The 231213-nt window shown below is 45.2% G+C and overlaps 17 protein-coding genes and 3 long non-coding RNA genes across 30 annotated transcripts; 10 read left to right on the top strand and 10 right to left on the bottom strand.

Moving 5' to 3' along the window:
• Window positions 1–56651: 56651 nt before the first annotated feature.
• Window positions 56652–67525, top strand: dll4 (delta-like 4 (Drosophila)). The gene is made up of 11 exons (XM_052052943.1): window positions 56652–57111; window positions 57229–57480; window positions 57682–57739; window positions 58624–58887; window positions 60685–60745; window positions 61582–61712; window positions 62003–62172; window positions 63085–63304; window positions 64040–64757; window positions 64863–64971; window positions 66607–67525. The coding sequence occupies exons 1-11, from the start codon at window positions 57064–57066 to the stop codon at window positions 66610–66612; spliced, it is 2037 nt and encodes a 678-aa protein (XP_051908903.1). The 5' UTR covers window positions 56652–57063; the 3' UTR covers window positions 66613–67525.
• Window positions 67526–70747: 3222 nt separating this feature from the next.
• Window positions 70748–72349, top strand: chac1 (ChaC, cation transport regulator homolog 1 (E. coli)). The gene is made up of 3 exons (XM_052052949.1): window positions 70748–71388; window positions 71492–71527; window positions 71761–72349. Exons 1-3 carry the CDS (start codon window positions 71212–71214, stop codon window positions 72139–72141), a joined length of 594 nt encoding a protein of 197 aa, XP_051908909.1. The 5' UTR covers window positions 70748–71211; the 3' UTR covers window positions 72142–72349.
• A 1813-nt stretch (window positions 72350–74162) lies between these two features.
• ino80 (INO80 complex ATPase subunit) lies at window positions 74163–97855 on the bottom strand. Of its 2 annotated transcripts, none has more exons than XM_052052940.1 (36): window positions 97696–97855; window positions 95812–95867; window positions 95498–95699; window positions 95163–95296; window positions 95027–95094; window positions 94815–94961; window positions 94555–94675; window positions 94286–94491; window positions 94127–94180; window positions 93852–94055; window positions 93572–93776; window positions 93439–93506; window positions 93053–93256; window positions 92853–92933; window positions 92367–92462; window positions 91349–91408; window positions 91111–91253; window positions 90830–91032; window positions 90120–90205; window positions 89736–89903; window positions 89511–89644; window positions 89323–89390; window positions 89146–89239; window positions 88742–88937; window positions 88400–88540; window positions 88037–88262; window positions 80757–80884; window positions 78314–78408; window positions 78110–78182; window positions 77728–77886; window positions 77556–77658; window positions 76999–77087; window positions 76401–76553; window positions 75968–76139; window positions 75377–75592; window positions 74163–75296 (listed from the first exon to the last, which is right to left on the bottom strand). In XM_052052940.1, the coding sequence occupies exons 3-36, from the start codon at window positions 95653–95655 to the stop codon at window positions 75118–75120; spliced, it is 4632 nt and encodes a 1543-aa protein (XP_051908900.1). In that variant the 5' UTR covers window positions 95656–95699; window positions 95812–95867; window positions 97696–97855; the 3' UTR covers window positions 74163–75117. The 2 variants fall into 2 exon arrangements, with proteins under 2 accessions (XP_051908900.1, XP_051908899.1); XM_052052939.1 differs by having other exon boundaries at window positions 76401–76556.
• Window positions 97856–98602: 747 nt separating this feature from the next.
• On the bottom strand, window positions 98603–104470 carry vps18 (VPS18 core subunit of CORVET and HOPS complexes). The gene is made up of 9 exons (XM_052052941.1): window positions 103428–104470; window positions 103207–103348; window positions 102933–103024; window positions 102369–102619; window positions 101593–101946; window positions 100239–101507; window positions 99950–100159; window positions 99454–99690; window positions 98603–99373 (listed from the first exon to the last, which is right to left on the bottom strand). The coding sequence occupies exons 1-9, from the start codon at window positions 103516–103518 to the stop codon at window positions 99083–99085; spliced, it is 2937 nt and encodes a 978-aa protein (XP_051908901.1). The 5' UTR covers window positions 103519–104470; the 3' UTR covers window positions 98603–99082.
• rhov (ras homolog family member V) lies at window positions 104462–107792 on the top strand. Its single transcript, XM_052052948.1, has 3 exons — window positions 104462–104758; window positions 105040–105098; window positions 105534–107792. Exons 1-3 carry the CDS (start codon window positions 104554–104556, stop codon window positions 105978–105980), a joined length of 711 nt encoding a protein of 236 aa, XP_051908908.1. The 5' UTR covers window positions 104462–104553; the 3' UTR covers window positions 105981–107792.
• Window positions 107793–114401: 6609 nt separating this feature from the next.
• On the bottom strand, window positions 114402–116903 carry pigh (phosphatidylinositol glycan anchor biosynthesis, class H). Its single transcript, XM_052052950.1, has 4 exons — window positions 116273–116903; window positions 115633–115842; window positions 115468–115551; window positions 114402–115398 (listed from the first exon to the last, which is right to left on the bottom strand). Exons 1-4 carry the CDS (start codon window positions 116447–116449, stop codon window positions 115327–115329), a joined length of 543 nt encoding a protein of 180 aa, XP_051908910.1. The 5' UTR covers window positions 116450–116903; the 3' UTR covers window positions 114402–115326.
• Window positions 116904–117118: 215 nt separating this feature from the next.
• zfyve1 (zinc finger, FYVE domain containing 1) lies at window positions 117119–123171 on the top strand. Its single transcript, XM_052052942.1, has 12 exons — window positions 117119–118401; window positions 118469–118712; window positions 118952–119212; window positions 119283–119497; window positions 119570–119676; window positions 119926–120034; window positions 120097–120194; window positions 120361–120478; window positions 120572–120742; window positions 120931–121111; window positions 121187–121300; window positions 121533–123171. Exons 1-12 carry the CDS (start codon window positions 117913–117915, stop codon window positions 121766–121768), a joined length of 2343 nt encoding a protein of 780 aa, XP_051908902.1. The 5' UTR covers window positions 117119–117912; the 3' UTR covers window positions 121769–123171.
• Window positions 123172–123243: 72 nt separating this feature from the next.
• On the bottom strand, window positions 123244–126869 carry wdr21 (WD repeat domain 21). Its single transcript, XM_052052946.1, has 14 exons — window positions 126750–126869; window positions 126466–126594; window positions 126315–126400; window positions 126059–126216; window positions 125907–125989; window positions 125573–125654; window positions 125347–125493; window positions 125102–125151; window positions 124881–124960; window positions 124388–124480; window positions 124168–124265; window positions 123858–124022; window positions 123676–123790; window positions 123244–123559 (listed from the first exon to the last, which is right to left on the bottom strand). The coding sequence occupies exons 2-14, from the start codon at window positions 126573–126575 to the stop codon at window positions 123339–123341; spliced, it is 1488 nt and encodes a 495-aa protein (XP_051908906.1). The 5' UTR covers window positions 126576–126594; window positions 126750–126869; the 3' UTR covers window positions 123244–123338.
• A 551-nt stretch (window positions 126870–127420) lies between these two features.
• Window positions 127421–137940, top strand: dpf3 (double PHD fingers 3). 5 transcript variants are annotated; one of them, XM_052053407.1, is made up of 12 exons: window positions 127421–127577; window positions 131792–131952; window positions 132789–132896; window positions 134163–134296; window positions 134418–134513; window positions 134646–134718; window positions 135049–135090; window positions 135583–135723; window positions 135841–135969; window positions 136303–136415; window positions 136494–136575; window positions 136783–137940. In XM_052053407.1, exons 1-12 carry the CDS (start codon window positions 127546–127548, stop codon window positions 136848–136850), a joined length of 1179 nt encoding a protein of 392 aa, XP_051909367.1. In that variant the 5' UTR covers window positions 127421–127545; the 3' UTR covers window positions 136851–137940. The 5 variants fall into 5 exon arrangements, with proteins under 5 accessions (XP_051909367.1, XP_051909365.1, XP_051909368.1 ...); XM_052053405.1 differs by having other exon boundaries at window positions 136303–136575; XM_052053408.1 differs by lacking the exon at window positions 135049–135090.
• Window positions 137941–138082: 142 nt separating this feature from the next.
• On the top strand, window positions 138083–145749 carry ttc13 (tetratricopeptide repeat domain 13). Of its 2 annotated transcripts, none has more exons than XM_052053398.1 (23): window positions 138083–138310; window positions 139122–139216; window positions 139298–139373; window positions 139452–139522; window positions 139600–139665; window positions 139886–139978; window positions 140088–140204; window positions 140385–140495; window positions 140611–140693; window positions 140792–140933; window positions 141109–141283; window positions 141364–141520; window positions 141780–141910; window positions 142003–142135; window positions 142308–142400; window positions 142485–142568; window positions 142809–142893; window positions 142974–143083; window positions 143224–143359; window positions 144093–144172; window positions 144379–144457; window positions 144567–144646; window positions 144722–145749. In XM_052053398.1, exons 1-23 carry the CDS (start codon window positions 138142–138144, stop codon window positions 144834–144836), a joined length of 2481 nt encoding a protein of 826 aa, XP_051909358.1. In that variant the 5' UTR covers window positions 138083–138141; the 3' UTR covers window positions 144837–145749. The 2 variants fall into 2 exon arrangements, with proteins under 2 accessions (XP_051909358.1, XP_051909359.1); XM_052053399.1 differs by having other exon boundaries at window positions 138084–138310; window positions 142977–143083.
• A 165-nt stretch (window positions 145750–145914) lies between these two features.
• On the top strand, window positions 145915–149137 carry selenol (selenoprotein L). Its single transcript, XM_052053411.1, has 9 exons — window positions 145915–146122; window positions 146542–146620; window positions 146731–146784; window positions 147097–147142; window positions 147219–147349; window positions 147687–147801; window positions 147884–148006; window positions 148240–148377; window positions 148542–149137. The coding sequence occupies exons 1-9, from the start codon at window positions 146017–146019 to the stop codon at window positions 148806–148808; spliced, it is 1059 nt and encodes a 352-aa protein (XP_051909371.1). The 5' UTR covers window positions 145915–146016; the 3' UTR covers window positions 148809–149137.
• Window positions 149138–149273: 136 nt separating this feature from the next.
• On the bottom strand, window positions 149274–152416 carry c19h1orf198 (chromosome 19 C1orf198 homolog). Its single transcript, XM_052053412.1, has 6 exons — window positions 152067–152416; window positions 151701–151751; window positions 151259–151381; window positions 150818–150985; window positions 150338–150670; window positions 149274–150137 (listed from the first exon to the last, which is right to left on the bottom strand). The coding sequence occupies exons 1-6, from the start codon at window positions 152370–152372 to the stop codon at window positions 150081–150083; spliced, it is 1038 nt and encodes a 345-aa protein (XP_051909372.1). The 5' UTR covers window positions 152373–152416; the 3' UTR covers window positions 149274–150080.
• Window positions 151799–153736, top strand: ost4 (oligosaccharyltransferase complex subunit 4 (non-catalytic)). 2 transcript variants are annotated; one of them, XM_052053413.1, is made up of 3 exons: window positions 151799–151817; window positions 153207–153338; window positions 153632–153736. In XM_052053413.1, the coding sequence occupies exon 2, from the start codon at window positions 153208–153210 to the stop codon at window positions 153319–153321; it is 114 nt and encodes a 37-aa protein (XP_051909373.1). In that variant the 5' UTR covers window positions 151799–151817; window position 153207; the 3' UTR covers window positions 153322–153338; window positions 153632–153736. The 2 variants fall into 2 exon arrangements, with proteins under 2 accessions (XP_051909373.1, XP_051909374.1); XM_052053414.1 differs by lacking the exon at window positions 151799–151817 and adding an exon at window positions 152694–152795 and having other exon boundaries at window positions 153207–153342.
• A 341-nt stretch (window positions 153737–154077) lies between these two features.
• On the bottom strand, window positions 154078–163354 carry agbl5 (AGBL carboxypeptidase 5). Its single transcript, XM_052053397.1, has 16 exons — window positions 163198–163354; window positions 162338–162593; window positions 161910–162081; window positions 161675–161841; window positions 161383–161560; window positions 161073–161251; window positions 160269–160836; window positions 159945–160114; window positions 159738–159873; window positions 159336–159538; window positions 158870–159078; window positions 158146–158316; window positions 156133–156254; window positions 156006–156058; window positions 155541–155638; window positions 154078–155464 (listed from the first exon to the last, which is right to left on the bottom strand). Exons 2-16 carry the CDS (start codon window positions 162550–162552, stop codon window positions 155385–155387), a joined length of 2721 nt encoding a protein of 906 aa, XP_051909357.1. The 5' UTR covers window positions 162553–162593; window positions 163198–163354; the 3' UTR covers window positions 154078–155384.
• A 1065-nt stretch (window positions 163355–164419) lies between these two features.
• selenoi (selenoprotein I) lies at window positions 164420–170824 on the top strand. The gene is made up of 10 exons (XM_052053410.1): window positions 164420–165221; window positions 166465–166533; window positions 167222–167330; window positions 167505–167579; window positions 167659–167921; window positions 168015–168123; window positions 168371–168419; window positions 168497–168677; window positions 169201–169380; window positions 169474–170824. The coding sequence occupies exons 1-10, from the start codon at window positions 165162–165164 to the stop codon at window positions 169579–169581; spliced, it is 1203 nt and encodes a 400-aa protein (XP_051909370.1). The 5' UTR covers window positions 164420–165161; the 3' UTR covers window positions 169582–170824.
• A 5802-nt stretch (window positions 170825–176626) lies between these two features.
• LOC127592552 (hormonally up-regulated neu tumor-associated kinase) lies at window positions 176627–183688 on the bottom strand. Of its 4 annotated transcripts, none has more exons than XM_052053400.1 (11): window positions 182179–183688; window positions 181982–182104; window positions 181744–181913; window positions 180372–180484; window positions 180141–180282; window positions 179851–179978; window positions 179600–179735; window positions 178980–179081; window positions 178605–178773; window positions 177611–177869; window positions 176627–177524 (listed from the first exon to the last, which is right to left on the bottom strand). In XM_052053400.1, the coding sequence occupies exons 1-11, from the start codon at window positions 182362–182364 to the stop codon at window positions 176947–176949; spliced, it is 2106 nt and encodes a 701-aa protein (XP_051909360.1). In that variant the 5' UTR covers window positions 182365–183688; the 3' UTR covers window positions 176627–176946. The 4 variants fall into 4 exon arrangements, with proteins under 4 accessions (XP_051909360.1, XP_051909361.1, XP_051909362.1 ...); XM_052053401.1 differs by having other exon boundaries at window positions 180372–180427; window positions 182179–183685; XM_052053402.1 differs by lacking the exon at window positions 178980–179081 and having other exon boundaries at window positions 176628–177524; window positions 182179–183375.
• Window positions 183689–188806: 5118 nt separating this feature from the next.
• Window positions 188807–193316, bottom strand: LOC127592559 (uncharacterized). The gene is made up of 3 exons (XR_007960148.1): window positions 193180–193316; window positions 192052–192114; window positions 188807–189955 (listed from the first exon to the last, which is right to left on the bottom strand). It is a non-coding gene; the product is annotated as an uncharacterized LOC127592559 (long non-coding RNA).
• tbx18 (T-box transcription factor 18) lies at window positions 193108–199521 on the top strand. The gene is made up of 8 exons (XM_052053404.1): window positions 193108–193478; window positions 194173–194320; window positions 194668–194769; window positions 195063–195234; window positions 195857–196024; window positions 196887–196951; window positions 198194–198288; window positions 198438–199521. The coding sequence occupies exons 1-8, from the start codon at window positions 193265–193267 to the stop codon at window positions 198971–198973; spliced, it is 1500 nt and encodes a 499-aa protein (XP_051909364.1). The 5' UTR covers window positions 193108–193264; the 3' UTR covers window positions 198974–199521.
• LOC127592560 (uncharacterized) lies at window positions 196962–199852 on the bottom strand. Its single transcript, XR_007960149.1, has 3 exons — window positions 199613–199852; window positions 197939–198116; window positions 196962–197263 (listed from the first exon to the last, which is right to left on the bottom strand). It is a non-coding gene; the product is annotated as an uncharacterized LOC127592560 (long non-coding RNA).
• Window positions 199853–205422: 5570 nt separating this feature from the next.
• On the bottom strand, window positions 205423–212712 carry LOC127592561 (uncharacterized). The gene is made up of 3 exons (XR_007960150.1): window positions 211893–212712; window positions 206160–206310; window positions 205423–205588 (listed from the first exon to the last, which is right to left on the bottom strand). It is a non-coding gene; the product is annotated as an uncharacterized LOC127592561 (long non-coding RNA).
• Between the last annotated feature and the right edge of the window lie 18501 nt (window positions 212713–231213).

The raw sequence follows: 231213 nt of genomic DNA on the forward strand, positions 1-231213 counted from the left end.
TACTCTCCGGAGCGTGGCCCGAAAATAGCACAAGAACATCCATTTAAATAATAGGCCGCGGCGTCAGCGGAGAGTAAACGATCCGCTAAAGAAGTCAGCGGCGTCCACCAGGGAATGTTTGGATGCAACGCGCTGGTTTGAACACTCACCGGGTGACAGTTGATTTGGGAACCCTGAGGCGTACTTGCGGCCGGTCCGAGATGCCCGTTAAACATATGGCCCGCTCCATTCTTTAATGTGGCTCACTGAGCATTTACACTATCAAGAGTTCATTCATGGGGGAGTTCAAAATTTAAAAGAAAAAAAAAATCCTTTATGTCATAATTAAAGTTAAAAGAATCATAATGACTTGACAGTCGTACATGATCCATGTAAATATAGTGCGAAAAAAATATCTGAAAAATCAGACAGCATCCTATGCCTCTAAATCTGATATGCAATGAACCACCGCGCCCGATGAAAAACAACCAATTACAGAGAAAAGACTTATGTGATGTCAATCGTTTGTTGCACACTTGCAAACAGAGCCTTAACTGGTTGCACCACAAAAATATCGGAGCTGGAATTGAAATCTGCACCCCTGCACTGTGAGTGCTACCCAGTGGGCCATCGTGACGCCTCTTGCTTAACTCATTTACTGTATATAATACACAAAGAAGTGCCGAATCTAAAAAAAAAAAAAAAAAAAAATTATTTTTTCTCAACCTCATCGCTAAATGACTCCCATCCGTGTGTCCGTTTTTAAAATGAAATGAGGCCCTTGAGCACAACAGTTTGCCCCCCCCCCTGATTTAAGCCGACGACCACTGACCACATACATGGCTTTGTGTTGATCTCCTTTGGCAACCCGCTTTTGTGCAATGAGTATGTGCACATGAAGGACTTTTGTATGCGTGAGTGTCTGCGTATATATAAATGTGTGTGTGTGTGTGTGTGTGTGTGCGGGCGGGCGCTGTGTACATAAAAAAAAAAAAGACATGTTCAAATGTAAAGAGAAAATAAATGGCAAAGGGGAGGGCCTTTCTGGAAAACTAGATGTGCATGTGTGCTTCTTCTTGGTTCCACGCAACTCAAGTCATTGAGATGCACGCGGCATTCTTCGAGCGACAGAGTGCACCGTGACTCACCGAGTGTGGGCGGGTTTGCTCAGCACCAGCGTGCATACACACACATGCAAACGAGCAGCTTTCTCTACCATGTGTACATACAGGCAGGCTAACGACAATCCCCTTCGGAATCGACGTGATGAAGACGGTTGTGAGGTTTGCATGCGGTGGGTGGGAGGAGGAGGAGGAGGAGAAGGTGGTCCCATTATGGAGTTGATGGAGGGCGAGGGGATATAAATGGGGGTGTGCGGTGAGTCACCCAACAGTGTTTTTTTTAAATATATTTTTGTTCATCAGAGATGCTCCTCATCCAGGTGGTGAAAAAATGCGCATGAAGGGCACACAAAGCAGAATGTGCTTAACAGGCTAAACATAAAAAAAAAATAGCGGGGGCTGCAATTTAGGCAGCTCTGACGGTTTTCACCATGGAAAATGTGGGGGTGCATTACACGTGTCAAATTAATTTTGAAGTCACAAACTAACTTGGAATATTTCACCACCGCGGATTTGTGCGCTTCCAAATGCGGCATATGAAATCCCTGCCTGAGGAAAGAACAAGCTACCTATGAGTGCAGTCTGCTATTCCAAAAAGGCCATGTTTTGTTTGTCACGGCGTACGGACATGACAGAGATCGATTTTTTTTTTTTTTTTTTTTGCCTTGCTGAATAGATGATACGTCTCAATAAATGTTTGTATGTTTCTGGCATTTCAAAAATTGCACATGTTTAACTCAGCCATTTGCATCTACTGCCGGTATTTTTGCACCTTTGGGTAGAAATGCCCGATACAGTATTGCGTAATCATTGAATCGAATGGGTTAATTTTTTTTTTTTTTTTTTTTGGGGGGGTAGGGGAGCAAATCTGAACACAGCCTTTTTGAACTCGCTTTTGTGACCATCAACAAAAAGCACCGGTTCATGTTAGACGGGATAAGTGGCGGCTAAACAACGAAGAGTGACCTTCCGCCAAGGTAGCGATCAATAAACGGAAGTCGTCGCCATGATTGTTTGGCCTTTGAATCAAAGGAAGGTCTTTAGAAGGGTATAGAGAGCTGGGATGGAGGGGTCGGGGAGGGGGGCGGGGGGGGGGCTCTTGAATGTAGGAAGCAGGTGGCTCGGTTGTAAACAGCTGTGGAACAACGGTGAAGAGGAAGGAGAAAGCTTCCTGAGTAAGCAGTCCATAAAAAAAAGGACAGAAAGCAAGACGGGAAGTGGAGCGAATGAAGACAAACCTGCGGCAAGCAAGGTCACCTGACTTGATTAATGGCCTCAAGTTGCTCTAATAGCCACTCAATTATCTTCTACTGCCAATGGGCATGCAGTCTTTGGAGAAGCTCTGTTGGGATCCCTGAGGCGACACGAAGCTGACGCGCCAGCTGCGACGTCTCAATCCTGCTTATGGCTATTTGAGAAAAGGCCAATTGTTGCACAGGCCCGATGACGTACGTCCACGAGACCCGAGGCAGACGGAAGAACGTGATCACGTGACAGGCAGGGATGTGCACGGACTGCTTTCCCAACATCATCATCATCATCACAAGCAAGCGGCAACGACAGCAGCAGCAGAGCATGACCGACTATGAGCTAACATGAATATTCCCAACGAGTCTTATCATTTCCCTTTCAACTTTCTTCCCCGTCCCGCCCATTTCCAACTCTCAGCTCTCATTTTCTGCCAGACACGCTCTGATCACCCGCCTGCCTTTTTCCTTTTTTTTTTTTTTTATCTTCCTCCTCGCTCGCTTCTTTCTCTGAGATTCTTTTTGCGGCATCGGGTAACGAGCACATTTCAAATGGAGCGTTGCCCAAAAAGTCGTGAGAGAAACGGCTAGGTGCCATTTTTGACATCAAGCGCACCCAAAGAAGAGTCTTGTTGTTGTGTGCTATTCAATCTGTCAGGGGTGCTCATGACCAGCAATTCCGTGTTCCGCCAACCGTAAAATCAGACGGATTTCAGCCAGCTTTGAGCGTCCCATTCACACACACAAACACACACATAACCGAGACAATTAGATGCTTCAGGTCGAATTCCAATCGCGAGCGAGAAAGGCCAACAACAGTTTGGCAGGCACCCAAGGTGCCTGATCGGTTCTGAAGCTGGCCCGGCTCCTGAGAGAGAGCAAGAGCCAGAGAGAGCAAGAGAGAAAGAGAATTGTTTGGAAGCTTCAGAAAAGAAACAAAAACATTGTTTTGTTTTTTTTTTCCCTGGTGCTCTGGATTTTGTTCTCCAAAGCAGTTGATCCTCAACTCAAAGCTACTCTCGGTGACAAACACAAGGCAGAGAATAAGGCAAACTAATTAGTCCATTTGTGAAACGTTTAATCCCCCAGATTACTGACGCAGTACATGTCAATACTTTTTTGTTTTTTGTTTTTACTTCTTACACACAATGCGAACCAGAAGTCCTAAAATATCATTAACAATGGATAATTACGTCGACCCAAGTGCAAACTCCCGCATGTGACCTCCACTTGCGCGTGTTAGCAGGAAGCTTCCCCTCTTAAACCTCGACGGAAGCCTCATTGGCATTGCTAACACGTGTATCAGTCTCATTCTGAAGCACAAAGCACGAAGTCCGAAAACACAGGGCTGTGATGAAAAGGAAAATAAATACATCTCACGCCAGATGACCAAACAAAAACGGAGAAGCGGCAGTAAAACAGGCCAAAAATCCTTATTTATGGGGTGTGGGGTAAGGGCAGGAGATGCATTGGCTTTATCCGAATTCTCCTTCATATAAACATGGTGTACAAACAATACACCATTTGAGGAAACACTGTAATGATTTGAACACTGTGTCTATAAAAGACATCAGCACGCAAGCAGGCACACACCAGGCTGAGGAACGAGGGCAGCAAACAAGATCTGGTCGAATCAAAAGCAAAGACAAAAAAGGTATGCATGTGATACATTAATATAGAGTGTGTCCGCCAAGTTTGTCTCCAGGGCAATGAAAAAAATAATAATATTTTTTTAAAGCAAACAGTGATGGAAGTGCGTTTCCAGATTGCACTGGAAAGTTATTCTGACCCCTTGCCGCCTCGGGAGCGCACACACTGTCATAAGCGTTCGTGTGTTAGCTTTGAGCTAAAAATAATGCGCCGACATCGATGTTCTCACCACATGGCGATGGTGGAGTCCTTTGTGTAAATATTACGATTTTGACCTGTGCCCAGTTGGAGTGGACGTCAGTCAAAGTAAACAACAATGCAAGAGTCAGTCTAGGACAACATAGTGAATAGTTCAGTTAATTTTCTGACATGGAAGCAGAATCCTGAAATGACAACGTTGTCGTGCGAAAACGGTGTCCTGCAGAGCCATTAAAATCGACTTTTCGCTTGGGTCCCGAGATATTTTCCTTCTTAGAAATACCTTCAATCTTTGACAGAGTCGATTTAACGTCAACACGACTATAAAAAGAACAGCTTTCCTACAAAGAGGGCATACTTTTGACGTAGCACCCTTCTAAAAAAAAGACTATTCATGTCGCACTTCCCCAACAGTAAATGATTTAAGCTTTGGAAATGTCATTGTTGGTTTACGACAAAGTTCTGTTGGGAGCCGGGGGAGCAACTGTTGAACGGAGCAACAACAGCGCCTATCTGACGAGCCTCTCGTTCATGTTTAATTACCAAAGCGTCCCCTTTGGGTGCTAAACGGAGCCGCTTAATGGCGGCGAAGGTGCCGTCGTGCCGAGAGCGCCGCTGCCAAACACCTTCCGCCGGGTACAAATTGACCGGTCGCTCTCGCCGCTGACACCCCGGAGAGATTTCGGGGTGATGAGCACATTTTTCATTCGAGCTCCATGCACTCAGCACTTTTCTTAAATGGCCTTTTGCGCACTGCAGGGGGGGGGGGGGGGGGGGGGGGGGGAAGAGGGGAGGCGCACACTACAATCAAAAGGAATTTCACCAGCAGCTGAAAGTAAAAGGTTGATCGGGTTGTAGCCGTGAGACGACAAAGGCACATGCATATTCCGGTCGGGATCCGTCAGTTGGCCCACTAATGGCGCTAATTTGGCCCAAATCCATTCTCACGGCGATTACAATAAAAGTGATTATTGTGCCTTTGGTAATTGAAACAAACGATAATGCTGTCAAGCAGGTGCATGAGGTCGTCAAACAAACTGCCGCTACTAAACAAAAAAATAATAATACGACTGCATTGGACAAACACATTAAAAATGCACTTATACAGACTCGAGATGAGGATGATTAAATGTATTCATGTGTGCAGATCAGCATTTTGCTAGTTCAACTTTTCTTGCTTGGAACTCATCAAAATGTCATTTGCCACAAAGAAGGGTTTTTTTTTCTCCATTCCGCGCAATCATTTATGCAACTTATCATTGATTGATTACGCTGACATTCTTCCGGTCGCTAATTATCGCTTGGCATTTCCGCAAAGTGCCGCATCGTATTGATTTGAAGTGTTTGCAGCGAGGGCGCTTGACTGCAACGCTTTCTTGGCGGCTAATTGCAAGTGCGTCGAGGTTCCTGAGGCACAGGCGGCGGCGATCCGCGGCGTTTGTTTTCGGGGATAAATTGACGGGATGCATCGTGATAACCCCCCTAATCGCGGTTCACCCATTGTCAATATGACCAATTCACATTTTGTTTGCTGAATAAATCTATTTGTGAAATTCTATTTTGTTTTGTTTTTTTGGTGCTCAGTCTGTCACGACAAAGATACCAAACACCAAGTGCGACCAAAGCGCTAATAGGAAAGTAGTAATTAGTATTCTTACAGGTACACGGAAGCGTCTGTGCAATTATTATTATTTTTTTTCTAAATCAGATCATTTGGATGCCAATTATATTTTGACTGATAATGTTCCAAGCTGAGTTTTAATTTCATGTTTTGGGAATGAGATGGAACAATGCTCTAAAGATGATAAAGTCCTTTTTTGTGTGTGTGCAAATTAATCTGACACTATGACAATACATGTGAGAAAGAAAGAAGTCACTGCGTGCCCTGAAACATTTCGCGTCATGATTATTTCTTATCCTGTCTGAACAGCTTTTAAGTTTCGTTGCCTCCCAGGCTCTCCAGTTTGCCTTGCACTCCCGTTAATAGAGGCTAACAGTGTGGGATACAAAGGCAGGCTGTATAGACGCAACCTCCGACCACCTCAAATAAATAAAATAAAGATACATTCATACAGACTAACCTTTTTTTTTTCTTTTGCCTTTATGAATTGCTGCGTTCCCACCAACAATATTGACCTTGGTTTAATTAATAACCAGGCCTCGGAACAGGTAGGAGGACCCTTGACCTCCATCTCACAACCTTCTTGGTGGCAAATGCAGAGACCTCGCAATGAAGAATTGATGCCAATAGTGGGCTTAGATGGAAAGCTTTGTTTTGGGAAGGGAATTGCTCCCCTGATTCTATTTTTTAACCCCCCCACCTCAGGCTTTCTTTTCGATGTTGCGGAGGCATATGTAACATATTAGGTAAGGGATGTTTTTTATGTCTTTATTTCCACTACTTTGATGCAGCTAGCACCCAACAATCGGAAATAAATTAAGAAAAACATTCCTTGAATTGTCCCTTTTGTTTCATTCTATCTTGTCCGGAATGTGCAAACACAGACACCAATTGGTTTTAAAACCAGGCTGAGATAAGAAACTTTATATCTAGCTTATCTATCTTGCCCTTTTTTGGGGGGGGGGGGGGGGGGAGTAGGAAATGATCAGTTTCAACTTGCCGTTGTCATTTCTTTTGATTGTTTTTGTCGCTGGCACGTACTTCGAAAGGCTAGCGGGGTGCTTTAAATCAATGCGGCATTTCGGGTGATGTAATTGAAGTCCGTATTTGCTTTTTGAAACCGGGCGGCGAAAGCTTACACAAAAATGTCAGATTGTTTTTTCCCCCCCCTTGAAAACTCTGTGACCTTCTCAGAAAATTCTTACCATTTGCCAAGACGAGGAGTGGGGCTGGACATCGTGCTTATTTTTTTTTTTTACTGGTTCTTCTTATCTTATTCATACAATTGTACCAGTTGTGAACCCCAAAACAAATTAGGACTAGCACTATGTGCGGAAAATGCATGGCTGGGGTGATTGGATCTCAATGTGGTGTAATGTGGTGCTGCTGACTCATAATGTTTATGTACTATGTATGCGCAGCGAACAGCCACTTCAGAAAGCTTTACATGACAGATGACGGGTGACTGCAGCCATACCATACCCGACTGGTCAACTCCACATCATCACAGCAACGACGAGGCACACGAGGTGAACGTGCGGTGCCTCCAAATGACCCACGAGAGAATATGTCACGTCCTAGCAGCTACCTGGCACACACCCAAGTGATTTTTTTAACCCCCCCCCCCCCCCGCGACTAAGAACAGTAAATAATAATTCCTCCCAGCTGGGTGGCAGATGAAAGCAATATTTTAGCGGAAAAGCCCTAAAAGTGACATTGATGACTTCAGGCATCGGACGGATCATACTGTATCCTTTCATCATGATGTCTCATTTTGTGTCACACTTCACATCAATTATTCAGCGATACGTTTGCTCATGTTAGCGTGATACATTTGCCACGTTCACGTCACGGTTGTGATGATTGTGAATCGCCGTGGATACGGATTAGTTCCATAGAGACACTGTCACAGACAGCATTTAATTAGGGGCTAGAACGATCCTTTCCATGACCCTGTACTTTATTTAACAATCATAATCGTATCCCCCTAACCTCACCTTAACCTGGACTCTACCCCAGTGTCCTGAAATGACACACGCGAGGAAATGCAATGGCCGCCTAACAATTAAGTGCTGAATTATTTAGATTGAACGTAAATCTCTTTTACAGCCTTGCAGTAAGACCGACTTTTTGCGCGGGGCTGAAAAATAGGCAAATTGACCATCAAGGAGCAGTTTCCTTCCTGATGATAGCTTGGCCCCTTCTACCGCGACGACGCGCGGTTAGCCATCAAGCTAGGCGTACAACCCAAAGGAAAAAAAAATTTAAAAAGCATTGTCCCTGAAGTTTTAATGTGTTTTGTGTTATTTGGGCCACAAAGTCTCTCCCAGTTGGACATGTGTGCGCCGCAAGTAACATGACAGCGGTAAAATATAAATGTGATGTCATGGCTAAGTAACACTATGACGAGGAGATTTATTTCTTCTTTTTAGCCACATTGGCTCAGAGGTTTCATGACCCAGCGGCAACCCCGATACCCGTTACAATGCACCAAAAAAAAATCGACTTTTACCTGCAGCTGTTCCATAAAAACCACAAATCTATGAAAATGTTTTAATTGAGAACCACTTTAGCAATATATGTCTTTGAATACATCCCCTTCTTCAGTGCAGCAAAGGGAAACTGCATCATTATTCACTCCGCAAACCCTCCTCCTATACATCGTTTCTTCTTCTACCAAAGTCTTGAAATCCTGGTTTCGGGCCGATGGAGGGAGGGGGGAAAGAAAAAACCCACTTTATCCACTAGCTCAAGCTGTCAGAAGCAATTGTTGCCTCAGCCTTCTTATCAGGCTAGAGATCCACAAGCTGATTGAAAGTGCACTCTCACGACGGGCGAGCTGGCGTGTCGCATTGACCTCGCTTGAATTGTCGAAAATGGGCACCTGAGGCTCGCGTCTTAGTGCTGCATGCCCTCGCATCAGCGCAAGTTACTGCTGTGTCTCGGTAGATAATAATAACAGCATTCACAAACAGACCCCATTTCATAATTCAGAGTACAAAGTCAACGAGAGCAACTATGTACTTGAAACGAATGCTTTTGGGGGCAGTCACAATGGAGCCCGATGAACTTTGCCTGGCGACTAATCACCAATCAAACGACAAAACAGCAACTGAGCAAAATGAATTTTGCTTCACGTGACTTTTTTTTTAACGGAATTTTATTTTTAGTGGATATGCCAGTGAAATATTTTACACCCAATTTTATTAGCCCTTGAGTAAAGGGGCTTTTTTTCATTGAAGAACAATTATACTCTGTACTCATTGCGGAACAATTATAGGCCATTAGATCTTTTTTTTTCTTTCTTTTCATCATTTGGGTGAAATTTTACCACCCGTTAAGATTTAATGTTGTCGGGTGTTCTGGTAGGTTGCTACGTAGGTGGTTAGCTTTTTCCATGCTAGCAGCTAGCTAGGCAGGCATCATTTTATTTGGCTGTCATCCGTGTGTGCAGTCCACAGAAAGTCTTCAGTATGTATAACAGATATCTGGTAAAAAAAAGTTTGGCAGTACATTAAAAATAAATCTGTGGACCTTTGCCATTCGCTTCTCTACATCTCAGGGGCATTTTGGCATTGTCTTGCGTTTTCGTAGTCACATGATCACCTGGCCCGACCGGGCGACAACCAGCAGCCAGCAGCTTGAGAGAATGAGACGGCCTAACACTGGATTTTTGTTTTCTGTGCTGTATGCTGCCAGGGTAAAAAAAAAAAAACACACGTTCAAAGGTGCACGGTGGAGCACAGGAGGACAGCCAGGAGCACTTTGGAGAAGCGAGGGGCCAAAAAGCCTCCAGGTTTTGACGAGGAGAACACAACTCGCCGTGTTGTGGGGCCAAGTCAAGTATACGAGATAGACCCCGCCGCAGGTACTCCGCTGTACCGCCACCTCATCCTGTTTCTCTGCCCCGTGGATATAAAAAATCATCACCATCCTAATAATAATAATAATAATAATAATAATAATAGTGCATTTTTCATTTTCGCTTGCTTGAGGGCTTCTGTCCGTGAGAAACACGGCAGATTTTAAAGCTACTTAAAAGTAACAAATATGCACAGTCTGGAGCTGTTTAAAGCATCGGGCAAATCATTTCATTGTCAGTGCATGCGGCTTTTTCCGCCCGCTGGATGTTTAATTCATAAAGGAGAGATTGAATTATCGCGTGTATTCTTGCCCCTGAGCAGTTCTTTATAATAAAGCGGCTTGCAAGACGCTCGTAAAGACTAATAAAAAGTGCGAGCGCCAAATACCACTCAAATGTATTTCGGGAAAGCGTGCATGTGTGCACGCTTGCCTCTTCATATGTTGTTAATTGATGTTTAGTCCCCATCATTTCACATTTCTCCTTCCTTTCCTTCTATTATTTTGACCTCGCATCGCCTCGTGCGCCTCCCAGCCCTCAGTCATGCACACGCAAACTCACACGCACACACACAGACCGCTGAGGGATTCTCATTAAAGAAACATGAAGTTCCACGCGATATTTATCTGCATGCTTGCTCTCCTTGCATAGCAATTTCTATCAAATCATTTTGTATTGTCTCCCTGCGGAGTCCAATAAAGAATCATACATGCAAAATCGTGAACGGCTTCCGCCTGCTTCCCTCGCCTGCTGAAGAAATGCCCACGAGGAGAGGAAGACGGAGAGGATGGTGAGGCATATCGGCAAGATAAGCTTGAAGATTGTGTGTGTCTAAAAGGAGAAAAGGGGGTGACCTTATCAGCTCCTCAACACTCGGGTTTCCGTAAGGGTTGCAGCACTCTGGGGCGGGGTTAGCTAATCATACCCAGGATCGTGTCAAACGCCCGCCGATGTATGTATTTTTTTTCTGGCGATATGAAATTGATGTTTCCCACTGTCCTATAAGATGATAAAATGGATGGAGCCGATTCGCGAGCCCAGATAGATGGCTGCCAAAATTGACTGCAAGAGGAAAGAAAGTCAACATGGAGAGCGTTTTGTTCAGTGCCATTTTGTGACGGGCGAAAAAGGTACAAGATAATGCGGCGGAGGTTCCTCGGAGCCAGCAAATTATTCAAACACACAAAATCCCAGCGTGAGCTCCGGTGAAAGTTTGCAAAAGTGGACATTGTTTCCCAGCAAGCCTCAAGAAGCCAGCTTTGATCGAAGCGCAAACGATCCGCGCAAAAAATATTTAATTACAGTGACACGGGTCATGAATTAGCGCTTATCAAGGCCGCTGTTAATGAGCGGCGGCGCCGCTGAAGATGAGCAAACAATAAGCCACCTTTGACGCTCTTCCGAGGAGACGAATGAGCTGGGCGACGGCCGGCGCAAAATTCTCACAATGCGGTCGCTTCAACCCTCCAGATCTTATTTTGAAGGTTTCCCGAACCGGCCGGCTGTTTTTTTAAGACACGTCACAAGGACGCAGTGGCCCTGAAAGCTCAAACGAAGGCTACAGTGACAGCCGTAACTGTCAGCTCGGTGTCCCCGTTTTGGACATTCGTGTATGTAAAAATCGACAAAAAACGTGTTTTTCATTGGCTACAGGACCAACATATAAAATTTACACTGCCATTACTTTTTATTTTGGAAACTATCTTTCATTCATTCATCTTCCGAGCCACTTGATCCTCACTAGGGTCGCGGGGGGTGCTGGAGCCTATACCAGCTGTCTTCGGGCAGTAGGCGGGGGACACCTTGAATCGGTTGCCAGCCAATCACAGGGCACACAGAAACGAACAACCAATCGCACTCACACTCACACCTCAGGACAATTTAGAGTATTCAATCAGCCTGCCACGCATGTTTTTGGAATGTGGGAGGAAACCGGAGCACCCGGAGAAAACCCACGCAAGCCCGGGGAGAACATGCAAACTCCACACAGGGAGGCCGGAGCTGGAATCGAACCCGGTACCTCTGCACTGTGAAGCCGACGTGCTAACCACTGGACTACCGGGCCGCCCATAGGCTGGAAACTATCTAAAAGGAAAAAAAAATTTTAAAGCCATAATATGGATAAAGTGTTCAGCGAGAGTTAGATGGGCACGAGAAGCACCTCGCCGCTTCTTGAAGCGAGTGCAAATAAGCTTGATTGATTTTAGCACCAAAGCACTCTGAGTGTGTGCGTGCGTGCGGTGATGGGATTAATGTATGCTATAATTGGGGTGCTGGGGGGGTCAATGTTAGATTCTTAATGGGGTTCTTTGGTTGGAGGGTGCGAGGGCAGACAAGGTGCCATCACATGGGGGGGAGTTGTCGTCATGCCATTCGCCATTTTTACTTTTACAATCAAACTCACACATGTGATGATTATTTTTGAAGTCAACAACTACTGTGCTGATGTTAGTGAATCTAAGAGGTGTTATTATATTGTAAATATTTTGAACAGGGCGGCCCGGTAGACCAGTGGTTAGCACGTGGGCTTCACAGTGCAGAGGTACCGGGTTCGATTCCAGCTCCGGCCTCCCTGTGTGGAGTTTGCATGTTCTGCCCGGGCCTGCGTGGGTTTTCTCCGGGTGCTCCGGTTTCCTCCCACATTCCAAAAACATGCGTGGCAGGCTGATTGAACACTCTGAATTTTCCCTAGGTGTGAGTGTGAGCGTGGATGGTTGTTTGTCTATGTGTGCCCTGCGATTGGCTGGCAACCGATTCAGGGTGTCCCCCGCCTACTGCCCGGAGACAGCTGGAATAGGCTGCAGCACCCCCCGCGACCCTAGTGAGGATCAAGCGGTACGGAAGATGAATGAATGAATGAATATTTTGAACAGCACGTCAAAGTCGAGCAGTACACGGAGAAGCGACACACTGCGCAAATGCATCCCAAATACCGACTGCATTCTGTGTTGCTATTTTATGAGCAATTTAGTAAGTGTATTGATGCGGGGGGGTGGGGAGGGGGGGCTTGCGTAATTCAAATGTCAAATCAAGACTACTAATGGCGTGACAAATCCAAGCTACAATCGCATTTATCCTCGCAAACAAGGCAGTGCAACAACGACGTTCGGGTTCATTCCGGGATCGCTTGCGTAAAGCTATTTTGGGGGTGGAGTACGCGTAGACGTTTCATACGGTCGGCCACATGGGCAGAAGGGAGCTTCTCGCTTGTTCTGCTTCGATACGTTAAGATCCCCGAGCCTCGCCTGCGGTGTCAAAATGGAAATGATGGACAGGCAATCTATATGGAAATGGTACACGGGTCTAACAACACACTGTGTCCTGTAGGCTTTACGGGCAGCCCTGCTCTTAATCTGTGCGCGCGGGCACGTGTGTGTGTGTGTGTATCGTTGAGCTTTGACACATCCATCAGCTTCAAGAGTTCATTCCCAGAGCACACCGCAACAGAGTCTGCTTTGGGTTTCTGTACGATGTTTTTTTTTATGCGTCAGGAGGAGAGAGTGGCCTCGACGTTGCACGCTCGCTACCATGACAAGAGCTTGTAAACACACACCAGAACATCTTACGAAAACACCCCCCTGCGGAATTGCCTTCATTCAGTGCGTGAGAAGAAGCGAGTATGCTTCACGATGCCCCGAGCATCGGGCAGTTCCTGGTTGAGAAGAACATCACCACGCCGAAGCAAACACTGTACTCGCCGGAGGGTCCCACTTTTTTTTTTTTAATGTCAAAAATCGGGACCGAAAGGTCGAGGCTGTTATGGAATTGCAAAACAAAGGCATCATTAGGCGTCTCGCAGCTCACGCCGGGTCTTTTTCTTCACCCCCGAAGCCCATCGAGCAACCGGCACAAGAAATTAATGATGCGAGACGCAGCTTCCTGTTCACCTCTTATCCTTCTATTCCTGTTATCCTCTGAAGAATCTTCTCACATTCTCTTAGGGAAAAAAAAAAAAAGCCATGTTTACGGGAGGAAAAAAAAAAGGGAAGGAAACACCGGCAAAGTGGCATTTGATTTCTGATTGTGGCATTTTCGGTTTTAATCTCATTGGTTCAAGCAAGGCAGGGGGGGCCGGGAGGGGGGAGAAAAAAACATTTTGCCGTCTTTGATAAAAGCTGGCTATAATGAGGCAGCATGAAATACCGTCTCCCGCCCCTCTAGAGTGTTTTTGTGAAAAGAACCCTTAAACGCAAACAAAGAAAAGCGAGCGAGCGGGCGGCAACAGCCTCGATGCCACGGACGCTGCCTGAGGGGCTTGAAGAGCTTTGCGCCATTGTTTTTGATCAAACGCTGTCAACCATTGCACTCAAAAATGTGACCATTCCCACCCCCCACCCCTCCCCCACTTAATGCAAAGTAGCCATTCAATTCCCTCACGAGAATATTAACCAATAAAGTGCAGAACACAATTAACTAAAAAACTGTTTGTGGCAGTGACCTGGATGAAGTTATTTCTTTTAACAGATCGACACAAATGATGGGCATGTCCATCATTTAATGAGCCCCCCCCCCCCCCCAAAAAAAAAAAAAATCTCATGCCTGGATTGAAACTATATAGGAAATCTCAGGTCAGGCATTTCGGGCAAATTCCCGAGGTCCCGCTTGAGAATGAGACCAGATCACAAACAGGAACCCGAAATCATTTCGCCGAGGCACATCAGCAAAACGTCACGAGGATCTCATCTCGCTTGACGTTATTTGTGTTTGCGGTACACGTGTCGTCCGAACCACGGCAAACTAACCTAACAAGGATGAAAATATAACCTCCTGAGCTTCGGTTGCGGGCCCGCAAAGCTCTACGGGCGCCTTCCTAAGCTACACGAGGAGCCAAAAAGCAAGTAAGAACGGCAACCGGAGGCCTCAGAGCTTTGCAGCCACAGCACAAACATCCCTCCGGGGGAAAAGACAAATATTTGCTTCACAAATGAAGAATTCACTTTAAAAAGTGCCGCAGCCCAAAAACTCTCCAAAGCAATTACTACCCGTCGTCGAAGATAAAACTCTCTGGAGGCGAGAGAAGGAAAGAACACAAAGGAGGGGCGATGATAGTCTATTCTTAGCAACCTAAAAGGTCCCTTTGGACAGGTACTTTGCGGGAACACAAAGACAGATCCCCGTCTTTCCACTGGGGATCCAAAAACGGCTTCTCTTTAGCCGCTCTGTGGGATTATTGTCTCATTTTTGAGGATCGTTCCTATTCCTGGCCATGTGATTTTGATTCAAATATCAACAAATGGGCGGTGCTCATGTGACTTGGGCCATGCGGCTTGCAGACGAGAACAGCCCGACGTTGACAACTTGATGTTGTCTGCAACGTCCATCGATCGTGTTCATGATGAGTCACTGTGCCTTTTTTTTCCCATTTAGCTCGCTCTGTTGTGGCTCTCGAGCACTCGCCGCGCCACTCCTCATCATCATCCTCTGACCACCGGTCTCACCATTTCTCCTCCGAACATGGCCCAACTATCAACGTCCATCTTGATTTCTCCAAAGTGATCGCCTTCTAAAAGCGAAACTCGACCGCTTCATCAGCGGTCTCCAAGGCCTGGTATGTAAAAGAATTTCTCATTCTCGCACACCCATTCGGTTCCACTTTGTCTAATCTTCCTTGCTCTCCTTGCCAGCGTACGCCTCCATCTTTATAACTTCCTCCAGCTGCTCCCCGCAGCTCACCATGTCATCTGCCAACATCGCGGTCCACGGGGATGCCTGTCTCCCCTCGTCTGTCAGCCTATCCATCACCTTTGCAAACAGGAGGAGGCGAGGAGCTGATCCCTGATGCATGCCCACAGCACGCTCCAACTACGGCACTTCAGCTCGTATAAATTTTTCCCGGCACTATCGCAAGCTATTTATCTGACACTCTGGAAATCCTCATAGGCAAAATCAGCTGTCATTTTGCTGATTTTGCGATTCTCACCCTCTCGGTCCATCTCCATCAACACCCTTGAGGCTGCTAATGCATCTGTGGTACTCTTCCTTCGCGTGAGGCCAAACTCCTGCCCAACCTTTCGTCATATTCATGTTACATAGCAACATCCGACATTATCTGCACAGACTGTCGTCTATTTGGGTTCTGCTACGTCAGCTCTTATAGGTCGCCCTACATTAAAAACGACCAGCATCCTGCATCCCTGGATAAAAACGCCAACATGCCCGTTAAAATCTCCCCACGGTCATTTTTCTCTCACTCTACCCAGGATGCTCAGAACTACTTTGTCAAGCTCCTTCCGGAATAAATCTAGTTGACATCCTACCTGTGGGGCGCAGCTCCTGATAACATGCAACATAGCGCCCTCGATTTCAAGCTTCAGCCTCATCCTCGATCCGACGATCTTTTTCCCCCCTCGAGGGTATTCTTAAACTCTACCTTGATGATAACCCCTACTCAATAATTTTTCCGTCTACACTACACGACAAAATATATCAAATAGTACTAATAGTACTGAGATTTATCCATTGTGTTCATATTGTATTTAATTGAAAGATGTTTGTTGTTTTTTTTTCTCTTTCTCCTTTCTTCTTTCTACATACATTCTTGCTGCTGGAGGCTGTAAATTTCCCCAGTGTGGGACGAATAAAGGATATCTTATCTTATCTTAAATATCTCAAACGTGACTCATGAGTTAAAAGTAGAACATTGATGACTTTTGTATGTGAATTAGATTTGTTAACGGAACAACCACAGCGCAATGTAGATATGAGGAAAAGCATCTCAATGCTGCAACCATGAACGGTACGTGCAGGCTTTGGCAGTAGGAGGGGGGGGAAGAGATGACAATCAGAGGTGAACCACGCCGCTCCGATCCATCACGCCCTCAATTAACATTTGATCAGGATGGATGGTAGACTGAATTGACATTTCATTAGTGGCCAGGCCAGTGTAGCACCATGTCAGTCATGTTAATGGCAAGCGCTGACTGGGGACTCTAATGAGGATGTCGCCATGCCTCTCCTTTTTTATTTTATCACACGAGAGGGACAAAACCATGACGATGCATTTTGATGATGTGTTTATTTGAAAATGTTCGCACTTTGGGACAACAAACTAGCTCTTTTGCCTTCTTCCCCCCCTCCCTCACTGAATATCATCCTATTTTGATCCTGATAAATTTGTTGATTCTATAATGCGCTTACAATTTAATGCTGTTACAGCCCAATTAAATTGGAAAACAGCAGATGAAGCTCCACCCATAAAAACGGGATCGTGTCATGTCTGGAGCTCCATAACGACGCTAGTTTGCCGTGATGTGCCGTTAGCAGCAGCGGGTCGGTGGATGCGGGAGCACGCTATAAATCTATCATCTTCTGCAACCCTTGACATGAGCGCCATCTTGCAAACAGTTGGCCATTTAACGCTTGGCCTGAAAGCTATTGAGTGTGAAAAGACCCCTAATTGGCAACTCAAGGAACAATATTACGAGTGGAGATGATGGAGTTCATTCGGCGAGGCAATCAATGCCTCGCCGAATGGCATCGCCATTTGCTCTCAGGTCGGTCTGGTGAGGATGGGGGGCAGGTTAGACGTGGGCGGGGCTATGACCTTTAACTGCAGGGAAGGGATGCGACCTATGGCCCTCCCCCGGCACCACAGTCGATCGATGCAGGTGCAAGGCTGAGTTGAGTCGATAGCGGGTTTAATGTAGTCCGCAGCAAACATTGGCTTTTTAAAGGCAAACCAGTGGGGCTTTTTCCACATCGCTTCTCGCCGTTATGTGACAATCTTGCCGTCTGAGGAGGCTCTCGAGCCCCAGGGGTGCAGATGTCTACGCAACGTGTACAGACTGCATGGTGTGACCTTTGCCAAACGAATTTAGCCTCTGACACACATGGAGCGTACATCCGCCATAAATTCAGATCAAAACAAAGCCTGTCTATAGCCAGCAAATATTATAAACTGAGGCCTGACTGTTATGGATTTTTTTTTTTTAGGCCGTCGCTGATTCCGATATTTGGCCGAATAAAATTCCGATCACCCATTAATCAGCAGATTAAATCAAAAACTACATCATTGTGCACTCTCTCTTTGTAGACATCCCTTTTCGGGGGGGGGGGGGGTTTCGCGTGAATCTTTTATCAAGAGAAATACCAACATTTTCCCAGACAGCTGAGACAAATGTCATGTTTGCATTATTTTCTTTGGGGGTGGGGGGGGGGGTGCAAAATCAATCTAGTTCAATTTAAAGGCTGCACTGCCCTCTAGTGTTAAATTAGGAAGTCGTAGTCAGCAATGTGACCAGGGATAGAAAGTGTGTGTGGGGGAGAGTGGGGGGAGGGGGGGGGCACAGAGGTCTGGAACCCTCTGCTCTCCTCGACCAAGTGGGAAAGGGAAAGGGAAGCCATTAACGTTTGGCATACACACACCTAAAGCACACAATGTACCATACTGACGGTCCAATGACCCAGAAACTGGTCACACCTTTACTCTTTTATTTTTATTTTTTTGTAAAGACTATTTTCACATTCCAACTTTACCATCGAGAGGCAAAAAAAAGGACAAATCAAATGTTTGTGTTTGAGTGTTTGATAAAGCATTTTAGTTGATGACCACTAGAGGGAAGCATTGTATTACAATTACGCACGTAATTGCCTACATACCCAAAAAATCACACACGCGTCTATTTGGATACTTTCAAACTAGGAATGCACTGCATTCTAAAAGAGTCCCTTGAATTTCAACCCTCTAATTTATGCTACAGACGACACACTCCCACACCGTGCTGGCACAATCAAACACATTCGGGGAACTAAAACGAGAAATGTCCTGTACCGTGTTGGGGTGACTTGTTTGTTTGTGGTAAAGAAGAAATCCAAACACGAGAACACTGCCCATTAATTTGGTAACATCAAACTAGGAATGACTTTGTAGTTCTAGATGTGTCCCTTGGGTGTAAACACTTTAAAGGTCAATTCAACTCAAAGGTCAAAACTTCCTGTTACATTGTTCATGTATATCTTTGTTATATGGTGCGTATTAAACCTACAAAGTTTTTAATAGTCACCAATGTTAGCAGTTAGTGGCTAACAGATTGCCGCCTTGGCCATTCGCCCATGGCGCAGAGATGGAAAGCAATCGTAATAAGCTGGCGCCAGCGAGCCAAGTGTGTCGGGTCGGCTGCCAACAGTCAGCGGACATTTGACTGATTATCGTACTTTTGTTTTGCTGTCATATTAGTCAAACTGCAGCCTCCCAAAACAGCCAACCATTAAGTATCCATTTGACATAAGCTTACATTGTTCCTCTTAAGGGGCGGGAAAAAAAAAACGGAATGAGGCACACTCGGCACAGAGAATGAATTTAATTTATATTATGTATACATCAGTAAAACAAAGGAGGAGGGCGGAAGCTGCTGAAAGAGGCCAAAGGGGGTTGGAGGTTGTTTTAAGGAGCCTTCATTCACCTGTGCATGACTGAAAAAAAATTGTTCTTTCATAAAGACATTTTAATGAAACGTACTGTACTTATAAATGCTTTTTCGTTCCCCCTAGAGAGACTGAAAAGAGCTTTGTGGGGTTCAGTGATGGAGATAATAGCGCGCTTATCTTTATAGGCCCGGTGTCCGTGCATGCATTGTGTGTGTATATATTAAGAAAAGAAGGTTGGGTCGGTCTCTGATTAAAAAAAGGGGGCGGGGGCTTTGCGGCGATGTGGGTAAACTAAGGGTTACCAAGGCAACCTGCTGCTACTATTTGGTCCTTGCAAAGTGGCACCCCCACCCTCGTCCCTTCTGGAGCATCTGCACGCTGTTTGCTCAGGCCACGCTGATTATTTTCATGATCTCTCAGCACACGGCAGGCTCGGATGCGTTCGACATCCCCTACGCACGTCGACCATTTGTACAGCTGCAAGTGAGGTTCAAGAAGAAGTCGGACGTGCCAAAGAAACACAAAAGAATCCGAAGAGCAACAATCTACGCCCGGTGGCCTCCGGGCTGTCGATCCCTCGCGATGAGCCTAATTTGGATAGGCTCGTCAAAGCAATGGGGGAGTGTGGGGGGGGGGGGGGGGGGGGCTCTGCAGGGGAAGGTTGGAATGAAGGACACGACCGGAATTACAGTGAACCCCCACCTACTCACAGTTAAGTGAGTCAACGAGTATTCCCAAAAAAAAAAAGTGCTTAACGCCACTCCCAGTTGAAGTTCACTGGCAAACTACGTATGAAACAAAGAGCTTTTCACTCGATTAATGCTCACATAAAGTGCAAAACACCATAACTGAGAGCATCGACTGTTGCGGTGCCAAAACTCTTTCAAAAACGGCGAACACATGTAGACAGACGCTACAACGAACAAAATTGACAGGCATATATTCTTTATCCTCTGCGAAAACCAACTATTATCATTGTATTTTAGTTCTAGTAGTTGTGAACCTCTGTTTGTGTCTTAATAAGTGTATTGTTGAAGTCTTAACATTTAATTATATTATGCAGCATATGTTTTGCAGAGTAAAATATTGTGGGCCATTTACATGTAGCTATGTGCTAAAAAACTCGTTTGAATTTTTTGTTGTTGTTGTCGTTGGTGTGCTCTTTTTACGATGCCACAAGATGGCAGGAGCATCCCGGCTCATATGAAAGCACGAATCGGCGTCAAGGAAGTTTGTTGAAGTGATCAACTCAAAAGCCCAAAGCTCCCTGAACGTCGACACCCCGAAGACGCCTCCCATAGACCTGCGCGTTTCCTGTTAGTTCCGATAACGGAGGAACACGGTGCTCTCTTCTTCCTGATTCTCAGGCTGGCGAGGAAGGAACCGCCGTCTGGTCGCACGGTGCTTGCCACTTCCCCTCCGCTCTGACCCACCCTCTCTCCTTTGCTCACTTCTTTCTCATTTAGGTTTTGTAGTCGTTGCCTTTTTTTTTTTTTGTCGTTGTTTTCCCTCACCGCTCTCCCACGTGGACACACACATGCACAAAAGGTGGATTTGCCTCTTTTAGGAGAACAGCATGGTTTTCTCACCACAGGCAGGATGTTCACCGCAACGCAGGATATTCTGCGACAGTGAAAACAAGGGTTTCTATATTTACGGAGGGGACGCTGTTTATGTCCTGAGATAAAATAAGGCGGAGGATGTTGGACGACGGAACCAGCAAAGCCCCCCGAGGGCATCGAGTGTGGAAAAAGTCGCAGAAAATCTCATAGCAAATGCCAATGGCGGTCATATGCAGACGTCAAGCAAAACTCGCTAGACGTCCGTTCAGCGAGCAATATTCTCCTGGCCCCAATTTCGGTACAAATCGTTGCTTGATACACCGGGGACTGGCTGAACGCGGCCTTTCCGACCGAATTGCTGTGTTACGTGTCCCAATAGACGCGCGTGCTGTAACATGATTGACCGGCGTGGGCCATTAGCGGCCCGCGACAACTCACTGTCGCCACCGGTCGACGCGCTGCTGCATTATTAACCAGCGGCGCTTGTTTACGCTCTCCCAGTATGATATGAACGCACATGTTTATTCTCCCCCGCCCCCCCCCCTCCCATCCCATCCCATGGTGGCGAAAGAAATTGGCACTGTAGCAACAATGGTGGCATTTAATAGGAGTCGTGGTTGCTAGGCAATGGCCGACAAATAGACTGGTGTTGGATTACTGATCGTTTCATAATTAATTAGGCATTATGAATAATTGATTGAGGCGTATGGGGTAATTTACAGTCGCGTGCAAGTGGGACCCACTCAGCTACCAGGGCGTGTGCATGTGTTGCGTTTAAGTCCGCTCTAGTACATGTTTTTAGACTAATAGAGACTTAAGAAAACAGTACATTATGGGTGTGCGTGTGTGTGCATGTGTGTGCGTGTGAGAGAGAGTGGTCATCAAAGGATGTTTGATACCACGCATGTTCAGACAATACCAATGCGAGTATTCATTCGAGTAATCATCGAGACGATACCAAGTACCGACACCACGAGTATTTTGGACACAAAATTTCACTCAGCACAATGACAGATAATGGTGAACAAGAACTCGGAGTTTCTTTGCCTACTGGATTTGAATATTATTTGCATGTATTTTTTTTGTCTATTTTTGGGCAATGTTTTGAGCATTATTGTTTTAATAGTCCTTAAACTGCGCATATATTAAATAATGCTTTGACTTGTGCCATTCCCAAAAGCAAATCCCTGCCTGATGAATCAATGCTGGTAGAGTAAAAAAAAAAAAATAATAATAAAGGCGTTCCATAGACTTGTTAAAGGCAGCAGTGTCAAATATTCACCTCCATTCTCTTTCATTTTGCTTTTCCTTTTTTAATATGTCAAGTTTTTTTAAGGACTGTTGCTCCGGATGTTGGCATGGAAACATTGATGACTGGTGGCGAGATGGGTGAAGAAGAGAAGTGTTCGTGTGCGCGTTTGGAAAGAGAGGCAAAAGAAGAGAGGAGGATGTAGGTGAGAGGTAGACGAGCAGCGTGTGGGAGTTTGAGTGGGCCGAAGAGCGAGCGGGGGAGGCGGGGGGGAGAGAGAGAGAGGGTGGCAGGGAGGAAGAGAAGGGGCGAGGGATGGATGGAGCTGAAAGGAATCCACCAGCAACATCATATTCCAAGAGCAAGCAATTCGTCACAAAATTCAAATAAAATCAAATCTTAAGAATAAAATATATGTGAAAGCTCAGCCGTCCACACACAAACGAACCACCATCTGCGCTCACAATCACCCCTCGGGACAATTTAGAGTTTTCCTTTTTTTTTTTTTTGGAATGTAGGAGGAAGCTTGAGTACCCGGAGAAAACCCACGCAGGCACGGGCAGAACATGCAAACTTCACACAGGAAGGCTGGAGCCGGAATTGAACCCTGCATCTCTGCACTGTGAGGCGGGCGTGCTAACCAGCTACACCGTACCAGCCGCTGATAAAACCAACAAACAAACAAACAAACAAAACGACAGGACATATCTTGAGTTTTGTATTAAAGGCATCAATTCAATTTTGATGCATTTCCAAAATACCAAATGGCGAAGGCCGTGGCGGCAGAAGAAGTCATGGAAAGAAATGGACACCGCGCAGTTTGAGCGGGAGACGCATAAAAGGTGGCGAGGGAAGCAAACAAAAAGCGAACGCTCGCCGTCAATAGAAAACCGAGGAGGCGGTTGAAAGGCGAGGCAGATTAGCGCGGTGTCGCTTTCCACCTTAAAGACTCGCCGTTGCGCTTTCGTCACCCCTCCTGCATGCACACACAAACACATACATTGCACGCCCTTCCATCTATAAGCAGCGTTATGGGCATCGAGTTTCATCACTCACGTAATAAAGTTTTTGTTTTTCCACTCATGCTGAAGACCAATTTTCGACACACTCGGACGTATACAGAAGTGACACAATTCTCGTAAACGCCATTCATTTATTCGACCCCCCACGCCCCCCCCCCCCACCCCAAAAAAAATCCACCCAAATGTGTTTTCTTACAAGGAAAATAATGATGTATCATCATGTAATTTATACATTTTAAAAAAAACATAGCAATGAGAAATTAAATCAAAAAATAATTTCAATTGCAGCTGTGGCTACTGTGAGTCTGAATTCACAAGGAAAGTGTAATTAAATGTGTAGATTTTTTTTTTAATCTGAAGTTGGCAGTAAAATTTAGAATCTGCCCCCCCCCCAAGTGAAAAACGTTTCAATAATTTTCTGTCTTATATGGAGGTCCCTCAGGTAGCAAAATAAAAGCGAATGGTTCCGCCCAATTACTGACAAGCGCGACAGGACGTAAAAACGGCGGACAATTTAACGGCGGGCCTGCAGTTTGTTGCGTCTGTGTTTGTGTCTCACGTCGACGACTTTGGCACCTGGCTCGGTGCTGGCTGATGACCTCAGCAAGGGGTGTGGGGGGGGGGGGGTCCCTGCACTTGTACAAGAGTTAACATTTTGACCGCGTGACAACCATCAGGCAGGTTTACTGGCAGAGTCGGGAAGGATGTACCTGAATAAACATGTCGCGTCGCCTGTCCAACGAAAAAAAACAAAAAGGGGGGGTGGGGGAGTCGGGTAGCCGTTCTCTTTTTACGGTCTGCTACATGTTTGTGCGATCGGTCATTCGCATGCGCCTTGGTGATTTAAGAGCGGGAACACGGAGGCTAATGTAAAGTGGGGGCGGGGGGTGTTGGAGGTGGGGGAGGGGTTAGGACCCCCGGGGAGCAATCAGAGGCATGCCCTGGGAAGAGACATCATGTCACAGCGATAAAAACAACATACACACCCTGTCAAGTGGCGGGAGGGATGGATAAATGGCGGGGAGCAAGGCGGTCGGGGGGGGGGGGGGCATAGCGAGGGCAGCACTTGCATTTAAAGTTTGTTTCCCTAATATCTTTTAAATTTGATTATTATACAGCATTCCAATAGTTTGGTATTTTTTCCGAAATATGTTCTAGTTTTTCAAATATTGGTGTCATTTTGCTGATGATTTTTTAAAAATTCCTCAGCCAATAAATTATGTTTGTATTACTAAAACGTATATTTTGTATTTGTAATGAAGCGTCTATTAACATCTGCCAAAGATACAGTATTGCTTTTCTACTATGTTTTGTCTTTCTATTTTTCTCTCTTATTGGTGTCTTGTTTATTAAATATATGTCCTTGCGTTTTTCAAATATTTATGTCATATTTATTTTTCTACATGTATTGAGATTTTTAGGTGTAAAATATATAATAAAAATCTTAATGTAATGTATATTTTGTCTCATATTTTGTTTTTTCCTATTTTTATAGTAATTTTATCGTATTTTTAACTTCAATATTTCTGATTTTCATCTAAGAATTCTTTTTAGAATTAAATCTGTAGTTTGTTTTCATTTTCCAGCTAAAGATGGTGTAAAAACTAATAAAGGGCTCAGCCCGCGCCATGTCATCTACTTTCTTTTTTTTTTTTTAACAGTACTACACACAAGCACATTGCCCAGTGGGCTTGCAAAACTGCAGAACAGAACGTGCGTGCGTGCGTGTTTGTGGACAAAACAGAAATCAATAAGGACACACCAGCTGCATTTTCATTGCCTCAAACCTCATCTAAAAGCCAACGTAATAAACAGCGCACATTAGAACGGATTCAATGGCCCTTTCTTCTCCTGGCAGAGACGAGCTTTATTCGATGTCCTAAGAACAACTCAAAACATTTGTGGAGCGAATACATGTCGCCGTACGAGCGTCTTTACTACTGGGTAAAAATGACAATTTGAAGATGCAGTTTCACAGGAGTTAAAAGGATTGATGTCGAGTAGCCACGGCAACCGCTCGCCAGAGGTCGAGCATCACTGTTTTAGAAATGATCCGATACTACGGCACCGATACCAGTTCACTTTGCACGCCACTGCCGCCCCGTATCGTTAAACCGCGAAGGGCTAATGGAATCAATGGTTCCCCTTTGATTGCTCTGCCATCGCTCGGCCGATTGCGACAATTCTACAGCGAATTCATCAGATCGTCGTACTTTTCCAAAAAAACGAGTCCAGATTCGAGGGAAGCATGCGACAGCGTGATCGTATATCGCTTTGGTTGCACTGCCAACTTTTGGACCTCAAACGCCTTTGCGCTTTTGGCAACATTGGCGCGAGATGCGTGGCAAGACTGTTTGAAAAACACGCAGGTGGATTAGTGACGAAAAGTGGTTCGTCTAAAAAGGGAAACGTTCCGACAAAATATGCCACGTTGAAGAAGAAGTCTGTTTTTGAATACATCTGATTCAAGTATCAACATTTTCATCTCACTCGAAAGGCATAATCGCATTATCAAGTATCTGTAATTTGGTATTTGGGAGTACTTCAAAGTAATATACTGGGTTACAATGGGTGCACGCCCCTCTCACCATCAAAGGATTCGCCATCGCAAATCTGCACTTCGCCATGAAAATAGAATTGAAAAATAGATTTTGTGTTTTGTAAACCATTTAACCTCGACCTTTTTACCTCTGCTCAGCCTCCCCCCCACGCCGAGCCCATGAAGGAAAACACAGCCCTGGACTCTATCTCTCACATGTGTCCCCACCGAACTCTGGGGTAACGATCAAAGCCTCTTCCTTCTTGTTTTCGGATCAAACAAAGTCGGAACATTTTCTGCTTTTTTTTATTTTATTTTTTTTGGTGTCATCTTCTTCGTAAGATGCGGACAGGAAGGATGCGTCACCGGCGGCAATAAACAACAAGTATTGGGCTCAAAAAGAGCCTCCAGTCACGACATTGTGAGGATTAACATGTCATCTCTGTCATTTGACACCCTGAGGTCGCCTTATCGCCCGCTATAAAGCTCGACTAAGAAGTGGTCCACAAATGCAGGCAAATATTTAATACGAAAAGAGCATATGGCAACTGTTTATTCGAGGGCTTCGTTTTATAACGGTGATAAAAACGCGGAATAAAGTCTATTATGAAAGGGAGGGAAGCAGATGTTTTACGGCCCGAGTGGACAGATAAAGCTCAGCAGTGGGTTTTCCACGGAGCAGTTAAATCCCCAAATTGGCAAATTACGTCGGTTGACGCCGATATGATTTTAGATTCTGTTTTTAATCTACAAATCGGTTCAGGCAACACGAAGAATGAATGAGATCATCATTTTTTTTAAACATGGTTAGCACGCCGGCCTGTTGTCTCCCGTGCCTGTTTGGGTTTTCTCCGGGTACTCCGGTTTTCCTCCCACATTCCCACAATCGCACTGGTGGTTGAAGGAGGCCTGTAATGTTGCGGCAAAATTCCGAGGCACTCCCTCACAGACACATTTTTGGAAATAGGACATTCACACAAAGCTCACTTGATTGTTTATTTTTACACTTGATTAGGGGGACGAGGGGGGGGGGGGCAAGCCCTCGAGTTAGAGGCCTAACTATTCGTATATGATCAATTACGAGGTCTATTTTCGATTCTTGCAGTGTCCAGATTGACCATAGCCGGACTAAACCACTTCTGGCAACAGGTGGGGGTGGGGGGGTGGGTTGGCTGGCGTCCCCTGGAACCAGCAGTTGTGAGCACCGCCTCCATTCCAGGCACTCTGTCCCCCAGCTGCTATCTCCAGCCTTTCATTCCAAGTGTGAATATTCATTAAGTCGGCCTTGATAAGTATTAAACACGGCAGTATTTGTATTGGGGGGGCCACGGGGATCCCATTAAAGCACTCCGGGTACCATTTTACTGCTCGTAAAGACGGAATGTGTTTTCCAACGCGTCCCATTTGAGAGCTACATCATAGCCTCGCGCACGTTGCTTCAATTAACCGAGTTTGCGAAGACGCAGCGGGAACGTTATCATAACCGAAGCGCCACATTTAGCTCCACGCCCATCCCTCGCTGACCCCGACTAATTTGCTTTCTTCACCCTGGAAGCTTTGGATGGCTCAAAGATGCTGAGCAGCCTCCACATCCTGGTCTAGGGAACAGTTGGAGGCCTGCTTCCTGCCCACACCCCTTTCGCAGCTCCAACACCAACAAATCACTCATTTTAAGCATCGAATGATCTTTGACTGGGTGGGGGAGGGGGTGGGGGGGGCACAAAGCAGATGGACAGATGGTCCAATGTCCTCAGTTTGATTCCACTCTCGAATTAAAGTGGATGAAATCAAGACAGTTGCTTGTTAAAAAGGGGCGACGAGGGCTCAGGACGTCCATCAAAGCCCAATGATCGTACCGGTAGCAGTAAACGAGGGGGGGGGGGGGGGGGCACCATTATACCCTGGGCACACTGTGTTGTGTTGTGTTGTGTTGTGTTGTGTTGCTATGCCGGCTGCATGTCTCGCACCAGGGTATAATTTCACACCATTTGTGTCCCACGCGGGCCGGTAGCGCTGTTTATTCTTGAGGGCATCGCGGAAGTGTGTTTTCCAATACGAATGACCGACGGCTGATGATTTAAACATACTTCCCGCATGCTGGCGATTTATGGCACAGGAAGCAGGTGGGGTGGGTTTTTTGGGGGGTTGTTTATGATTTTCCATTCACCACACCAAAGATGTAAGGAAGCCTTTGTATGCCGCCGTCCCGACCCCCCCCCCCAAAAAAGACATTTTAAACACACGCCTCATCTACTTAGATTTGTGTATCATGACCGGCACATTGAGAAATTGTTTGAATCACACTGTTGAGTTTTTAATATTCCTAAAAACTGTTTGAATCTATTCCCTCGATGTTAAATACATATTTTTCATTTATGTCATTCTAATCTATGGAGAAAAAAAAAATCTCTCACCCAATTTTCCACACCACCCACACGCCCGGTTGGCTTCACCCGACTGATGTTACGCAGCCGAGCGCCGCCACCGCCGCCACCGCCGCCACCGCCGCCACGGCATACCCGACGCCGCCGCTGATGGATGTACAAGTGTAACGTGACAGCTCACCTCCTTTCAGTCGACATCCGCCCAATTTCATCTGGACACACACCGACCGGGTTACACCCGCGCGCTCACGCTAGCTGCAAACACGCATCCTTCATGCATACTTTTATATGAGCTTCTTTGCCGGGAGAGTCATTCTGCGATGGATCCGGATCACTTTCGTACTTGGCATCAAGTATTCATCGTGACTAAGCCTGCCGGTCAAGCTCCATTAGAGAGAATCCTTTTTTTTTTTTTCCAGTGGTGGAAAGGCCGCAGTATAATACTTTGTTCTACTTTTTTTTTTCTGACGACTTTTTACTTTCACAGGACTTGTTACATTTGAAAACGCAAACTTTGAACTTTATCGAAAAATAGGCTTGTTACTTTTTTCAACCTCAGCGAATGACAAGATGAAAAAATTGAGCAGAGCTTTTTTTTTTTTCCTTAGCCAAGTATCTGTCCTTTTTCTTAAGTGCAGACGAATTCAGCTACCTCGTTTTATTTTCATCTCGACAACAACAAACTCATTCCCCTGCTGCACATCCTCGGGGCAGAGTGTTTTTGTTGCCGAGACCAACCATTGGATCGTAGTCCTTCTTGGCGAAGGGTGGGTGGTTGAAGGGTTTTGGGGAGGGGGAGGGGGTGCCTACCAGCTGCTCCATTTCGCACATTATGTCACACCTTAGGGCCCCCCCCCCCCTTTTACATCTCATGCCATCCTGCAATAATGACCCCGCCGCGTGTATGGATGCCATCAAACTCAGCGCAGCCGGGGCGGGGGGGCGCTTGTTTTCGGGGGAGCCCAGCTGTTGCCATGGCCACTATCACTCAGCAGATTTGGGAAGAGAGACCGCCTTGAGATCTGTGATTGGCTAAAGGAGGACTTGGACCAACGGATACTGTTGTTATGCGAGTGCAGCATCCGAATGGGGACATTTTTCGACTCTGACTCATGCAACTTGCCAAGTGAGAAAGTTGCTCGCAGGAAATGGGAAATTGCTCTTCCTTCCATCAGTTGCAATCAATTCGAGCACAAATTGACGCTGTATGTGAACATACTGAATCGGGGAACTTGGTGAAACCATTTGTGACTTTTGAAAATTAAGCATGATGACCGGGGCGGGATGGATGTGATAGCTGACACTCATTTGGAACTACACATTACTACAACCTAGAGGAATGGAGTGGAACAGCATCCTCCATGTCATTATTATTTGTTTACTTATTTTTGTAGTCTTACAGATCTGATTGTTTGGCCTCGGTGGACCTTTTCCTAGCTGCAGATTATTCATCTTTTGGTGGAATCTAATATACCTGAAAACAAACCAATTGTGCCAGTGCGTGTATCTGAATTATGCGAAAATATGCATAATTCAAAGACCTAATGACAAACCCCAAAACTGAATACTAGCAACTGCTTGAAGAAAAAAAAATTTAAAAAGCCAAAAAAATAACTAATTTCATCTGTCAACAGGAAACTCGGTTGACATGTGCCAAGGTCTCACGCGCAAACGTAGTAGTTTCCATGTTGAAGTTTTCTACTAATTGTAGTTCATGACTTTTTGAACAAAACCACCACAATCATTCCAATCCCAAGTTCAGAGTAGCCAACGTCCACTTTTCCCGCATCCTTCCCATACCCTGACTCAGCTAACTGCTTAAAGACCCCCTCAGCCAAAAATAGTCACTGTAAAAGGTCTATCAGGACATCAAAGGAGGAGGGAAACATTTCAATCTTCAAGCACAAACATGCAGCTCTGGTCAGATAGCAGAACCTCATTAATGTGAAACGGAACTCGCCAGGCACTTTTATCCACAGGACTTGCACAGACTGTACTGGAGGGGGTTTTGGCAGGGGGGAGGGGGTCACTAATGGGGACCAGAGGTCTGCCTCGAACATGATGCTGGCCAGAGGGACCAGACAGCTAAAGACCGACATAAATGGGTCGGGGGGGGGGGGGGGGGGGGGGGGGGGGTTCGAAGGGGCTCATTAATGAGCTGTTCTAATCATACAATAACACGTCCACTTTTATCTACTGGCGAGAAAAAAAGAAAGCGAAATGGGTTCATGTTCACAGACGTGTCTCGACACGGCAACATCTGCAAGCCATTTACTGAAAAGCAATTTGGGAATATAAGATACTTGCTTGCCCAAAAGCCGTATCTGAAAAGATTTATGATGACAAAGGACTTTCTTGCTTGCTGTCATCTTTAAGCCGAGTGAAGAAATGATAAGGATATACCCAAAAATCTTATGTATGTACACTCATTTTAATATCACAGTTTGGTGGATTATACAATAACAGATTGTATCTTTACTTTTCGGAAAAGTCAATAGTGGACTTATTTTTAGGAAAAGAACATTGCAAACATTTTATTGTTAAACACATTGGACGCACGACCAAAGGCGTATCACTATCCATCACTTTTGTTCGCCAGGGGGCTAAGTTGCACTTGTTTGCTATCAAAGCAGAACCGAATAAGCTTTGTGTGAGAACAATAATCAACAACAATTCAGAACAAATGAATACATGTTACTATTAGTTCGAATGCATCACATTTGCGAATATAAGAAAAAGAACACCTTGGATGCGATTACAATATCCTTAAGTGTCCTGCAAATGCACAAGACCACATATATGAAGAGCTCCTGAATTTTCGCCCCGTAGTTAAAAGTGACCGTGTGAATTAGCTGGTTGGGCTAATTGGCTTGGACGCAAAGCGAGCAGGATGATATGTGGCAGATATATCGTGATTAACGCGGCCTGGGCCGGCAAGGAAGGGCGACATTAGCAAAGAAAACAGCGGCGAGGGCAGCTACCGACAAGGGACTGGCTTATCGGGGTCCTCGTAACTCATGCTCAATTAGCGTATGCCGACATAGTCACCTCCATGTTTATTAGTGCAGGGAGGGGGTATTTGTGGGGCGTTCTGAGGTCAGTTCAACCTCAGTGTGCGTTAGCCTTGACGTGGCAGTCTGTGATTGACAGATAATAATGAGCTGCAGCTATTGCAGTTTCGCTGATGGTCTGCACAGTGAATGACATTTATTTAACAAAATATAATCACCCCAGAAATATTCAACTCAAATAAGTAGTATATGTCAGGTGTGATATCAGTGACTTGTGATTTCTGCGTTTTGGTTTCTGTGTATCTTGAAAATATGCCAAACACAAGAGCTAAGCTAATTTGGCTTTAGGGTCTTACCATAATGAATACCTGAAATGCCATCTTAAAATTATTTCACTACCATTTGTTGAACAGAGGGGTTACAGAGTCATCTAGAAAAGCTAGCCTAGTGCTAAGCTCCATTAACTTGCGGCTGCCTATTCATCTCTACAGTTATCTGCCAATATCAAGACTTTACATCACAAAATGTGAATTACAGAGGCCATTTAAGATAACTAGTTTAAAAAATGAATTAGAGATTTAATGGCATCTTTTCTTTAAATGCTCCCGTGTAGTGTGTCGGCGCTAACCCCGTGAACTTGCACTTGACATGCACGTTGGCCATTTTCATGTGCATTGTGGCCTGCTCTGTCACTACGGCTGCCAAAAACAATGGCTCGTATGAGCGCTGCCACTCCAAACAAGTCCCCCCCCCACACCTTTTTTTTTTTAACACATCCAGTATAACTCTTGCTGTAAATCATACAGCGACCGGTGAAGTAAAGTTCATTTCCACACGCAGACACTCTAAATCATGCAACAGTGGGTGAATGGTGGCGAGTGAAAAACCTCTCCGTGTTGTTTGGGACCCTTGCCATGACCTCACTATGAGGTCCCACTAAGGGACACATTGTAACTCGAAGATTATTTTAAGAACGTAATTGAATGATTTAATACATATGTCACATGCGAAAAACATTTACAATTAGGGAGTTCCCGCAGATTGATGGCATTTTAATTCATTTCATCGGGGATAACTGATTTGGTATGTGAGTAAATTGAGTTACTAGCTTGGTCCAAGAATTCGTGTCAGCTTAGGTACCACTGTGTTTCAAGTGGTAAATTATACGGTTAGTGCTGTAACTAATAAAATCACCAGCGATGAGTTTCCATCAATTTACGCTACAGCTAGCCGCTAGTAAGTGTAGCTCGGCTACTACTGCTAGCTAGCATCGGGTTAACGGGCCCAACAGAATGTAAAGAAATTACTTTTAATGTTGTGAAGCAGTTTTTAAATGTTTTTTTTAAAGAAACTATAATTGCATCGGCTATAAGGTCAAGGGCAACTGCTCAGGTCTTTTGTCAACAGCCCACAAAGAGTGAGGTTGGAAACAAAAAACAAAAAAACAAAAACACTAGCGTACAGTATTTTATGTCTCAACACGTTTGTAGAAACGTGTAGGCGGCACGCCCATACCAGGATGTAACAGCAACATAAACAGCTATTTATTACTATTATTATGAGTCAGTGTTTTGCAAACATTTTGCACGAGCAGGTGCATCTGTTCGCGTAAATGAGCTGCCCGATCACCATGAACACCAAACATGGACGATAAAGAAATAAAAACAAAAAAAAAGATCATATTTGTATATCAATATTGATGTCCGCAGACTAATACAGATATCGCGGCATGACAAACAACTTACTTGAGTGATTCATGTCAATTTGACATTTTCATCAATTGAATTAAAAAGCTTGAGGTCAACATTTCACACGATGTCACTGTAATACATTTTCAGAATTTATCTTGAATCGCAAAAGTCCCGTCGTCATGTTCCATTTTCAAAGGAAACGAGTGTTAAATTACCTTGATGGAGCAACAAAGGGCACCTTGGCTGCCAAGGCAACGCTCAAGTCGAACAATGCGTATGTCTTGCGAGACAAACTTGCAAAAAACACTCGCGCTCAAGTAGGCTGCTGTGACAAAACGCAATGCACATACATACCAGCGTCCGCACAGACACACTAGCGCACTTAGCATAGCGCATTGTCGCCGAAGGGAGGAAGCGGCGTGATGCTCTCAACAACGCAGTACACAATCATCCCTGTATGCAGATTCATAAAATTATTGCACAACACAAAAATACTCCTAATGAGGGCTGTGTAGAATCCAGAATAATTATTTTGTCACAATTTGTCAGTACAGATTTGATCAACTGCCACTTGGTGAGCGATGAGTGCTCCCACACAGTGATAGAATTTTATTTTTTTTTTTGTGCCGCCAATCGACACTTTGGTCCGCAAGCAAGGCATGGGAACGAGCAAGTTGCCGTTCTTTTTTCGGACCACGTTGACGATTATGGAGCAAGCTGTCGTTTTAAGATAAATGCCTGACATGAGGGAGGGCTTTTCCATTTCTACCAGGTTCGACGCCTCACTGGAGTCAGCCAAGCTCCTGAGTCGGCGCGTCGTCTAACAAGTGTCACGTTTCACCTAAGGCGGCGGTAAAAAAAAAAAAAAAAAAGTCTCTTGGGTTTAAATGGAACCTTTAGAGCAATTTCTTATGAGGAATAATATTTGATCCTCAAAGGTGCATAATTCCTCAGTCTGTTGGATTAAACACACCTGAACATCTCAAAGAGTTCCATGTGTGATTCTTCCTTTTTTTTAACAATGCCAAGCATTTCAAGAGAGCTGGGAAAGGTTCATGGAAGTCTACTCCGTCATTATTGTCTGCATGTGCGGTCGCCCCATTGTGCCCACTAGCTCTACACCCCCCTACTAATGGCTTCAACAGAAGGAGGGCCACTTGAAATAAAAGAATAGTGTTTCCGGCCTAGAAAAAAAAGACGTTGGTGAGGTCACGAAATTCACCATGGAGTAGTGTAATAAAAAAAAATACATCAAAAAATTACAGCTGCACGAAGCCATGACGGGCTCTCACGCCCCCTTAGTGGCAAATCAACAAATCCAACAAGCCAAACTACAAGTTTTCCACTTCAATGCACGGTTACAAAGATGGATTGCGGCATTTGCGGCGAGACGAGGCAGAAAAAAAAAAGGCGGCCATTTTTGTTTCAAGGAAACATTTTTCCTTGAAACAAAAATTTTTTTTTTCCCCACGGCAGCATCTACAAATGAATGTGGGCGGAGCTTGCGGTCAATGTTCATAAACATTGCCTCTGTGGTCCATAAAGGCTTTATGAAGCTCTTTGAGCCTTGCATAAAGTATTTCGACAGCCACCATTTTGAATGAGGAAAGATGTATCGAAAAATCTTGTTGGCTTCAAGTGCTTGTTGTTGAATGTACACACCTCGTTTGCTTTTGGTTCTCGTTTGCTGTTTCGACTATGTTTTCACTATCGCAGCTCCTGAAACAGTGTTTACGCAAAAAATAACTGTGGGTGGATGGGTGGGGGGGGGGGGTGAACAAAGGACTCAATGACTTGAGATTTTGTCCTCAGCGTCAACAAGCTGCAGCTTTCCAACACGATACTCGGGTATGTTGGCATCGAACACACATATATACACACACACACGTAGTATATATACAAATATCAGCTTTCAGTAATCACAAAAGTTTCTTCTCTTGTTTTTAATTCTCATTGCACCGTGCTCTGTTTGCCCCTGGGGAGATTGTGACGGGAGCATGTTGTCATGCAGATAAGGACGACGACAATGCACACACACGAGAAACGCGAACGGCAGCTTGTGAGAGCAAAAACGTGCGTGCGATGTTTGATAAGGCAACATGTAAACTATTTGGACTGTTCTCGGTAAACACGCCAGGACCCCAAACAACCGTCTGCGCCACTGACGAGGACCTGCAGAGCGGCCTACGATGTCATATCGGCAATCTGTTTGGTAGTTTGGCCTGTCGATGGTTAGCCCACGATGCTAACATAGCGTTTCTATGTCTTCCCTCCATGCTCTCGAAGAGAGATAGTTTGGTGGAAGCATGTCGCAGGTGATAGTGAGACACCTGGGGATTGTAACCACTTCATGTGACCATCACTGTTACCAAAAAAAAAAAAAAACATGTCAGCTTTATTTCAGCCCTTCTTTCTGAGCTCATCTCATGAGAATTTTGCACGCTATATCGTTACTCCCCGATTGCTCTTTGGCCTCTTATGTACGTGTGTGTGCGCGCATGTGTGCTTTTCTTCTCTGCACAAAACCAAAATTGAGACAATCACCAGGCGAGCTGTCATTCTTCCACCCGATGGAATGTCGGGGGGAAAAAAAAAACTCCTTTCACATTTAGGAGTCAGAACAAAGTAGGGAGTTGAGGATTCTTGGAGACTCTGAGACTGGGTCATTATAAATGAATGGTTAACATTAGTGGACAGGAGGGAAGGCGATGGAGATCGTCGTGCTCGGTGGTAACATAAACAAAATGTTTGCGGTCGTTTTCAAGTGCGCTCGGCTTTGCTCGAGTTAAGTTCAAGCACGCGACAAAACATACCGCAGATGGCACGCGGTCCCTCCAGCGATAAGCACCCACAAGTTCCCACATGCAGGATGAAGAGATAAGGAGCATGGCCGCGTGGCTCGTTAATCTCCAGAGTGTGGAAAATGTCAGTCAAAACTGCAATGTGCATCTTTAATTGTACAAGAAAATATGATTGGTTGCAGATTTGTTCTGGGGTGCGTTTGATTATCCAGAGGTGTCAGAATCGAACCCTGCACCTCTGCACTGTGAGGCAAACGTGCAAACCAATCGTCCACTGCGCAGCCCATTTTGAGTCATGTTAAACTTAATTAAATCTGCCATCCCCTTCCCCTCATCCAGTTTCATTGTGATGGCGGGTTGAGCTGGAGACTATTCCATGAATAAATGGCTACCTTTGATCACATTTTTGTTTGGTCGTACATTGTGAGATTTTTCTCACGGAAAATATTTCAAGTCAATGTTAGCTTTGGGAAACACTGCACTCGTGTCATGTAAGAGTCATGACATCATCAATATGAAACATTGATTGGAACACCCTCCAATTTCATTCTTGAGTGGCATGAGCCGGACCTAATTGATCGGCAAACCTCGCCCAGATGGCTGCCGTTGTGTGTTTGTGTGCGCGTGTGCACGTGAGGCCATGTGTTCCACTTGATGGCGGAGGGGCTGCCTGACTCCCACCGAATCAAACTCTGGCCAATGTCACATTTGCGCCTCAGGGAGAATATAACCCTGGGAACCGAAGCCCCCACCGAGCCCCACCCCCACTGTGAAGAAGAAGGGAAAAAAAAAAAGCTACATACGATACGGACCCTCAGAAGCAACTCGATTTGTAATCCAAAGGGTCCAATCAAATGTACACTATCTGTAGTTGAAACGTGACTCAAAGCCACCGAGAGCCAATTATCAGCATAAAAATATTCCTTTTTTTTAAATCTGTTTTTGGATCTAAGGAGTTCACTCCCAGAGCCCATTAAGGGCACATGCCATTTAGCAAACAAACCGTACCCCCTCCCCACCGTGACAAAAGGAAATTGCACCAAAATTACCCTCAAGTCAATTAAGCTCATTATTTTGTTTCTTCAACATCACAAGGTGGTGGGGGGTTCGCCGAAAACACCTGCCAACACCAACAAAAAAACTGAACAAGGGTGACCGACGCCATGTAAGAATCCAGAGGCTGAGGACAAAATGGTGTCAGCGTAAGGAATGTTTCCACATCTGCGACAAAGCAAGACCCTCAGTGACAATGCCGCGGAGATGGGTTCAAAGGGCTCTGCTCATTCTCTCAGCCTGGCGAGTTGGCATGACGAGGCCAGAATATTAGGAACAGCTGCACCATCTTGTAGCATCCCAGTGAAGGGAAACTGGTTTCAATGTAAAATATCAACGCAACGGAGAATTTAAAAAGCCACTGGCGTTGGACTCAAGGAATGGTGCTCAGCGAGTTTCGTCGTTGTGTATAAATACATTCTTATATTGCCATCAAGAGCCATTTTGTTTTAGCTTCATAGTTTGAGGTGTCACAGAATGAAAAAAATATATATACATTAGCATCAGTTACAGGTCAGCTTCAAATTTACAAGATGGTCTTCTCCACTTTTTGGTCAGAAACAGGTGGTTTTGTGAAACCAAGCCATGTTACCCTGCTGATAATTTCTTTTTTTTTTTTCACAATAATGACCTTTGCTGGGGGTGACGCTTTATAACAGCCTTTTCGTTGTTTCTGAAAAGAACGGCAACTTAACCGCGAACGCAATTAGATGGATGCAGGTATACCTAATGACGGGGCCTTTAAGTGCACCTTGTTCCCGTACAATGAAAATGCAAACAAATCAGACAACAGGGGAGAGGGGGGGGGGGGGGGGTCCGCGAGGGTCAACAAAGCGGTACACTTGGTATTGTTGTCAGTGTAACCATGACGACAAAGCTAGCCACGATGAACAGGTGACTCTTAACTGGTCTTTCCGGCTCAGCGCTTGTACGCTCCACGAAACAAGAAGACGTGACGCTTCGTTAATTAGGATTTCATCCCCAAAATGTCTCTCATTGACTAAATGATCAGACTTCACAAAGACACTGCATTTGCAATCATTTAAATTAGTCGATATTTGTAAAGGCCCACATGAGGACTGACCAAGAGCAAATATATTTTTTTCTTTTCTCAGTCTGGACAATAGCAAAAGAAATGGAATCAAAATAATCAACAACTATTTGGATCATGAATTATTTAGAGACCTTATTCAACTTTAAAATGGCCAAAGTCAAGGTACCTTCAGCCTCCCGCCCAAGTAAATATTCTCAGACCGCTGCGGCCCTCCATGAAAACAGACTTATCGTCACTGTGTTGAATCAAAATAAAATCTTTGCAAACATCTGCTTCCATTTGGCAAAACAATGACCACCATGTCAATTTGAAATAATGCTTCCGCATGCAATAAAATACATGATTTATATATCACGCTTTCACAAGAGCCGTCTTTTTATCCCATTCATTGATTTAAAAAAAAAAAACTTTTTGCAAATAAAATGATTATCAAGGGACCGCAGGATCTCACGCTCGCAAGCAATTTTCTAAATAAACGGCTTTCATCCTTGCTGGAGGATGCCGCTCGCCTCCTTGCTGATGTGTTAAATGTACTCCATTCCCAAAACGAGAGTCTAATCGTATCATGGTGATCAATAAAGGATGACATCACTTGGCAATGGAAAACACACGTGCAAATAATTGCGTCCGCGGGGTGGTCATGAAGGTTCGCGGGGGCGGGTGAGGGGGGGGTCATCGTAATGTGTCCTTAAGGACTCGGCAGCTGCCGGGATCACAGAATACGGTGTGCCTCCTTTGAAAGGGATCAAGGAAAAAGCCCCCCTGCTGCTAAACAAACAAGTTCAAAACCCATTTTGAGCTGGAAGTCTGAAGGGGGGGCGGGGGGGGGGGGCGAGAGAGAAACGGGGCCAGATTGTTTGTGAAAACTCATTTTAAAGTCCGAGGAGACTTAAACGGATGACAGCGACACGCCGTCGACCTTTTACGCACAGGCGGTGTGAGCCGACCTTGTGCCATTGTGCTAGTTTACGCAGCAGAACTGAAAGCGGCGTGTGCAATTATAAGGAGAGCATTTATAAACACACACACACACACACACACACACACACGCATGTATATATAGAGATTTGTAGTCATGACATCTCACAACTCAACTGTATTTATAGAGCACTTTCAAACAGCCATCGCTGCATACAAAGTGCTGTACATGGAGCAATTTAACAACAATAAACAGTAAAACATGTTCCAGAGTAGACCCACCAAAAATATGAACCAAAAAAAAATTTTGTATAGAATAACTGTAGCTTCACATTAAAAAAAACTGTATGAAATGACTGAGAAAAAGTAGATAAATGAGCATCTAAAATTTGAAGTATTTTTGTAGAAGACTCTTGATGATGTGTGTGGTGGGTTGGCAGGGGAGGGGAAGGGGGGGGTCGAGAAATTTTTACAGTAAACTTCAACTGTGAGTGTCACATCATGCACAAATGATTCTTACTTACATAACACTGAGTGAGATTTTTTTGTTTTGTTTCCTCGGCGCTGCTTTATGACCGTCTCCCCGTATCGCGGATTTGAAACTTCCCTCGTGATCGGCGGGGGGGGATTCGCTGAATTATGATTATTTCCTACAAGGGGGGGGATCATTTCAAAATTCTGAATGGTGTGCCGGAATGTTGTTCAACGTTAGAAGGCTTCCCACTGCAGAGTGCTAACAAGACAGACAGTGGGTGGGGGAAGTATGGAAAGAAGACAGAAGGAAGCTTCCTGTTTACCAGGTAATGACAGATGGAAGTTGAATCTGCGCCGCGGAGGAAGGAAGTGACGACCTCGGTCAGGGGTGGTCATTAAAAATTGCCATCAAAGGTCTCGTGATGCCATGTTCTTAAAAGGAATTGATTAGGTGTAAAAATTGGGCTGAAGGGAGGGTGTGGAGGGAGGGGGGGGGGGGGGGGGAGCTGGGAAGTCACCGAGGGCCCGAACAGCTGAGAGAGAGGCGGAGATCGGGTCCACTCATGGTGGCGGCGTGTGATGCAAGACAGGAAGCCACCTGATGTGAGAGGGGTCAGATAAAACGCAACACGGCTGACGGTCATACGGGGCAGGTGCTTCCTCCGCAGCACGCACACACACGCACGCACGCACACTATATTGGGCTCAGCTGTGTCAGAGGCTTTCCCAGACATCCAGCCCACGCAAGCGCACGCATCCTCAGACGGTGGGGGGGGAGGGGGGGGGGGGGTTACGGCCTCTCGCAAAGGGCCAAGGAGGACGGAGGACAGCGCACGCACGCACATGCACGCACAACAAGGCAGGAAACTCTCAAGAGCGTTTTGGTCGCCTCCTACCTCGCATTCGACAGAACCCCACTCAACAAAAGCTTGAAAGATTTAAAAGGAGAGCACTAAAAGAGGAATGCAGCCCACTTTTATGTACAAAAGGGATTTGGAGGGCTCATCCTTCCTATCTTGTTTCCTCTCCTTGGTGCAGGAAACCTGACTTGAGTTGTGTGACTCGTCCATATGGACGGTGCATCTGGAGAGCATTCACAATGCCTCACTTTTTCCACATCTCGATTTGTTAGCGCGTCCACCCTACGGCGCAAAGGCACGGTCCAACTCCAGCTTCGGCCTCCCCGTGCCCACGTGGGTTTTCTCCAGGTATTCCGGTTTCCTCCCCCATTCCAAAATCATGCATGGCAGGTTAATGGAACATTCTAAATTGCACCTAGTTGTGATTGTGAGCGCGAATGGTTGTTCGTCTTCATGCGCCCCTGCGATTGGCTGGCAAACGGTTTAGCGTGTGCCCCGCCTACAGCCCGAAGACAGCTGGGATAGGCTCAAGCATGCCCCGCGAACCTCGTGAGGATAAGCTGATCAGAAAATGGATGGATGAATATGTATGGTGGGAGACAGAGAGAGGAGTGAGGTAGAAAAAAACTGCTGCTTTGAAGCTTCCTAGTGGCCTCCCATCATCCATGAACGGCAGATGTTTGAAACCAGCAGGAATCGTCTCAAAGCTGAAATCCAGCCTAAACCGAGCATCCGAGGCAGGTGACCATGAATCCAACAATAAAGTTCCATTCAGCACACAAGCTTTTTAGAGAAGGGGGACTCTCAAAAAAGACACAGGCTCAAATCCAAAATGTTCCACTTGACAAAGATAAGTTTGTGTTGTTGCAAAAAGGGGCGCCTTTGGCGTTGAAGCAGCTGCTAGCATTTCACGGGTGCTAAAACGGGACTTAACGAAAATAAAATACGTTTATGACCGCCACAAATCAACTCTACTACAAGACTAATTTCATTAAGATTCAGTGAAGTTTTCCGAAAGGAACAATTTGAACTTTCAGGAAGGAACATGGGCGGGACGAGAATACATGACTATCTTTGGAACAAAGTGGACTAAAATTGTTTTTAGTCACAATTGGGGCAATTTCGCATGGTTAGCAGTGTGAGAAAAGCTCATTAATTGGACAACTTGTGACTTTTTTCCGAACGCTTTTTGTTTGTTTGTTTGTTCCAAATCCAAAATCCAAATCAGCGTAATCAAATTTTGGGACACCTCCCGTCACTCTTGCGCTAGCTCGAATGTACGCCGGCGCACCTCGTACCCAGCAAACACTCTGAGATTGTTTTGAGCTGTCTGGTGGAGGAAGGAAAGCGGTGTGAGAAAGTGGCTGTTTTTTTGAGGCGGACAGGAATTGCCCTCACGGTGCACGGTTCCTCTCCTCGCAGCGGGAACAATGCCGTGGCGTCACACCCCAGCGCTGACCCTCGCCGTTTCACATGGAAAAATGTAACCAGAATTCCGCTCCCAGGCTTTGGCGGGGAGGGGGGGCGGCGGGGTGATATACGTAAAGAGAGAGAGTGAAGGTAAGAGGTGGCTCCGGTCTCATTTGTTCCCATGGCAACGCACTACAATGCTGATGAGCTGGGCGGCGGCGGGGGCGTGGCCAACACTCATGCCAATCTGGGCTAAGCACAAGCAATATGTGTATACTGCCTAGCGACAAAGTTTACAGTCAGACGGACCCAATAAAACTAAAGAGAACCAAACCACGACACGTGTCTACCCAAAACACGTGATTTAATTTCACCAAACACAAATAAAGCGAATGCCCATAAAACATTTGAATGCATTTTCACCGGAGGCTGCAGCACTTCGTCACCCATGCATTGAGTTACATCGAGTGTGACATTGTGGCATATTACATTGGCAAAAACATACCATATAGGAGTGCTGGTAGCTTATGCGACTCTCCTCCTCACGCTGCAGCTCTGCTTATCTTGTGGCTTTCTAGTGCTCACTAGCTGACTTGTGACAGTACAATGTGGCAACATTCTGGAATGAACCATTATGTAGAGACCAAGTCAAGTCAATCGTCCACCATATTTGCGCTAAAAGAAGTGATCACAGACGATCTCATCAAGTTCAATCGAGAAAGGACATTTCTGTCTTTTCAACAACCAACTCTCAAACAACCGTAAAATTGTTTTTTTTTAATAAATAAATAAAAAGAAGCCCCGCAAAACATTCCAAACGTCCGATACGCTGAATGCAGTAAAACAGTCACGTCTCCGACTCATCCAACTGCACGAGTGCATTAGGTCATGATCCCTTTACAACATGCTACAAGCTATTAGAATGTTTTAATAGCCTCCTCCTGAGGTAACGTTATACGCCTACTCGGTGCTCTTTTATATGTCCTCGTGAACTTGGAACGCTTGCTTTAAAACTTACAATCTTGAGGGAAGGGGCCCCCGAGTGAACTCGGACGCTTTTCCTCATAGAATTGTGCGGCGGAATACACCATTTTTACAAGGCAGTGGCTGCGATTGCACAATAGACAGCCGACTGTTTCCAATTTTCTAGAAAATGGAAACTTTACATTGATGTGTGACTTTTGTAGATTCTAAAAAGTAGAGAGAACCCTCTAAAAATAATCAGCCGGATTTATTTTGGTAAAAATATGGAATTTGCCATTTTAAATGTCAGCTGCAAATGGTGGGCCAAGGTCTGTAAAGTGGGCACACTGCTCAGAGAGCCAGATCATTGTTTTTATGTTCAGCTCCTGGTTTACTGGATTTTTGTGGATGCTCATTAAGTGTCCAATTGGGAAATGCTGCTTGTTAAGTTTAGGGGGGGGGTTTACACTCTGTTTTTTTAAGAGATTTAGTTGTGGGGTTTTTTCTTAAGTATGTCCCAAGTGACTTCTTTATATTTTTTTTGCAAATACTCACATGCCGCATTTCAAAAAAAAGAAGATGCAATAAGATGAAACCAAAGTTCTAACATTGGAATATTGCAAGAAACGAATCTGAGTTTGACAAGAAATTTCGACTTGAAAACTCTTGTTGGCGGTAACAAAGCATGACCTCAGAAATTAGATTTGACCAAACTATCGTCAATGGCACTTCGCGTGACATTTATAGCTCACCTTGGTCCTCGCAACGTAAACAAGCTTGTGATCTCAGCGATGATCCCGAGGCCAGGATGAGGCCAATACACAGGAAGTGGCTCAGCAGCAAGCTGCATCCCATAATAATCAGGACGAGAAATGCCGACAAACAATCCGGAACGTCGCGAGGTGACAGATAACGCCGACGAGGCACAAACCGCAACCCCGAAAAGCAGAGAAACAAAAGCGGCAAGCGGCAGAGAGCTTGTTTACTCGACAGAAAGGCAAACAACACGGCTGTGGTGTATATTAAAAAATCCAAACGCACAACGTGTGATAAACACTGTTGCTCTTTTACGTCCAAGGACCACCTCAAATCACTATCAAACTTGTCGACAAACAGCTGGATTTCATGTTGGACGGCAACTTGAGGGAAAGCATCTGCACACCACCTCACCTCCTCATCACCTCAAATGTGACGCAACCGAGCTCCGATGTTGATGAAGGGCCCTTCCTCCCTGCAATAGACACCCCGGGGGCCTTCGGTTCAGACCTCGACTCCATCCATCTCTTAATATCACCATTGTCACGTCGCAATTGTAGAAATCGCAACAGCACACGGGTCTTGAGCAGTTCCGAATCAATATTGGAACGACGTAAGATCGGGCAATGCGAATTGATTTGTTCCATTCAAAAAATATGCAGCGGGGCAGCTTTAGAGCGCCTCGTCTGCCACGAGTGCACGCATGTCACAGGGGGAGAGGCTGAAGCAGTGAAAAGAACGGGAGATTGAAAATAAAACTTGTCAACTAGCGTGTGGACCGGGCCTTCATGCTGTTGTGACCACTTTAGAGCTCGATGGAGGGGGCACACTCGCCATTCAAGGGCCAAAAGGGAAGCGGAATCATTTTCAAGGCTTATTTTAAAATTTGGCAGGGTTGTTAGCAGGGACGTTTCGAAGACACACAGTATTTATTTTCACTTCACAGTTACTTGAACAAGCTTTGGCGATGTGAATAAAATGACAGGAACACTATGAAAGAAGCACAGCCAACAACAACCAAAAAAAAAAGCGTTACTTCACATCAGATGAAAGGCGGATTAAATCAAAATGTAACCGCTCGCTCGAATGTTGGAGAATAATCCACCTGCTAAATCCTAAACACTACCTCGTTTTGATTGTGAACAAAGCGTCACGTGCGCGGCTCTTACGCCCAACTCGGGCTACCGACGCCCATTAGCGGGGCAGCGAGGGAGGTTGGTGTTGGGACTTGAAAGGCAACCTAGGTGACTGCACTTCACACCTATTACCCGCGCATGCACAAACACGCCGTCGCAAACACATTGACAATCACGGCAGCCTGGACGTTGAAGATAAGGAGCTGGGACAGAGAAGGATTGGGTTGAGGGAGGAGGTGGGGAGGGGGCGGGGGGGGTGAAGTATGTGAGAGCATGTTTGTGTCTGTTTATATTTTTTTCCTGGGGGCGAGGGGCAGTGAGGGAGGAGGGGACGGCTACAGGACGTCCTGAAAACGACCAGATTTTTTTTAATGTAGCTGAAAACGACTTGACAACTGATCACGCCGTTCAGGAGAAATTTCGCCTTTTGTCGTTTGTATGTGGTCGCCCGATAATACTGATTGTCACCTTTTGCTGGGTGGGTATGGCATATATCTCCCCCCCTCCCCCCACGCCCCTCCCACCCTCCACACAATAAACTGGAGCTCACTGTATTCATATTCAGATTTGGCATTGCGCGAAAATTAGCATTAGCCGCACATCCCCTCTGTAAACAAACACAAGGCAGCTCATCCTCTGGCTAGAGGACACCACGGCTAACTCGTTTGAAAGGCCACGGCTACTGGACGTCATGAGTAGCGGTATGTTTTGATCAAACTCACATTACTTTGCGAGATCTCGCAATCTTTCATTGCGAGATCTCGCATTACTTTGCGGCAGCTTTTGCACAGGCAACAGCATAGGAAGAAAGGAAAACTCTTCCGGGCATTGATTTTTTTTTTTTTTTAACAGTTGGTGGGGCCGTGTGTGATCGGCGTGTGTGCAAAATAAGTAATAGGCTCTCTGTGAGAGCGTAAATGGTGAAGAGGAGGGCGGAGAGGCTTTCGGGGCTTTGTCCCATGGAAACAACAGTGCAACCAAAAGGGAAGCGCAGAAGGAAAACAAGGACTCCTCCCTGTTTTGCAAACATGGTGGATATGCACGCAATAACGCTTGCCCCTGCATCCCCCCTCCCCCGATGGAGGGGACATCTCCCTCTCCTTCTACGTTTTATACTTTTAAAAAAAAAGTGACATTTTATGTAAGAGAGCGGAGGATGGGAGTTGACTGCGTGCCTCACAGGAGCAGGTGCAGCCATGCTTGCCGATAACAGATCAGAGTAAAGCACGGATTGGGGTTTTGGTGGCTCTGCGTGGGGTGGGGGGGACCCTGTTCATGTGGGATCAGATAATTGTACAGGTGGCGCAGAGGGGCTAACGTGCATTCGCCTGCCCCCCCCAATGCCACCGCTCCCGTGCGGCATCGTGCAAAATGCTTCTCGGTGGTTTCCTGTGCATTGCCATTATCAGGCCTTGTTGATAGGCCAGCTTCACCCCCCCCCCCCCCGCCACCACCAACTTCCTGCCTCTCTTCCTCAACCTTTTACACCCTACTTCCCCTCCCACACTCGGCTCAAACCCATGAATCACCGCTGCCACGGAGAAAGGGCGAAGGGCTGGCCAACCACCTGATTCGGAGCGCAGGCCGAGCCAACGCGGGGGCAAATTGTAGCGACATCCCGTGCGGTGTCCAAGCTTATCGCATTGTGACAAATGTTGAGTCACTTTTGCATGAGCTCATTTTTTTTTTTTCCTTTTAAAGACAGCAGCCAGGATGGAGCTTGACCCGTTTGCGAAAAACTGGAAGGGACTACCAAGTTTGAATAATTTTAAAAGGAATGTGCCCTCAATTCTTTGAAAACATGGGAAAATCGCCTGTAATTTTTTTTCTTCAGTTTTGTAATATTTCCAATGAAATATCCAACTTGGGCTCCTTATGCTCACGTTACCACTGGGATGGCCCAGAGTCTTGGGACATGAAAGCTAACTAGATTTGTAACGTGTACGAAGTGGCTATAAAAACGTGATTAACCGCGCGGCATCCCTCGAAAAAAAAAAAAAACTCACTCCCCCGCTCAATGTTTCTCCAAGATTCCGCCTTCCAGGGAAGCCCGGGCCACTGTCCCATCGACAGGACGTGACATGGAGCATGTGCGGGGGTCCTGATAGAGAGTCGCGGGCCGGTGAGAACGAGAAAAGAAAACAGAGCGAGAGGAAGGAAAGGGAAATACTTAGGTGCGCTTGATATCCTATCAGTGGCCAATATAGCCAGGGCAGGTGGTGAAGCGATGAGAATAGCCCCTTCGTTGTCCGGCGCTTCATTTTGGATCGCGGATGAGGTTGGAGAGCAAATGGTGGACGGATAAAAGCGAGAGAAAGACAGGTGTGTGGCGCAGTGGGGGTGGGGAGGGGGAGGGGGGGCTACGAGTTCCTTTTTGTTCTTGAAAATGCGCCTCAGATGTTTGACGCGAGACAAAGAGTAGAGTAGGAAAGAGGGGTGGTGGGGAGGGAGGGGGGGGGGGGGTTGCGGTTGGGGAGACAAAACAAACAGCAATTAAGGTAGTTTGTGATTGTGTCTGAAAAGGCTTCATCGTCCGCCCTCTAGGAAACATCTGCCATATTGATGTACGAGGCCCGGAAAAGACAAATTCCTCCTATCCCTGAAAAAACCTCCATCGCTGTGGGTCGCGTATTTATCCGGGACGCAGTTGCTGCGGCCTACACACACACACACACACGCACACACACACGTACATGCACAGGCTGCGTTGTTTGCACCACTCTGAAATATATCCCTTAGAAACATTGATAGTCTAAACACAGATAAGACGACCTCTATCATTCAGACCCGTCAGCTCGGAAATTCCAGACAGATCAGGAGCGGGGATAAGGGGATACCTCTTAAGACTCTCGAGCAAAGAGAGTTGTTTATTTTTTTTTTTCATAATCCGCAGCAAATGCGACACTGTCTATCTGTCGCATAGATACGAGCTATGTGGCTCCCCTCGGGGGCCGTCTGTCCAAATAGCCCCGTGAAAGGGTTCATGAAAAAAAGCAGATGACAGAGATACGGGGGAAGCGCTCATTTAAGGGTTTTCGGGTGAGACTGGCCCGAGTAGGAATGGGGAAAGATGAGACAATTCCGATTTGGGGGGGATATTAGCATCCAAATGGATTATGTAGAAGAACTGGAGAGACTGGCGGTGGACCGGTCAGTCGGCCGGGATTGGGATCGGTGATCAGCTGATCCTTTGAAATCAAACTGATCTCATCCACCGATCTCTTCTGCCTCCGCAGACGTCGAAAAAACTCAGCCACTGTCCTCTTCCACGGTGGGATGACGAATAAGATTTTTATTTTTATTAGCAAGACGCAGTTGGCGGATCTTCAATCTCGGCTAATGTTTTTTTTTTTTTAAATGAAGGCGACATGCGTCCGTCGTGATATTTTACAGGATGGTCATGAGGCTGAAAATAAGTGCTCGCTCGGGAGGGATTCAAAATGGCGCTAGGGTTGAGGAGGCTTGTTGTACCCTAAACAGAGAAGTGAGCTCACAAAGTGCGCTGGTGTTTTTGCATCAACACTGAGCAGTCACCCACACGCCCGGAGGACGCTCGCACGCACACACACACACACACTCGTCTCTTTGACCGAGTAAGTCAACACATGTAGCGCTGATCATGAAACACACAAACACGAGAGAAGGCGGACATCTTTGCCTGGCTTGAAATGATCTATCTTTACATTCCGTCATGGAGTGTTGCCGTTTCCTCTTGCTATTTTGACCTGAGGTGCCGACGACGAATAAAAACTCGACAAGTTAACAAGTGAACACGGGGCCGACGTGTTTGTGGTACTTGCGGGAAAGATGCATTGAATAGCAGGAGGAACTGCAGATGAGGACCAAAAACGCGCTGCGGCTTCCAGAGCCGAATGGTGAGCGGCCAGTTAGGTCCCAAAATATTTAAGTTAAACACGCGGGAATCAAGGGCCAAGGTCCTAGCATGAATGACTGGAAATATTCCTGTTTTGGATTAAACGCAAAATACACAAACATTTCTTTGGAGGCGGGGTGAGGGTGGAGGGGGGGGTCATTCTGGACTCTTTCAACCCCAATGTATATGGTCACATGACACTTCTCCAGCGCTTTGGTTTAAGGTTTACAACTAAACAAAAGCATTTGAGTGATGTTGTATCAACACTGCGCTGAGACTCAAAGCAATAGCGGCATTCGTGTGTTCGGGACATTTCATATGGTGACACGTCATAATATAGCGGAGTCAGAAACGCCAACAATACTGAAACCACACCCAAGATGTGAACCATGTACCAAAGCCTATTTTAAATGGAAATTCTGTCAGATTTGACATCATCTACTGTATATGTATACATATAATCAAGAAAAACACAAATCTTAAATAAACAAACACAAATCAACATTGTGAATTATTGTGCTTTAAAAAAATAATAATAACATTTCACTGCCGATTGATGGTACGGAAGTTGCATTAGCATCACACTAGCTTTCAAAGGCGCTGTGCGGTACTGCCAAAGGCACGTCGCGAGCCGTGATGTCCACGAGCCAGTGGCTCAGCTGTGAAGTGCGAGAGAAAATTCAGTAGAGTGTCGCGTATAAAAACGAAATCTGAATACAGGACATGTATTGCTACAGCCCTACGAGCGACAAGTGAGCGTAGCTTAGCATCAAGCTAGCTTTTGAGAATCGATGAAAAGGGAAAGCAGCTTCTGACTTTGCTTGTCGAAGACTGTCGACAACAAATATAATGATTTTGAAACTTTACAAACATTTTAGCAAGTGTTAAAAGCTAAAAAAACAAATAGATTAGAGAACTTTTTGTGACAACAGGGTCTTATTTTATTTTTTATTTTTTTAACACTGTCCTGCGAAATTGCTACGGAAGCACGTTGTGCAAGTTTGTATACATTTCGGACGACTCACAGGTCCATTACGTGTGCGTGTGTGTAACAAACAAACACACAACCTTCCCCACACCAGCTGGAAAGGGGAAAACAGCACTTGGGGAACAGTTGACACTATGATCTCCTTAATGGTTACATCCTCCACGCCCGACACCAGAGACACGGCAACACACAAGCTTTCTTTGCTCGAAAAAGCGGGAAAGACGCAAATTGCCACCTTCCCACTCACGCACACACACACACACACTAATCACATACGCTATCTTGTTTAGCAGCCCCGCGCCTCGTCCTCCTTACCCTCCTCCTCCTCCTCCACGCAATCAGAGGCTCAGAATAGGAAGCAGGGAGAGGAAGCGGCCGCGCATTCACAGGCTGGGAACAAGGAGAAGGAAAAACAGCCGGAACCTGGAATTTATGGAGGAAAAAACAGCAGCCATCCCAAAATACCTCAGGACCATCTCGGCAGATAAACACACAAATATCACCGCTCGTCTCCCTTTTGTTGTTGTTGTTGTTACGCCATTGACGACGTGTAGTGGGCCAGGCACCACACCGAGCAGGATTCCAGTCCAGTTAAGCACTTGTGTTTTGGAATTGCGAATGAAACGAAATGAAACGAGCAATGAAACAAAAACGCTTTTTGGTTTTATCCCCCAAATTTTTCACCGGCTGACCCCCATATATTTTTTTTCTATGCACACAACAGACCTATTTCTTTCAACGAGTGTTCACAAGTTTGCCTGGATCTGTATGAGTGAGCAGCTCTTCTTCACTGAGCATACAGTGATTCTGATTTGACAGCAGGCTCGCACAATTGTGCCTTTGGCCGACCACAACGAAAGACCGATGGAAAATGTGCCGCTTTTACTTTAATGGGGATGTTCGGTGAGGCCTTCACACGGGCCAACTCGTGAATCATTCCAGTAAAAGTGACCATTTTAGAGTGGCCCTTTATCGGTGGCACTCTAAGGCACATTATTTGTCAAATTTCCTTGCAAATTGGCACAGAGACAGCTCGTGAAGTTGCGCTTCGGATCACAAGCCAAGTCCTCCTGCCGGTGGTCCAGGTTGAGGTTGCTGAAGGTCATTTCCTCTGACCCTTTCTTCCTAATTGATTCAATTTGCCTGCCATTGGCCTTCTATTAGGATGACCTCACGCACTCTGTCCTTTTGTGTACGAGGGGAACATTAGGAAACTCCCCAACTCTTCATGGTTTTCCACACATAACTTTTAACGGTGACATCATTTGTCAAAGCAGATCAGAGTCAACGTGGGCCAACGTCATTTCCGGTCGGGCGCAAACGATAATGCAGTCATGACGCCTGTGTGACGTCAAGTGTCAATTCTGTTTAACTCTCAACAAACCGACAACAGCGTGAGAATGTTGTCGACGCGGTAGATCTTTGACAGTGAAATCCGAGCGGTCGCAGTTAATCGAATCACCGGGCCACATGATTGCCAGGTTACCGCACCGACGGTTGCGTGACATGTGACCACTATTTTGCCTTCAGAGGACGCCGAGTAATTGGCTCCAGGCTGGCGGCGAGAAGGTCGTTTTCTCCTTCAACAATTCCACGAGCTCCACGCAGAGGTCAGTCGCATTTTGACGCGCTCGCCTTAAACTTTGTGAACAGATGCGTTTTTGAAAACTTGTTTTTTTTTTTCCCTTCTTGGGGGCCATTCATGACTCGGAATTCCAAACTAGATCCGATGTCCACAATGAGATGTGATGTTTTGCGGTTCAACAAAAAAATTAAATGGCTGTTTGCGGTTTTCATTTATGAGCTCAATCAATTATTATCTGATGTCAAATAATGTTCTTTTGCATATTTATCAAAATGTTCTCATGTTTGATTTATTCAGTTTTTGTATTTTATATAATGTATTTTTTATTTTTTAACATTTTTATATTTTAGGTATTATCTGAATATCGTAGTATTTTATTTATTTTCTTAATTTGTTTATATTTTTATGTATTAATTATTTACAGTGTCTTTTTTTCCATGTTATTTAACTATTTCAAATATATTTTACCAATGAAAGTGTCATTTCTGCATCATGCATTTTTCACTTATTTTCACATTTTGATTTGGGCGATTTTATTTCATTTAGCGTGTTAAATTTAAGTTCACATATTTTCCAAATTATGTATTTAACTATTCTGTATTTTTGCAACCAATAAAATGGATATTTTTGCTCCCCTCCCACCATTATTTTGTTTATTTCTTATTTTACTTTTTAATTTTACTTATTTTAACATTTCCTTCTTTATTTTTATCTTTATATTTAATTGATTGTATTTTTCAAATTATTTGCTTGCCCATTTAGAATGTTTTTAACCGTTTAAAGTGCCATTTGTGCGTCCTTAGGGCACGAAAAAAAATGCAGCTGCAGCAATTCCTAAAAAGACAGTGGCGCCTTTTCACCCCGTCGTTCGTGTTTATTGCTTCTCGTGCCGGACATTTTCCCCTGACGACGTCTCTCATGCAAACATGCACGCCGGCTTCAACCACAAACTCTTTGCTGAAGACAAACACCGCCAGTGCAGCCTCTCAAGCCATTCGGCGAGTGCGAAGCTTGCGGTCATGACGCATGGCATCCCAGATGTGCGTGTGTGCGCATCCACGTGCACAATTGTGTTGTGCGAGTCCGCCGAGAGCATGAGTACAAAGAACCAATCGGAGCGAAAGACCTCACTCGAGCACATCCTGTTTGACTTGACCTTAGAGGATATTCTCCTTTCCCAAGCAAACAAACCGCCAGGCTTTTGGGACCGTACCAACGTCGGAGGGGAAGGGAGGGGATGGTGAGAGGACAGGCGAGCCAGAGGACCATTCGGGCAGCCAAGCGAGGTGCCACAAGGCACAATGTGCAGGGGTACGGTTCAAGTCCATAAACTAGGTGTGAAACTGTCGGGGACGTGCGTTTCCTCAAGGGTTGGTCCGGCCCAATAATGACTGATGGGATTGAGGAATTACATTCGAAAGTGCAGCAGGCTAAAGCAAAACCACCCTGGGATTCTGCCAGTGGGATTTGTGAGACTCTTTTTTTTTTTGGGTCAAATTGGACCTGATGAAAAGCAACATTTAGCTTATGATGCTATTGTATGTACGTTTGTTTGGCTTGAGCATATTATGCAGAAAAAGACATCGGCTCCTTGTGTAATTAATCCTCTATTAGGCTAAGTCGCCGTGCCCTCGCCCCTCTGGCGGCCCCGCGACGTTTTATACTCAGCTAATGGCGCCGCTGCTGGGAGACGGTCGGGATTAACGCCACCGATTGACACTAATCTCATTGTGCCAGAGAGGATTTGGGACCACTACTTCACTCTCGGTTGCAAAAAAAAAAAAAAATCACCCAAAAAAACAGCAGCCCTGCGCTAAGAGTACGGGATTTGCGTTGTGCGGCCGCGTGTGGGCCTTCGTGGGCTAAAACGCTCACACAAAAGAAACCCTAATATTGTACTCCCAAGTCAGAGTACGTTTTTATCCCAAGGCCCACCCCAAGAGTTGAGTTATTCGTTTTAAATCAACGAAGGTAAACGCACCTGGACAAAGTCTACCATACTAAAGCTAAAGAAAGGGAGCTAGCTAGGTCGTGTGCTAATTCTAACAAAACTATTTTCTGTTCTAAAATATATCTGACGAGCAGTATGAGTATTTTAACGCACACCAAAGCTGAAACTAACAATGTTTTCACCGACACTAATGCTCACGCAACACCAGAGGTATCCATGTCATACGTGAGCCCTCAGTGTCCTGTTAGCTGAATGCTAACACAAGGCAAAAGAAACTCTATGTACATGCATACGGTATATAGCATAGAGAGCGAAAGCAAAATATCCAAGGACCAACCAATTGATCCTAAATATTGCGACAATATTGAATCTCATCCTTGGCAGAGAGCAAGTTCATTTCGCCCATGTGCCTGGACAAAAGACTCAAGTCAGTGGCGTTACTTGTTTGGAGTAAACACCGGAAAGGTGCAAGAGGAGAAAGCAACGTTCCAGAACAGAACATGAGAGGGAGAAGGTTAGCGGGAAGGGGTAAATGTATGCACTATTTTCATTTTTACTTAAATTTGGTTTGTTCATAACCTTGCCTGCCAGCTGAATTCTTGCGGTATTTGTGAGTTCATAACCCCCTCGAGGACCTATCTTGGCTCCTGATTTTCTCCGAGCTGATTCTCCCCGATCACAAAGCAACAATTTGACACTGTGGACATGGTGGCAAATTGCACTTTTCTTTTTTTCCTCTGTAAACCTTTCCGGACTTTCACAATACAATTGAGCGTTCAAAGACATGCGGGTCGTTTTGCGTCACCTCCGCAAAGGAGTACCGCAAAGAGAAACCGAGCCGTCTCCTCCTGACTTTCTTTCATGTCGCTAACTTCCCGTCGGCCGCTTGCTAGAGGCAAAGAGTGAGCCTGCGACCCCTGAAGAGCAGCTCGTAAATCCTCACCCTACATTTCGGTCGCGACGTTGACGTCAGCGGCAATCTGCAACAACATATTGACCCCGCTGCTTAAATCGCCATCATTACAGCTTTTACGACACAGAGGCCTGCTCCCAAACGCTAGAGAGCAAACAAGTCGTCAATACAGCAGGTGGCCAGTTACTGAGCTGAGCCAGATCAGATAAATGACATATTGCACAGTCTCGCGTCGAATGCGCGTTTTTGCCGCATGGACAAACGAGCCCGTCGAGAACAACGTTTCGCCGACCTTTGATATTTATTGTCCGATTGCCTGTAGCCCACTTGAGGGAGCCATATTGTATTACGTCGGTCTTCCATAAGTGAATGAGACAGAACGAGATGCTTCAGTGTCAAGGCTGTGCCGACATTCAGTACATTCCCGACAGTCGGGCAACAATAATCTTGCATGCCGACGAGGCTGGTTTACCCTCCGTCGCCATTGCAGCGAAATTTGCAAAATGGCGACGACGCAAGTACGAATGAAGCTCCTGCTCCCGGAATCAAAGTGAAACCGCTGGAAAGTCCTTTGTCAAGCACGAAGCCCCAATCCCACGGTGACCCGCAAACATGCCGCAACAGCCACACATCAAAGGCCGAGGCCTGCGCGTGAACCCAAAACCCGCTCGCCGGCCGCACCCCCGACCCCTACTCCCGAGAAAGCAGAGACATCTTAATCTAGGCACGGTCCCCATCCCGCGCACTCACAGAGTGAGTGAGAATAGCATGGCTGAGAGGCGCACGGCAGCAGCTGGTCCGTGCGCGGCTCCGGTTTCGCGTAACAATACGATGCGTTTAAGTGAGGCATGTTATAAATAAGAACGCAGAGAGCATCCGATGACAGCAGCTCGGCTTCCCCCTTGGACCGCTCTCCGCTTTATCTGTTGTCCGCTTCAGTTTTAGGCCATGAGTGCATGAATGAAAGATGGGGAACCAAGGTGGGGGGCACCCGGGCTTTGGCTTTAGAGCGCCTCGTTGTTGGCTGCGAGTGGATGCCCATCATAGGCAGAAGAGCTCAGGAGCTAAAACATTTGAATTGGGGACAAATATGGTCATAATCGCCAGACTGTCACGCATTATTTTTATTGTGGGGTAGGACTTTATCTTATCACCAGAGCACATCGTGATTGAACAATTGCTTTGGTTCGGTCTTGACGGAGGTCTGCACTCACCTAGTTACATGTGTGCTTTTGCTGTAAAATTTGATTTCAATCTAATGCGGTGTGTGCAATGCAGTGTTTTGATTGTACACGATGATTTTTTTTTAAAAAGAACATATGGCTGGCACGTCACTCGCTTTCCCTTAAAGCAAAGAGTGTTATCAGCTCGGTGTGTTCCTTCACACCTTTTACAGCAGGTAGACGGGAGTCGCGGTTGTTTTATATGATAGGTGTATTTGCCATCAAGGTCCATTACGACCGAGAAATCACAGCTTTCACGGCGACAATAAGGCAACTCGTTGGGTGGCAATTGGTTTTTAAAGTCGACAAGCAAGAGAATTTGCAGCTGATGCCGTTTTGTGTATAACTCCATATATATATTTAGAAAGAGGAGAGCCTGAGGTGCGCGCATGCATAAGCCATTGTGCCGTGGAGACTCGCTGGGGACACAACAGGTGTGTCAATAGCATGCAAGTTTGCCGCCGCTCGAATCAACACGATAAACGCTCTCCATTTTCACTCTGCGCAGCGGGCGTCTACCTTACGAAAAAAAAAACAACAACAACGGACGAAACACCAAGGTTTGTCCATCACGCATATTTTGCGCGTATGTTGCTTTTAACCCTATATGACGACCTTGGAAAGGCAGATAGACATATGACACACACGCACACACACAATATACATATTTCTGTAAAAAAAAAAAAAAGATCCACGACACATTGAGTCCCTATTTCTGGCATCCAATGCAGCCCGACTTGAACGCTAAATATTGCATATGATGATACACACACTCACACTGAACTGTTTTAATGACAGTTCTATGAATAATAATGATATGACTGTCGACCACAATGGAGAAGAAGGGGGTACACATTTCATGCATGAATATATGACATCTACAACGCATTGTGTGTGTGTTCATTTGCATACAGCTGAATAGTGATGTGCCCGCACACTGCGTTCCCGCATGAAGCCAAGAGCAGGGACACGCGCCTAAACAACGAGGAGTGGAGTGGAGAAGAGAAGAGAAGCGCACGGGGAGGGGAGGGGAGGGATGCTGCCGGCAAAACTGTGTCAAGCTCGAATGCGCGTAAAGGTGCCCACGCGACACCCGTCAGAGGGGAGGAAGAAAAAAATAATAATCATGAATGAGTGTAAGGAGGAATTGTTCAGTGAGATCATCCCTGATTTATTATTAGGAATGCAAACTTACACGAAAGGTTTGTGTATGCTGGTATGAATCCAAAAGGCAGTCGGTGCTAAATGAATATTTTTGCTTAAAATGTGTGCACCGCAGTCAGTACTGTGCATACATTAATATGTTAAACGTAGAGAATACAACAATTAGAGTGAAACAAAAACAACAACTTTTAAACATGTTTTTTTTTTACATTTATAAACGATTCGGATGGGAATATCAGTTTTACTTTTTAAAACCAGCCTGAATTTTTCCTTTAATTGTATCATACGCCATGTATCAAGATACATATCGAATTGTATAAATTGGTATAAAGCGATTTGATGTCGCTCATGATTTTTTTTGTTTCAATTTAAAAACATCACATCCTTTAATCATAGCCCATGAATTGAAAAGGTTATCGAAACATCTCTTGCGGAGTGATGCGCACCCCTAATATTTGTCTTCTTAGGATGAGCAAAAGGAAGTTAATTTACAAAAAAAAAATTCATAAATTGGCTCTGATTAAATATTTTTATGGAAGTTTGCAGTATTTTGGTAGTTGCAGTAGTAGTTGTTGCTGTAGCATCAATAGAATAGGCGGTCATACAAATTGACCATAACGGCAATTATATGTCACCAGTCACTTAAATAAATTGAAATGACACACTTAACGTGTCCAAATTGATACGAGAGACGTGACACGTGACTAAATACTTGGACTAATTAAGGCGGCGTTCCTCCTGTCATCATCCATTCATTGTCTTTGCTCAGAACGCGCAAGTGTGCGCCAAAAATAAGTGAACAGATGTTGCCGCATGCTTGCCACATAATGGCGCGGCGTGCGCGTGCGAGCGCGCGCACGTATTAAATCTGCATATTTTGTTGTCGGGTTGCGAGTCGGGAGGAGGAGGACGAGGAGGAGGAGGAGGAGGAGTGGGGTGGGCGAGTGGGCGTGGAGCGCGGCGTCCACGATTGGCAGTTTATGTAATGAGCCGCGGCGCGCAAGTCTATAAATGAGGGAGGGCACGCGCCGTGCGCTCCCACTCAAGGCGGACGAGAGTGACGCGCGGCGGGCTGTGTGGACGCTCCGTGGACGCACAACTTTTTTTTTTTTGCACCTCACCGAAACCGCGCGCACACACACTCACGAGTTGCCGCGCGCGCACGCGCCGCTGACGTGCACGTTTGTGGAGTACGGTGCCATGTGAGGAGGGGCGACAGGAGGAGCAGGAGGAGGAGGAGACGGGGGGTCGCCGCGCTTCTTGGATATTGGTCGCGTCACTTTTGGATAACGTTTTTTTTCTGGTGGAGAGGAGTTAAGAGTGGGCATTTGGAAGGATTATCATCTCCCCCCCCCCCTTTTTTTTTGCTTCTACTTTTATTAAATTGCGTCTTTGGAATTGGGATTGCATTGTGGGTTGTCACTTTGGCTGCAGAAGGATGGCAGCCTGGTTCACCTTCATCCTTGCCTTCAGCTCCATGGCACAGGTAAGAAGGAAGACCCCCCCCCCACCCCAGCAGAAAAAAAACACTGGATCCACAGTTCTGTTTATTTTTGGAGCGACGATCATTTATTTATTTATGCATTTATATTGTCTTTTGTAGGTATTCGCCTCAGGTGTTTTTGAGCTGCACCTCCACGACTTTAAGAACCACAGGGGTCTGCTGGCTAACGGGCTGCCGTGCAAGCCCAGCTGCAGGACTTACTTCAGAGTGTGCCTAAAAAACTATCAGGCGGTGGTGTCGCCCGGGGAATGCATCTTCGGCAGCACCCAAACGCCGGTGCTGGGCTCCTCAAACTCTTTCAGCGGTGTGCCGCCAGGTCCCATCCAAATCCCCTTCAATTTCGGGTGGCCGGTAAGAAGGAATTTTTAGCGGTTGGTTTTACGTTGCTTTTGGTCGGTTGGGGGGAGCTCACCTGCTCCTCTTAATAATGCAGTGACAACATCATGCTTTGCGAAAGCTACCGAGCGTCCCAGCTTGAGACTAAATATACATGAAAGAATTTTTAAAAAGTCAATTCAAGGCTGGTAACAATCTGTCTGTTTCTCCATATAGGGATCCTTTTCGTTAATAATTGAAGCCTGGCACTCTCCTCATGGAAATCTACCTGTAGGTAAGTGCTGCGTGTCCGAGCTTCACCACAGGAGGGTGCTCTAGATGCACACTTACTAGACCCCCCACCAACAACCCAACAAAAAGGGGATGTGATGAACTTGTACATAACACAACAATTATTTTGCAAACGACCGAACCATTAATTAGTCTTTATGGAGTCACCCTGTTGGTTGCGTTCACATTTTTCTTTCACACCTTTTCCACCTCTTTGTTATGAACTTGCGGACACCTTCTTCTTCATTCTTGTGCTCAACACAATTGAACTTCCTGCGGTTTATTTTTGGCGTGGGAACGAGCCGCGGGGCTTTCGGTGAGAATACGCGGCGACTGCCAAGAAGCCCTGACTGCGTCTTCCTGTATTTTACACCTTACTTCTGTTCCGCCCCGCTGGAAGACGGGACCGGGATTGGGGGGGCGGGGGGGGGGGGGCTGCTGGGAATGTTTTTGCCGACGGAAGAGAAAGAGGAAATTTCAAAACCTGAGTTTATCTTTCATCTGGGCTGTATAGGATGTGATAAGGGATGCAGCTTGCTACTGGGCAGATTAGTGGAGTGGAACCAGGCAACGTTAGAAAGCACAATAATTTATGATACAGTATGTTCTCCGATGGGGGAGGGGGGGGTCGTTGTACCTTTCAGGGTACAATGGCTTGTGACCCTTTCTGCAGTTGTAGCAGGAAATGTTACAAAGCCAGACTGCACCCACTCTAGACATTCAAAAGCAATATTTCTTAATCTCACATTTTACATGTCAAAAATCATGATATACCGCCAAACAAAAACGCCACAGGGTAGACATACTGAAATCATTACGACGTAAGGTGGTGGTGAAGGCGCATTTACTTCATCAAATCGTTCCTTAAGACAGTCCAACTCTTTCCAGAAACCAACAATCCGGACTTTCTGATCAGTTTCTTCGCCATCCAAAGACAACTGGGCGTGGGCAGCGACTGGGCGCAGGACACGCAAACCAGCGAGCAGACGGAGCTGAGGTATTCCTACCGCTTCGTCTGCAACAAAAGTTACTACGGCGAGAGCTGCTCCAAGAAATGCACGCCCCGGGACGACCGCTTCGGACACTACACCTGCACCAGGGACGGACAGCTGTCCTGTCTGGCCGGCTGGAAGGGGGAATACTGCGAAGAACGTAAGTTCTACATAGAGTTTGGGTCGAAATAACACCGATGGGTTGTATGTGAAATATTATTGCGTCGAGAACATTTGAAAGGAATAGGAATGGGACTGGACCCCCGCGGCTATGGGATGTTTTGTTTTTTGAAGGGGTCACATTGAAAGAAAAGCATGTCTCGGGGTAATTGTGCTGACAATTACCCTGAGAGAAGCCCCGAGAGCTTCAAGGACCTTGTTACCAAAATCATTGCTTAGCAAAGCTCCGAATGAGACTATGGAAGTCATTTTATACCAGACCGTGTAAGTTGTTAGTTTTACATTTACCCGAATTCAACACATGCTTCCCAAGGACGCTCAACACTATTTCACCAGCAATTTTTTGCAATTTGATACTTAAGACAACCAGTTACATAAAGTAAGATGGATTAAAAGTGGCTCAAAAAGGAGATCGATTTCGAAATTGGCGGCAAGCAAATTTCGACGCCCTTTCCAACTCTGCAATCAAAAGTTTGGACTCAGACATGCACGCCACCCTCACACTCCTTTTTCACAACAACAAATGAATCAGGAATCGTTACCCTGTGCTGGATACGCCGAAATGGATCGGTCCTCTGTGCCATTTCATGGCCAAAGAGGAATTGGCGTGATCTATTCGGACGAGCGCAGTGCCAAATTCCAACCATATGGGCTGACGCGTTGCAATTAGAGGCTCATCTTTCACTACGGGAAATATACATGTGGGGGGAGGGGGATTGAACTGAGACACTACTTTTGCGTTTTTGTTTTTTTTTTAGTTATTTTAACAAAAGAAAGTGTTTAACTTTAGAAAACGGGGGTAGAGGGCTGCTATGATGATTGACATATCCAGCTTGTCCAATGACATTTCGGTTTGCAAACCAACTTTATTCCCTGGTTGTTGCATGATTCATATGTATGCAATATGATTCGAGATTTAGACATTAACACACGCAATCGCCAATTAGAAAATGAGAATGATACCATTCACTGGCATCAATGAAAGAACACACAGTATGTGGGGTGAAAAAGCAAATGTAAGTGTCGGTCGGGGCACTCGAGGTGCCACTGTGCTGCATTAGCGTCAACTGCGTTACCTTTGTAACGCTTCACTCCCCCCCCCCCCCCCCCAACAAGTTCAAACACGCCTGACCGATTCTGAATGGCGGCCATTTACCATCGACAGGTGTGCTTTTACCTGACACACTGTATTATTTACCACAATAGTGGTTTGCGCGTGCCCGGTAACCCAATCCGCATAAGGGGAGGGGACTGCAAGGAGAGCAGAGGGTGAGGGAGAAGGGGGGGCCGGGGGGGTGCGCGCATGGCTCGGAGGCCACGCACGCGTGCCTTACACGCGCCGAGGTTAATCACGCTGCTATTATCCAGCCACGCGCCGGGGCCGCCGAGCGACGCGCGCGCTCGATAGCGGCAGCTGCAAATATGGCGGCCACAACAACAATAGTGACAGCTGTCTGCTATTGAGAGCGAGCATCTGTTGCCCGCTAAACTGGCTGCTTACCGTCGGCAGCCGCGCGATAATGTCGGAGCCCCGAGAGTCCCGCGCTGCGCAAACAAACCCCCTCAGCAGCTGGGTTGAGATCAAATGAGCGGCTAAGCGAGACACATGGACATTTTTCTGGCCGCGTTATTTATAAAGACATCAAGTGCGACCGAGAATGCTATTCCATGTAAGGAGGGCACAAAAAAAAATTCCTTGTTTACATATTTTACTCATAACTTCATAATGCAACAACGGGTGTATAATACCGATTCTATTTTTTTTTCTTTTTCGTAGCCATCTGTCTGGAAGGCTGCAGCGAGAGGAACGGCAACTGCTCCAAACCTGGCGAGTGTGTGTAAGTATTGAACCTTAAGTATGGTGCACCTTTCAGGCCATATGATTAGGTACAATACCCCATACAAAAAATAAATAAAAATAAAAAGCACAGTTTGAGGATGCTGCTTGTGCTTGCTTTTTTTTGCTCCCCGCTATGCTCAATCACTGAACAATTTATTTATTCATTCATTCATTCATCTTCCGTACCGCTTGATTTATTAGTAATTTCTACATTTGATTTATGCAACTGGACTCAAAAGTTACAGGCAAAGAGTTTGGCTTTTGCCCAAAACTATCAAAACAAATCAAGCTCAGTGTCACATTCATTCCGTTTACAGTGAAGGGATTCTTTGTTTCAAACGACCACATTTGCGCTCCTTTTATAATCAAAAACGATCCTCCGCAAATTCCCCACTTCTCCCCTTCCCATGTGCAATTTTCCTCCTACATCATATTTTTGCCCTCTTTTTGGCGACACAAATCCATCACTCCCCCGACCCGGAATGAGGTTAAAACCCTTCGGGATGCCCGAACAGAATCATTAAGCCGCTCTCACACATCCACTGTCACTCAGCACAGCAGGTTATAATAGAATTTATCGTCAGTTTTCTTCTTTTTTTTTTTAGACTGATTATTTTGTCTGTTTATCTGTCCAAATTTTCTCTCATTAAGATTAAAAAAAATTACATTAAAAAATCGGAATCGTCTTAGAATATGATGTGACTTTTACAGCTCATATATTAACTCCTAACGTATATTACAGTCAAAAAAATGTGCTCGCAAATTCAAGAATGGGAGAACTTGAAGACGTATTATTGTCATCGTGAGACTGAGCCTTTACATCGCCCACTACAGGTGTCGAGACGGCTGGCAGGGCACCTTCTGCGACGAGTGCAAGAAGTACCCGTCGTGTAAGCACGGCACCTGCCAGTTGCCGTGGCAGTGCAACTGCCAAGAGGGCTGGGGAGGCCTATTGTGTGACCAAGGTAAGGGCACGCACACGCACACAGTCGCGCGCACACACACACACACACACACACACACACACACACACTGGTCCACTTTCAAAGGCAGTCTCATGTTGCAGCGGCTTTTCATTCGGGTCGGCTGAAGCGCATTAGTTAAATTGGGTTTCCGTCCGAGTGTCCCCTCACTCATTATACACAAGCAGAGATGGGGCGGGGGTGGGGTTAGGGGTGGGGGGGGATAACTTTCTTTTCCAGTCGTAAATAAACACTCACCTCTCAACTCCTCGTCTTCCTCCATCCCCGCTTAGATCTGAACTTCTGCACGCATCACCATCCCTGCGTGAATGGCGCCACCTGCATGAACACGGGCCAGGGCAGCTACACGTGCACATGCATGCCGGGCTTCACGGGCGTCAACTGCGATCTGGAGATGCAGGAGTGCGACAGCAACCCCTGCCGTAATGGAGGGATATGCACCGTAAGTCATTAAGCGTTTTTTTTTACACTTTAAAACAGTTCCTAAGTGTCTTAAAAACTTATCTGTGTTATGTTATGGTTATAATACCTCAAGGTTTAAAAATATTTTTTTTCCCCACTATGCCTTGTTAAAATTAGCCTCTTTTGACAGAAAACAAAGCTAGCAACACATTTTCTAATTTGGCAAGCACTCCAGAGTCCCTACTACTTATAAAAGCAAGTCAAAATCAATTTTCCAAATTACATGGAAATGTTCTGAAATGTGGAAGGGCATTCATCCCAAACAAAAGAGCCACGGAAACAAGTTAATTCAATTAGAAACCAGAAGGAAATCTTTTCCAGAAATGTCACGATGGCTCATCAAGCATTTCCCACTGATACAAAGCGAACAAGAAAATAAAATCACTTCCTGTGTGCTGGAAAAATGGTGGCCAATCAAAGCCAAGCCAAGCCAAAGAAATGTTGCTTTTCCCATTTTCCCCAAAAATGCAACTCTCCCACAAGGCCGGTCTGACAATCAGCAACAGAGTTCTAAACCATGGACAAAAATTGGGCCAGTGGTTCGACTACAAGCTTTAGAATAAATGTCATTTACAATCCGACCATTTTGTTTTTTGTGGGCAGCACATCTAATTCACAGTTCAGAGGTTAAGGACTTTAAATCTCGGCACTGGAGTCTGCAGGTTCTCCCCTGTGAGACTCCTCTGCATCCCTCCCAGATTCTAAAAAGGTGTATGTTACATAGATTGAACGAGACTCTTAAGACTCTAAATTGTTCAGAAGTGGTAGTAAGAATGATTATTTTTCCTATACAGTATATGGCCTGCAATTGGCGCGACCACAATGAGGACAGGTGGTTTCGAATATGGATGCCTAGAGTACATTGACGCAAACATTACACCTCTATCCCTAGAATCTGGACAGCGGCCACATGTGCTCGTGTCCGGAGGGCTACGAGGGCTCCCACTGCGAGCACAGCCAGCTGACGTGCCTCGATTCCCCCTGCTTCCATGGTGGCAAGTGCTGGGAGAAGGACAATGGGCGGAGCTATATGTGCGAGTGTCCCCGTGGCTACACTGGCCTTAACTGCGAGAAGAGAATGGACAAGTGCACGTCGCTTCCCTGCGCTAATGGTACGACCTTCCTCCACCCCCCCTACCCCCAGCCCCACCACTGATTCCTGCAACTGGAAGCGTGCGGAACAACAGGAATTGCTGGGAAGTTGGCGTCTATTGTCCTGCTCATAAACAGTCGACAGCCCTGAGCTATAGCTTGTAAATGTCACCGCAGCCCGCGGTGGTCGTTGCTGATGAAGTGGGGGGGGGGGGATGTCTTGTTTTACGAAAGCCAGAATTGTTTTGTTTTGGGGTTTTTTTGTGAGAACAATCACAGTTGTGTGGTAGTGTTGCTGATAGAACACAGATGTACGAGCTGTGGTGTCCTTGTGGGAATGTTTCTGGAGATCGACACTGGTTGAGCATTCACAACTCAATTTGAATGTACCTTGAAGGCTTGTTATTTCCTCCCGACTTTGTGGGGTCAGTTGGGGAAATTGCTTCCTTTCTGCCGATTCTGGTGTGGCCCGCGACAAAAATAAGTTGGACACCCCCGCGAGTAGAACAAAGACTTTCCGTCAGAGTGGGACTCGGAAACGGGTGGCTAAGTACACTACTGCACCTTTAGAAGTCATGCGCTGGTATCGATAAAAGGTACAACTTGTTAACCAACCATTTGCTCTTGTAAAATGTACAAGGATTTACCTTGGAGTCCCATTTATGCAGAGCAGTGGTTCCCAACCATATTTCACATCGTATGATTTTTTTTCGGGACACTTCAGGAGTAAAACGTCTTCTTCCTGTTTTTTGTAGGTGGTCAGTGCATGATCCACAGTGGCACTCGGGTGTGCAGCTGCCGCGCAGGATTTACGGGCCAGCGTTGTGAAATCAACATCAACGAGTGCGCCGGGAACCCATGCGTCAACGGTGGTACCTGCCTTGACCGGATCAATGACTACACCTGCGCATGTCCCCCGGGGTACAGTGGACGCAACTGCGACAGGGTCCAGGACGAGTGTCCCCTCCATCCCTGCCTCAACGGCGGCATCTGTACCAGCAAGACGCCGGCAACTTGCGTCTGCCCGCCGGGCTTCACCGGGCCCAGTTGCCAGTTCTTTGCCGCCGTGACTTCACAAGTGGAGGAGATTCAAGATGGCTTCCAGTGGGCGGCCGTCTCTCTAGCCGTGGGGCTAGTGGCACTTTTGGTGCTGCTGTGCATGGTGGGCTTGGCCCTGAGGCACATCCACCGGCAGGCTCGAAGGCAGCGAGAGGACACCGAGACTATGAACAATGTTTCCAGCGCTCAGCGGGATAACCTGATATCGTCGTCGCAACTGAAAAACACCAACCAGAAAGTCAGCCTGGAGGTGGACTGCGACTCGGAGAAGTCGAACTTTATCCATAAAAACTATCACTTGAACCCTTACAGCTCGAAAAAAAAGGAATTTAAGGACGACAAGTCGCAAGAAGACAAAAGTCTTATTTACGACAAATGTTTAGAAGACAAGAGACCCTTGAGTAGAGTGTGCAGGTAAGTTGATTGAACAGTGAAGATCTACTCACGAGTTGTACCAGTAACACGGAAACAAGTATTTTCAGGAATTTGTTGTAAAAGCCGCCATGTTTGTGTCCACAGTGAAAAGCCAGAGTGTAGGATATCCACGATATCTTCATCCACAGACTCCATGTACCAGTCAGTATTCGTCATAGCCGACGCAAGGAGGGAATGCATCATAGCAACCGAGGTAAGTTGCGCCACTCTCATGCTAGTCCCGAGTCGACTGTCAGAGCAAAAATGGTGTCAACTGGTGTTAGGGATGACAGATTATTTGAAAACAGCCAGTTCTATAGAAGAAGACTTAAAACATCCAAGAAAAATCAGTCTTGTTATCCGGTACGGAATAAATTGTGACATTAGCATGCACGCTATACCCGCGGAGGGTGCCGCTGTTCACAGTAAAATATTTACGAGGAGCTATTTTATCTTGGAGGGTCAATTGGAAGACTGTTCACATCCTTTCCATCAAGAAAAGCCTGCAGTGCTCTTTTCCTGAAGACATTTTGTCATCTTATACCGATAAGATTGACTTGCTAGCATTCATGCTAATCCCTTTAGGCTGGTGGCGTTTACACGTAGAACACGGTAAAATAAAGGAAGAAGTTGTTGCATGCTTTTGAAGGAGCTGGAAGACTGAAAACATAAAAAAAAAAGTTTGGCGGTGCTCCTTTCTTTTCTGGATGTCATTTTGTTGTTATGCCGGGCCGATAAAAATGCCACTATAGCATCTGCTCTAAACCCTTTGAGGGGAATGTTGTTTACGTGTAACTGTAAACATAAAAAAATAAAAAACACAATTAGTAAGGCAGCATACCGTAGTAAAGTTGGTTAGACGATTGCCAACATCCCTTTCCATCATCTGAAGCCCGAAATGTTTTTTTCTCCGATTGTCATCTTGTTCCGATTAAATAAATACATAAATAAATCCATGCCAGCATTCACGCTAATCCTCTGAGAGTGTTGTTTTGAATTTGAAGATGAAAGAAACCAGTGTATCTTTGTTAACTCAATGATCATTAACGTCAGATCAATCCAAAAATAAAAATAAAAGCAAGGCTGTCCTTTTCCCAATAACATTGTGTTGCCTTGTTCTCATAAACTACATTACAACTTCCAGCCATCTCATAAAGGATAACTGAGGAGAAAATGGAAAACAAAAGCAACCTTCTTTTGTGGAAAGAGTCAATGAAGAGCTTGTCTGACCACGGCCAATCATTGTCAAGATAAAACACTGCTTTGCCAAATACTTAACGAGCGGCACTATAATAAATTTCTCAGAGTCATACACAAATCTTAATGACGAAAATCAGGCAAATCAAAGCGTCGGGTATCAACAAAGCCACTGAAACACAATTAGAACTATTCCGTCCTAGGCAGAGGTCTGCATTCCACCATATGACTCGACTTACGGATCTTGGACACTTTATATCTTAATAGAAAACATGACATTGGAATTAATTGTGTTCCACGGCGCCTTAACTCAAGTCGACCGCAAATAAAAAGCAAAATTACAGTTATGAATGGCGGGCTCTGAATTGTTGCAGACTCCACCCAGGGTTGGACCAGTTGGGTCCCAGGAGTGCTTTGTGGACTCATTTCCAGACCATAATTAAGATGCACTTCATCCCCCGCCCCCCACTCCCCCTCTCTTTTTTTATCCTTATCTGCTTGGTCATGCTTAAATGGATATGCCAAAACACTTTTTCAATGCAACGGTGGAGCTGAACTTCATGGTCAAGTTTATCACTAATCAACTGAGCATCTATAAAAGGCTACATTTGATCTTAAGCTAACCACCTCTTCTCCTTTTGTCCATCTGCAGGTCTAAAACAAATGACGCAAGAGAGAAACAGAAACACAATCAAGCAGGAATTGGAACATTCAGGATTGTTTACAAAAGGCGAGAAGAGACTTTGAGGTCGTGTTTGTTTGGGTTTTTTTTTTTTCAACGTGTCAGCCGCTGCTCTCTGGAAAACTTGAGGACACGGTGGAGGAACATTTTAACTTATCTCTTGGGAGGGTGAAAAGGAGGCGAAGGTGGATCGCCTCCCGGCCACTCCGTTTCTGGCCTTTTGTGATAATCACCATAACCACGATGACTTACAGCCAACCAATCAGTGAAAGTTGCCTGAGATTTTTTTTTTTAGCCCCGCCCTTGCAGAAAACCCTTACTCCCGTCAGTCACTCTTGCCACCTTTGCCTTCTATGCAAAAAAACAAAAAAGCGACACAAAAACTCAGGGTCAACAACCACAATCCAACGTCACCAACGCAGACTAAGGAATGTCTGAACGTCTTCAATTTGGAGATTTACATGCAGCCCGAGTTCACTAGAAGCCTTAAAAACCGGGGGTGGGTTGGGGTGGGGGGGGGGGGGTGAAAAATGCTACATTTGTGCCCTTGTCTCCTCTTGGATTGTTTGCACTACAAAAGATGACAAATGAAGAAGATACTTTTCAATCAGCAAAGACTGACAGCAGTCAAACGTACGCATAGAAAGCGTTTCTATGCAACCTGAACGAGACAACCACAAAAAAAAAAACTCTCACGCCACCACTGCCTGCCTACCGATGACACAGTTCAAAACTACAGAACCACTAATGTAATTGTTTTTTTAAGTGATTTCCAGAGTTTAATTTAAATACGACACATTGTTCTTTATATGTTTTATAATATTATTTTGTATATAATGCATATTTATAAGGACCAAACTTCTGAGGAATAAACTTTGTGGGGAAAAAGCTTTGAAGATATTTCCGAGGTGTTTAATGCTCACATGTGCTTTGTGTTTATTGCTTTTCGATGGAGGATCAATTTTAATGACGGCCAGAATTCGGAATAAACGCGACCTGGCTTGTGGATATGAAATCCAGCTGCGCATCAGATAACAGACTCGGATTTTGGGGGATATGGATGGGAGACACAAAGCAAAGACCCCCAACCCTTCATCCTTCCTCATTTCCTGCCTGCCTGCCGCATCACGACTTTGACCAATTCCTGGAAACGCCTTTGGCTCTCGTCCCGCCCTGCGTTCTCTCCGCGGACCCTCAAATTAGCTTGAAATTCAAATCCGTTTCCCTGGCAACCGAGCCCCCTCGAGCTGGAAACGGTGAAACAAAGCCCTACCCCACCTCCCGTGATGCTCTCACGCACGCGTCACCCTGAAAACAGATGCTGCAAAGAGGACGGGGGGGGGGGGGGGTAGGTGTGTGCGTGGGGGATTTAAAAAAAAAAAAAAAAAAACATAACAGCAGCATATGCCAGCTCTCAAGCACCCATTAAAATAACACACGCTTATGAATGCACACTCCCCAACTGGCGGCCTCGCCCTCCGGGGCTCAAAGTGATATTTTACTACCCGCTTCTGTACCATCCACTCAGGGGGGCAAACAAAGCCGGGTGGAGGGGGGCCTGGCAATGGGGGCGTGGGGGGGTTCCCCTCACCAAAGCGGAAGGGGCAAAAGGGCGGGCTTTACACCAGATGGGAGGCAGTGCATGTGCCATAAATCCTCTGAAATAACAAAAACATCTCTGTTTTGTGTACGCTAACCTTTGAGGAATAGATTGAGGAGCCCGACATGAATCGAGGGCATTCATTTCACGATCCACTTCAGCCAATAAGATTGCGGTTGAGAACATGCTGCACTCCTACGTGGGTGCGGCAAATCCTATCTTTCACAATTAAAAACCTGCCGCAAATCAGCAGAGTACTCTGAAACGAAAAGCAATCGAACAAAAACAGGAAGCAAGCGTACCAAAATAAAACCAACAACACTACACATGGCTTAACAGCGTGATTCTGAGACAACACCAACAAAAGTACTTGGTATCAACTACTACTTTTCACATTCATTTCCTTTTTGGGTCATAAATGACACATTAAAAGAAAAAATATGCTTTGATGCCCATTGCGCTGAGAGCTCAGGAGATTTGCTGATGGCGCCTCAACATCAGGTTTTCACAAAAATCTCGAGGTACCACAGCAGTGCACATTGACACACGCACCTTTCACAAAGTCACCGTCACGCACAACACCGCCAGGCATTTTCATTGTGTTATAATCACAGCATCCTGTTTGTGACTCGCTGACATCAGTTCCTGTTTCCTCTTTGATTAAAATGAAAAAAATAATAAAATAAATATGCAGAGCGTGCCGGCAGAGGCCGACTGATTTTCTCACGCACACGTTTTAGTTATTTTTTTCCCCAGGAAGCGACAGTGCAAACAGGCCGACTAATCAACTCCTGTTGTGAGGATAATGTTTTAAAAAATGGGGAAGCTGACATTGTGGATGAAGCAGAAGTCTCATCAAGTATCACTTTTGTGTTAGTAATTAGCCCAGACACTTTTTGTCATGTCTGATATAATGCTGATTTGGAATCAATTACACTTTTCTACAATTGGGCCACAACGAATGATCTTTCTCAGAGCGTCATTATAAATCAGCATGTATTGTATTGTATTATCTTTAGAAATGCCAAATTGTGATCATGGCGTCCATCCCGGTCAACTTGTCAGACTCGCTGCCTCCGGCAAAACATTCGCGCTGCCACCAAGTGGGATTCGAACTCACGCTGCCTGCACCCAAGTCATGCAAATGTGCCACCGCATCAGTTACATACAGTGGGGACCGCAGCGGTAAATGCTCAACATTTACAATGCAAATACTTGGATATACTGTGCTTTAGTGCCCTTTCAAAATGCGATGGTGGATGTTTTCCACTGCGTCAGACGCTGACGTATAAGGGAATGTCTCGTGCGTCCCAGAAAAACCGCAGCCTTTTCAGTTTTGTTACTGACGTCTTGTTTTTCCAGTTAGGACGCACACTTTCGACGCATGGCTCAGGAGTACATTCGGTCTAAATATGTTTTAACTGCAGTGGTTAAATGACAGGCCATGCTGTGGTGGATATTTTGTAGAGTTCAAGGGCCCAAAAAAGCTGGCCCTTTATCGTTTGCGTAGTGATTTGACCAACTGATGCCCACTGTTAGGAGTCGTGAGGCAAAATAATGCACACAAGAGTAACATTTAGGGAGTTAGGTCGTAAACAACAAAGACAGCAGTACTTTGGAGGCAAATATTTGATTGCCGACGCCTCTGAGCCAGACTGAGAGCCTGTCACTGCAGTGAAATGGTGGCGAGTTAGCCGATGTACTGTATAAGGTGTACACCATTTTAAACATGGCTCAAGTTTTGTTATTTGGGGCTCACTTTAGTGTAACACTGTCAGAAAGGTATTCATTTAACAATATGTTCACGATTGTGTGTTGTTCAATTGCATTGCATCATCCCCAAGACTGTTAAATTCATACCTCTGTCAATAAACCCTCATCTTTCTCAATGTTGTCAAAGGCAGCTTTTGCTTTGATGCTTCAATGAAAAAAAAAACGGATTACTTATAAACTGTCCAGTCCATGAATATTTCACCTCTGGCTGGTTCAAGTAAACAAACATCAAGAAAAAGGCCCATGAGTGACTACAAATTGGATGTTGAAAATAAAAATGAAACGACGACATTGCATTAAATATGTTAACATTAATGAAAAGGTCGCTGCTATGCAGTATGTTTAAAAATAATCAGAAGGTCGTGTAGGATTCAACTGCAAATCTGATGCAATGTCTCGGGGTGTTGCTTGTAGTCAATGGTCTGAAACCCTGAGAAAATGTTGCGTCAGCCGCACTGTACAAGCAGTACATTAAGAGTGGCAGCGCAGTAAGCCAATCGCACTCTGAATTTGGTTGAATGACAAGCCCATTGATCAATAACATTAAGCAAGAGGGCGTCACTTTCACGAATCACTGCAGCCAATAAGATATCAAATTTTGATCATAGGACCGTCCTATTTCAGTGCTTTAGAATCTGATTGGGTGGACTTCAAACGCAGATATGGTTACTGTAATGCGTATTGGTTTAAATGAAAACCTGCCTCCGGCCAACCCTTGCTAAAGCGTATATATAAGCGAGTGCTGCGCCGTTATTCCGTTGAGCAAAGGAGATTGGCAGAAGGTATCGCTGAGAGAAAGCCGGAAAAGATTTTTTTTATATAACGTCTTATTACATTTTGTTATTAGGCGTGTATTATCATTTTTAAGCCTGTTTGAGCAGCCGGCTGAAACAGCCCGTCTTTCTTTTTCGTCTCGTCGTTAGGCCCCAAGCGGCTACCGCCACCATGGCTTTTTAAAGGGCACTATGCGGCAAGAGTAACTGCAAATGGCGATGCATCGGCAAAAACCCTCGCGCAACCGCGTCCCCGCAACTGCCAAGCAGTTGGGCTCCAATACCGCTCGCGGTATACCATCGAGCCAACCGGTACCGCTGCTGCTGGACCGGAGGAAGCTAACGTTCGTAGCCAGCTAGTTTAGCGCGAGACCCGAACGATTACATCCATCGTCTTCTTCGTAAACATTGTGCGTCGTAACAAACAACATGAAGCCTCAAGACATCCTGATCCCAAAGAGCAGTAGCAGCCTATGGATATTCGGCTACGGCTCGCTGGTGTGGAAGCCCGACTTCAAGTACAAGCAGAGCACGGTGGGCTACATTCGAGGCTACAAGAGACGTTTCTGGCACGGGGACAACTTCCACCGCGGTAACGATGAGTTGGTAAGTTTATATTTGTCTTTTTTTTTTTTATTTTACTTTTTATGTGAGAGGTGAACCACCCCAAGGGGTGTTGTCTCATGAAAGCCTCCTTTTCTCATTACAGCCCGGAAGAGTGGTGACGTTGATTCCAGAGGATGACGTAAGTAGCCCCACTTCCGCATACTTAGCATACATGGTCCTGCCAGACGTTTCGGTACAGAAGATGCCTTCAGTTACCAACATCAGACGCATTAGCTGGCTTTGTTCCGCAGTACTTGACTTTACAATGCAAATTAGTTATCTCATGCTTTATAACACCCAACGCTAGTTTAAACAGAAAATTTGCGCGAGTTAATGGTGTCAGTATTTCACCAGGTTGTCTTCACATTCTAGGCGAGCACATGGGGCGTGGCCTTCGAGGTGAAGGGCGACCAGGTGGAGCCGGCCCTCGACTACCTGAACATGCGCGAGGCAGTGTGTGGCGGCTACATCACTGAGATGGTGACCTTCCATCCAAAGGAAGGCGGTCCATCAGTTTTGGCGCTGTTGTACATCGCCACCGCCGACAACCCCTTGTACCTGGGGCCCGCCGCACCCGAGGAGATTGGTGCACGCATCGCTGTGTGTGAAGGCCGCACGGGTCACAACCTGGAGTACCTGCTGCGACTGGCCGCCTTCATGCGGACCAGATGCCCGCATGTGGACGACCAGCACCTGTTTGCCGTGGAGGCGGCAGCGCTGGCCGTGGTCTCCTACTTGTTGGAGGCCCAGTAGTTTAAATGCACACCGAGGCTTGTCTATTAGTCTGTTTCATCGAGTAACACTAAGCATTAACATAAGTGTACTGTAATACTGGACCTCTTTCTGTCGTTTTTTAAATTTATTTTCTGCACAGTTCTGTCCATCCATGCAAGGTTATGCACACGCATGAATGCAAAAGGTAATATTCATCAGCATGAGAATAAAAATATTGAAAGACTAAGTTATGTGTTTTTTTTTCTTATTACATATATATAAAATGGGGTTATATACACAGTAGAGGGACAGGAATGTCAAAATTGATGGGAAATTCTTTCAACTCCAACCATTAGTATTTTGTGTGCACAATGTTTTGGCCACAAATGAGTATTTTGTAGATATACAGTATTCTGACTATTCATCATTCAACCTTAAGGTTGTTGGCAGGAAGATACCCTGCCAACACATCTACAAGCGCCTGACAAATCTGTTCTCTCATTCTGATTCCAAACTGGTGCCAGGAAATGGGAGAAATGAGACTTTCATGCTGCCACCTATCGGTAAATGCAGAAGTTAGACTTTGTTGCTCCTTCCAGCCAAACTTTGCACCGTTTTTTTTAAACATCTGCCATCAAATGAAACTATTCAAACAAAACCCACCAGTGGTACAAAACAAGGCATCAAACACGGCAGCCTTTGGCAAGTCCAGAGGTGTGCGACATCAAGGGGAATAAACTACTGTTTATAGGCAATAAAAGATGTTTCTCAAATTGTAAATATTACATTTGTATTAGTAAAGTCATAGTTAAATGGACAGGTGAGTAACTGAATAACTTCACGATATACTTTCACAATTTCATTTCAGGGGTAGATTTGCGTTATGGGTTCAGCTGAAGATAAAGGCTTGCATCATTAGGCTATAGTTTACACAAAAAGGCTTCAGCCTTTGTTTTAGGCTCAAAAATTGTGACAAAAATGAATTGTATTTTTTCACACAAAACGTTTGGTACAAACGTTGCTAGTGGTTTGCAGCACAACACCTTTCCAGTTAACTTGTTTAAATATTTCTTATAATGCGTTCCATTATATCTCTTTCCAACCACATTCTCAGAAAGGTTGTTGTGTCCCCTAACTGTCATACAGTGTACGAAGCATTCTTTATCATAAGTATGAGCATATACTTATTAAGAGCATGAGCATTCTTCATTGCAAGCATAATCAATTCATCATTATTAATATGCAAATGTATAACTAATTAACCTAAAATACATAATTATTCATTCAATTTATCACCTGTTTGTTGTGAGCAGGCTCCATGAAAGTCCCCATTGCGGTTGTCTGGCAGTTTCCTTTGGAAATAAAAATATGTCCGAAATAATTCGTTAACGGTAGCATGCGAACTCGATGGTAGAACACACACAAACACACGCACACACAAACACAAATGTTACTAAAACCCCTCCTGTTTGTATCCAAACGCATTGCGAGGGGAGGGGGGGCGAAGAAATGTGATAAATGTCATACATAGAACTGTTTCGTGCATTTCATACATTCGTTGGACGTCTTACCTGTGTAAGCTCAATTAAGAACCGGTGTGAGAAGCAAGCGACCGTGCAAAACATGAGTTTGAAGACAGTTGAGGATTGTGGGAAATGTAGTCCGACATTTTGTTGCGTGAATTAAAAAAAAATATTAAACGCCCATACTTGTATTAGTTTTGTCTTTACCCCTAATGGTTTTGTAATTTTAATATATATTTTATACTTTTATTTTATGCTTTTACATCTGATCATTTTTAAAAAACTGGATCAAATCAAAGTATTTGTATTGTACTCCCCCCCCCCCCCCCCAAAAAAGGACCATGGACATTATTATAATCTCATCAACTACAACCCCATCCTGTGGTAATTGAGAAAATAACATGTTAAAGTCTCACAAAACTGCATATTTCCACACACATTCCCTTTATGTTTCCATGACTCTAATGGCATGAATCGGTTTGTAGTATTACTGTATCTTGATTCCAAATCAGCATATCAGACATGATAAAACACATGACGGATTTAGCACTCTTTATTTCCACATGATTCTTCCTGTTATGAAAATGACAGATCCATTTGTTCATAATATACACGTGACTTATAAAAATAGACAGGAGGGCATAGGTGGAAGCCAAAAACGACGGCGCCCTCATCATTATGTACACACATGAATTTGTGTTTATATACTGTATATATGATACAGGGGAACATCTACTTGTCGTCACATTTTCAACACAAGCCTATTATGGGCACTCACACAACACCAAAATAGACCCATGTGCGTCAAGCGCAGGAGCTGCCCCCCCTCCCCCCAAAAATATAGATACAGCAGATATATAGTGACTTCGATACAATGTACACAGATTTTACAAGTGAATGTCCTATTCACAGTTACAGCAAATTGGCTACTCTAAACTGAAATAACTTAATTCCTAGACCACAAACTCTTTGCGTTGAAATAATTCATTTTCCATTAGCAGCATTTGTCATTTGAAACTCATTTTGGAACATTTTTACAGGACACAATGAACAGAAAAATTGATAGAAATCCTGCTGGCTTGAGTGTCCCAATGTGAAGACCTGCCACGCTTGTCTTCAGGGATTAAAAAAGTAGGATATTTTTCAGTAAAAAAGCTGCAAACATTTGGAGTCAGTAGTGAAATGGAGGGTGGTCCGCAAAATTGTTAAATAACCTAGTGGATTCGGGTTGTTGATGTACAAGGAGCGCGTCGCTCTGTTCAGTGGACAGCCCTTGGAAGTCTGGAGGAGAATCTGGGGAGAAGTACTTGACCACATTAAAAATAAGCTTGGAAGGTGATTTGCGACAATAAGCAGTTGTCTTGAAATTAATACTGTACTGTTTATTGGTTTAGGCACCATTGTGGATGGGGGCGAGGGGGTGGGTGGCATTTCAAAGATCACAGTGAGATTAGGTCAATCGTGTGGTCTAATGCGCACTTCGATGAGTGCATCACTGAGGTCCTTTACTCTTCCTGACAAGCTGGTGGTGTCCGTGAACCAGCTGCTTGCCGGGGCTTGGAGCGGCAGCTGTGCCGACGCCCTTGACCTGCGGAGGTGAGCTTCTGGCGGGGTTAAAGGCGGGACCGGGGCGACCGACGGAAGGCAGTGGGTTCGAAACAGCCAGGCCACCTGGAAGAGGAGTGAAACATGAGAGCGCTTCAACCACCATTTGTAGACATTTTTATTTTTTTTAATTCCATCACACCAACCTTTGGAAACACTGTAGCCGTAAGCGGCGTATGCCGCTGCCGAGGCGGCTGCCGCGCCTGCCATGGCTCCCGCCATCGCCGCCGCGCTGCCCGCTGTTGACTTGCGTCCGCGGCCTTTACCTCCGGACTTGGGCCCACCACCAGATCCTTTAGGGCGCCCTCGACAACGGCCCGACCTCCCTCTGCCCGGACTGACGGTATCCGAGGTCAAAATACCTGAACAGGAGAGCAAAATGTACAATCGTTAATCCTTAATATCCCGTATATTAATGGCTGTACTGTAATATAATTTCTTTTTGCCTAATGTTTGGTATTTTTGGTCTATTAAAACCATTTCTTTAATTTTCATCTACTATTTTTGGATTTTTTTTTTTTACAATGTAATACATCTTTATATCGCACTTTCACAGCAGCTGCAGGAGTAACAAAGCGCTTTCCAGAATATTTCACATAACAATAAAACAACAGAACACGTAACGTAAAACATCAACAATGATGTGACACAGAAGTGTGGATAATATTGTATTTAAAAGAACATAATATAGCAGGGGCACAGATGATGAACCGTGCTTGAGCACGGGAGCAGTGTACCGTTCATGTTGTCCGAGACGGACCCGGATATCGAGGCGGGGGAGTTGGTGGCTCGTGACTGCGGCGCCGAAGTCACCGGCTCGTCCACGATGACCAGCATGTCGTTGCTGCTCTCGTCCGCCTCGGCGTCCGGCGGCAGCGAGCCGGGCTGGAGCTCGCTGCTCAGCGAGATCTGATGGCCGAAAGGAGCACACGGAGACAAGCACACAGGCTGGGGGTCAGGATACATACGTAGGGTTCAGGGGATAGGGCCCGGTACCAGGAAAATTAAGAAAGGGAATTGACCCGTTGAGGGGTTGGTATCGGGAGCAAACGGAAGAGAGGATGGAAAAAGGAAATGAGAAGCAGAATTTGTAAGGACAATATGAAGAATGAGACACGACGCAAGTTGTTGGATGTGAGACGTGACCTCACAATTCCCCTTGGGCCTCACCTCGCTAAAGGGGCTGGGCATGGCCGAGTCCATCTCCACGCTGATGTAGGAGTCGTCGCCGTCCGCCGACAAGTTGGAGTTGTCGGCCGAGGGCGCGTGCAAGGTGACCACATTTGCCTCCTTCCTCCTCTTGATCTCAGATTCCTCAGTCTTCTTCTGTCACACACACATACACAAAAAAGTGTCCAGCCTCTACAATCTCATGAGATTCCATCAAAATTCAAAGCGCCAGGTTATGATGAATGGAGCCAAATTTTCCAAAAGGAGCTAACTCAGCTTTTCCAGCGCGCATATGGATATCAACTACTGTCCAGATTGTGTGGACATCGGATATGCAATTCCATGGAGGACGGCTAATGACTCCCTGACCTCACAGGTCGCTTCGCCGGGTGTCAAAATCACTTGTACACCATCACCATCGTCATAGAACGTCGTGAACCCCCAGAGCCTAAGTAATTGGAATTCAACCACCATTTTTTGATGAAAAATGTCCCACAAGGTAACAAAAAAATAGTTTCCAATTTGGAATATTTCCAAAATTCCCCACCTTAACTTCCCATGGAAATTTTCCAACCCTTTTAAACCCTGGCGGTCTTACCTTCTCAGCATACTTCTCCCTCTTCCTCTTGCGCTCCTTGACCTTGCTGCTCTCCTCTTGCTGCCGCTTCTCTTCCTGTCTCTGGCGCACTACACACACAGAAATGGGAATCCCCAAATACATTTTGAGATTTTTGCACGTCTTAATTATCATTCATTCATTCATCTTCCGAGCCGCTTGATCCTCACTAGGGTCGCGGGGGGGTGCCGGAGCCTATCCCAGCAGTCTTCGGGCAGTAGGCGGGGGACACCCTGAATCGGTTGCCAGCCAATCGCAGGGCACACAGAGACGAACAACCATCCACGCTCACACTCACACCTAGGGACAATTTAGAGTGTTCAATCAGCCTGCCACGCATGTTTTTGGAATGTGGGAGGAAACCGGAACACCCGGAGAAAACCCACGCCAGCCCGGGGAGAACATGCAAACTCCACACAGGGAGGCCGGAGCTGGAACCGAACCTGGTACCTCTGCACTGTGAAGCCGACGTGCTAACCACTGGACTACCGGGCCGCCCTCGTCTTAATTAGAGATTGAGAGAAAAAAAAACCCCTCACGTTTCTTTTCTAGCTCGTCATCATCCAGCAGCAGGCTGACCACCTCCTTGGGCTTGAGTGTGTCAGGTTTGAAGTTACCTCCGGATATCACCACCCTTTGGATCTAACCACAGAGACGCTGTTAGAATGATTTCAACTTCACCAGCGTGTGACTGACATCTTAATCACGGACCTCGCTCTTCTCTTTGGCCCGCTGCAGAATGCGCTCCTCGATGCTCCCCTGGCAGATGAGTCGATAGACGGTCACCTGCTTGGTCTGACCCAGCCGGTGGGCCCGGTCCATGGCCTGCTGGTCTACGGTGGGGTTCCAGTCGCTGTCGTAGAAGATGACCTGGAACAGAATGACGACGATGAGGTGGAGAAAGCTGGCTTGAACGACAGATGTTTGAGTTTGCTGTCGCTTGGGATGTAGTGTGAAGGTTTGATCACGTAAGTCGCATAAAATGATGTCGCAGACCGGATCTGGGCCCCCAGGCCGTGAGTTGATCACCTGCACTGTACAGTATTTGATCACTTTTATGCTAGTGTAGTCTAGTAATGTAACTGTGACTTACGGTGTCCGCTGCGGTCAGGTTAATGCCAAGCCCGCCGGCTCTGGTGCTGAGCAGGAATACAAAGATGTCCGTCCTAACAGGAAATCGTGAGACGGAGGGGAGGAGACAGTCGAAATTGCGTTGAGCTGATGCAAACACGTCACGCAATGGGAGGCTTTTTGGATTGAAGTGAGAGGAACTAGTCTGGAACAAATATCCACCCACCGACTCTGGAAGTCCGCCACCATGTCTCTACGCTCGGAGATCTTTGAGGATCCGTCCAGTCGCATGTAGGTGTGCTTGCGGTAAACCATGTACTCCTGGGACGGACAACGGAGGAGCAAATGGTCAAGAAAACAAGAAGAAATTCAACTGTAAGGGTACACACATTGTTTAAAAAAAAACTCGCATGATTGAATAACTAAAGGTCATCTTTTACCAAAAACCTTGAAACAAAATTTTAGAAATTCATGTTTAGTGGTCCTCCATAGTGGATTATTTTGATGTCGTTTCAAGCCACACTGAAGTCAACATCCTATCTGCACAGAGGTCTGCCAAGCTGTTGGAGAGGAGGGTGGGATGGTGGTGGTGGTGGGGGGGGCTAAAGAGCAAAGGGGTCAACGCAAATAGCAGTGATGAGGTGACATGTTGATCTGCCTTTTTCAGCGCGACCCCACTCCCCCCCTCGAACCTCTGACCTCCCCGCTGTGAAACATGACGGTCAGCGTCGCATCAAAACCTTTCGAGTCATTACTGATGATAGCCAGGATTTTACACGACGTAAGCCCCCCACCCTCCCTCTCGAAACCAAAGTCACGACAAGGCCAGCGCTCATCTCTCTGGCTGCCATCCCAACTGGCCCATCTGTTCCGAGTGAAGGCTACTTTAGCGCTCACCAAAACGCCGCCTTTGGATTTGCATCTTCATTTCTGATGTCGGTAGCAATCTTAAGAATCACACAGAGCGAGGTCGTGTGAGTAAGGAAGAAACTCTGCAGAATCTCTTTGTAGACTTCTTTTTTTTTTGGGGTGGCAGGGGATTCTTGCACTCCTGGGGGTCAAGATCAGGGGATGTCGTTAATATTTCCCAACTGTGGGCATGTGAAAGCACTTTGAGGCTTTTCTGTGCTTAAGGGCTATAGAAATAAATTTAACTTGACTTCTTGGTTAATCGTGGCCGCGACTGAGGGCCAAACTCAAAGTTTGTAGTTTAGGATGAACGCTTTTGTGTCCTGAAACTTTTCCGACGCAGCTCGGCTCTACTCCAAAATTGTTACATTTGATGTTATTTCTTGAAACACAACCGTTCGAAGTTAACGCTTCATTCCAGCGCCGATATCTCAACATTTGCAAGAATTTCAAGAACCCGTGAGAAATAGCCTCGCGGCGCTTTGGGCAGCAATGTTTTCCTTCTCCGGGCCACCCAGGTCTCCATGATCCATCACCTCGGCGACACCGCGTCAACGGGAGTGAGCAGCCGACCGGCGACAAAAACAACGATGCTAATGACAGAGATTAGCATCGAGCGCTCCTTCGCTCATCAACTCCATCTGCGACGGGCCCCAGAAGCCGGCCGGGGTGGCTCCAATGCATCATTTGGGGTGGGAGGGCTCTTTAACCCATTAGCCGAGAGGATGCTGTCACCGCCATCCATTACTGTATGAGGTCACTGGCAAATGAGCGTTTTCTCAACGCTGTTTTTTTTCCCTGCGTCCCTGCTATGCCAGGCGCTCCCTGCATTTTTTTTTCCCAGCCCAAAGTGCTGAGACCATCTCAGTGTACAGTATACGTCTGTTCTTCTTATATTGCCCCCAGGTGGCCAAGACGAGTACGGCAGCAGGAGCAGCACAATGGCCATTGAATTGATGCAAAGTGTGACAAAAACTGTTCACACATATTGAACATTGTGTCATTACTGTAAGTTTATAAAATAGATGTACAATGTTTATAGAGTGGAATCTGTTGTTGGTTTATTTATTTTAAATAATTGCCTGTACTGTATTAACCATCTGAGGGCCAGCGATCACTACAGTGGACAGCTGATCGTGTTATCAGGTTACAGGGTGCATGAAAGGGTTTATAAAAGCGGATTTTTTTTTAAAGGATCTTGATAAAAGTCTTTGGCGTCTGTCGGCAATAGGGTCGATATTCAGTCAAGAGAAAAAACATTGTCGATCGTTCTATTTCATCTCATCCCTCTCCCTTTTTGTCTTAGATTCAACCCCCCAGGGGCTCTTGCCACTCCTGTCGCCCACTCCGCCACTCCCCCCGCCCCCCACCCATCTGGCTTCTTCCATGTCCCCTCCAGATGAGACCCTGCTCGTTAACCCGGACCTGTTAATTATACACCTAATGAGTGCGCTAACGAGGGACCGGCAGGCTGATTAGAGGGCAGTGGAGGGGGGGAGGGGGGTACTTCTTAAAACAAAAGGCTTAGTTGCACCTGACAGTCACGTTTTTTTATGGGCATTTGTCTGCAATGAATAATGCATGAATCTTAATGACAACATTAAGGTGGGACGTATCGATGAATCCTAACTAGGATTGTTCAACCACAATGGATGCTTCTTCACTGCACGAAGGGTGAGATTTTGAGTGAGTTCTTGTAAATGGGTGAAGTTTAAGAAAGGATTGATTGAGCAGTGTGTGGTGCATGTGCGCCTTGCTACCTCGAGCAGGTCGATCATGCGGGTCATCTGGGAATAGATGAGGACTCTGTGTCCCTGGATCTTTAGTCGACTCAGCAGGATATCCAGGATGTGAAGCTTGCCACTTTCCGTGATGAGGCTCTCCTTATCTGCGTGGAAAAGACACACAGATGATTCAACTTTTTTTTTTCAACCAGGCATTTTCTTAATTTTTTTTCTAATACTCTGAAATATTTGACCATTTTTTCACTAGTAGATTTTTTAAAACATATTTTTGTCATAATATTCTGTAGTTCTTTATAACATATCTGTATTTTCCCCCCCAAAAAAATCATATTGTATTTTTCATGTTCATTTTTTTCCCCATCATGAACATACATAAATATGAAACATTCAAATCAAAAATAAATGTAAGGGCTGAATTGAGCGGGCCTTCTTTCTTGCGCGCCCTTCGTAACAAAAAAACAACAACCAAGGAGCCCTTGTATACATTTAAGTAAGTCTGCCCTCTACTCAAAGAAAAGCGTCTTCATTCGTAGGTCATCCACAATCCTGCCAATCAATGCAAGTCCTCAATAAGCCATCTTCTCGCGGATAAAGGCCCCTTTCACCAGAGCAGATCAGCTCGGTGAGGTTCAATCCTCTTAAAGCAGGCTGATCGGTTAAAGAACCCTCGGGCCTTATTCACTGGGCTGCTAATAGGGAGCAGGGCGGGAGAATACAAGTGGGAGAAAAGTGCAAAGAAAAAAGAGGTGAGATACATCCTTCAATGACAAGAGAAGAAAAATGGACCGAACAGTTGGCGGAGGCCCACGTTCCGGCGAGTGTGGAAAAAGTCCACTTGATGAGGCAATAATGCCATCCGAACAACAGCGGGTCGCGCGACGCCGCCCACCTGCTGACCGTAGACTCCCCCCACCTCACCCCCACCTGGTCTGTTCCGAGGTCAGTTGCCAGGGTCAGGCCAGGGAGTCCCTGTGGGAGAGCCGGCTCCGATTCAACTGTGAGCACACGGCACCCATTGTAAATCTCAAAATGATGCCGATATTTAAGCGGGGCTGCTTTTTATTGCTATTGCACACCTTTGTTGTAACGTACAAGACAGTCTTTCAGTCAGCTAGCTTCATGCTAACTCTTCATCTACGGTATGTTGCAGTCCCCAAACCCTTTAAGCGATGGAATGAACCCATCAGGATGGCCAAACATAACAGCACTGCCAGTGATATTCTTCATCCTCTGCGAAGAACGACTAATATTTAGTGCCGATATGCTGAGAGGACTTCAAACATCTCACTGAACGGTTGCATGTTGTAAGCGTCGCAGGTGACAGAGGTGGGCACACTCATATTGTCGTCGTATCACAGGTGGTAGAGCCCAACGGAACCCTCAACCCCTTTTCCTCCGCGACTTGCAGCATTCGATGCTAATGTGCACTACGATTGAACCACGACCTGCGACCTTTCGGGGCAGTCGCCCAAACAAGGTCAGGGCCTGCAGAGGTGTTAAAGAGGAACTAATAGAAGCGATGAACAAGGGGAAACACCCGGGGGAGTTGGGGAGCGATAGGGGGGGCTCACCTCTGGGTCACCGGACTCAGTCCTTGTCGGTCGCGGGGAAAGGGGATGAGCTCAATTTTGAGATGTTTCTTAGCATTAGATGAAGAGCAAGCAATTGGTCTTTTTTATCCGGTTGTGTTTTTGTAAGTTTAAAGAAGCCTAAAGTGAATGCTTTTTAAAAATCCAGTCCGGTGAATTAATGATTTATAATAAATGAAAGGGGATGAGGAAAGCATCAGCCATGTGCCGCCCGACTAGATTTAAATCCACAACTGGTGTTGCTTTGCGCAAGCAGTCCTTCTTGGCTCCAGCCAGCAATCTGTTGCTACTTAGCATATTACGTTTGATGCTTCCAGACTCTGTTGCTGACATTTAAGATGATTCGTTACAAGGCCGAAAGTGAGGATCTGAACAAGATATCTCAAAGTCAATCTTTGATGAAAACAAAAGAAATCCCAAAGACGCATCGTTCCCAAACGCAGCCCTACAAAGCGTCAAGAGCCAGAGCCAAGAAGATGAAGTCATCACTATTTATGCGGCTCGTCTCCGCCCAGTATTCTACTTAGGGTTTTTGTACACAGATGGCCTGATTTAGAGAAGGGCTTTTATCAGATTAAAATGAATTAGAATTGTGAAATATATTTTGAACTTTAATAATGTCGATAAGCCTATCTAGTATGACTAGACTTATTTTCTGAATCCCACAGCGAATTGCGAAAGATCACAAGGACTTGACATACCCCCAAGAGGTTTTTCCAATTCCCAATTTATTTCATATAAATGTCAACTATAATCCAAAAACACTTCACGCGTCTTCATCTGACAACATTAGCTTTAAAAATAAATGGCTTACTCATTTAATTTTGGACAAAAACATCGGAAATCCACGTGGCGAAATTTTTTTGTAACGTCCACTAAGAACACAGACGAAACTTGTTGATGCCCCAACAGACAACCAGTCAGTCTCTCAGTCGAGATGCACCTTTATCACTCAAACATACAAGACACCGTTTCCTATTTGAGACAGAACTTCAGCGCCATCTTGTGGTATCTTACTGCATTTCGAGAAGACCAATAGAACGCTGACAAAAAAATACAACAAATTACTCAAATATTTAACAATAAGACATAAGGTACGGGACTAAAATGGAGAATCTAAAAAAAATCCTCAGTTTACAATGGATTCCGTGCACAACAGTTCAAGCATACTGTTTTATATTTGATTAATTTACGCCCGAGAGGCGCTTTTTATACAAATATTTACTTCATTGAAATTACGTCGAATTACGAATTTACTACGGCCAGGTATGTCGCCGCATCATGACATATACCTCGCATACAAAGGAACTTTTTTAAAATGATAATTTCAACAACATAACATCACAAAAACAAGTAGTGAACCAGAGATGACAGCATAGCGACCGCCACACCCCAAAATGCAAACAAATCCCATTTGGTGTCACACCACTCTGCTGTTGCCGTGGATACACATATCAAGCTTCACCACCTGCCTTGCTTTCACAGTACCAGCATCCCCCCCCCCACCCCCCCAACAGAAACACACTCCAATCCAATCCAGTCTAAAAGGGGTGTTAAACCCAGGCAGCCCCTCCCGCCCGTGCATCCTGCTGGCAGATTAAGCCGCGTCGTCCCTCCTCTCTACCCTCCATACCCCCTACAGCTCCTTCACCATCCTCCGTCACCAAAAGAAAAGACCCCCGTAGCCCCCCTGGCTGCCTGTCCCCCGACAGTGTAATCCAATCCCTGCAGGGCCAGAGCCAGAGGCCTGACACGGTCCTGACCCAATTAGAGGCCTGCTGCCAGCTAATTAACCCCCGGCCAAGCCCCGGAGCCTGGAGCCTAATGCTTCCAAACCAACTAACGGCGCTAATTTCATTAATACGCCACACCGGCCTTTCTCGTCCTGTCCTGTAACCACCACCCTCCAACCCCTCTGGAAAGCTTGGAGAGGGGTGGCCGATCTCCTCGATGAAAGATGATGGATGGTCGGTTATGTGAGAAATGGAGACAGATGGGGGTCAAAGGTTCGATCGAATCTGCTGTCAGGCCCTCACTGTATCATGATACATTATACAGCCCGATCAATAAGTCAATGGGCAATACTTGTTAGGCACTACAATTGATGGAAATATTAGCCAGGCGCAACTTTGCTACCATCGACAGGAAAGCTTAAACTTAATTTAGTCGTGGCGATGGCAGAACAGGGTCTTTGGAGACAGATGCGTGCGGGTTTTGGACGCTAGCGTGTATCGGGAACTTATTGACAAGGGGGCCCCAGGTTATGAACGTTGCACAGACTGAGAAAGGAAATCTTACAAGGCAAAATAAGAATGCCACGACAAAATATTGGACAGAAAATACAAAAATGTTGATGAGATACTCACTTTAAGACAGCATGTAATAAAAAATACACAAATATTATGCAAAAATATATATATAGTTTTGCATAATATTTGCTTTATTAGCATAAGTAAGTGAAAGATTACAGCACATTCCATTTAGCGTACCAAATGTACCGGGTTCTCATGTGGGATGCCAAAGTGATTCGCCCTCTAAAAATGTATATGCGGAAACCCGGGAAGACCGTGACGCCACTGCTTGGCCACAAACATGGAGGCAACAGCGCGGCAGCCTGATGAAGACTTTCCGGGTGTCTCGCCACAGAACTGACTCTGTCATTGGAGTCAATTACAGTACTGAGGTTTGACCACAAAAAAAATAAAAAAATACAAAAAAAACCACGGGACCGTGATAATCGTGTGGGCAATGTCTCCCCCTTCAGTCGACTTCGAGACTTGATCTGTCTACCATCTACTGGCTTTTGTTTTGGGCCTCCAACTTGCTGAGCTGGACATTTTGTTTTGGACTAAATTCCATCGAGGGGTCAACGGTGCCAGTCAGATGAAACTAAAGCGCGGCTGCCCGGCCGTGTTGATCTGTGCCTCCTCCCTCTATCAGAGCGCTTCCTGCCATTTTTTACCCACCAGCGGCATTCCTTTGAAGGGACAGGAAAGCCGGGCTACACTTCCCACAGCCCTCGACATGGGTCGAGCTGGCATCTCTCTCCCATGGACACGATTGATGCTCGCTTACGCATTACAAATACAATCGTTTGAACGCTGCAAAACGTTTTCCTCAACGTCACAACATCTCATCACGCCCATGATCTGTCAATTGGCGCAGCCTCGTGAGAAGCTGGTGATTTTGTGGAGAAGGGGGTGGGGGGGGGGTCTTATAATTACCGTCGGTGGCGCAGGAGACGCAAAGACAGCAGCGGAAGGTTATTTTGGTGTCGCACTGGAATGTTCCGCAAATAAATCCTTAAGCGTGAGAGCAACACAGTTGTGTTTCATAACAGGACATGTTTTCTATGTATTCCCATTGACTAATAAAATGAGAATTGGGGGGAAAGAAAAAAGCAAAAAACAATACAAATTGCATCCATAAGCAAAGAGTTGGAAAAAAAGTAAATAAAACCGAACATTAGAGATATTTTTTCGCTTCTCGCACCGCTTGGCTACGCCACATCGAGTTTCTGCTCAATAGGACTCAAAAGGAATTGAGAACATAGTGTAACTAATAGTAAATAAATTAGAACTATAGTGTGATCTCATTTTTGCTTTTATTGTTTTGTTTCATCCTGTCAATTAGCCTACTTTTGTTATGATTTCACATTGAATGTCATCTTTTCATTTAATGTTGCTTTTTTTTTTTAAACCCTATATTTCCTTCCCACTGTCATGCACTATGGATTTGCCTTACAGGTGAATGGCGACATAGAAATTAACTTGCCTCGCTTAATTTTTTTTCAAAGTGCTTCCAGGAAACACTTCGGCCTTACCCCTGTGCTGAGTCTCACTCTGGGTGATTAAATTTACAGCGACCGTACACGATGCGATAACGCGACTTAGGGATGAAAGCACATCACAAACATGTTATTAAAACACCTGGGAACTGTTTCAAAATGTGAGCAAAAATGCATACTGTAAAGTGCCCCACGGGCTTTGTTTTTTCCCTCCTGTGCGGATTCATTCCTTAATAAGGCCCTTGATTAGATTCCTCGATTGATACCATCGTACTCACGCCACGCTGGTTAAAACAAACAGTCATTCAAGCCCTGCCGTTTGTTCTGATACGTGTGGGGAGGGTGGGGGAGGGGGGCTGGGAAACTTCGGCCGGGCTACTGTACAATATCTTGAGCCTTGATGTGGCAACAATGTGTTCGGAGGAGGACGGGTGCCGCGCCGTTGGGTCACTTCCTTCCTCCCGAGGCTGAGAAAGAAGCGGCAGACTGGGACGCACAGAAAGAAAGGCCCGAGATTGCCTCACGGACCACGAAACACACGGCTGCAAGTCGGGACACAACACATGGAGGAGTTTGAAAGGACTCTTCGCAGACTTGGCCAACACACACACACACACACACACAGCATCGAATAGTGTTACCCAACGAAGCGCTTGAACAATGAGGAGTACATCAACTTCCTGGCTTTGTCCGCCTCCTCGTAACTTCACAAGAGCGCTTAGACGGTTCTCACAGTGACACGCAAATCCTTGTTTTTGCTTTCACACTGTGGCACAAAAACACTTACAAGAAAAGCAAGCGACAAAAAGGCTTTTTTCTTTTTTCTTTGGGGTGGGATCATTAATTTTCATGCGGTTGCATTGATGTGTCTTATTAATCACCACATTGTCCATTTAAAAAGTACGCTGTATGTAGGTAAAAATATGTTTCTGAAAACTCATCTTGATCTATTCTAGTCATGTTCTTTTCGCTGGTCAAAACAAAACCTCACAAAAATCACTGGGTAGCAACGTCTGTAGAGGGGGGGACAGCTTCGCATTTGGACACCAAATTGGACGAACATATCTATAATAACAGCCGGTGTGAAAAAAAAAAAATCAAAGAGGTGGTCAGCACTCTTGGCTTGAGGCAAAATTTTTCACGAAATCTAGGGGTCGTACTTTGGCAGAATCCTCCAAAAAAATGAGCCCAAATCGGAAGCAGGTATACGAACGAAACAGATGGGTGATGCTAAATTGCTGCACTTCTTTGTTTTTGCATTCTAAGCTTTCCTCAATTCATCAACGGATAATGTTTCAAAGAACGAATAACGAGGGACAAAAAGAGCATGTGGGTTCATGCTCCCTGCCAAAGAGATTTGCAGCCAAAAGGAGGGTGGTCAACACAAAGTATGACAAGTGACCGTTTATCATCGTGAGCGGTTCAGTGAGAAGGGAAGTGTTGTGTGTACAAATGTGGTGGCCTCTCTCCTGCCGCACATCCATCAGCCTCCACTTTGCTCAGAGTGACCCGCAACTCCGCCGAGCCAGGTTCTGCGCTCGAGCGCACGTCTGCGTCCGCCATCGATTGCGATAACGCATACACACACCCACACCCACACACACATACATATACAAAGGTAGAGGATGCTGACAGGCCCCGTTCTACTCGCTCTCTCAACCCTGAGCTGACCTTTTGTGGCATTTCCCACGGACCCCTCACGCCGCGGAGGTGCGTGCATGTAGGAAATAAAGCTGGGAAGCTCAACTCCTCGTTACTGCGAGTAGCGCAACAATACGTACACCACAACATGGAAGTCTCCACGTTGTGTAAATTGAAAAATCTAATCGCTCTTTTTAAAAGAGTTTGCCTGTGTGTCTAATAAAGTGTCGTGGATGCTCCAGGTTCCTTATGGTATAGCCGCATGCCACGTGACTTACCTGGTATCCGAATATACGACCAGCCGTGCTCGGGGAAGACGGCCATGACGCCACCGGGCCGTTGCGGGAAGAAGGCGCCGGACCTGCGCCGCCAGTCGGAGGCCAGGTCGGGCGTGCCGTAGAGGAAGCATTCTTTGAAGACGGCACCACCGCCGACGCGCGTCACCCGCCACTCGTGCTCGGCGCTTCGATCGGCGCAGTAGCGCTCCATGGGAACCGCCGTGACCTAGGTGACCGACACAACGAGATCATGGCTTTAAACACATGAAAAACAAAGTGAGAATTGAACTGCAGACTTTAGATGGCTATTTAGATGTCAATATCACCCCCCCACACACACACACACACACACAACATAGATACCCTCGGTGTGGCTGCGAGCAGGAACTTGGGCGGAAGCGCGGGCTGGCACGGCCACAGTCGGGAGGTGGCAGAACGTCGACAGTGGATGGTTGCGTCAGCGTGCCCGACCATGCCGGGCCTGAGGGCCGTGAAGACCAGGTTCTAAAGCACAAACATAAGGTATTGATATCTATTGGGGGGGGGGGGGGGGGGTGAAACCACACATTTCCATCTCCGTGCGCCAAATGCGTGGTTATTTGTGAGTGGCTATATGGCGGTGAAGAGAAATGATGGTTGCATAGTGCCACCTATTGGCAATTCTGAACCCTGAATTGGCAGTTGTGCTGCAGGAACCCCTCTTACCCGTAGCACAGGGCTGGTTTGCGTGTTGGGGAAGGACGAAGGTCTGTGTATCCACAAAAGCAGGTCATTGCGAGACAGTGTCCGACACCGCGGCGTGCCCCCTTGGTTGGAGGGCGCGCCTTCTTCCTGGAGGGCAAACAGCTGCTGACAATATAGTCGGTATGCTGCCTTCAGGGACAGAAAGAGGGCTAACCACCTGTGGAAATGGGAGGACCAGGAAAGCGGGGAAGGGAATAATCATGAAAAAAATATGAACGAAGAGTTAAAAAACACTTTTCTAGGGATTGCATTTTGAAGGTTGCTTTTTAACATGACACAATTCATATCGTTGCAGTCCTAAGAAAAAAATTTGAATGTTTTTTGGGGGGGGGGGGTATTTATTAAATATTATTTTAGGCACCAACCTGACTAAGGTGCCTTGCAGCATGAGGTTGGACATCTCAGCCGGCGACACGTCAATGAAACGCAGGAAGGAAAAACAGTTTCCTGCATCGTCACCTGGGTTGATTGACAAGGCAAATGTTAAAAAAAAAATCAATAAACAAACAAATTGGGAAGTTCAACTTTGGACAGCCACTCACCTCTCCTGTGAAAGAGCGACTGTTGGATATGATTTGGGGAAAAGGGAGACAGCAGCACACGCAGTAACCTGCGAGAGACATGTGGAGACATTTTGTGAGGTCAAGATCAGTGCTGCGCTGGACTGTGTGATGTATATGTGTGTGTGTGTGTGTGTGTGTGTGTGTGTGCGTACGTGTGCCAGTCTTACTTGTCTGTGGCCTGGCTGTTAGCGCAGAGGAGGCCGTGGCGGTAGAGGAACTTGGACAAAACGTAGGGCACGATGGACATGTGGAAAGGAGAGCGCGTCTCCTGCCGCTCAAACAAGTCAGGGTGATTGCACACCTGCAGAGAAAAAAAAAAGACATTCTTTGTATATCGACCCAGGCAAAACAATCCAGCGGTACCTTGACTAACAATTTGAATTTGTTTGTACCTTCCTGAACTGCATGACTAGATTCATGAGCGACGATGTGGTGCTGTGGGACTGCTGGGCCGTGCCCATGGAGGACTGTAGCAGGTCCTCAATGGAGATCTTGTTCCTCAGGGCCTGGTAGAGCAACCTCTGCCGAGACGTCAGCTGGCAGTATGTCAGGATCTCAATCTGGGTTGGAGGGTTGAGGGACGAGCGGCACCATTCGAGAAAGGTAATTAATCCAAAGAACGACGTCTGACATGACCATAATCTCGTGAGACGAAAGGAAAAGGGAAAAGAAAGATAAATGTGGGGGAGTGGTGAACTTTTGACTCCCACGGAGGGGGTGTGAGTGTGTGAGGCGACCCATGAGTTGGTGTGTGTGACTATATGCGTGTGCTGTACCTTGTCTGAGAGCTCGTTTTCCACATCCTTCTTGATCCTGCGCAGCATGAAAGGCTTGAGGATCATGTGCAGTCGCGAAAGTTGGTCTGTGAATCACAGAAGAGTTAAAGATCAATGCGGGGCTGTGGCAAAAAAGTGGAACTCTAAAAATGGACAAAAAGAACAATGTTTTTTTTAAGTAGAAATATTTTTTTTTTTGCCAACAATTTAAAATTCCAAGAAGAAGTGATAAAAATGCTTTGTCGAAATACCCAATCCCCCTACCCACCGAATAAATTAGCCCGTTTTCATTCTACCTCAGGATGTGCCAACGCGAGAAGACTTTTGTCACTGTGACAACTAGCAGCAGCGCAAGGAGAGGTTGGGAGGAGGCAAGCAAATACTACCAGCGCAGCCAACACAACGTTGACAATCAGTAGCTGATAACGCTGTTGGCCAATGCCAATTTGTGAATTCAACAACACTGCAGCTCTCCTTAGCTTCTGGCTTTGCTATGACAGAGTTTCTCAGAGTGTTAACCGCCTGGTAATGGCAGATATTCTACCAGCCTAGCCTGCAAGTCGTGCGAGAAAATCATTGTCGGTGGCTGTGTTATGTTAAAGAGCTGAATTGTGACATCACAATCTGGCAATATTGAGAATGAACCGCTCAGACACATTTTAGATTTACTTGGTGTCCATTTTCAGGCAGACGTCGTACACAGTACTCACTCTCGTCAATGGTCGACTTGTTCTCGGCGTGGCTCTCGATGTCCTTGGAGAACCACTCGTTGAATTCCTCGTGGGAATCGAACAAGGTGGGCATGATGAAGTGCAGCAAGGCCCACAGCTCGGCCATTGTGTTTTGGATGGGCGTCCCCGTGAGGAGAAGTCTATTTCGACACTGGAACTGCAGGAGGATCTTCCACCGCACGCTAAAAATCGCCAAAGTAGTGAGAAATATTTTTATTTTCCCCCAAGAATACAAACAGGACACTCAATTACACGTTTACCTTGTACTGCTTTTCAGCGCCTGGGCTTCATCCAGAACCATGTACTGCCACTTGACCCTCTGGAAGTACTTGACGTCCTGGACCACCAGCTGATAGCTGGTGATCACGACGTGGAAGGGTGCATTCTGAGTGTAGAGGGTTTTCTGAACACACACACACACACAGAACACAGTGGCAGATCTTAATTACAAATCATAAGGAAAAAAAAACATTGATAGCATCCTCAGCTCTTGCTTACCTGGCTCCAGAATTTACGAATAACTTTGCGATCATGAGGGTTCCCCCAATATGGCAACACCTGAGGGACAAACAGGTTTCGATTAATAAAAGGAAGAAAGTGTGACTGAAATAAATGCTGAAAACATGCATGAAAATTATTTTTGTGCTTCTTTGCGCCTGACCGTACACAGATTCAAGATATGTTGTGGCGCATACAGCACGGGTCAGCCTATTCCATGTTTCACAGTAGGTAGACTTCCTTTACATATTGGGAAACATGGCGGAGGCTCGGTTACGTTCTGGGGGTTCTTCTCTGCATCACATACTTTTTGACACTATCAGGGCATCGTTGAAATCCCATGACTATCAAGGCATTCTGGAGAGAGATGTGCTGCCTGGTGTCAAAAAGATTGGTCTTGGATATTTTCTGGGGCTGCTTTGCTAACTCTGGCACATGGTGTCATCTCTGCAGGGTACAGTTTAAGCTTAAGACGTCCTGAATCAAAATGAGCCGCCCAGTGTGGTGAAGAGCAAAACGTCAGACGACTCCTTGATCAAAATCCTATTGAACGTAGCATATTTATAAAGGGATGTGAATCAATATTAGTACAAAAAATAAAAAATAAAAAAACACCCCTATAAAAACAAAACCAACACAACGCTCCCGAGGGAAACATTTTATCTCAGCAACAAGCATGAATCACTGCATCTGTTCTTCGCTGACAAACGCGATGTGAAAAGCATTTCTGCATCATTATATCAATCAACACCGGTCGCCACTCAATTGTTTTCAGTCAGTCTTGAGGAAGCTTATCTTCAAATTGTATAATATGCTCTTTTCACAGCTCATTAGCAGAATAGACTGGAGCTGATTTATTGTCTGAGTCGGAGGGAACAGCCTTATGAGTCTCTGTGAGGCAGTATGCGGCACGTACATCATTTTCAGTAAGTCGCAGTAACTGTATTTAGGGAGAATACTGCCTCCTAGTGAGCATCTTTCAAATGGCGTGAAATATGAGTGTACCAAAGATTCCCACCTTGAACTTGGACACAAAGCGTGAGAACTCTTGATGCCAGTTGTTGAGCGTAGATGCGGGGGAGATGATGAGGAATGGGCCCCAGATGTTGTCTCTCTGGGTTAAGATGGAAAAAAAAAACAAGACATTCAAGTGTATACGGTATTTATTTTCCCTTGACTTTTCAGGTCACCACAGATGCGTACAAGTCAAGGTAAAGAGCAAAAAGCTCAATTCAGTACTAATATAATGAGGAACTGTCCATGCAGTCTGCATTTAGCGATCATCATTTCTGAGAGAAAACGCAATCAATTAGAGTTTACACATCGCCCTGTGTGCCATGCTAATGAGAATTGGTAGAATGCTAACATGCTACATGCTGTAATGTTAATCTCCCTTCTAGCAGTAGACTGAATAAATACCGCGATATAAGAACGGAGAGCATATAGCTTTTAAGAGCAATCGATAACAACAAGACGCTCATAGTGGTTCTTTGAGAGCACGTACCTCTGCAAGGTGGGCCAACAGGGCGATACTCTGCACGGTCTTCCCAAGTCCCATCTCATCTGCAAGGATACCGTTAATACCCTGCAAAGAATCCAAACATTTTAATCCACCAACATTATTTAACAAAAAGAATAGTAATGATCAATAATTTCTTTTAAATGGCTAGCATTGAAAACCTTAATAACAACACCTTGTCTTACTTGTTCATAGAGGTTGGCGAGCCAGTTCATGCCTTTAAGCTGGTAGCCCTTTAGCTTGCCGTTGAAGATGGTGGGCTGCGGGATGTCCTCGCCAGCCTGGATGGACGGGTTGGCCAGACTGTAGCTTTCGCCAAACCCGGAGGTGGTGGCCGCAGAGGAGGACGCGCAGCGGCTGTCGTGGGAGTCTTCGTCGAACATGCGCATCTACAGCGGGAGAATGGAGAATTTGACTATGTTTGACAATGCGGCGTTTTTGTGAGCCTCTGGTTCTAAAAACTCTGACATCATGAAAACCTTTATGATCTGACCAGCATTGTACTAGCTGGCTGTTACTTGTAACCGGCGCTAAAATCGAAAAATACATAAACGGCATGATATCAACTCACTCTCTGTTGTTGGACATGGTAGGCCTCCTGTGCATTCCTCAGGGCTTGGGACTTGTAGTATTCGCTGTCTAAAAGCAAATAATCACACTTCAGATGTTTTGAGACGATTTAGTCGAAATAAGAGACGTTGTACCATAGTCCTCCTGTCCCACGTTGACCATCACGCCTCCCCCGATGTCGATTTGCCGCCGCGCGCTAGTGTCGTCCAGCTTCTTGAGAATCTTCTCCTGGGCGTCGTCCCCGCCCGGCGAACCGGCGGAGGCTTTGCCGCTCATGAAGTGGGCGTAGAGCTCCGTCTGCGTGATGAGGAAGTTGAGCTTGCGCTGCTGACGCTTGGCCTGGAAACGGATAAAGTGTGTCAAAACGGAGGCATGCGAGCTGCCCAATTGTGAAGCCACTGGCCCTCTGCCGACCTCCTTCATCTCCTCATCCAGTTTCCGCTGCTCCAGCGCTTCCTTCTCGGCCCGCTTCCTGTGCTCTTTCTCGACCTTGTCGTACTTTTTCCAGTAGAGCATCATCTCCTTGGTGAGGCGTCGGGCACGGGGCAGCGTCTCTTTGCAGTTCTTCTGTGCCTGGATGGCGGCGCGCCGTACCTCCCGCATGCACTGGTGGGCCAACTGAAGATGGGCCAAAAGGAATGTTCTTGGGAGGTTCATCAGAACATATCTGCAAGGTGTATTGGACTCACCTTTTTCGCATTGGTCAACACCAGGTTCTTAGCAGATGTCTTCTGCTTGAAAGACTGCCAAAGGGTACAAATGGAGCAAGAAACCTTTTCATTGTGCTTTTGAAGGTGACATGTGATGGGACTTTTTAAATTGCATACAAATTGATGAGCCTTCCTAACCTTGGGGATCTCCTTCTTGGCAATAGTGAGCCACACTTTGCGTCGGCGCGCATTCAGCTGCTCCACACTCAGGTGCTTCTTCTTCAGTATGGGCACCGGAGCGTCCTGTGAGAACTTGGCGAAGGTCTTGGCCACATAAGGGAGACCCTCATCCGAAAAGTCACCCTCGCCACGTTTCTTCTTCTTCTTCACTTTCTTCAGCTTGGCTGTGGAGAAAAACAGATCATGTTAACAGATGATCGGGATAATGTCAGAATTTATTGTTTTACCCTTGAATTTTTTCTCCTCTTTGATTTTCTTCTTCTTTGGGCCCATGAGGTGGCGCTGTTGCTCATAGAAGAGGTCTTGACTGGAAAGCAGGCCCGTACTGTAGAACTGGTAGTGCTGAAGCTGCAGCACAACCAGTTGGAAAAATGTCAAGTCAATGCCGCATTCAACAAAAATGGGAATTTGGAATTTTGGCCAATTTCCGATGTGGAACTTCCTATGTCCTAATTTTCCCTTATGCCACAGTGGCTTTTCAGGTTACCTCGCGGTCCGTGTGAAATTTGTTCTGGTGCTGCCTGGTGTAGCGGTGAAGCCTCAGCATGTCGTGCAACTCGTCGCGCGACATACTGAAGTCCGAGTCGTCCGAGTCCGTGTCCGAGTCGGTGGTGGTGTCGCTCAACAACAGGCTCTGAGAAATGAGGAGTAATTTAGGAAGGGTGCATTCGGACAAAATAGTGCAAACATATGCATCACCTTCAACCATTTCCGGTTCTTCTTCATTTTAGAGAAATTGTACAGGTTAGCATTGTCCGTCTTTTGGTCTACAGAAATAGAAAATCACATTTAATGTTATGAGTGGACACTTGAGGGGGACGTCTCACGGCTTTACCTTGCAGAAGAACGCCATTGAGTGGCTTGCCTTCGACAAAGGCCTCCCCTTGGTCACATGGCTCCCTCTTCACCATCAAGGGTTCGATGGAGAGCCCAGAGCCCAAAGCATCGTCGCTGTCGTCGCTATCATCGCTGGAAAAGTCACAAATGCGGAAATACACTCAGTGTATACTAGGATGTACATAAAGGGACTATTTCACGAAAATATTGTTGTCTGTCTGACTTGCTGTGAGTGACCACTTCTCCTTTGCCGAGATGATCCCAATCACAATATTTCGAGAAAAGAATGGTCAAATGACAGCAGGGTAGTATAGAAGACTTGTTTGACAGTACCTAGTGACATCTCTGTTGAAGATGTTGGCCGTCTGGTGCAGAAAGCTTTCCAGCCTCAGGGAGCGTTCCAAACGTTGCAGGTAGAGAGGTTTGGCCAGGCCCGTCGAGCCACCCGCCGCAACGGCCGGCTCGGGCCGCCCGCCCTGCCCCGATGCCATGCAGTCTGGATACGCCCACCCGCCCGGCCGGGCAGGGATTTTTACTGAAAAGGGTGGCAATGATTATTATTATTATTATTATTATTATGGTTCCTCATTCATTCAAAAAATAAAAATGGAACTTCAAAAAAACAAAGAATTCAATTGTGGGCCTACCTCTTCTGTAAATGCTTTCATTATCCTCGGTTGCAGGATTTTGGATACACAGAACCCTAAAACAAAATCATATATGATCATTCCATATCAAAAAGAATTTTTTTAAAAGCCATCCACTACGCTGTTTATGAGAGGTTTGTCTCATTAGTTCTCAATTTAAAAAAAATAAAAAACATTTATTGTGTCCATCATTTGTTTATGTATTTATGTTGAGAATTAGTTGAGGACATCTATGTGCTTTTTCACAAAAGAAAACCAAGGTGTCAATGTTGATGGTCTGAATCAGTTCTGGGTCAGAATCAAGACACAAAAATGGGACGTGGACCTATTTTGGCTACCTTAAAAACAAACAAACAAACAAAAAAGAGGTCTTTTTAAGACCAAAAATACAACAATATCAGTTATGAATGACGGACATAATGTGGAAAAAATATATTATGAAAAAATGCAACTCATGTATAGTGGATGAAAAATATTAAGAATTTTATTCAGCTAAAACTGCTATACTAGACATTAGTGCATGACAGTGGCCACAAAAAATATGACAAATTTTTCTATGAAAAAATGCAACTCATGTATAGTGGATGAAAAATATTAAGAATTTTATTCAGCTAAAACTGCTATACTAGACATTAGTGCATGACAGTGGCCACAAAAAATATTACAAATTTTTCTGACATGTTACAGACCAAACAAACACCTGAATCATAATTAATGTTTTCTGCACTGTCAATTTGAGATAATGTCCTGTTTTAAAATAATGGGATTTATTATTAGTTGAAACCCTAACAAAAACATTCAATGAAAAATACATATTGACTTTTCTAATAGAAATATATGAGGGGAAGAAACAAACAAAGGTATTTGGAAAATATGAAAGAAGAGTGAGAAGATCCATTCATCGGTTCATTTTCTTTGTTGCTTGTCTGCATTAATGTACCAGGAGAGCTGGAGCCTATGCCAGCTGACTTATGAGGAGGTGGGGTACACCCTGAACTGGTCGCCAGCCAATCGAAAGGGACATGTAGATAAAGAATCACATGACACCTATTGAATTTTTACAAACTTGAATGCATGTGTGGGAGGAGAATCCCCACATAGGCACGAGGAGAAGATGAACATTTCAAATACACAGGAAGTCCTGAGATTCGAACCTTAAGACTGTGAGGCAGACTTGCTTCCCTCATTTGAGAAACACCAAATTCACCGTTTCACTTACTCCCTACCACGCAAATTTAGAAAATACGTTTTAAAAATGGTCCTAAACTTTAGTGAAACTTGTCAATTGTCATCCAGTTGTGGTTAGCTTGCCGAGTTAGCCTGTGCAAGCTGGTTGCTAACCTTGAACGTTGAACTGTCTGCTGGACGGTTAGCTTGGAATGTCGCAAAAAGCTAAGGCGGCTCAGATGCTAACAGTTAGCCGCATCGCATCACAACAACTTCAGTTGAAGGGCGATGCTATCAGTTCACCTTACAGGGGGTGGATCGTATTTTATAGGCCGGGTGGGGTGGACTTTGGGCCGGTGTGGTTGATAACTAGCGCCGTATTAGCTTTAGCTTTAGGGATGCTAACGGGGGTTTTGACAGTCTTCACATAACATTACAGTAATATGAAGTGAACACACCCGCGCTGTCTCTGTAAGGCCGCAACCACCTCCTTTGCTTTAACTATATATAAAGATACTGCTTTAATGACTTTAATTGTCTAGCCCGCTGGTCGGGGGAGGCGGCAAGGCCCTAACCGGCCCGCCCGCGCCTCCAGTGTCCTTGTAGGGGGAAGTTCAAGTCGTGGTCGTGTGTGTGCTCCCCGTGATTTTAATTCTTTTCTCCCTCCCGGCCATCTTCCCCTCACCATTGCTCCTTCGCCGTAACAGTGTCTCTCACCTCGACCCCCCCGTGTGGCCCCTTTCGCGTGTCTCTCGCCGCTGCTGCCGACTCTCGGTTCCCTGACTCCAAAATGGCGGTTAAAGGCGCCGAGCGAGTCTGAGCTTTGAGTCTGCAGCGGCGGCGGAGAGGCGGCCACTTTCTGTTACTGAGAGAGCACAGAGACACGACGCCATGGAGGCAAAAGCAAGGAGCAGGCTTTGAAATCGAGCGCCGAGCAACTGCCTCGCGCTTTTCGGCGTGTCTGACGGCGAGACGTTGACATTTGAATCACACGACACATAAAAATAAGTCTGAAAGTGTTAATGGGTGACTTTATGGCGTGTCGAGACAGTGAATTGAAGATACGGCGGCAGATATGAGACTTTCTGATGTTGATTAGTAGTGTCTGCCCTCTGCGACGGTTACCGAGCTACGTCCTACGTCATCATGAGGAAAATCCATATATGGTATGACCAAGTACAAAGGACTGTTACGTAATTGTATAACACATTGATGTCATAAACGTGAAATAAGACGCGTATTTAATAACTGTGGTCAAACATGTTTTTCCTATTTTGTAATTTTGTAAGTTTGCCCTTACAAATTTTTTCTAGTAATACATAATTAAATCCAGTACATGATTTAATCTCATAATTGAGTTTTTACCTTGACAGTATGGATGAAGTAGAAACCTGTGTTATACATCAATTATTTTTGTAATGTTACATAAATCCATTGATCACTGAATTGTTTAGCTTTTCCCTCAATATATCATGATTTGTATGAAATGAATGCACATACAGCGCATTTGACAAAGTCGTACTTTACTTGATTTGAATGTTATTTTATTATTTATTGTGCATAGTCATTTATTAATAACATTTAAAATAGTAGTTTATAAAAACAAAGACAGGCCGGAGCAGGATCAAGGTGACCAAGCATTATATTAATACGATTTATTTATGGTTTAGTTAAGACAGACTGAGCAGGAAATATTCACCATTGGACATATAAGTGCAAGCTATGTCAGAACAAGCAGGTTACAGAACATAGCAATAAACACTTCATGATGCCAACTTACTGCGACTGGCTGGCAACCAGTTCAGTGTGTACCCCGCCAACTACCTGAGGACAGCTGGCATAAGGTCCAGCACACCCGTGACCCTTGTGAGGATAAGTGGATTAGAAAATGTGTGGACGGTTGAAGCATATTTAATCCTAAACTTTTCATTTAGATGTGTTGGGAAGTAGTTTACATGATCTTATGTAATTCGGAAGTGTAAAAATATTCCAAATCCACCTCAACCATTGTAAGCTGACACTATACTCAGTAGTGGTCATGGATCAGGCACATGCAAGCGGACAAACGTCTTAATCTACTACATCCAGCACAAATCCAGTTTGTTCACAGCCAGCTGGATTTATCCTCCTCGAACTTCTTCGGATCAATGAAGGGTTTGTCCACAGACCTAATCATCAGTTCGCCGCAGTACACGCATTCGGAAGCCACCATGTCGTCCAGGTCGGATTTCATCTGCTCGCGACTGGCACCTTCCTTCCCGAGGCTAGTCGCGTCACCCTCCTCATTAGCCGTAGGCCGGTGTCGCGACTTGGACGCCTGCGTGGAGGCTGAGAGTTTCTTCTGCAGCTCGTCCAAACGACTCAACTTGTAGGCAGACAGGTGAGGTGTCACTTCCTGGAGAGTGGAAAATGTCAAAACGTTATCACCCGTATATGTCAGAGATACCTTGACGGTCATATGTTGTACGGTTATACCTGCAGGAGGCAGTCAGAGTGGAACATGTGTCCACACAGGAACAAATAAAAAGGCCTGTTGAGCAATGGAAAGTCGCAAGCCGAACACTTGTCCTGGGAGTCCACCACGCCGTACTTGTTGCGCATTTCCTGGATGTCCTCTCGGATGCGTTTGGCACTCTCAGTGGCCTCCTCCATTTCCTGCTTCAGCTCCTCGATGTGCTTGTTGTACTCCTCCAGGGAGCTGCATATGGCCTCCTGAAAGCCACAAACAGACCAAGAGGTAACATCATGTTTTAAAGTGGTTTCCCAGCCCTTATTGCGCCACGGCACACATTTTACATGACTGCTCTTGTTCAGTGAATTGAATACACTCCCAATAGACCGTGCTTGTTTCTCAAACTTTTGCTTCGCTACCAGTTGGGCCCTCGTGAAAATCCCCCCCCAAAACGATGGCTTTCAAATAATGCAACACTGTACCTTCAACTGGTAGAGCAGAACAACCTCCTTTACCAACCTTGAAGTGGTCAATGGTGACAAAGTCGGGAAAGAAAGGCAGGATGTCCTCAATCTTGAGCAGGTCACAGCTGGACAAGCAGTTCATGGCCTTTTTCACATCCTTCTCCTCCTGCACCACATGGCGGGCGATCTTCAGCCACAGCTTCTTCCGCAGCTCTTCATCATCGTCGGGCAGGTCCGCGCAGCTCTTCGCCAAATCCACATCCACCTGCGAACGACGCGTTATCGACCAAGCAATAGCTCTGTATTCGTAACTTGGTACATTCGCAAGTGCCGATTCAACTTACTTGCAAAGCGAGATCCACCGCCTCTTCGTACAGCTCCATAATCCTGTACACCAGCACGCAGGCGCGCAGGTAGCCATGTTCGGCGCACAGCCTGAGCGCGTACTTCAGGTCGTAGTGAATCTCCGAGGCGTACGTGCCCGCCTCCTCCAAGTAGCGCAGCAGCGAGTCGGGCTTGTACTTGGCGTAGAGCGACAGCAGGTAGTTGTGGATGGCCTCCTCGGTCACGCGCAGCTCGTGCACGCAGAACTCCATGTAGCGCACCGTCTCGTTGATCTGCTGGCTACTTCCCTTGTGGCTGTAGTTCATCAGCGCCGGGATGAGCTGCTTGGGGTCCAGCCGCTTGCCCATTTGGATCCAGGCGTCCACCACCCTCTCGGGGATGTGCTGCATGAGCACCGGGGAGAACTTGTAGAAGAGCTTCTCGTCGCAGTGCTTGGCAAGTACGTCCAGAGCGGCGCAGTAGTCGTCATGCTGGCAGTAGTGCGACACCACTCTCCCGTAGTCCTGCATGACCACCGAGAAGTACACCATGTCATCTACGTTGCCGTGGCTGGCCAGCAGGTCGTAGATGGTGCCGCGGTTGTTGAACAGGCACTCGCGGTGCTTGGAGGTGTTCAGGAAGTGGCGGAACTCGTCGCGGGTCTCCCGGAAGAGGACGCCCGCCTTGCCGTCGTCGTCCTCCAGCTGGCCCAGCCGGTTCAAGTAGAGCTCGGCCAGCCAGGTGACGAGCAAGGTGATCTGCGTCCTCTCGTTCGGCTTCAGATTGGCCAGCTTCTTTATCAAGAACTCCTTAAGGGCCTCCTCCTGCTTGGCCTCAATAAACTTGAGCGCAATCCCCTCAAAGTAGTTCTGCGTCAGGGCGTAGCACTTGGCACTCTCCAGGTAGCGCTTGTTCTGGAAGCAGTGTTCGGCCTCCTTGGCAAGGACCATGTCCATGCATTCGGGCCGCTCGCGGCAGTACTCCTTGGCCAGGTCGAATTTGTTCATGCTCATGTACATCTGCCACACGTTGCGGGACTCGCGCTGGATGTGGTAGCGGAACACGGCTCGCTCCGTGTAGATCCACACCAGGCCGCCCGACGGGTCCTTGATCATTCTCTTGAGAGGGCCGAACTTGTCCGGGAACACGTCCTCATGAACCACCTGGCCGTTCAGCGTGCAGATCGCCTTGACCCGGTCGTGCAGCAACAGCAGGAAGTGGAACTGGGTCAGCACAATGGAGATGGGCTTATTGAGGGATAGGTCGATGTCGGTCGTGTACTCCCACACCTAATGAACACAGCATGAGAGCAGTAGTGGATGATTCAGATTCAGAGGTTCAAACATAATCCCATAGAAAATGGTCAACAATTACCTGCACGTCACTCAGCAGCGAGTCAGGCCGAACGTAATCCAGCTGCCCGTAGAGCACCCCGTTGCCCATCATCCAGGCAAAGGCCTTGGGGGAAGTGCGAAGCTTGGAGGTGTAGAAGGTGATCTCGCTGTAGCCCATGTTGGCCGGGAACTCCTGAAAGCTGGGCAACAGGTCCTGGTTCTGGGTGAAGATGGAACTGAAGCCCTGCTGCTCCGTACCCTCAGCCACCTTGCCCGCAAACTGGAAGAGGCGCTTGCGGGTGGTGGCAATGATGAAATACTTGTTCTCCAGGCCGCGCTCCACCTCCAGGCAGCACACAGGCGCCGGACTCCCGTCTTCCTCCAGGGAGTGGACCTGGAATAACATTACAGTCAAGCCCCGCTATACACAAACAAATAAAGGCTATTTCTGACCTCAACTGGTTGTTTGTTTGTTTGTTTTTTACTTTTCCCTCCATAATAGCCGAATCAAAATGAATCCAGGGGAACTTTTATTTTCACTGTCATACAGTAGCACTTCAACTTGAAGTGACATAGAACCAGCTTGAAGCAAACAAGCTTCACCTCTTATTTTGGAGAGCTACGCAAGGAAGAGAGTGAGAACAGACTAACAAATACTTAAAAAGTGTGTTCAAAGGATGTGGGACAGGTAATATTATACCAAAAGTATTTTTTATGTGGTCCCTCTATATTGGGTCTGGAACATAACCTCCTTGGGTTCACTGTTTCGATTTACAATAAAATATTTGTAGCCCAAACGCAGTCACGAAGACATACTTGTCTGAAGTACTGGTCCGGGTTGGTGTTAAAGAGGCTCCCTTCGGTGGCAGAGATCTCGGCCTCGAAGATGACGCCTTGGCCAGTGCCCACCAAGATTGGCCCCGTGCTGGTCTCATTGCCTAGCAGCTTGTTCCAGCCAATGCTCTCCACGAGGTGGCCCCGCCAGCGAGACAGACTGCGAACCTTTTGCGTATTCCTGTTCAGGTACAGACACTCACTGGTGCTCAAGCTGATCACCAAGTGGGAGCCTAAATAAAAAAAGAAAAGAAACATGTGGGAGAGGACAAGGATGTTGTCGAGGTTGGCCTTTTCCACCCCCCATCGTCAAAGTATGTTTCTAAAGGTAAACAAGACACCCAGTTGCGATAATAGTTGTACTTTTACAAAATCACAGAATGAGATTCTCGAAAAAAAAGTAATGTTTTATATCTTGTGTACGTCTGCGTCTGGTGTCGGAAGATAACACAAGCACATTAACTTGCATTTCATGAAAATGTATACCATGGAAAAGTAAATGTACTGTACACCATTTTGAGGAAGATCGGCACAGTATTGTCTTACCTGTCGGGTCCAGAAAAAGTTTGTGCACTTTGCTGTCATCTTTCCTTCCAAGATCAATCTGATTGGGGTGATCAGGTTTAGCCAAATCAATCCTGCATAGAACACAAAGAAAACATTCCAATCAGAGTCTTTCATTTCTCAAGAACTCTTGAAAGGCCCCAATAAACATCTATGACTGGACTAATCACATCTTGTCACTGACTCCTCAACTAATCCAATCAAAGAGGAATTTACTAGCGTGCATTTAGAGTAGCTTTTTATGATTGTTATTTGCCTCAGCAGGGTGTCCTTCCCCAGACTCATGCATAGTTGATTGTTGCAGACTGCCAGGTGATTTATCCTCTCTGGCGGTGTAAAATCGATCCTCTGCTTGTTGAAAATAGGCTTTTCCTCTTCGAGTCGCACATTGACGAAGCCTTACGAGAAAACAGTGGATTTATTACAGAGTATTATATCACAATCATCAACTCACTCCTTGTTGCTTCCCCATCTTACCCGAGTGCGTTATCCCGATGTTGGCGCCTGCCGGGCAGCCATGCTGCTGCGCGTTTTGCGAATCCTCGTACTCGTCCAATATTGAAGCCATAATTACGTGGAATTTTATTTAGAATCAGCGAAGGAAGAAGCTCGAGAACTAAAGCGACATGGCTGTGCAGCTAGCCTTCTCCTTAGCTAGCAGTTGGCTCTCGTAAACAGTCTTTTCGTGACTCGTTCGCCCATTTTCAATCATAACATTGGTTTATTTCAGACGTTCCTAAGATATTTTGAAATTACATTCACCATAGAAAGTGGTTAATTTCAAACCGTGGTATGAATGAGGAGTACCTGTATAGCTAGCTAGCAGGTTGCTCCCGGAAAAGAACTCGTACAACGTACTTCCTCGTTTCATTTACAGGTTATAGACGTTTAAATATAAATATCCGATAACTAAACATTCAAAAGCCATCTAATGGTTTGTACCGAAGCGAACTAAAAGGGCGTATATAGGGAGCAAGTCAGGTGACAGTCCTCATGTGATCGTCGTCGTTGATTCGTGCAATGCCTCATTCTGACATTGGGGGTCGCTGTCGTAACAATGACCGACTTAGTTTCAGGCTTTCTCGCAGTGGGCGTGATTATGCAAATTTTATGTTAAATATTTAAATTACAGACTGCTGCACTTATTTTAGAACTATACATTAATACTCTTCAAATATGAAACTATAATCAGAAAAAAATGTGTGTTGAGGAAAACAAAATCAATTCTAACTTCCGCATTTTTCTCAGTGGGCGTGGTTATGAACCTGTCAAAGCATAAAGTTGCATAAACTACACATGGAAAAAAAAAACGTCATAAGTGTTGTCAACGTGTGTCATATAATCAGGAATATGAAAAACATAATTGAGATAGTGCTCTTTACCGACGGTGGGTGTCGCTGTAGGAACAACAATCAGCTAACAAGTTTCGCCTTCCCTTACGGGGCGTGGTTATTCAAATTAAAAGCTCCAGGAGTGTGAAATTATTTGAATATATAAAAAAAGCCCATTCCTTGTCGAGTCATACCACAGAAGACAGTAAAGACAACACCCGATGGTGAGAGTCGCGACTGCACGGTGAGAAGCAAAGAGTTTACGACCCGACATGCCACCTCACATGGAGTACTTTTACCACGAATCCCGTGTCCCCTCCGGTTGCGGACTGACCCGGGAGGACGAGCTGGAGCAGGGGGTCATCAGTTGCATGCTGGTGGGCGACGGCGCCGTGGGCAAGACCAGCATGATAGTCAGCTACACTTCCAATGGATACCCGGTGGACTACAAGCAGACCGGTTTTGACGTCTTTTCCGGTAAATGATGTATTCATTCAACTACAATAAGATATGAACTAGTGTCAACAACAATTTTAAGTCATTGTCTTTTTTTTCCGTGTGCGAAATTGATTTTAAGGATAGATAGAAGCACAGGTAAAAGCTACCGGCTGATGCACTTCCGATGTGTGTGTGTGTGGGGGGGGGGGGGGGGGTAAATGCAAGTGCAATATATATATATAAAATCATTTAAAATTTAAGACTCTCCACATATAAGTAATGTAAAGAAATAAATAAACGTATTTACTGGTTTCCAACAGGTCAGGTCCAAGTGGATGGATCTCCAGTCAAAGTTCAGCTGGTGGACACTGCAGGACAGGTAAATCTTTTTAATCTTGTTGTTATTTATTATTAGTATTATTGTTGTTCTACATCCTTTGTCAGACTCAAAATTGTACTTTACTTCCTTTAGTGATTCACAGGTAGTCAATATTCACATTATTATGATAATTAGTAGTGCTCTACATAAATACCGGTAGCCAATATGATGCCTTGTTGTCATATTCATTCAACCTTGTACCAATTTCCCTCCATGGGGGTGTATCTACTGCGACAATCTTGTGCTCTCACGCTACTCTCTGCATGCTATCAATTTTGCCTTTATGTGACAACAAAGAACTGTCTGTCGCATTTTTTTTGTTTTGTTTTGTTTAAAGCAGTTTTTGTGGCTTTTTACAGTAGGTTTGTGAATCCCTGCTGTCAGTTATCTTTTGCAGTCCAATTCCATTGACTCATGTTCTCTGGGCCTTTTCAGGAGGAGTTTGATGAGTTCCGATCGCTGTCCTACTCGCACACGGACGTCTTCCTGCTGTGCTTCAGCATGGTCAACCCCACATCCTTCCACAACATCACCAAGAAGTGGGTGCCCGAGATCCGTTCCTCCAACCCCACCTCGCCCATTGTCCTGGTGGGCACGCAGTCGGACCTCCTGTTGGACGTCAACGTGCTCATTGGCCTGGACCGCGCTAGCGTCAAGCCCGTGGCCAGCTCACGGGCGCGAGCGATGGCGGAGAAGATCCGAGCGGAGGATTACGTGGAGTGCTCGTCGCTCACGCAAAAGAACCTGAAGGAGGCGTTTGACGCCGCCATCTTCGCCGCCATCAAGAACAAGGCACGGCAGGCCAAGAAAAGGCGGTCGTCGGACAGGCGCGCCAAGGCCTTCTCCAGGTGCAGCTGGAAGAAGTTCTTCTGCTTCGTCTGAGTCGGCCGGGACTGTGGACATGAGTTCTGACCTTATGTGCAGCGTTTGTCGGTGCAAGTGACATTCAAAGGACTGTGTCCTGTTTACGTCTATTTGGCTCGGAATACCCAGGTACACGAACCAACACCCTACCAATGGTTCTTCTGGTGTACCTGTTACATTGTAAAATGTTATCGAGCTGCAAATTGGACAGAAAGCTTTTTGAGCATTTATTCAGTATCCTCGATATCCAGATCCATGTGCTAGTACGCTCTCAATAGAAAGACAATTCAGTCTCAAGGACACACTAGGAAAACGAGTGTGCCTTATTTGAAGACAAAAAATGCGCTACTTGACAATCGCGTGCTGCCGGTACGACAAATGACATAAAAGTCATCAAGTTTGCATCTTGTGCTTCACTACTAGTATTAGTAGCGCACAGATGTCAAGTATTGTAGAGTTTTGCCTCACTTATAACATGTAGCTGTCCTATTAGCATGCCCACGTTGTACGACTCGTGTGTAGAAAAGTCGTACATCAGTGGAAGGCAGAGTGGAAAAACACTGCAGTGCTAAGTGAGTTGCTTTGCAAGTGCAAGTTTACGACGGCTTGCGAGGGCCAAGAGCATACAAGAGCGACATCAAACGACTTTCCATCGGTATGCGTTGGACGTGTTGGCAGACATGTATTTTACCTCAATCTGGAATCAGGCGAATATACGCAATCCAGAGGGGCTGGGGTGGGGTAGGGGTCTTCGGTTTACAACAGTTCTGTTGCCATGGCGGTGGGGTAACCTGAATTTGTACATAAGTCGGGGCACATCACTAACCTATGCTAACGCGATCGCAAAGTTATCACTCTGGTCGATATATGTACCATAGATGTGCGCAAAACACTTTTAAACCCAATTTCATGAGATTTAACAACGACTTTGTAGCTGTATTGGAGTGTGCCGTACTCTTTTCACTCACCAAAAAGTCTGTCATAATTTCAACAAATATAACCCTCATGAGATTTCCTCTCACACAATGTAAACATCCAAACTGTTCGGCTATTTTGTTGAGCAGGGACAACATGCAAACGACCTCAATTTGCATGATCGTTTGTGTGCTTGTGTGTGTGCTGTGAAACAGTGAGGGTGCGAAGCCCAGTTTCAGCACACGGGCGTCAGTAAGCTCTGCTCTTTTGTTGTTTTTGTTTTAAACGCGTCAACCTCCGCGTCGAGTTGTGGTGCAAAAAAAGCGAGGTGCCACATTCTTACCTGAGTGCTAAAAGGCCGCTGCCCGAACTGGTTTTCGTGCCTTAATTATGTGACGCTGACCTTTTGTAATGTTGCGAAAAGGAACGCACGTACCGCATCACTTTGACTCAGCTATAAGAGCAGGAAACAGGTTACAGGAGAGCAGCGTTGACCTTCGGCCCTCTAGATGACCGTCAGTCGAGATTCATTCGATCGCGGTTGTCAAACTCAACCTTTGTCGGCAGACATTTTGGAAGTGTGGTTTCCCTAAAACAAAAAACAAACATCAATGAGCTATCACACGGTGATTACCCCCCAATGTAAAACAACAGAGTGATATTTTGCACTCCAGTCTAATCACAACATGACATGTTGATATTCTTCATTAGAACCGGATGTTTATTATGCTTCTTGTGGAAGTGGCCTGAATGAATTCTGTTTGTTCAAACAACTGTTTATTTTCAATGTAAATGTTTTTTTTTCCTTCTTTTGTATAACTTAAGTGCTATTGTGTCGCACTCTCCTCTAACCCATGTGTCTTTTTATTTACATGTCAGAGCGATGTGACGCAAATAAATGAAGTGCAAATTACAGCTCTTGTGTTATGTATATTTTTAGACGGGACAATTCACGGACAGCTAATAAGAGAAGCTGCTTTACAGTCAGAGAAAACGTTTTTTTCTTTTTGGGGGAGGAGGACCACAGGAACTGAGGCAGCAATTTCTCCTCTCCACGGGGGAGTTGGGATAATGTCCATAGGCTACAATAGTCACCTTTCCTGCACCGTCTCCCACCCCCAAGCGTGTGATAATTAACCTCAGGCCTCCAGTCGGGCCCTGGTGAGGGGGGGCGAGCCTTTCTAATGCGTGACAGGCGCCATGCTGGTATGGCTTTTTGTTCCTGATTGTGTCACTTGGAAAAGTCTCGAGATGAGCTTGAGAAGGATCCACGAGCCAGGGTGATTGATGATAATACACACGCAGGGAGGTGTGTGTGTGTTTGTGCGGACGCCCGGTCCACGAGGCTGGAAAGATGCGACGAGAAAAGTTAATAGCGTGACAACATTGGAGCGTTTGCCCACAATTAAAAAAAAAATGCATGGCAGTTACAGTTATAGAGCAGGCGCGTGAAAATTATCTCGGTGATTATCTCGGTGTGCCAGATCGTAGTAATGTTGTCATGCGGAAATGACGTAATTAACTTGGAACCATGTGATTATTATTACTTTTGAAAATCCCCACAAACTGATGGTTAAATCGTTGTGAAGTGACGACATTCGTTGTTTTAAAAACAAATTTTCAAACAGGGATTGGTTTTGAGCTTCCGTCTTCTCGAAAAGATCTCCGCTCACTCACGTCCAACAACGAGGCGCTCTAAAGTGGCCACGCCAGCAGACTATCCAAAAGCGAAGACGCATTTTCAGGTTGCGGGCATAGCTAGCTAGCTCACCGCACATCGCAGATTATCGTTGTACCTTTTTTAAGTGACCAGTAGCGGTAATTAAGCCCTCCAAAAAATATACGGTCTTCAAATATGTTGAATGTATTCGGAGGGCAAACCTCAGAAGTCACTTTACAGGAAATTTAAATACACTGCGCGCCGATTCCATTTCCTGGAAACCACATAAAGGCTGCGGATTTCGGTTGGGACGTCCACTCAGCAACACGTTTTCAAACATTCTCTCTTTTGTGATCTGCTGCACATTTGCTGTGAACAGGTCGAACAGGGGGGGTGGGGGAAACACAGCAATACGTCAGCGGTCTGTTTGCCATTAGAGTCAAGCATCCATCACGCGGTTATGAGGCAGCTCCCCGGCTTTGAATGACAGGTCCCGAAATGAGAATCAAGACATGCACACCCTGGCTAGTTTTGCTTGTGTTGCTTCATCTCCATCGAGGACTTGACAAGAACTGTTCTCGACATGGAACATTTTTCATGTAGAGGGCACTTTACTTTAAAGTGTGGATAATGCTAACGATAAGGCCTGCACTGTGAGGGGCGTGCAGGGTTGACGTGCGGGTCAGCGGTGTGCTGAACCTCGGAGGGTCAAGACTAACTGTCACACTCCTCTTCACAAATGCACTTATTATTATTTATGGGGCTTAAGTTATTTTTATGGTCTTCTGTTCAAAGCACAGATGCTCTTGCCAAACATCAAAAGGGGAAAATTCTCAACTTTTGAATGATGTGTTCAAACAAGCGAGAGGGCCTTGTTGTTGTTCGACCAGTTTTTGGTTCTCAGAGACCAAGATCAACTCTCCTTCTCATGGGTTAGTCATCTGTTTTTCACACCGGGAGCTGGTTCTTTTCCCAGGCTTTTCCAGGTTTTTGCATCAGGAGTCATTCACTGAGTCGTCCTCTGGCAGTCAGCCAGTTTCACTTGAGTGAAATGCTTGGCAAGCAGGCAGGCCTGGTAATCAGCAGGTGCACCGACAGGTTTGCCTGGCTCTGTGGTTCTTGATGCTTTTCAAAATTGGCCATAGTTATCGCCGCGAAACACAAATCCCACCACCTGAAAGGTTTAATACTGTAGCTGATCTGTGTCCGAGAAAATATTTTGTTCCATGACCCATTGAAATTTTTGGGTTAAGTCGTTTTAATAATAACAACAAAAAAGTGAGTAGCGTCAACGAGAGTCAGGTTGGCCAGTTAGTCAGCATGTGAGCAGCGAGTCGTGAGTTGTGGCCCACAGCAGCTCCTTGCAAGTGTTCTCATTTCATATTTGTGTCTTTGCCTGTTGAATAAAAATACTTTAATTGCAATATTGACTGCAGACCTCCATAGAGTGCCTTAATTGTTCAGTTTTTTTCCCACACCTACTTCACTCAAGCGGGAAATTTCGGCTCACAAGATAAAGCCACAAAAATAATAATAATCTGTTGGTGTTGCTATCATTTTTTTTGCAAGCAAACTGTCAGTTTCGGTGTCCTTGACTGACAGCGCCCGGAGGCAACATAATTTCTACTTAACATTTATTAGAGGAATGAATTTTCTCTTCTTGACATTTGAGTCACGATGCCCTCTGTCTTTTTATCACTCAAAAATAAACACCTTTAATTCTTCACGACACTCTCTAAGTGGTATTGCAAAGTATGCATTTTGTCACTTGAATGGCATTTCAATTTATGCATCATCTGCATAAAAATAAAAAGAGATGCCATGTTTTCAGAGGATTTCTCCAAGAAAAAGATATAATAATATTAAAAAGACCAAGAATGGAACCTTGAGGCACTCCAGATCAGCAACTGTTGCCTTAGGAATCAACAGGCCCATCAGTACAGTATTGCTGTAGTGTATCACTATATTGCTAATGACTCGCTGTACTTTGTATATTTGTGTTCATGTTCTGTTTTTTTTTTTTTTAATTTTGGGGTGTGGGGGGTGGGGGGGTACAAGAGTGACTCCAACTACCAGGACAAACATTCCTTGTGCATTTCTACCATACATGATCGATAAAAATTATTCTGATGATACTCATGATTCAGCGGAGATTTGTGACAGTTGAGTTTTGAGGCTTTTTTTTCCCGGATGCCAAAAGGTTAATTGAGGTGTGTCTACGTGTGGGAATTAAGGGGATGAGGTGTTCTCACAGTGGTGGCATCAGCAGGTGAGAGTGGGAGAGGGGAATCACACAATGTTCCTGAAAGCGTAGATGGGAATAGTGATATGATATGATATTACAAGTGTCGCGATACAGTTAATGATGATACATTGACATGGTCCAACGGAGACTATCAATATGAATGTTTTAGCGACATCAGGAACATTCCGGTCAACATAATCAGCCAATGCCGTGTGATGGCTTCGGAGATCTTGTGTAAATAAGGTGTGTCTGGACTTGCTCTTACATCGAGAGTGACTGTTGCTGCGCTGTCCGCTTTACTCAGAACACAATAAATCATCTCGTTCAGCCAGTTTGTGACACTCTCGCATGAGTATGTTCATGTTTGGAGGAGGGGGTAGGGTTATCGATACCATTCAAGGATGACGATTTGGATGATGTCATGTCGTAGCTTTTAGGTCAGGCATGTCCAAAGTCCGGCCCGCGGGCCAAACCCGGCCCGCGGTCGAGTTTCATCCGGCCCTCGGCCCCTGTCATAAAATCAGTGCCGTCTGGCCCGTAGGTTGGGCGCAATGGAACACGTGTTGCATTAACTGAGGTCTCGTAGACTGGTGAGTGATGTTTCATAGAGTACTGCTTCCCTCTAGTGGCTAAATGAGTAATAGCATTCACTAAATGAGTAATAGCATTTAGACACTAGAGGGCATCACTCATGAGTTAACAAGACATCACTCCGTGTTTATATTGACGGATATGTCATATTTCAAAGGATCCTTGCCGTTGTGGATATGTGTATTGCTTGTTCATTTCCCTGTTGTTCGAGTCAAAGGTTTTGTGACTATTGAAAAGTCATGGTGATACATTTTATGTTTCAAATCAATCAATTTGCACTCAGGAGACTTCTGTTTAAGAAAAAGTCAAGTGAATAAGCAGTTGCATGTGATATACCTGTTTCAAATGAACCAAAAGAAATTCTTAAGATTGTTGAAATAAAAATAAAAATAGAAATGTGAAACAGACTGGCTTACTAAAATTTGCTGAACAATATTGTTGTTCAATGTAAAGAATGTCAGCCAAGGTCGGCCCCCCGACATTTTACCACATAAAATCTGGCCCCCTTGGCAAAAAGTTTGGACACCCCTGTTTTAGGTTGTGTTGCATTTACCTGGGAGCCATTTTTAATATTTTATCCCTTTTAGGTAGTAAAATTATGTCAACAACAGCTCTCAATAAGAGGCCCAGCCAGCTACAACCACAAAGATAACCTATGTTCAGTTATGTTTTTTATTTTTTTTATTTTACCTTTTTTTGAAGAGCGACACAGGATAGAATGATTATTGTTGGGTATTTTGGCAACTTTTTAAAAGATTGTTGAGAGGAACTCCAAGACGCTGACAAGGCATCCAGGGATTGTTCTGATGTACCGTAATTTATCAGCCGGGCTCATTGTCAATTTTTTAGCCATTTTTGGGATACATTTTTTTTAAGTACTCAAAAACTCTGCCATGAATTGCTGTGCTATTCCTTGATACTCCTTTTGTATTGTATATCCAAAGCAGGTGTACCTACAGTTGAGACTGGTATGCTTAATTTATGGGCTTATTCACAATGAATAAACTATCCTCTAACGTCCTTGTCAAAATGTTGTGATATGTAAAGAACAAGCAACCCTTTCATAAGAGATGTAAATAGTGCACTATTTACCTTGGGAAAGTAGTACCAATACCAAAGTCAGTCCTGAAGTTGCTCAGAACTGTGCAGTATTTGTATAAACCTGATTACCGCTTATGCCCAAGGTGAGATGGTTGTGGTTTGTTTAACAAATAAAAGAAACACTTTATATTCATGAAACTTAATTCATGTTATGTAACACTAAACACTGCCCAGCATTCCCCAGTGAAGAAGACGTGGTGTACTTGTACATGACTGAGTGATGTTAGAATGCGGCCTTCATTGCAAAATCAAGTCAATCGATTGCTATGAGTTTCTTTTTTTTTTTTTAAATAAATGAATCAGAGTTGTTAATTGACATTGCATAGGCATTTGCCTCAATGGTGCTGCACAAACAGGAAATTGCTTTTCCTCATCATCATCTGATTACAGTGTCGAGAACACGCATAGCGTGAGTCATCTGGCACGTGATGACATTCAGGTAAGACGTCATCGGTTTCCTAAAAGGTCAAGGAAAGAAAAAGCTTGAGGATCATTGAACACAACAAACATAATGCGAAGTGCTATATCTTTATATAACTTATGAACAATTGTATTTTGTCCAATGTTTGTTGTTGGAATGGCTCTACTGCCCCCCACCCCCAACCCCCTTTCTTCACCGATGACGAGCAGAACCGGTTAGTCTCCCGTCATCTTATCTGCTGCCAGCTGGTCTGACGGGAGGCGTCTCGCTTCCGTCACGTCTCGCAGGTGGCACTGCGCAAGGTAAGTCAACCACTCCCAACAAGACAGAAGTTGTATTGGAGCTTATGCAGACTTAATAAAGTGGCCTGTGAGTGTCACTCAACACAGTACACATGGAATGACACATCCCATCTTTATACACAACGGTGGAACTACTACTTCCTGTCCATCAGTCAGTAGGTGACTTCCCTCAAAGCCAGCAGTCTCATGTCAGGAGACTTCCATGCTACCCAGCAGAAATCGTGTGTGTGTGTGTGCGTAAGATTGGGCCAAAAACTCACTCCACATCGGACCGCTTTTGAATTCAAATCCAAACTGTCACAGAGTTCCACCTGCCTGCACGGACCGTTAAAGAGCGGACACATTCAGACAAAAGCCACGACTCCATTCTTCCTCTGGCAACAATCCCGATGACACTTAACACCATCCGAAGGGATTGTGTTGTGTCAACAGCGTGCCTGTATACATTTACATGGTGAAGAAAGAATGAAAAGCACATACGGTAGAGCCTTTAGGACACAAATTGCTTGAGAATGAAAAACAGTATTATTCATTTAAAAAAAAAACACTTTTTACCTTCAGGGATTCTTGCTCAGTGTTTAAACACTGTCATCTGTGACCGCTTTGTAGGGGTCTGTTAATTTGGGGCCCCTACAGGTGTTCGAGGTGCCACCACCCGACTCAGCGGGGAGCTAAAGCACCCCTCACCCGCTGAACAACACATTCTCGCGCTGAAATTTCACACCTCCATGGAGTGCTGGCCGATCGTGGTCCAGGTTCAGGACTCGGTTGAGGCGGGAATTGCGATTTTAAAACAAATCACGTCAAGAAAAGTATTGTCAAGTAGAAAGTACAAGTAACTGGGTTCTAAATGAATCATTAGCAGTTCACACCTCCGCCGAGAGAAATACTTGACATGAGGTATTATTTACGCTTCGGGTTGCCGCCTTTAAATGGGAGCCTGAGGCCCGCTGGTTCCCGGCTGTTTCGCACCTCCAAGGGGTGCACCATAACAATGTCAGAGGCCGCTCTTGATGAGGCTGAAGCATCTTTTGGCATTAAAAGTCACACCCTGTCGCTTGTTTTGTCAGCTTTGGGCGTGCGAGGTTAAAACGGGGGGTCCGACCCAAGGGGCTCCAGGTGGTAGGGGCAAGAAGATGAGGGAGGTATGGAAACCGAGGTAAGGGTGAATACTGGGGCGAAAAAAAACCCCAACTACAGAGGTACAAGAAGCCTCATTGTTTAATGTGCACATTGTGGTTATCAGATTTCTGGAAACTTCCGTACCGAATAGAATTGGACTCCAGAAACGTGTGCTCGGAAAGAATGAACAAAAATATTTATGACAGAAAAAAAAACAGGTCGCAAGGCCGACAAAGGACAACAAAATTTACAATACAGAACCCGTGACTAACAACAACAAAACACTTGCAAAGGTAAGCGAAGACAATTTGGCAGAATCAGAAAACGGAGAATATGATGAGACGTCTAGAATAATTCGGGTCTTGGAAGCAGAGCTGTGAGAAGGCGAATTTTCCGACAGAAACATTAAGACAGAGAACTTCTTAAATAGTAGGCTTGATTACATGAACATTAAGTGTGTACCTGGAGGAGAGGCCCTCCTCTGTCACCTGCTGGAGATACACAAGAACAGAACATGATGGTGATAAATATGGTCTAAAATTGTCATAAAGTTGTATCTATATTAATGGATACAAAAGCAAAATATTGCTCCTTATATTTACAAAAGATAGAGCTTTACTGTATTATTTTTCCTACATGAATGACATCACAGTGTTAGAACTCATTCAACGGATTCAAGTAAGTGTGTGTGGTAAAATGCTGCCCCCTACTGCAAGAATGCACGCAAAACAATTCAGGCCAAGTTAGTCAACAAATGTTGACTTACAAGTTGATTTACAGATCTTGATGCTAAAATGTCAAAGCTGGCACATAATGCTGTGTGACTGAATTTATGCACTTAATAATCAAGGGAGGCTCCAGCACGCCCCGCAACCCTTGTGAGGATAAAGCGGATCAGAAAATGGATGGATGGAAAATAGCAAAAATGCCCCTTTACGATTAAATTAGTAAATAAAATAGTATATACAGTATAATAAAGAAGGCTCGTCCAGTGTATGTGTGAGGTGTCAGCAGTTTGACAGAATCTCCTGACAGCTTTTGTAGACTTCAACCAAGCAGTTCAGCCTTGGCCTTGAGCTCTGGAAAACAAAACAAACTCCAAATCAAATATGATCGGTGTTAATGATTAGAAACTGATCAATTCTTACCTGAAACAATGGCACCACACTTGACACATCATCAGGAGCTGAGGGGTCCTTCAGCAGTATGCAAAGGTAGTAGATGATTTGATGCTGTAATAAAACAGACACTTCAGCTTTGTGTTGCATGAAGCACAAAATGTGACAAAATCTATTGTTTATGTTTTTAATCACCATATAGATGGCTTCGTTGATGACCACATCCTTTACTTGGCTCATCTCAATGAAGGTGCTCGTCTCCCGTCCCGACGCATAGCTGGAGGATACCTGGATGCCCAAAGAGCCGATAACGAGCACCGACTCGTGGTCCACCTTCACCAAGTGAATATGTAGCATCATTCCCAACAGGGTGAGCAGGATGGCGCCAGTCAGCACAGCTGTATTCTACATGTAGAGGGGAGATGGTGCGTGCATCAATCCTAATTTTCACACAGATATTGGTACTGTATTGAGTGAGACCAATGTAATGGGACTGACACTTCAGTTATATTACACTGCTTCCCGTGAATACCGAGCTCTTATGCGGCGACAAAAACCCATAAGAATTGTCATCTCCCCCAAAAAAGGTATAACATTTCCAATAGATCCTACAACATGGATAGCAGGCTATAATTTTCGATGAGACGGTAGTATGAGGATAGGAAACTCCTTCGCCCACTTAAACATAGTTCCTTGCACCAAGAGAGTGAGAGTACAGTATAAGGCTCCACAAGAGACAGGAAATATGAGTTCGGGGATACTACTAATGATAAGCTAGGCAATTTATGGAGACGATTTTGTGATGATAATAGATAAATATTACTTTATTACTTACTGCTGTGATGAAGAACACGGCATAGGCAGCTAGCCAAACGGCGCAAGTATATCCCATCACCTTGCCGATGGACATTTTAGGCGAGCTGACAGTAAACTCCCGGCAAAAGCCGCAGTGCTTTTGACAGTCCAGAGATATCGGGTTGCCATAAATATCAGTATAGTCTTCATCTTCCATTTTCACCAAAGAAATAACACAATTAGGACTGAAATGAGGCGGTTACCGTCAAGCTACAATTGACAACCAAGGTCACCAGGAGTAAACGAATGTTTCATTTTACCACCACAATGGGTTAAGGCAAGCGAAAATAACTTTTACGATTGTTAATAGAGACTAATTGTTGTTAAAATGCCAGGCAGGATGACATTACGACATTTTATTGACAAAAAGGCGACTGATAGGGAAAGACTGGCCGAGCGTCTGATATTTGTTGTTTACACCAAGGCATTCCTACTACACTGGAACGACTATTAATATTGTACAATTTGGTATTTATTTGTTAATTACTTCACTAAGCGGTGACAAACAATAAATAAAAAATGAATATGTAATGAATTGAAATGTAATTGGAAATGGACGACAAGCTACGTTACAAGATAACATAAATAATTATATCGGTGTACGCTGGGTCTTATAGGAAGCTACCACGCATGGTAGCTGAAAACACAAAGCATTGTGGGAATAACTCTAAACGGTGTTTAAATGCAAATTAAATATTTCCCGTTCAGAAAAAACGACTCAAACCAAGACGAATAACTAATAGCATAAAATAAAAGAGTTTCTATTTCGCAACAATGAGGCAAACACGGTGATTGTTTGAGCTTAGCATCACTCCTGCTCTCCTACATTTCCCAGTATGCATTGCGCCCCGTCTGACTTCTCAACCCTGGATAAAAACAAGCTGATCAGCTGATGTAAAAGCAACATCTTCTCCTCCCGGGGTCTGACACAGCAATCCAACTTTATCGCCGAGGTTAGTGCGTGGCACCGGGGCGCTATGCTACGTTATTATTAGTCAGCCCACACTTTTTAAACTGTCGAGCTGGCAGTTTTGTCAAGTCGAGTCATTCGTCGTCGGCTGGGACTGGTAACCGCCGCGAGGTCAGCCGATTGACACGGAGGTTGTTGTTTTCCTACATAATTACTGCAAATTATTATTAATGCAATATTCTCTAAGTGTATGAATAACAATGGTCACAGTAGACGTCGTTTAGCAACTTGGCATCAACCCATTTAGGTATTAACGAGTTAAAAAGATGTTGGAACATTTTTTGGTCAACATCTAAGAACACCTTTATGGATATACTGTATTTGACTACTTTTTCAAACTGTTGTTTTGATTAAGGTGCTCACGTTACACACAGTAGAATTTGGTGCTATTTGTTGCATACTTGTAAGGGTGCCTGAGTAATCATTTCTGTTAGCCACTTGACCAAGAGAGCACTCGAAGAAAGGATTAAAGCAAACATAAATGTATAAAACACGAAGGAGAGTCTGATTCGATGCTATGAGAAGAGTGCATGAAAACCGGACAAAAGTCATTATTGTAGTGCTAATTTAGATCCTTAGAGCTATTTTCTCAGTCTGAGGAATTGTGCCAAGGTGTGCTGATAGTCGAGTGTAGTCCTCCATTATCAACGATGAGTAGTCAAAGTCCCGCCGAAGATAAAACCACCAATACACCACTCGTCTGCCAAGAGAGTTACGCATGCGGTGGGTCGGACGAGGCCTCCTTCGAATGTGACGAGTGCAGCAGCCTTCAATGCGCCCGTTGCGAGATGGAGCTCCACCGACAGGAACGTATGAGGAACCACGACCGGGTTCGCATTGCCCCGGGCCACGTCCCCTTCTGCGACTCGTGCAAAGGGGACGGCGGCGGCTCGGTCACTGCCGGGCGGGTGCGAGCGGCCGTCCGCTGCCAGGGATGCAAAATAAACCTGTGCTTGGACTGCCAGAAACGCACCCATAGCGGTGGGAACAAGAGGAAGCACCCTCTCACCCTGTACCCCCAGGCCAAAAGTGCCCAAGAGAACAGCGTGAGCTCCGGCGAGTCTGAGCTGGACATCATTAAAGAGCAGCTAGACAAAGTGTGCAGTTTCCTGTTGGTGGACGAAAAAGAGGAGATGCAGGTGAGTTCCTCGACATTCCTCTCTTGTTGGATGTGGAGGGAGGGACTAATCTTAGGAGCTTTTTCAGGTGAGGAACGAGGAAGAGTTTGTGAACAGACTGGGATGTGACGCAGACGAGCTCCTCAAGGTGGTCTCCATTTTTGGCAACACCGGCGAGGGGAAGTCGCACACGCTGAACCACACCTTCTTTCTCGGAAGGGAAGTGTTCAAAACATCCCCGACACAGGAGTCTTGCACGTTGGGAGTGTGGGCTGCCATGGACCCGCTGCACCACGTGGTTGTCATTGACACGGAAGGACTCCTCGGAGCTGGTAAGATGCAAATATTTGTGACTTTGAAACCCACTTCTGGTTACGTCCACGCGTATTTGGACATCTTCTGCCTTGCTTACACCGCCACAATGGATCAAGATGTGATTGAATTGTGAACTGTCAGATTTCATTGAGACTTTTCAAGCAATTTTTTTTCCCACATTGCAAAACACTCGTGCAATGGAGCGTAGGCAAAGTTCTGTATTTTTATTTTTTTTTTGGGGGGGGGGGGGACTCAGGGTCTAGTCAAGGTCAGCGAACCCGCCTGCTCCTCAAAGTCTTGGCCATCTCGGATCTCGTCATTTATCGGACACGCGCTGACCGTCTCCGCGACGACCTTTTCAAATTCCTGGGCGACGCCTCGGAGGCCTACTTGAAGCACTTCGCCCGGGAGCTGAAGGCGACCACCACGCGCTGCGGCCTGGATGTCCCGCTGTCCACCCTGGGCCCTGCCGTCATCATCTTCCACGAGACTGTGCACACCAAACTCTTAGGATCAGGTAGAGTACCAAAAGGAGGCCCTCAACCAAAAACGCACGGCGTTGACGTTTTTTTTTTTGCAATCTGCAGACAAGCCGTCTGAGTCGGCGGACCGCCTCCTTCAAGAGCGCTTCAGGAAGCTGGCTGTGTTCCCCGAGGCCTTCAGCTCCATCCAGTACCGCGGGACTCGTACCTACAACCCACCCACTGACTTCATTGGCTTGCAGCGCAGCCTGGAGCAGCAGCTGGACAACAACGCCACACGCTCGCCCCGTTCCGCCGGCGTCATCTACAAGGCCTTGCAGGTCGGGCGACACCCGAATTTGACCTCTGCCAAATGGGTGATGTCACTATTGATGACTGCTTGATCTCTTCAGGCGCTGAGTGAACGTTTCAGTGGCGATAGTCCTGATGAACACATCACCAGTAACTCCTTCTTCCCCGATGAGTACTTCACTTGCTCCTGCATCTGCCTGAGTTGTGGGTATGTACCGTACAGTTAGGTAGTGTTCACGGCTACGGGCGTAGAGGAAAAAAAACAAAACAATATAGTGGACCTTAGGGCCCTTCCGAAAGATCACAAAAAACACAAACAGGTTCTATAGCAAAACAATATGAAAGGTGAATTTGATCATCGCGAGCCATGAAGATGCTGAGGATTACCGAATGTTGTTTCATTTATGTTTTTAGTGCAAAAGATTATAAAGGTAATGTTGATTTTTTTTTTTTTTAGGTCAGGCTGTAAGAGAAGCATGAACCACCTGAAGGAGGGAGCAGAACACGAAGCCAAGCGCCAATGCCGCTACTCGGCGCAATCCGACAACCGCATCTACACGTGCAAGGTGAGCGTTCCATGTCACGCCGCGTTTAGGACGCAATTGATTACGTTTCTAAAATTTTCCAGGCCTGCTACGAGGGAGGGAAGGAGGTGATCGTGGTTCCCAAGACGACGGCCTCGTCCGACTCGCCGTGGTTTGGCTTGGCCGTCTACGCCTGGTCTGGGTGAGTCACAGAAGGAAATTTGATGGGTTGGGTGTAATTGAAAGTGATTTTACACTGACAACGTACCGAACCACACAAACAAATCCAGTCAAGTCAGCGGCATCCGCTAGAGTTGGCGGATTTCCCCCTTGCCAGTACCTCTTGGATCCATATTTTCTTTTTTTAGATACGTCATCGAGTGTCCCAACTGTGGAGTGATTTATCGAAGCAGGCAGTACTGGTATGGAAACCAGGACCCGGTGGAAACGGTTGTCAGAACCGAGATCCAGCACATCTGGCCGGGGGTGAGGCCATACTCGAGTCGATGTGTTGGCACATTTTGTTGGCCAGCGAGGACTTCCGCCTGCGATACTGATCACAGATCGTCCTCATTTCAGTCGGACGGCTTTCTGAAAGACAATCACAACGCCGCCCAGAGGCTGCTGGATGGAGTCAAGTACATCTCCCAGTCGGTGTCGGAGCTCAGCGTCAAGCCGGCCAAGGCGGTCACCTCCTGGCTCACCGACCAGATCGCTCCCACCTACTGGACGCCCAACTCTCTCATCCTGGTATGTACATTGTTTTTTTTTTCCTGGTGCACGCATTCAAACTTGAATTCCAAGCTCCCCCCTAGCTAATTAACTCATTCACTCCCAAAGACGTTTTTAAACGTCTTTTCAGACTTGCTCCAGAATTGGCTGGTACTGAATGAGTTAATGTTGTCGTTTTTACATAAACGTCATGATTTCTCTTTCAGAAATGCCACAAATGTGCAGCGGACTTCCAAGCTAACGACACCAAGCATCACTGCCGGGCCTGTGGCGAAGGCTTCTGCGACGCTTGCTCCTCGAAAGCCCGCCCGGTCCCCGAGAGAGGGTGGGGGCTGGCACCCGTTCGAGTCTGCGACGGGTGCTTCCAGAACAGAGGAATATCCACCGGTATGCAAAAAATGTTCCATCCTTTTTCACCGTGATGTACAGGAAGATGGCTGACTGGGTGAGTGTCTGCTCCAGAGCTCCTGGATGCGGCCTTGGAGGAGGAAGGCGGCACCTTGATCGCAAGGAAAGTCGGGGAGGCTGTTCAGAACACCCTTGGCGCCGTCGTCGGCGCCATCGACATACCGCTCGGTGAGAAAATAAAAAAAAGACAAAAACGAACGGCCAAGAAACTGAAACAAGTTGTTATCGGTGGAGTCCGGTTCCTACGGCGCGCAACATGAACATGCGCGCAACAGTGCGTTTTCAACGTTTTTTTTTGTCATGCCGCTACACAAGATCGTTGACCGCACGACCCCGAACCACCACGTAGCGATATCATAAACCCGAGAATTCTTGTATTCTAAACCTCCGTGTCTGCCAGGCCTGGTGAAGGAAGCCGCACGTCCCGCCTACTGGGTCCCAGACCAGGACATCCAGGCCTGCTGCGGCTGCCAGCGTGACTTCTCGGCCTCTCGCCTCTCCATCCACCACTGCCGCGCCTGCGGTCAGGGCGTTTGTAAAGACTGCTCGCAAGAGCGGCGTGCTGTCCCCTCCCGGGGTTGGGATCACCCGGTGAGGGTCTGCAGCGTATGCAGCCAGAAGTCCGGGGAACTCTAGCGGGACTTTAAAACCACGTGGACCCCTTTTGTGTCTGGTTCTTCCATTTTGGGTTTTGGACGATATTTTTTTGTTTTTAACTGTGGTCAGTCAATTAAATTTGCATATCATGAAGGGAACTTGAGTGAACGGAATCAAGTTTTGGACAAATCGCTCTCAAAGATCGAGACTCTTGTTAGGACTATCACATCGCCCCATCCTATGTCTTCCTATATTGCTTATCACGGTCAGAGTTCGGGGTCTGAGAGAAGGGGCACTGACAAACACATAGTCATCCGTAACCACAATTTAGTTGTCACAGTCAGTCATAAGTGTGACTATTACACAGTATTAGTATATGTTGGGAACCAAACTGCTGCCTACTGTCATTTTTTTTAAAGTCAGCCATCATGGTTTATTGTTAGTCTGCAAAATGCATTCAATATACCAAAAAAAAAAACATCCTATCCACGCTAATGCCACCACAAGCCTTTCGTAGCTAGTTTTAAAAAGGCGGACATCAATCAAAAAGCCTTAATCGTGACAAATCGAAATTGAAAACACAAACGTATACACACATAACACCTTTTTGTTTACACCGTTGGATGAACCGGTTCGCAAGATGACATAGTTGAGGCTGGACCTTCAAAAATCTCACCACTCACGTGAGACATCGGACACAAAATGACTTGAAACTTTAGCGATCCAAACAAATACAAAGTGTGCTAGAAAAAAGTTCCAGGGCCAGTTTAGACATACTACAAGTTTTGCCCTTTAGTGTGAGCCAGACGATCGACTAGCCTGAGTTTTTGCAGGCCAAGACGCCTGCTCACGCTGCCCTGATCATCTGAACATGGCTGGCCGGAATGAACAGTGCTGTGACGGACCACCCTCCCTACTCACTTGACCTGGTGCTATGTGATTTATTTTTTTCCTCTTCAATGGGACATATTTTATCTGGATGATATGATAACCTTTTTTTATCTTTTCCCGAAGCACGCTCGAAGGCGTGGCAGAGAAGACAGGGAAAGTGCAATGGACTCGCTTCGATTACATCAAAACTGGAAATTTATAGTTTAGATTTGGAATATATTTTGACACTCTTCTGACGTGCCCTTTTAAGTATTATTATTATTATTATTTTTTTTTTTTTGCCAGGAGACATGTCCTCAGTTCATCTGCCAAGGATACATTTGAATGTGAGAATGGCATTTCCTGAGTTTTCTGGGGTTTAATTTGATGAAAATGTGCATTTTTTTAAAGAACAATTTAAGAATGTTAGACAAAGCGGGGGTTTTTTTAACACAAAACTGCAACAAAGTACTGTATGTAAATTAAAAAAAAAATGAACATGATACAAAGTTAAAGCAATGCTACAACAAGTGCACCATGCTCATGAATTAAACACCAAACATGTCACTTTATGTTTTGTCGTTTTTGATTTGCTTGCTCAAGCATACTCGTTATAAAATACAAAGATTGAGCTCTCAAACTACTGAAAATATAAGAAATAACTCTTAGTTTATTGCAGTGCAATTCAACACCATTGAAAACAGAAAAATAACCATTTTTGAAATTCTTCGACATTTAATCAGACATCCTGTGACTCCGTCTCATCCGTGTTGTAGGGGAAGTGGTAGAGGTCTTTTTTGACAGCCATAAGCAGGCCAGGGACCCCCGTGCGGCCACCGAGGCCAGAGGAGAAGACCACACTGGGGATGGCGTCGTTGGCGGCCGGGTGGGGCGACGGGATGGTTCTCAGAAGGTGGCCGTCCCGCAGGCTCCAGCACCTCGTGTAGCAGTCCTGACCCACTGCGGGCAAAGAGAAGAATGTAATTGCAACGCCATGTAAAGTAGCCAAGTACAAATGCTAATATGCTCTGGCTTTTTTTTTTACATGTATTAAGTACAGAGTGTGGAGTAATTACCAGCCAAAAGAAGTCCCTCAGGCTCACTGACATGAATGGGAAGGTGGGCATGCTCGTTGTAGTGGCCCCGGTATTGCTGTACTGGCTTCCTGGCCCGGATGTCCCAAAGCTTGATCTGACGTAGAGATCACAGAGTTATGAAGTTCCCGTGGTCGAGGTGTGATGAATGTGCCATTCCTTACCTGGCCTGACATGTCCGCAGCAAGCAGGTAGTTTTCGTCCCGCAGGATGCGCACCGACGTGACGGACGATTCTTGCCGAAAGCTCATCGCCTTGCTGCCTCTCAGCTCGCGTGCGTCGAGGCCGAAAATCTCTCCCGATCGGCAGCCATTGAACAGCAAGGGGACCTGTGTGGATTACTTGTCATGTCAAAGTCAGGTACACGGATACAGAGAATATGGCCAAATTTAACAGCAACCCTTCACATTCGGTTGATACGTCAATAGGCATATGCCATCCAACAATCAACTTTAAAAAGACACGCAAACTCACTCTAACACAAAACTGCTGAGCCAAAACGTCGCTGTTGACGCTGATAGTTTGTTTTTTGCCTGTTACGGCTTGTTGAAGGACCACCTTATGAGATAAACCTGCCAATAAACAAAAACAGTGAGACCATTCAATTCGACACATGTACACACATTGCTACAAAGTGTCATGGACAAAAATAAATAAATAAATACAAAGCTTTTTTTTTTTTTTTTACACTGACCTACACTAAACCACTTGTCAAACTGCGGATGTAGACACCAAGCACAGCACCAGGCAGTGGGGATCTTAAAATTGCAATGCATCTCTGGCTGATCTGTGGAGAGAGGGGGACACTTCATTAGGTACACCTGCACATCCAATCAATGCAAAAAAATAATAATCTTACTACTACTCCTCACGTGAAGTGTAGGGCACACAGAGACGAACAACCATCCACGCTCACACTCACACCTCGGGACAATTTAAAGTGTTCAATCAGCCTGCCACGCATGTTTTGGGAATGTGGGAGGAAACCGGAGCACCCGGAGAAAACCCACGCAGGCCCGGGGAGAACATGCAAACTCCACACAGGGGGGCCGGAGCTGGAATCGAACCCGGTACCTCTGCACTGTGAAGCCGACGTGCTAACCACTGGACTACCGGGCCGCCAAAGGAAGTTCAATGAACGATTTCATATAATAATAATTGTAATTAAAAAAAAAAAAAGATGTCACTTGAGTCAGAGTTGCTGAACAGCGAAGCGGGAAGCAAAGTGACGTAGCCGGGCCTGTCCGCAACACCCACCAGGCACAGTCTAGAAAATTCAGGTTTCAGTTAAGGGGTACCGGGCTGAGGCAAAACATGAGCAAATCAGACATTTCATTCACAAATCAACCCGCGTCAAACGGTGTTTCACTGTACATCAAACATAAGGCAAAAGCATTATAGAGGATACAACACATGAGAGTCCGGATAGCTGACCGAGGCCCAGCAGAGGGAATTCACCTGAAACACATGTAAGAAGGATTGAAAACGCAAAACATTGCTCAATACCATGTTTGTGATAGCTCAAAATACCCAAATGATACACAATCAATCAGGTACAACTCATAACAGGCAGCCACTCCAAAAAGCCAACTACTTTTATAATAGCCACTGAAAAGTCCGTTTTACATGAAATATTCCCTTGAATATTTTCACCTTGCAGTTGGTGACGTAAGGGTTGTCACACGTTTCCACAGACAGAGACCCACTGTTACTGCTTTTGCTGAAGCTAATGTAGCCGTACTTGCAGCCCCCGTGGTCCATGTCGCTAACGGTGAACACTTGCTCGCACTTGGAGTCGGCCTGTGAGAGAATAACAATGAAATCCGCTTTTTTTTGGGGGGGGGGGGGTTCATAGCGGGGCGCTTGCTTCGGCACCGACCACGATGGTCCTAATGTCGTCTGTGCTCTGGTGGTCCAGCTTGCGACGTCTCATGGCGCTGATCCTACACTCGTGAACCCGTCTGCAAGTGCATTGTTGCCAGTGCCATCGGCGAATTGCAGATGAAACAAACGGAATGAGAATAATAATTAAAAAAAGAAATATGACGGCAGCTCTGATCGCAAGCTGCAATTGGAGACTGCTGACCGCAAACAACTTCCGGCAATGGAGGTCACGCAGCACATCGTAGGTATAAATTACAACGCAGGGTAAAATCTGTTTTGCAAAAGCTTTTAAAGATCAACCATAAACTGACTATGGAGACCAACAGTACCTGCAGTAGGACATCTCAGATAGCAGCCCAAGGTGTCGATTCTGTAGAAGCAAGGAGGCATTGAGCCCTGCCCTCGGCGCTTTCTAGAAGCAAGATAACACATTTTGGCTCGTTGGATACGCTCCATCTGAACGCAATGTACGTTCCAATACTTTTGTGGCTTTGCCATCCTCCGCAAGCATCCGAGCTCTCTCTTTCTCACGTTCCTTATCCTTCAGCTGCTCTCGGGTCAGAGGGTTGCAGTTGTTGTGACCCGGCAACAAGCGGAAGTATCGGTTCTTCTCCGGGTCAAAGTAGAAACCTGGCAGGTCTGATGACGAAAAAGGATCTCGATTTTTACTTGCAGTGTGTGTCAAGATTAAGTCAGGGATCAATCTTACTTTTGGGGATACCTGGTACTGAACTGACCTGGCGCTGCGCTGCTGTTTGAGGATGAAGAGCTGGCTTGGTTGTCAGATCTTATGGAAGAAGGCCCTGCATCACCATATCTGTTCCTTTGAACAGAGCATTGGCATGACATTTTAAGAACTGAAATTTGTAGGCACAAAAACAGCCCCACCTGTCGACCCGTGATGGTCTCCACTGTCTCGCCCGGTACCGTCCACGTCCACGGTGGCGAGTGTGTTCTCTCCGGTCTCGTTGGCCATCTTTCCAGTTCCACCTTTTCATCTTGGCACTTCAGTCCACCCTGAACAGATGCCACATTGTCTGTTTTGTTTTTGTTTTCACTCCATCTCACTAGAACGTGTTCCAACGTGGAGGTCGCCAAAGTTTGCGGGTTGTCGTGATGCTGCGGCTAATTTAGCGCCAAAGTATACCATTCAAGTGGTGAGTTTCGTTTACCTGTTGGTAAATTGCATGACGTGTAGAAGAACAGGACGTTTTTGTAGTTTCAAATAATTTCCAAGCTTGGAAATCGAGCTTTTCGGTGAGTGAGTTTCCGCCATTTGGTCCCGCCTTGAAATAAACGTCATTGGTTAATAGGTGACAACGGTACGTGACGTAGGGAGCTCTTATTGGCTGTTTGCTTTTATTGACAATAAAATCTAGTTTTTTTAAATTGTATTTTTGTAATACATGACTAATATTTCATTGATTAATTTGGCACGTTTTGAATAGATTGTATTGTTCGGGTTTAATAGTGACTGGTCGCCATTGGTATATGGTGAACAAAGTAAATGACTCGGTAAGCTTTCATTGGCTATTTTCTCCATTGGTTTTTGCTTCAGTATATTGTATTTCTGGTTTATTCATCAGTTCATTATCCCAAAACAATCTAAATTGACACTTAATTACTATCATACTCATTAACATTTTGTTTATGGAATTACTACCTGAAGTGTATTTGCGTTATTACAATAAGTGACTCGCTACATGGCCAAGAAAATGCCATCCTACTTATTTCAACAGTATTCCATCCTAAAACGTAAAAAAAGCATCTCTTTTTATCATGTTTTACTTGTATTCATTTTGACAGCAGTTTTGAGTGAGGCTGCGCCCACTGGCGCGACGTCGTTGCACACATTGGTTGTGGGTCAAACCGCTCACTCCTCCTCCTTCTCCTCCGCCTCATGTTTTTTGGGTCCCAAACTACATCGAGATTTGGAATACAGTAGTGCGTTACGCGTCCTGCTGGAAAATGGCGACTGCAATCCAGAATCCTTTAAAATCGTAAGTAAGCGTTTATTATTTACGCGTGTGAGATTGCACAGGGTGCGATTGTCTGAATGCATAAAAGGGGGTGCATGTGCTTCACGGAAATCCAAATAACACATTTGAACGATGCTATTGTTAGACCTTGGACAGTCTGTGCACGCGTGTCTGCAGGTAACGTATGGCATGCCATTTGATGGATTGCGCAATCATATAAAATGGAATGATATGATAAACATCCACTCGTTCTTTGAAAAAAAAGTTGTCCACAATACCTTGAGGTTCAGCCGAGAAATCCTTTAATCATTGCCAGCATATTAATCACTTTTTATTTTGTACCACACATGCAAGCTGAGAGCTCCAAGCATTCACGTCTCGATTTACTGTTTTTTTGTATTTAACCTGTTGTGGTTAAAAACAAAACAAAACATGGATTTAATTTCCTTTTTACTTTTGCTCTTTTATATACCTCGATAGTTGCAGTTTTGAATAACACAAAAGCAGAGCGCCATTAGAAATACCCAAATGAAGTCTTTTCAATATGTGGAAAATGAAACAAACAAAAACTCAAGTGAAGAAAACCATGATAACGAATTTCTTTGTATGTGGTCTTCCTCCAACATTCTAAAAATATGCATGTTGGTTTACCGATGAACTATGGGTAATTTTAAATTGTCCACAAGTGTGATTGTGAATGGATCCGGACAGGTGAAAAGTTTGAGAACCACTAATTTGGTTGAGAATGTCACGACTGCCATGATTCTTATTGCATGATACTCTGAATACTTTTTTGTCTTAAAGAGACTTGACCACGTTTGTAAGGATGACTCGCAAGCTATTCAGATTCTTTCCTGCTTTCCCTCAATGCTGTCTTTCCAGCAGTGCGCTCTCTGTTCTCAGCATTATTTTCACTTTCCTGAATTCCTCAGTCAAAATTAATAGGGGCACGATGACGCAGAGTGAAACACACAGGCTGAACTTTAGCAGACCGGCGACGCTTTAGACTACTGCGTTTCTGCAGAACAGCTTAGGCCGCAGACGGTGTCGAGCTACTGCACTATATGCGCTTGTTTTTGTTGTTGTGAATGTCCAAACAGCAGAAGACGCAAGGTTTTTGGGGGGACAATTTTTGGCAGATTCAGTCATTTTTATTATCAAATATTCAAGCAAAAAAAAAAAAACTAAACAAAACAAAACCAGAATTTAATTGTTATTTAGTCCAGAAATATATCCAGTATATAAATAGAATGTGTGGTGTAATAATAAACCATCTCACAAATGCATCGTCAAATTTTATGCTGCTGTTGTTGTTGGCTTTTTTTTTTTTAAGATCACAAAATGTGTCAATAGGAGCTTTTAATCCGACACTGTCTTTCACCGAATGCAAAAGAGAATACAAATGCACAACATCCCACGGCCGAAATATGTGATGACGGTGAGCATCCTTAAGCCTCACAACGCATCGTCTGGATCAACATTATTATGAAAGGTTTCTATATTTGCGAGAGGGGGTTGGGCATGGGGCGCAGTGTGGGGGTTGTGTAATTTTTATTATGTGTTTGTTTTCTATGTTGGGTCGCCGTGTGCCCCACCCCCATTATGCCGTGGCGGAGGATTTGGGAGGGAGGTGGGGGTGTTCAGTCTGTCTGCATGCACTTCATAAATCCATAAAACAGGATGAGGGAACCTTGCCCTGCATCCATCTTTTCCTCCATTTCACCCCAGCTGCAGCGGGGACATTTTAAGCCCGCTGCATTTCCTCATCAACCCTTTCCCTGATGTCCCTTCTCATCCCCCCATCCACCTTTTCTCTTTTGTGTGTTATCCCCCCCACCCCCACCCCCTCCGCCTACCCTGTGTGTGAGGGTGACATGGGTCGAAAGGGAACACGTGTGCCCCCGAGACATGTCAAACACCCCCCTCTCGACCCAATTTATGTTTTCTTGCTCTGACTACCCCCCCCCCCCCCAGCCCAACATACCCACCCCGCTCCTGCTCAGCCTCAGCCTACAACAAGCCCTAAATATTTGCATGAAACTCCGCCATTCCCGGTATTGTGAGGACACAAGCTCTCAGTTCCGGTTAATCACCTCGTTTGCCGCTTAAATGGGCTGGAGGGGGGGACTTGAAACAGGAAGTAAACAGGAAGGGAGGTTCGTCTGTTGCCGTTTTGGTGTAAAACATTGTGTGAGATTTTTTCATGCGCTGCACATATAGATTTGTAGGGATGTGAGAAACCACTTCCCCCCCCCCCCCCCCCCCCCATAAGTGTAATGAGTATTCACGAACATAGCTGGTACTTTTGATCAATGACATTTCATTGAACACAATGACAAGAATTTTTGATCCAAGACTTTTCTGTCTGACAAAGGTGATGATTTGCGGATGTATCAAAGCAGCAGCTATCATTTATTTATTTATTGTAATCATTTTGCCAAGAGCATATCGCCAGCCAAGACAGCGGCCATTCAGAGGCCGAGCCGCAGTGTGTTTGTTTACCGAGTTAGATGCATGGCTCGAGAACGAGGCAGTTTCTCTTCCCGTAGCACCCCGACGGTAATTTATCACGGCACTGACGAGTTTACCATCGATTCATTGCTGTTTTGGGAAAAGAGGAACTCAAAACGCTGAAGCGAGGGACGTGAATATAACATGTGGCAGACGAGGAAGATTTGATGTGGTGAAATGATAAGCAGACGTTCACCCCCCACCCCACCCCCCACTCTATTTCATGTCAACTGTGGAAAAACTTCCTGGCAATTCCAACAGCTTCCGCTCTCGTGGTGAAGGCTCACCACAGGATTTTGAGAGTGTGTCTGTGGGAATTTTGTGAGGTCAATCGACCTGCCAGCTCATCCCAAAAGGTGTCCTTCCTCTGCATAAAACTCATCCGACCATTCCTCGGTGGAATGGAAAAACGCTTTCCCCAAACCTTTCCAGCGATGTTCAGATTGTCGTCTGCTTTTCATTTGAACGAAGGGGTGTATTTAAACTGCGCGGTTCAAAGGATATGAATCCACCTTTTTGGTTAAAGAGGCACAATTCAGTTGATGGAAAAACACACACACACACACACACACACACACACACATGCAATCAGATAGCTTCCTTTTCCAAACATGGAGAAAAATCCAACATCTGCATCGGCTATCTGCCAGTGCAGCGTACATGTGAGCTTTGACATCATTCGAATATCTCAAATGGTGACATAGCCATGTTTGTAAAGAAAGGTTACATAAAGCAGCAGAGAACATGCACGAAAAGGGGAAATATAGCGAAATGCAGAAACAAAGCGAGATGAAATGCTTGAATCGTGCTCGTCTCAGGACGCATGTGCCTTTTTTTCCACTGAATGTCATTCTAAAACACGTGAAGGCACTCGGGCACACATGCGCGGTGACTCACTTATATAAGAGCGGATGAAGTCGCCCGAGGAAGCATTGGAAGGTGACCCAAGGTCAGGCAGAGGAGAAAATAAACATCATTATTTTTCTGGAGGCGGATTTTTTTTTTTTTAGGAAGTTATATTCCCGTGGTTGCGACGAAATCCAAAATTGTACGTTAGTCAGAGCGCGGTGTAGTGTGTCGCTAACCTGTGTTGGCACAGTGGTAAAGTCCTAATTACAGAATTCAGATAAAAAAAACAGCAAGTACGGCGGTAACTGAACATAAGTAAAAAAAAAAAAGAAAAAGAAAAGTGCAAACTCTGGATTTTACTTTTCAACATTTGACGTTCCTTCTCTCCGTCAACGTCTTTTTTTTCCACAAAGTATTCGATGTTGACAGAGTAGCGAATGATTTGGCCAATGAGCCCTCCCTCATCTTCTTGACCCACACGCTCGCCCTTCCATCCAAACAATGAACATCTTTGTGAAATCCAAATACCCGGTCCTTGTCCAAATTGGCATTCTTTACATATCTGCGCACGGCATCTCCAGAGTCTCCTCGGCTTGTTTGGACATAAATACAAAATCAGATACCATCATGCTTACATGCGGGTATGCCCATCCTTTGATTCTTCTGGCTGGGAACCGCCGCGCTCTTATAATATGACACTGATTATTCATGTCTGAAAGTCCAGGTGGACCTTGGATAAATGGCAAAGGAGATGTCTTGTAATTTGAAACCCCCGTTTGTATGTACAAAGTAAGAGTGAACCCCACAACACAGTCATTTGATAGTTTTCCGTGGTTTGAAAAAGTCAATAATCCGCCAACACCGTCTGTCACCAGCATGGGCGACCAGTTCTACAAAGATGCCATCGAGCAGTGCCGCAGTTACAACGCCCGCCTGCGTGCCGAGCGTAGCGTGCGGATGCCCTTCCTGGACTCGCAAACTGGCGTTGCCCAGAACAACTGCTACATCTGGATGGAGAAGTGCCAGCGGCAGCCAGGTGAGACTTGAAGGAAACCAGAGGGCCAAGAGTTGAGTGTTTTGTGGACCGTCAAATTACACCGCTACCTTTATTCTGGCTCTTGAGACTTTTTTGTGGGTCGACTATTGGTCGATTATGCCTGCCAAAATTCCTGTTGCCCAGTCAAACTGGATTCCCAAACTGACACTGCATAAAATCAAAATGGCAGACTTCCTGCTTTTCAGTCATGGGTTCTTGAGATTTTTTTTTTTTTGTGGGTCTACTCAGACGAGACATTTTTTCCCAATTCCATGCCAAATTTCGACTTTGGAGGGTGAGTTGTTAACTTCTATAGGATGCTACTGGGTTTATTGTTATATGGACTCAAATATAGATATAAATGTATATTTCATGAGTAGGTCACCACCTGTGTCATACAAAATCCAACAGAATAGGAAGATTTTTGCTCATTTCGCATGAAGTCGGGACACAAATAGCCTTCCCTCCGTCCACGGCGCCCCACCGACCGCACCCTGCACTTTGCGGGCGGACCTGACGCACATTATGTTGCTTTCGAATCTTCTCCCGCCTCCTTTTCTTCACCCCTTCTGCCCTGTCAAGACCAAAAATAAATCAACCACGTTCTTCGCCACACAAATCGTGACAAACAGCCGAAGTGGTACTTCCTGAAATATGTTCATTAGCCTGAACACTGACATAATCGTGTGTATATGTGTATGTGTCTGTGTGTGTGTGTGTTTGTAGTTTTCAATGGTAGTTTTGTTCCAATGCTAAGCTTGACAGTGCTTGTTAACATTCTTCCTGTGTACCCTCATACGTGCACTACTGTGTCCATTTGTGTGTGTGTGTGCCAGGCAGAGTGTCAGGACAGATGTACGCCTACCCAGCGCGCTGCTGGCGAAAAAAGCGGCGACTCCACTCACCCCTCGATCCCCAACTACGCTTGTGTGAGCTTCGGCTAGGTCGGTGACACACGTACACAGCAATACACGTCGGTGCATAATCAACTAAATCATAATGTTGTGTGTTGGGCTTCTCAATGATGCGGGTGTTCTGGTTTTCATCATGATAAGAGTCACAAACAGCAGTCATGTAAATTTGGGCCAAGAGGGAAAAAAAATCTGCACATGTGTGTGTGTGTGTGTGTGTGTGTGCGTGCATGTGGCTTCAAGACTCACTATCTGACCATCTGGCTCTGGTTAGCCTGGTCTTCAGGTTCATTTTCTCTTTCCAGAATCAATGCCCCCTCTCACTGTTGTGTAGAAACGTGCACAGACACTTCCACACATAGAAGCACACAAAACCACTGCACATAAACACCCTAAGCGGGCCTCTAATCATTTGACTGTGAAGCATTAGACTGTAAGTGAGGTTTATGAAGTCTACTTGTTTTTCTTTTTGTTGTTTGTTTTTGTTTTTTCGTATGTATGCATAGCAGGAACACCGTAAGAGGGGAGGGAGGCCGCTAAGGCGAGTCTGTTTCTGCCGCCATTTTTTCCCCTCCTCCTCATCCTCCAGAGGCAACGTAATACTGAGTTCAAAGAGTTATTTTAGAAAAAAAAAAAAAAAAAGAAACGGGGTAGGGAGAGGGTTGTGCAGCGCGGCCCAGATATCAATGACAACACACTGCAAAGGAATGTGACTGCTCCCCTCACAGGATTTTTTTGGGGGGGCGGGGGGTGCTTCATGTTTATTTAATACTTCCTGAGTGACCGTGTGTGTGTGTGTGTGTGTGCGCGTGTGTGAGAGAGAGAGCGAGAGAGAGAGAGAGAGAGAGAGAGAGAGAGAGAGAGAGAGAGAGAGAGAAGGACCATGCACAAGGTTAGTGTTAAGAACATAATGAACAGATCTATTTAAAAACCTAAATGACATCAGACACTAGGTTATTTAAAAAAAATACATATATATATATATATATATATATATATATATATATATATATATATATATATATATAAAATGCATTTTATTTAGAATATATATATTTTGGTATATATATAATTTTTATATTTTTTATATATATTATATATATATTTATATTTATATAATTATATATATATAATTTTTATATTATATATATATTTATATATATTTTTTTTTAATTAACCTAGTGTCTGATGTCATTTAGGTTTTTAAATATATATATATATATATATATATATATACAGTGTATATATACTATATATGTGCATACACACACACACGCATATATCTTTTCTTTTCCACAGAGGCTGAGCTGGCCCCCAAGCGTGATGGGCCCCCAGGGGAGGCCACAACACTGGAGACTCTGCTCAGGAGCGACAACCTCCTGGAAAAGAAAAGCAACGTGTGCAAGGAAGAGGAGACGTTGCTGGAAATACAGGTGAGCGTAGACATAATGCCGTCTGCTGATCTTATCTGTCACGCATTGTTTTAACTCATGCTGCCTTTTTTTGGACCTGTTGGTCCAGCTCAAGCTCTCTGTTTGCATGTTTCCTCCGTAGAGAGTGCTGGAGGCCGAGGAAAACGGCGACGTTTTTCAAGACGACGAAGATTTCGAAGCGGATACGCCGAAGAGGAAGAACAGAAACCGAGGCAAAGTGAGTCCAAATACTCCGAGAATTTGTCATGAATGCACGTTTCTTGCACACTCGTTCTCAATCCCTTTCCTATTAGCATTGAATTATGAGGAATCAAGAGAATGGTTTAAAAAAATTACATTGTCTTTACAGAACAGAGGCTCCAGTCGTAAGAAGACCGAAGCGGTCAGTGTGGATGACCAGGACAAACCTTATGTTTGCGACAGTAAGATACCAGAATTTCTAATTTTATCTTGTGCGCGTGCGTGAGCGTGTGTGTGTGTGTGTCTCTTACATACCCTGGATCACTCTGTGATAAAAAAGCCATTTCAATTCCCTTCAAGTCGCTTCCTGTCGCCTGGCATGAAGAAAGACGGGGCTGTTTAGACAACCTGCCTTTATAAGCATGCTCCTCTCCGATAGGAAGGATTGCAGATGCGGACTGATGAATGAACCACTTTTGGGAAAAGCAAAATGAATGAATCTGTCCATCTTTTTTTTTTTGTTTGTTTTGTTTTTTTGTTTTTTTTTTGCTTGTGTGTCTCTTCTGTTCCAGATAGACACAAACAAAAGCATAATTCAAAAAAGGCTGAAGAAGGTATCTCTCCTCCAGAGTTCTTCCTGTGTGCTGTCACTAATGACTTTGAATGCTTTAAAAAAAAAAACGAAAAAAAAAAGCATGGCATTAACGCTTTTCGATGCTTTCTAATGACAAGGCATGCCGACAGGTTAACTGGCTGGCTTTGGCATACAGACGCATGTTCCCCACAGATGTTCCCATGAATGAGATAATTGTGATAATATTTGGACAAATTTCCATTCGCGGTGGATAGAAAGTCAACACGCCCCTGTTTGGGGTTTTATGATCGCGACTTAATTCTTTTAACAGTCGGACGATATCATTTTTGTGTTTCTCACTTTTTCTTGTGTCCCTAACCTCCGTAGTTTTACCATATGAAATAAACTAACTTTTTTTTTTGCCCGTTAAAGCAGAGATTAGCAACGATCAACCCTAATCTCTGATAAACGATCTGCCCGGGTATTTATGCAGGCGCTCTCACGTAACGTTTTTCTGGTTCTTGGTTTACAGTCTGTGGAAAGCGTTACAAGAACCGTCCTGGCCTGAGTTACCATTACACGCACACCCATCTGGCAGAGGAGGAAGGCGGCGAGGAGGAGAAGGACAGCGAGCCGGCCCCGTCCCCCACACGACTCTCCGACAACCACAAACGTATTAATTAAGCACTTAACTATCCAATCCAACATACCTTTTCACCATGACGTGACATTATGTGATGATCTATACAATAGCTGCGTCTTCCGAACTCGAGTTTTTGTATCAACGCAGCTCAGAAGGGTCCCGACGGCATCATCATTCCCAATGACTACTGCGACTTCTGCCTGGGAGACCAGGACTCCAACAGGAAGACGGGGCAGGCCGAGGAGCTGGTTTCCTGCTCTGATTGTGGACGGTCCGGTAAATCCCAAACATCAATGCTTTAAGGGAACAAAAGAACACCGCGGGTGTGGGTTAATGGACTTTGGATCGCACACGCCCAAGATGAATCATTGCTACCGCTTGCACAAGATGCTAATATGGTGTGAAGTCACGAAGAGGCTTTTTGAATAGCACGTTAGTCATGGGTTTGACAAAAATTCATTTGTAATGGCGTCAACATTTAGGTTTGTCCACATTGGTCGTCACCAGAGTTTACGACACATGCAAATGACTTTGCATGGTTATTGTAATATATTATATTGTAATATTTGCATTAAACATACAAATTTTGGTTTCCCCACATATGCACAGGCCACCCGACATGTTTGCAGTTCACCGACAACATGATGCACGCGGTGAGAACATACCAGTGGCAGTGCATTGAGTGCAAGTCCTGCAGCCTCTGCGGCACCTCAGAAAATGACGTACGTACCTCAAATGTACAATATGTAGTTTTTCTTTTCTATGACATACTATCATGGAATAAAATGTGTCGCGCTCAGGACCAGCTGCTGTTCTGCGACGACTGCGACCGCGGCTACCACATGTACTGCCTCAAGCCACCCATGACCCAGCCTCCAGAAGGTATTTTGTGTGAATGCTGAAGAGATGAACCTGAACTGAAATACTGTAGAAGTAAGTCAATTGTTGGAATGTTGAACGTGAGACTTCAAGTGGGAAAGGTCATTTCCCTCACATTTTCGAACTAGGAATGCTTTGAATCAGTCAAGGTCAAATTTGTGAATAGATACAGGTATATTATGATTTTGCGTTGTTATTTTGTGTCCACAGGAAGCTGGAGTTGTCACGTGTGTGTGGACCTGTTGAAGGACAAGGCCTCATCCTTTGGCGATGCATAATGGGCCCTCCCTCCCCACTCTCGCAGTGGATACACACATCGCCTTTTCCCGCTCACTTCATTAGGTACACATGTTGAATGGCGATTAGACCCCCAGTTTTGTGTTTGTCAGTGCAACTGATGTGAAAGTATCGTTTTTTTTCTTAACTTTGCAGGAGATTCTTTTGAGGGGTTGTTTTGGGGAAATTTAAATATTCAGTTTCAGCATTTTTTTTCACCATTACACTGTGTGTATACCTGATGAAGTGTCCAGTGAGTGTACTGTATATATGATAACACAGCCCCGTCTGTCCATCTACACGTACATACCCGCCAGTGCAGTTTGGAGGATTTTGATTTTTTTGTTTCTCTCTACCTCTCATGTAGCAGAGACCAGCTTCCACTTCATCAGTCTACCTCACTGCTCAAGCATGTCTCTTAATTACTCATTTCATTTTTTTTCTTAATCCCACCTAAACTGTTCAATTGAACTGAAAAAGAAGTAAATCTGGGTGTGAATGTGTGTGTAAAAAATGTATTTTGGTTGCAAGAGTTTGTTTTTTTGCATTTCAAACTCTGTAATACAGAATTCATTTTACTTTGTTCTAAGCATAAGAAACAAGCATTTTCTTCTCAACAAGTGTGATTGACGCCACAATTTCATGTGAGACCTTGTAATGCAAAAATAAATGTCTTGTAAATTTGACACAACATATAGAAGAATGTTGAACCTGCCAAATGCAAATGATAAAAAATTGTCAAATACATTAAAAAAAGTCTTGAAATTGGTGAAAAATCGTGCCCCTGACTCCGCTCTCAAACGCCGCGGCGGAAACCACACCTTGCTCAACTGATGAAGTCAAAATTGTTTGATGGAAAAAGCATCCGGTAACTGTGTCCGAGGGGCCACACGGAACAGGGCATTGCCACGACCAAATTTGGCGTATGGAAAAGAGCTGGCGTTGGAGGTTAAAGTCAGCCAAAGAAGAGGAATGGTAGGAAGTGGAGCAGGATCAATGATGGCAGATAGAAAAGATCGGACATATACAGTATGTATACATCTTTAATATATGGGATTACTCCCCCAATAAAACGAACAGTATTCCCTTTCATTGGTTCAATACCTGTAATTTATTCTAAATTCATGTAATCCACTCTCCAGTCCAGTAGGTGGCAGTAAATTAACGTCAACGCCGGTTGCCTACTGGCATTCAAATCCAACCCATGAATGGATAAGAAAGAAAGAATGAGGTAAGGGGCGTGGTTAGTTAAGCTAAAGTGGAAGCGCTTGCACGCGTGTGTCCCCACCAAACATGGACACTGCCAACCGGGTGGTTGTTGTAGTCTCGCTGCTCTGCAACTACCTGTGTCGAGCGGCGCTGGCTACCGAGTTCATCTCTACGCTGACGCTGTTCAACAGCGAGCTAAGCAAGCAAGGGTGCATCTCGCTGTCCGACTGGGAAGAGTACGCAGCGGACTGCGGTAAACGAAAAAGGGGAAACAACCGGGGAAGGAAAGTGTTTTCGTTTTGAACGCCACGTCCTTTTACTCAGCAAGCTAATGCTAACGTAACGTATCGTAGCGACTGACGATGCTTTTGACAGCCAGCGGGCGACTTTATTTTTCCCCTACTGGCAGTCGAGATTTTGAATGTCTGAAACAAGTGATTTGGTAGGATAAATAACTGTCGATAATATTAGAAATGTTACAAAAACTACAAGTGGCACCCTGTTTAGTTTTTAAATGTATCTTAATTGTGTAGTCAATTGTGTCATTGTTAAATCTTGCTCGACTGCTTTGCTATCCGATGGGCATGGAATCATGCTAAGACTTGTTTCTTCGACTTAATAATAAATAGTTCGCGAACAAGTGACAATGAGACTGGGGTGAATCATTTGTGTTCTTAAAAATACAGAGAATTAAAAAAAAAAGTTTGGAGAGGGCAAATAATACCCATATTTTAAAAAATGAATAAAACAACCAGGTTGCTGTTGATCTAATTAATGCATAGGTGTCAAATTTAGGTCCTGGAGGGCCGATGTCCTGCATGTTTTCCCAAGTCTCCCTATAGCACCACAACCGATTCAAATGATCAGATCATCGGCCAGCTCTGGGGAAGCCTGACATTGAAACTGTTCATTTGAATCAGGTGTGTTGTAACAAGGAGATTTGGAAAACATGCAGGACAGCGGCCCTCCAGGACCTGAATTTGACACCTATGAATTCTAATGTACTGAAGTATGCACTTTTTAAAATGATTTTGGTCCTCAATGTCTCACCTGCCTCTTTTCAGAATCATCCATTTTGCAGCTGGACGACCCAAGCTGCGAGGAAGGCAGCAACCAGCCCTGCGAGTCAATTTTCTCGCTGAATGCTGAGAAAATTCTTGTGAGATCACACACCAGAAAAATACTTCACGTATCATAAAATGTATATTCCAATTTGGAAATGTTCTTTGTTTCTGCATAGAATCAAGCCAAACTGTTTATAGACCAGAAGAAAATCCCCCACCCCGTCAAAAACATCAACACAAACGAGGAACTTGGTGCGTTGTCCTAATTGAGACTCTTGCCTCCTTTTCAAGAACCTCCAACTTCTGTTTTATTTTTTGTTTGTTGTTTAGCCATTGGCTACGTTCTGATTGGCAACGGGCTCTATGACGAAGCCATTAAACACTTCTCCGTCCTGCTGCAGGTACGTCCAAATATCATGTCATCATAATCTCAATATCTGAATCATGATTCATGTTTTTTTTTTTCCTTTGGCTGCAGAGTGACCCTGAGCTGGTCAGTGCCATTTATGGCAGAGGGATCGCTTACGGCAAAAAAAGTCATCAGGTGAATGACATTAAATTGTTTAAATTATGCCATGTTGATGCAACTGAATTTTCTCATTTACATCCTTTCGTTACTAACTGCAAAGTAAGTCATGTACATCCCCAACAAATGTGAAACCTCCCTGGAACATGGACACGGGGTTTGCTTTTTTATAAAAAATAATTTTAAAAAATAATTAATATTATCTGCAACTGCGGTTGCTCTCCGCTGCACTCTCCAGGACATCAAAAATGCTGACCTGGCGCTGTATGAGCTCACCAGAGTCATCACACTGGAGCCCAACTGGCCTGAAGTATACGAACAGAGAGCAGAGGTTAGCCGCTATCTCACCACAGGGCAACATAAGTTCCTATTTCCTGACAAAAATTAAACAAATCAACCCCCCTGTTCAGCTTTAATAACATTGCTGTGTTTATGTATAGATTTTGTCTCCTCTGGGTCGCATCAGTGAGGCTCTGGCAGACCTGACTAAAGCCATCCAGCTTCAACCATCAGCTCGACTCTACAGACACAGAGGGACACTGCTTTTCATCTCAGAGGTTTGAAATATAAAACACTGTGTTCGTGTCCACATGTTTGTTTCTATCGGTGGCGGGCTGTGCATTTGGTAGCAGGGCCTTCAGTGGGGACTTGCGCGACATTATTCACCCCCTCCTCCCGCCCCATACAAGCAATATTTGTGTGTGTGCATGCCGACCATCACGTGTCACTTGTGCCAGGACTATGTGGCGGCGTCGGAAGACTTCCAGCAGTCTTTGGAGCTGAAGAAGAATCAACCTATCGCCATGCTCTACAAAGGCCTCACCTTCTTCCACAGAGGCTTGCTCAAGGTGCTGACTTATTGGTGACCAAATTAATATTTTTACACTGAGGGCTGGTTGGAGACCTCCAATCCCCCATCCATGGGTCATTAAAAAATGATACCAAGCTCTGTTGTATCCTCAGGAGGCCATTGAGACATTCAAAGAGGCATTGAAGCTCAAGTCTGACTTCATCGATGCTTACAAGAGCCTGGGACAAGCCTACAGGTTCAGCAACTTCCTGTTGTCCTTTTTAAATTATTATTTTTTTACTCACATTTCTCGACTGCTTTCATTCTACTCTTCTTGCTTTGCTGTCCTCACAGAGAGCTAGGCGACTTTGACGCGGCGATGGAAAGCTTCCAGAAGGCCCTCATGCTGAACCAGAACCACATCCAATCCCTGCAGCTCCGAGGCATGATGCTCTACCACCACGGCTCCCTCCAGGAGGCCATCAGCAACTTTAAGGTGGTCCCGCGGGCTTCAAAGCGCAAACGTTGACGGCAGTAGGAAACGGCTAAATGGATAGATGCTGTATTTTCTGATTCAGATCCGTCGTGGCCGTTTTGCAGGATATTGATACTCCCTTCCACATTTGTCTCATTAAATTTCAAGACAAATGAACGGCGTCTTTTCCCTTCAGAGGTGTCTGCAGCTGGAGCCATACAATGAGGTGTGCCAGTACATGAAGGGCCTGAGTCACGTGGCCATGGGGCAGTTCTATGAGGGCATCAAAGCACAGACCAAAGTCATGCTCAACGACCCACTCCTGGGACAGAAGGCCAGCCCCGAATACCTCAAAGTTAAATACCTCAGAGGTGGTGATCGTCATTGTGGCAATTTTTTGTTCCAGATCACTTTGAGTATAACTCGTGTGATTTTTGCTTCATAAAACTAGAATACTCTCGCTACCTGCACTCACACCTGGACGTCCCGGTCGCCGAATACAACGTGGACCAGGACTTGCCGGGCAACTTTAAGAATCACTGGGCGAAAAATCTGCCCTTTCTCATCGAAGACTACGAGGAGCAGCCCGGCCTGCAGCCGCATATCAAGTACTTAGTTGTTCCCTCCGTCCAGTTTTTTCCCCCGCAGTTTAGTAAGAATAATGCATACATTATATGTAGAAATGGCCATTTTTAAAAATGGTCACGATGAATGATAATCTGGTTTACCTAAAACCCATCACCCTGTGTTTCCGTTTACCGAGAGCTTGGCTAGCAAGTTGCAAGCGTCCAGTGAGAAGGTCTTTCCTCGTTCTTCTCAAACTCAACGACGCCGGTCATCCGCCAACTACTATTTACTCCCTTTCAGGGATGTGCTGCCACAGAACTTTGAGTCCTACAGCAGTGACGTCCAGAAGCTAATCTGCACGGCCGACCATCTGGGGGCAATGATGCAGTACAACACGCCGGGCTTCCTGCCCAACAAGAGGATACACAGAGGTGTCTGAAATGACCACATGAGTACTCAGATAGTGGCATTTCAAAAAAGAAATGAAATGGGGAAATAACGGGATGTGCTTTGCTCTGTCCAGCCATGGGCCTGGCGACGCTCGAGGTGATGCAGGCCATGCAGCGCACGTGGAGCAACGCCAAAGTGCGCGTCAATGGCAGAACCAGGCAGATGCAGTGGAGGGACATGTTTGATATCGCCGTCAAGTGGAGGAGGTAGCAAATCTAACGTCTTATGGTTTAACCAAGTCTAAATGCACGACTGCCCCTGGTTGTGCTGCTTGCCAGTGTCAAAGGATGACCGATTGCGACTTGTCCTGATTATGTTTGCAGATAAGCCAGACTTTGCAAAAACGTTTTAATTATTTCTTTATTTTCCTGTCTGGAGGATTGCTGATCCCGACCAGCCGGTTCTGTGGTTAGACCAGATGCCTGCCAGGAGTCTCAGTCGTGGTTTCAACAATCACATCAACCTCATCAGGCATGCAGGATTTAATTACCTCGCTTTCATTGGATTTTTTTTTCTTCTCTAAAGTCTAATATTTCCCCCTTAATCTTTCCTCAGGGGCCAGATTATTAACATCAGGTACCTGGCTTACTTTGACAACATCCTGGATTTCATCAAAGACAGAATACTGGTCTACCACGGGTGCGCATTCACATCACATCTTTTGCTACCACACTTTGCTTTCTTCAGCCTGAATCGGTTGAAGAAGCGGCGTTCAGCCTCCGTGCTTGTTCTGCCTTCTTGATAACGAACAACAACATGACAATCATACATAAACGAAATGTACACATCATTTTTGAATTATTACACACTCCTGCGAACGCATGGTGGGTGTCACCCCGCTTTCTTCCCTGTACATTGTTATAATTTTCATTTTCGCAGGGCGTACAACCCTAAAGGGTTGGTCGAAGTCCGCCAGGCCCTGGAGAAGGTAAATAAAGTGGAGGATCTTCTTCCTATCATGAAGGTAAGTACTGAAGTGAGGGGAAACTGTGAACTTGCAGTACTGTCGGCATGCATTTGCAGCTCAGTGTTTGTTTCCTGAAGCAGTTTAACAGTAAAACCAGGGATGGCTTCACCGTCAACTCCAAAGTGCCCAGCTTGAAAGATCCTGGCAAAGAATATGACGGCTTCACTATCACCATTACGGGAGACAGGTGACCGGGCAGTACTATCATCATCTTTATTTCACCCTTTTTTTTTTTAAATCCCCCTCGACATTCTACACATTAACTCCACATAATTTGTGTACTTCAGCAGCTCTCATTTATATGAATTTGTTTTTGCCATCTTGCAGGGTGGGCAACATGCTGTTCTCCGTGGAGACGCAGACCACGGAGGAACGCACGCATCAGTACCAGTCAGAGATCGAGTCCATCTACCGGGAGCTGACGACCAAAGGGAAGGTCTTCATGCTCTCCGCTGAGTTTGCGGTGGGTTTGCTCGAAGAATCGGAAGCAACATATATAGTGTCGGAGTAACCTTTTGGAGGGATTGCAAAAACAATCGCCTGTTACTGAGCGCGCAAGCACACATTAGAAGTTGTTCCGCGAGTTCTATAAATTAGTATTTCATAACTTTTCTGAGCAAGTAAATGGGTTATTTCCCTGCGGCTTAGGAAAGCGCTCATGAGCTACATGAGTACAAATCAGACCGAAAAAGCTGTTGCAACTGCAATGCATTCTGGGACTTGTAATACCGACAGTATGTCCTCACTGGGCAGGTTGGACTATTAAAAAAAAAACATACTTTTTTTTTCTATTAGTCGAAAATATAAACTACATAAAAAAACAGTGTTAACAACAATGTTTAAACAGCATTTTGGAGTGTTTGGGGGAATTGTTTCAGCAGTGACATCTACATTGAAAGGTGGTGCTAGTATAGAAGGTACCACGTCGAAATAGAAGTAAACCTAAAGTTGAGATATTTTATAAAAGGCAATAACAAATGTGTAGCGTATGTTTTGCAGCGCACTGTAAAAGCGCTTTTTCAGAAAGCACATTTCTGGTTAACAATGTTATGGTCACTGAGCCCTCACTTTGTTTGTCCGTCTATGGAGAGGTACACTCGGTTCAGCCACGTGAAAGCCATGCATAGTTCATTACATTTTTTTGTCATGATTGTTTTTTTTTTCCACCTGACCGAGGCAACCTTTGCTCTTTCCAGGACGCTGACGCCGTGTGCAACCTGATCCTCTCGCTGGTCTATTACTTTTGTAACCTCATGCCACTCTCCAGAGGCTCCAGGTAATCATTGCCAAGGGCCATCAAATCTGGTTAAAAAGAAATGAACTCATGGTACCTTGAATGACACTCAGTTGAGCGCCAAGGCCCAGCAATCCCCATGCTGTATATAAATTGAGTTGTACATCCCTGACATTGGCATTTATCACATAAAAAAAAGACATGAAGTAATCAGTCATACCTATTTTTCGTCGTGTGTGTGTGTTCAGCGTGGTGGCCTACTCTGTCATGATGGGGGCAGTGATGGCCAGTGGGAATGAAGTCAGTGGTCGCATCCCCAAAGGAAAGGTAGCGTAACTTAAACGTGATGCATCTGTTGTTCCGGAGAAATGTCAAGATGTATATTGTCAAACAACAATCCATTTCACCTGGGCTCGGTATTTATTTCTGTTGTAAGCTGGTGGACTTTGAGGCCATGACGACGCCCAGTCCGGAGACTTTCAGTAAAACGGCAAAGAGCTGGATGCAGTTCAAAAGGTGAAATGAATGAAATCTGTAATTTAATCATAAGGCTCATAATAAATTTCATATTGTTGTTTTTGTACTCCGAAGCTTGCCCTCTTGGTACCAGAGTCTGCCCTCCGTGGCGGAGACCTTCCCATCCATCAGAACCATGATCGAAGTCCTCAACGCAGATTCGTTGTCACAATGTTCAAAGAAGTCCTAGCACAAAACACATGTGAACGGGAGTTTAGTTCAGGACAAGGTTTAAATTGGTTGGTAGAAAGGGAGTGACTGAGAATTGACCATGAATTTACAAAAGTTACATTAGGAAAATTCTTCCAAACAAGTGTAAATGTATGTGGCACAATTAGGTTTGGCTTCACAGCACATCTTATTTATAAACCGGAATTTTTTTTCTGTCACTCGCACAAAAACACAAAGTGACTCGTGTAAAATAAGAAAAAGCACACAAGTAAAGCACATCAAAAAGTGTCTCCAAATAGCGTATTTGGAGATGCATTTATTTGGGGGGTTAGCGCAACAGCTTATTTACTATATATACAAATTTTAGCGTCAGTGTTGATGAAGTCTACTTTAAGGGGATATTGGGATGAATTGGTTGTCTCTGGAATGTGGAAAAACATTTGTTTGTGTTTGGACAAAGTTGAGATTGTCAAATGATGTTTAAAAAAATAGAACCCAGTTTTTATTAAAAGTAAACAAGGCACAGGGTCCTGGAAGCTTTTCATAGTTTGGGGAATGCTAAATTAATGTAGAAAAAAAAAAAGATCGAACAAAAAGGTTATAATTTTTGTGAGCACCATTTGTGGGTAAAGGGTTTTGGTTGTTTCTAACAGTTCCAAAGGTTTTATTTGGCCATCGTGGAATAACTATTTCAAAAGAGAGTTTTATGTTTGTTTCCAAATTTCTGATTTTACTCATGTTCGTTGAAATTAGTTTCAGTGTGGAAGCAAAAGCCTCGGGGCAGTTCACCTTTGAATGTCTGGGGTGGGGGATAGTCAAGCTTTTTGTTCCAAGTACAGTATCAACTGTTATTTGTTTTTACCACTCATGCAGAAACCTTGCAGAGATTTATTGAGTGAATGTTTTCCAGCCAATAAACTGGTTGAGACGCGTTGATGTGTTCTTTGTGGCCTTTTTTCTACTTAGGAAATGACTGCTTACACAGAATGTTCAACCAAGCAAGAGAAGATTTGACTGCATGGTGCCCTATGTAAAATAATACCCACAGTTCTCCTTTTCATAGGTAGAGGCCGCCAAATCCTTCCGTTCGACGTAGCGGTCACGTGATGTCCCGGAAGTGCCTTCCTACCACGTTTAGTGTGTTTTATCGTCGGGGAGTACTCTACTGTCCTTAGTGTTTCAGGAGAACACCTCTGGACATGGAGGAAGACGTGATCCCAGAGGAGGAGAGCCTCGCTGCCGCTCTTAAGCAGCTCGTCAGTCTGGGCAATGCTCTGCTACAGCAGGCCAAGAAAGAAGCGGAGGGTAGGAAAAGTGATTTGGACCATTCCGTTCATTTACAGTACTTTTACGAATTCAGACACATTTACTTTGCTGTTTGAACCGCTTTTTATGTCATTCATTCTCCATAGAAGTCACAATGAAGCTAATTTCGAAAATGAGCTGTCGTATTTTCGTTGCAAAATCAGCTGTGTCGAATTTGGATTTTGCTTTCATTTTGATTGAAGCACACTAAACTCGATGAAATGTCAATGAACCATCAAGTACCTTGAGTTGAAACCTGTTCACAGCAGCGTATCCTAGACAAACATGTTTTTAGTTGCATTAACATTTTTACAAATAAATTTTCTCCCCACAATATAGTGCCTTGCTTCTTCATGGGGAATTGCAGATTGTCATTCTAAAACGTTCAAACAAATCAAGTTTCTATCGTTCTCTTCAAGATTCCATGGAGGACTTTGTCCCCTACAAAATTGCCGCTTTGTTGGGCCTGATTGCAGCTGGAGCAGATTTCTACGAGAGGTGAGCTTCATTCAACCTTGTGTTGAAAAATGATAAGAAAAACGGCAACAACAGTAGGTTTTGTACATTACAATACCATAGCACACATTAATTTACTTGCTCTTTCTTAGCATCGGAGTGAAGAACAAAAGCGAAGCCCAGGCCGCCTGGCAGAAGTTGTATCGGTAAGTGTAAATAAACCAAAGGTCGCAGATTACCATATGATTGTGAACATGCCACCCAAGTGTGTGTAGCAGGTTAAATGATCTCCATGATAACACGTCTCTATAAAGTACATTTATTCTCGTCACGGTCTCCCCTCCTTGCATCATACAAAAAAGTCAAAAGAAAAAGCAAATGTGAGAATGCAAATATTAATTTGGTTTGACTTTTTCAGTCAGATATTGGTTCAAATTGCACTTGCGCTTTGAAGGCTCTGATGTATTTGTAATAAGCAAGTTATCCAAAGTGCAGAGTGCTTATTTGTGTTTTCACAGCCATACAGCAGTGAGAGAACAGGTGGAGGAGCTACTCCAGCTCCAGGTTTGTACCACAAAATGAACAATCTTTATACAATTGCTCCTCTTTGAACAGTGTGTGTATGTATGTGTCTGCACAGAGCGAGTGGGACTCATTCCTGGAGCATGTGGACCGAAGTCTTCAGTCATCTTGTGCTCCTGTGAAGTTAGGAGGAGAAACAGCAGACATCTTTAGCCCTGAAACTTTGTTGACTGATGGACGGAGTGGAAAGTGAGTATGCGCAATGCTGTTTTAACACAAAATTGGTGCATTCCTCTGAAACTTAAAAAGGACAGTTTAGCCTATAGCTATGCCAGTTTACCATTATATAGCAGCCCTTTCCCAAAACATTTTGATCACGCACCCCCTTCAACACGCTCTCTCCTATCCCACCCCAAGGTTTGTGGTCGCCTCAGATATCAAGTTAACCTTAGCTCTCGAGCTGGAATGTATTTTTCTTTAATTTACGCTTAGCCCTTTATTGTTAGCCATTAAAACACAGATAGTCAGGTAACTTAGCCGGTTGGCCGCATAGACAACTTTAAATATGAATGTGTTGCATTTGAAGGCGTGTCACCCTAGATCACTACCGTTCTTCGGGGCAGAAGCTTCTGCTGGTCCTCATCAGACACTTTGGATGACTACCGTGACGCGACCATGTGGCTGAGCTTGAGGGCAGCAGGGTTAGTTCGCCCAGAAGTCACCAAACAAACATAAAAATGACTCCAATTAAATGTTTTTCACATGTTTTGTTGTCATCTACAGGCTGCCCTGGATGCTCGGTCTGTGAAGGTCTTGGTGGTGTCTTTTGGGGCACTGGAGGGGGCTCGGTTGTGGCTGCAGCAGACTGGATGCTCCTTGGACTTGGTACTGGATCCACAGAGGAAGGTAGATTACAGCTAGGGTTAGGCAATTATCATAATCTATATCACCCATTTGTTTGAGTCTCTTCAATTTTTTTCTCGATCGTAGTCGGTTGTGCAAAGCGTGACTGCAATTCCCGCTGAACATTCCCTAGATGGGAATTCTGACTTTTGGGCTGGGGTGGGAAACATTTTATTTTAAGGCGGAAATATGACCTAGCCTTAATTCCAGCTAAATAGTTGTCCTGTTGGTTTTAGATCTACCGGACCTTTGGACTGATCTCGTCCTGCGCTAAAGTAATGAACTTTGACTCCATGCTCCGGTACTCAGAGTACCTAGCTGCCAAAAGAGACTTCCCTGAATTCCCTATGCACATGCTGGAGGACATCTACCAGGTACATACATCTGAATCTTATCGCAGATAGCCAGCTTGCTTTCAGGTAGCCAGTTGGCCTCACTCAGCCTGTTTGCCACCTAACTGATCCCACTAAGTTTGCTAGCTAGACAGTTTAATATTGTTCGCCACGTAATGCTGAATCCTGAAAACATATTTTTCCAGATGGGAGGTGACTTTCTGCTCAGCGAGACCAACAAAGTCCTTCTGTCCCACCCAAGCAAGTACCCGATGGACCGACCCACACTCGGCGACATCCTGCGGACAGCGTCTAGCTCAACTGAGCTATTCGCACAGGAAGCCAGCAGTAGTGGCGCTCCACTGCACACCAATGACGTCACGCCTCACACTCACGACACCGTGAAGAGGTGCGACCGATGCAAAGCTGTGAGAACCGGGCGCCCCTTTCTTGCTGTCAGGTCCTTGCTATAACTGAAATATGAATAATTACGAACACCATTTGAGCATTAGGACAGTGTACTAGTATGGTTTGTACTTGTATTGTACTCAATTGTAGGGCAAATTTGGCAAACGAGTAATGGAACTATTTTAATATTGGAGTGGTGCATTAGTTGACATCCATGTGGCCAAAGTGGCACTAGTCATGCAAAAAATGTCACTTTCATAAGATGTATGATAATTCTACTGGTTCTACTCGTGCACTAAATAGTCTTTCCGGTGATGTTGAAGAGCTGACAAGTACACTGACCTTAAACTTTGTACTGAGGATACTGAATAAATGTTCAAATTTCTTTCTACAAGCAATGCAATACCCATCTTATTTGAATTTGGCACCTTTGTGTGGCCAAATGATGTAACTAGCTTTGTTTTCAGTGCACCCCCGGAAAAAAAGTGGATTTGGTTGACTGATGTCTACAGTAATAGAAGACCAAAAAATTACTTTTTCCTGATTTTCCTTTATTGCAATGTGACTTCATAATCACAGAATGCAAAGCGAGCGCACATGCACAGAGGTCCTGAAAACCAGTGCACTAATATCTCAGTAAAATAGTTCTCAAGTGGCATTTAGGACCCGTCGTAACATCCTTTAAAAAGACGTCTTGTGTAAGGATTCAGACGAGCATGCGACGTGATGCTAACTCGTGTGTGTGTGTGTGTGTGATTGGTCAACACAAGGCTACAAAAGTACCTGATAAACATTCATCCAAGAACAATGAATGTAACATTTAGATGAGGGCTACAGTTAGTAATTGGCGGGGTTTACTATGTTGTTGCCATGATTACCTTCTTGCTGAACTATAGTATTTTGGCTCTCAAGTCAAAACAAAATGTGATATGATTTCTAAAGGAATTGGCTCTCATTACATTAGCCAAGGCAGTTAGCGTGTGGCTAACAAACGACAAAGGCTTTACTGCATGTTTACATGCACTAGCAAGTAAGTATTGTGCTAGAGCTAATCACCAAACAAGAGCATACATTGTAGTTTTTGCACTTTAAGAGAAAAGCTCTGTACTGAGTGAAATCGGTGGCGCTCGCTAACACCAATCAAGCTAACGGATGCTGATGCAATTGGCATGGGAAAGGTCTGGTAAGGGAGTCTCGAGGTCAGGCAGTGGTAAGCGAGAAGTGTTCATAACGACAAACACCTCAAAAACGGTAAAATTGGGGCATGTAATTGGATGAATGGAATGTCGGTGAAGTGGCGATGACGTCATCCAGCGGCCCCGTATTCACCGTCTGGTTTACCAGTTGTCCAGAAAGTCGAATCCTGTCTTCAGGATGTTGTTGCTGGTGTTAAACTGAAAGGAGAGGACATGTTAGTGAGCGATTGAGGTGATTGACAATTTTGACGCTTACAAACTAACGTTTAAGTTAATGTTAGAAACCAATGTTAGACTCAGATGGAAGCTAATGTTCAAGCTCATATAGGAGGCAAACAGGTATAAGTGCTCACTGTGTAGAAATTAAAATGGAGTTGAATTATTGTAGTCAAGGTCACCTGGGGAAAGGCAGGACTACCAGGCGAGGCGTTGTCCTCTTTCTCCTTGTTGCCGGGGAGAGTGGGGCTCTTGACATGGGGGTTAGGGAACACCTCATCCACGGTGTAGCTAACAACTGGGAGAGTGCTCTGCGACCGCTCCCAGCCCGCCACCGATGACGAGACGCTGAGCGCAGGGACGGGGGTTGGTGAAATAGAGATTGCGGCAGGAGCCGGGGGTGCGGCGGCAGGAGGCTGTGGTGCAGGAGGCTTGGGTGCCCGTTGCTTGGCCGGCCTGGACAGCGCCAGATGGTGAGGTTCCGACTCCGGCTCTTTGACGGGGAAAGACGTCTCCTGTGGCCAAACACATTGAAGGTCTATTCTTAATAAGGACCACCAAGCTTTTAGACTGCTGTAATATTTGCTGTATTCGTTTTTTAATACAATTCTTTCCCCTTGAAAATTGTTACTCAAAATTTATTAGAGTGGACCATTGCTCACCTGGCGCAGGTACGAGGGGAGCGTCTTCTCCCCTTTCTCAAGGGACTTGATCTGGCTGGGCGTCAGTGACTGGAAGTCTGCTTGCTCACCCTCCAGGCGCGAACGCTCAGCGCTGATCTTCCAGAAAGCAGACTCCTCCTCGGGACGCCTGCTTTCGCTCACTGACACCTTGGTAAAACAAACAAGTCGTTTTATATGATGCTATAATATACATCTGGTGGCAGAGTGCCAGCAATCTGTTCTAGCATACTCAACCCACTTTCACTTTTGTTTTTTTTCCCTTGCATTTTTTGCATTTAAAGAAACAAAGAGAGAAATGCGTGTGAAGGGCATGTGTGGATCTTCTCATGACTTCAACCCAAGTGAGAACCCTCAAAGCCTCAAACATAAGACCTACTTTTGAGATCAGATAACCCCCCTCCCCCACCAAACACGAAGTACCTTGGTTCCAGTAGCACTCTTGCCATTTTGAGTGGAGTGAGGGGTCTTTGCAGATTTGGCGTCCCCCTGAGAGACGTAAATGCCCTGGTCTGGCCCAGATGTCAAGCTGAATTCAAGCTGGCTCTGAAAGACGGTGACAATGTTTTCAGGGGACATATTAGAGTGGGATGAGGGCTGGCTCATGTTCGATCTGCCCTTAAAAAAGCCAATTCCACTATGGAGAAAAACTCATACCTAGCTCACAGATTTGGCTGTTACTTAAGGCTCCACCTTTTTTTCAATTCAAAGGATTTCCCATAGAAAGGATCATTGCATTGTTTTCAAAAGCTCCTTCCTGCGCAGCCTTACTGGATCAGGGAGCATTATTTTGAAGGCATCCCGCCCGGTCAGCTGTTTATAAGACACGTCACAATGAATTTAAATTACCGGTAATCATGTTTACCTTGGTTTCCCATGAGAAGGGGGCTGAATGCTCGTCTCGCCATGTGATGTCCTGGACACAAAAGAGGAAAAAAGCTATTTCACCTGCCATTTTAGGCGCCGGCAATGGCTTTGTTAGGTACGTGACGTCACGCGAAAACTCGGAAAGAATTTGTGCTCACTACAACTCTCGAAAAAGACGAAGTGACTACAGTATGTCGTGAACTATTAGTAACGAGATGTTAATTTAAACACAGCCAAACAAAAACTTCCAAGGCAAAAACTACAAGCTAGCTGTATCCACTGCTACGTGGCTAGCGGTTCGCAACGCAGCAAGAATGGCCTAAAAACTCTGGTTTCAACTCCCACAGTGAACGTCTCTAGGCACCTCTTCCCCAAAACGGACGATCTTCTGTCCGGTCTCTATGAGGAGCTTGGGGTAACAGACCACCTCCTCCCGGTCTACCCGGTGCATTGCATATCGGGCTTGGATGTGCGGGTCCATCATCCAGTTGTCGATGGCGTTGTCCTGCTCTTGCGGCGACATTTTGTCCCACGTCGAGCCGTGCTGGTTTTTGATTTTCTCCCGCTCCTGCATGATCTTCTTGGCCATTGAATTGATGGACGAAAAGTATTGGAATTTCTTCTCATCCATGTTGTGGGCTTCGAGCCCTACGACCGACGCGGCGGCCATCTTGTCCGTCTTCCAGCTGTTTTTTGTTGTGGTGAAAAGACTGTCACTGCGTGGGCGGGACCTGAATGATTCAATGACTTCATGTGAAGTTAGGTTGTTTCTTACTGTGGGTCGGTGGCATTTGGACAGCATGCGAATAGCAAGTGACCACAAGGACACTGTACCGTTTATCTGTGGTTTTATTGTTCTTGTTCCTGATTGTAAAGTGTCAGTGTTTTGAAATGCGCTTATAAATAAAATGTATTATTATAGTCAAACAGTATAACGACCATTTGTCAATGATAACGAGGTACATGGAATGCAGCATTTAAGTGGGTAAACGTGACGTGGCTTTCCTCTTAAACCGGAAGAGATTCAAGTTCTCGTGTCCGAAGAGCTCCCAAAATCGTCATATTTCTTCGAAGAAACCGCTAAAGGGATAATGTAAGAAATAATATTGTTCTGCGAACTTACTACAAACGTACACGGTCTGATTTGGACAATGTGTCGATGTCTTGTTTGCTAAACAACCCCCAGCTTGATATTACTAGCTTACTCAACGAACAGTTTTGAGCATTTTCTGTGAAGATGTGTTGTATTTTTTGACATGATTTTCCGTTGCTGCTATTTCCACAAAGATGAAATAATATACAGTATACATTTCATTTCATACCATCCGTGTTCCTTCCATTCCTTTGCTTTTCTTAATTACCTTCCCTGTCACTTTCATGGCCCCTTGCCTTTCAAACTGTCCTCCCAGTTTCCCAGTTAATTCATTTTAAAAGGATGTCCCTATTTTATGTTTGTACATCAAATGTGCTATCTGTGGTCTGATTTTTTTGTTGTTGCTGTCAGAATGGTAACAGACGTGCAGTTGGCCATCTTTGCGAACATGCTTGGCGTGTCCCTGTTCCTGCTGGTGGTGCTGTACCACTACGTGGCCGTCAACAACCCCAAGAAGCAGGACTAAAAACAGTCGCACCCTGGGCAGGTGAGTGCAATCTCAGCAGCAGCCAACAAGACATCCCTGTTAGGTGATTATATGAAACCGGGGTCAACTTATCGTATGATGGGAAGACAAAACTTTTGAACCTCTGAAAATGAAAAGAAATTGAGAGCATAGATCCAAACAATACCAGTTTTAGTAGCAGATACTGACCCAAATGCTAAGTCAAAATGGAAATACACTTGAAGACTCAATACTTTATTTTTGTTTCCAAAACGGTGAGGTGCTCTACAAAGAAAAAAAATGTAATGTCAATTTTTTTTCCACTCTCCAGATGGGAATCACCACCACCTCCCCTTCCCAGGAAACAACAATTCCCCTCAAATTTCCTGAGGATTGTGCAAGAGTTACTTCTTTTTCAATAAAATATGCAAAGAAATATCCTTTCCTCTACTCTTATCTATAATCATGTTTTGTGCAGCGTTTCCCAACCCTTAAGCGAAGGCATGTACATACAAGTACTTCAGAAAAAAAATCTCACCTCATGGTTGATTGCATACCATTTGTGGAAGAGCTTTTAATTGTTCTGCTTGTCAAGATAGATACGTGTAGATATCGATGAACAATGATCAATTTTAGTACCTGTAGAATAATTTTCAGACAAAATCAAATTAGGTAACTACTCTGCAGTGGTTAGGAATAGCGTATTCACAGATTTAGTGTATATTAATCATATTTAGTCTAGAATGAAGCCATTGTAAAAGAAAGACGGAAACATAATGGTGACAAAATACTTTTATAGCATAATATTCAACACTTAGTGGTTCACAGTGAATATTTTACATTGGACGCATTTTTCTTAAAATTAATCACAGAAGGTATGAACAAATGGTGGAAGTTCAAGCAAACATCTTAACAAATTTTGGCGGCGGCGCTTGAGCGGAACTCGCCTGAATCTATGAAAACACACAAAATGCGAGACAATATCCAACGTGTGTAAAGGAGCAGCATTGAAGTGAATTCTTATAGGCAACATTTTACAGAATGAGGTTCGGTAACAAGGTGCTCATCACTCAAATGTGTGCACAGTGGTATCTTGACTCATGAGTTTGACCGAGCCCAACTTCACTTTGCTCGTCGATCTAATCTTCCCCATTGAAATGTCAGGAATTTTTTTGCAGCGCCAAAAGAAAATATTAGAGAATATAAAAGTTTTTTTATTGTATGCACTGCAGTATTCGTGTGTAGCCCCTGGGTTATTTTAGGTAGGCCTATTGAGAAATTCTGCCGGTCCGTTAAGGGCAATAGCACAGGTGGTGGTAATTAACCACCTGTAAGGGGTGAGCGAGTGGGCGTGTTTCGAGAAGAGGAAATGTTTTTTAGCCACTGGCCGCTCGTGTGTCGAGGACCGAGTGGGCTCCCCAAAACTCTGCTTCCACCACCAATTGGAAGTGACTTTTACAAACAGACGGCAAACCGTGGTGGGGTGAATACACAACTCCACGTGTGTTGTTGAGGAACGAAGCTATTCCCTCGCCGTGGCCCGCTGGTGACATTATTTCCACATTGAACAGGCCTGCCTCGGTCCTTGCCAGTGTTCTCATTTGAGCGAGGGCGATCTATTTTCTTTATTTTTTTTGGGGTGGGGGCAGATTTTGATAATTGCCAGAAATAATTCAGATAACCAATTATTCAGCTATTTAATTAAACATATAATTTTTTTGTTTGTTCTTGGGTCCCACAAGACTGACAAAAAAGATCTTTGAGGCACTCGTGAGTTCAAGGTACCACTAAATTGTAGGTGAGCGTGTCACAGTACAGTGTTTGGTGAATATATAGAGACATTAAATGCAGGTAAACGCTTGGTTATACTCACTGTGGTGAAGGCACTTGGACCTGACAACAACAATACGATTGCACTCAATGATACGGAAATATACATGACACTCACGGAACACTTCATGAGGAAGAGATGAAACAGCTGTCGGTTTTAAAGTTAGCGCTATTGTTCTGACGAGGCTATTCACTGCCAACCCACAGCTTGTTGAGGAAATGTGCAGTACCCAGATTGGCCTTCGTAGAGCTCGCTATTTCACAACATGGGCTCGGGCGGTGGTCCTCTTGAGGGATTTACACGTCTGCTGCTTGCTTCGCTCGTCATCAGCTCCTGGAGGGCACAAAAAAAAAGTAACACCACCTTAAATGACAGTTGGGGGTTGGGGGGGTCAACTCTTGTGAGTTACCTTGAATGATTCCGTTGGGGCGGTTTTTAGCGAGGCGCGCACCGGCGGACACCCCTGCCTTCCTGATGCGCACACCTGCATGTGGCTGCAGCTCGCACCTGCACGGGCGGTACAATGTTCAAACTCCACAATAGTCGGCCATGAATCGTGTTTTGTTGTTTGCTATCTTGCTGTATGTACATTTAGTGAAGTTAGCCTGAACTTTGCAAAGCACTTTGATACTTGACAGTCATAAAAAGGCATCATACCCATCGTGAGTCTTGCCAGTCAGTTCATTATAGATCAGCAAAAAGTATTGATGCGATGGAGTTGGTGCAAATTCAAAAATGTGACTGATAAAATGAAGTTCGTCTGTAAAGATTGCAGAGCATTTGACGATCATCCTGAAATGTCACCCAAGAGCTAAATATCCCAAACGTTGTGAGTAGTGTAATAATGAAAATAAAATCAAATTTTGGGACTCACTTGCTCACTTTGACCGAGGCCAGGATGTGCTCGGGCCCACAGTCTTTAGCAGCCTATGACAAAGATAAATGTAAGAACTCTCAGCAAAACCCAAATGTACGTTTAAAAATGAGTTGTGGAGGCTGACCACTGTGGCGGCGCGGTGGCCGACGTTTCGGTTTCCTCTTCCGCTTCGGCCGGCACGTGCAGGTAAAGCTGGTTTGGACCAGGCCGCCGCCGAGCCTGCATGGAAATCTGCACAACTCAGGCCTGGTGGGCACACAGGAAAGTTAAAAAAACAACAAGCTGGAATCAAAAACATGTTTTGCAAACACGTGGCCTTTTATTTAAAAGCAGCACAAATGAACATTTAAGTCATCTGTTAGAAACAATTAGCATCATGCTGAGCCAGAGGAAAAGGCTCAAAACTCTTGATGGTATGTTAAAAAGTGAAGGTTTTTACGACAAGTCACAGTGAGAAGCTTAACTAAAAAGTACTGCAAGGCAGTGCATTGCCAGTAAGTAAGCTGTCCCAGCATCTTCGCCACATAATTGTCACTATATTTTACTGAGATCAGGGAAGTTTTTATTGTTTGCTACATACAAAAAAAGATGAAAGGGGCCCCCCCCACTTCATTTCATGTCAACATATTCTATGATGACAAACAATCAAAAGGGGGGAAAGTCAATTTCACCTCGGTGTTATCAGAGCTAAGACAAATTATATTGTAATGTTTGCTTTTATTTATGAAAATTGAAAACATTTTTAAGTAAAAAAAAAAAACTTAAAACAAGCGTGTCTGTAGCTTTAAAAAAATGTATTTTTTTTTCTCCGAACCGTTTATCATGTTACATTTTATTAGAATATGCAGCGGACCTCACATGGATCCGTGGGGGACACCCCTGACTTCGTTCATTTACATAACATGTTCGCTATCAATCCAGTGTTGAAGATAGAAATAGACAAATATATATTTTCAGACACGAGAACAAAATATGACAGATTCCCAAATAGAACCCAACAACTCACGTGACAAGACGCAAGGTCACAACATTTAACGTCACTTCTACTAGTAGTACTCTTTGTGCACTGATGGTGCAGGATACACTACTCGTTCCAAAACACAACGCATCTTGTGGACAGTCCTCATAAGGACCACAAGGACGGGATGTTTGCTAAAGTGACAACGTTAACATTGACACACAAGAGACCACAAAATACAAATAAGATCTAATCATGGGGGGAAAAAACACATTGTTGCCATTATGTGAAAAATGTACAGCCATTTTTTTAAACACATAAATCTTGTGGTACCACTTGAACCAAAAAAAAAAGGCCATTTTAGTTAGCAACAGTGGTGGACAATATGGAAAACGATAATTAAAATCTGTAAAATTATGACAGTTCAGTTTTCAAAAATGTGAACAATTCAATCACAATAGCTCTCAAATCACAAAGCAAACATTATTTATACTTAATGTAAATTTAGCAGCACTTCACACGAGAAACAGAATCTCAAAGTGCGAAAGAGAAAGGCAGTAAAACCGCAAATAAATTTGTCTCTTCTATTTTTGTCAAATTATTACTTTTAAATCTCAAAATAATTTACTTCCCTCTCAAGATTGGAACACTACATTTTCATTTCATTTCATTCTGAAATTGTTAACATCGATTCTTTTCAAAGTAATCTCATTTACTAAACCAAATGTATTCAGTTATTCTTTTGGTTTTTTTGTTGCATGCAACCTTTGAAGATTTATGTTATTTTATCCTAAATATGAGCCGAGAAAATACTGCTTTCACCCACCTTAAAATGTATCATTTTGTATGCTTAGATAAAAGCATAAAAATATTCTGAACTATTTTACTCCGCGACACAAAAATAAACACTGAACAGCGGTTATGTACACTGTAACATTATGCGTAAAGGTTCCATTGTGTATTTGCATTGTTTAAGTAGTATCAGTCCTTAGCACCGATGAAGACGCTTACGAATTGACTCAATAATTTAGTCCTTGGTTTCCCTAGCCGGCGAGTTGTTGGCAGGCGGTGGGCCCTGCAGGAGGCGCGGGCCGAGCTTAGAGAGGAGCCCGGCCCGGGGCAGCGCCTGCAGGGAGGGCAGGAGTGCCGACAGGGTCGGGGACCGGAGGGAGTACACACCTGCCATGCTCGAGGAGACCGCCGCCCCCGCGCACGACGACGAAGAAGAGGAAAGTGGGGGTGAGGGTGGTTGAGGGGGGCAGGTGGGTGCGTGGCTGTTGCCGGGGGAACGCAGGACGGCGGGGAGGGGGTGGTGAGGAAGCGGGTGTCTCTTCTCTGCAGTTTTGGCGTCTACGGAGACAGACACACCTGCTGACACATGCGGGAGTGGAGGGGGGCATGCTCGGGCCCTGCTGTCGAGATTTCACTAAGCCACGTTCCGAACATGCTGCCCAGCCAATCGAAGCGCGGATCCAACGCCGATAAAGGTTAATAATTTTAAACTGTCAAGAATCAACATCTTCAAATCCAAGGTAACCAATGTACTTGTATCTGTTAAAAAAAAATGCTAACATACCAGTGGTCGTAGCCATTTGTTTTGGTATTACGCAATGTAGTCATCGCATCGCCACTGCAATACCTCAAAAATCAACACCGTTACATCCTTCTGTCAAATAATGTTATGCTCTTATTAGCGGCAACCTTATTGCACCTTCATTTTTTCAATGTGGGATTCATTTGGAATCCCTTGAGAATCAACACCTTTTGTCACCTTCAAGGTAGGCAATGTTCCCATACGGTATGTGAAATGTTTGCTTGTAAACCAAGAAAATGCTAATGAATGCTTATTTTTATTCTCTTCTGCAGATCCAGCGAGCATCAACACTTTCGTTCGGCAACTCACCCCTTGCGGTCCCGGCGGACTTGTTGCCGCCGCCTCGCCCGCTGCCGCCATTGCTGGCGTGGTTCTGCGAGTGCGCCCGCGGCGCGGGGCATGCGAAGGTGAAGCTGGGCGAGCTGGGCATTTTGGGGGAGGGCGTCAGGCTGCTGCTGCTCTGGCTGTTGCAACGCACCCTATCGAAGGACCCTTCGAGCAGCTGGCCGCTCAGACTGCTGCCATGAAGGTTTTTATTGTTACCATAATGTCAGTGCCATTTTCCATATGCAATTTCACTTCTGTATGTCGGCATGAAGCTCAATGATTTTCATGAGAACAAACAATAGTTTTTTTGGGAGCATTTTGTTATTTCAGTAAGTCAGTTTCACAGTAAACTTCAACTGGGAGTGACAGATAAGAGTTTGAGGTAAGCATGCTTGCATCTTATTTGGAGAAGAGTGATAATTTTATGTGCATGTGCGTGAGAACTCACTTGAGGAAGGTCTTGGGCGGCGATGCCTTGCCGGGGTGGTGCGCCTTATTCGGCGGGTGGGCGCTCGCGGCTTTCGTGTTGCGGATGTGCTTGAGCACCCATGCCCGCAGGTTGCCCAGGCAGTTGTAATCCGACAGGACCAGGCGGGGCCACGGGTTGCACTCGGCCATATCCAGCGCCGAGATGGCCACGGCACGCCCCACCTAGTGGGCGGGGCGACAGTCGTAGCTCTAATGGTACCGTGTCGTGCAAGACTGTCATCTCCAGACATGGTGGAGTGCGGAAAAACATTTTTGGAACATAATCAAATTGAGATTTATTCCCTCGACCCCATCAATATGCGGTTATATATTTTTAAGGTCCTCCTCCTATGTCTTTTTTTGTGGTTGTCACCTACTGTACCTGTTCAAAGATTTCCGGCGTGTACTTGAGAGGGAACGTCGGCATCATCGGTGGCGTGGCCCGCCCGTTGTCATGGCACGCTGCTGGGATGGGGTTAAGAGCCTTTCCCGTGTTGTAGTTGCACTCTAAAGTGTAGCTAATACAACAGCGAAGAAATGCTTATTTTATGATCTCTCAACCTTTTGTGACATCACCCGCGTATTTTACCTGTGCAGAATGCCGATGGCTTTATGAATGGCGACGCGGCCGCTGCCTTCCTTCGACTGGCCGTCCCGTTTGTCCCGTGCGTACATGTTCTTCTCGGAGAAGTTGCAACCCAGAAAGTCAAAGTGTGGCGAGTTGATGGCGATCAGCCTCGGGTAGAGCACGTTCTCCACCTGTGCACACAGGGAGCACCACGGTATGCTATTTTCTGCAACCCCCATGGCAAGAAATATCGCATCACGACGACATCAATTTAACCAGATCTTACTTTAAAAAAAAAAAAGTGCAAAATTGAAATGTTTTCTTCTTAAAATTCAGTTTGTTTACCTGCTGGCTCTCATCAGGCAGATTGTTTCCGTACATGAAGCAGCCCCGCTTGGAGGCATGGCCGTGCAAGTCCACGTAATAGGCCACGCCACCGTCCTTTGGCGGAAGAGATTCCTGCTCCTTCTCTTTTGCCACCAGTATTGTAGGTGGTCCCTCTTTCGGTGGCTGTTGCGGTCCGTCCGGCGGCACGGCGGCCACGATGATCACCGAGGAGCCGGACGAGCTGCTGACGTCTCCCTTTGCCATCCATCCAATCTTCCCCGTCGCCGAGGTGAGCTCAGGCTGCGGGGGCGTCGCGTCCTTAGCTGCATTGCGCTGGTTCAAGCTGACTTCCAAGGCGGTGAGGGCAGGAACCTCGTGATCGGCATCCTCGACGTGAGGTTGAAGCGTTTGGACGTCACTGGGAGGGGCCTGGGCGAGGGGGGCACTGGGCTGTGCCTTATCGTGTGTCGTACGGTTGTGCAAGTGATGGTAGAGCAGCAGAGCTTTGGCGGCGTAGATGGATGGGTGAAGCTCGGGGCTGGGATTCATGTACTGTCTGTTCAGGTTCACGCCCCGCGAGTCGGTCCTGCGCGTTCAAAACAACAACTAAACTGCATACTGTGCCAAAAATACACTCATTCCGTGAAATCGGGAGTTCATTGGCGAAATCGATCTTCCGCTGTTGCAATGCAAACTTGTACATTTATTCTCAAAATACTTCTGCCTTGGTCTGTCCGTCTATTTTTTTCCCCCCAGTCCACTCCTCCTGCATTATTCTTCTGAAGTGTCTAATTACAAACAAGTGAGGTAAGTTGTTCTGACCTGTAATGTCCCCGCACGACGCCATCTGGGTTGAGCATGGGGATGAGCTTGAAGACGAACATGTTTCTGAGCGCGTGAGCTCGCGGGTCATCTTTCCGCAGGATGAAGTCCAGGAAGCCATTGAAGACAAACGAGGACGGCGTCTCTCCGGGGTGCACGCGGCTGCTCAGGAAGAACACCTGCCAAGACCCATGTTCAAAAGTCACGACAAATAATGTGAGCAATGCGTGCAATTTGGGTGACGAGGGCTTTGCTTATAAGGTTATAATCCTTAGCGCCCCCCCCCCCCCACGCTAACAAGTATTTGTACCTTTTTGTTCTCGAAGCGGTGAGGTCTCGGCGTTTCAGCGTCGGGGAAGAGCTGCGGCAGGCGAGGCTCACGCTCGTCCTGCATGCCGCTGCAGTTGGTCACAGTGAGCAGGTCCACGCGGTTGCCGTCCAGAGAGCGACACAGCAGCTCACGCCGGTAGTAAATCTCATCTGCAGGGCTGAGAAACACAGAGAACATTGGGACCATTTGTCTTGTCCGAAAGTATACTGTACTTGTGACTTTTTTTGTCAGTAACTTTCTTTGTAATCATTTCATGAGTTTGAGGTGTTACCTGGAAGGACCGAGCCGTGCCGCGTGACGGTGGCTGTCGTCCAACGACTGCAGCATCTCCTGACACTCGGCGTACGAGAAAGGGAAGCAGAAGGAGAAGAAGGTGGTGGCGCCTCGAACCTCCAGCAGACGGTGAGTGAAGGACAAGATGAACTGGTTGCGAACAATCTGAAGAACAAGAGGAGCAAAAGATGCATTGTTAATTCTGTCACTCTTTGATTAAGCGCGTTTGGTACCTCAGTGACGGGTCTGTCTCGGACACGCTCCCACTTGTTCTTTCCGGGGAAAGTCCGTACGAGAGGCGCCATGCCTTGATTGTAAAGCTTCCTCTGGTTGTTCATGTTCATCACATTGATCTTTAGCAGCTTTCCAGGCGCCATGCCCTGCACGCTGAAGTGGAACCATGACCTCAAATACAAAACCATTTGTTAACAAAATACAAACGCTGTCTTTCAAAACTTTACTTGACATATGTCATCTATTATTAGGTGACTATAAAATTTTCCTGTCAAATTGCAACTTCCGTTTGTGACTTTCACAAAATGCTAACTTTTTTGCCAAACTGGAGCTTCTTTCTCCAAACTTTTTGGTCAACAAAACTGCACCATTATTGATTATTTCCAATGTTATTCATTTACCGTCTAGCGTTATACAGTCTAGTCACCTGTTGCCGTTCTCGTGTTCCGTGCCGCCACAGTCGGGGTGCGTCCACACGTTAAACTCGTAGTCGGGGATGTTGGAGGCGCATGTGGCCCCTACGGGGGCCGGAGCAGCATCATTAAGGAAGCTCGTTATGTGCTTATTCACCTTCTCCACGCGGGCCAGGTTGCCCGAGTCGAACTTGGAGTTGAACACGATGTTTCCAAAGCGAACCTCCATGGCCGCGTTTCCTCTTAGAACGCTTTCACGCCCCACAAAATCTGATGAACCAGCCGCCAAAAATACAGAAAAGGTTAAATGAATGGATGGTTTAAGGAAGACTATTTCTGCTTTGAAGGTTGAGCTTGATGTTTAACACAGTACAGTCAATGGTTCACAAACTTTTTAGAACAAGTTGCACCTCAAAACCAAAATACTTGGCTCTCCAAGTATCAGCAGTAAATTATTGTATTATGGTAAACCTCTAACATCATGCAATTTAAACTGTTACATGAGTGTGCTTAAATATTGGAATTAAAAATAACGAAATAATAAATGCTTTAAATGTAGTTAAATACAACTGAACTGTACTTGAATACACTGCACTAGATTAGGTGGGGGGTGGGGTACAATTACAGGCTTTTCTCGATATGATTCCCAAAATATAGTAATTTTATTTGGATAAAATTGTGATCTTTCTCCATTTTCCCCATTGGATCAGATTTGAACGGGTGGGTGTGACAATGTAAACAAGCAACAGCGATACCCAGAGGCGGGGAGAATAACTACGACCAAGTAAGACACATTTACTCGACGACACTCATTTATTTAACACAATGCGATAAATGTGTGAAAATGTGACGAGTACGATTGTTTCCAACTAACCAGCTCATGTTTATCCGGCAGGGCACAACAATCGCGATGGTTTGGTCCCACCGCCGCCTCCAAGACGAACAGCTGACACACAAAACGGGCTCAGGCATCGGGGGTGGGGATTCAAAGCCTCTCTCGCTGTCTCATCCGTCGGACAGGAGGATTGATTTCTATCCAGTCAGAGCATTAGACGTTTACATGGATGCAGCTTTCCGATGTTTGGTCCTTGAACGCTACCTGAACGTTACTAAGCTACAAGGGACACATTAGCTACCCAGATAGCGGTCATTGCTAGGAAGAAAGACCGTCGCTCCGGTCCTAATTCACTGCGCGTAGTCTCCAGATCTTTTTTGGATATTAGCACGGCCGTGTTCTCCGCAACGCACGAATAAATATCGATTTTATTTATTAGGTCATCGCTCGACATCCTTATGTTTTGATGTCATGTCTCCGTCCTTTTTTTCCTCCAAACTCTGCAGTCGGTCGCTACGACTGATGCGTTCCATGAACTCCGGGAAATGTTAAAACGCTGCCGTGTGCTGCGTTCATTGACCACATGTATGTTTTTGTGCCAACGAGGAATAAGCGCGAGTTAGATGCGAGTATGCAACATCCACTATGACTAATTTAATTTATCTCCTGAATTGATTATGCAGTCCCACAATGATCGTGCCAAATACAGGTATGCCTGGGTTTGCACGTCTTTGACTTAATTACCTGTCAAAATGTAAATTAAAGCCGGTGTTCAGTGTTCCTTTGAAACACTTTTCTCACCCGCATCTTCTTTTCACTTCATACAATCCACCTGCTCTGGTAGAGAAAAAAGATAAACTCATCCTTTCAGCATGCTACCCTGTTTTGCCCCCCAATTACTCTACCTTAAGTGACAAAGTTGAATGTGTAAAGGTGCAATCGCCTTCCGGAAGTACTAGTGACGTCTTCCTATTCATAACTATTTTATAGAGCACTCTTGCTGTTACCAAAGCGCAGACGTATGTTGCGTTCACCAACATCATGCAACTATGACAACTTCTGTACAAACGGGAATGAAACGTTCAGGTGTTTCTGTGAAAACAACTATAGTACTTGAAGCCCAGACCTGTTACTGCCGTGTGTTAATATGCCACGGTGCCGTAACATTGACTTTTACATTTTTTCATAAATTTGAAATACCTCCCATTAAAATAAAATCGTGTGCACGCTTTTGTCATGGGATGTCATGGCTGGATGGGTGGGATGTCATTGTTGTCCTAGTCTGTTATTGTACAGCCTGACAGTTTCTTCACACGTGGGCGCGCTTTGTGACATTTCTTTCCCTTGATCGCTTGGTGAAACGCATGTATTGCGCAAAACCGTTGCAAGAACACCGGTTACCACGATAACTTGAATGTACCTATCTTGAAAAGCAATTCTGCCGAGTTCCACTTATTCGTTCTCAATCTTATACTGTAGCCAAAATGAATGTAATATTGATGGAACCTTGCGTGCTTACGCCTTTCCCCCGACAGTTAGTCTTCTTTCTTCCCCCGTCCCGAAAGCATCGTCACTGAAGATTTAGATTTAGCCCTTCGCATTATTCAGCGATAAATAGTCCTCAAATTCAAAAACTTAGATGAACCCTGGTATGAGCGTTATTACACACGGAAATTATTATAGGGGTGCTGTGGTCACCTGGGTTTCAGATGACGGAAGTGAGCGTAACTCTCATGTGGTAGGTCTTTCTGCAACGAGTGGACTCTGCGTTGTGGTCCTCCGGCCTACAGGCGTCACTAGTGAGTACAAATCACTAGTGGGGTGTTGCCCTCTTCTAGGGAGGAGCGGCCAAAGAGTGTTCCGATATCACGTCACCCGGCGTGACCGACAGCGGCTACGCTTCTATGATCACTTAACTTCTCCTCGGCCGCTAAAATCAAATCTGGAACAGTCGCCCGCAGTTTCATCGTCATCTGTTGTATTGCGTAGTGGGCTGTTCCATTATGGCTTTTCTGTACGAGTACGTCACGCAGGAGCAACTCGCAGGCTTCGACAAGTACAAGGTAACACGCTAACCAGCTAGCCCCTCGATGTGTATGTACTGTAAAAAAATGTGTATTTACTGTATGTATATATGTATGCATTTCATAATTTTTCACAAATCTACAGAGCTTGTCAGTCCACATGTGTCAGGTTTACCTTTTTGCAAAACGTTGATCAGTGTGAAGTACTGAAAATGGCTTTCGCATTTTGATAAAGCAATGTTAATGTTTGTTCATGTGATGTGTTTGGGATCTTAAGTGTTTTTGTTGTTGTTTTTTGGGATGGGCCGAGGAGGAGATGGCAATAAGAATGATTATGCAGACGCCACCTCTGCTGCTCCTTTGGGAACAACACCAACATTGTCATATGCACCCTTGCTTATAGTCAACCGAAAGGGCATCATTTGACATCTTAATCCATAATTTAAGAGAAAGGAAACAGTTTAGGAAGTCCCCCCGCCCCCAATACATTGCCAAGGTATCAGGACTCTGTAGCGACAGATGCCAAAAATCAAATGACTTGGGTGCCTCAAATGTGATCGTGACTTCCAAGTTGAAATTATTTTACCCCCATTCTCCCCTTCCTCATGAGACACATTAAATATTTCCCCCCTGGTGCTTTTTAACTGCCACCCTCTTGAGAGCATGTTGAATGCAAATGAATTGAGATATTGTGAGTTAGTACAACAATTTGAGCTTGTACGTGTGATCACATGAAGTGTGCGGTTTCCTCATACTTCCTGCTGCCTGCCCTCTGTAATTACCGCAATGTCACCATGCTTAGCATCTTGAGGTTGTAATGTAGAAGTTGGCGATTGTACTTTATTAAAATAAAAGTCAAAATACTCTGAAGACACTTGTATAGTTGCAACATGGTTTTGCTTGGTAAAATTCATTTGTATAATTAACATTAGATTTACATTTACTCAATTGCCAGGTCTGACTCATTTTCAAAACGCAAATGTGAACCTACTTTTTATAATTGCTTATGTATCACAAGATTTGTATGATTTCCAAAAACAAAGGGTATTTATGCAGTGCGAGAATAAACCTGTCAAGACTGTTAATTAGCCCATGTGGCGTCCAGTTGAGTAACTTGAATTGTCAGTTGGGCCCTACCGGCATATTTTACAAATACAGTTAAAACGCGACCAGCTGCTGACCGAACGCAATGAAACCAAGTCACAGGCAGTCGTGTTCACTTGCATGCATGTCACGTGACAAATGACACTGATAGCGGTCTGTGTCGTGTGTTTGTTTGCAGTACAGCGCAGTGGACTCCAATCCTCTGTCAGTCTACGTCATGCACCCTTTCTGGAACGTTGTGGTGAAGGTGGGTGTGCGTTAATGTGCCTGTTTTGACAACGACTGACACTTGGGTGACACTCCTTGCAGTGTTGCATCATGTCCCATATTATTGCCCTATGGGGGTAGTTGTAATGAACTTTCTCATGACATCTGATGCAATCAAGTGTGGCGTTTAGATGTGCCCTACGGTTCGCTTGACCTGTGTTGCCTGCAGAGTTGATGTGGTATTTGTAAAGCTTTGAAGGGCGAGAATCGAATGTGATCAAAAGTTACTGGGGAAAAAAAATCAGACAGCCGCAATATTTTTTGGTTTATTGTGGAGACCCGCAAGGTAGTCATTCACCAGCGATCTATAACTTCATGTTTATGTGTTCCAAGTAATGATATACAGGAAAGGGTGGAAAGGGAGTAGCTTGCCATTTGCGGTGTAAACAGTTTTGCCGTAAGGAGGAGAGAGACATGCTATGCTTTTGTGTCCATTACTGTATTTTGATATTGTATTATGACAATGTTTTTTTTTTTGGTTTAGAAATAAAATTAGGATTCTAGAAGTGCATCTGTCCAAAAGGCCACCTTCCTTCTAAAATGCATTCACCGCCATCATTTCATGCCGCTTGATATCGTATTTTTACCACGTTACTACTACTGAGTCACTTCGTTCTTTCTCATCATTTCTTATCCTCACGCCGAGGCCTACGTTTCTTTGATTTTAGTTTCTACCAAAGTGGCTGGCTCCAAACCTCATCACGTTCACCGGCTTCATGTTCCTGGTGGTGAACTTCCTCATGTTGGCCTTCTACGACTATGACTTCAACGCCTCGGGTGTGTTCACACAAGTAACCCCGGTTTTACATTATCCTATAACTGATGCTTTCGTCACTAATTGAACCGCTAACGTTAGCTGATGGTAACTGATCAGGCATTTCAGGAACCTTGCAGCAAATTTGTCTTCTGTGTGCTGTCTCCTTTTTTTTATTTTGCGTGCGTGCATTTCAGCCATCGGACATCAGCATGTGCCGAGCTGGGTGTGGGTGACGGCGGGGATCTTCAACTTCCTGGCCTACACGCTCGGTGAGCAACTGCGCTTACATCTCCGCCTCCTCCCTCTTCCGTTTGTTTCCCGGCACACCGTGACGCCGCATCTGTGCAGACGGCGTGGACGGCAAGCAGGCGCGCCGCACCAACTCCTCCACGCCACTCGGGGAACTGTTTGACCACGGACTGGACAGCTGGGCTTGCATCTTCTTTGTGGCCACTGTCTATTCTATATTTGGGCGTGGTGCCAGCGGTGTGGGCGTGGCCACGCTTTACTACATCCTTTGGGTGGTGCTGTTCTCCTTCATCCTGTCGCATTGGGAAAAGTACAACACAGGTGTGCTTTTCCTGCCGTGGGGCTACGACATCAGTCAAGTGGTGAGGTTGAGAAAATTGCATCAACATGATCAGTTTAAGTTGCCCGGTGTTCCACGGCTAAATCCTTTTTTTTTTCTCTCTCTTGCTTTCCAGACCATCTCCCTGGTCTACGTGGTGACAGCAGTGGTGGGCGTGGAGACCTGGTACCAGCCTGCCCTGTTCCACTTTCTCTACAGAGACCTTTTCACCTTCATGATAGTGGGTGAGACGCATAATATATAGCATAGCATTATCGTGCCAATTGAACCGTTGAGGTAATTTACAAGCGCAAAAAAAAGGATTTGCACTCACCGGTTGGGCAGTCACCAGTCAGACGAGATTTTTCTCAAGCTATCTTCAGCAATTGAAATCCTTTGAATGTGACAAAAATAAAGTCTTGTGAGGAGCGCATGGTGAGTGTTTGAACCATCTCGCTCGTTCGCAATTTAATACCGTCTGATCATTTTCAGCCTGTTCCTTCCTGGTGACGTTGCCTATGAGCCTCTGCAACGTGTTCAGGTAGGATTTGTTGTTGTCGTCGTCATGAATTGGTATGTAGCTTTGGCATAAAGGGGGACCTGCTTGTGTTTGTTCAGGGCGTACCGCAGCAACTCGTTGAAACACAGCAGTGTGTACGAGGCCTTCCTGCCCTTCCTGTCGCCCGTGCTGCTATTCGTCCTGTCCACCGTTTGGGTGCTCTTTTCTCCTTCCGCCATCCTGGAGCTGCAGCCCAGGCTCTACTACCTCATGGTGGGCACGGCCTTTGCCAACGTCACGGTGGGTGTTCTCCAGTCAACGCGTTTGACGCAGAATTCTCTAGTGCTTCTTGCGATTATTACACTTTTTTTTCCCTCTAATTTGGTTTATATTGAGATGAAAGTCCTCTGGATTTTCCCGGAAATCTGGATTTTCAAATTTTCGTGACATTTCGTCCGGAAAATTTCACGTGTGTGTGTGTATGTATAGCTGTATGTATCTATGCATTTTTGTATTTTCATAAGACATGTTTTTATGTTGATAGGTTCTGATTGGCTGTTGAAGTCAGAGAAACAGGAAGTGATTTTAGTTACGAGAGTTGTGTTCTTAAACGTGCTGTGGGGCAGGGGTCTTTTTTTTTTCGGAAAGTACACTTTCATCTCGGTTTATATGTAGGTTATTTTGTTTTTAAAACCAAGTACCTGTGCATTTCAAAAATAAAAGATGGCTCTTGAGCAGTCAAGTCTGCTCACTTTTTGATTTGATCATTTCCTTGACAGTGCCACTTTGCATTTAGAGCTGTGCTCGCGCGCGTATGTTTCAGTGCAAGCTGATCGTCTGTCAAATGAGCAACACGCGTTGCCAGCCGCTGAGCTGGTTGCTGCTACCGATGGCCGCCGTGGTGACGCTGGCCGTGTCGGGCCTGGTGGCCGATGAAATGCTGTTGCTGCACTTGTGGACGGCCGTCGTCGTGCTGGCGCACATACACTACGGCGTGTCGGTGGTGAGGACACGCGCTGTAGTGCTACTGTTCAGTTGTTGTGACAGTCATTATTTGGCAAGTATGTCGTCAATGATTTACTTTCCTTGGGTGCAGGTCCAACAACTCAGCGGCCATTTTGGCATCTTAGCCTTCTCGCTGAAGAAGCCCAGCAGTGACTGACACGAGGACGAACGAATCGGCTTGAAAGGAGCGGAGGTCTAGACACACCCCCGGTACACCTTTTCTCTCTGCTCAACGACATGTCACCGCGGCAACCGTATCCTCTCCGTTCAGCGAGGGATGCCCCAAAACGCACACACATGCAGACACATGCACAAATGGCCATCCAACTCAATTTCTTTGATAATGGGGGAACGGGAGGGGCAGGGGGGGCTTCAGAGATGCTCCGACTTACCTCATTGGAGGATTGTCGCACTGTGTCGAGCCAATGAGGTGCGAGTGTTTCCTACGGAAATGTGTTCCATTTACGGGCTGGGGAGCCTAAACACGCACGCCCACAGACTTGCACTGATCCACTGTCTGCTTTCAGGTAGACACACACTATTATAGTATTATGAATGTATCCTATTAATAAGCCTTGATGGGAACTCGGACTCAACTCGAAAGTCTTATTTCGCTCCTTAATTCATTGGAAGTAGACCCGACTAATGGATCATTTTGAATACGCTTCTCACTGGTGGCAATCGGATGCGGATGATGCAGGGAGGTGTCACGTCTTTCACGCTGATTTGTTCTTTTCGGTGTCAGTGGGTTGTGTTGTCGTGGCGACGGCAGCCGCTTGAATGAAGAGTGTGTCCCAAAAACCGCATGTGGGAAGGGATTTACTCTGAGGGGAAGGAGCGCATGCTGCCGGCCTTTCTTTTTTATTTTTTATTGTTGTTGTTGTTAGGAAACCAACTTTTTATAACGGTAATGATTGACAGCCTCGTTAGCGAGTGCCAGAGTCTGCAACTTGGCTCGGAATGCCTGGCCAATGGGACATGAGTGTTGAGGAAAAGCCTGCATGTGTTTCAAGCACAGTCAAGTAAACTCAAGTGTGTGTGTGTGTGTGTGTGGGTCTTTGGATTTCATACATTGATTAACATGTAATAATGTCCATTGTTGATCTTTAATATTTAATAGTCTCTGTGTGTGTTGGGAATCTGGAAAAGGAACGACTGACAGAATATAGAAGATGAACGCAAACAATTGATGGATCTATAATAGTAAATTAATGAGCCACTGTGATCAATGGCTGATTTGTGTGGTGCTATTTACACTCCGTGTTATTAAAAAATGTCCAGCAAGTGACCGCCCCACCCCTCATTAACCAATGTGTTGTGCGCACCACTATTTGTTTTTGTTTCTATTTTTTTATGAAAAAATGGGGAGGAGAATGCGTGCAGTGATTTCTACTCCTGATAAGTTCCTGAAAATATCTGAATAAATGCTACTCAAACTGGAAGTGGTGGACTTATAATTGCAGAAACAAGCAAGAGAAGTTGCATCCATCCATATTCAACACCGCTTATCCTAAAGAGGATGCGGGGGGCTGACGGCTAACCACAGGCAGAAGAGAGACTACACTTGTCACTGAGTGGGAACCGATCCCACGTTGGATTGGCGGAAGTGACGTCAGGCCTGGGAGGGATTTGAAGATTAGGTGTGCACAAGGAGATTCATCAAGTGCGCTGCAGTGGTGCAGCAAGGTGGCGTCCACGCATGTGCCCTTTTTTCAGCTGAGCGAGCGTGCCTCGTCGGACAATGAGTAATCCACCACCCAGGCCACTCCCTCCAATCAAAAAGATGAGACACCCAACACGATAACGTCTCAGCCTTTCGGTAAGGTTGCCAGTCTCAACAAAGGATCTTGAAACATTTTGACTGTTTGGAGGTTTTTTTTTTTACTAGAGCAGAGAAGACACTTACGACAAAACTCCTTACCATAATGGTAGTTTTTTTCCCGCCAAAAATGCTTGACTATACATGGTCGTTTTTTCCGGCTAAAAACGCCTTACTCTACATGGTCGTTTTTTGGGGGCTAAAAACGGCTTACGATATAGGGTCTTTTTTTTCGTCGTTTGTTTCGGCCCCCAAAAAAGCCCATGTATAGTCAGTCGTTTTTAGCCGATAAAAACGACCATGTATCGTAAGGCGTTTTTAACCGAAAAAAAGGCAGAAAAAAAACAACTATGTACAGTTAGGCGTTTTTAGCCGAAATAAAAACAATGTAGAGGAAGGCGTTTTTAGCCTAAAAAAAACGACCATGTATAGTACGGCGTCTTTAGCCCAAAAAATGACCATGTATATATAGTAAGGCGTTTTTAGCCCCCAAAAATGACCATGTATAGTCAGGCGTTTTTAGCCGAAAAAAACGACCATGTATAGTAAGGCGTTTTTAGTCCCAAAAAATGACCATGTATAGGAAGGTGTTTTTAGCCAAAAAAACAACCAGATATAGTAAGGCGTTTTTAGCCGAAAAACGACCATATAATAAGTAAGGCGTTTTTAGCCGAAAAACGACCATGTACAGTAAGGGGTTTTTAGCGGAAAAAAACGACCATGTATAGTCTGGCGTTTTTAGCCCCCCAAAAATGTCCATGTATAGTAAGGCGTTTTTAGCCCAAAAAAACGACCATGTATATAGTCTGGCGTTTTGAGCCCCAAAACGACCATGTATAGTAAGGCGTTTTTAGCCGAAAAAAACGACCATGTATCGTAAGGCATTTTTAACAGAAAAAAATGACAGAAAAAAACAACAATTTTTAGCCGTAAAAAACGACCATGTACAGTAAGGGGTTTTAAGCCAAAAAAACGACCATGTATATAGTCTGGCGTTTTGAGCCCCAAATAAATGCCATGTATAGTCTGGCGTTTTTAGCCGGAAAAAACCACCATGTATAGTAAGGCGTTTTTTGCCGAAAAAAAACGGTATAGTATAGTAAGGCGTTTTTTGCCGAAAAAACGGCATAGTATAGTAAGGCGTTTTTGAGCCAAAAAAACCGACATAGTATAGTAAGGCGTTTTTGAGCCCAAAAAAACGACAGGGCGGTTTTAGCCGAAAAAAACAACCATGTATAGTAAGGCGTTTTTTGCCGAAAAAACGACCATGTATAGAAAGGTGTTTTTAGCCCAAAAAAACGACAGGGCGGTTTTAGCCTAAAAAAACAACCATGTATAGTAAGGCGTTTTTTGCCGGAAAAACGGCATAGTATAGTAAGGCGTTTTTAGCCGAAAAAAACAACCATGTATAGTAAGGCGTTTTTTGCAGAAAAAACGACCATTTATAGAAAGGTGTTTTTAGCCCAAAAAAAACGACCATGGATAGGTGTTTTTAGCCCAAAAAAAAAAGCGCCCATGTATATTAAGGCGTTTTTGGCCGAAAAAAACGACCATGTATAGAAAGGTGTTTTTAGCCAAAAAAACGACCATGTATAGTAAGGCGTTTTTAGCCGAAAAAAACCACCATGTATAGAAAGGTGTTTTTAGCCCCAAAAAAAGCGACAATGTATAGTAAGGCATTTTTGGCCCGAAAAAAACTGACATAGTAAACTAAGGCGTTTTTGAGCCGAAAAAAACGACATAGTATAGTAAGGTGTTTTTGGCCCGAAAAAAAAACGACATAGTATAGTAAGGCGTTTTTAGCCGGAAAAAACAACCATGTATGGTAAGGCGTTTTTAGCCCCCGCAAAAAACGACCATGTATAGTAAGGCGTTTTTTGCCGAAAAAAACGACATAGTATAGTAAGGCGTTTTTGAGCCAAAAAAAAAACGACAAAGTAAAATAAGGCGTTTTTTGCCGAAAAAAACGACCATGTATAGAAAGGTGTTTTTAGCCAAAAAAACGACCATGTATAGTAAGGCGTTTTTAGCCGAAAAAAACCACCATGTGTAGAAAGGTGTTTTTAGCCAAAAAAAAAGCGATAATGTATAGCAAGGCGTTTTTGGCGCGAAAAAAAACGACATAGTAAACTAAGGCGTTTTTGAGCCGAAAAAAACGACATAGTATAGTAAGGTGTTTTTGGCCCGAAAAAACCGACAGTATAATAAGGCGGTTTTTGCCGAAAAAAATACCATGTATATAAAGGTGTTTTTAGCCAAAAAAACGACCATGTATAGAAAGGTGTTTTTAGCCCCCAAAAAAGCGCCCATGTATAGTAAGGCTTTTTTGGCCGAAAAAAACGACCATGTATAGAAAGGCGTTTTTAGCCGAAAAAAACATCTTAGGATACATGTTCATTTTTTAGAGTGTTGCATTTTCACACCTAACAAAGCAAGGTTTGAACCAGGGTTGCCAGGACCGAAAGCCAGCATGCAAACCCCTACACTACAGTGACTGTGACTTGTCCTGCACTACGGGCGTATATGACATTCACTTTCAAGGGTTTCCAGGAAAAAGTAACTGTGTGTTGCATTTCCACACATAACCAAGAGAGGTTTGAACCTGAGTTGCCCGGACCGAACGCCAGCATGTATACCTCTACACCACCAGTGACTATGTCTTGTACTGCACTATAGGTGTATTTGACACTCACTTTCAAGGGTTTCTAGGAAAAAGTAAGTGCTGCATTTTCACACATGACTGAGCTGGCTTTGAACCGGGGTTGCCTGGACCAAAAGCTAGTGTGTACACCTCTACACCACCAGTGACTGTAAACTGATCTGCACTCTTTGCATATTTGACATGCACAGTAAGGCGTTTTTGGCCGAAAAAAACGACCATGTATCGTAAAACGCCTTCTTATACATGGTCGTTTTTTTCGGCAAAAAACGCCTTACTATACATGGTTGTTTTTTTCCCGGCTAAAAACGCCTTACTATACATGGTCGTTTTTTTCGGCAAAAAACGCCTTACTATACATGGTTGTTTTTTTCCCGGCTAAAAACGGCTTACTATCCTATGTCGTTTTATTTGGGCTAAAAACGCCTCACTATACTATGTCGTTTTTTTGGGCTCAAAAACGCCTTACTATACTATGTAGTTTTTTTCAGGCCAAAAATGCCTTACTATACATGGTTGTTTTTTTCCCGGCTAAAAACGCCTTACTATACTATGTCGTTTTTTTTTGCTCAAAAACGCCTTACTATACTATGTCGTTTTTTTCGGCAAAAAACGCCTTACTATACATGGTCGTTTTTTGGGGGGCTAAAAACGCCAGACTATACATGGTTGTTTTTTTCTGTTAAAAACGCCTTACTATACATTGTCGTTTTTTTTCGGCTAAAAATCCTTACTATACTATACTATGTCGTTTTTTTTTTTGGCTCAAAAACGCCTTACTATACATGGTCGCTTTTTTTTGGGCTAAAAACACCTTTCTATACATGGTCGTTTTTTTCGGCCAAAAACGCCTTACTATACATGGTCGTTTTTTTTGGCGAAAAACACCTTACTAGACTGTCGTTTTTTTCGGCTCAAAAACGCCTTACTATACTATGTCGTTTTTTCTTCAGGCCAAAAACGCCTTACTGTACTATGTCGTTTTTTTCGGCAAAAAACGCCTTACTATACATGGTTGGTTTTTTTCGGCAAAAAACGCCTTCCTATACTTTGTCGTTTTTTTTGGCTCAAAAACGCCTTACTATACTATGTTGTTTTTTTCGGCAAAAAACGCCTTACTATACATGGTCGTTTTTTGGGGGGGCTAAAAACGCCTTACCATACATGGTTGTTTTTTTCGACTAAAAACGCCTTACTATACTATGTCGTTTTTTTCGGCTCAGAAACGCCTTACTATACTATGTCGTTTTTTTCGGCAAAAAACGCCTTACTATACATGGTCGTTTTTTGGGGGGGCTAAAAACGCCTTACTATACATGGTTGTTTTTTTCGGCTAAAAACGCCTTACTATACATGGTCGTTTTTTGGGGGGCTAAAAACGCCTGACTATACATGGTCGTTTTTTTCGACTAAAAACGCCTTACTATACTATGTCGTTTTTTTCGGCTCAAAAACACTTACTATCCATGGTCGCTTTTTTTTGGGCTAAAAACACCTTTCTATACATGATGGATTTTTCGGCTAAAAACGCCTTACTATACATGGTCGTTTTTTTCGGCCAAAAACGCCTTACTATACATGGTTGTTTTTTTCTGCCAAAAACGCCTTACTATACATGGTCGTTTTTTTTGGCTAAAAACACCTTTCTATACATGGTCGTTTTTTCGGCAAAAAAACGCCTTACTATACATGGTCGGTTTTTTCGGCTAAAAACGCCTTACTATACATGGTCGTTTTTTTCGGCTAAAAACGCCTTACTATACTATGTCGTTTTTTTTCGGGCCAAAAACGCCTTACTATACTATGTCGTTTTTTTGGGCTAAAAATGCCCGACTATACATGGTCCGTTTTTTTTGGGCTAAAATCGCCTTACTATACGTGGTCGTTTTTTGGGGGCTAAAAACACCTGACTATACATGGTCGTTTTTTTTAGGCAAAAAACGCCTTACTATACATGGTCGCTTTTTTTGGGCTAAAAACACCTTTCCATACATGGTTGTTTTTTTTTCGGTTTAAAACGCCTTACTATACTATGTCGTTTTTTTGGGCTCAAAAACGCCTTACTATACTATGTAGTTTTTTTCAGGCCAAAAATGCCTTACTATACTATGTCGTTTTTTTGGGCTCAAAAACGCCTTACTATACTATGTAGTTTTTTTCAGGCCAAAAATGCCTTACTATACTATGTCGTTTTTTTTTCGGCCCAAAAACGCCTTACTATACTCTGGGTTTTTTCGGGCCAAAAATGCCTTACTATACATGGTCGTTTTTTTCGGCTAAAAACGCCTTACTATACATTGTCGTTTTTTGGGGCTAAAAACACCTTTCTATACATGGTCGTTTTTTTCGGCTAAAAACGCCTTACTATACATTGTTTTTTTCGGGCCAAAAATTCCTTACTATACTATGTTGGTTTTTTCGGGCCAAAAACGTCTTACTGTACTGTCTTTTTTTGTGTGTGCTAAAAACACCTTACATGGTCGTTTTTTTCGGCTAAAACGCCTTGCTATACATGGTCGTTTTTTTCGGCTAAAAACACCTTACTATACATTGTCGTTTTTTGGGGCTCAAAACACCTTACTATATATACATGGTCGTTTTTTTCGGCTAAAAATTCCTGACTCTACATGGTCGTTTTTTTCGGCTAAAAACGCCTTACTATACATGGTCGTTTTTTTCGGCTAAAAATTCCTGACTCTACATGGTCGTTTTTTTCGGCTAAAAACGCCTTACTATACATGGTTGTTTTTTTCGGCTCAAAATGCCTGACCATACATGGTCGTTTTTTTCCAGGGCAAAAAGACAGGTCCACCTAGTGGATGTGTGCACATGACTGCATCGCAATATGGAGCTGAACGAAACAGTCATATTTTCATGACTTTATTACATTACAGCGGCAGAGTGTTCCTCGTGAAAGCGAGCTGAGGGCGTGCATATCTGACCTTCTCTCCAGTGGCAATGTGCAGGCCCACCATTGCCTTGGCAAAGGAGCCCTTGTTGATCATCTAATGTCGTGATATTTTAGATTCTGTTCATGCAGTTTTTAATTCTCTTTATGGCTCTGCCGGCCACTTCTTCTTGATGTGTCAGCAGTCCATGTTGCGCAGCTTCCTGTCCGTCTTGCGTTGAAGCGCGGCGGGGAGCAGCGGGAGATTGAGTTCGGTCATCTGTCGCTGCAGAGTCGAGTGGAACTTTGCTACGGAGTTCCTCTTGGTTCCCGTCCCCTTCCCACCCTTTGGAGCCAAAGTGTTTTTTTGCAAGGGGCAAGTCAGAGTTTTGGACCCACTCAATTGCAGTCCAGCGGGCTCAAGCAGGCTTGGCGGGACCCACAACACCTTCCCACCTCGTCCGTTTTTCAACCTCTGGTCGGGTAAGCGCGGCAGTGTTTTGGGCGCAGCTCTCTGCGTGGTTTCGAGGTGCATTCTGGGAGAAGCAACGCTCTTCTGTGGCGTGTCAAACCTCAGGACGGCCTCCATGGGACTCCCGCCGCCGTCCGACTGCGCGGTCCCGACGTGCTGCCGCGCCAGTTGGACAGGCACCGAGGCGCCGTAGTCTTCAATTGGTTCAGCGGGCGAGGCGGCATGGCATGGGGCGGAGTCACACAGGTGCGCTATTGCGGTTTTGGGAGGAGGAAGATATACCACTTGGTGTTTTGATCCCAACACTAAGAAGATTCATAGAACTCATCATCAGCAGTTGCAAAAGTAGTTATAAAAAAAATTGACTTCGTCATTTGGACGGCTGATGTACCGTCGGGAAGAATCAGAGTGTCCCTGTTATTCAAGATGGCGGCGGCGGCGTCCTCAGTGGCCTGTGGTGACGGAGAGGGTTTGAAAATGGGGTGAGAGGAAGACACCGCTCCCTTGTCCCCCTCCTCCTCTTCATCATGACACCGATCTTGTGGTCGTGGTGGATGCTGGGGTCTGGTCCTGCCGCACCGCCGCTCTGCCACTTGTTTGCTTTCCTTGAGATGTCTGCTCGCCGTCTTTTTCTCCTTGACGGTGTCGCTCTGACACGAGGCGGTGCGGCGGCGTTACAAATTTAATGGCTAACCAACTGACAATGTACCGTATTTTCCGCACGAAAAGGCACACTGGATTATGAGGCGCACCTTCAATGAATGGCCTATTTTGTATTTTTTGTTTTCATATATTGGACGCACTGGATTATAAAACGCAATCTACAATGCGTCCACTAGATGAAGCTACACTCCTTCCGTTCGACTCGAGAGGCGTTCATGACCGCCTCCAAAAAAAAGAATTAATGATTACTTCAATGAAACTACAAGAATTTTTAAAAAAGCATCAAAACAGAAAATCAAGCAAGCAAATCATAAAATTAATTTTATAGCCCCCCCAAAAGAATTTATTTTGGCATTTCCTTGAGCGTAGTGCCAACGGAACGATCCAATGTCAGTAAAATGTAGGAGACTGGACTGTCTCAGAAGTGTTGTATATTCCTTTGTTGTGTATTCACAAATGAGGAAATCACAAAATAAATTCTGTAGGGAGGCTATATAAGCATGTCTCCAACAAGGAGCCATCTTGGGGTCGACATATTACCGTAATGACCATACACAAGGCGCGCTGTGAGCTTTTAAGAAAACTTTTCGGTGCGCCTTATAGTGCAGAAAATACGGTAACTCTGATCAACTAACGAACCAACTCAAACTAACTAATGCAATGATTGATTCAACGACTGACCAATTGTTGCCAACCAACCAACCCGACAGCGACGATCTAACCATGACACGTCGGCGGCTCCTTTTGATTTTGGCGAGCAGCAAGTGGTAGGCTGCCATGATGGCACAGGGCCGGTTGTCGACGAGCGTTCGCGTGACCTCCGAGGTCAAGTAGCCCAGTGTGTCAGTCATGTACGCCAGCACTGACGGGTCCAGGTCCTCAACGCGCAGCCTGTGGGCCGAGGAAAGACAGATAAGTGACTGTGTGCTACTTTAGCGAGGCGGGTTGTGCATTTGCTAGCTGGACCTTCAGTCACAGACCAGCAGAACTGTGCAAAAATGCAAAATAAGAACATGAGACTGAGCTAGCTGGAGAAGTTCACATTGGACCGTTCATTGGAAACTGCGGCAGAATATCCAAGTTATGATGTCACGTACCAAAAGAGCCCTTGGCTCCTCACAGCCACTAGGGGGCGTGTTCGAATCATGGCTCGGCTAGGCGTGATGACATTTCCACAGCGCTCCATAAAAGCCTTCAAGCTGACGACCGCAACAATTTTCATTTGCCTTCATTCCCTTCTGCTCAATGCTCTCGGATTACAAACCTCAACGATGTTTTCAACGGGGGAATTTTCTCCCAAGGAAAACAAAAGGAAAAATATCGATGTTAGCATTAGGATGTGTTTGTGTGTTTATGTGTTCGTGTTTGTGTCGGTGTGAGATTAAAATTTGGTACTTGGGCTTTAAGTGAGGGCCGGAATTTAACCTCACCCCAATATGACGACGATGTCGCGGTTACAGAAACCAGAAAGACTAAACATGAACCAATCAGATCTCAGTGTTCTGGCCTGATCCTGAAGGCGCTGGGCAGGTTAGGTCGACTGTTTAACACAAAAGCTGAAATCTTATTGGACCCAAACCCCCAACACACACACACACAAAACAAAATCTCCTACTACGACTACTGGAAGCCATGCAGCCTCGAGAGACAGAACCAAATGAAGAAACTGGGCTTGTTAGCTGTCCCTGACTACTCGCCACAGCATAAGCGCACAGACCTGTTGTTGGGCGACAGTGTGTGGAGCGGCCTCTTGGCATAGCCTTCGTTGATCCAGCCCCCCTCCATGGCGGCTCGGATGCTGGGTCTTTTGTCAGGGTCGGGTTCCAGCAGAGACAGCACGAACGTCACCGCACCTTTCAGGCACGTAACTCAAATGTCACTTGGTCGAGAGCAGCCCCGCCACCCAAAACAACAGCCCAAATTCCTTGACTTTTTGTGAGTAGCGTTGAGGATGTTGCCGTTGCAGACCTGTGCTGATGTCACCGGGCATGTGTGCGATGTCGCCGGCCACCATTTTGTGGTGCAGATTTTGGAGGTCGAAGGGCTCCACGGTGAAGGGCAGTGTGCCGGTCAGCATGGCGAACACGCTCACACCTCTAACGCACACGGACACACGTCACACACCTACTGGCCGATTCCCCTTGAAGGCACGCAACCAATACACAGATACAACACTGGGTAGAATAACTCAACTTGTTGTTACATTTTTTGTGAAATATATTCAAATTTTTAAATAATGCGATAACGGCGCGACTCACACAGACCACGCGTCCACTTTGGGTCCGTACTTCCTGTGGGCGAGGAGCTCGGGGGCGGCGTAGGCGGGGCTTCCGCACTGGGTGCTGAGCAGTTCCGGAGGCAACGATTCTGACCTCAGCAGCGTGTTGCTCAGGCCGAAATCTGCAAAGCGGAAACCAAATCAAGTCGCAGGCATGACATGCCATGCGTTCCGTTCCGACACTTTCACGTTCGGCGTTTCCGGGACGTACCAACGATCTTGATGTTGTTGTGCTCATCGAGGAGGAAGTTCTCAATTTTCAAATCTCTGGCACAGAAGACAGCACAAGGATCGCGGTCATTATCAGGTTTTGATGATATTCGCCTGGTCAATGAAAAAATTTTGTATGAATCGAAATGCCAATTATCTATTGAAGCCGTGTTTCTATAGCGGGCGGGGGGGGGGGGGGGGGGGGGGGTTAGAATTTGCGCTTTTTCAGCAATTCCCCATAAACATATATACAGATATGATATGTTGATTAACAAACCTCAGAATTAATCTTAGAAAATTCTTTAAGGGCCCAAACTTGGATGTTGACGTCCTGAGACGCACCCAAAAGAGGCTCTTGGAAGCACGCAGGCGTAATGAACATCTGCGCTCGACATCCGCCTTGGGAATCATGCATGCTCCTTTCAAGTTTATTCATCTCAAGAGCAGATGCCGAGAAACCAGACAAAAGGAGACAAAAAGGAGGAAAGAGCCGCCGTGAAGGGGGACCAAAAAAAAATCCTGAACGTGGGGGGAGCAGGAAGTGGGTTGCAGTGCAAAATTTCCCTTTATTTCTATTTTAATCATGTGGGTGTGTGTGTGTGTGTGTGTGTGTCTGGCCATCGTTGAGGGACTTCATTAGAGAGGAAGTCAGTGATGTCGTGATGATGTGTGAATCATGGCGCCGGCGCAGCGTGATGAGGTCATTGCCTGGTAATCACATTCCCACCTTGGAGGAGCCAAACCTCGTAAAAAAAAAACGGGCACCGCTGCACTTTGTGTGTGCGCGTGCACGCAAAAGTCACACCTCGTCGCACTTTTCTGCATTCGAATTCCTCCGCATGTGTGCCTGCGCGCTCATCAATGGCAGGAAGTAATGGCGAGCGCATAAATACGTCGTTACAGTTCTTCGCTATTTCTTTTTCCTGACGACTTTTACACACTACATTTGAAAACCTTTTTTTGTTGTGGTTGTCAAAATGAACTTTTTTCAACCCCAATGACATCTCGCAGGGGTAAAAAAAAAAAGCTGTAAATTGAAGACTGTCAATTTGAGTTTTGGACTTGGTTTGTTTAGTGAACATAAAACATATACGGTAATAATTTGATGGAAAATAAAGTAAATAAAATAGTAAAAGGAAAGAGAAATCAGTCATCATTCAACACAGTTATTATGTTCAAGGGAGTAGGAAGAAGTAAAAAACTTATCTAGTCCTACCTCGTTTGTATCTAATAAAATTATATCAATTTTCTCTTGTATTCATAAAATACGGTTTATAATTTTAACTGACTTAGCAGGTTTTTTGACCTTTCTAGCGTACTTTTAGCGTTCCTTGAGTACACGAAGGGAGTTGAATCAGTACTTTAACTTTCACCTGTGCACAACGCCACGCTGGTGGAGGTGCGCCACCGCCGACAGGATCTGCCGGGCGTATCGTCGCACCTCCTTCTCCGGTAGACGCTTCCTGTCGCAGATCCGCTCCATCAGGTCGCCGCCGGCACACAACTCCAGCACCATGTAGAAACTGTTCTCCGTCTCCAGGGTCTACGCGCACGCACACACATCACATGACGTAAGGATTCCGTTTTGAATACTGCACATCATTGGGTTACCTCCAGCAGGAGGACGACATTTGGGTGTCGTATCATCTGGTGGATGCGAGGCTCTCTCTTCATGTTCTTTTGAACGTAAGGGTCCTGCCGCGCGCGCTTCTTGTTAATCACCTTAATGGCCACCTTCACATACAAATATGATATCGCTGTAAGTCAGTCAGTCGGTAGTTAGCAGAGTGCGTGCGTGCGTATCGGACCTTCTCTCCAGTGGCGATGTGCAGGCCTACCATCACCTTGGCAAAGGAGCCCTTGTTGATCATCTTGCCCACCAGGTAAGAGCCAACCCGTTTGGTGTGGGGGAAGCTCCTCAAAAGGTCCTGGCAGGGGGCCGCCAACAAGGCCGGGCCTGCGCCCACCTTCCCCTTCACTGCGGCGCCGGGCATCGGGAAGCGTAGCGCATACTGAGGAGAGACGCGAGAAAGCGACGGAGCTGCTTCCTGCTGAGCCGCTGGTGTATCATTAACTCTTCTTTTCTGCTGGTGACATGCGACACCCTAATTATGCCCCCCCCACCACAAACACACACACACATACCCTTGTGAACCGCTTCCCAAGAGTTACACATTAACCACTCAGACGCTCTTACGTCCACCTGCTCTTACCTGCGGTGAGCTGCCAGGGTCACTCGCAGAACCACTGATCTATATTTACAATTTTAAAGTGAATTCAGATCTGTGTTTTGATTTTTTTTCTTGGGGGGCGGGGTGGGGCTAAAACGGTGCAGTATGACCAAATTAATTATTTATTCCCACTAAATATGGCCCAAATATACAAATATCACTTTGGATGGTCTGCTTTGGAGCGCCTCATTGTCAACCACGAGTGCGTGCACGTCACTCACGGTAAGAAAGGTGGAAGTGCAATGAGGGGGAATCTTTGTTCAAACTTTTTTTTTTTGGAAGTCCAACTTGATGGCGACGTGTGGACAGAGGCACACCAAGGTGTCATGGCTGCTTTAGAGTGCCTCGTTGCCGTGAGAACAGGGTGTATTGTAGTATATATTATTTAGTATAGAACGTGTAAGTTCAATGTCAATGTTGTATGTCAAGCAACCGTTTAAAAGGCTAGAGGGTGCAATCGTGATCAGTGGAAAACAGAGGTGAGGTTTCACGCTTTGAACTCCATCAGCACGTGTGTGTGTGTGTGTGTGTGTGTGTGTGTGTGTGGCTCAGATTGCAGCGTTTCGTAATCACTCACGAGATGCTCCAATATGCATTGTAACATGATACACACACAGGGACAGGGACACACACACACACTCTATTGAGACCAATGCAATTTGCAACAGCTGAAAGTACATTGAAACTACAAATACAACTACTATTATTACTGCTGCTGGATAGTTAGAATAATATTTATCAAGTTTTAGGAATTATTTTTTTTCTCTGGTTTGTTTTATGTGTGCACATTATAGTGTTATGGTTTCGCATAATAAAGAAGCCTTGTGCAGGAGATAAAATATAGGTAACATTTTAATTTCATAATGCTTGATTCAGGCAGTTATTTTTATGATCATAATATTGTCATCATTGGCGCATTCATTGTTAGCTGTTGAGTCGAATCAGATGCGCTGTCACTGTCGCCCTCTAGCGGCCACGGCGCAACGCACAAAGCCATTTGCTTTACATGTTATGAAATAAACTTAAAATGTGATGATAAAAATCAATGTACATGAACATCGTCATCTTTTTATTTTTTTGCTGAACCGGAAGCCGGTCAATTCGCGTATGCATTTGATTTTAATGGCAGATTTGTGAGCGCGCATGTGCAGTGTGGGTTTGTGCGAGTATTCTGGATGCTTGAACCGTGTATGTTTGTGTGCATCCGCGCATGGGCGTGTGTGACGAGTGGTGACGGGAGGCTTGGCCCACTGTGCTTTCTTCAACCTTCAGCAGGGTTTCCCTACTAAAAAGCCCAATCATAGTTCAACACACAGACACACACACACACGCTTATTAAAGCAGAATGTGGTGCGCAATTGTGTGTGTGTGCGTGCATGCGCAAAACACATGTGGGTCGAGCCGCCAGGAAATGACTGGTTCGCTTTACTCTTGTCATCACCTTCCAACACGTTTCTTTCACATTTCAATTCGGGGAGCGGAGCAGCGCACATACACACAAACACACACACACAAGGTCCACATTAGCAACGATGCTGGTTTTGCCTTCACAAACTTGCAGCGTGTTGACACCAGAAAACATTGACGGCACATTTGCATTAGAATGTGCAGACAGGTGTACCTAATCAAGTGTCCGGTTAAGGAAAGTTTTCATTGTGGATATTTAAATATATAATGAGTCTTTTTTTTTAATTGAGAACAAACCGGTAAAAAAAAAGTTCAGTTTAAAATATATATACATATATTTTTTAAATCACTATTGGGTTCTTGCAAGAATATAACAAGCAACACAAAGAGGCTGAAATCTGATTGGACGAAATGTTTTAACATCCAAGTATACATGCAAGTGAAGCCATGAAAAACAACAACAAAAAAAGTTTGGGAATTTGGATCATAAGCGAAGCTCAGTGCTTCTGATAACATGTCGGCCAACATTGTTAAAAACCGTACTCTATAAATATTGCCACCTGAGTGTGGGGGGGGGGGCGCTTCTGCTGCATCACGTTGTCACAAAAGCTCAATGCCAATGAAGTGCTAAGTGTTGCTTTTTATGGGGAGGAAACATACTGGAACAGTGTGTGTGTTTGTGTGTGTCTCTCTCTCACGCTCACACACACACGCACACAAACACACAGAGGTAGAACATGTTCTGAGTTACAACCTGTTCACTGATGAGACGGCCCCTTAAGCTTTTTCCTCACACGCTCATTAGCCCCCATGTGTGTGTGTGTGTGTGTGTGTGTGTGTATGTGTATGTTTTTGTGTGTGAGTGTGTTAATGCGTGTGCGTGTGTCAGAATCTGTTCCCAATTGGTAACTTTTAATTAGCCCCCCGAAAGCAAGCCCCAGTTCACCATAAAAGCCACTTTGAGCGACTCCCACGGAGGCCCAGCATCAACCGACACAAACACTTCATGCGGTGAAGTTGCTGTGAGAAGGCGATTCGTTTTAAAAGACATTTCATGCAAAATACACGTGCCGCCATTTTCATCGCCATGTTGCTCAAGAATTCTGCACATTTTGACAAGATCAATAATGACCGGGTCAACATGTCCAACAAGCGATTAGATGTGACTTACGGGTCACTATCCTCATAGTTGTTGAATATCATTGGAGGGGGGGGGGGGGGGGGGGGTAATTTTGAATGCGGTACCTGCTAACGAAGGGCCTGGATGCACCATCATGGAGTCTCTCTTGGGTCATCAGCATTGTTGGAACACCTCGAAAAGGCGGGGGGGGGAGAAGAGAAAAAAGTTCACTTTACAAGGGTTGTGTACACATACATGTACACATGCTCTCTCTCACACACACACACACACACACACAAACGGAATTTGAGGGGATTATTGACAGAAGCTCCCGGCACACCTCTCCCTCCCCCGCGACAACTTTGTTGTGAATTGTGTATTAAAAACGTGTTTTTGTGTGAATGGCACGCTGTCAAGTGTGCCCTCGCTTGTTAGTGAGGAATCAAGAGTGCGTGTGTGTGCGTGTGTGCTCATTAAGCACGTGTTATGTTGTTAATAGCACACCTAGTTGGCTGGCAAAAATCTGGCCGTTAAAACGGCGCACAACTGTGCTTGCTTGTGTGCTTCACAAAGACCGGCTTGTGTGTGCGCGTCTCTAAGCACAACACAAGCCATGCCTACGGTAGTTGTACACAGCTAATTAAAAAAAAAAGGCATTTGAAGGCTGCCGCCAACATGTCACTGCAATGGGTGCCGCCATCAAGCCCAAAGGCCGTTTTTAGCCAATAGGAAGCCAGAAGAAAGGAAATTTCCGGGAAAAGGCAAATGTCTTCCAAAACTCCAAACTACCATTTGATGCTTCTCAGAGCGACACGTCACTCCACTCTCACAGCTCACCAAGGCTAACCGCATCTCGGGTGCTCAGCCCGAGTCATCCGCCTATTTTGCGAAAACATCCGGTGCTAAATTTCACCACGTGTTCGTGAACGCCCGTCCCCGGATTTCAAGGCAACATTTAACGCGTGCGAGCGACGAGCGGTCCGGTGCGTCGCGTTGAAACGTCGGGCTTTTCTCCTCATGCCAGCTGGCTGTGCTAATGTGCTAATCTGCTGTTTAGTTCAACCAGATGGAGGGAGGAGGAGGTGGGGTGGGGGTGGGGGGCGAAGAGGAAGTTACCTGCAGAGATCTCCTCTCATTAAAGCACAACATGGATTGGGTGGGGGGGGTGGGGGGGGTTGCTCCAAAAGTTGGAAATAACCCATTTGAAGATTCCCGAGCAACAGGCAGCGGCCACATGACTCGCATAAGGCAATCAGAAGCCAAGTCAGTCCGGGAAAAAGGCAAAATACCAACAATGGTAAAGTAATACATTGATAAAATAATGAATAGTGTTCAATGATACCGTTTTTTTTTTAATCGTCCGACAAAGGTTACATGAAACTAGTAAACCTACAAGGTTACTAGCTTGGTCACGGACCAAATTCAACTTCAAGTTATGGTGCCACACGAAGACGGGCTGGAATTAGCATGTGGAGCCAGCCTCGTCCTCTGTTTGACTTTCATGTGCAAGCTCGGATGATTTATTTTTTATTTTTTATTGTTGCGTGTGCAACGTTTATGGGAAGTCAAGAAAAAAAAAAAAACGGCGTGTGATGTCCACGCCAACTTGCGAACGTCACGATCGCAGGATGCTTGAGCGCTGTTCAGCCAGATCTTCAAAAGGCTTCTTGGGTTGAAAAAAAAAAAACACGCATCGGGACGCCACCCCCCCCCGCCCCATCCCAGGGAGTGAAAAGTCAAGTTAGACGAGGTGCCGGCCTTGATGTGTTTCAAGGTGTTTCACGGGCTTCTTTTGCCACACCATAAGGATTTGAGCGCACTTAGATGAGTCCGTGGATGGAATGCTTCGTGAAGAAAAAAAAAACGGCGTCCCAATATTTTTGTCGCCAAGACTAACAAGTTACAGATTTTCGAAGAGCCATACAAGAGACGAATGAAATCAGGGCGTGTAGAAAAAGTTGCGCTCATAAGCGCACCCCTTGTAAATTCCACATCTTTGATAGCATTTACAAGAGAGGTTTGCACGGCCATCTTGTGCGAGAACCGCTCGGCATCGTCGAAAGTTTATTTCAAGATGAAATAGTCGAGGATGGATGAATGCGCAGGCTGTAAAAACATTACAAGGCATCTGGATGAGGGGCAGGCTGCCAGGTAGCCCACGGCCCGCTGCTGCAGTGCCGTTTGGCTTGCAGCAAGCGCAAGAGAAACAAAAAAACAAACAAAAAAGTTCAAAAATTGCTTTTTGGTTAAAAAAAAAGAATACAATTTAAAAAAAAACATCAAGAAAGAAGGCAATTGAGAAGGAAGAAGTCACCATTTTAAAAGAGAATTTTCTAAAATGGCAAGGCGTGAGAAAGAATAGCTTTACCCACAAAAGTCTTGTGATTTTATGTCAAAATATTTTGGTGGGATGAAAAATGAAGAAAATCTGACAAAAAAGTTGCAATTTACTGAGAAAAAAAATTCAAATTTTAAACAAAAAAAAAAAAACACACCAAGCAAAGCAACAGAACAAAAATGCTCCATCGGTTATTATTTTTTTTACAGTTAGCAATCTTTGCTCCACACAGCGCAAATCTACTGACATGCCGCGGTGGAAAAAACGAAACTCGGTATCGGGTTTCGAGGCTCCACATAAAATATGTTGGTCCGCATGCTTTTCGACTGAACCGCAAAAACATGGTGCGATTGTCAAAGGAGAAGCAGATTGCCATGAAACCAGCGGTCATCTCATGGAAATGATGTTGCTGGGGGGGGGGGGATGAAAAATCTGAAATGATCACGAAGCAGATCCTTCTGCAAGTCAGCATCTTTATTTTTAAGCGCTGCTTTTCGGGAAGATGGGGCACGCCGCAGGCATCAAAAGATGGCGGATGGGAATGGGAATATTTTCTCATTGTCATCACTTGTTGTACTCATACCCCCGAAGGCCCGTTCACAGTGTGGTCCCGTCCTGACCCCCCAATCCCCGCTCGCCCCCCCCCCTTAGACGTCTTTCATCTCGTAAAGATTGAATCCAAACACTCCGACTTCCCGTGCACTCATCTTTTATTAATCACATCTCAGCGCCGCGTCGCCTGCTCTCACACACACACACACACATGCTAAAAAATGCCTCAAGTGTTTCATACCCGTTGCACCCCTGGGCTCGTTTAAGGCCTGAAGAGGTGTTGAAGAAGGATTAGTGCGCACACATGCACGCACACACGCTAAACACGTGCAAGCCGAGCGGATATTCCGGGCGTTGTTGTTCCAGGTGTGGAGTCATCGGGGGTCTCCATGCTGTGACCCCCGTTATCCCGGGAAGAGGGAGGAAGAGACGCTGGATGAAAAACACATTTCTCGCCCGAGGCCGTATCAGTGAGGACAAAACCACTAGGGGAAAAAAATCGTTGGGGGGGGGGGGGGGGGGGGCTTCGAGCGAAAGCAGAGCAGGCACAGAAAATGGCTATTTGCTTGTCTTTGTTCACTTACACCTCAAATTTAGGCTTTTTTTTTCCCGATATTCAACCATTCACACAATTATAGAACCACACATACACTCACTTTCAGTCAACTGTTAGGAGAAAAAAAATCGGAATGTATGAAAATGTATGGCAATTTCGGAGAAAAAAAAATCTCTAATTGATTCAGAGAAAAAGTTTTTTCCTAGAGGAACAGTGTTATATTTTGAGAATTTTTTTTTTATGTCAGCGGCGGAAATTTTTTTAAATTTTTCCAAAGGAAATGTATTTTTCGACAAAAATATTTTTTTTTTGTAAACTTAATATGACAAGAAATCTGAGGGGAAAAAAAGGTCTGAATAACAAAACTCGATTATGGACAGTAAAAAAAAAAGTCTGACTAGACAGCCAACAAGTGAACAGGGGTAGGAGCGGGCGTGGCTGCTTTAGAGTGCCTCGTTGTGGCGGTTGACTTTTGGCAGGAAATGTGGAAAATACAGTATGTTTGACCAAATAACGCAAAATATCGCCAAAGTACATGACGAATGCGAGTTGGAGTGAATTTTATTCTGAAAATTATGTCAAAACATATTACGTTCATATCATATTGTCATATAATATAAAAGTACAGCCAAAGGTAGATGGGCTCGTCAAGGGAACACGCGTAACCTGCCCACACGAGCTTTTCATGTTGCCGTTTGCCGTTTAAATGGAGTCATTGCCACCAATTAGAGAAAGGTAAAAATAGGGAAACACTGGAACGCTTTCTTTCCTCTTTTTGCAAAGCGGTTATAAAAAACTGGACATATTTGTGCCCGTTTTTTTCCGCCCTAAACACACCAATAAAACGACATTCCTTCAATGTGCGATAAATGCTAGTTGGACGGCGAAGAAAGGCGGGATTAGCGGCCATTTTTTTTTTAAAAGACTTTGGTCTTTGATTAAAAAAAAAAAAAAAGTATGTTTAAATGCTTCCAGTTGCGTCGGGCGACAGAAATGAGATGAAAATAAGTGTGTGCTTTTTAAGACGCATGTGCGCTCGCCACTCCCAGTTACGAGCTGCAGATGTTTGCATTTTAAGATTGTGATTTTCACATCATCATGAATGTTAGCGGCGCGACGGGCACCCCGACTTCTTCAAAAGAGCGGCTTTGGACAAGGACAACAAGTTGGAATTTCCCCCCCCCCCAAAAAAAATGTATGACAATGCATTTCAAGTTACTTGCCGTTTTAGGTCATCGATTGGACGGCAACTGAACCGTTTTGCTCGTCTTGGACGTTGTTTGGCCTTCAGGTTCAGCTTCAGGTTTGGGCAGTTGCATGGGCTGATGAAGCCCGCTCAGATGAGAGGCCTTGCAGGGCACTTGCCAATCCATTCAGTGCCCTGAAATGAAATGACCAGCACGAATAAGAACCGGTTATCATCCCACGCTGACATCATCGCCCCGTTTAAAGTACAAGCAAAGCAGGTGTCGTTTTTTATGGAAGTGAAAACTTCAACCTCACCTCTATTAAGTCAGAAAAAAACAAAAAACAAAACCAATGTCCCAATTTAGTCACCAGCAGAGGTTTCATGACCGTAATTTTCACTGCCTAAGTGTGTGTGTGCGCGTGTGTGTGTGTGCGCGAGAGTAATCAACTTCATAGTTTCCAGAATGCGGCCACGTAATGAGCTGCTAAAAGTGCAGGCATGCAAACTGTGCTTCATCAAAGGACTAAATTCATTGCATGCGAAGTCTGATAGTTTGTCCTTCCATTAACACGCGCATGCGCGCGCGCGCACACACACACGCACAGGTAATGAGCCTAATGCTCAGTACAATCTAAAAATAACAATTGTACAAAGCAAATATCTACAGCTCCCGTGATGCGTTTCTCAGTCTCGTAAATGTTATTGATATCTGCTTTTCCAGTTATTATTGATGCCTTTTAGTACTTCATTGATTGCTGATTTGTGCTCGAGCCTTCTGTTAACGACCGAGCAGCGCTTTAGCGTGTACAGCTATCACAGAAAATGGCGTGAGTAGTTTAATTGTATATTGCAGTTGAATTATTATCGATGAGTGCTTTTGACAGTTTATCGCTAACATGTGCTTCAAAAAGTTAATGATCAGTGATGTGTTTTAGGATATCAATTACTGGCACGTGTTTTAGTTCAATAATTACGGACATCATATGTCTAGTTAGCAATGTTGTGACTGGGACTGATTTGTGTAGAGTAGTTCAATTGTTTGTGTTTCGGGAGTTCTGTTACATTAGTAGATTAGTCATTACTGATCGGTGCTACACTGCAGCATGCTGAGAAGGCTTTCAAAGTAGATAAAAAAGGCAATAAATGTAATTATTATCCAAATGTGTCGTGATATTATGCGGAATACTGTATATTTCTGGAAACGAGAATACATTTATAACAAATGACAATTTTATCACAATACTTGAGTATTGCATTTCCTCCATTAATTTGATTTAAATATATTTTAATGTAGAGTCGTAACGTTTTTTTTTGTTTTTTTTTTTTTTTAGGTCTGAATATAAAAATGATGAAAAAGGGGCCTGCAGGCTGGTACCGGCCGCCAAGGCCCATTCAACGAAGCTGTCAGTATTGGGAGATTTTTTTTTAATTCCCTCCCCCAACAACGTCTGCTCGACTCCGATTGGCTAAACGCGCACGCGCGGAGGGGCCAACGCGGAAGTTGTAAACCGTCTCTCAGGCTGATTACTTTGTTAAAAAACAAAAACAGTAACCTGCTCCTTTTGGTCTGCATTTAATCACAATACAAAACAGTCGCGCGAATGGAAAAAAATACTAAACGATGTTCAACCGTGTTGTTATCATTTGTGTAGAATATGAACCCAGTCGTAATTTTAAACGTACTGCTCCATTTTATGATGACTAGATATGAATTGGTTGCAGACAGTAATATTTATTCCAATAATGATCATGGAACAACAATGATCGTCAGTAATATAAAACGCATCTTTGACCACTAACGAGCAACATTAACGTTATCTGTATTTTGTTAGAGTCAGTAACACTTTCCTGTTCATCTTGAAAGACAACTACATAATTTAAAAATATACGGGTAGATTTAGTGGTACATCGTTAACACTGTATCGACAGTAAAAAAAATTAAGACTACAGGAAAGGGCCAGAAAAGGGACGACTGAAATCTATCTACTTGAAGTACGTATCCTAAAATAGAATGATCCTTAGTTAGAAAATGGAATAAAATTTAAACAAACGAAAAATACTTCCAGGCACAGCATGCACAATGCAAAATATGCAAAGCTATTCAACAAAATATCTGTAATTTGTTTTATGCAAATATATACACATCACACACATCAGCGATTTTTTAAATGTAAAAGCAGCATTTTAAAACATCCCATCTACTTTTCCCGACATCATAGTTTTGACGCATGCACAATCAAATATTATATGTAAGTCCGAAATAATTAGTAATAATAAGTAATTCTCACCTCCTTACTTGCTCACTGGTCGTGGAGGTCCAAGCGTCCCTTCGGGGTGCCTTCTCACCATTACTGAAACAGAAAATGTCGATAAATGGTTCAGTGACTCTTTTCATTCCAAAGGGGTTTCAAATCAATGCTTAAAGGACAGTTTTTGTCAATATCCATTTTCGTTTTCTGAACATTCAATGAAAGTCCAAATTAATAAAACAGTCATGTTCGGTTTTACTTCCTCACTACGTTCGATAATAATAATAATAATAATAATAAATAAAATCCAATTGTTGTGTTTAGTGAGAAACATTACCCAGTATGTTTAATGCTTCTGTTATATTTTGCATGCAAAAAAATTTACTTGGAATTACATCGCGCCTTTTAAAGAACCAAGGACACGCAACATTACCTCAAGCAATGATTATATTTTATAGATATTGCCGAATGTCCTCTTTGAGTCTACTTTTGATTAAAGGTTCAACATTGACCGTGATGATCATTGCACCGCGGCCTATGCAGTTTATTTTTACACTTTGCATTTTGGGCGCATTGTAATACATCACATTCATGTAGCACTGCTCTGCACAAAATGTACAATTATTACTAGAATACATTACCACATACTAACGTGCAATATCTTGATTTCTTTCTTGTTTAGATTATTTTTACATGAATTTTAATTCCTGATTCATGCCGTTTGCATTTCTTGGCACCTTTTTTTTTGCCCTAAGGTTATGCATGAAGGGAATTCCCCCACGGGAGCGTATCTGTCGGCCTAAATATCTTCAAATTTTGTTCAGCTGTATGCGCACACTTTTCTGATTTATTAATTTACCTAGCGTATCACTTTTGTGTTAAAACGCCGAGTAAGTAATGCAATAAATTCGAACTGTAGGGTTTGATGTGGTGCTGCTCCACTCGTTGATCAACAAGGGCAGCACTGGTGGGAGTGGCCCGGGAGGGAAAACACTTCCTGAGCGGACGCAGAGTCGACTCCTGATTGGTCGAGGCGAGTTGTGACTGACAGCTGCCCCTTCGCCCCGCCTTGTTTCTCCCCGAATGTTGACACCTCGCTCCAAAGAAAGCGGTGGATAACCCAGACGTCAGACGCGGAGAAACTTGCACCTCAGAACACTTCCTCACCTTTTCGGGGACTCTTCTTCGTCGTCGTCCAGACTACCAGTCAACGACGACCGCCGTCGCTTCCCGGGACTTGGGATCCGGAACCATGGCCGAGAAGCGGCGCTCGCCGTGCGCGCTGAGCGTCAAGGCGCACGCCTTCTCCGTGGAGTCGCTCATCGGGGCCGAGAAGAGGCGCAGGACGGCGGGGGAAGGGGCGACGTCGCCCGGCTACGACGTTCCGAAGGCGAACGCCGGTCCGGAGCTTCAGCCGGCGGCCAGAGCCTACGGGAGCGAAGCGGAATACGCCAGCGACGGATCCCGTGAGTAAAAGCGCCGCAAAAAAACAAAAAGTCAACTGTATAACACGGATGGAATAAAAGTGTCACACGTCTACAACATCCAACAAGACTATCGGCTGCAACTACGTTAGCGATCCCCCCCAGCGCATCGTGTCATTCGACACAATATTGACACAATTATTAAACTTGACTATTTGCATGCTAGGAGCCACTCCTGCAAACAAGACATGTGAGCGTGTGGCCGGTTTGCAAAGTGTGTCACAATTACGACTGTGAGTCGATGCTTTATTTTATGAGCTTTTGGCTGCAGTCGTAAACACGCCAATTAGCGGCAGTAGAAACGGACCCAAAAGCACCAGGACGCACTGGAAACGTGGAAACTAAAACTCGAGCCGACAGTCTCACTTCCATTGCAATATGGGCCCCGCGTGAAAACCATTCAATCGTTTTTTCTTGATCGAAATGATCCGTAAATCGGTTCCATTTACCCCTTCCAAATTGTATTGTTATCATATTCCTATGTGACCAAATATTGCCTATAATAGCTACTTAAACGATTTAATGTGCTTTTTACGGAGCAGTAATTAGTCACATCGAGTACGCTATTGTAATAAAACAACTAGAGTGGAGCAAACTATTACATAGGAAAAAAATATGCATAGAATTCATTTGGTGCTTTCAAAAACAATAAATCGTGTGTGTGTGTGTTAAACAGAGAGCGAAGACGCGCTCCTGGAGAGTCCGCAACCCGCAGCTGTTAGCGGCAGCGGGAGCGAAGACCCACGCGTGGAACTGCAGGGCTCGGACCTGTGGAAACGCTTCCACGAGATCGGCACGGAGATGATCATCACCAAGGCCGGAAGGTACACAGAAACATTTTTTTTCAAGCCGCATTTGCCATTTTGTCTTCACGCAAATTGAATTTCCTGAAAAGCCCAATTAAAGAGAGCGATTTGCAGGTTTTGATTCAACGCGTAATCGGCACGTCATGCTTGGGGTAAACTACAGCAAAACGTTCACGTCTTAATGAGAAACATTCAAATATATTCAAAGACGTATAGGAAGAATTTAATGAAAATGTATGCCAAGCGTAGCATCGCTTTTTTGCCGCAGGAATTGAAAGCTTGAATCTAACTACATTCCTTTCTGCCCCTCTACGTCATTTGTTATTATTATTATTTTTATTATAACGATGGGTTTTTGTTTTTAGGCGGATGTTCCCGGCCATGCGCGTCAAAATGTCCGGTTTGGACCCACATCAGCAATATTACATCGCGATGGATATCATCCCAGTGGACAACAAGCGATACAGGTACGATAGAAACGAGAATAATGACACGGTGCCGTCGTAATTCTTTGCTTTGCTCACAAACGGCGCCGGGCAATGTTGTTTAGTTGTTCCTTTTGGACTTTTAACCTCCGTCTGCGGGAAGGTCAAAGCAGCAAATGTGCCGTGATCGTGGCGGGGGTGGGGGAGGGGGGCACAACGAAACTTCCTTTTGTGCGCATTGACGGATATCGCAAAGATTCAACAGTCTTTTTGGGAAACGTATTCCGATATGAGCATAAATGGCCAAAGATGATTATGCGCCGTGTGGGTCACAGGTACGTGTACCACAGCTCCAAGTGGATGGTGGCGGGCAACGCCGACTCGCCAGTGCCGCCCCGGGTCTACATCCACCCGGACTCGCCCGCCTCCGGGGAGACGTGGATGCGGCAGGTGGTCAGCTTCGACAAGCTCAAGCTCACCAATAACGAGCTGGACGACCAGGGACATGTAAATCAGCCATTATTATCATCATATCATCTTTTTTTTTTTTTTTTTAATGTCTGTCTGGTCAATCTTTGTAGCGCTTATCCTTATTAGTATTAAGCTGTATTATTATATGACTATAGTGCCACGACATATATACTATTACCTAGTTTGAAAATATTAGAATATTAGAAAATGACAAACTTTGAATTTTTAAATCCGACAAAAAAAAAACCTAATTGCTGAACTGGCACCCTGCTGAGCTCAGACCTCCATCAAGGGCAATGTTTTAAAATCTCCTACCTGATTTCCCCAATTGTGGCCTAAATTAGGATGATTTGGCTATAATAACAGCACCTCATTAATTTTCCATAGTTTACTGAATTTGACAGTCAGTCATATGCGTTTCCTAATTTTACAAAAATCCTCTAAGCGTCTTCGGTCTGCCCTGGGGGAGGTCAATTCTGCAGTAGATGAAGCTTGTTGAAGGACCTGGCAAAATAAAATAGACTTCTCGAAAATTGAACTGAAGATGCGATTTACAGTCAAATCCAGACATATTTTTAAAAAAGACATACCGTTTTTTTTTTTTTTTTGAAACAAAGCGTGAGCAAATTGTGACCCAACTGCCCTGCTCGCTCTCCAGATAATCCTGCACTCCATGCACAAGTACCAACCACGGGTGCACGTGATCCGGAAGGAGTGCGGCGAGGAGTTGTCCCCGGTAAAGGCCGTACCCGTCGGCGAGGGCACGAGAACCTTCTCCTTCCCCGAGACCGTGTTCACCACCGTCACGGCGTACCAGAACCAGCAGGTTTGTCCTTACTGCTCACCTTCAAGTCATCATCTCCACCCATATTTAAAACAATTGTGAAAACTACGTCATGCAGTTGACTGCAGATCGCCGCCACAGCCCAACAAAAATCCCGTCGATTTTTTGTTGATTTATTCTTTTTGGATCTTTTTTTTTTTTTAAATCTTAGTCACACTATTTATAGTTATAGTAGTATTTATGAAAATGACTACAGCATACTGTACTTGTCGCTGTCAATTTTTTTTTTTTTTTGTAAATCTGCCAAATAAGGTAATTTTGAAGATGCACGTTTTTCTACTAGACGGTGACAATTCTATCCGCTCGTCCCCTTCTCGGGTCACCGTGTCATTTTCAAGTGCAACAATGACTTCTTAGGCGCTTAGTATTGGATTATGTTACATGAAGACCCGATTGTCCAATTAAAAGCATGCATCTCCAAATTGTGGGAGGTTTTTTTTTTTGGATTGAAAAAGCAGCCATGTGGCCTCAGAAACAAAAAAGTTGCGACATACAGTAGTTGGATACTTTTGTTTGCGTAATCCTGCCATCTGACAAATAATTTTTCTGTCAAAAATGAAAAAAAAAAATCTCGGAATGGTCGACATGATCTACAGCGAGCCCAAGACTGAACATCTGACTTTGGATGCGGCTCACAAGTTCGACCAAATCCTTTTTTGACTGGGGGGGATCACATGTGCGCCGCAGCAAACACACCGCTTCAGTTTTTGAAATGCCAAGAGACAAAAAGCGTCATGTTGCCACGTCCAACCGAAGTTTAGACAAACAGAAGACTATTTCTCCTGGCATGCTGAATTTGTTGTCATAAGATTTTGGGGGATTTTTTTTTCCCTGTGTTTTGCAGATAACCAGGCTGAAAATTGACAGAAACCCTTTTGCCAAAGGCTTCAGAGACTCTGGAAGGAATCGGTGAGTCGGGACCTCCACATTACACACCGCAACTGGGTCATGTTTGATATTTTTGCTGGCCTGTGTGTGTGTTTTTTTTTTTTTTTTTTTGTCACGGCTATTCCAGTCTGATATTACGGGAAAGGGGAAAAAGCATGGCCTGCATTTATTTATCCTTCTCTCACGGGAAGGGTGCGACGGGCCTCTATGAATGTGAAAATCCATCCAGGGTTGAACTAATCAAGTTCCTACCGCAGAGCCGTCGGGAGATTGAATCCTGGAGCATTCGTCATTTTGTCACTTTGTTGTGGGGGGAAGATCGATTCACGGCCTCTGAAACATAAACGGCAAAATATGTCCAATCTGTACAAAACAGCAGCACGAAATTGACAATTTGCCATCAAATATGTTCTACATGAACTACACTGGAGAAATGTGTATATTTTTACACGCACACACACACAATTATACATCTATGGAAAAAGTACCCGGAGATGCATAACCACAATTTTTGAGTTTTGGCCTTAATGTAGCAAAATTTCCTCAAAAGGTTTCGAGTAGTGAGGGGAAAAAAAAAGAAAAAAAAAAAGATCCTGCACCTGGAACAACAAATTTTCCCGTGCGCATTCTGTTGGCCAAACGTTCCATTTGCTCAAATGCAAAGTATACATATTTCTGAATTCTGTTTTCACTGCGTAAAGAAGATCGATTGTAAGCGTAGCAAGTAGAAATAGTGCAACCTTCCGATGCGTTCACACGATTCTGTGAAACGCAGTGAAGGTCGTAACCCAACAAAAGCAACTTTTGGTCGCGCGTTCAAATTAAGTCAACCGGCGAAATGTGAACATGACAGTACAGGCTTTTCACGGGGCAGCTTGTCCAAATTATCACCGCGGCTTGAACCCCACGGGTGTTTGCACGTTTCACGAGGGTAGGGGCCCCGACTTTCATCCTCACGCTAACGAGGTCGAATAGAGCAGCGGCATTGGGCCCGCTACACCAACCTACCTCGGAGGAGGACGGCTGGGGCGAGGCGAGGGTGGCTTATCCCACCTCATAAATCCACGCTGCGGCTTCCTGCCTCCTTGCTCCTGATTGGCCCATAAAAGCCGCGTGAAAAGCAATTACCGCCGAGCGCCCGGCCGGCAGCGGCCAATGGAGACGTGGCGTTTATGCTCCTCATTACCTGCACAGACAGAACAAGATGGCGGGCAGGTGGCGGCTTTACAAGGTGGCGTGGGCTAATGCGATCGTTGTTTGCAGGATGGGCCTCGAAGCCCTGGTGGAGTCGTACGCTTTCTGGCGGCCATCTTTGCGAACGCTGACCTTTGAGGACATACCCGGTATGGCCAAACAAGGTATTGTTTGTTTTTGTTTTTTTGGTGGGGTGAGGGGTGGGGGTCATTTTCAGTCAACAGCAAAATCGTCGACAGCCTGAAACGGGTGCATTTGTCTGCTTCATTCCACAGCAAATAAGTTTTTTTGGGTTGTTTTTTTTTTGGTGCAGGAGTCCAGGGACCCCACGGAGGTGTCGGCGCGTCGTCCCACTTGCTCCCACCCTCGCCGTGCTCGTCACCCTTCCAGGTGTGCCCCCTCAGCCCGAGCGACTTCACCTGCAGCCGCCCGGCCCTCCCGCTCCACCGCTACGCCACCCCTCCGGAGCCGTTCCCCCCACCCCGGGGCCCGCCGCCCTACGAGGGCGACGCCTTCTGCACCCTCCCGCTCTCGACGTCGCAACTGAGCTACCTGTCCGGCCCCGCCCCGCAGGGCTACGCCGGGCTCCGCCTGCACACGTCTCCCTACGGCTTATACGGCTACACCTTCCCGCCGTCGCCCCGCCTGGCCGCCAGCCCGGACAAAACGAGCGCCGGCGCCAGCCAACCGAGCACCCTGCTGGGCTCGTCCCCGAGTGGGACGCTAACGGACAGCCTGGGGTTGCTCGCCACGGGACAACAGGGCTTCTTATTCGACTCTCGAACTTTGGGGCTGGCAGGGAGCCCGTCGGGGAGCGGGGGCCCGCAAGTCGCCGCCCACCTGGTTTGACGGACATCTGAAAATGTCACCAAGGGAGGTTTTCAAAGGTCGACCATCGAGCGATGATTAAACACCCAACCGGTTTGTGTTGCCGAGCGCTTCTCCTCATTTGGGTGAGTGGGAGCCTCTCTCAATTGACTTTGGGTTGAAAAGAAGGGTACACCCCGGACTGGTCACCAGCCAATCCCACAGATCATACAATGACAGCGGTGAAAGCTGCAAGTGAATATATTGAGGAGGCGGAGGCCGTGTGACTTGACGTGAGCACTTTGTTCTTGTTGGGAAGGAGAAGCTAAACTCTGCTTGCCTCTCAAGGGACGACATCCAGTATTCCATAATTCTAATAATAATAATTTGCTTTTCATGACATACGCATTGAGTGAGTCAACTTACAGGCTCGATTGACACATCAGGTCTAAATTCCCATTCAGGCTGGATTTACACTGTATTGTATTCCAATTTTATCCGTACTTTTTTTTTTTTTTTTTAAACATTATTGATATCAATTTCAAATGACATAGTGTATAAAAATAGAATTAAATGAATAACAAAAACAATGGCATACATTTGTTGTTTTTTTTTTTAAAAGACCGAATTTTAAACTTTAAACCAGTCCATTTTAGAACAGGAAGGTTAGACGTTGCGCACCAGAAGTGACAGTTTGGTTCTCTCACTGCATTGGTCCTGCAAAGAACAGAAGAAAACAACAATAAATAACACAAAAAATGAAAGTTAATGATGCCGATGCCTTTAAGGTCGCATGCGACAGGGAGCAGGTCTGACTGTCAATCAAAAAAAATTCTGCTAATAATTAGACGGTAAATATATTAACGAACATGCTCCGAAAAAAGAAATAAGCCGGGGGTTCTGTGAACAACAAATATGCTACGTGCCTCAAAATGAGCATATTGAGACCATGTTTAATTAATGGTTGGTGCTTCTTTAGCTGCAGGTGTTTTTAAAGATGTTTATTTGCGGAGTTCGGGTCGAAATGTGGGTTGTCGAAGTCACCGCTGATGCAATGGTGGCAAGATGCCGTCTGTGCATTTCTGCCGCACAGGCATTGGCAGATATCCCATATGTGGATCGGATTTCAATCCGCATTTGGGAGACGCCTGATCGCCATCTGTGGATATGCAATTCCGTACGTTTATACGCCGCCATTTGCGGCGCTTACGGACAATTCGTTTGGTAGGAATCGGCATTTCGGTTCAATTAAAAACAATTGCAAAATGTGACGACGGGAAACAATGATAAATTGACTTTTTAGGAATTAAAAAAAGAAAAACCTTTGGAATGAAGACTAAATTGGCCTCTGATGTTATTTTAAAGTTGGTCATTTTAAGCGGTGCTTGGAGAGTGACTTATTTTTTGAGACGATAACCACTGAAATATGACAAACGTGTACATTCGGTTGAGGTCGCTCACCTCTGTCGGAATGAAGCTACGTCTTAAACCAGTGTTGTGTAACGACGTAAACTGACGCCCCCCCAACCCCAACCCCACCCCACCCATGTGCTCCCTCCCCCTCGCTAACTGCGCTCTCGCTCGCATTGAGGAGAGCACGGGCATACGTCAAGGAGGGTGTGAAGGTGCGAATGTGTGTGGCAACAGGTGGTTGAGACATCCCAAAAGGTCACGCGCTGATCCCAGAAAATCCAAAACGGAGCTCACCACCCGCTTGACTCCTTCGATGAAATGTTACGCCAATGCTGACACGTGTACTGTAGGTTAAAGGTCAAACGTGTTTTTATCATTAGCGCCACTTCGTTTCCGCATCAAAAAGGACTTTGGGAGGATGTAACCGTGTTCATCGAGTTTATTTCGTGTCAACTTTGATGCGTTGTTCCATTTATTTCGATGTTAAGCCGCCAGGGCGGTTTGCGGATGGAGTCCGCCCAGATGGCTCACGTCGTCAACATTGTATCACCAATGCCAGAATTTTACGACACGACCTTAAATTTGATGTGGGGCTTGGCAAGTTTTTATTTGTGGGAAAGCAGGAATCGATTAAAAAAAAAAAAAAAAATCATAGCTGTGTGTGTCTGAATATATTTCTGGCACAGTCGTATTAACCACAACAGGACGCACGCTCATGGTGGGATTACATTTTTTTTTGTGGTGGAATGATACACTCCAAAAAACAAAAACAAAAACCCTCCCCAAAATACAATAACAAAAATACACCAAAGCCCCTCAGTTAAAATTGCACAACCAACCCATAAAGCAATGAAAACACTACATTTCGGCACCGAACAGTATTTTATACCCTTATTGTAAAGTTTGCGAGACAATGTGCGAAGAAAAACAACATTTTGGGCCGGCTTACGTGTACAAACTGCTTTTTGGCCGTCTCCCGTGATGCCTGCTGTCAACGGGAGGGCAGCCGGTCGCTGACGAGACGGGCATATGGAAGGGGTTGGTGACGGGAGCTTATTTTAGAAGACTTGGAATGGTCGGCCTTGTTGTTCCCGAGTTACACACTCACACACACACACGCAGTACAATGAACGCAAACATGACGTTAAAATCTCTTTTCAAATGTGAGAATCGGTACCGTATATAATTCTATACGCATGCACACAATCTGAGGAACATGGTCACTTTTCCGCAACCAGGTGCCGACGTGACAAATCTGTCACGCTAGCTGCCAGGAGCAAATTCGGGGCGCGTTGTGGGACCGTGGAGAGGCTCTCAGCGAGGGGCAGGGTGTGACTTGCGACTAGGTTCAAGATTTCGGAGACTCTCCCGTTGAGCATATACTGTACGTACGATTAAGATCGTACCAAATCCGATTTGTAATGATCAAGATAACGCCTGCAAATCACGGCCAGCAGTTGATTTACTGCGAGTCCGTATTGACGGAAGCGCAGAAATGAAACTGCGCTTTTAAAACGCACCGAAATTGTGATTAATCTCATTTTTTTTAATCGAGAAACGTACACGTCAGAGCAAAGTCCAATGACAAACGTGGCTTTTAATGGCGCTCTATTTTGACGGCGCCGTGCCGAAACGGATTTCAAGGCGCTTTAAATATGGGCGGGGCTTCAGAAAATCTCCATGAATTCAACCCTTTAAATGAGAAACGTGTAAATTTGACGGGCTTCAAGTAGACTTTTGCTGTGATTAGGCTTCAGTGGGGGGGAGGGGGGGGGTGGGTGGGCCAACATGGGTTTGGCCGCGCCGAGGATCAGTTCACCACGTGAGCCGTTAACGACTCGACGGCTATTTGATGACAGTCGCAAGAACCCAAGCGACATGGCTGTCCTTTACAGCTGTTAAATCTTTGTCAAGTCAAGCAATGATTTGCGGCGCACACCCAAACCACTCGGGAACACGAAGGAGCCGCCCCCCCCCCCAAAAAAATCCCAATAACTCCGCATTTAAACACCTGTCCGACAAAGATAGTCCAGGACCAAGTGCCATTTTTAACGGTTGCTGGGATTGAACAATGGTGCTGTTCTACCATCAATCAAAAAGTTCGGATATTTGATAACACGGGAGTAATGCGGCTCTAAAATTAGCGGTCTAAAAAATGCATGGATTACACAGTACAGTATATCCTGATAGTCAGCCAAGTCTCCAGAAAGTTCCCCGCCGCAGCATTCCGGGGACCGTCCAGCTCGCGCGTTTGGACTATTTTCAGAGGGCAAGATATGACGGATAAGGCGGGGAACCGTACGATGGAGGGGGGAGAGGTGGAAACCAGGACAGGAAGTGAAATAAAAATCAATCTTCCATCATGAGTCTTAAAATCTTAACTTGAAGCAAAAGGAGCCTGCTTTCCAAGCGCGATTCATTTTTACATTGAAGAAGTTGCTCGGCACTCGTCCACTCGACACGGGAGCGATGGGACACTCAATTGGCAGGAAGCGTAAAGCGAATCAAAGGCGGAGTTTGCCGCTCCATCGGTTTCCATTCTTGCAGATTTCTCACGATTTTGAAGCGACTGTGAGGAATTTTGTCCTTTTTACGAGGTAAGCGGACCGGGCTCCATTTTTCCACACCAAAGTCATCCATGCGTGCCTTTAAAGGAAGGATCTTGGAACTCAGGACAAGGGAGGGGGGGGGGGGGGGGGGCTCTGCCAAAAGTGTGCTCGCACAATTGGGAGCACACAACTATTGAAACATCTCACAAAGAAGCTGGCGAAATAACGACTGGGTTTAAGCAAACCTCAATTCCTCTAGGTGGGGGGTAGTCAGTATTTACTACTGGGAGGGGGGGAGAAAGATACCTTAGGATTGCATTGGTGGGTTTGTTTGGATGCCTCACTCTTTCGTAACCAAAACAAAGCCTCATCATGACCCCCCCCCCCCCCCAACACCCACATACGTGCCTGCGTGTGCGTATAGTGTGTCAAAGTTATTTATAGCCGAGTAGCTCATCAATCTCAATAGTGCAGAGCGGCGCAAAGAGCTGATGAAATGACAGACATGATCACCATTCAGTGGCCGAGTGTAAATGGGGGGGTGTGGCGGGGGGTCGGTCGGGAGGAAGGCAGTAATAGCAATGGTTACCGCGGCGGCGCGTACAATTGCGTCAATATCCTGCGTTTTCTGGGTTCTGCGTGAAAAACACTCATACAGAATGAATTAAAAAGAAATAAAAAATTTAAATCCCATCTGTGTTGTGTTGAAATCAAATATTGCAGTCATGAAATGTCATTTTCCGGATAATTTTACATAATGATTGCAATCATTTTTTTTCAACGTGTTTAAATCGTGTGTTTCATTAAGTTCAAATGTGTGGGACGCGAGAAAAAAAAAAATAAACGCCCAACGGCTTTTTTTCCTGCATTTTACAACGTGGGGACAAAGTAGGTGCAGATCAAAGCGGGTCCAAAATGTTTAAAACGTGCAACGTTTATTTGGTGTATATTTTGCCTGCCGGCGGCGGTGCCGGGTGGTGGCGACGGCAGCTGCGAGGAGACGTCACATGTGCCATTCCTCACACTTCAACAGCCAACGAGAGAGCGATTTATGGACGCGGCGAGAAGGACACATAAACAGAAGCGGCGGAGTCGAAATAAACAAAAGGTGGGCGGAGCTGATGCGAGATAAAGTCGAAAAAAAAAAAAAACGAGAGGAAAGACAAATTGCATGTTCTGCCCATGCCTACGTGGGTTTTCTTCGGGTACTCCGGTTTCCTCCCACATGACCAAAAACATTCGTGGCAGGTTAATAGAGCTCTCTAATTTATCCCTCAGTGTGCGTGTGAGCACGGATGATTGTTAGTCTTTGTGTGCCCTGCAACTGGTTCAGGGCGTACCTCGCCTACTACCCAAAGACGGCCAGGACCGTCTCCAAGCACACTCACGTAACGCCACGCAACATGGCCGTCCAGTGAATGTGACCTGACTAAGTGGGTGAGCGCGTTTGCGCGCGAGTTTCAGGGAGCACTCTCCCATGACGTTCACGTCAACGACCCGAAGACCGTGTCAACAGGAAACCCAGCTCTACCCGATTCAACACACACGCAAATATGTGCACGTGGTGTTGAGATGTATCCCGGGGGGGGGGGGGCATTCTGAACCACTCGTGAACCTGCCGTGTTTGTTGCCGTAGTGACGGAGCTGTCATTGTCTGCTACCACCCAGGAAGAGCTGTCAATCACGGCCCACCACGTCGGCAGCTTGGACGAATGTTCTCTTTTTCAGTCATATTCAGTCACAATAATAATGAAACGTACTTGATTGTGAAATGTCACACTTAATGGGTGAGCAGGCAAGTCATTGGAAAAAATGCCTTTAAATGGATTCTTTCACAAACCCGACGGGACGCGGGTGTGAAGACAGACGAGTTCATCTTTCCAATCCAAAGCAGACGCTGCCTCACGGCACGATGGGGAAGGAGAGGGGGGGGGGGGGAAACTAGCCCGACGGAATTTCGACATGACGAGCGGCATCCTAAATCATCGTTACCCCTTTTCTGAGGCGTTTACTGTATGACATCAACACACGCACGCACCGAGGGGTGCAAACAATTAGCGTTCGACTTTGAAGGATGACTTCATGATTTGATGCCTCACGGAGTACTTGTTGATGTGTCAGCACGCATAAATAGTGGCAAGAGGGGGTGGGGGGAGGCGCAGATTAAATAATTATGTTAAGCACTATTGTGTTGGTTAAAAAATAATCCTCTCAATTCAAATAGAAATCTAAAGTTATTGATGAAATCTCCAAAATGTGCTTAAAAAAAAATTCTATTGCCAACTACAGTCATTGCCGCTCTTAGTTTTTTTTTTTTAAAACATCAATTCGAAAAGAAAGCTAATCTCCAGACACTTCAGAAAAGTACTTATCGCACGCTCGTTTTCTACAAAAGCCGACTAAATAAAAAAATCCTGCTCACTCCAGACTTTGAGCGCCCCACTTTGATCTACTCGTGAAAACAAAATGACTGTACATTTAAACCTTGAAGTGAAATTCCACAAAACGGATGCCAATTACTTACCTTTGCTATTCTTCCCATTTTTGTGACGAGGGCAGGCGTCGCTAATGAAGTGAGCGAGTCACGGGTGGTGTGCAGAGGAGGGTTGGGGGGGAGCATTGGTGAAGGGGTCGTGGGGCTAATTAGGCGAATCAGGTCCTAATCCCTCTCTCGGGCCATCCGCTGGGGTCAGGCCTAAAAGAGAGAAAGGTCACGGAAACATCCGGCACGGCGCATTCATGACTCCTTCGTACTGTAGACCGTGTGTGTGCGCGCATGTATAAAAAGAAGGGGACTCGAATCTGGACAAAGCCTATATATGAGTATCTGTCAACGTGGCGTCATGTAAACAAACATGCAACGGATGGATGTGTGTGTGTGCGATTGATCACTTTGCATTGATCAGCGATTACAGTGCATGGACAGGATTCACTGTATGGGCTCAGTACCTGCTCAAACACATTATAGCGGCTACTGTAGGCCAGAAGGTGCAAATCTGCAGATGTGTGACCAGCCGACAAGGACGGGGATTAACACGCGCACACACACACGCACACACACACGCACACACACTTGTATGGCCACATGACCAGTAAGAGAAAGGCTAACCCTAAATTAAAATTTTCCAGCCAAAAAGTCTTACTTTTAAGCTTTTGAGAAAATGTGGTTGCAAAAGTGTGCACCCCCTCCGTGTTGTAGCCGTCTTAAGAATAAATGCAGCAATCAAATTCAGAGTCATGTAAAATGATTGTAAGCACACACCTACCCGAATAAACTTCAGATGTTGGGGGAGGCTTTCGCTGACGTTTTTGTAGGTCACATCTTACTGCACCAGCCACGGCCCGCAGAGCGCCATCACAGCATCGGGGGGGAGGGGGGGGATCATTCATTTTCCCCAAGTATCAAGCAGGAGAAGCCTACAAAAGAATTTGCAAGGCATCATCAAGTGAATGCACAAGAACATGTCATATGCTTGTAAGAGTAGTTTTCTTCTTTTATTCACGGGAAAATAACACCCTGGGGGCTAAAAAGTCTCTAGTAATCATTTGTGTGTCAGGAGTGCGCTATAATTAGAGACATAAAAGAAAAAAAAGACTTCGGGTTACTTCCAGGAGATTATTTTACATTTGTATATATATATGTGTAATACAATGATGAGGATTACTGAGAGACAAATAAAGTTTTTTTTTTTAATTTTATATTTATCTGGTCATAAGGGACTAACTGCACAACACAAAGCCCATCTGCTGAAATCACGTCATCTCGACAGATCCAGAAGGTTCTCCCCAAATCTCCATTAAGACCCCCCTCCCACCCCTTCCCCTTAACGCAATCACCTTGTCCCAAATGCTAACAGTCCCTGGTAACGTGCGTGAAATGTCCACCAAGCCTAAACAAGTGTATTTTGACTGCACTCGCAGGAGGAGGAGGAGGAACCACAGATTGGATTTCCACGGGGGCTTTAAAGCAGACGAAAACATCCACGCTCCAACGGCGGAAATGGGCCTGCCTGTTAAACACAACACACCCACACACCCACACCAAGCTTCACGGCGGTGACCGATCAGCTGTCACCGCGTGCGTGAGTCTGATCAAATAGAAAACAGAATCACGAGTGTGTTTCTCAAAGAAGGGTGGAATAACATGAAGAAAAGGTAACTCGCATAGTGCGCATTATTTTGTGGCATGAAACAAACAGGCGGGGGGGGGGGGGGGGTACTGTATGAGGGTGTATTAGAAGGTTGTGGCGGGGTGGTGGTGAAATACTGTCAGTGGTTCTTAAACACACAAATCCAGAACGGGACAGATGGCTGGTTACACAGCAAAAGGCTGCAAAAGCCCTATGGGAAAACCATGTGGGCACACGCACGCGCACATTGATACATTGAGACTTATTGCAATTTCAAAATAAAAGCCTGAATAAATAAGATCCAGCGAGAGCCTTTGCTAAGAGAGCCTTTCAGGAGGTGATTTTTTTTTTTTTGGTCAGTACGATGTCCTGTGTGTAGAAACTTTGGTGGGTTGGGGGGGGGGGGGGTAAATGAATTTAGTGCAAAATGTGGAAAAAGTGCATCACTATGAATACTTTCCGGAGATAGGTTAAAAAAAGTTGCTAGATAGGTAGGTTACTCAAAAGGTCACGAAAAAGGTGATCTCATGGGAGATTCGGTGCGATTCCCAACCTGTGCAGCATTACTGTAAAAATTGAAATATGAATATTTGGATAACTATATGTCAGAGACATGAAAAATTAAATAGGCCTTATGTTGAAAAAAAAGACTGCACTGTATCCTGTTGTTGTAATTCACACCTGGAAAAAAACAACTGTCATTTCATTGGAAAATTAAAATGAAATCCCTCTTAGATAATACCGCCGAGTAACAGAAACGTGGAGATAAAATGCGAATGGGGTTGTGGGGGGGTGAATGACTTCACTTCCCCGCTCCCAAACATCAATATCGCTCTTTTCTGTCAGCACCCTCAGCATCCGGGTGACGCACAGTCAGCTCCGGAGCCGTAGACGGGCGCCAAAGGACGCAAATAATCTGTGTCCATGAGGCGGGAGCGTGCACGCTGGCGGCGAAGCGAGACTATCGGGACTGCTCATCGCATCGGATGCGCTCGGGCGGGCGGGAGGAGGAGGAGGAAGCAGCGTCAGTGGTCTCACGAGTAACAACATGGCAACGTTGTTTTGCGCCCTGGCTGCAGTCTGTTTGGACTCACCCATTTTTTTTTTTAGCCAAGGCGGTGTCCTTTTTTGAAGAAACTATTTAATATAGAAATGCAATTACAAACATTTGCGACCAAGACCTGCTGCGAACAGCAAAATGGTGTTTTTTGTTTGTTTAAAAAAATAAAATAAAAAATTAAATCACAGTCATGAGGTCAGGCGTAAAGAAGTGGTTCATCCTTTTACAGAATTTAGATTGACAAATTGCCGAGGGTTTACTTTACGGTGCACTGCCAACGCAAACCCGATGGAGAAAGGCAACATTTTATATCGAGTTTTTCTGCTTTCTTTGATTCGAATCTCCATTTTCTTGTACGCGCCGAGATGACTTCCTGCCTGCCTTCATTTCCCACGACCGACCTCGCAGCGGGGGACGACACGCCGTTCGGATGCTAATGTAGCGTGAGCCAGAACCGCCACAGCACTGACCGTAGTGTACGCGTACGTGTGTGAGTGATATCATTTCCCAGCGCTGCTGCTGCTGCCCACACCTTTCCATCCGTTTTACATCCATGACCAAATAAACATGCTTCACACTCCATCTCAAGCCACACATGCACACGGTAATTGAAATAGAACAACGTCATGGCCTCTTTTATGATTTTTTGGGGGGGGGGGGCAAGGGGGGTCTACGACATTCCCACCGCCCTTCTTCCACATGTCCTTCACACTTGGGTGACTCATGGGCAATGTGCAATGCATTATGGGTTTGATACGAAAAAAATATACACATATATGGGACTTTACACAATCAACATATGGAGCCCCAAAAGAGTCCAGGGGAAGTTGGGAATGAATCCAATTGAAAGAATTAATGATACACCTCGTCTAACACTCCTAAAAATCTCAGATCAGTAAAATATTTTGAAGTTTGTGGGGGGGAAAAAAAAGATCTCAGACCTTATTGCTTATAGTCGATAATTAGCAATAGTGCAAAAAGGCCTCAACAGCGTGTTCATCAAAATCAACAGAATTCTGCTTTGAGGTGTCAAGATCAACTTGGTTGAAGTTTAATTGTGGACCATGACACGTCGGGCTGTTGACAATCTCCTCCAGATGGGCGGACGAGACGTTCCCATGTCGCCACTTTGTCTTGCCGCTAGTTTGTTTTCTCTATGCGCGGATATCCAAATTCCTGGTCAACGTCTTCCGTCACATGCCCGACCATCCGTGAAAACACCCTCCCAACACCCTTCCAGTGCCTTCCCGAACACAAAACGTTTCATCACTCCAGCACGCAGCCATTCAACTCACACGCTGCAGCGAGGAACTGGCCTTGAACTCTGAACCTAAGGGTTGTAATTTCACTGCCTTTGTATCCCACAAACACACAAACGTGCATGGAGGGAGAATTGGAGCTAGCTAGAGATGCCTCACTAGCTAGCTAACTGAATGTCACAATTGTGCTGGATAACCGCTGATACAAACAAATGGTGCTCAAGTTTGTTAACTATGTAGCTTAGGGGCAACTCGTAATGGGGCCCAAGTGTGTCAATTAGCCTCGCTATAAAAGCCTAAAGTACCATTCTCTCGCATGCGTGGTATAGTAAGATATTTTGTGATGTTTTCTTTAATCAATGTATATCTTGTCAGTGAAAAACTGCTTTGGGATGATTGCATGACTTGGTGACTTGCTTGCCTAAGCAACTTCAGAGATGGACTCTGGAGCCTGTGTTTGACGACTTCAGAGATAAACTATTGTTCCTGCTTTGACGACTTCATAGTCTGCTTTGCTTGAATTGTCGAAACTTGATTGTGATCAACGCCACTTGGTTACACAACAAACAGTGTGGCGTAGGGAGGGATGAGAATGGACACTCACCCCTCCCGATGCACACACTTTAGAGGATAAAAGGAGGGGAGCGATGCTCCTCAGCAGAGTCTGCTGTGGGTTAGCGTACGAACGCCCAGCTCGTATTGAAGCTCACTCTGCTGAGGGTGTTGGCTCTCCACCCTAATGGCATACGGTAAGAGTATATCATCTTTAGCTTCATACAACTTGTTTGAACTGTGTTATCATTTCTGTGTGGGACCAATAAAGTGCCTTTTGTTGGTAGCCAGAAGTGTCTTGTCGTTATTTCTGAGTGCCTATCTCCGACGATCCTTTATAAAACTTGATATTCATTCAAATTGAGTATCAGAAGTCTTTCAAAACAATGCGCTAACATGTCAATTCGAATGGAGCGACCAAATGTCAGTCCCGCATCTGCGCGGTGTCGTAAACGCTAAACATAGCAAGGCTCAGGCTAGCAAGCGCTTGTGATTAGCGCTGTGATCAGAGAGCGGCGTGATCGGAAACCGGAGAATGATTTTTTCCCCCCCGTTTTTTTAAACAAGTGCTTCCATTTCAGAAGCAGCTCTTCTGAATTGGCCAGTCCCACGGCAGCGGGTAAACACTAAACATAGCTTGGCCAACGGTGCATTCAAGGCCAAGGAGACATACGAGTTATTTTAACAGATGCCGTGCGGGTGCGGTAAACACCAACAAGATGAGGTGAGCCTTAAGTCTAAAATGGTGTCTCATTACCAAGTCTCGAGGTGCTAAGTGCAGTGGTGTGGAACATCAAACGAAGGCCAATTAAAGACATAAACAACTGTGCATGTGCACAGAATTAAGCTAGAGTTGGACTAAAAATATTTTTGAATATTTTCCTGTCCAACATTACATGCCCCCCCCCCACAATATTCAAATATTCAATTTCTTGCTAATACTTCTGTATATGCCATTGACTAGCGTCACGAAACAGAGTTTGATTTCTTTCGGTTTTATTTGCCAATAGTAGTAGCGGCAACCCTGAACTGCTTATATTTAATAAAAAAAACAGTGATGAGAGATTTACCGCACAGAAATGTGTTCCGTCGTAAATCAAAGCCATTTGTAATTGAACTTTAGGATCCACGAGCGTCCATCTATGCCCCGTTATTTTCCCAATGGTCCGTTTCGGTCCCGCGTCACATTCCACATCTTGCTTTAGCATTTACTGTCGAGCTTTACGACGCACGCCAACCTTCACGCAGGAATCGTATGTAATTGAATTAAAAGCTTACTTGAAATGCGTAGAAAAGGGAGAGAGCCTCAGGGACTTAATTGAAGGGCCAATGAAATCTTTATGGTCTGAAGCAACGCTTGGCGGACCAGGAAACGGGAGATGGAGCAAAACTTCCTCGACAAGTGGACCTGAAAAATCCCACGTTCTCCCTTGGTCTCTGCGGTACAACTAAGCTACTGCGTGCGCTTTCATTTATGTGTCGGACGTTTCATTATTTCTAAACAATAGATGCCAGAGTACTACCGGGTGGAAAAACATGGGTGACTAGCGATGACCTGAAAGTGAAACAATGTTTTTAGTATTGTGCTGCCAAAAAAGGAAGTACCCAAAAAAGATCCAAGAACCGAGTGCAGGATCCGCCACTGCATTATTTACTATCAGTCCACAAATTACCAGTTGAACAATCACAAATTTAAACGAGTTTTGTCGAGTCTGAACGGTGCAACTCAAAGACGGGTGTTAGTGAGCACCCCCGCCCCCTCACCCTCACCCGCAACCCCCCTCCGCATTCTCCCAGCACGCTTATCAAACCACTGCTACTCCCCGGGCCTGCCAGAGGCCTGCCAGAGGCCGGCCTATCGGCGCGAGTGTCATCCGAGCAAGAGATAAGCGCTCGCCGGCGATGCGTTCGCGGTTCGAACCGAGTAATTAACGAGCCTGCGGGGGTGAGGACATTCCGTCAGACGTCTGTCTCCGGGTGCGCAATCAAGCCGATTACCTGCGAGATGAGGCGGCGGTGGCGAGGAAAAGCAGAACCGGCCTCCGGTCCAGAGTTTGTAGCCCGCCGCTGACCTTGCAATGAGTACAGAGAAAGAAAAATCACAAACGGGACGCCATGTTAGAATAGGAATTAAAATCACTCGTCATTTTCATGGAAGACAAGTCACGAGAGGGGGTCGGAAAAGTCATGAAATATAGTGAGAAAATCCATTCATTGCTCAGCCCTGCAGCGAGTTGGATTCCATCCGGTTGTTTGTCGGCTGGGCGAGGCGGCGCTTATTTAATCACGGTGAAACGAAGCAGGCCCGCCAGGCGCTCTGAGGCCTTATTAGTCAGATTTACAGCGTGCGAGAAAAGTTTCGAGATGGGACGAGGGATTGGTGGAGGTGCTGGGAAATCAACCATAAGCACTGTCAGCTGTTCGTCGGATCAGGAACAGAAGACGTGACGCAGATAACCTGTTGCTTTATGTTAAGATTTACGACGCCGACCAAAAAGATTACGTTTTCATCGCCATTCCTTTCTTGGATCCAAAAAAGATAGATACACTAAAATGTCATAGTCAGTTGTATTTATATAGTGGCAAATTTTACGCACACATTTTAAGGTACTTTCCACACAATGACGCAAAGCAGTTCTCCTTAAATGAGATAGTCCACATTCTTTTCACAATATAAAACCGTTTCCAGGTGTCTTAATATTTTTGTCCGTGACATGTTTTCATCCAAATACCCAACACGGTGAAAATTAAACCCTACATTTTTAGTTTTGTGGAAGCAAGCCTGTTAGGGATTTGCAATGAAGCTAGCGCCAACTATTAGGCCGCTAGCTTCATTGAGTTAACTCAATGTGCTCTTCTGGACAAAAATCTTACTTTCGAAAGGTAAAATTCCTTCGCTCACTTCGTAACATGGTGTCGTCTCCCGTCCACCCCCCGCGCTAATGCGCCGTTAGCATCATTTAGGAGCGGTGACCACAGTCGGCTGTGTCAAAGCTGACAGAGTGCTCATCATATCTGCTTGGCTACGAGCTCTTATCGGGCGTCTAAGCGCTGGAGAGGGTGAGAAAAATCAAGCCGCGGTCTCTGCCCAGCGTCTCCGTCACGTCCTCGGACGTCAAGCGGCTGGGACCTGATAGCGCTTGTCGCGTGCTTGAAGCGTAAGTGTGGCTTGATTTATGAGCGTAAAAGCTCATCGCATTGCTAATTCTGAAGTAGCTGCTAAGAGTTATTAGAAGTTTCAAACCGTTATTGATTGTGGTGATGACAGAAAATGTCTCTTCACGTGGCAAATTGAAGTTGAAGGGGCGACTCCCAAACTAGCAAAAACAATACCGCAACTATTGCTCAAAATGGCAGCCAACAAGTCCCAACACCGCTGGTTACCCAAAAAAACCAAAAGGCCTCAACCAGGAAGCAGATGAGGCCTCTTATAAGACATTCACAACTCTTTGCCATTTCCTGTAGCTTCAAACTGAACTTTTCCCACCCCGGACCTCCCTTCCTGATCTCTACTAGCAGCGATCTTTAAAGCGAGATCCACTTCCTGAGCTCTTCGAAGGCCAAGATGGCGCACCACCGAGAAGGAAAAACCCGCAGAGGAAGCGCCGTTTGAAGTGCGGCCTATCGGTGTCATAAGAAAACACTCGGCGTCCACAAATGTGCGTTTTCATCGAAGAATCCGTCAATAAGGTCTTTTAACGGCGGGAGTCCTTCATCCCCCGCCCCTCTTCATCTCGACTTCTTTCACTGCTTGTCTCATAGCGGCAGAATGATGAGCCCCGCCGACTCCAGCGCTCATAAATTTGATAAGGCGTCTCCTTATTAATACGATAACCGACTCCTCCCCTGACGCGTTCTTGCCATCACGCCGTCTTTTCGCTGTTATCTCGAGTCCGGACAAACTGGGCCAGTAGGCAGCGATTGCATAAACACAGCGAGACGGAGGGGCCGGAAGACAAATAAGTAGAGAAGATAGCAAAGGAGGGAAGGAGGGGGGGGGGGGCAACATGGCTCCATTCAGGAGAAGGTTGCAGGCAGACGAAGAGTTCGTCTCGATCCGGATTTCACAATCGAAAGGCGGATCTCGTTCGATGGCGCCCGTGTTCCAAATGTGATGTCAGCCATCCGTCAAGAGGAACCTGCGCATCACCCTCGGAGATTCTCCAGGAAAAAAAAATAATAATCTAGCGCGAGGTTCGGCTGACCTCGAGGCAGCTTTGAATAATTTTACAGACAAGGGTTGGAGGGAGACGGACGGACGGTGACAGAGGAAAAGGAGGGGAGTGCATGGCGGCCATGTTTGAAGAGCTGACAAAGTCCCCGATAAAAGACCAAGCTGGTTATTCTCAGACACGCCGGGAGGATGCATCAAGTTCAGGGAGGGAGGGAGGGAGGCCCACTTCGATTCTACTCAGGAAATAAAGAGGTCGGTGACATGAATGGTTGAAAAAGGGCAGAATCACTTTCGGAAATAGAACATGTCGCAGAAAAAAATAAAAATACACACACAGCCCAGAGTGACTATAAAGTGGCCGACGCGCCACATGAAACATTCGCCATTCAGGCAATCTCATGCCTTCTTAAATCCCACACCGCATTGCGTTTTTAATCGACGCCTCGCTGATGAGCCAAACAGTTATTTGGCCATTCTTTCTTCCCGAGCGACATGAATGGAAAGCCGAAAACGCGGCGGTCAATGTGTGCGAAGCCCATCCGGCTCGCTCGTCCCCCTCTCGTGACTTGATGTGGACTTGCGGTCTGGAGGCTTTGGCTTATTTCTGAACGCAAACGGCGAGGAACAATCTGAAACATTTTTAACGGGGGCGTCCTTCAAAGGCAAGTCGGCTCTGTGGTGAAGCTCATAAACAGACACGATCCAGATTGGACCCAAACGCTTTTGCCGTTTTACGGGCCTTCCGCAAATGGCCCAAATCTTTGGAAACATCAAGTTTGAGCCTGCAGGCATTCGCGCCCAATATCTGCCTTTTTTTTTTTTGGGGGGGGGGGGGTATCTGGATCGATGGAAAGGAAATGTTCATTTTTAAAACACTCCGGATCACAAATTAAATACACGCGCACTTTATTGCTTTTAAGTGTTGCATCTGATTTTGCCATTAGGTTTGGATCTTAAAAGAGCCCCGTGGTCATCATTTCAGCTTTTGGTGCTTTCTTCCCTTTTCTCCATCTCACACATCATTCTCTTTGGCTATTTGTCGAAAGGCCTTTTTTCATCTTGCCGGTTTTGCGGTAACGCACGTAAAGCTCGTTCGCGCGCCAAGCGCCACATGTCGGTAAAACATGTTTTTTTTTTTTTCGGACTGAGAATTCACAACGCGCCCGGTGATGCATTCCACTCCAGTTCTGTAGATGGCGGTAACGCGCATGACAAAAATGATCCGTAACTCGAATACCCTGTCTATGTCTAAAATAAGGACTTTGGCGGAACGACAGCGCTATACTTCGCATGACGGCACAAAAGGTCGGGAGGTCGGAGCCCCGCTGACTGCTCCTGCGATAGTCAATCAAGCGTCCGTCAAAGGCTTGCAATTAACTCTATTTATGCGACACGGGCGTGTGCGAGGACAAAGCCATGTCAAGAATTCACAAAAAGGACCTTCGACAAGAATCGAATCGGCTCATTTTAAGGAATGACGGGAGGGAGGGAAGGATGAAAGCCACAAAATCGAGGCAACGGGGAAAGCAAAGAATGGGACGCAAGCAAAAAGAAGCATACAAGCAAAGAAATGGAAAGACAGCGAGCAAGGAAGGAGAAAACCAAAGGACATTAGAGTAAAAACAAAAGCAGAAATGTAAAAGCAAGGCCCCCCTCTCATCCGATGCAGGCCAATGCGCAACTCACGTGCGTGTGTTTCCATAAAGAAGCCCCTCCAGGTGAGACTGCCCACTTACCCCTTGTTGCACTTTTCAGCCGCTTCAATTTCCCTCTTTCACTTGACACATGTGCTGGCACACACACACATAGACACACACACACACACACACACACACACACACACGTGTACACACACCTAGTGCTGCTTTAAGGCGATGCCTATCCCAAACAGGAAGTCTGCCTCTGCCCCGGCAGCAGTCGAGGCTTCCAGGGTGGAGATTTCATTAGTTGCGGCTAACAGGCCAATTATGCGCTTCGGCACACCTGTAAAACTTTACTGAATGTCAATCGTGCTTTGGGGCGGACCCAAGTGAGTTGGCGTTTTTGCATGTACGTACTAATATGTGTGTGTGTCAGAATCATATGCAGGAACTTCTCACCATTTTTACTACTGTGAGTGTCCCCCCCACCCAAAAAAAAAAAAAAAAAATCATCCCGCTGGCCCGGAACACTCAACGGCGCCCCCTGCCTGTAGCGATGTTGGGACTGTATCAGATGTAAGGGCAATAAAACAGTTGGCGTAGCAACATGTGAATTTGTAATGTGCCTATGCTGGAATTGCGGGCGTCAAAATGCTAAGCAATACTCCGGGGGGGGGGCTAAGGGGAGGCCAACCTGAACACCTTCCATCCTTGTCATGGTGGAAGTTAATTTTCTGGAGTTGATCCACAACTTGCAAGGCAGTATGAGGCGCACCTTTTGGTAAATCTCAGGTCTGTGGACCCCCTAGTGGTCCCACGAGTTGTAATTATTGTTTCACAGCTCATGAATATTTAGGTTGAAAGGTTAAAAAAAATATATAAAATATACATAAAAGCATTGGCATGAGAGGGGATGTGGAAAAATGTCTCGGCATCAAAAAGTTGGCTAGCATATACAGTTGCAACAACCGTGAGACCTGTTCGGAACGCTTGCCCCCCCCATGCACGGGTGGGTGGCGGGCCCACGTCCTGGAAGGTCATGGAGCAGCAGAGAAGCAAATGGTGTCGGTTCCCTCATCACCAGGGCAAAGTTCAGAAGGGGGGGGGGAGGCTCTTACGACAACACTTCTTTACCTACAGCACGGACACATAAAAGACTGCGTTTTTTTTTTATGGCCACAAATGGCCTGCCAGTTTTGGACGCTCCCCCGTGCCAAAAAACATGAGGCTAATGAATACAAGCCGGATGATGTCATCATGGAGGCAAATCGAGATTTAAGTGCGGCACTGCTCTGCTGCGCCGAACAAGAGAAAAACAAGAAAAGTCGTTCGATGACGACGGCGGATGTCGTGGCTACGCAATTCTTTCAAGAAGACCTTTAACAATAATTTCAGCAACGATTGCACAGTCAGGTAGGCTGCTTGATGAACAAAGACGACCCCCCAAATCCAAAATGTGTTTTCGTTCAATCGACTGCATTTCGTGAAACGGCTATCATATTATTTAAAGTCCCATTCTGGATGGGAATCGAAAAATCCATTGGCGATTGATCACCGACCCGGGGACGCGGAGTTGAGTAATTACAACTCCCGCCGTCACCTCGTGAGGGGGGGGTAAAAAAATGTGGTTTTACAAGACAAGATGGAGAAATGCTCGCTTGAGGGGGGGGAAAAAAATTGTTTGGATGGCTTTCAAAATGTCGGATTTCAATTCAGTCAGCAGATAGGCGACCCTGCAAAGTCCCGAGGCTTCAATAATTCTGCCTTGAAGCGAGTTCACTGCAAACTGCCGTCACCTTCACTCGTCTCCAACTCAGCTGAAGGTCCGCGAGGTTAAGAAAATAAAAAGACATTTCGCTGTTACTTTGGCAGCGGAGGCTTTTTCTTTTCCCCGGGCCCCCGTTCTCGAAGCCGCTCCCCCCCCCCCCCCCCCCCCCCCTGCGCAGACGTGCTGACTGCGGTGATTTTGTGGGCGCAGTGGACCGTGGTGCACCCTTCACCACTTGTTGCTCCGCCAGGCGGGGGTGTCGCCGCTCAAGCGGAGAGGCCGCCAAAGCCATCTCGTCGAGCCCAGCGCCGGGCGGAGGCCCGCTAACTTATCACGATGCGGCTTAGCCAGGTGGCGTGTCAAATAAAATCTCCGATTTCGATGTTGCTTTCGAGTTGAACTTCAGTAAAAGAAAGCAAAAGTACAGAAACGGAGCGTGGTTATGCAGACAAATTTGCAATGCAGGAAATGGGAAGCCGTGACTTTAAGGAGATAATCACTCAAACAGGTGTTGGATTATGAAACCGAGCGGGATGCGAAAAAAAAAAAAAAGTTCGGAGACGATGAATAAGAACCGCAAAGACCCCTGGAGCGTTGCTCCATCACAACCGGAAAAGAAGACTGATCATTTTCGCCGTTTTGACGAAAGAAAAGCCATCAACAGAGCGAAACAGCACCCAAGCTAGTGCGATTGGTGACTGCGATCGGTAGAATCAGGTGATTAATCGGGTGATTAATCGGGTTTTATTGATTAATGACCCCCCCCCCCCGTCAAAAATAAAATGCATACAAATATCACATGCCATTATTAACCTTCCAAAAGTTGTCACTTGCTGTTGTGTACCGCTTGCACTATGACAGAGTGGAGTTATTAAAAAAAAAAAAGTTGCTCCAATTCATTGATTTTTCCGACGCCTCTCGTGACTTTTTTTTCTAAGCAACAACTCGACTTTTTAATAAGCTGCTCAAAAACGATTTGACACCATTCGGCGCTCTGCTGAAAGACACTCAATCACGCGGAACCTTTTCCGAAGCCAAAGCTGCATTTTTACACATGAAATAAATTTAGCGACAAGTTTTGATCTGACGTGTCCAAGCCACAAATACTTGGCTGGAATCCCCTTGCCAAATGTTAATTTAGCAAGTATACAAACATATTTGGACAAAAGTGACATCTTTTCCCATGAGAGGACTTCACTTTGACATTATTTGCCAATGTTAAAATCTTACAATTTAATCCATATCACCCAGCGCTCATTATCGGAAATTTTCATTATCCGAAACTCAAAGGACGACATATTGTTGCTCTAATCCAAACAGTTTGACACCAATGACAAAGAAATACTTTTTTTTTTTTTTTTTTTTTTTTACATCTGGAACCAATAATTCAATCCAACTTTGATCAACTTTATCTCGATTGCACAGGATGTCCTGACGCTTCACAGTATGAAGGTGCCGGTGTTGGCCAGTGGGAAGTGTTTACACACTTGTGCTACCTCCGCCGCCGCCACACATAGACACTGTCGCATGGAGACACAAAGACACACACACACACACACCGTGCTGGTGTACCTCCTGTCCCCCTCTGCTTCCACATCTAATATATCAAAGCATCCCAGTGTGGCTGCGGAACTCAGCCGCCTTCATTTCCGAGGCAGTCATATTCTTGATCTCGCACACTCCAACACTCACAACGCAAGGTGATGAAGGATGGTACCCCCAGCTGATTCACACACACACGTTCCCTGAACCAAACACCTGCAATAACACCACCAACACACACACACACACTCACAAAATGGCACAAATTATGGCTTATGTGGAATTTGCGTGGGTGAAATAAAAGCAAATTTGAGTTTCATTATATCATCAAATTAGATGGAGGATGGCAACTTGTAGTAAAAAAAGGGGAACATGTTATGGAAAAGTTTATAATACCTGCATGGCCTTTATCAGCCTTTTTTAAATGAGATTAACGCAACATTGTGGCTAATTTACATACCGTTAGTAATAGCATCCCAAGACAGAAGTTCGTCGTACACGACTTGAAAACTTTGATGGACCAAGATTCTGAGCCATTTTCAAGCAACAACCACCGAACCTCTGAAACACTCCATCAAAGCCAAGAGGTAAGCAAGGCGCGATTGGGGCCGGCCCGCATTCCACCGAATCGCCGTTCACCCGTTTTTCGGGTGTTTGGTCTTGTGACGTTGACAATTGGCGGTCACATGAGGCCCGAGCAACGTCATTTTCAGTTGACAAAATCGCGACTGCGGAGATGGCGAAACACGGGTGCGGTTTGCCGATTCATTCATATTCCACAAACGCGATATTAATCCGAATAGCATGTTTACATGAGTGGGGCTGCATAGAACGTGCGTGTCAAGAAAATATTTGACTTGACAAAGTGGCAACAACGGTCAATGTGTTTTTATATAGTGCAATATTATGAAATGAAATTGATATTCCTAAAAATATATATTTTGGTGGGGCGTCCTTGTACGGATTAATGGCGGGTCAATTGATTTGAATGGGAAACACTTGAATTCATATCAAGGCACCATTGGACCCTCTAAGGGGCAGCATCATTTCGTTTTAAGGCTTAAGCGGGTGCCGTCAAATGTTATACAAGCGCTTCTCCACAACAACAACAACAATCTTCCAAAAAGCTATAAAAAGACGAAATCCGCTCATTGCACTTGAATGTAAAATACGAAGCACACAGCGGGCAAAATAAGAAGAGTCACTTGTTTTACTATCAAGTGTAATATGTCACGAGTAATTGCAGTGGCCTATCTTGACGGATAAAGCCTATCTGGGTCCACTTCCTAGCGAGCGGCAGGAGGAGGAGGACAAGGAGGAATAAAAAGATTAGTGGGGAAAACAGTGGAGCCATTCATGGAGAGGCTTCCTCTGGGAATGTGGTGCTTTGTACCAACAAGAACCGTGTGAAGACGTGCGCGTGCGGGTGTGTGCGTGTGGGAGTCAGAGAAACGCATGAGGGTCAAGCAAAAATCATCAGAATAGGTGGCGGAATCCAATCGAGCGGAACACGGTGTATGTATTTGATCCATATGGAGATGCATGTATAGAACACACAAGCGTGTGCGTGTGGTCTCATCCTCCCATCCTGTTTGGGGATGGGGGGGGGGGGGTGGGAATGGCGCTGCTTCCTTTGGCTGGGAACCCTCTGTTGTGACTACATTATAAGGCCAAGACTCGGACGCCCCCGCCTCACCGAGGACACCCCTCTGAAGCCAGGCAAGGTCCAAGCATCACTTTCGGGTTGAAATTACTCAAAGGCCGCTCGTATCCTACAGGCGGGAGTGAACTTATTACAAGCTGCCATTTTGTTGTTCTGGACAAGCGACGCAGACGTACACAGGAAATGTCGGGATGAAATCGACCGGCGAAAAAGTCTGCAAAAGGTTCTTCTCTGCTAGCCGAAATCCTATCAGAACCTCTGACCTACAACTTAAATCCCGACATTTATTTGCTGCCAAAAATGTTTTATTTCTGAACAATTCTGTTGGCAACACTGCTTCCAGTGGATGCTACAATTTCTGCCCAATTTGGATTACAGTCTCTAGGTCACTGGTGTCAAACTCAAGGCCCGGGGGGCCAGATGTGGCCCGCCATATCATTTTATGTGGCCCACGAAAGCAAATCAAACACGTCAACTTCCACGCCTCTTCCTAAAATCGACCAAAATTTAAAATTCTCATATGTAATAAATCAGAGACATGTCAGCATTTCCTTGTTACCAAACCCCTTCATTACAGTAACAATAGTTGAATAAACCGTTATTGACTTTTTAAAAATATTGTTTCAGTCATAACGGCCCTCCAAGGGAAACGGTAACTAAAATGTGGCCCACGAAAAAAATGACATGATGTGGAGCGTCACATCCTGCCCCCGGGCCTTCAGTTTGACACCTGCAATCTATTCGATTAGTTCTCCTTTAAGGAAAAATACTTGCACAGCAATGCACCCTGACAAAGTACACACACACACACACACAAAGAAGACTATGGCTCACAGGGGGAAACCTGGAATGAATTTCTCCGTGTTTACCCAAAATATACAGAACCTAGGCCGCCCTCCGTCCGAGCCGAGCGCCGACAAATCCGCCAACCGCTTATCAAATTAAACCGCCATTAGCAGCGTAAACACACGGAGCTGGCGCATACGCTCACAAACACAGCCGAGCGCCTCGCACATGTTCGCGCAAAAGCCCTCCTTCCTGCTCGTAATCCACCCCCCCATCCGTGTCTTTGGTGACCCGCTTTGGTCGTTTGTCAGCGCCTGTCGCCGCACATGTTCCGAAGTGTGCGGTGGATTGCAGAAGTGGGGGAAAAACTAATCGTACTCCGAGTCCGATGCTACGTAGACAGCGTCTCTGCGCGTAACAAAGAATCTCTCGTCAACATAACGGCTCATACCGAGAACAAAATGTCACATGATTGTGTTTAAGAGCTAGCGCTAGCATGCTCTCATAGCTTTGCTAACGTGAACTGAATCATAAAAATGGTAACATTGGCTAATGATAACTGGAAAAAAGGGACCCCACTTTCATGTGGGGGGTGGGGGGGGGGGTTAATTAGACATTTTTTGAATGCCGGAAGCTGTCTGGCAGGAGACAATCCATGAGCCATGAATCCAACATGGAACGTTAGCATCAAACAATTATTTTAAATATGACCACAGATGGCGAATGTCTTCCCTTCTCAGAATTTGCCATTTATTTTTCTTTTCACATTGTCGTCAAGCGTATTAAGACAAACACTAAAATGTCTTTTCCAAAGGCAGGCAGTAAAAATAACACGTTGTCAAAATGAATATAGACAATTTGAATAAGCTACTGTACTGTAACAAAGCATTTCCCACCACAGGTAGATTGGCTCTCATAATATCACACCTGATGACACAAGATGAACCCCCCCCCCCCCCCCCCCACACACACACACACCTCCCGCTCCCTCTCACCAAGGCTAACTTCTTCCATGCACGCTTGTTAATGTGCAGGATTCTGCCGTAAAGTGGCGAGTGCAGCTAACAGTCTTGTGAAAGTCAGGCAGCTTTGGGGGAGATTTATCTCATAATGGCGACTAAGGTAAACTGGCACAGTGAGAGACGACTGTTTAAAAAAAAAAAAAAGTCAGATTCTTCCTTCCTTTTTCCTGTGAGGCCCCGAGGGAGCGCCTGAACTGGAGTGAACGGAATAGTCCATCAGCGTAAAGCAGTCATCATGCAAACAGAACGACATGGCTGAACAAATCTCATTTATGACCCACGTGTGGCCCACGTATGGAAAGTGGTCTAAGGATGCTAAATTTCTTAATTACATCTGGGGAAGAAAAAGTGGCCAGAGAGGAGGGACCATCCCAACAGCTGACTAGCAACCGGAGCTTCAAGAAAACGCTCCAATCACGCAACCAAAGCTAAAAATGATCGCGCATGTCCCTATATATTCGCTGGATTGGGAAAAAAGATGGTACAGCCAATATTTGTATGAAAATCACATAATGGGCCACGTGCAATGCGGTAAATGTTTGTAACCGCGTCACACACTCTGGGTCAACGGCGGACTCTCTGCACTTGGATGGCTCAGCCAATGCCGAGTCCGGTGGAGACATTCCAGTCAAGCTGAATGTGATTGTTAATAAGAATCTATTTTCAATGTTTGTGTGTCTTACTGCTACGCACGTCGGAGCGCATTCTCGCCTGAAACTTCTCCAAACAGAAAACCAACTGTCCCACTCGGAAATTCCAGCCCTCGTCGTCTCCATTTTCAAATAAATCCAAAGGGGGGCCCTTTTCCCAGCTTTTACAGGAACAACGAGTCGTGAAACGGTTGATTTCAGATGGCGGCGCGCGAATGTTTTCGGTTAACTTTATTGATCCGTGGCCCCCGCAGAAAGCTCGGCCCGGGCGGATTCACACCTCCTGACATTTGGGAGACACCTTGAATGCCAGATGGCCCGGAGCCCGCGCTCTCCCCCCTGCGGCCATACCGACCTCTGCCGCGGCCAAAAATAAGACGGTGGTTTTGTAAAGTTACCGCTGAATGTGTATTTAATTGAGTTGTGAAAAATGTCACGAGCACTATTTCCAAGCAATCGGTAAGGGATGGGGGGGGGGGGGGGGTACTAGGATGGCTTAGGGGGTCATTTTATCTTGCTACTAGGTGACCAGTCGAAACAGGAATGTGGAACATTTTAGCGTCTGGAAGCACATCCCAGTGTTCCTCATTATTTTGTTTAGATTTCCAACACGCAAGTTCCCCTCGGGGACGGAAAAGCGGCGAGGTCCTCCTCTTCCCACAACTGCCCTGGCGACCGCTCGACTGTCAATCACTTCCACATCACATGAGGCCTTGTTGGCATGCTCGCACGCGTGCACGCTCATGAGGGTGTTTCGAATTTTTGGTCATATTTATTCAGCCTCCCGCACCAGACTCGAATTCAGTGATGTTCAAGCCGTAACCTCAAGATGAACTGCCTCTCAAGGCGAGAAGGAAACTTTTGGCGTCGCTTTGCACTTTTGTTTTACAGTGAAAACCGGATTGCACAGAAAAAAAAAATCATACACCTTATTAAATACCTAATATTGACAGGTCATTTTTTTGATTCACATTTTTGTAATACGATGGCCCTGCTTTTTTTTTTCTTTTTTTTTAATACTCGCGTTGACTTGAGAAGTGCTCCATTTTTTTGGATCCCATACATATGCGTGCAAAACTTGTCAATGAATATCATGTGTTTCTTTCCACACAAGCACGCACAAATTAGAGGCTGGAACCGCCGTGGCGCGCGCGCGCTCCATCATTACGCCAATAAGACTTCGCATTAATCTCTGCGCACTGACGACTATTAGCGCCGCACCGCAGAGGCTCCCAGGGCAGAAATAGCGGTCGTTCGGCTGGCTAAGATGCCGGGCGGCACCTTGCAAGGGGCGCTTGAGGGAGGGGGAAAAAAAAAAAAAAAAAAAGTGTTGGTGTACAAAGTGCCTGATGGCCAGCACATGCCTGCACGCACACAACCGGCGCATGTTTAGCCAAGACTTATTAAAACCGTGTATTTTCTGCTCATACATCAACTAATTTGGAGCATAACGACCCGCTAGACAGTTTAGTCGTTAATTAAATGTAACATAAGATCGATTTAGGAAAGCCATTTGGAGTGTTGCAACTATAAATCCTTTGCTGGGTTTTCTTTTTACGCTACAGAGCCAAAAATAAATAAAACAACTACAAGTGACAATTATAGTTTGTTCATTTGATAACCAGTGAGATAAAATAAAAGTAGAGTAGTATCAAAACACGGAAATGTATTTTCATTTTGCAATTTGGGTCAGCGGTGGCAAAATTTCCTTCTGATGGCACACGAAGTGGACTTCTAGGACCAGTTCGTGCTCTGAGCATCGATCCCACGATAACAGCTCCAAACGTGGCGAAAGCAGGACGGGCAAAAATAGGGAGGAGGGGGGGGGGGTGCCAAGCCCTTGTGCGTCTGGACAGGAAATGGGTCGCTTTAAACTTTGACCCCAGTCCACTAGGCACCTTTTTTTTGGTGTGTGTGTCTTGGAACAGGTTCTTCTGTGCTCGACTGACAGATGGTCTTCAAGCAAGCCGGTGCAGGTGCCCTCGGGTGGAGGCAAGCGGATGAAGTCCCAAGAAGGGGGTGGGGGTGAGGGGGGGTTGAAAGCTTGGAACAGTGGTCAGGTAACAAACTTTCCGGGGAGTGTCCACTTCGATGGGCTGGGATGGGTTCTTGGCGGGACCAAACCACAAGGGTTGTTTGCTTCGCCGCTGGGCCGCAATAAAAGAATATTGCCTCAGCAACCTTCCCGGAACACGAACTCGGATATTGTTCCCTTGAAAACGGTTTGCTCTCCTTTCAACGTTTTTTTTTTTTCAGAGCGGACCGCAAATGCAGAGCGAAAGGAGGAGCCCCCCCCCCTCCCCTACCCACACCCCTCCGCGCCGAGGGCCAGGGGTCACTGCTGGGGACTCTCCCCTCAAGGCAAGTCGGCTACAAGCGGGTAATAATAAACGCTCAAAGTTTTGGATTTCTGGGCCAGCCAGTCTGCCTTCGGGAAGTTCGTGACGAAAACTAAATGGCAACGGGACAACTAATACGATAAAGGTTGTTTGTTTTTTTAGTGCTTCGATTTTGTTGAAGCGTGGAAATCGCATTCATGAGCTTTACTTCACTGTTTTCAACCGAAATCGCAAACTTTTTGTGACTTTTAGGAGATGGGTTCATCAAATATTTTGGTGGGTCTCACTAAGATATATTTGCTAGCATATTTCATACATACCAAATCAAACTGGCTTTGAGGCCTGAAAATGAAAAACACTGATAACTAACAAACATCAGTCCACACCCAAATTTTGGTTTGGCTTCAAGTTGATCAAATCCCTCATAAAAGGCGAATTATGTGAAGAATAACCACAACGAATAAATGAAGCAAGGCCTGTCGCATAACACGCAGATTTTGGCCAAGACTAAATAAATCCATTCCAGATATTTCATCTCGGGCTTCGCCGTGTTTGTTTTTGTGTTTACGGAAGAATGTCAGCCGTCCGAGGAGACTGCGCGGAGAAAGGTCATAACCGCGACACCCCCGGAAAGACTCGGCAAACATGATTAAATTCTAATTTGTTATAGAAGGGATGCCATTTATGATTATCGCTGCTAATATCGGTTTCCCTCAATCAAGGCTTGAATCCACACGAGCGTTCTATACAAGCGCTGCGGTATAACGGAACTTTCATCAAAAAAAAAAAAAAAAAAAATCGGATATATTTTACATCACTTGTACAACGCAAATATCTCGAGGAGGGAAGTAATAAATGACTCAGATCGTCTGGTTGCACAAGTGTGCACACCCTCTGATAACTGGGATGTGGCTCTCTTCAGAATGAACCAATCACATTCAAACGTATGTCAAGTGGAAATCAGACCACGCCCGGCACCATTTTAGTGCCTCCGATCCCCAGCAAATCACATTTCAGATGTTCTTGTAGGCTTTTTCTGACATGTTTGCTTTCTAGCATCAGCCTGAAGGTTCCGTGTCGACACTGACAAGCCATTTCAAACTTTCTCCTGTTTTTTTTTTCTCCAGCCTTATAAGACCCCAACATGCCAATCAAACTAAGTCTGCATCTATCTGTCATCCTCACCTCACTGCAATTACATATTGCTTCACATTGCATCATGGAGGTTAAAAAAAAAAGTAACTAATTTGACAACCCGAGGAGTACAAAGTGCAGATAACCATTTTCAAACGTAGGGAGTAGTGAGCACAAAATAGATAAACTCCAGATACCTGAAATATCAGGAATTTATACACACACACACACACACACACACACACACACTGCTACGTGCCAATCTCTTTTCTTGACCGCACTGCACGTTAAAGCTTTGTTTTGAAATTTGAGTTAACACTATGGAACGGGCACACATCTACACCCCGAAAAGATGTAAACACGGGGGAGGCCGAGATCTTCAACGGAGAGGATGGAGACAACAAAGCCTGGTGCTGAAAGGTTGTTAATCTGTGATGGATCTTTGGCTCTCCGACACAGCGGTGATGGTGTCGGTCGGGAATGTTGCCGCCTGCCTGCATGAGGGGAACATGTGTTGCTTTGTGCGCTATGTGGTCCGTGCACTCATTAGTGCGAGCTGCGGTGCAGACTAGCTCCAGTTACAGTAGTAAACACCACCTTTGAAGTTTTAGTGGAGGCCCGAACAGCCGAGCAGGCCCACGAATGAAAAGAGTGGCAAAAAGTTGTGTGTGGGGGGGGATTATCGAGGTAAAAGCAAGAGGACAATGCGGTCACGTGCGCGAAAGGTTGTCAAAGTAAACGATGCACAACATATGCACCTGTCTACAAAAGAAACTCGAAACTGCTCCTCATTCTGGTGAAGCTCTCGGGGTGTCGCATGATATCAAATATTAAATATATCCAGCCTGTAGTGATACTAAAAAGCTTAAAATGGGGAGGGGGGGGGGATTAAATTGGTGCATGTTCATAAGGGTGGGTGTCTGTGTTGGCAAATCGGCGGGGGGGGGGGGGGTTGCAATAAACAGATGTGGAGCCTTTATGAGGTCTTTACAACAGGTTCAGCTGTGCCCAGATGTGTATGCATGCTTGTGTGTGTGAGAGAGAGAGAGAAGCACAAAATGGAAAACTCTCATTAGTGAAACATTGGCAAAACAGGGTGTGTATGCGTGTGTTTAGGGGACGGAGGGTTGCTGGGTGGGCTTGGGATTGCTATCAATTACCTTCAATGTCACTCAAATAGGTTTTCAAATCGTACCCTTATTGCCATTTCTTTCACTTCAGTAAGTGACAGCACAGCCGAAACGCGATCGTAAATTAGAATTTGGCTCACAATACTATAAAAAAAAGGCCTCCTGTAACTCTAACCGTTTGTAAGTATGGGCATTCATAAGTCAAAATACCGCTGTGCTAAACCGAACTCTAACAAACAAGGACTTAGAGACATTATGTCTCTACCTGATATTTCACTTGCTTTAATTATATTTTATTAATCTCACAAGGGGACAATCACAGGTTTTAATTTGTATGGTTTAGAACCAGGAATGTACACGAGCCATTTTATGGCAGAAATCACATGAGGACACCGCAAAATTCAACTTGACTTATTTTCCTCTTTCACAATAACGTCCAGCGCGAAAAAAATGACTTGCGGACACGATGACGCCACGCGGATTTTTAGCACCTTCGCTCGTAAATTTGTAGAAAAACAAAAGAAGCCAGAGTCAAAATAAAGGATTTACGGCGTAGGAAGGGGGGCCTGGAGATTTTAGACAATATGAAAATAAAAAGCCGCTGGGCTTGATTGTGGTCGTCACAGGGATGTGGCGGCGCTCCAACATGGCCGACTTTATTGCTACATCTGAAAAAGCAAGCAGGCGAGCGAGCGAGCGAGCGCGGCGGGGACGTCAACAGATTCAGAGACCATTAGAGGCAAATCTTTTTCCTGACGTGGCCGAGGTCTCCAGCGGGCGGCGGTGGCTGGTAGGGACCCGGGGCCCCTTCTCAGACCAACTTCCAAGGAGGGCTCAGCTTACCGAGCTTTTTAAATTGATACCCCGCCTTTCTTTGGGTTTACAGAAATCCTTACGTCACTGAGCGGGCCTCACTATTAAAGTGACTTTTATAAACATCAAGAGGGAAGTCGGAATTCATGCTTTTAAGGGGTAAAACAGAGTCAAACGCACAAATCGTTTAGCGCCGTTTTCTTTCACCATAACACTCTCGCCCCACCGAAAACCTACTAGTGACATTTCCGTCTGTTCGCGGAATCATTTCGCAAGACATCCACATTAAATTAACTATGCATCCGGAAAGTACTGCGTGTAAATGACATCCTTTTCGGCAATCATCTCACTGTCGCACACCTTTTTTTTTTTTTTTTCAATGCACTGTTGCATAGAATTGGACTCCATGGGTCTCAAAGAAACTTGTACTGACCTTCTGGAAAGAGGGGTTTCAGGACACAATGTCAATGACAGACGTGATGTAAAGGCTCCATCGTGAAGCTCAGGACGTCCGTGACAGGGTAAAACTACAGAAAGAAGAAAGAGCACTTAAGTCTTGAATCTCAGACTGCTTTCTTGGCAAATGGAGCGAGGTAATATACTCTGTGCTTTTTAGTTGTATGTGTCACTCAGTATTTCATTCAGTTTGATGACTGTGGACAGTGTCTGATGGTACCAAATTGCAATTAAAGTAGAGCACACATCTCACCTGTTACTTGTAAAAATGTTTTGGAATGCGGACAAAATATGGCTTGTTGACTCTTTCAGAGGTTCCACTGTGATTAAAATCCAGTGGTTTATGTACCACTGTCCTAGTGTGTGAAAACGATTTCTTCTTTTTTTTTTGCGGGCATCTTGGCCCTTTTTGGCCAGCACCGCAGATCAGAGGTTTGGGTTTCACGGATCATAGCAGGGGAGCATTGAAAGTGGAGACTACGACAACAAACAGGGGCTCTGTATTTTTAGGTTGCCAGTATAAAATCCGCTTTTCACAGTTTGATGCGGGCGTGCCCAAACAAACTGCGGCCTTCAAAAAAAATAATACGACTGGGGTTCACAACTGGGATGGGATCATTGCTACATTCATGTATGCAGAGACACATAAAGCAGAGTTCCTCCATTTTTACATTTACACCAATACAGTATACATATAAATGCTTTACAATACGAAGATTAAAAGACATGCAGTCAACCTGCACATTTCATTTACAAGAATAGAGCGTGAGAAAGGAAGCAATTGAGTGAATGAAAACAAGCTCGGCAGGCAAGAACAATACGTGACATTCAAAAACTCGAAAATAATTGCATTATTTTAAGCCACAAACTGACTGCAATTTACGCACCCAGAAAGGCAACATGAGGACAGTGTTTTGCACACCATTTATGTTACTTTGTCTCTACCTAGCGGCTAAAAAAGGACATTGCAACGTAGACACAATGCAAATTGGGAAGATTTCTAGTAGTGTGCAAGAAATAAGAGAACGGAAATTCTTGGACTTTCTGAAGCTGTAGTTATTTAATGTTGACTTCTCAAACTTCTAGCAGTACTCCAACGAGTCCAATACGTACAACTGTTGACTTATTTTTGGAGGAAATTTTGCTCGATATGATTGACCGAAGTTAGTCAAGCATATAATTCAATACCAAATTAGTTTACCGTAGTCAAACCAGGCTTGCAAGAACACCAAATTGAACTATTTTTATTTTAATTGCAAGTGTAGCCGTTGGCATTTACCTGGGAAGGATGATGGTGCCGAGCGTCCATCTTGGAACGACGTATCAAAACTCGCCGGGCCAGTCGGTAATAATCCGTGGAGAAAAAATAAAATCCACAGGAGCAAAAGTAACAACAAATAAAAAGTGAGCTCTTGCCAGGTTCGTGGTCAATAAAAAAAAACAGCATTCGCTGGTCTTGACAATAATTTAATGGCCATCATATCTAATTAGCCAATCGGATTTACGTCCTGTGTTGCAGGTGAGATAAATTACGAACCGACTATTGACAGTTATTCTAGCCAATCAAGTTTTGATTAAACATATTGGACTGAACTTTATGAAGTGACAACTTACAAAGTTCAAGTCAATGCCCCCTTTGCCATATTAAAATATTTAATCATTGTCTTTAACAACCAGATGAGACGAAAACACGGCGTATTGCGTGTATCACCCAAGAGGACATCAGTACTTTCCCTACACACAAACGTACTGTCTACGTATAATCTAACTTATTTTTATAAGCATCCAAACAAACAGATGTGTAAAAAGTCCAAGTCTCTCCCTTCTCGTCATGCTCTCTATGACAACTGGAAATGCTCACAAAGCACACCCACATAAATGCCCAACCCAACTGTACTATTCGTTTAAGGCACCTTGAAGATCATTTCAAATGTGGCAGGGCTGTTGCGAAGAACTTACTGCGAGGTCGGAATGTAGGATCCTGTGCTGGCTGCTCGGTACGATACAGCTGAAATGACAACAAGAAGGATGGGAACATTCATAACAGTGTTAATGTGAAGAGACTCACCTGCCTTGCCATGTGCAGTCATCTTTGAGATCAGCGTTTGTTGAGAGCTTTTACACTTGTGAAATATACATTTTAATTGCCCGCAGAATGACTAAGGGTTCTATGAAGGCCATAGTTTGACCCAGGAAGAGATT

Source organism: Hippocampus zosterae, chromosome 19, assembly GCF_025434085.1.
Source record: "Hippocampus zosterae strain Florida chromosome 19, ASM2543408v3, whole genome shotgun sequence".
In the NCBI taxonomy this organism is placed as follows: domain Eukaryota; kingdom Metazoa; phylum Chordata; class Actinopteri; order Syngnathiformes; family Syngnathidae; genus Hippocampus; species Hippocampus zosterae.

Coding starts and splice junctions, on each gene's coding strand:
- ost4 (XM_052053413.1), top strand. CDS start 153,208: ATGGTAACAGACGTGCAGTTGGCCATCTTTGCGAACATGCTTGGCGTG.
- LOC127592552 (XM_052053400.1), bottom strand. CDS start 182,364: ATGCCCGGCGCCGCAGTGAAGGGGAAGGTGGGCGCAGGCCCGGCCTTG. Junction 180,485..181,743: donor CAGCGTGGCGTTGTGCACAG/GTGAAAGTTAAA, acceptor TTCATTGACCAG/GCGAATATCATCAAAACCTG. Junction 178,774..178,979: donor AGGAGCCAAGGGCTCTTTTG/GTACGTGACATC, acceptor CTCGGCCCACAG/GCTGCGCGTTGAGGACCTGG.
- tbx18 (XM_052053404.1), top strand. CDS start 193,265: ATGGCCGAGAAGCGGCGCTCGCCGTGCGCGCTGAGCGTCAAGGCGCAC. Junction 195,235..195,856: donor AGCTGGACGACCAGGGACAT/GTAAATCAGCCA, acceptor CTCGCTCTCCAG/ATAATCCTGCACTCCATGCA. Junction 196,952..198,193: donor AGAGACTCTGGAAGGAATCG/GTGAGTCGGGAC, acceptor CGTTGTTTGCAG/GATGGGCCTCGAAGCCCTGG.
- c19h1orf198 (XM_052053412.1), bottom strand. CDS start 152,372: ATGGCCGCCGCGTCGGTCGTAGGGCTCGAAGCCCACAACATGGATGAG. Junction 151,752..152,066: donor TCGTCCGTTTTGGGGAAGAG/GTGCCTAGAGAC, acceptor TTTTGTGTCCAG/GACATCACATGGCGAGACGA. Junction 150,671..150,817: donor TCCCCTCGTACCTGCGCCAG/GTGAGCAATGGT, acceptor GTTTGGCCACAG/GAGACGTCTTTCCCCGTCAA.
- dpf3 (XM_052053405.1), top strand. CDS start 127,546: ATGGCGACTGCAATCCAGAATCCTTTAAAATC. Junction 134,719..135,048: donor CAAACCTTATGTTTGCGACA/GTAAGATACCAG, acceptor CTTCTGTTCCAG/ATAGACACAAACAAAAGCAT. Junction 135,724..135,840: donor ACTCTCCGACAACCACAAAC/GTATTAATTAAG, acceptor GTATCAACGCAG/CTCAGAAGGGTCCCGACGGC.
- vps18 (XM_052052941.1), bottom strand. CDS start 103,518: ATGGCTTCAATATTGGACGAGTACGAGGATTCGCAAAACGCGCAGCAG. Junction 100,160..100,238: donor CGGTGGATCTCGCTTTGCAA/GTAAGTTGAATC, acceptor CGTCGTTCGCAG/GTGGATGTGGATTTGGCGAA. Junction 99,374..99,453: donor ACTCTGACTGCCTCCTGCAG/GTATAACCGTAC, acceptor TCCACTCTCCAG/GAAGTGACACCTCACCTGTC.
- pigh (XM_052052950.1), bottom strand. CDS start 116,449: ATGGAAGATGAAGACTATACTGATATTTATGGCAACCCGATATCTCTG. Junction 115,843..116,272: donor CCGTGTTCTTCATCACAGCA/GTAAGTAATAAA, acceptor CTCTACATGTAG/AATACAGCTGTGCTGACTGG. Junction 115,399..115,467: donor GTGTGGTGCCATTGTTTCAG/GTAAGAATTGAT, acceptor TTTGTTTTCCAG/AGCTCAAGGCCAAGGCTGAA.
- chac1 (XM_052052949.1), top strand. CDS start 71,212: ATGAAGCCTCAAGACATCCTGATCCCAAAGAGCAGTAGCAGCCTATGG. Junction 71,389..71,491: donor ACCGCGGTAACGATGAGTTG/GTAAGTTTATAT, acceptor TTCTCATTACAG/CCCGGAAGAGTGGTGACGTT. Junction 71,528..71,760: donor CGTTGATTCCAGAGGATGAC/GTAAGTAGCCCC, acceptor TTCACATTCTAG/GCGAGCACATGGGGCGTGGC.
- ino80 (XM_052052939.1), bottom strand. CDS start 95,655: ATGGCATCGGGGCAGGGCGGGCGGCCCGAGCCGGCCGTTGCGGCGGGT. Junction 75,593..75,967: donor CGTCTCGGACAACATGAACG/GTACACTGCTCC, acceptor TCTCCTGTTCAG/GTATTTTGACCTCGGATACC. Junction 75,297..75,376: donor CGGCTACAGTGTTTCCAAAG/GTTGGTGTGATG, acceptor CTCCTCTTCCAG/GTGGCCTGGCTGTTTCGAAC.
- zfyve1 (XM_052052942.1), top strand. CDS start 117,913: ATGAGTAGTCAAAGTCCCGCCGAAGATAAAACCACCAATACACCACTC. Junction 120,195..120,360: donor GCCGTCTACGCCTGGTCTGG/GTGAGTCACAGA, acceptor TTCTTTTTTTAG/ATACGTCATCGAGTGTCCCA. Junction 120,743..120,930: donor CGCCCAACTCTCTCATCCTG/GTATGTACATTG, acceptor TTTCTCTTTCAG/AAATGCCACAAATGTGCAGC.
- ttc13 (XM_052053398.1), top strand. CDS start 138,142: ATGGACACTGCCAACCGGGTGGTTGTTGTAGTCTCGCTGCTCTGCAAC. Junction 140,205..140,384: donor CACTGCTTTTCATCTCAGAG/GTTTGAAATATA, acceptor CACTTGTGCCAG/GACTATGTGGCGGCGTCGGA. Junction 140,934..141,108: donor AGGCCATCAGCAACTTTAAG/GTGGTCCCGCGG, acceptor TTTTCCCTTCAG/AGGTGTCTGCAGCTGGAGCC.
- agbl5 (XM_052053397.1), bottom strand. CDS start 162,552: ATGGAGGTTCGCTTTGGAAACATCGTGTTCAACTCCAAGTTCGACTCG. Junction 162,082..162,337: donor GAACACGAGAACGGCAACAG/GTGACTAGACTG, acceptor TTTGTATTTGAG/GTCATGGTTCCACTTCAGCG. Junction 155,465..155,540: donor CCCCAACGGAATCATTCAAG/GTAACTCACAAG, acceptor TGTGCCCTCCAG/GAGCTGATGACGAGCGAAGC.
- wdr21 (XM_052052946.1), bottom strand. CDS start 126,575: ATGAAAAGGTGGAACTGGAAAGATGGCCAACGAGACCGGAGAGAACAC. Junction 124,266..124,387: donor TGACAAGTGGTTTAGTGTAG/GTCAGTGTAAAA, acceptor GTTTATTGGCAG/GTTTATCTCATAAGGTGGTC. Junction 124,023..124,167: donor CTCAGCAGTTTTGTGTTAGA/GTGAGTTTGCGT, acceptor TAATCCACACAG/GTCCCCTTGCTGTTCAATGG.
- rhov (XM_052052948.1), top strand. CDS start 104,554: ATGCCACCTCACATGGAGTACTTTTACCACGAATCCCGTGTCCCCTCC. Junction 104,759..105,039: donor CGGTTTTGACGTCTTTTCCG/GTAAATGATGTA, acceptor GGTTTCCAACAG/GTCAGGTCCAAGTGGATGGA. Junction 105,099..105,533: donor TGGTGGACACTGCAGGACAG/GTAAATCTTTTT, acceptor GGGCCTTTTCAG/GAGGAGTTTGATGAGTTCCG.
- dll4 (XM_052052943.1), top strand. CDS start 57,064: ATGGCAGCCTGGTTCACCTTCATCCTTGCCTTCAGCTCCATGGCACAG. Junction 60,746..61,581: donor TCCAAACCTGGCGAGTGTGT/GTAAGTATTGAA, acceptor CGCCCACTACAG/GTGTCGAGACGGCTGGCAGG. Junction 64,758..64,862: donor CCCTTGAGTAGAGTGTGCAG/GTAAGTTGATTG, acceptor TTGTGTCCACAG/TGAAAAGCCAGAGTGTAGGA.